The sequence below is a fragment of the Musa acuminata genome, chromosome BXJ2-9 (assembly GCF_036884655.1).
Source record: "Musa acuminata AAA Group cultivar baxijiao chromosome BXJ2-9, Cavendish_Baxijiao_AAA, whole genome shotgun sequence".
In the NCBI taxonomy this organism is placed as follows: domain Eukaryota; kingdom Viridiplantae; phylum Streptophyta; class Magnoliopsida; order Zingiberales; family Musaceae; genus Musa; species Musa acuminata.
The window spans coordinates 10,353,728-10,569,522 of record NC_088346.1 but is presented as its reverse complement, the minus strand read 5'-3'; the positions used below and the strand labels follow the sequence as shown (position 1 = coordinate 10,569,522).

General features: G+C 39.5%; 14 protein-coding genes, 1 long non-coding RNA gene, 1 other non-coding gene and 1 pseudogene across 24 annotated transcripts; 10 read left to right on the top strand and 7 right to left on the bottom strand.

Annotated features, from left to right (window-relative positions):
- The first annotated feature begins 5,824 nt into the window (after nt 1–5,824).
- LOC103998154 (probable auxin efflux carrier component 1c) lies at nt 5,825–7,800 on the top strand. The gene is made up of 6 exons (XM_018831492.2): nt 5,825–6,698; nt 6,778–6,994; nt 7,079–7,164; nt 7,271–7,428; nt 7,557–7,633; nt 7,731–7,800. Exons 1-6 carry the CDS (start codon nt 5,825–5,827, stop codon nt 7,798–7,800), a joined length of 1,482 nt encoding a protein of 493 aa, XP_018687037.2.
- Nucleotides 7,801–13,468: 5,668 nt separating this feature from the next.
- On the top strand, nt 13,469–16,673 carry LOC135622147 (uncharacterized). 2 transcript variants are annotated; one of them, XM_065123794.1, is made up of 8 exons: nt 13,469–13,547; nt 13,868–14,065; nt 14,181–14,236; nt 14,330–14,408; nt 14,487–14,625; nt 15,570–15,683; nt 16,044–16,279; nt 16,368–16,673. In XM_065123794.1, exons 2-7 carry the CDS (start codon nt 13,893–13,895, stop codon nt 16,233–16,235), a joined length of 753 nt encoding a protein of 250 aa, XP_064979866.1. In that variant the 5' UTR covers nt 13,469–13,547; nt 13,868–13,892; the 3' UTR covers nt 16,236–16,279; nt 16,368–16,673. The 2 variants fall into 2 exon arrangements, with proteins under 2 accessions (XP_064979866.1, XP_064979865.1); XM_065123793.1 differs by having other exon boundaries at nt 14,327–14,408.
- Nucleotides 16,674–20,205: 3,532 nt separating this feature from the next.
- LOC103998008 (thaumatin-like protein) lies at nt 20,206–21,304 on the top strand. Its single transcript, XM_009419371.3, has one exon. The coding sequence runs from the start codon at nt 20,394–20,396 to the stop codon at nt 21,147–21,149; it is 756 nt and encodes a 251-aa protein (XP_009417646.2). The 5' UTR covers nt 20,206–20,393; the 3' UTR covers nt 21,150–21,304.
- A 4,821-nt stretch (nt 21,305–26,125) lies between these two features.
- Nucleotides 26,126–29,641, bottom strand: LOC103998006 (nitrate reductase [NADH] 1). The gene is made up of 4 exons (XM_009419369.3): nt 28,499–29,641; nt 28,265–28,405; nt 27,723–27,955; nt 26,126–27,630 (listed from the first exon to the last, which is right to left on the bottom strand). Exons 1-4 carry the CDS (start codon nt 29,496–29,498, stop codon nt 26,320–26,322), a joined length of 2,685 nt encoding a protein of 894 aa, XP_009417644.2. The 5' UTR covers nt 29,499–29,641; the 3' UTR covers nt 26,126–26,319.
- A 1,381-nt stretch (nt 29,642–31,022) lies between these two features.
- On the bottom strand, nt 31,023–33,197 carry LOC135622165 (uncharacterized). Its single transcript, XR_010490998.1, has 3 exons — nt 32,304–33,197; nt 31,759–32,222; nt 31,023–31,508 (listed from the first exon to the last, which is right to left on the bottom strand). It is a non-coding gene; the product is annotated as an uncharacterized LOC135622165 (long non-coding RNA).
- A 1,281-nt stretch (nt 33,198–34,478) lies between these two features.
- Nucleotides 34,479–67,270, top strand: LOC135623090 (separase-like). Its single transcript, XM_065125626.1, has 27 exons — nt 34,479–35,312; nt 35,400–35,577; nt 35,668–35,775; nt 42,150–42,284; nt 42,359–42,852; nt 43,017–43,131; nt 43,230–43,355; nt 44,874–45,170; nt 45,254–45,373; nt 45,466–45,687; nt 45,807–45,917; nt 46,060–46,206; nt 46,320–46,691; nt 46,792–46,881; nt 50,581–50,838; nt 50,916–51,039; nt 51,132–52,019; nt 52,168–52,408; nt 52,507–52,609; nt 52,756–52,944; nt 62,620–62,675; nt 62,774–63,003; nt 63,097–63,343; nt 63,579–63,972; nt 64,528–64,767; nt 66,187–66,274; nt 66,394–67,270. The coding sequence occupies exons 1-27, from the start codon at nt 34,531–34,533 to the stop codon at nt 66,912–66,914; spliced, it is 6,876 nt and encodes a 2,291-aa protein (XP_064981698.1). The 5' UTR covers nt 34,479–34,530; the 3' UTR covers nt 66,915–67,270.
- Nucleotides 67,271–71,634: 4,364 nt separating this feature from the next.
- On the top strand, nt 71,635–75,236 carry LOC135623422 (lysM domain-containing GPI-anchored protein LYP6-like). Its single transcript, XM_065126379.1, has 5 exons — nt 71,635–72,534; nt 74,274–74,391; nt 74,479–74,640; nt 74,722–74,753; nt 74,855–75,236. The coding sequence occupies exons 1-5, from the start codon at nt 71,883–71,885 to the stop codon at nt 75,115–75,117; spliced, it is 1,227 nt and encodes a 408-aa protein (XP_064982451.1). The 5' UTR covers nt 71,635–71,882; the 3' UTR covers nt 75,118–75,236.
- Nucleotides 75,237–95,581: 20,345 nt separating this feature from the next.
- Nucleotides 95,582–96,844, top strand: LOC135624048 (aspartic proteinase nepenthesin-1-like). Its single transcript, XM_065127521.1, has one exon. It carries the CDS (start codon nt 95,582–95,584, stop codon nt 96,842–96,844), a length of 1,263 nt encoding a protein of 420 aa, XP_064983593.1.
- A 3,046-nt stretch (nt 96,845–99,890) lies between these two features.
- LOC103998002 (uncharacterized) lies at nt 99,891–125,025 on the bottom strand. 5 transcript variants are annotated; one of them, XM_009419364.3, is made up of 20 exons: nt 123,392–125,025; nt 118,977–119,062; nt 118,840–118,882; nt 118,505–118,755; nt 118,320–118,403; nt 117,777–118,244; nt 114,385–114,454; nt 106,638–106,836; nt 106,388–106,500; nt 106,051–106,269; nt 105,545–105,798; nt 105,193–105,417; nt 104,903–105,124; nt 104,739–104,792; nt 104,499–104,564; nt 104,276–104,413; nt 103,886–103,939; nt 102,382–102,441; nt 100,664–101,056; nt 99,891–100,583 (listed from the first exon to the last, which is right to left on the bottom strand). In XM_009419364.3, the coding sequence occupies exons 1-20, from the start codon at nt 124,638–124,640 to the stop codon at nt 100,419–100,421; spliced, it is 4,413 nt and encodes a 1,470-aa protein (XP_009417639.2). In that variant the 5' UTR covers nt 124,641–125,025; the 3' UTR covers nt 99,891–100,418. The 5 variants fall into 5 exon arrangements, with proteins under 5 accessions (XP_009417639.2, XP_009417635.2, XP_009417637.2 ...); XM_009419360.3 differs by having other exon boundaries at nt 118,505–118,882; nt 123,392–125,024; XM_009419362.3 differs by having other exon boundaries at nt 106,638–106,794; nt 118,505–118,882; nt 123,392–125,024.
- A 6,233-nt stretch (nt 125,026–131,258) lies between these two features.
- Nucleotides 131,259–145,623, top strand: LOC103998001 (asparagine synthetase [glutamine-hydrolyzing] 2). The gene is made up of 14 exons (XM_009419359.3): nt 131,259–131,497; nt 133,401–133,539; nt 135,648–135,743; nt 135,910–136,051; nt 137,654–137,749; nt 137,931–138,025; nt 139,702–139,863; nt 140,498–140,578; nt 140,696–140,917; nt 141,404–141,538; nt 141,807–141,887; nt 141,985–142,071; nt 142,276–142,383; nt 145,137–145,623. Exons 1-14 carry the CDS (start codon nt 131,418–131,420, stop codon nt 145,386–145,388), a joined length of 1,776 nt encoding a protein of 591 aa, XP_009417634.2. The 5' UTR covers nt 131,259–131,417; the 3' UTR covers nt 145,389–145,623.
- Nucleotides 145,624–146,131: 508 nt separating this feature from the next.
- TRNAK-CUU (transfer RNA lysine (anticodon CUU)) lies at nt 146,132–146,204 on the top strand. The gene has a single exon. It is a non-coding gene; the product is annotated as a tRNA-Lys (tRNA).
- Nucleotides 146,205–146,510: 306 nt separating this feature from the next.
- LOC135623089 (STOREKEEPER protein-like) lies at nt 146,511–147,754 on the top strand. Its single transcript, XM_065125625.1, has one exon. The coding sequence runs from the start codon at nt 146,610–146,612 to the stop codon at nt 147,546–147,548; it is 939 nt and encodes a 312-aa protein (XP_064981697.1). The 5' UTR covers nt 146,511–146,609; the 3' UTR covers nt 147,549–147,754.
- Nucleotides 147,755–161,343: 13,589 nt separating this feature from the next.
- Nucleotides 161,344–162,497, bottom strand: LOC135622128 (transcription factor HEC2-like). Its single transcript, XM_065123772.1, has one exon. It carries the CDS (start codon nt 162,339–162,341, stop codon nt 161,586–161,588), a length of 756 nt encoding a protein of 251 aa, XP_064979844.1. The 5' UTR covers nt 162,342–162,497; the 3' UTR covers nt 161,344–161,585.
- Nucleotides 162,498–169,235: 6,738 nt separating this feature from the next.
- LOC135621986 (heat stress transcription factor B-4c-like) lies at nt 169,236–170,718 on the top strand. Its single transcript, XM_065123610.1, has 2 exons — nt 169,236–169,720; nt 169,801–170,718. Exons 1-2 carry the CDS (start codon nt 169,466–169,468, stop codon nt 170,575–170,577), a joined length of 1,032 nt encoding a protein of 343 aa, XP_064979682.1. The 5' UTR covers nt 169,236–169,465; the 3' UTR covers nt 170,578–170,718.
- A 1,552-nt stretch (nt 170,719–172,270) lies between these two features.
- LOC135622171 (flavonol synthase 1-like) lies at nt 172,271–175,599 on the bottom strand (annotated as a pseudogene).
- Nucleotides 175,600–176,744: 1,145 nt separating this feature from the next.
- On the bottom strand, nt 176,745–181,999 carry LOC135623088 (mitochondrial phosphate carrier protein 3, mitochondrial-like). Its single transcript, XM_065125624.1, has 6 exons — nt 181,565–181,999; nt 180,875–181,236; nt 180,736–180,779; nt 177,418–177,632; nt 177,171–177,295; nt 176,745–177,078 (listed from the first exon to the last, which is right to left on the bottom strand). Exons 1-6 carry the CDS (start codon nt 181,871–181,873, stop codon nt 177,012–177,014), a joined length of 1,122 nt encoding a protein of 373 aa, XP_064981696.1. The 5' UTR covers nt 181,874–181,999; the 3' UTR covers nt 176,745–177,011.
- A 2,406-nt stretch (nt 182,000–184,405) lies between these two features.
- On the bottom strand, nt 184,406–189,416 carry LOC135583658 (uncharacterized). Of its 4 annotated transcripts, none has more exons than XR_010491268.1 (3): nt 187,895–189,416; nt 185,654–185,725; nt 185,258–185,550 (listed from the first exon to the last, which is right to left on the bottom strand). XR_010491268.1 is itself a non-coding variant. In XM_065125623.1 (2 exons), exon 1 carries the CDS (start codon nt 189,362–189,364, stop codon nt 187,934–187,936), a length of 1,431 nt encoding a protein of 476 aa, XP_064981695.1. In that variant the 5' UTR covers nt 189,365–189,416; the 3' UTR covers nt 184,406–184,605; nt 187,895–187,933. The 4 variants fall into 4 exon arrangements, 2 of the variants coding, with proteins under 2 accessions (XP_064981695.1, XP_064981694.1); XR_010491267.1 differs by having other exon boundaries at nt 185,258–185,504; XM_065125623.1 differs by lacking the exons at nt 185,258–185,550; nt 185,654–185,725 and adding an exon at nt 184,406–184,605.
- Between the last annotated feature and the right edge of the window lie 26,379 nt (nt 189,417–215,795).

Here is a 215,795-nt window from a genome sequence, read left to right as displayed (position 1 = left end):
GAAAAGAAGCACACGTCTTTGGGTTTGTTTCGTAAAGAATATATACATATATAGTGCTTCTAATTCCTTCTCTCGCTGCTTAGTCTCGCAAGAACGGACTTTTTCTGTGTTACCGAAGCATAGAGAGAGAGAAGTGGTTCTTCGTTTTCTTGTTTTGTTTTCAGTGGTCACACTTTCTCGTGAACTAAGAAACAACATGAGGGGGATCGAGATGAAGAGAGAGACAAAGAGGGGTCACACTTTCTGTAATCACACTTTCTCATGAACTATGAAGCAACACGAGGGGGTCACACTTTCTACGGCCACACTTGTTTTCTATGGTCACACTTTCTTCCTTTCTGTGGTCACACTTGCTTTCTGTGGTTACACATTCTTACTTTCTGTGGTCACACTTTCTTACTTTCTGTGATCACACTTTCTTGTTTTCTTGCTTTCTGTGGTCACACTTTCTCATGCCTTCATGCTTTCTGTGGTCACACTTTCTCACGTTGCTTTCTGTGGTCACACTTTCTTGCTTTCTTGATTTCTGTGGTCACACTTTCTCACACTTTATGTGGTCACACTTTCTTGCTTTCTGTGGTCACACTTTCTTGCTTTCTTGCTTTCTGTGGTCACACTTTCTCATGCCTTCATGCTTTCTGTGGTCACACTTTCTCACGTTGCTTTCTGTGGTCACACTTTCACGCTTTCTGTGGTCATACTTTCTCACACTTTCTTGCTTTCTGTGGTCACACTTTCTCACACTTTCTGTGATCACACTTTCTTGCTTTCTGTGGTCACACTTTCTTGTTTTCTTTCTTTTTGATAGAGACGAAAAGAGAGATAGAGAGCTTATAAATCATATGCGTTGGCCAGAGAGAAATAGATGGGGCATTTTAAATGACAAAAAAGTTTATGAATCAAATCCAATTAAAATAGGAGAATTTTTTGATAGGTTGAATGATGGAGTATAACTAAGTTTAATTTAGTTTATTTTTTAGTATACCTAAATAAATTTCTACTAAACTAATCTAAACTTATAATCATTGATGATTTTTTCTTCCTTGATATAAATCAAATTATCATAAATAAATTATTAATTTTATGATTAAAAATAATTAAAATTATATTTTAATCATCTGGATAAGTTAAAAAATTTGTTAATCAATTAAATTATTAATTATTTTTTATAATCAGTGATTTTATTTTTAGAAAGTAAATAGTTCAAATTCTATTTTTATGTGTAAATATTATAATTTTATCTTCTTTTATATAGAATTATTCTTTATCATTTGTTCTTTTTTTATATATAAAAAGACTCTCTCTTACTCATTTCTTGTCGAGTCGAGCAGAAGATTTTCCAAGGAAATGATAATGAGAAAAGATAGGATCCTTTTTTTTTCCTATTACTAGGTTTTATTTATATTTTAAAATTTTTTGATATTGAAATTATTATAATTTGTATGGTGCATAATAATATTTTAATTTTTAATTTTTATAATTTTTAAATAATATTTATTAAATTATGATATTAGATTGACTACTTAATTTAATAATATTTTTAATTTATTTAATTAGATATATTTATATTTTAAGGAATTATGTATGAATTATTATTATTATTTAATTATTTTAAATTTAGAATTATGAATCCAAATTAGGTAATTTATAAAAAAAAAATATTTGAGGTTAATTATTATTTTATAATATTTAAAATATTTATAAAAATATTAAAATCTAATTTAATTTAATAAGATGGATCAAATTAGAATTTGACATAAGTTAAGTTAATTGGTTAGACTAGACCACGTAGTTATGTATAATTCAACCCATGTGATCAGATATAATCCAACCTATATGATGAAATATAACCTAGCCCATATTGTAAGGTATAATTCAAACGTTAGACATTACCTAGCTCATGTAATCAAATACAATTAGACCCATGTGGCTAGGTATAACTTAGCTCATGTGATCAAGCATAACTTATGTGGTCAAATATAGTTTATTCTATATGATTAGGTAAAAACCAACCCATGTAATCATTTACAATCCAACCCATGTGGCCAAACATGACCTAACCTATATAGCCAAGCACAATCTATATCATGTGGCCAAACATGACCCAGCTTATGTGGTCAGGCATCGCCCAACCTATGTGGCTAGGCACGACCCAACTCACGAGTTAATTGTGAATCAATTTAATGGTAATACTCAATCCAACTCAAGAGCGAGGCTCAACCTAGCTCAAAAGTCTAGGCTCATGCAACTATGAAATTAGCGTTAGACATATCGTTACCCCTCTATTCAACCCATTGTACCTCAACCCAACCTACTACCTGACCTACTACCTGAGATAGGCATGTGCAGTGCACATGACCCATCCAAAGCTCAAGTGGGTCAATTCAGGTTAACACTATGTGACTATCCAATTTTCTTTATCATTATTTGTTTGAGTTTGTTAGTTAACTAAATCAAATATGTTTAATTAGTTCAAACTGATTTAATGTGATTCCAAACTAGCTTGATCAGTTTAAATCTACTTACCCTAATTGAAATCAATCAAATCTAAATTATACTAATCTTATGTGATTCCAAACCAATTCTATAAGGATATAAGATTGGTGCCGTTATATCCTAATTGAATTGAGTTTGGTTAAAGTCAATTCAGTTATTTTTATCAAGATTTTGGCTACTTGAGGATTATTGAGAAATTGATGCCTCGTGATTTTATAATTTAATAAACTTAAAAGTTTTATCTAAATATATCATTTGAAAATAATTAATAATTTTTTTATTTTTAAATTAAATTAAATGATATTAATATGATTGTTATCGTGTAGTAGATGTGACTATACTAAATGACCCATATTAAAAGTATAACTTGTGGAAGGAGCTAGGACTCATCAATGCGAAAGTATTACTATTTAGATGAATCAATGAATCAATGAATATAAATAAATAATCATAATTGATAATGTATCATATTGATGGTAGATAATGTAATTTTATTTAGGGATTAACAAACAATCAAACATAACGGTCAAACAATTCCTTTATCCATTATTAGGAGGAACATATTCCTAGTTGAGCAAGTGAGAGATTTCACTCTATCCACCATTAAAAATGCAGTATGAGTTCTCTCCATTCGTTTTTCCGTAGGAATTCATTCTTAGAGTATATTTCTTCGTTTGTTATTATGAGAGTGCATCATCATCAAGTGTAATGTAAGCTTTTGTTATATGATCGCTATGCATATCATCGTGATACGTTGCATGTGATTGATGCATAATTTTATTTATTACATAAGAATTATCATTATTTTTATAATACATGAGTTTCATAATAAATGGATATATTATCATTTTATATTAAATTATTAATATTTATATATTTCATGAGTATTAAAAAATATTATTATCATATATTTATTTTCAAAATAACCTATTACTTTGTAATAGATTTGAAGCTCGGCTGAAAAAAAACTTTTTTATGGTTCTACTAAGAAGACATGGTTCATTTTTTCAATTAAAAAAATTAGTATTTTAAAAATAATAATTCGAATTATTTAAATTATGAATAATGAAATGATTTTTTTATAAATATGAGATGTTGCAAAACTGTTGCATAATAATTAGTACGTGATTTTAAATTATTAATATTATTTTTTTATAATTTATGATAATTAATTACCAAATTAAAATTTTTTGAACTGATATTGTAATCAAATTTAACTTTATATACTTAACCAAACCAACCATTGCTTCCACAAAACTACTAATAATAGTTCTAAGATGATTAGTATTACTTCTTTAATTAATTTTTTTTATATGTTTATGATGAAGTATAACTTATCTCAATTCGGAGTATAACTTGGTTAATTTTTATTAAACTAATTCAAACTTTTCCTAAACTACTTAGCTATGATTATAAGATGATTAGTGCTATTTTTTATTTTTATAAATTTTTATTATAATTAATTATTAATCCAACATTTTTTGTAATCCAACATAACTTGATTCAATTTTGAGTATAAGTAGGTCAATTTCTACTAAACTAACTTAAAGATTCACATAATCACTTATGAAATAATTTAAAAATAATTGTTACTATTTAAAAAAAAAATTATGATAATTAATTATCAAAATTATAGTTTTTTGAATAGGTTGTATGGTCAAGTATAACCTAATTCAATTACTGTAACTTAGTCAACTTCAATTAAACCAACTTAAAATTTTATGGAATCACTAGGACATGATTGGAAGATTATTAATATCTTTTTTTATTTTAAAAAAAATTATGATAAATATTTATCAAAATTAAAATTCTATAAATAGCATATGTAATCAAGTCATTTATGTAAAAGTCCGAGGTCCTTTTTCATCCAAGTAAAAAAAGAAGTGTCCTAAGTGGAAATAAATATATGGGTGTCATTCGATTAAAATAAAAGTACAAAAAATTAATAAAAACAAAACAAAAGTACAACAACAAAAAAAAAAAAACAGAAGCTTCGTCTCCCCAAACACTTGAAATCTATGCATATTTGCTATGATTCGCTAATATATGTGCTAAACAATTCATATCCCTAACAATATATTCAAATGAATCTACTGCTATGGTTTTTCCGTGCAAGCTATCAATGTTCTTTGCACGCCAAGAAGGCATATAAGCGGATGAAGAAGGTTACGTAAGATGAGATGATTATGCTTCCCCACTCCCACCATGGGATGATGAGCTTGGTGCGTCGATGAAGTGTTAGGAAGATGGTGCTGCTCCAGTATTAACTGATTCATGGCGCTCCTGTCGTCCAGCATCATATCCGACGACGACGGTCCTTGGGAGATGAATCCGCCGGTCATGGTCAGATACATGTGGGGAGACAAGAGATGCATCTTAGACCGCCACAAAAATGGTTGATCCCGGAGCATTGGCTCAACATGACGACGATCTTCCGGCACTTCACCCATGCATATAAGTCGAAATCATCGTCACCTACCATGGTAAAAGTCCACAAGCATATAATATTCTCTTTTTCCTTTACTCTTTACCTTAGCATTTCAATATGTTTGATTTTTGTATGCCACAATAAATGAATATTTATTTAAACAATTAATTAACAATCTTGTAATATGTTGCATAATCAATCAATTAAATTCAATCTGACAAATATAAGCATCAAACAAAATAATTGACATGATTTAAATTAATTAACCGATCAATAAAATGATATGGAATCTAATTAAAATTTGCCATAAGAAATTCTAAATTTTATCATGCATAAAAAATGTTGTACCATTAATTAATTCCAAAATTCATAGAAAGTGTATCGATTAAAACGTAGATTGAATACATGACAAATATCGAAAGCGTGCCATTAAGTAAATCTGCAATTCATAAAATTCTACCAATTAAAACATAGATTAAATACTCTTCATGCATCTCAAATTTCGAATGCTTTATAGTAATTAATTCTCAAACTAATAAAAAACATTTGTCGACTTAAATTGATCAGTCCATATTCTATGATCACTTTGTGTTTGGACCTTCCCTTCTCCTTTCTTATTTTCTCTCTAAATAATAAGAGATCCCATTAACCTCCCCATAACAGTCAAAAAAATAGTAAGCACAAAAAAGTTGGACGTTTCAGCTTCCCAAACCGATGAAATCTATGCATATCTGCTTTGATTTGCAAATCGACATGTCAAAATGTTTGATCTGCCATTGGAATATATTAAAACGAATCTACGTATCAGCGGTTTCATGCGACTTGTGTTCTTGACACACCGAGAATACACAGAGATCGAAGAAGAAGAAGAAGAAGAAGAAGAAGAGGAAGCAGGAGAAGATGATTACCGGGACGGACTTCTACCATGTGATGACGGGCATGGTGCCGTTGTACGTGGCGATGATACTGGCGTACTTGTCGGTGAAGTGGTGGAAGATCTTCACGCCGGACCAGTGCGCAGGGATCAATCGCTTCGTGGCGCTCTTTGCGGTGCCGCTCTTGTCGTTCCACTTCATCGCCGGCAACGATCCTTATAAGATGAATTATCGGTTCATCGGCGCTGACACGTTGTCCAAGGTTATCGTGCTCGTCATTTTGGCAGTCTGGAGCAATCTCAGCCGCCGCATGTCACTCGATTGGACCATCACCATCTTCTCCCTGGCCACCCTGCCCAACACCCTCGTCATGGGCATCCCGCTGCTCGAGGGCATGTACGGGGAGTACTCCGGCAGCCTCATGGTCCAGATCGTGGTGCTGCAGTGCATCATCTGGTACACCCTCATGCTGTTGCTGCTCGAGTACCGGGCCGGCCGGTTGCTGATCGCGGAGAAGTTCCCGGTCAACGCCGGGGAGGTCGCGTCCGTCACCGTGGACCCCGACGTCACGTCGTTGGACGGACACCGTGACATGCTGGAGACGGAGAGCACGATCAGGGAGGACGGCAAGATCCACGTCAATGTGCGCAAGTCGAGCTCGTCGCTGTCGGGCAGCCTCTCGCGGCGGTCCATGGAGTTCTCCGACGCCATGCGCTTCTCGTCCAACCTCACCAACCCCGAGATCCACTCGAGGCGGTCGTCCAAGAACCCCACGCCCCGAGGCTCCAGCTTCAACAACGCCGACGTCCAACCACGCAGATCGTCATTCTCCGTTGTGTTCCCCATCGCCGGTCCATCGGAAATTCAAGAAATCCGAGTGGAAGTTCCTCCGCGCCAAAGTACTAACCGACCACTCACTACTTTCCTCGTTCTTTGATGTTTTCCTTACCGAGATTTGATTGTGGTCAATTCTATTAGCGGACGGGCGGAAGGAGAACCAGGAGAGCGGGCCCCAAGACGGCGACGTGATGGTCCAAGAGGCGGCCATTGGCGCGCTCACGATAGTGCCGACGACAATGCCGCCGGCGAGCGTGATGGCGAAGCTGATCCTCGTCGTGGTGTGGAGGAAGCTGATCCGTAACCCCAACAACTACGCCAGCCTGATCGGCCTCGCCTGGTCGCTCGTCTCCTTCAAGTAACACATGCCACTCCCGCTCCTTCAAGTAACGAGCACGACTGTTTGATACGTCTTAATCTTTTCTTGCTGTTGGTGCTGTAGATTGCACGTTAACATGCCTGTGATTGTGGCGAAATCCATCTCCATCATGTCGGACACAGGCCTAGGAATGGCTATGTTCAGCCTCGGTCAGTAGTAACTCATCCGACCCCTCTCTCCCGTGCCAATCACTGGCTCTTTTTAGGTATGGAGGATCGTTCTACTAACGGGGTTCCTTTGTTTGGGGTTGGTCAGGGTTGTTCATGGGGCTGCAGCCGAGGATCATAGCATGTGGGAATTTGGCAGCAGCTATTGCCATGGCCATCAGATTCTTAGCAGGGCCTGCTTTCATGGCTATCGCCTCCTTTGCCGTGGGCATCCGCGGCGAGCTCCTGCGCATCGCCATTGTGCAGGTATTATTCTATTCCTTACCGGTTCTCAACACCCCATCCCATCCCAAGCTCGCTCTCTCGTCTTAAGCATTGCGACTCGTTTGACCTTATGATCGATCTGCATTTCTCGGATGTTCGAACGGCGGCAGGCGGCGCTCCCTCAAGGCATTGTCCCCTTTGTGTTCGCAAAGGAGTACAACCTTCATGCTGAGATCCTCAGCACAGCGTGAGTCCATCTCTGCCCACGTTTTGTTCTTTCTGCCATGAGAGCTTTGGCCATAGTCTCTGCTGTGCGTGACTGATTGGTGTTCGACTTGTCACAGGGTGATATTTGGGATGATAATTGCGCTGCCCATAACATTGGTGTATTACGTTATAGTTGGTCTAGTGTGATGGAAGGCACGGTTATCCCCACAGGCCAGAATAAAGTTATTTTGAGATATTCTGTTGTAAAATTACTCTTCATTTATTATAAGATTAATTAAAATAATTAAGATTATATAAAATAAAAGATAAAAAATTTAGATTGGAATAAATATATGAGGGTAAAAGATTTATTGCGATATGGAATTTTTTTTATTATTTTAAAAAAAAATATTTTTATCTTTTTATCAATATAAATATGAACTTTTAGATCAATCAAAAACATTACATATTAGAATTACTCCTAGTCTCTTCTATTATTTTCTTCTTTTGCTTCCTAAAGTCAAAATAAGGCGTGAGTGTTCCTAATCAACTTCTTCTTATTTTCAAAAGTAATAGTTATCAATTTCGGGCTATTATGATGAAAACTCTATTTATTTCACAAAGACTATGAAATCTGAAAAAAGATAATTTTGTTGAATATGATCTTTTATGATTATAATATTATTAAAGATAAAAAAAATCAGATGAATAAAAATATATAGAAAGATGCAAGAGCCCTCTACAAGCTATAATAAGTAATAGATGCAAGAGCCCTCAACATCATTAGAATCCTAAAAAATATTAAAAAGTATATTTGGAGGCACAAACAAGATAAATTTTTCGAATTCAAAACTCTTATGATGAAATATTCTGAATCTATCATTAATTTATTATAAGAAGTCTTTTCTATTGTGAATCATATGATATCTTATAATGAAAACTTAAAATATCAAATTATAGTAGAAAAGATTTTATGAAGTTTATCTCTAAAATTTAAAATGATTTTTATCGCTATAAAAGAAGCTAAAGATATAAGTATATTATTTATTTATGAATTAATAGGCTCTCTTTTATATCATGAACAAAAAATGAATAGATCTTTAGATAAGATTTTAAAATATGCTTAGAAGAAGGAGCAAAAGAAAAATTCTTCAGAGAGAGATCAAAATAGTAAATGATAGGATAGATCAAATGAAGGTAATAAATAAAACCTATCAATGTTTTTATTAATAAAAAATTACTAATTAAAAAATAAAATTTTAAATATTTTTTTTTATTTTTATTGTAAATCTGTTTTATTTTTTGATGATTGATGCAGTAATCATATGACAATGATACGAATTTGTTTCAAAGACTTAATGATTCAATCAAATATATAGTGCAGATGAGAAATGATAGTAAGGTTAAAAAATAAATAATTATTATGAACACCAAATATAATAAAAAAAATATTAATAATGTGGTGTTTATTTGTTTAAAACAAAATTATCAGTAATTTAATTAATGATATAAAAACAAGAATGGATCGATGTTGCTTATGCTCAAATTAATTATGTCGTTATGCATTTTCAAATCTCTAATGAGTCCTTATCAAAGCTTACTAATATCTAAAATATGTCTGCAATTATTCCGACACTCGTAGCACATGGGTGGTAGAATGGCGTATACTCGTATCTTTGGTGGTGCTAGTGCGGTACTCAACTCTGCAATTGAATGGTGAAAGAATGTTATGATCGAAGAAAATAAACTTGATTTGATAATGTAGGAAGCTGCATCTTATAAGCTATATCATGGACGTGAGGAAGAAGTTGAAGCCTTATTGGATCTCATAATGACCGCTAATGGGATATAAAGAGAAATAAATTTTTATATATGAATAAATAGTAGCAGGCCACAGCGGAATTAAATGGAATCACAATAAAATAGAACACCAAAATATATGTGGAAAACTCATCCAATATAAAGGATAAAAGCTATAGGGTAAACTAGAAATAATCTATTATAAAAATAATGAATATATAAATCACAATCTCTTACCCAAAATCCTAACAACAATCACAAGAGAATAACTAAGATACAATGATTCACGTATACATAATATATAAATTCTTCGTAAGTAATCATAACAAGAATTTATTATAGATTTGATATAACGTAAGATGAGAACCTCACACCCTTTAACTTTTAATTAGGATTAAATAAAAGGGAATGAACTATAAACTGATAAAAGCCCATCACATATGCGTTGTCAGCGGAACAATTTAAATGCAACTCACACCAACCTCGAGAAAGCTGAATTATATAAGCAATTATATGAATGTGGTGACCCTAGAAAAGACACGCGGTGCAAAGCAGCAGTTACGCATACAGTGAGGGTAAAAGTTTGACGTGAAAGAAGGGATACACTCAAACTCTTTAGAAAATTAATTAAAACTTCAAAAGAATGACTTTCAACCCTCTAAAGATTATAAAAACTTATAAATCTATGAAATTCATTAATAAAAAAATTTAAATGAATTACTATAATACCAAATATCGATTTACCGATATCTTCACAAAAACTTTGATGACTGAAAAATTTTATTCCGAAGATAACTTCTAATTTCAATTATTTTGAATTAAGTATGATAAAATTAATTCAAATAATTAGGATTAGATAAAATAAAAGAAAAAATAGATTTAAATAAATATATGAGAATGAAATATTTATTGGGATATGATAATTTTAATATATATATATATATATATATATATATCTTTAATCAATATAAATATGTGTTCTTCAGTCAATCCAAAATATTATAGATTATAAGTACTCATAGTCTCTTCTACTTTTTTTTTTTCCCATGAAAATCTTATAGAAAAGTCAACAGCTAATAAGTTTGATGTCAGAGCCAACAATTCAATCTCAAAGCTCCTTTGTTTCCTCTTTGTTCTGCTTGTCTTATTATTTTTCCTCTTCGTACTTGTCAATTAAAGAACTTTTTCCTTTTCATGCTTGTCAATTAATGAAGAAAAGAAGTGCAATGCATGCACAAGAAGGAAGAAAGTACGACATATGTGTCTTCCAAGATAATATGTTGATGATTAGCAAATGCTGACATAGGATGCGTTGGAAAATGCTTTACCCGATTATATCTTATAATTGCTTCAAAAAAAAAATTTATCTGATCCATCGTCCCCAAGAGAGATATCTAACACATAGGATGTGTTAGATAGTTTTTTTTTTTTTTTTGCTTTTTTGCTTTTATAATATTATTCATGATTGATTGATGTTTACATATAAAATACTGATAATTTTACAATATGATATGTTAATTATTTAATTAAATATTTTGAGAGGACATGGCTCCCATTAAACCTTTATTGAATGTATCACATTCGATTCCATGGAACATACTCTCAACAACAAATAAAGATGTTATTTCTCGTGAATTCATTCACAACAAAAGATGAAATGATATTTTTTACGTGTCAAAATTTGTTTCAAAACAGATTAAATAATTATCTAGCTAACATATTTGATAGCATGTCAATCGTCGAAGGAAATTCTTCTCCGATATACTAATAATTTTACAGTTGATAGGGATCATCTAAGTACTTTTATCATATCAATCTCATATCTCGTACTATCACATACATTTGTATCGGAAGGATTATACGAGGGATTTGATCCAGTAAATACTACTTGCTATATAATGAGCTCGAAACTTCTGTTATGTAAGATCAATTTCATTACATTATTCATTTCATTACCCGATCAAAATGGATCAGACTGTTTTGATTCAAATCTAATTTAAGGATCAATCGAGCCCAAACTCAAAATCGATGAGCTATCGGCCAATCTAGATCCAAATCCATAGTCCTTAGTCCGATCAATTTCAATTTTGATTCAATTTCAATTTCACTCGTCAAATTGGAGCGCATTACTCCCAAAATAAAGTAATCGTCTAGCTAATAGCATATTAATCCATGAAAGAAATCGTTCTCCGATACAGTAACTCTCATATACTTGATAGGAATCAAGGTCCTATTATTATATCGATCTTATATCTCAAGTTAATCTTAAGACTGATGCTACCATATACATTCATTAACGATAACATATCATACTAGAGAAATCATATGGGAGATTCGATTTAATGGATTCTACATGCTAGGCCCAAAGCTCCTATCTCACATCCATATCGATCTCATTAGATCATTCATTTATCGAGTAATCATAATCAAACTTACAAATTAAACTCAATAATATAAAAATTATAAATAATCTATCAACATCATAAATATAAGAATTTAAATTTATAAATAATTTAAAAACCTATTAGATTTTAGCCAAACCCACACCACAAGCTCGAGATCCCTTTGGATTATGCCGATGTTCGAGTTAACTTCACATGGCTGCCTAGGTCTGCACCGGTCTAATTACCAGTAGGTCAAACCTGAGTTAGATCAATTTTGATTTTGATTTCGATTTAATTTTAATTTTTTTAATAAAAAAGAATTTTTTTAAAACAAATCATATTATAACTCAAAAATTTTATAATAATTAAACGGTAGTTTTAGTCATTAGAATAACTTAGCTAAAAATAAAAACATAATTTATCAGAACACAAAAATGTTTTCCATGAATTAAATACCAATAACTAGTATTTTTGAAATTCAAAAATTCAATAATAATGAATGATTCAGATAAAATCATGTGATCATATTTCAAAATATATCCTGAATTATTCGATATAGATATATGATCGATGAGATTCAGAAACTATTTTCATCGATTAAGAACTATTATTCAAGTTAATAATACCTAAAAAATCTTCAAAATTTCTGAATAAACAGATAATATTCCAAACATGTAGAATAGTTTATTCAAAATACATTTTCGTGAATTAAAAATACTATTCAGGTCAATAACGACAAATTAATAAATATAATTACTTGAAAATTTTGGTGGGTGGCTGATCTCATGTAATTTAGGAGACTATGAATAATCGTAAATTAAGAAATCATTTATGTATGGGAAGAAAATTGAAACAGAGTCAAGTTATATGTATTAAATTTGACTTACAATTTAATAACTTAAGCTTTTGGATTATATTTGGTGTCCTCTGATCAATTCTAATAATATCTTCTTTTTTTTTTACTTAATACCTAAAATATCTATAGTCACCTACCTTTTTCTCTCTTTTTTTTCACATGTGAACAGATTTAGTTACAATAATTTTTTATTATAGTATTTTTATACTGAGTGATAGTTTTTTTTAATATTTTTAAAAATAAAAATATTATGCTATAGTATTTTTCTAGTATTACTAAAAGCACTATAATGCAGTGTAAAAACGCTATAAATATTTTTTTTTTATAAAAATATATAAATACTATAACATTTTCTAATATTATTTAAAATATTATAATATAATAAAAAATTATAACTAGATTGGTATATCCTACGAATAGTTTGTAGGAAAGAAAAATAAAATATTATTTTAAGTATCAAAAATATATATTATTTGAGAATTCTGAAAATAAGATGCGCTTTATAGGAAAAAAAAAATCAAAAAGAGTTTTTTCCGGAAATTCGACCTTACACTATGGCGTGAGGGTTGTGCTCTTCTTCTCGTCGGACGTCGTTTCTACGTATAACACCTACTGCTTTGTCGTACTCATGGTGGGTCCCACGAGTTCTCCACGTTAATCTCCAGTCAACAGACAGGTAGACAACGGGGAAGTTGATAAAAGGGTAGGAGGGTGTTGCTTATTCTTTCCTGGGGTGACGGAAGCTGCTCTCTCGCTCCACGTATAGAATATGCTCGTATCCGAACGAAAAGATACTCGGGAATCGGCATCCATTTCCATCGTTTCCTTGGAGACCCTCCTCTCTCTTTTATACGTGCCCAAACCAATCCCATTTTGCTGGACTGTGGCCACCCCTTCTCTCTGCTCCTGGCCAGGTGGGTTCTTTCTTCTTCTTCTTCTTCTTCTTCTTGCTTTCGTAATAATTGATGCTACTACTATTTTGATTATCCTATACTTCCTAAGGAGGTTTTTGATTTCATATAGACATCTCTTGTAACATTAGTTCTGGTTTTCAGTCTCATTTGAATTGGTTTGTGAAGTTAGTGCTGAAATTGTTGAGCGCATGAGATCTTTAATTTGCTCTTCTTTTTTACTTGCTCTTCTTTGCTTAAGAGTATATTTCTTATGCGAAGTGCCTTTTTTTTTTCTTTCTTTTGTACTCGCAGATGATGATCACAAATTAGTATCTTTGCAGGTGAGGGAGCGAGCTGATATTGAATATGCGTGTAAATCGACCTTCGGGTCCCTGTGGGTTGCTACAGGGGATTCGTGGAGTGCAGCTGGTGGATCAGTCAACATATGGAAGAGAAGATTCACTTCGTTGTGGGGAGTTGGACTTCTCGACCTGCGAAGGGCCCGAGATTGTTGGACCAAGCCGACGATTGGTAATTCGGTGAGTCATAGCAAATGCACTGATCCAATGCACCTGCAAACTTCATCAGCCTGCAACGGGTTGGGTACATCATACTTGCAGAGCAAGCAGAGTGACTCGTTTTACTTGTTCTCAGAAGAATATGGCAGCAGAGACCATCATGCTTGAGGCCGATTCACTGTAGCCTTCATGGTATGCTGAACATGTTTTACGCTTCACTATTTAAAGGAAAAGAATTTATGTTTCACTTCATAGAAAGTAAATAATGTCTTTTTCTTGTAGTAGGTGATCAGAACATTGCTGAAACCATTGCCAATGTGATCACTTCATTGCCTTTCATTGTTCTCGGACTTCAGGCTCCAAGGCAAGTTTCCCCAAGGAATAAATCCGTAGGACTTCCTTGTTTGGATCAGTACCTCGAACTTGTTGATTGAACCTGCAGGAAGAACCTGAATGCTGCATTATATGCTAATTCTTTGATCGGTGTGGGTATTGCTTCAAGTCTGTACCATTCTTCAAGAGGACAAGCCAGAAGGTTTCTAAGATGGGCAGACTATACAATGATAGCTACAACTACAGTTGTAAGTTAATTTAAATTGTTGCTGTCACAGTAGAGGAAACCATAAGCTATTTGTGAAAGACAAACAAGAATCCATATTAACTGATAGATTACAACTACTGGGCAGTATGTCATGATACACTGGACATATACCTTTCTTTATAGAGACCATGTCTTCACCATGAAGACAGTTCTTTTGTGTTTTGTAGAGAGATGATATAAGGTATTGACGTTCCTAGATCATATCTATGTGTTTTAGCTTTGGATTAGTTATGTTAGATTTCAAGAACTTTGCTGTCTCATATCCTATTAGGAAAATTGAGCTTCAAACATATCACTTCAGAAACAATTGTAGAATTTTCTTACGAATGATCAGCTGCGTCGAATGCAATTTACGATTTTTATGATGTGTGCAAACTAAAATTTATATGATTTGGATATTTCTTGTGTGTTTGTTAAACTAAAGCATGAAAACCCTTTTAGAAGACATTCATACATCAGCTAATTGTTTCAGCGTTCCTTGCTGTGGCAGGATCACTTGGTACGTCCTGATGCTTGAGATGAAAATTTAACCTGTGCAAACAAAACCTTTTCGATGTGTTTGTACTCAAACTTGTGGTTTTTCCTGTGTGTTATATGGACTGGCTTGCAATTAGTTGTTTGTATTCTCTTCTTTATGTCTCAATATAGTTCTTGACAACCTTTTATTATGGCAATTGCAATTTATCGTTCCTTCTGGGAAGTTTTAGTCTCCTGCAATCCTTCTGTGGTGGCTTAAACTCACTTCTTCTTGTGCAGTGTTTGCATAACCATGCATTTAGTCGTTCCTGTTGTCTTCCTTTTGTCTCAGCATAGTTCTTGACAGCCTTTTATTATGACAATTGTAATTTATTATTCTTTTTGGGAAGGTTAATAAATCTCTTGCAATCCTTCTGTGGCAGCTTAAACTCACTTCCTCTTTCGCAGTGTTTGTCTCGAGCAGTCAGAAATGAAAATCCAAGACTGCTGATGGTGGCATCTACAATACTCTTGCCATTTCAGCCTTTCATGGTTTCAGCTATGCACACTGGGTTGATGGAGGTAATTAAGTTGAACACTCTTGTGGTATTTCTGCTATGATTCCGTAACAAGTTTTTGCAAGATGAATCTGATATTGATACCACTATGTTGACTTATGCTAATTATTCGATAAAAAAGCAAAAAGATTACAGTGAACAGTATCATACCGGTATCAAACTTTATGTCTCGGTCTTGGTAAATTAAATACTGATCGTTAATTTGCCTATCATAGTATATTCTGTGAATGTAAATTCAAAGGATTCCAATTTCGATCAGACCAGCTCTGTGCTGAGCAGAATTCACCAGCATGCCGAGTAGGCAATTTCGTCGAGTCTAATTAGCACTATTATGAACTAAGTAGATCTCACTGGCTATTTCCAGGTGGCATTTGCCAGAAGGGCATTGATAAAACCAGAGTTGAGGATGGCACATAACCTGCACACCTTATCTTCTCTACTGGGAGGGGCACTTTTTGTAGCTGATGATTTCTTCCCAGAAACTCCTTACATCCATGCTGCTTGGCACCTTGCTGCAGCAGTTGGTGTGGGGACATGCAATAAGCTTCTCGAATGATATCCATGGCAACCCTGCAAGCAATTCTTTCTCTATATGAGCAGGTGACACCAGTAATTTGTCTTCCGACATCAATGCATGAGACACTTGTGTATTTGATATCGACATCAATGGCTGTCTTTTTTGGTGTAGAATCTGATTATGCTCAATCTGAATACCTTTGGAGAAAGCAATTTCAAGCATGTTTACTTCTCTAAGACTGCTTCTTCCTGGGATTATGCCATTCTATTCGATCTGAGCTTGTCACCGCGAAGCTCAAAACGATTGCTGACATCCAACCACGTCAACTTGTGAGGTGCTGCTCTCCATGCATATGCATATTGTTTTCCAGTCTTTAACTCGACAGAATAAAAAGAAAAGAATGGCCATTGATTAGATGGAGAATAACATGAACAATGTTAGTTTAAGATATCATTGATTATTTCCAGGTTGTGATGATTATTGTTGATGATGGATTTTTTTTTACCATATTAATCCAGAATGCTTCTTAACTCGTTCAATGACCCCCCATATTAGACTCATGTTATTAATTAAGAACATTAAATTCACCTATTTTGTATCCAAAAACAAACTTAATTCATATTGCTATATTGTTTCTATGAAGATGATCCTCTCATCACTACAAGATCATTTTCTATCATATCAAATCATCAAGAATTCTTGATTTATAATTTTTTAATTATAAAAATAAGACTACATTTATTGATCCTTCATACATCACTATATATATATATATATATATATATATATATATATATAATTGTGTGCTTTAAGCACCATAAATAAAAAGTCATGCTTCCCTAACTTTATCATTCTATACAACATCAAGAGATGACTGACTTATAGGTTATGCCATGGATTTTAGATGAGGATTCTGAAATTGTTATAATTATAGGAGAACAAACTCAAAATTTCTCGCTTCATCTTCATCTTCATGATACATTCATTTTGACTCAATTAAATCTCATACCCATTTCACCTATTTCTTCTTAGTTTAATTGTATGATCATTTTGATTGTTTTGTTTTTATGCTTGATTTTTATTCCTCAAAACATTTAAAAAATTAAAGGCTATATAATGATTTTGGCAAATACCGTCAATGTTGGTCCCAACCTTAGATGAAAATGATAGAGAGCTATGTTGAGTAACTGATAACGAACGTAAAATTAAGTTACATCTCATGAACATAGATTTTAATTGATTTCACACTGATTTCACTATAGAGATCGATCATCACCGAAAATGATGTGAGATATTTTTACTATCTAAGTGTCCCATATTATAAATTTTGGGATAGGAGGTTGCCCAAAAGTGACCCGTTATATCGGTATTCAAATGTTTGTTTTGAGCCTATGAGAATGAAAAAGTTCATTCAAGAATAAAGAAATGAGTTAGTAACTTAGAATATATGAACACTTTTAGAGAAAAGATTAGAATTGATAAACACTATGATCGTAAGAAGAATAAATATTAGATGCATTAAGGATGAAGATTAAAGAATACTTATTAATGAAAATGAGATTAGACAAAGATGAAAAAAATATTTTATAAATTATTTAATAAATATTCTACAAGAAACTTAGATTTAATAATAAATAAATTATAGTAGATTTAATAATAATAGATTTTTTAGTAAAACGACATATCAAAAATGATAAAAATAACTAAGAGTATAAGGTAAAATGATATCCTTATTGAGGTCTAAAAAAATTAGTGGACAAAAGAGTAGCTTAGTTAACAAACTTATTTAATAAAATTATGAGATTAAAAAAAATACTTGATGAATGGAGAAATAGTTTTTTAATATCAATTTTAAAAAAATCAGGGTAACATACAAAATTATTTAAATTACAAAAGAATTAAAATAATGAGCCATATTATGTAACTTTGAAAAAGAGTTAACAAAAATAAGATAAGACTTGAAACAAATATTACTGAAAATTAATTTGATTTTATACTTAAAAGATCAACCATTAAGGTTATTTACTTATTAAGGTAATTAATGAAAATATAGGGAGAAAAAAATGATTTGTATTTGATTCTTATTGACTTAGATGAAGTTTATAATAGGATTCCTAAAAATATATATGATAATATAGCTTCTAATGTTCAAATTATAAGAAGTATATATAGTGAGTTTCTTATTGGCATAGGATTACATTAAGATTATATTTTAAGTCTTTATCTTTTCATATTATTAATAGATGAAATTACTAATCACTTATAGACCTCCCTAATATATATTATTTACTGATGATATTATCTTAGTTGATGAAAATATAAATAAAATTAATTATAAACTTGAGCTATGGAGATAAGTTTTAAAAACTATATGTTTTAGATTAAATAAAAGTAAAACTAAATATATAAAATATAATTTATGTGAATCTAAAAATAGATAAAATGTTATAGTTTGATTGGATTGATAAGAATTTTCTTTAAGAAAAAAGTTTAGATATCTTATATCAATTGCTTAATAAGATAGAAAGATCAATGAATATATTATTTATAAAGTAAAAATATGATGGTTAAAATGGTAATGAGTATCAGTCTCGTGTGATTATCGGATATCTTAGAGATTAAGATAAAATATTTATAAGATAATTATGAGACTAATAATACTTTATGGATATGATTATTGGGTAATTATATATAAAAAGTTTATGTTACAAAGATAAAAATATTGAGATAGACATGTGAAGTTATTAGAAAAGATAGTAAAAGAAATATTTTTATTTTTATATAACTAGGTAATACTTCGATAGAAGATAAGATGAGAGAAAATCATTTAAGATAATATAATCAATGCTTAAGAGATATTTAGATATGATAATAAAATAAAATAAAATAATTAATATTAATGGTATGAAAAGATTTAGAGGAAGATCTAAAAAGATCTTAATTAAATATATGAATTTTTATCTGTCTCAATAGCGATAAGAGATCCATATAGTCGATACAAAATAGTTGAGATTTATTATTTTATCATTGTTATTATTATATAATAATTTTGATAAATATAAAAAATGATTAGTTTTATAATTTTTTATTAATATCTTATAACTCAAAATTAAGAAAAAGTTATTGAATCACTTGAATCTCACATTCCTCATATATCCTTTACACAAAAAAAAAAAAAAAAAACTCTCTCGAGTAACTAAGTTGGTGAGACGAGATCTAACCTTGGAACATTTTTTATCCTTTATAATTATATATTTTTTTATATTTTTACTAAATATTTATTTAGATTAACGATTTAATATTTTTACACAAATGTTATAACAGAGGTTCCTTGTACTTGAACTGCGACGGAGTTGGCACAACTTTGATTCATGTCCCTCGCAAACATTTACCACTGTTGATTTAATAGCCTGTGCGTTCCTTGACGTATAAGTTGATGATTCATAAGTACGTCGAGAGGTGAGTAATAGGCATGCGGTACTTTGTGCATAGGAACGAACGAACAGCTTGAGATCACATACAATGGCGTAAATGGACGGGTTTGCAGCTGTCCATGGTCCCGGATTCCATGGCAACGTACGAGAACGCTTTGCAAAGGTCTTCTCCTTCAGTTTTGGCTGATCTCTCGGGTATATGTACATAGCCGCCTGCTTTGCCTTCTGATTCATGGCAGGTGATGTTAAACTGTTCAGGAGGAAGGCAAGCAGGAAGGAAGGAAGGAAGGAAGCAGGAAAGAACACTTCTCTCACTACCTGCCACGAGATGACACAGCTGCAGTAGAACTTTTACAGAGAGCAGACAAGACGACAACCTTGCCGAGAGAATCTCTTCCAGTCACATGGCGACCACACCTTCCTCTGTTGCTACTTGATGTGCTACCCTTTTCTTTTCTCGGCCCAGTGTCAGAATCCACCATGTCTTTTGCAGCCTCGGCGACGGTGCCCGTTCCAAAGCTCTTTTACATCGTTGTGAGGGGGGGGGGTTGGGGGCGTTGGAAGCGTTCGATCACGTGAGCTCCCAATCTGTTCTTCTTCCATGCGTCTGTAGCTGGCACGCTCACCACACCATAATATACGTCTCTCTGACAACACTCTTCCTCGAGCAGCTGCCATTGTCTCACTTGCATTCCCATTCACTGCAGTCTTTCGTCTGGCATCGCACCTTTTAGTGTGAAGAGTAGTTGGGAGGAGAGTGAAGATGGGGTACTCCGGGTTGAGAAGGCTCTCGGTTGTAGTGTTCTTGTTCTTAGCTCTCGCCAATGCCGGTCCGTCGTCGGCCGCCACGCTAGCTTTCTACAATAAGTGCAGGGAGACCGTGTGGCCGGGTATCCAGCCGAGCGCCGGCAAGGCCGTTCTAGCCCGCGGCGGTTTCCAGCTTCTCCCCAGTCAGGCCTACTCCCTCCGCCTTCCCGAGGGGTGGTCCGGCCGCGTCTGGGGCCGCCAGGGCTGCTCCTTCGACCCGGCCACCGGGCGCGGCCGGTGCGCCACCGGCGACTGCGGCGGCGTTCTCTACTGTAACGGCATCGGGGGCGAGCCCCCGGCCACCCTCGCGGAGATCACGCTCGGGGAGGGGCGGCAGCAGGACTTCTACGACGTCAGCCTGGTGGACGGCTACAACCTGGGCATGTCCATGGCCCCGTTCCGGGGGAGCGGCCAGTGCGGGCGCGCCGGGTGTGTCAGCGACCTGAACGAGGTGTGCCCGGCAGGCCTGGCGGTGCGCGCCGGCAGCGACCATCGGGTGGTGGCCTGCAAGAGCGCCTGTTCCGCCTTCGGCTCCCCCCGGTACTGCTGCACCGGCAGCTTCGGCGGCCCGCAGCAGTGCAAGCCGACGGCGTACTCGAGGCTGTTCAAGGCGGCGTGCCCGCGCGCGTACTCGTACGCCTACGACGACCCCACGAGCATCCTCACCTGCACCGGCGCCAGCTACCTCATCACCTTCTGCCCTCAACGCTAAGCCTTGTGTTGTCCTCCTGCAGCACTCTTCGTTACCTTCGGACTTCAAATGATGATCTCAGTAGGATACTCCGATGCATGTCATATGATCTTCCTTCTCCTTCCCACAATGTGCCGCCATGTACGTTCTTGTTATTATCGAAAGGCTTGCAGTCACTAATCTGGTGTTTTCTCTCAATAATTGTGATATTATTTGTGGGATGAGTTAGAGAATGACCATATCAACGCTTGTAAATTATAGATCCCGTTAGGAGGATATCAAAGAGAGACTAAAAATTAATCTTATATGAGTAAACTTTGATAGAATGTAGTGACAAATTAAGTTTGGTTCAAGTTTAGACTTGTGTGAATGTAATTATAGTACTGGAGAGTCCAGATCAATCACAGGGGTCATGGAAACCCTACAAGAAATGAGCTGAGCTAATTCCTATGGCACCAACTCCAACCAGTGATACCTACATAAGATCTCTTGCATCTAATAATCTCTTTATGGTACCCAATTCTCGTAATGAACTCTTATCAAGACCAAAGGAAAACTAGCTTGCCGATGACCCTAAGCCTTGTAGGCATGGCATGTTCTAAGTGGATCCAGCACAAGAAGATCCATGTAAGTCTTGTGTTAGGCCTTGAGTTGGACTGTCCCTGTTAGAACAAAATAGATTTTGAATTCCTTATATTAGGCTATCATACCTTTATATAATAAAAAATTCTCATAAGATACTGTTGCACAAGAATACAGTGAATTTATATTATCTATTATGTGGATAACCAACTAAGTCAATGACAGATAATTTTTTTTATTATGATCACACGTATATCTTATAGCATAAGATGATCGAGCATTGAAAACCTAAAGTCAATCAAGTTCTTATGAACCAGCTTAATTTTTCTAGTAATTTCAATATGGGATTAAACTAAAGATATCTCACTTCATCAAGAAAATATGACCTTTGTAATCGAGAAATCATAACAATTCATAAGGGAGATGTAACAAAGCCAAAAAATTAATATCCATTTATGAAATCGTACGTTCTAACAGTTTCAAGACCAACTTTTTCCATGAACAAATCCAGTTTGCTATCTCGATGGTTCTTCGTATGCTGTGGACCTACAAGTGCAGTTTGTATTGGCCAATTACATGTACTTGAAGTTGGAAATCATAAACCATGTCACGGAGCAGCTATCTATGAAAAGATACAAAAGGGAATCTCCCTCCTCTAGTTCGGGGTGTTCATCTGCCGGTATCTTCTTGGCACACATTTGGATTCCATTAGCCATGTGTCATCACAGTTCCTCGGGAATCTCCAGCTCATCTTGGATCTGCAGGCCTGTTGTGAACTAGTTTAATCCTGTTGATTAGACTTGACAAGAATCCGAGAGCACCTAAACATCAAATTAACTACTGGTTGGGGCTGTTTTTGATTTGGACTTGACAAGAATCCTCTTATTTTCGTTGCTAAAGAACAAGTTATTGTATCTCCGGGTTCAATCCTTTCCCATGTAGCCTTGAGGGTGCTGTATGCATTCTTTCTAATAACTCAAGCCTTAAACATTTATTATTATCCAATAAAAAATATTTATCATGATGTTAGAGTAAATTGTAAGTTTGAATCATATTAATCAAGATTAGACCTTAAAAAACTTAACAAAATCTCTCCGATATTTAAGTCAACGAGTCATCTCATAAGATTCAAAATAATGTTAAATTAATTAAAAATAAATGATAATCTTCAAAAGATATCTTTAAAGATAAAGAGTGACTTGGATAGTCCAAACCAAATATGAAGGTTTAAAAGAAATTATCTATGCTTTTATCTTTTCAAATTAGACCGTAAAAGATGTTTTCGAGAGTAAATATGATGTTTATAAGTTATTGATTTCCTTACTCATGTGAAACAAAACATACTTATGATATTTTTTTATTATTTTATTTTCTTATCTTATAATATTCAATCTATACATAATCAAATTATAGACATATATAAATAAAAAAGGTGCTCATAAAAATATGACTTCCTAACTATGATGTGATACATACTTATGTAAATACACACGCGTACTGAGCTATCGACATACTTATGATTTATATGACACTATAAAGGAAATGGGAAAGAAAGAACAGCCCCCTCATATGATTGCTTCATTATTGATATCATTGAATTTGTCTTCCTAACTATGATGTGATACATCCGTTGGTCAATCTCCTACGTGATTCCACAAGCAAGTTCGAACTATATATATGCTAGAAAATATGAAGTAAACAGTATGCATCTTTTGTCTTTGCAACAAACTTCTATGTGAGCTCATCAAAGAAATAACATTCATACACATAATTATGAGCTTGCTATGAAAAAAGATCCATTGTAATAAAGTTGGACCTCATGAATCAACTTCTCACTGATTATGAATCATTAATCAAAATACTTGAACTTAAATTTATAACAATATACTCAACTGATTCTTATAAATCAATCATAATGTTTACTCACTGTCAATATTATGGATCTCGTCCGACGACAGGGCTCAGATAGATCTGCGGACGAGAGGGTTGGATGCCTCGACTTCCGGAACGCAGCCGTACGCGTCCCGGCCGCACGCATATGTCGTGTGGATCACCGACCAGTGGACGCCATGGCTCACGGCCGTCCCTCGTACATGGGCAAACGGCGCCCATGTGTTCCTCATTGTGGAGTCGACGGTCGCCTCCGCGTTACTGTCCTACGGATCTCGTTGGGGGTTCCCCGGTCCCCCCCGCCACCAGCTGCTAAGGATAGCAAAGGGTCACCAGCCCATGCAGACTTGGGGTCGTCGTACGTACGCGACGGCCATGCGCTCCACTGCGCCGACGCCCGTTGGGGGCAACGAAGGGCCACGCGACCCTTACGAGCGGCCGCGGTGCGATCTCTTGGTGCTGTCAATGATTACTACTCTCGGATCGATGTGATGCTCGTGAATCGACATTCGCCGCCGCTCCTACTGCTGCATCAGATACATATGTATTCCAGTCTGCAACGCCCCTCCGCTGGTATCCATTGAAAGCAACGTTAACCATAGATATCTATCATATCTGCATCAAACACGGTGTAGTTAGATTATTGGGACAAATATATCTATGTATATCTATTATATAAAAGAGATAAATTATTTTTATAAGAATAATATTTTCAAAAATTCATACCCAAGAGTAGTTGTGAATATCGCTTTGTTATAGAATAGTTTCATAAAATTAATTTCCAGAGAGATGGTTTTATAGGAAAAATAGGTTTAAAAAATAGAAGTGTTAATGAACTTCTCTAGTCGAGGCCAAGGTGTTAGCTCGGCTGAGTTCAATTACCGATTGTTCAGGATCGTCCCTGTCATGAGGCCTTCGTCGAGTCAAGTTGAGCTTGGAGTTAGCTCCGTACGTAATTCTTTGATTGACACGTTGTCTATTTTATCATCGTCAGACTCCTGCACACGGGACTAGGTCAGGAGGGGAGAGGTTTCCTAACTTGGCTGCTCCAAAGGTTAAGTATGGAGTGGAGTTTCTGTAAAAAGATTATTCCCCCCACTTGATGCTGATCACGGGGCTTTTATGCTTATGTTCGAGGGTTGATCGTATGCAATTCAATGATGACGACCAACTTCTTGGGTGGTTGGAATGTACCTTTGGGTGATCGCCAACCGAGATACACAAGAAGGTACCATGCGACGTCGTTTTGAGCTTTTCGGAGCGACCTTCAATCGTACGACGCTGTCCTATGCAACTTCGGATGATGCAGGAAGGGGCGACCATCGTCCAAAGTTCGAGGTGGCACATCCGATGCGATGCTCTATCTCAGTTCCGAGGCTCCACCGTTCACGAGGGCGATACTAGAATATGCCCTATCAAGAAGAAACTTTTATTATATCGAATAGTATAATTTAAAACTAATATATATTATTTGTGCCACAATACACTCACCAAAGAATAAAAATAGATTAACATATTACATGTGATAACAAAAAAAAAGGACTGTAATAAAACTAAGAGAATGTTGGCGATAAATTATAAACAGTGACGAGAGATAATAAGAGAGACAACAAGAAAAAAATGACGAAAGAAAATAAAAAAATTAGAGGAGAGAGACTGATTGAAATGATGATTCGATAATACGGGCTTTAAAAAAAAGCATATGACATTTTTTTATTCCTGAAAATGTTAAAATATCCTTAAAACTAAAAGAACTAATAGTATATATATATATATATAAGATACTACAATAATATACCAATAAAAGACGGTTCAATTAGTGAATCGAATTGATTAAAGGTCCAATGATTAGTAAACCAAAGGAAGTAAGTGGAAATCGTGAGCCATGCTATTTTATCTGATTTTTTAATCTATGAATATGCCGGTCAAGCAAAAAGAACATATATTTATGAAGCTTATCACTTGGTCAGCATCTTGACGTACATTAGTTATGTCATTTCTGAGATCGGTGTTCCTGGCCAAGCGTACTTCCCGTTTCACAGGAGCATCAACCTCAATGACAAGTTTGCTTAGTCGGGACCGTACATTAAGAGTCAATAACAACAGTGGCGAAACGCTCAAGTAATGAGTAGCTATCTCGATGCTGGATTTCTTATTGCGAATCCAAAATAACTAATCAAAATTATGGAACAAGTAGAGTAGATACCAATGAAGGACAAAAGCTTAGGTCATCATCAAACACTTTCGTCTAATAAACTGTATAAATCCGAAGTAACTTCGACACATAATTTGAATCCGACGCATGTTTGAGAGACAAACCTTGCGGTAGTCTTTGTACGAAGTTCCCACGAATATTTTAGCTGTTAACCCATTTCCAAAGATATTACCGAAGCATAAATGAACTCTTGCAAGTGGAAGGAGTAAAATGGACGGAAGGTGGACCAGTGGGAGCAGCACCTGTCTCCAAAGCAGAGGGAACTGCTGCTGCTGCAGGTGATTATTCCCGTATAAAAGCAAGGGAGACGTGCCGGCGAAATCTAGCAAAACTTTATTTTCAATAGATGATTAGGTTCGGTGATTCCGACAACAAAATCTAACGAATGATGGCAGCGACCAGGGAGGAATAATGCGTATATACATGGTAGTACATTGCGATTGCGTAGTCCGGTTCTTCCACGGTCCATGTAGCAGAGACTGGAAGATCGAACGGTGGTGGCGTTTAGAATTGCAGCAGTGAATTGGCCGTGTCATACTTCATCTTCTCCAAGTTGGGCACCACGGCGAACCGGATCATCGGCGGCGGCCCGCAGGCGAGTGCGAGCGTGTCGTCGGAGCCGCCCAACGGGAGGTGCTCTCTTAAGATGCTCTCCGTGATGAAGCCCGTGCTGTACCTCCACTCCTCGCCCCGCTTTGCCTCGTCGATCACGTACCACACCTTGAACTGCTCCGGGCGATCCCGCGCCCAGCCGTCGAGCTCGTCCAACAGCAGTATGTCGTCCTCCGACCGGTTGGCGTACACCAGGTGCATCTCGGTGCGGTCCTCCGGGTCCCGCAGCACCGCCTGGATCACTTGGTACATCGGCGTGATGCCGGTCCCGCCGGCGATCATCGCGAGCCGCCTCGCGAACCTTGGCTTGCCGTTGACCACGAAGTTGCCGCGGCCGGTGTACTCGATGTGGCCGAGCGGGCCCTTGATGTCCAGGGTGGAGCCGATGGGCAGGGACTCTAGGTGCTGGGACATGAGGCCGCCGTTGGGGAACTTGGGATTCTCGCCCTTGAAGTAGACCTTGATGAGGAGCTCCAAGAAGCCGACCTCGTCGACGGGGCTCGTGGGCGTGTAGGCGCGCATGCACAGCTTGCCGTCGATGGTGGCGCAGAGGAAGATGTGCTTCCCGACGGGGAGGCCCAGCACATGGTCCGCCGAGGGGAACGCGAAGCGGAAGAGGCGAACGTCGTGTGATACGATCGTTTTGGACACGAGCTTGCACTGCACCTTCTCACGGGGGTTCACGAGAGCCGATGGCCGTGACACCTCGCGGATGGTGGAGAGGTGGGAGAGGTCGGACGCACCATGAACGGAGGTGTCGGAGATGTAGCCCGAAGGGATGAGCTCGCCGATGCGGTAGGTGTCGAGGAGGGCCTTGGCCTTGTCCGAGTGGATGGCGTCGAACTCTTCGGTGCAGTCGCCGCCGGCGTTGATGAGGATGCTGTCGGCGCCGCCGGGATGGTCCTTGATGAAGCCGGTGCAGTCGTAGACGTTGCCGTGGACAACGATCCAGGCGGACTCGCGCGACGCGTGCTTGCGCACCTCCGACATGGTAAACTGCTTGGTGGCGGTGTTCATGAAGGGGGTGGAGGTGCTCTTCTTCAGGGTCGGGGCCTCCGACGTCTCGAGGTGCTTCTGCCGCGCCATCCATCCCCCGGACTGGTTCCCGGGCTGCGTCGGGTGCTCGAACATGAGGCCAATCTCGCCCTTGTGGGGGCGGCACACGTTCACCTTCACCTTGAACCAACAGTTGTTCATCATCCCCTGCATCACCGCCAGTTCTTAGCTCATAATGTTCCCCTGTTTTTGATCTCAGACGAATCTTTCTCCAAACACAAAGTAATGCAGTAACTTACCATGACGTTCCAAATGAGCTTCTCAGGTTGGGTGTTGAGGGATTCATCCCAAGCTCGAACAGCTACTTCCTTGGTGCTCAGCAGATCCAAGACCTCCACTTCCAGGGACCAGAAACACCAGCACCAGTGCTTGCCGAACTTGTTGGGCTTCTCCGGGTGGTCGAGGGCGCACACCAGCCACGTCTCGCCGCCGTCGAGTGTCACCTCGACACGTGTCACCTTCCTTCCGCCACCTGTTTGACGGAAACGAGTTCGCATCACTGTGTTCATACAATTCCTCTGCACCTTTACAATATATTATTCTCTCTTTGGACGCCAACTTAGATCCAAATCGCTGAAACAATTGGTCCTACGATGAAGTTTCGCTTCTCGCCCAACTATTGGGCAGGTTTTGGACCATCTCGTCCACTGCCAGCTATACTCATCACATCTCATAAAGGAGATGCAAACAAACGAGACAAAGAATCGAACACATGAATCAATTAAAAATCTAAAACAAAATCGAGAACTGGAATCCATCTGGATCCGTCCGCATAACTCACCGGAGTAAGCGTAGCCCCTCATGGTGTACGGCCTCTGAGTCGTGAACGCGTTGATGGGAAGAATCTCATCATGACCCGGCGTCGTGATCACCGAGTTGATGTTCAACTCGTTGATGATGTATTCCGGCTTGTACCACCAAGCTGTACACATACACCGGTCTTTGATCAGTCCCATTGTCGAACCCTTTATTCGGAAGCAAATGCGTCGTTTGAAAGCTAGTGAAAATCCAATACCTTCGGCGTTGGCGAGCTCAGCGTCGACGTGGGACGGGAGAACACGGTTGTCTTTGTAGTGGTAGTGGCTGTCGGACTCCTGCGGAGTGACGACGATGCGTTTGAGCCACTTGACCATGCGGCCGCCGATGAAGCCTGGGATGATGACGCGGACAGGGAAGCCATGGTCCGGCGTCAGCATCTCGCCGTTCTGCATGTAGGCGAGCATGACGTCCCTGGACGGGTCCATTGCCACCTCGCGCCGGAGGCTCGTGCCGTACTTGGAGCCGCCGCCACCGGGGAGGTCCTCCGCGCCCTCAAAGCACACGAAGAGGGCGCCGTCCTTGCGGCCCATGACGCCGCAGCGGCGGAGCACGTCCCGGAGCCGGGCGCCACGCCACACCGTGGTGGAGATGGCCGCGGGGCCCCAGTTGAACCCGATGCTCTGCTGCACCATGTTCTGCTCCTTGCGACGGTTCCCGGCGCACACCAAGGTGACCGGGATCTCGACCGGGGGGAAGTCCCGGACCAAATCATCCATGGTGAACCGCACCGGGCGCTTCACCAGGCCGGTGATCTCCACCGTCCAGGTGCGCCAGTCGGCCTTGGGCACGGCCCCGTGGTTGCGGACGTAGTGGAGTGGCACCGGGGTGATGAACCCGTGGTGCATAAGCCGGGCCAGCGGTGGCTCGCAGTTGAAGGGGTGCTTCCCGGTGAGCCGGATCAGGGACGGGTTCCGCTCGATCCAGCCGTCGGCGGTTCCCTCGTCCCTCCGGTCGCGCACCGACGGCTCCACCTCCAGGTGGCTGCCGCCGTACAGCTTCTTCCAGTCGATCGCCTCCTCCTCCTCGTCCTCCTCGTCATCGTCGCGGCAGAGGGGCACGAGGGGAGGGAAGCTGCAGCCGCGCACAGGGGAGTCGGAGCGGTGGTGTGTGCCGAACGTCTTACCGACCACCGGGCTGACCAGCGCATTGCCCGGCTCAAGGCGGCCGAACTGTCGGTTATCGACAGACGCCGCCATGACTGGTGAAAGAATGGTCTTCTCGAACTACTCGGAAAGCTCTAAGAAAGAGAGGTTAGACGAGATTCCAACTTGTTGGTTGGGTGAGCCTGGAAGTAGCATGGAGGTAGCCTATATATAGAGTCGTGGGGAAGAAGGTTGAGAGAGAACGAAAAAGTGATCTTGTGGTGGTCCGAAGAGCACGGGGCCCTATGTGTAGTATCCTTGGCGTAATGGTGGTGTGAAGCTGTATGGTTGGCGTATTCGAATCTTGTTCAGTTTTTGCTAGTATCAACTTCTCACTGTATACAACGTTATACTTGTCAGGACGATGGATGGGAAATGAAAATAAACTATGAATAATTGAAACCAAAACTAAATCCGATTTGTGAGAGAATGGAAATATTCAGAAGAAATGAGATTCCCATAAAATTATGTATGAAATCTACATATAAACATGCACTTTACCATAACTATATACATTTCAATCTCATCACCACCTCTTATTATTTCTCCTACAAATAAATTTAGTACGAGGCTGAAACTAAATGGAGTGAGCTTGCGTCTCTGATGAAGCTCACGCTCTGATCGACTGATGTCAAGATCCGATAGAAGTCACAGATGTTTGTGGCGCTTCAGAGTTCCTCGATCCACCATCATCTCCATCGTTAAAATCTGGTGGCGCTGCCGGGGCTTGGAGAGGAGACGTTTCTCACAACCATCATAAATTTGTGGTGTAGGAAAGAAGAAGAAGTAGAAGAGGAAGAGATATCGCAATCAGTCGAGCTCATGGGATGGCCATTAGATTCCACAATAGTCCAAACAACGATCCCCGTCGCGGCCATTTCCGTCTCCTCTGCATTACCTGCGTGAGGATTACTGCGATGTGAGATTTCACCAACCATAGAAAAGCCACCTCCGGTTGGCTACTGGATTTATTTCACGACTTTTCTCATGCATAGACGATCCAGTTTTCCTTTGGCTACAACGTCGCTGTTTCCGTGCTGGGAAAAATTAGCATAGAGACACTACGTACATGCACCCATTCATGCATGTCATGTACTATACGTGCAAGAGAAAAAATAATTCATGTTGACGTGACCCGATTTCCTACGTTTCATAGCTCTTGTAGAAGTATATATTGACATTTCATTTGATTTGTGCCTCGTAGAGGAGAATCGTCTCTTTTCAACCTTTGATCTTTTTTGTCTTTGACCTTCAGATCGACACCACTTCATCAGCTATATTGCTTGAGCACATTGGTTTTAGTTAAGCTTACTGCACTGACCGACAATGGATAAACCATGGGTTTTCCGACATTAGAATTATTTCAATGTTTCCGGACACAACATAGATATTTTACCTTATAACAAGAGTAAGATTTATTTTATATATTTTGCATTTGGAGTTGTTGTTCTCAAATTTTTTAATGGCATAAAAGACGGACACCAGAGAAGCATATGTGGACAGACTTCAACTTAGTCGAAATGCATGTGTTTGGGAAATTTGGGAGCATATTATTTTTGTATGGATTTTGTAATCGAATCTAAAGATAAAATCAATATCACATGACTTGCTTATGTGATTGTTGTCAGATATTCGAACACATAATGAACTAAGATTTTTCTTTTTCTTTTTTTTCTGCTTCTGACTGTGAACTTAGAAATCAGCACTGTTTAAACTGTGATACGGATGGATAATTAAATATCATATTTCACCCAAAAACATATTGAATTGACTCAAACTTTTACCATCCAAATCATCATCTCCTGGGATATGTAGAACATTTGCAGCTGGCTTATAATTCTTTTTTTTTTTCTGAAACAAGAGGCTGACTAAATTTCTACAACGATAAATATCTTGATATTTCCACCAATGGCTTCAAATTTCCACTGCGCTGTTCTGTTCTTTGGCTTGTTCCCACTGTGGATTTAGATTGGATGCTGGAGATTTCTCAAGGTCACAAATGGCAAGTGGTGAAGATGATTTGATGGGACATGCATCGCGCGTTGAAGATTGAGATATTTCAGCCTACAGATAAATATATCAATGTCAGCTTGGTGAGGGGAGGAGATCGAGATAAGCCCACAGCTCGAACGTAATGCAATTTTCCTTCGTACTTGGGGCCCTCTAAAAGTGCAGCAGAATCCAACAGTCAAAAGCAAATTCATTTTCTCATAAGCTTAGCTGCATTAACTTAATCAGACCAGACATTTTTTCCTTGCACGATGGGAGTCTCTTTGTCGCCCATATGAAAGAATATCTGCAAATGTATACTTACCACTTTATGATCGATTAGCTTCAGCTTTATGCTGGACATGCATCATTTAGGGGATGTTTGCATCTTTCACTTTTGAGGATGTCTTCTGGACCGGTTGCTCTGCAGTGTAAAGGTTCATTTCCATGGCCTTTTGTTAATGAAATTCCATGCCAACCACCACCCACTTTGAATGGCTAATGGAGGAGGAGCTCACAAATCCCATGACAACCGTGAGTCATTTGAGCTTTGATGCTTCGACAAGCCTCCCTCTCCGGCCTCTCTCGGTCAAAAGTTCTGAGCCTGTAAGGTTGGCGAGAACCTTCCAAACCATGGGTTCTCTGAATCCACTCTTTTACAATACTCTACTCATGTTTGGTTCCCTGCAACCGAGCTGTTTACTGCTCCGTTTGCTGCATTTAATCCTTTGATGTGATATCCACAAATACAACTTGACCACTACCTCTTGTAAACTATGCGTGATTTCACTAGCAGATAAATAAAGAGACAACCAAATCACATAATAGACACAGTGTAATGTACCTTTAAATCAAAGGGGTTAATCTTACCATCCGATCTTAAGAATGATCCTACTATTAAAGCTGCAACCAAAGTATCAAGATTAAATTGCAACCAATAGTGGACACCGAGACAGCTGGATCTTTTCTAGCATGCATTTCTAATCGCCCTCGACAGCATATGCAGTCATGCATGCATGTTCACGGTCAAGTGTGTCGCGGTGTTTCTTTAAAACGAGCTTTCCACCATTAGGCAGACTAAACAACGAGGAAAAGGAGACGCAGCTGCTTCTGAGTCAAAGACTGTGAAGCGGCTCACCGTTCTCCAAGCGCTTCGGTGACCCCAACGCTCCGCCGAAGGGCCAGACCCCAACCCTGCGCCGAAGGGCCAACACGACGCTGGCTCCCTTTTCAGTCACCCATCGGCCGAGTTGCCCCCTCTCCCTCCTCGCCCGCCGTTGTTTGTTTCTGTGCCCATTGTGTCGCCCAGAACAAGGGGTGGTACCGGAGGGGCCATGTCCCTGTGCGTCTTCTCCTGGCTCGGCCGGTCGTCGTCTGATGGGTGGGGCCCGGGGATCTGGATCACCGGTTCCGCTGGGTTTAGCTTAGATTTGGGGTTCGTATCTCGAGGAGGAGAGTCTCCGGTCTTCATGTGCCATGAACTCCACCACTGGTTACCTTGTCTTATCCTTCTTCCCTCGTATGTGGTGTGGCCTTGCTGTGTTCTTGGCAAGGCTATGGAGTCAGGACAAGAACACTTGTGCACCGTCAAAAAATTATCTCTAATATACATGTAAAATTTATACAATGATGTTCTAAATCTTCAAATAAAAAGAAAATTAATGAGTTAACAATTACATCATTAGCCGATGTTGAGCCACCATCCACTTCTGTCTCTCTCTTAATTATCCATCGGCCACTTCTGGCGAGAGTGCAATGACCACAACGTGAGTTGCTGCCCAGAAGCTTCGTCGTCGCCGTGGTCATGCATGATTTCTTCATCTCGTGCAGGTGATAACCAAGGGAGGAAGTGAAACGAATTCCAAGTACGTTATCAGCAGAGGTTTTAAGATCCCGTGGAGGTGACAACCTAGGGAGGAAGTGAGCGACACCATTAAGCAAATCTATCTATGATGCCCAACGACGAAATCCAATGTGCATTAAAGCGAGAGTGGTTAGAATTCCAAAGTAACTCACTCCAAATCACACGCACTAGTAAAAATATAGGTGTTTCAGGGACGTCACTAATCAAATCTATAATGTTTCAAAATCAAACAACTGCAACATAATTTAGTCTGAACACATTTTAGAAAGCATAACAAGATGTCAAGTGGCGACTCCATTAATGATAGTAGATTCAAATACAGTGATAATGAAAATTCATAGAAATAATATTCACATATGCAGAAGTAGGGTTGTGTAAATTGATTATCCCATACCTCACATCTTGGTGGATCGATGGGCCCTTATATGTACCCCTTTGGATTAGTTATTAGGTCATGTGATGATCCAAAAACTATCTTCACTCTCCAAATTAAACCTAAAAGAAAAATTCATAGCTTATTTCTAGACTTTTTATTTCTCCTATCTTCGAGAAATTAGAAAGTGTGAACATGTTGATTTGGAGGTCCATGAGATACATATAAGATATAATTCATGTACGAATATTATAAGTTGGATTAAAGTAACTACTAATTAGTATTAAAATGATTATTGAAAAATAAAAATACGTGTTATATTTGGATTCCGTCTAAGGAGTATGTCCTAATACTATAATACTTTATCACCCCCAAAAAAGAAAAATAATAAAAAAAGAATTGCTAGTTGGAAGTCATGAAATCGTTTTATTTTAAGCTGTTAAATTATAAATCAATTTGATACTGATTTTGGGTATTTGAATACTTGATGGATGATTCGAGGATGAGAAGAGGAAATTTGTCGATGCCCTACTTCTTGTGATTTCTTACAATTCATTCATTTCTTATGAGTTAATTAATTATTCGGATATTATAGATTCCAGACTTCTAGCAATTTTAGGCCCAAATCTCATTGGGCCATCTATTGACGTTGCTAGGGCTCATTTACACCTTTTACGGCTCAAAGATTTTGGGCCGTCAATTGACACGTGTACGGCCCGTTGTCACGCCGAGGGAAATTATCTTCTTGCGTCGAATCGCATAAATTTCCCGCCCATTCCCATCTCTTGCCCCATTCCTCCTACCCGGCCGCTCCCTTCGTCATCACTCCTCCCCCCGCTGGTTTCGATCGGGCACCGCTAATGGAGCCCGACGATTCCGCTCTCCTGCTTGATGCCCTGCAGAGCTGCGACTACCGAGGCCTCTACGATCGGTTCGCTTCCTTCCTCCTCCCGTTCGGCGATTTCGTTCCTCTTCATTCCCACAACCTTAACCCACCCGCGACCAAGAAGGGCGCCACCACCACCACTTCGTCTTCCGTCTCCGCCACCGCCGCTCCCAAGAAGAGAGGCCCTCCGAAGAAGAAGAAGAAGCTGGAACCAGATCCCGCGGCGCTCCGCCCCCTTGCGAAGCAATTTCTACCCTTCCTTTGCCGCGCCCTGAAACACCTCCCCGCACTCCTCCGCAAGAGCCCCAAATCGACCAATGCCGACGTGGACGACCGGCGCATCGTGGAGCTTCTTGCGGTGTACCGGCTTTTGCTTGATTGCTTGGCGTGCATTAGCCCTTGCCTCGCTGGTAAGCCGTACTCGGTTCACCTCCAGAGGGGCCGGCTTGTGGTCTGCTTGGAAGCCTGTGGGAGGTACGCGGAGGCTGAAGAGGAGGCTTTGGCACTCCTCGAGAGCCTCGGGGCAATACTGGTCGAGGCTGCTTCTATGCCCAAGTCGCGCAAGATGAAGATTGCTGGTGGTGGTTGCTTCTTACCTGATCCAGAACAAGTTGGTGCTGATGATCCGGAAATCACCATGCTGGTTATCGAGGTCATTACCGTCCTCAGTGGCTGTGCGTACAAGAGTAAGATCACGAAGGAAGTTGCTTATGACAGAATTTTGACTCTGGTTGATCAGGTTCAGCCATGGCTTCGGTATGTCTTTCAGATTATTACATACTGTTTAGTTTTCTTTCCAAAATTGTGGATCAAGCAAAAGAAGAAAAAAGCATTACATCGCAGGTTCTTAAATCCAGAAGCACTTCAGAAGTACCAGGTTTTGCTTGTAAATACCTTGTACAAGTGTTCACTTTTCTTAGTCGAAGAATACACAGATTTTGAAAAAGAGCTGGTGCAACGTTTTTGCCTCAGAATGTTGAGGGAGTGTATAATATCTCGTTCAGTAGATCGCTTTGCAAGTGTATGTACTAGGATAACAGTCTGGTTATATTCTCTTAGTTTAAACATGCTTGTCTAAATGGATGCTGACTATTGGATTTCCAATTAGCAGATGGTGAGAAAGATCACTTCATCTATCAACTTGCAGTGGGCTGGTGGGAGCTTCCTTTTGCTTGGCATTCTAAATTTAACTCTGGAGTCTATTGTGTGTAGCTGCAAGGTGATATGTGTTTCTCCCGTTAATTCTTTTATCAATAATTTCCAGTATAATAAATGCTATAAGTTTGGAGTTCTCATGAAAATTCTATGTTTTTGCAACCAAAGATACTTGGAAACTTACCTTTGACTCATGTTAATACACATTGTTTTTGGATTGATTTGTGTAAATCTCATGTAAATCTAAGTTCTCATTAAATAATGAGATTTGATTTTTTATGTACCTATTATGCAATTCTAAATATTCCTGCTGCTTCATATCATTATTACTATCTGTGTCATGTATGAACTTTGGACATTGATTTGTGTAAACAAAGGATTTACAGAAAATCTTTAAAATGGTTGTAAAATAGTGGTGGGGAACTAGTTTGAATATAATAGGAAGATGGATTATTTAAAGTGTATACCAGTAGGAGTAGGTGAGGAGACTTAGTTGAACTTCTAGTTTCTTACCTTGATTAAGATCATGGTTCAAAATTTCGGTCACTGAGGCCAAACTGATACAGATTTGGTATGTATCAGCGTACCAACACATGGTACACTGATATACCAGTCACCATCAAGAAGGGGAGGGGAGGTTGAGGGTAAAAAGAAGAGGAACAAGAGATGAAGAAGACGAGGGGGGAAGGAGGAAAGGAGTCAAAGTAAGAGGAGGATGAGGGCGAGAAGAACTAGAGAAGACTAATAAGAAGAAGAGGAGGAGGAGGAGCAAGCTAGGAGGAGAAGAACTACTAAGTGAGCGTCAGCAGCATGAGCAGGGGGTGGCAGCACGAGGCAAAAGCCCTTCTCAGTCTCCTGCCCAACAGACAAAGAGATAGAGGGGAATATTTAATGCCTAAATTTTAAAAATAATATCAAATTGGGCCTATTGCTTGTTTCAGGCATGTTAGGGATTCCAATCTGTCATTAGTTCTTTCTAAATTCTAACTTTAAAATTTAGCAAATAGAGAATCAAACTCGAGAAACCTTACCTGGTTTTTTCTTTAATGAAACTGCATCCGAAGTCCAAATTCAAAATTTTTTCATAGTTTCGGTTAGTTGAAGCTTTGTTATTTAGTTTTATTATTGTACTATTTTCTCTTAATCAGATAGCAACTTAATTTTATATCTATATGTTTCCCTCTCCTAATATCTTATCAAAATGAGATCATATCGATGCAGATCTAACATAGATGTACATCCTTCGAAGTTGGATTTGCTGGGATCCAGTTAAAATTTACATGAATCAGCCAAGATCCATTCAAGTCCGACCAATATTTACTTGGATTTTTTTTCCCAAGATTCATGTAGATCCCATCTAGATCCCCATAGATTTAGTCAAAATTCACATAGATATAAGCTAGATAGGTATGAATCTGGTCTCTATTTGCATCAATATAGGCAACATTTGTACAACTCAGCCTTGATTTGGTTGATGTAGTTTAGACCCATGCAGATTCAGCCTAAATACACATGCATCTTACTTAGCTCTGTTTAAATTTAGTATCTATCCGAGTGAATTCAGTCTAAATTTCCTTGGGCCCAACCTAGATCCTTATAGAGTAGGCATACATTTGCATGAATTTAGCCTACACCTGTGCTTCTTGTCTAGATTTGTGTAGATCTAATCAGGTGTCAACCATTTTACAAATCAAATCTAATTTTTATAGTCTTGCACCGAATAAGTTTTTGGTTTTTTAGACAAATTTTATCAGAATAATAAATGTTGATTAAGTGCAGACTACCATTGTCGTTGACAAGAGCATCCATTGTGACTACATTAATTAGATTGGAGAAATACTTAGGATAGAGCATCATTTGGCTAGTAGAGCAAAATTGGATGCCCAAAGTCCTAAATCTGCAGAAGAAACCTAGAGGGAGGACCTTGACAGATGGACATCTACATCATCCATCCATGATGAATACGAGAATCAGGGGGACAATGTTACTTATGGTTGGAAAAAACAAGGAGAAAGGAAGGTAATTGATTACCTCATGGAGACGAGAGAATGCTTACAAGATATTGAGTCAGATAAAAGTTCTTTCTGGTTGCAATCTTCCTACCAACATGAATCCCTTGAGCAACAATATCATAACAATTGATCATTTTGCCATACTTGCCACAACTGTACCTATCCCAACTATTACATTGATGACACTGAGGTCATGACTGTTACTATTTTACTTCATCAATACACACCAAACATCAGCACCAGCGAGTCATGTCAGCAATTTCGCCAGTAGGTTCGTTAAAATTATAATATTCATCTACAACTGAGTAAATTGAAGATTTGAACTACATCTCATTGAAATCACATCAATAATCTTGGTGGTAGTAGTAGGCTATTTAGTGAGGTATGAAATTTAATTTTTGATTAGATGTCTATAATACATGCATCATTTGTTAATTTACTTATCATTTTTTCAGCATATATTGTGTGCCATTGATGGTAAAATCATATTCTTATTCATTATTAACTCCAAATTCAACAGTATTGACCCATATTGTTACACTATAGGTTCCAGTACTGTCTCGGTCCATCTGATTACCCATATCAATATGTGACCTAGATTTTACTCCTTGGTCTCACTAATATTTCTATAATCAGCATTAAAATAAGAGTAATTTAAAGATATAGGAAAATGGTCGAAATAGAGCACTTGTGGAATTTGAGATAAGTTCTAGATTGTTTGACATCTTTCTTTTCCATGATAATATTCTTATTTCCTTAAGAATTCAAAACCTACTCTTTGTTCATCTCCTTTCCTCTCTCTATATCCTTTCCGATCTCTTTTATATAGCAGTGGAAACACCATGCAGTGGTGGTAAATGACAATGCACTGGTTGCAATAAATAACAAATGAAATACTACTGGTGCCTTCTTTTCTATGTTGTGCATTGTCATATATTTCCTTTCATAACTCCTCCATCTCAACTGCTCTCTTATCCTTTGCTTCATTCTGCACCTCCCCTCTTTTTCTTCATTTGTCCCTATCAAATTGATTAAACCTATAAAAAACTAGCGAACATTGATCAAATTCAATAGATTTATACTAATTGAAATCTATTTCTAGCTATTCGATTGAGAAATCAGCTAAAATTGGATTGGCTTCGATGATATTGATATAAGTTCCATGTTTTATAGCAAAAAACTTAGTTGTTGAGCTACCATTAATCTCAATCGATTTCTTTATTTACCCACCATGCATGACAATCTCCTACCCCATCATTAGCTTGGTAATTACAGTAAGTTGATTGTTAACCCTCGACAATCATGAACTAGTCATATGTAAAAACATCCATGATCACCACATGATGGCCATTGATCTACTGATGATTGATGTTTGCTCAATATTTAATTGTTTACCAACAGTTAATAGTTTGATCGTCGACCTATTGCAGAATCATAGGTGATTGATAATTAGCCATCAGTTGACCCTCTTTTAGTCATATGAGAGCTTGGTGTCAATTGAATAACCATTGACCCATTGATCATTGGTGGTCATTCAGTATCGATATGCCAGTGGTCTATGATAACATTAATTGATCAAACAAACAATCAAACAGCTATGTGCTAACTGTTGGTCCATAGGATTAAATACAAGTATATTTTGGTCATTTTTATGGAATGTTAAATAACGCAATTCTAACATCATTTTGAAAATTTTCACTTTTAAAAATGACTTCTTGACTTTGGCTTCTTATTAATAACCATATGGGCACCTTTTAAATGAGTCATTGGTATTTGGATATGGTGAATATGAGATATATCTATATATGAGATTTAAAGTGAACCTTCGGGATTCAGGTATGGTGAATTTTTTGATGTAACATTAGATGGAAGTTTATGTGTGGTGTTGCACTTTTTTTATCATTTATTTGACATGGTATGTGTTATCTGACATAACGTCATTCTTTCATTGATTGGGCATCACTTCAGAATGAGTTGGTCGGAATGCAAACCTGGAGCTAGGAAGTCTAACCTCAGCAGGGTCCTCCAATACTTAAGTTGGTGTTTGAGTTGAGGAATGTGGAGAAATAAATGCATAGTTGATAAAGGGAAGTTGAGGAGAGTCTTTGTTAGTGTACAGCTAATGAGTCAAGTGATGGTTTGTGAATGTTATGAGGCAAGCCCATCAACGATCCATCTGGATCAACACTAATGACTGATATTGGCTAGGGTGTGAACTATTAATTCTGACACTGGATGCTCACCACGTTACATATGGGGATTGACCGACTAAGTGAGCTCCCATCAATGTGATTATGAAGTTGTTAGTGAGGAAAATTCTTCTCACATAACTATTGCTTATTTTGGAGTTCTTATATGTCTATGGTTTGGGTTTTTGGATGTTTATATATTACAGGGCTGTTGTGTAGAAAAGTTGGCTTTTCTAGATGTTCAATCTAATGAAAATTGATTCCTTTTGGTTTATTACCCTAACTGTTCTATGTATTTATGTTAACTCTATTTTCTATATTTTCTTGTGATTAAATTCTTTAACTAAGCAACAAGCACCAGGTATTATTCCTCTTTTTCTGTCTCTCTCTGATTTTTTTTCCTTGTAAAATCTGGTCTGCTCTCTTGAGATTTATTGTTATCACAATTTATCTAGTGTCATGGTATCTCTGTTTTTTCATTTAATAAACTTTAACTCCTCTTTGTGCTATTTTTTAGTGCTAAGAATAAAATATAGCCGAAGGCAACCTTTTCTTTTTCAGGATTGGATCGTATGTCCAAATATTTTTATCTTAATTTGTTCGCCTCTGTCCTTTGACACAATTGTATATGCAAGTTTAACTCATGATACAACAGTCAAAGTTTTAGCTTACCAGTGTTATGTTAAGATTCATAAATGATGTTTTAATTTGTTGCGGGATAAGTTGGTTCCAGAACCTTGACGATACAGACCATTAGCAATATGTTTATTATTAATTTTCATATATTTGAAAGACAAGAAAAGGCAGGAAGAAATCTAGATGGCAAAGTCAACTTATTTATGTGTGAGTTGCTATGTACATGGGCATTTTCTTGTTATTTGCTAAAGAAAATATAATATAGTAAATATTTATTGGAAGGCTTATATTCTTCACTGGCATGATGGTAAAATATCTATGTAGTCTATAACAAATGGTTGGGACATTATGGCTTGGTATTGTTGTTATTGTTATTTATACTGTTGATATATGTACTTTACTGGATTATTTCCTTTTGAGGCAAAGGTAATATTGTTTTTTGATGCAGAGGCAGAAAGTCTCATTTTATTTCATCAAATGAAAGTACAAAAGAATAGAAGAGAAGAATAGAGGAAAGACAATAGGAAAACACTAACTATAAGGGTGGTCACAAAAAGAATCAAACGGTAAAACCTTTTCTCATGGGACAATAATTTCTTAGAGTTATGAACCAAGGTTTTTAATTTCTAATGATACTGCCTGTATCGGGCGGTACCATCGAATGGGGCTGTTTCCGCCCCATTACCATCCGAAATTTGTTGGTGATGGTCGATTTTAACCGTCACCGCTTGCCACCAGGCGGTATTAACTGGGGGAGAAGGAAGAAGAGGGAGAAGAAAAGGGAGAACCTGGAGATCCGGCGTCACTCTCCCTTGATGATCTCGATCCGTCATTGCCCTCCCTCGCCAGACGCCATAGATGAGATGTCGCCTCCTCCTCGTCTGAGGCGATGAGGTCTCGGTGTCGTCGGCGACTTCTCATCCGTGTGGGGAGAAGAAGCCTTGGTGATGTCGTCAAGGCTTCGCGGGGAGAATAAACGAGGCAACGTCGCTCTTTTTCTTATTTTTGAACCTTTTTATTATATATATATATATATATATATATATATATATATATCTATATCTATATCTATATCTATATCTATATCTATATCGAGCGGTATGTCAGATCGTACCGCTTGGTATACTCGTACCGAGCTGAGCTCAATGCTCCGGTATGGTATGAAATTATGAACCTTGCTCTGAACTAACTAAGAGCACCTAGGATTTCTTTAGGCTATTTGCGGCCTCCCCTGAATACTGTAGATTTATGCTTCTAGATGTGCCAGCACACATGAATGAAAAAGCCATCCCAAAAGCTTTTCAATTATATATTAACTCACTTGGGAGTAAGAGTTTATTAGTTAAGAAGATTTGAAAAATATTTCCTGTCCTTGTTTTTAGTCTGACTTTTGACTGATCTTCACTGAAATTCAGTTGCAATTATTAGACAAAAACATTTCACTAGTAATGCTGGTACAAAATTATTGGTCTTATGATGTGAAAATTCAACTTATAGTCTTATTGGTCTTTAATGTAGATGAATTCAATGAATTTATGCTTTATACTACTCTATGTACATCAGTGCATTATTTAGCTTCACTTACCTGTATTATTATGCAGGTTGATTTGCTGGAAGCTGTAAATGAGTTTCTTGAAATTGTATCATATTTTGCTAGCAGAATTTGTGCTGCCAATATAGATATATGTAGGAGTTCAGCAAACCTGTTATATGAACAAGGTGAAGATGTCCTTCAGGTACATGACCATTTTGTTATTTCAGAGTTTATAATTTCATCAACTCAATGAAATATAATATTTGCTTTTCTCAGGTGTCCTCCCTTGTTGCATCAATTTTGACTCTTTATGCTAGTGGCTTGCACTTTAAATTTAGCAGTATTCAGCCTAAAGAAAGTGTGAGTGATTTCCATAGTTCTAATAATGCCAACACTATCATGTTATTTCATGACTGTGGAGTTGATCTGCAAAAATTGTCTATTATACTGGACAGTTTAGCAAGTAGCTTTCACATGTCAAGTTATGTAAATGAAACAGTTTTCAATAGTGAGATCAAAGACTCGAGGGTTTTGCCGGCGGTGGCTTCAGAATCTGGCAAGTTTGATGCTTGTATGCAGACACATGGAAAAGCCTCGCTAATTTCATATATAGATGCTTTGGAGTTTCTATGTAGGCCAATAGTTGAAAATGTAAACACAGCTTGGAAAAACTTGACTCCTGAACAAGAATCTATTCTTCATTCGGACACCTTAAATTATGTTCAGAAGGTGTTGCATCAGTTTTCTGATCTAATACTTGCTGCCTCCAGGTAAGAGTATGAAAAATATCTCTTTGGTAGTTCATCTGCATGCTTTTAATTTTCTTGATTTATTCTGGATCATATTCTAATCATGATATTTAATAGCTTATGAAGAATTCTTCATTTATTTTTAAATTTTTTATGAGTGATGTTATTGACTTGTCAACATGTAGACATAGTGATATATCTGAGAGGGTGGAGCAGAGGTTAAATGAAAGCCATGGAACATTGCTTCAAGTTGCAGTTGCAGCTTTCAGAATCTCCCTTCTAACTGATGGAAAATACCAGGTCATTTTGATCATCATATGTCAAATTTAATAATTCATCCTTTATCTAATATCTGCTCATACACTTTTCTGCCACATGGTGCTATTTTCTTATTTCAGAAGAGTCTTCTTCACATCAATTGTATCATTTCAAGTACATGGATTGAGCCTCAAGAGCTGAAGTTTCTTATTTCAGCAATTAGTAATGTTGGAGCTGTATGTTACAATAATGGATGGTTGGAGAAGGTATGCATGTCTTTAGTATATGACTGTAATATCTTCTTCCCTTTGCTAGCCAGTTATAATACGGAAGTTCTTTATATACTCGCCAATTTCTTTGTGTTTTTTTTCATTGTATAGATGTCTATAATAAAGCTGTGCATTTATGTTGTCTTGACAATTTTGAAACAAACGATTCAATATGGGTGCCATTGGAATAAAATGTGTAAGGCTAGATTGACACAAAACTCCTCACCTGTAATCTATAAACCCTAGTTGGACCATGGTTTGAGTGTTCTTTTACTTGTATTAAGGTTCAATGTTTTGACTGATAACTATCCATGTTGCCTAAAACAGAATAGTTGACCAACACTGAATTAATTTTAAATTCCAGCTAGTTTTGGTCTAAAATTTATAAGTTCTTTTTTTTAATGCAATTTGGTAGTTACTGCCATAAATACAAGTTTCACATAAACTAATTGATTTTAGTTTATTAATTTTCAGCTCTCACTCTTGAGATTTTCTGGTAAATTATTTTTTTCTAGGTGAATGAACACGTGTCTGTGCAAAGATTTTCCTATTCTAGTTATAGAAATGAAGTGATAGCTTCCCATGTTTGAGGGGAGCAAATTACTCCTTTATTTTATTCGCCTGTATTAAGTTTTAAAATTCTGACTATTTCATTTTCATAAACAAGGTGTTATAAGCTATTTACTAGAATGCAATCAAACCACCTAAGTATGTAATTCTAACACTCAAAGTTCGTATTTCTGTGTCATCAATTGTGGAGCCCATATCAAGAAAAGTTCACATTGTTGTACAATATGTATATTCTCGAGGTATAGCTTGGATAACCCATATGGTTTGTATTCTATAGGGAAAATGATCACTCTATAACTCAGAATTTTCTATATTTATGTTGTCAACGTAATTTCTGGTGAAGTTCTTTGATAATACTTTCTGCGGCTTAAAAATTTTCCAAGGAAAATAGACACATTTTAAAAACATTTGGCCACTTTTTTTATCTTGCTCTTTCTTATTTCGATTCATTAATTATTTTCTAAAACTTATTTAGCTGAAGGTATTGAAACTCAAGTTGTGATGTTGAAAAGGTAAACTTTACGGATTGGGCCAAACAAAAAACTGATACTTTAAGCCTTGAGGGAAGGTGAAGGATGTTACTGTAGAATGTAAAGCAATGAGTTGTCATTTCCTGTTGTGATTATGAGATGGTGACAATTGAAATAATGAGGAGGAAAGGAAGGGTGGAGGGGCAGGGGTATGCAACTTGTGGGATGGATCTTGATTGGATTGTACTTATTTGAATTGCATTGGTTTATTTTCTGTGCAATTTTTGGCTCAATCAGCTGCTCATGTATCTCCAATGTGGGTTTTGCCTTAGCTTATATTCCATTTCAGAAGAGTTTTTTCTTCTTATCATTGTCCTTGTATAATTTACGTCTCATTTAATCATGATATTCTTATTTGCTTCTAATAGAGGTCTGACCGTTTGCATATTTAAAAGTCTTCATCATTCATTTTCAGGCATCAAAAGCATTACAATTGTGTATTGAAATAATATGGACATATGTCAAACTCATGTGCGGTATGTACTCATCTAAGTCAAAGGGAGTCTACAGCGATAATATGGCTGAAGTTCAATATAAAGATGCCATTAATGATGCATTGTCGAGGATTGCTACAGTAATTGATTTTCTTTACAAATGTGGTGCCAAAAACATAAAAGAAATCATCATTAAAAGTCTTTATAAACTCTCTGCTGCTGAAGATATACTCCATGACATGACTGGCTTATTGACCTTGATGAAACAGTGGGTTAAGGTAACACTGTAAATTTATTTTATAGTCTTTACTTTCTGCTATAAGGTTGGCCTAAATTTTTGACTTTCCTTTTGTAAGCTTAGATCTCATGTAAAGAATTTAAGGATGTTGATGCGGTTGATAATGCACCAGTTCTCTATTCCTCACTACTGGACTATCATTCGACTTGGTCAATGAAAATAATAAGCATAATCCTTGAGCAGGTCTGGACACTTATTTTTTCTTTGTGATTGCTTTAATTTTTGGTAATTTGTTTTATTTGCAAATTGTCTGAGTGCTTTCTGAATTCTTGCAGGAACTTGTTGCCTATAACCTGATGGAATCTCGAAATCCAAAGTTATGTCAAAAAATGGAATTAAAAGTTATGGATTTTCTTTTAAAAGATGTGTATACCTCGAAAGATTATATCCTGCAAAGATCTAGGGTTTTAGTCACCAAAGGAAGGGCTTTTAGGGCTCATGGAACAGAAGGCTTAAGCAAGTGTCTTGAATGCCTTTCTGAAGCTATTTCCTTACTTGTGTGTTCCTTTTTTCCTTCTCTGTTATTGCACATTTTATTAGATTGTTTTGTTTTTGCATAATATTGTTTTCAATCTTATGCCCAGAAGTGGTTGACATCTCATTCTAAATGTAACAGAGATTCATATCTGATGATTCTTCTCAAGATATTGCTTCAGTTTCTCATCAATTGGCCCTCACATACATCTTGTATGCACATTGTGCCCAGGAGGCTAATCAAGACTGTGGTGTAAGTTTTCTATGAGCATTTCTTAGGACTCTCTGAAGCAAATGTTAGTGATGCTGTCTTTGTGGATATTAGAGCCAGGGGGAGTAAGAACTAAGAACTACAATAGAATTTCCCGTATCTTAACTTTTTTGTGTCTGGACAGGTAATCCTGCATAATGTTCATTGTGCACTGAATTTATGGTCGGAAATGAATGTCCAAGGTTATTGTTCTCGTAGCAACTACCATCAATGGGGAACAATGAGTATTTTGCCCCTCTTATGCTCTATGGTTGATTTGTTGTCATTAAAGGTAAAATGATAACTTTGGAGATGCTCTTGTTTGTCCGTCAAAACTTTCTTGCTTTCAGCTTGCTGGTATCAATTCTGTGCAGTAACTTTTACTATGATTATGCCACTCTTCAGGGTTGCTTGAAATTTCAACTTGAAATCTGTAAGGTGATAATCAGATTCTCCATGCCGGAGAATATGTTGTCAGAGAAATGCATTTTCATGCTATGGTCTAACAGAAGGCTTAACCATTCACTTTGTAGCTCTCCAATTGATGAAGTTTTTGTTTTGAACATCTCAGAACAGTTTGGTTTAAATGTCAACTTTTTGGATTATTGGATAAATTGCATAAAACAACATCCTCCATCGCAATGCATGTTATTGCAGAAGTTGTTCCCAAATGATTTTGTTCTTTCTGAAGCAACTGGACATTCTTCCAAAAGACCTTTCGGTGCACAAATTAGTACCGAAGAAGTTAAAGAGGTTGCAACATCCCTAGTTGCTGAGGTAATTCTTTTGGAAATGACTAAACTTCTAATCGTTTTTGTCTTCATGGATCGGAGAAAGTACTTTACGTTCTATTGAGCCTTTTGTTTCTCTGTTTTAGGTTCCTTTCACCTATCAATCTGCTTTCATTGCTGCTTATCTTTACCATGATTTGTCTGAAAGGCTTTTCTCCAATGGAAGAGTTTCTGAGGTAATGTATATGGGTGTGTTCTTAATTTCTCTATATATTTACTGCAGGCAGGGTTTTCCAGGAGGTTTGAACTCTAATTGTAATCATGATAGTAGAAGCTTCATTGATGTTTGAGTATGAGAATGGCTATGGTTGATGGGATTTTTTAAGGGAAAGGGACAAGCAAAAATTTCTCTTTTTTGATGTTTCTAATAAATTCTTTGTATGTCTTTCTCTCTTGTACTGCTAAATCTAATAGACTTGGTTCATCTACTACAACATTTAAAAGGATTTCTTTAAACATGTTTGTATAATTTTAGGGGATTTTGTCATTTCTTTTCAATTGAACCCATAAGATCAGTATAGTAGCAGGTCTATGTTCTTAGGATAGGAGCGATCAAGTCTATGTTCTTAGGCTAAAATGAAGAACATAGTTGAGCCAAGTCTAATCTAAGAACTCTGTTAGACTTGTACAAGAATTGGAGAATGAAAACAGGATTGCCCGCACCAGTGGAATTCTTTCCTGAGTGTTCCAACGAACCCAGAAGAGTTTCAAAAAGCTGGAAAGACCTTTCAATCAACAAGTTTTATTCTAGCTGCCCTATGAAGAGAGAATTCAATAACGGATTTCGGATCAAAGAAAAACTGCTAGGGAAGAAGTTGGAACTTGGAAAAGTGAGCCAAAGGCCTGAAGAGCCACGTCCCCTTACAAAAGGCTTTGCTAAAACGAGGGGGAGCGCATGGTAGTTGCTTTCAAAGGCTAGATGCTCTGAGTGGGTCTTTCCCTAAGGTGTAGTGTCCCTATCTAGTCCCTTTGAGTTGAGCGTCTCTTTCATGTTTTGTCACTGCTAGGTTACGGTACCAATGTGTGTGGGGAATCCCTATATATTGGCTTGGGTATACTTGTAGGAGGTGTAGGGGAACTTACCCAGGATGGCTAGAGTTTGAGCAAGCATTATGTGTTTAGAGGGGGTGCGTTAGCTTATTACTTTGGCGTGCCGACATCAATCAGATATTATAGGAGTGAGTCTCTAGTGGTTTTTGACTTTCTCCCATATTAGTGTAGCTATCTTAAATTCAATGAAATTGGGGCTAGTCACTGGAACAAGCAATAGGTAGAAAATGTTGCGCTTGCGCACTGGGCAATAAGTTCAAGTAAGCAATACAGTGTTTTTTAATCTATTCCATACAATGCAAGCAAGATAGATGGATTTGATTTCACTGTTACAGTAATGCCTATTTATCTTGTGCCGGGCAAGAATGAAGTACCATTGTCTAGGGCGGTCCTTCTTTCAAATATGAATGAAACAAGTAAACAAGCAACAGAATGTTGTGCGAAAGAGCTCACTAATGTATGTCTTGTGTCGTTAGTTGTTGAGTTCTTTTAGCTAGAGTTATGTAGTCAACAGTAAGCAGTATTGATATTTTAGCTAGAGAAGGATCTGTCTCTCCTGATACAACCAAGGAAGCAAGATAGCATCATGACACCTTTACCCCCAAAGAGGGCCACCTGTACGCCTTTCCTTTCCCTGTAACTAATTGTTCACAAATGAAAACCTTTCTATTTAGGCTTTTCCTGTAACATGAAAATGCATCTCAACTACGTTATTTATTTTATGCATCTAGTTTCTTGATTGTTTAACACTCTGATCCATATACTTGCTCGTCGAACTTATAAATTTTTTTTATTTACTGTAAGAAGCAAAAGTTCACACACACAACAGACTATAAACATTCTATTTTTACTTCATAAACAGTGTTTTTTATACATTTTTTTTTTCTTGTTGAATAATAGATTCAAGACATCTATGACATTTACTTAAAAAAGGGCTTCTTGCCTATTCATTTTAAAGATACTCAATTCTTCTCTTATTATTACAAAACTTACATATCATAATACTTAATTATGGACTTTTTTTCTTGTTGAATAATAGATCAACGATATCTTGAGGTTATACTTGTTACAACCCTATATTTATGGAAGTTATCTTCTCTTATTATTACAAAACTCTATCTTACATGTCGTTTATCATATATAGATATAATTGCTGGATAACCCTTTCTTTTGAAAACTCACCAATAATAATTATCTAGGAACTCTTTCATAATTTTTTTCGATGATTGGAAACCATATGCAAATATTTTTTCTTCTCTTTATAGTTTTTCATTAATTTCCTTTATAAATAAGTACCTTTCATGGTTGAATTTTGGGTTATAGACCAAATTGATTATCGAAAATAATTATTCACATTTTAATATTCCTTTAGTCATCTTGTTTTTTTTTTTTCAAAGTTTCATAGTGTGGCTTAACTTCTACATAACTTGAGCAATTCTTTAAAATGCTCTTGCTCCATTTGTTAGACATTTATTTAATTATCAAAATTTTGTTCACAAACTAGTCAGGCTAATCTTTGGTTGATTCCTTTAACTCTACCAGCCAGGTCCTATTCTCTTATTAATTTTATTCTCTTGAAAGTTTTCTTTGCTTTGTTTGTTCTAAATTTAGGACAGACATATGAATTTTATACTTACTGTTATTGCTTATCTCTATATCTGTAGAATATTCATTGTGTAAGATAACAAAGTATCAAACTTACATTAATCTCCATTTCATTCACTAAATAGCATCCTTCAGGCTTCATTATTTATAAATATTCTATAACCTAACTAAGATTCGTCCTTTCCCTAGCTTTAATAATCTGATAATTGTCATTTTCCTTTTCCTTAATACCATGCTTATCATAAGAATGGCCATTAACTTTGTATTTTGTTGTACTTATAACTTTTTTGCTCTTTTTAGCTATAATGAATATTCTTTTCTTTTCATTTTTTCAATTTTGTAAACCTTTATTATTATTTTTTGGATCACAAATTGAACTTCTTCATGCCACAGCAAACTCTCTATTGAAGCTTTGCCTTCTCCTTTAGACTACTTAAGAATCTCCTTTGTCATCCTCCTGATTCTGGTGGTCATTAATCTTCACATGGTATTTGGTATTGTCTCCATTCGAATTCTGAACTTCTTCAGTTTCAATCTTACTTCTAAGAGGCCTTGTATTATTATTGTTTTTAAATTCCATCATCTAATCATAGGACAACCAGTTATTATTTTCCTCTTCTATTTCCTAAAATATATATCTGTTGGCATCAAACTATGTTGATGAGTCAAGATTTCTTAGGATTACTTTAAAAAAATTTAAGTGGGTATTAATGATTATAAGATCATAGGATATAGCAAAATCTAAAATTATACTTTCCCTTCGTTCTTCTCCCGAATCCAAAACATTCCTTTAATTTTTTCCTTGTTCAATCCTTATATGACAATTTGAATCTTCTCCAATGAAAAAGATTTCAGTTAAAGTCATAAACTGGCTAATTCCATCTAGATTTTCTTAGAATTCCCATTTGTTTGGTCATGCAGTCCTATTGAGGGGTATAAATACTTACAAATTCAATATCTCTTCTTCTAACACAAATTTTAATGCTATAATTCTTTTCTGACTCTTTCCATCCTATCACTTTATCACCAAGTTCATTGTCTACAATAATGGCTACATAGTACACGCATTTAGTTTTTGTTGCCGAGCTGGTTTCATCATTATATCACATCAGTTGGAATTGATCATTTTCACCTATACATCTTAATACTTCCAATCTTGTATATTATTTTAATTTTTTTTCTGGCATATTGTGATATCTTAATGGGAATATGATGCTTAGGCTCTTCTATACGCGAAAGAGGCACTCTGTCTGAGAAACAAAATTTTACGGAGGAAATTCATTTATACAGTTGTTGAACAGTCAGCGCAATCGAAGTCTGATGGAGTAACTCAATACAGAAATGATCACATCAGCCTTGTGCCAATTAGCAATGTTATCACTGACGTATGGCCAGATTTTAATAAATCAGGGAACTTAGATGACTCTCTTCTTAGTCCATGGAGTGTTCTCAGATGCTACCTTGAAAGTACATTTCAGGTTCATATTTTGTTGTTTAAGTTATAATCTAGCATCATCTGTTTATTCTTAGATATCACAAATAATTTAACTCTCAGGTCGGGATTATCCATGAATCAACTGGTAATGGTGCTGAGGCAGAATGCCTTTTTCGAATAGGAAAAAACATATCCTGTTTACAAGGTTTCCCAGTCCTTGCAATTGCTTTCACAATGCTGTTAGGTTTGTTTTCTTCTTATACTCTTTTAGCTGTCCTTGATGTTTCATCTATGTTTTTTTCGCTTGTGGACATCAATTCTGGAACTTCTTGTCAGGTCAATTATATCGTAGGAAACATCAATGGGACTTGGCCGAAAATGAGCTTAAATCTGCTAAGAAGCTGCTTGTGGAGTATGACAACATTATCTCATGCACTCGCTGCAAAATGGTCTTTGAGGTTACAATCGATATGCAAGTTGGTGATTTATACAGAAGTCTCTTTGACAAAGGCACTCAGATCAAGTCCACAGGAAGCTTATCTGATGCTCTGGGTTTATATAGATCAGCTCTTGAAAAGCTGGAACTTGCTGAGATGGTGAGTTGCATTGACATCTGTCAGAAACCAGAAGCTAATGGTGGCATATTACAAAATGATGATTCTATTAAGGAAGCCAGTAACAGAATTCAACAGACAATTAAATTATGCTCATCTACCAAGGAAGAAAACTCATCTGTATGCAGCATCTGCCGCTCACTGAATAGCCATAAAAGTGTTTTTCATACTCGGCAAGTGCCAAAGGAATCTGATGAGATAAGCCTTTTGAAAACTGTAAACAGAAAATCACAAGTCAAGAACATATCTAAAAAATCTTTAAGATGCTCAACAAAAAATCTTAATCATCAATCTAAAGCGAGGAGAAATGGTTCTAGTAACCAAGACAGTAATGTCATGAATGCCACATCTGTAGGATATAGCAAGTTCAATGGGTCTGCAAATCATGAGCTTTGTACTGAAGCATTCAGTTGTGGAGAACTTTTGAAGGAACACAATGGGGCTGCTGTAGCTGATTGTGGAGATAAAGAAGAATGGAAATGCAGCAAAATGGAGTGTTGGAGGTGCCTAATCCATCAAGTGATGGAAACTGGATTCATGCAAAATATCATTCATCTGCATTGGGAATGTCATCGTCGGCGTCTTGTACTGATGCTGCTCCTTAAGATAGGTACTGAACTTGGTAAAAAAAAGCCTGTTTACGAGATGGTTCACCATCTTGACATATTTGCTCCTTGAAGTTGCTGAATGCCATTTGTTTGTTCATTCATCAATATGCATTTCAGGCATTTAGTTATTTGTATGTGGTTTTTGTTTAGCAAAGTGTTTAGGTACTCACAATGGAAAGCATGGCGAGCATGAAGTACATGAAGTGTTTGGGCAATGTGTTTTGGTGATGTTCAATTGGAAATCCTTAAAGCGTTGTGGAATGCCGGATTCCAGCTTAATTGAGTGTGTTGTGGATGAAAGTTTAGGTGATTTCTTTCGTATTGAACGTGCAGCAGTACTGTATAACATGAGTTGGTATTCTTTGAAGAACATCATATCAGAGCATCCCAGGTGAGCTTGGACTAGATAATAGTATATAGGTAGTTTCTACTATATTTATTGCTTGAGTTGACTGATACTGTTCTAATCTATTTCTGTGTGTTTATTAGGATCCCTTGCTGCAGTCTTTCCAAGATCCAGATGTCCACCGTCCTTCGGTGGTTGCTTAGAGCCTTCATACTCTGCCAAGAAAGCCCTTTGCTTTTTCAGAAGGTTTTCAGGATATTCTTAACTTTATATTCCATGGAAGCTTGTTTATCAGTTGATTGCGGTGACATTTTCATGAGCAATATTTCATTTTTTGTCAACGATTTTTCACTTTGAGACAGTTTTGTTTTTTTATTTCCTTTATGGTACAGGTCTCTCGACTACTTTCTTCCATATTTCTGCTCACGACACTTGATGGCTCAATTTCTTTACCTTTGCAAACTGAAAATTCTATCTCTTTAAACCATTGGGCTGCATATTTCCATCAAGTCTCAGTTGGTACGTATCTACACTGCCAATATTATTCAAGGGACAAGGCCTGCAGCTCTAAGACTCCTGAGGTTTGTTGGTGATTTATTTAGTGTCCTTGATATTATGGATCTAATCTGTTTGTGCAGGGTTTCTTTCCATATGCCAGAACTTGTTTTGCATATACTTTATTCAGATGGCTATTACATTGATAGCTTGACTTTTCAATATTTGTTGATAATTTTTGTAAACTAATCTTAAACATGGTTCTGTCAATCCATAACTCTCTTAGTGGGCAGTTGACTGGGCATTTTCTTTTCTTTTCTTATTTTGAGGTAACCACTTAGCTGTGTTTATGAAGAATCAGTTATATGATTCTTGCACCACAAGTTTTACTAGTTCTCTCCTAGCCCCATTTTTTTCTCCTTATTTTTTTCTTCTTTTAATTTATACAGAAAACATGGTAAGATATCTAATTTAAAAAATATCAATTTTAACTTCTATTTCTTGAATGAGATGTCACACCTTAATTAATGCTGATGTATCTATAAATGTATTCTATTATATGCTATTTTTCAACAGGATTACTGTTGACAAATTTCAAAATACTTTTAGTAATGTTTAGGAAATTCAATTACTAAATTTTAGACAATTGAATTTTGTCAAAAAAGCAAATTTGAATTTAGAAATTCTTTACAATCCTTCTGACTCATTCCTAGATATGTGTCACAATTCAGGCCTACCAACTTGCTAGCTCAGCCCATGACTTCCCTGGGTCTATTTTGGCATAATGCCACCTTGGTTAATCATTGTTCATACTGCACGAGTCCCAGAAGGGCCTGTATGATTCCTACCTATCCCTGGGGAATTTTTTTTTTTCCCTTATGACTTAGATCAAAACAAGGAGAAAACCCAAGACAGGTTGGAGATAAATTTTCCAGCCAAATAATTCTAAATGCTAATGGGATTAGGAAAAAGAAACTACACTGATTTGGAGAGAAGAGTTAAATGCTTTCCTATCAAGGGTATGAATCCGAAACTAAAGGTTAATCTAATTCATTATTGGAAGGAAGACTTAAAGTCCTCAACCCAACTTCTATGCAGAATGAGATAGACTATTCTTTTTCTTCTGGGTGATTATCAAGCTGGTTTTTGCAGTTAATTCTTGTATCTACATTATGGAGTCTACAAAGTCTAATTTTAATGTTACTTTCTTTTCTTTCACAACTCCTATATTTGAGTTCTCTGTAAATTCAAGGGGCATGCTTGTGTGTTTTCTGATCTATTGCAATAAAGGTATCTTAGTTGTTAAATAATTTCTCACTTCATTTCTTGGAGTCTTCTCCTCGTATTGGTGAACCATTTGTTAGTCGCAACACTGAACAATAAGATATGCAAAATTGTAAAGAAACCATTTGTAAGCAAGTTGGATGCAAAGAGAGGTTATTATTGATCTTGTAAAGCAAAATAAAAATAAAAAATCAATGTATGCAAAGCAACAAGGACCAGGGGCCCTGTTGGATAGAACAGCCAGCAACTCTTTCATTAAATCTTTTTAAGTGCTTTTGAGGTCAAATTTAATCTGATTGTGAATGGACATGACTCCTCACCAGTTTGATGATATACTCATGTTTGTCAAAAATTGTCAGAAAGGTATAACCAAGTTTGGATTTGTGGGGTTTACTGTTTATCTAATTTTATGAAAAGGGGGACATGGTAGTCTTTTAACAGAAGCATAAGTTGGAAATCAAAAGCTAACGACGAGACAAAGATTAGAATGAGGCAGCAACAAAGCTGACCTTGCATCTTGCTTATCAGGCAAGCTTATACTGAAATGACATGAAGAGAAGATGAGAAAAATATATTGGAGCCAGTTCATTTCTAATCACAGTTAAGGAGTTTCTGTGATAGGAATAATCATTATATCTTTTTGAATTTGGATTACATAATAGTCCCTAATCTGATTTTCGTGGGAATGACAGAAGTCCACTATGATTTTTTTATAAAATGGAAGATGATGTTCACAAATTTAACAGCAAGGCAAGACTAAGAATACTTTTTCCAAAAAGGGTGATCTTTGCAAGGTAAGTCCTTGCCTCAAGTATTGTTAAATGAGGATTAGTCTAGAGGAGGGTTGAGGTCCTTAGAATGGAGCGAAGCTTTTATTATCAGAAAAGGAACACAAGTGTATGTAGATGGAGGACAAGTTTTCTGTTAAGAACCTTTTGACACATATTCCTAAGTCCCTACGGACTTAGGATTATGTGGAATGTTTTCTCAATCTCCAACTACCAATGCACCAAACTGTCACGACCTTAGCTGGAATTGCCTAAGGCGTGAGGCACCCTTGCGGCCAAAGACGCGAACTTAGCTTGCGTTGCCTAAGTCGCGAGTTACCCTTGTGGCAAAGACGCGAACTTAGCTTGCGTTGCCTAAGTCGCGCTTCGCCCTTGCGATCTTGCTCCGCAAGGATCAGCCCACTTTGTAACCTCTCGCAGGTCCCGAAGGACCTGTAAAAGAGAAAGAAGTTAGTTCGAAAGAACGAGCAACGGACAAGTCCCGAAGTCTCACGAAAAGGGAAGCTTTACAAGCAATTCGACGAACACCTTGTGTGCACAAGAGAAAAGAGGGAGAGGGAGAAAAACAAGGCTTTCAAGGATGAACGAACAGCTGCAAGCCCACAAACAGCCGCTCACCTGGTCCCGGGCGCAAAGACAAGTTCCCGTAAAGGTCACGTGCGAACTTGCGACAGAGATCTCAACGCCCGGTATATAACCGAAGCCCCATCCAGCCCTGTGCCACCCGGGGGGTTCCTGGGGTCTAAGATGGCTGACATTTTGGTGAGCGGAGGCAGTTCTCCGCTCACCTCCCGCGGCACGCGAAAACGGAGCTGTTTTGGGGCTGTTTTGCTCGGTTCGGTGAGCGGTCGCTTTGCAACGCTGCAGCTTGTTCGAACTTACATATTTACAAGCAAAATGACCCAAAACCAAGAGAAAACATGTTGCCAAGCAGTTGTACATGCAGGTGTGAGCGACGAACGGTTCGTTGAACGGAGTTGTTGCGGGTGCGCGATGACCGTTCGTGACATTCTCCCCCACTTAAACTGTCGACGCCCTCGTCGACGCTTGTTGGTAGTTGTTGATGACTTCTTCATGTCGCAGGGCGTCTTCAGGCTCCCAACTGGCTTCAGTTCGGGGAAGCTTTCGCCACTTCACCAAGTACTCTGTTTGCTCAGCTCCGTTGGGTAGCTTTATCTTGCGATCCACCAAAATGGTTTCCACTCGCTTCTCGTAGGAGGCTATGATGGGAGGTAGCCGAGTTGGAACACTTCGGGAAGCATCTTGCGGATCCGAGTGGTAGGCTTTTAGGTTGCTGGCGTGAAGAACGTTGTGAATTTTGAACCACGCCGGCAGCTGCAACTTGTAAGAAACATTGCCTACCCTGCTGATAATTGGGAAGGGCCCTTCATACTTACGCACCAATCCTTTGTGGATTCTGTTCCTGAAGAATTGGAGTGATGCTGGTTGGAGCTTTACCAACACCAAATCGCCAACTTTGAACTCTTGTGGTCGCCTTCCCAAGTCTGCCCACTTCTTCATCCGTTTTGCAGCCTTCTTCATGTAAGCCCGCGCAATATCTGCATTTCGATGCCACTTCTTTGCGAAATGATAGGTTGATGGACTACTCCCAGTGTACCCAATTGCCATGGTGTGCGGAGTCGACGGTTGTTGTCCTGTGATAATCTCGAAGGGGCTCTTGTTGGATGCAGAGCTCCGCTGCAAGTTGTAGGAGAATTGGGCAATGTCCAACAGCTTCACCCAATCTCGTTGATTGGCACTCACGTAGTGCCGGAGATATTGCTCCAAGAGCGAGTTTATTCTTTCAGTCTGACCATCCGTCTGGGGGTGGAGGCTTGTAGAGAAGTATAACTTTGACCCCAACAATTTGAATAGCTCGGTCCAGAATCGTCCCAGGAACCGAGCGTCTCGATCACTAATGATATTGTGCGGGACTCCCCAATACTTCACTACATCCTTCATCATCAGCCTGGCCGCCTCCTCTGCTGAACAGTGTAGGGGTGCAGCGATGAAAGTTGCATACTTCGAAAACCGATCGACCACCACGAGTATCGATCCAAGTCCCCCTACAGGCGGTAAGCTTGATATGAAGTATAAGGAAATGCTCTCCCACGACCTTTCTGGTACGGGCAACGGCTCCAAAAGTCCCACCGGCTTCCGCTGCTCCACCTTGTCTTGTTGGCAAGTAAGGCATGTTCGAACATATTCCTCCACATCAATCCCCATCTTCGGTCAGTAGAAGGCCCTCTCCACGAGAGCCAACGTTTTGTGAATACCTGAGTGTCCAGCCCAAAGGGAATCGTGACACTCTTTTAAAAGTTCACGCCTTAAATTGTCCACTCGGAGAACATAAACCCTATTCCCTTTTGTGTAGACAAGTCCCTCCTGGACCCAAAATCGTCGTGCCTTGCCTTCTTTGATGAGCTGCATCAGGATAACTGCCTGGGGATCACTATACAGCCCATCCTTGATTCGGGAAAGGAAGTTGGAGTGTAACTGGCTTGCTTGGCCTCTGCCCTCCAGTTGTGCAGCATTCACGCATTCCACTTTCCGACTCAGCGCATCGGCCACGACATTCGCCTTCCCAGGCTTGTACTCCATTGCCATATCAAATTCAGCCAGGAAGTCCTGCCACCGTGTCTGCTTTGGGGAGAGCTTCTTCTGAGTTTGGAAATAGCTCAGGGCGATGTTGTCTGTTCTCAGCACAAATCGCGACCCGAGGAGGAAGTGTCGCCAAACTCGTAGACAGTGGATCACTGCTGTCATCTCCTTCTCATGCACTGGGTACCGCCTCTCGGTCTCGTTGAGTTTGCGGCTCTCGTAGGCCACCGGATGACCTTCCTGCATGAGTACTCCCCTAATAGCGAAGTCCGAAGCATCTGTATGGACTTCAAAGGGCTCTCCATAGTTTGGCAATTTGAGTACTGGTTCTTCTAGAACAGCAGCCTTCAGATCTTGGAATGCTATCTCACATTTGTCAGACCACTTCCAAGGCTGCTCCTTCAGCAACTCCGTCAGTGGGGTTGCCCGCTTCGAGTATCCCGCAATGAAGCGTTGATAGTAGTTGACGAAACCAAGGAAGGATCTCAACTCTGGCACCTTCTTTGGAGTTCGCCATTCCGCAACTGCTTGCACCTTCGACTTATCCATCCGAATGGAGCCATCACCGATTCGATGCCCCAAGAATAGGATCTCAGTTTGAGCAAAGTAGCATTTCTCCCTTTTTACGAATAAAGTGTTCTCCCTGAGAATCTTGAAAATCGTCCGAAGGTGCTTGACGTGCTCCTCGAGCGTTTGGCTGTAGACGACGATATCGTCCAAGTAGACGACCACGAACTTATCCAAATACTCTTTGAATAGCTGGTTCATGAGAGTACAAAATGTGGCCGGAGCGTTGGTTAAGCTGAAAGGCATCACCAAGAACTCAAACGCTCCATATCTGGTCACACAGGTAGTCTTTGCTTCGTCGCCTTCAGCAATGCGCACCTGCCAATACCCCGACCGAAAGTCGAGTTTTGAGAAATACTTTGCCTTGCCCAATTGATCGAACAAGTCCGCGATGAGCGGGATGGGATACTTGTTCTTCGCTGTTACTTTGTTGAGGGCTCTGTAGTCGACGCATAATCGGAGGCTCCCATCTTGTTTCTTCTGGAAGAGAACTGGAGCTCCGAAAGGTGCTTTAGAGCTGCGGATGAGACCACCGCTTAGCAGTTCACCTAACTGCTTCCTGAGTTCTGCCAACTCTGGCGGGGACATGCGGTAGGGTGGTCTCGCTGGAGGCTTCACTCCTGGCTCCAGCTCGATACTGTGATCCACGCCTCTGCGTGGTGGAAGAGTCTTCGGCAACTCGGGTGGCATAATGTCTTTGAACTCCTTCAGGACGTTCGCCACCACAACAGGTTCTTGAATGGCCTCCTCGTTGAGTGGCTCTAGCTTCATAGCAGCCACGAATGTCAGTTCGCCTTTTCGCACCCCTTTCTTCAATTGTAATGCCGAAATGTGTTAGGGCTCCTTGGTTCCTCTCCGAGAGACGGGAACCACGCAGGGGTCATCGCCTCCCATCATACATAGGGAGTTCAAGAACGACATCGGCACCAACTTCGCCGCGTGCATAAACTCCATTCCAAGAATCACTTGGAAGTCGTTCAGTGGCACGGCCATCATGTTGGTGTTTCCGCTCCAAGTCCCGATTTTGATGGGAACTCCCTTCGCCTGGCCTCCGAGTTCACCACTTTCATTCGGCTTGGGCTATTCTCCAAGGTCAACCCAAGTCGTTGTGCTTCGCGATCAGCTATGAAGTTGTGGGTAGCGCCCGTATCCACCATTGCACGGGTCGTTTGACCATTTAGCTTGATGTCCACATACATCAGCTCACTACTTCCTGCTTTTTGTGTCTTCGTCTTCATGTTCTCCCCCACTTGACCCCGCATAGCGTTCAACAACTGCATTGCTCCCATTCGGGGTCCTTGCGACTCCTCGTCGTCGCTGCTGGATTCTGAACTGCTCGAACTAAGAGCAACAGCTTTGCCCTTGTCCGATCGGGGAGGGTGGATGGAAGCCGTCAAAGCATTGAGTGCCTGTTTTTGTGGGCACTCCCTTACCATGTGCGGTCCTCCGCACAAGAAGCATCCTCCAGGTTTGGAGGCCTTGCCTTTTGGGTTCGGCCCTTTGTGAGAGTTCTTCTTTTGTTCGCTCCCGAGCTCCTTCCCTCGAGAATGTTTTGGAGGGCGATTGCCTGAAGATTGTTTCCTTCTTGCTGGGTCTTCAGAGGAAACAAAGTCGGTCAGTCTTTCTACAGCAGCAATTGCCCCGACCACATCGGTAACATTCCTTCGATTCAGCTCCTGTTGAGCCTATGGTTTCAAACCATCGAGGAAGCTGAACAATTTGTCCTTCTCGGACATGTCCTGTATGTCCAGCATTAGTGCAGAAAACTGTTTCACATAGTCTCGGATGATGGTGCTTTGGCGGAGTTGTCTCAACTTCCTCCTTGCGACGAACTCTGTGTTCTCCGGTAGGAACTGAGTTCTCAACTCCCGCTTCAAGTCCTCCCATGTGTCGACTCGACACCGACCTTGTTGGATCTCTTCCCACCGCGTTCGCCACCAAAGTTTCGCATCTCCGTTCAGATACATTGTTGTTATAGAAACTTTGGTATCTTCAGAATCGGGCCTCGTAGCTCGGAAGTATTGCTCCATGTCGAACAGAAAGTTCTCGAGCTCCTTGGCATCTCTGGCCCCTCCATATCCATGAGGCTCAGGTGCCCTCAAATTTTGTGGCGATGCAACGCGGGTGTTGCCTCCTCTCGCATTTAGTGTTCTTGTGAGCATGGCCACCATTGCAGTAAGTTCCGCCACAACATCCTGTAAGTGTTGCACGGAGTCTTTGGTGTCATCAGACAGTCGGTCGACTAGGGCCTCGACCTTGTCGATCCTGGACTCCGCTTCCTCTTGCGAGCTCTCTACCCCAACAAGTCTTTGTTGGCCATGGTAGAGTTCCTCCATGCTCGCTTCCAAAACATCCAGGCGGGTTTCCGCCGTCGTGAGTCTCTCCTTATGACTCTTTTTCCCAGTTAGCGCACCAGATTGCGCTTCCTCCGCTCGCGGAGAGTTGCCAACTTCTCGCTCATCCTGTTCGCTGCCGCGCTCCTCGTGAGCGGCTCCAACAGCATGAGAGCGAGTGTGCACATGCAGCCCACCTGCGGTTGCTTGGGGCAAGGGTCCGGCTTGCCTCGTCTTGCTTGATTCGCCACGATGCTTTGCCATGGGGAAGTTGCAAAGTTCGTTCGCTGTTCGATCGAAGAGCTTGCCCGCTCTGATACCACAATGTCACGACCTTAGCTGGAATTGCCTAAGGCGTGAGGCACCCTTGCGGCCAAAGATGCGAACTTAGCTTGCGTTGCCTAAGTCGCGAGTTACCCTTGTGGCAAAGACGCGAACTTAGCTTGCGTTGCCTAAGTCGCGCTTCGCCCTTGCGATCTTGCTCCGCAAGGATCAGCCCACTTTGTAACCTCTCGCAGGTCCCGAAGGACCTGTAAAAGAGAAAGAAGTTAGTTCGAAAGAACGAGCAACGGACAAGTCCCGAAGTCTCGCGAAAAGGGAAGCTTTACAAGCAATTCGACGAACACCTTGTGTGCACAAGAGAAAAGAGGGAGAGGGAGAAAAACAAGGCTTTCAAGGATGAACGAACAGCTGCAAGCGCACAAACAGCCTCTCACCTGGTCCCGGGCGCAAAGACAAGTTCCCGTAAAGGTCACGTGCGAACTTGCGAAAGAGATCTCAACGCCCGGTATATAACCGAAGCCCCATCCAGCCCTGTGCCACCCGGGGGGTTCCTGGGGTCTGAGATGGCTGACATTTTGGTGAGCGGAGGCAGTTCTCCGCTCACCTCCCGCGGCACGCGAAAACGGAGCTGTTTTGGGGCTGTTTTGCTCGGTTCGGTGAGCAGTCGCTTTGCAACGCTACAGCTTGTTCGAACTTACATATTTACAAGCAAAATGACCTAAAACCAAGAGAAAACATGCTGCCAAGCAGCTGTACATGCAGGTGTGAGCGACGAACGGTTCGTTGAACGGAGTTGTTGCGGGTGCGCGACGACCGTTCGTGACACAACGGTGCTCTTTCAGGATGTTTTTATTGTCATCAGCAGTTGAAGTGAAAGTCTACTCATATCAATAGAGATCACAGTGATGGAAGTGGTTGATTCAATACAATTATTAAGAAAGGCCATAGTAGAGGTGTCAAACAAGAGGATTATTAAAATAAGTAGTGCAAATGCTTGTAATTTGATTAGAAGTTTTCACCTTGATATTTTGTGATAAATAACAGTCCACAAGGGGTGGGATGGAGGAGCCATTTTTCATGCAGCGGTTGTTACAGCTTGTACATGAACAGGTAATCTGGTGGAATGGTTGGATCAATGGCAAATGTCTCACTAAAGCACATTTTTTGGGCCTTGCTTTCATGAGGCTCACCAGTTTTATTAAGGCATGCATCTTATCTGATTTTTTTTTATCAAAAGGCCTAGTGCACCTTTGCAATATTTAGTTATCTTTTCATTATTTGCTATGACATCTCTGTGGTACAAGCGATTGTATTGGTTTTATGGGTAAGGAGTACATTTTGAACTTCTTGAGGACAGATGAAAAAACAACCACAAGAGAAAATTTCCCTCTATTGGAAGGGAAATAGAAACTGATCATGTGGGCTTAAATCTCAACTTGTTGCCTCATATTTGTATTTATTTCTTTATTTGTTATTTCTCCTTTATTACCAGTTTTATGGTCTCTTAAGCTTCCTTCCTGCTTATTTTTTGCACAAAATTATTATATTTCACAATTATAACTATGTGATCTTTGGGCTAATGAACCAAAATATATATTTTGGCTATTACAAATATTTAATGTTGGTTATATTTCATTTATACTTCAATAAATTGTGTCGCTTTGCATCTAGGTTCCAAGAGGTACTTTCAATGTGCCTTGAGTTTTTAAGAACTTTACTCTATGGTTTACTGGTGTATCTGTCTACTGAATGCATTTATCTTGGTTCCTTAACTTTTTAGGTATTATCAAATTGTGAGGATGACATTAACTTGTCCCTTTCACCGCTTTTTGTACAAGTAAATCAATTCTTCAGCTTGGAGAAAAATTTCTTTTTTGTTTAACTAGAAATCTCATTCGTCTTTCAGGTCTTTCCTAATGCTAGCATGACAGAGAACACTGCTGATGCATCCAAATTCTTCAGGTTTAAATGTTTTAACCAGCAAACTGTTCTTTAACTCATGTCAACACTAACATGGTTACAACATCATATTTCTTTTTCTATCCCTGTTTTGGTTGTAGGTTTGTTCCAGAAAAACTTGAAGATCTTGAAGAACATGTAACTGGCTTCTTCAAGTGTCTCCCTACTATCCCAATCATCTGTTTAAGTATGCTCGGAAGTGATTATGCAAACCTCATTGGTGAAATGCTACTTCTACCTTCTTTTTTTCCGGCTTGGATACTTCTATCAAGACTGCTTGCTAACAGCCAACCAGTTGTTATGTTACTACCTGTGAATCTCCTTCAGGAAGGTAATTTAGTTCTTTATGTACAAAATATTAGATGTTAACTTCTTACCAGAAAAGAAAATATAACTGAAGTATTTCTGTTTTACCTTTCATCAGAAGTTGAACTTGAAGATATTTCTGACCAAAAATTCAGTGATGCCGACACAGGATCTATCAAGCACTGGCATTGCCCTTGGGGTTACACTGTTATAGACTGTATATTGCCATCTTATAAACAGCTATTGGAAGAGAACTTTTTATTACTATCTAATACGACCTTTGCAGCAGCTGATGTACAGATGAAAAATGCTAGCTGGTGGTCTCAAAGAACCATGCTTAACAACCGCCTAAACAAATTGCTGAAGTAAGACTATGAATAAGTTATTCTTAATTACTCCTTTTATTTGTTTCATTTCTTTTATTGTTGATCTCTATCTTGCACCTTGTGTTTTTTTTTTTTGCAATAGTATGAGCATAATTCTTACTATTTGCGTGACTAAATTATATAATATCATGGAAGCTTCTTGCATCATTGACACTTTGCACCCCAAATAGTTATTGTTTATACGAAACTGATTGCTACAAATGTTTTAATACAGAAGCATGGAAATTTCATGGTTGGGACCCTGGGGTTGTTTGCTTTTGGGTGAGCGTTCAGTCCCAGACCGTGTTGAGAAATTGGTTCACAAATTAATCAGTGTTCTGAAATCTGAAGGCAGATTTGAAATAAATTATACTCTCATCAGTGCTATCATTGGTGGTGCGAAGTCTGTAGCTGATGCAGAATCGTGCATCAATCAGTTATTATTATACAAGGGATATTTTGGTCGGGGTGCATGCTGCGGGGAGGAAAGGTTTAGGGCTTTCTCTGCTGTTGCACAGACAGGACTTGCAACTGAGTTCATTCATGATTTAATAAAAGAAGCATTAGCTGAATATGCAGAACAAGTTGCAAGAGAGCCAGTAATTATAGTACTGGATTCAGATGTTCAGGTGACTCATCTAAATAAAAATTGTTTCTTACATAAGAGATTTGTGAGTTAATGTTCTCTTGCATCGACCCTTGTCTAGTTTCAATCTTGAAAGCTCAATTCTGTGCTGTCTCCTGAGCATGAGCCCTATCCCTATAAAATACTGTTTACTGGTTAAAATGCTTCAGAATAGAGCTGCAGATTAAGCACCTCTTATATCTTCAAAGGACATGTTTGTGATACTGTCCAAAAGGAATGCTTCTTTTTTTAGCACTCTTGGAACTTTCAGCAACAGGTTGTTCATTAAACCAGTAAAAGCTGGATACAAACCTGTGCAACATCGTCAAATATTGCAATAACAGCATTTCTTATACTTGTTTTTAACTTGTACATTTTACTAATTAAAAGTGTCCATGAACTTTATTTGTTTCACAATTGATGCACCTTTTGTAGTATCCATCAGCAAACTTTTACATGACTCCACTTCGTTGTATGACTTCATAAACTTATTCTTTTATCAATGACAGTTTTTGTTTTTAATAATTTAAGCTGGATGGCACTTGACAAATGATTGCAGATGCTGCCATGGGAAAACCTACCAATATTGAGGAGTCAGGAAGTTTATCGCATGCCATCCGTAAGCAGTATCTTTTTAACACTTGACAAAAGCTGTTCCCATCACAAAAGAGACAGCGGATTTGGCACCATCATTCCTGCTGTTGACCCTTTAAATGCTTACTACTTGTTAAACCCTAGTGGAGATCTCAATGATACACAATTGGAGTTTGAGCAATGGTTCAGAAACCAAGAGTTGGAGGTAATCTGATCAAATCTTATTCTATTTTTGATTTCACATGTTCATTCAGAAATTTAACTAATGCCTACTGAGCCCTACCTTGCACTGCAAAGAAAAATAGAAAAGATTTTCTATTTTCCAGTAATCTTGACAGATTTTTGTCACTATATTTGATATTCTAGGGAGCCATAAACATTTGTTTTTTGTCCTTTTCTTTTGGGAAACATTATTTATATCAAATTTTAAATCCATGTGGCATAGTTATGCATTCTTACAATTAACTGTTATGCATATCATTTCTGGAACATCAAATTCACACTGTTGGTAACTAACCCTCTTCTTGGCGATGGCTATGCTAGTTTCACAGAAGTTCCTGATCTGTGTCAACTCATTGATCTCACCACAATGTAAAATATGCTCACTGTGGGAAAGAAGAGGCATAAAAACACCATAAAAAAACCTCTCCACAAGTTTCAAATATTCGTTCTGATGCCTACTGACTTCGCTCTAGTCCCCACACATAAAAAAACAGAGGAGAGAAGAGGCATGAATACTTGAATAGGGAGAAAAAAATGATACTATATATATGAAAATTTAATCGTAAAACTTGGGCTTGGCCTTCTTTTTATAGAAAAAAAATACAAATCCTAATTGTAAAAGGATTTCTGTTCTAATGAAGTATAGAATAAATTATGCAATAAAGAAGATCAGTAAAATTGAGCCTCTTTCCTTCGAAGATCCATAAGACCTTTGTGACATTGGAATTGAGGCCAGAACAACTCCATATGCACTGGCATTGAAACAAGTTTTTCATGTTTAGGTCATATTGATGTTTCATACCCTGATTACAAAAACTGTGTTCTAGTGCAATGGAGTGAAATTCACCCATGTTGTGCAATCAGCCAATTTTTTGCTGTTTGAGGCTCAGTTGAGCTGCACAAGGAAGTTGATAGCCTCGATGTCCATATCATTGGTGTTATGCTCTAGTGACTACAATGGTTTGATTTGGTTATGTTGAATGCAAAAGACATACATGTGGCTGAATTAAATTTTTTTGGCATCTTTTTTTAATGAGTGGAAGTAAACATGTAGATATTTTGATTTTTTTCATATAAAATAATTGCTTGTAGATGCAGCAAAATGAATAGGGATTGCTTAATTGGCACTCAATTAAGTTGTGTCTAGAATGATTGTGGAACTTAGATTACATGTAAAACATAATTTACTTCTTCCAGATATGGATTTGTTTTGTTGGTTTGGAGCCTTTTTTCCGCTGCATTGTGTTTGTTCTTTTGACCAAAGATAAAGTTCAGGCCAAAATATCATTAAACTTCTTATGGTCTCTCATGTATTGGATCAATCATTTATCATGTTGTACTTTGTCTACATGATTTTTTATGTTTGGTAATCCAAGAATTTTGTCATATAAATTTGCTACAGGGGAAAGCTGGAAACCTTCCTGATACTAAAGAGCTAATTATGGCTTTGCAAAATCATGATCTATTCCTTTACTTTGGTCATGGAAGTGGTATGTTGATTTGAGACTACATCAACGACTACTATTACTACAATAACAGTCCTTCAGATCCCCAGCTTTTTGGGGTGGATACTTTAATGACTTAATTCCTGAAAACTTCTTTTATGCAGGTACCCAGTATATTCCAGAAAAAGAAGTTCAGAAATTGCATCATTGTGCAGCCACTCTTCTTATGGGTTGTAGCAGCGGTTCACTTCTGCATAGAGGGTGTTATGCTCCTCAAGGTGCTCCTCTCTCCTATTTGTTTGCTGGTTCGCCTTCTGTCATTGCGAACCTCTGGGATGTGACAGACAAGGATATTGACCGGTTCGGAAAGGCATTGCTTAAGTCATGGTTGCACGAAGAATTAGTTGCCCTTAGCAATTCCACTAGGGATGGTCAGTTAGTGCAACAGTTTAGTTGCATGAGCATGGACGACGATGTCACTTTGACCTCTGTCAAGACTAGAAGGAAAGTGTCCGATGGAAAGTTGCGTAATTTATCTGATGGCAGCAACCGGGGTTGCAGGAGAAACAGGATTGCGTCATTCATGAGCCAAGCACGAGATTCATGCAAACTCCCTATGCTGATTGGAGCATCTCCTGTTTGTTATGGAGTACCAACAGTTATATGGAAGAAATCACCATCATGAAGTGGTCTCCGAGCAATATCGCCCTTGTACATGAAGGAATATTCCAGGCAAGCCTAGCCATTTGGATGCTGCATTGTATGTCTCAAGCCGTATCAACTTAAGCAGTCGCCTTGGTTTCGGCACTGAGACAAAAAAAAGACTCCTGCGTATGCACCCTAGCACACTCAAATTTTACATACCCTTGTATACTTAAAGCATGTTACCATAATTGTAGCATATTGCATTGAATTGTATAGAAGGTGCTATTGTTGCTTCCTACATCCATCTGGTGTTTCATGTTTTTAGGAAAATTAATTTGGAACATATCCCTTGTATCTTTGTACAGGTATTAGAAATGAAATGCCATCATAAATCTCTTGCTAGAGTTTCTGCTACAACAATGAAATCATGCAACGGGGCATTATAAAACAACAGGCTCGAGAGCCACAAGAATAATGTTCATTAGGGTTTTTTTTAATCTTTTCTTTGACTTAGTTTTTCCTATTGACTAAGATGCCATTATCTGGTCTTTTCACTTATATTGGAGAATATAACAAAAAAAATTTGAATTGTGGTTGTATAGGAAACTTTTAATACTAATGAGTCAAGACAAAGTACATTTACTTATATTTTAGTGGTAAGATAGGGATTAATATGAATCTATCTTTGCAAAGTTCCTAAGCAATGTATTTGTCCTTACATTTTAATATAACAAGGATGTCCTTTTAATGTAGTTCTAAGATAAATTATATCATTGGAGTCAGCAAATTATTGGTGAATATGTTTTTGAGCCCTGAGACATTTATGTGTCTCTTAAATGACTTTTTTCCGGGTTTTTCTTCATGAGAAAAAGAACATCTGTGCGGACTAATTCCTATTCTTCTTTTCCTCGTTGACAGAGACAGTAAGATGAGACCTCATGCATTCATTCTCAAAGGATGGCTTGGGGAAGAGTGTCACAACCTATAGCCGAATGCTGCTCTCCTATATCCACGAGACAAGATGTATATGTTTGACCCACAGTCGAAAGTGGATCCTGTTGACCAAACTGCAGTCCAGGAGACAGGTTCATTCACCGGACTCGATCTGATGAGTCTCATCATACGAGTGATGTGGTTGTTAAGCAGCACAGAACTCCCCACCCTTCTTTCTTTATCGGAAAAAGAGCACTCACAGCCTAAACCCTAGACAACAAACCCACGGCCTAAGATCCAAGAAGAGCGGGAACAGTCAAAGACGTGTACTTATGGGGAGTGGGATGGTTGAAGGAACAAATAATAAGGCAATGATGAAAGGCTTGCGGAGTTTGAGAAGCAACAATGTGTGCTACAGTCCCTTGTCGGGTTATGGGGAAAAAGCGTGCATATTAGGTATCACCTGTTGACACCAACCGGGAACAGTAACTGAGTCCATAGCCTCCTCCTGGGAAATGGAAGAAAGATAGTCTCAGTAAATGGGGTTTAGAGAGAGACAAAGACAGTTTAATGGCTTGGTTTATATCTCACTCAGAGAAGGAGAGAGAGAGACAGAGAGACAGAGAAAGAGATAGAGATAGAGAAAGAGAGAGGAAGCATTTGCAATGATATTTAATGGTGAGTTGGGCAGTTCGTGCCAAATGGGAACGTTATTTAATTGTGCAGTTACCTTTGCGTCTCTTCAAGCACTAGCAACCACTTCTCACTCTCCCCATCACCTCATCCCCCTTCTCTCTCTCTCTCTCTCTTTTCCTCTATATCTTCTTCTTCTTCTGCCTCTTATCTTTTCTACCGAAGGTGTGAAGACATAGGACTGCGCTTCGTTCCTGTGGAACTTCTCGATGTTGATGTGTTCGTAGGAATTAGCACTTTGGCGAGGTTAGGTTAAGGGGAATGTTGCCCGGCTCGAGGTCACTTAGGCACACATGCTGTCTCCTGACTCAGTAGACCTCCTTCTTAGCCGAGGCTAAGTGAACTCGGACCAGGCTTCATTCCTCTCAGCCAACATTTGCCCTGCATTGAAGCTTGACAGCCTGATGGTAAGCATTTCCACCACCTGTTTACTTTTCTTTTTCTCAAGGGGTAGAAGTCATCGAAACCTACAAAAATCATTGATGGGGTGCTGCTAAACATGTGTCGACGAAGCTTTTCTTTCTCCATGTTGGGTTTCTTGTTTGTTCAAATGTAAGCTGCTTGATTTCTTTTTCTACTTCGTATAGGTTTGTCTCTTCCACCCCCAACATAGACTTTAGATCCCGGCAAATCCATGTCGGAGCCTCTTTTATCTCAGAACAGCTTTGCCATTTTCTTCCACTGTCAACTCGACTCTCTCCTAACATTTGCTTTCATTAGCACTAACTACGCGATCATTTTGTTTTCTTCTCTTTCTCACGTGATTCATATTTCTCAAGCTCTTATTCGTAACTGACGTAAATTAATGAGCTTTGGATTTTATATGGGCTCTCATAAATGCTCTTCTGACGCAGTGTTCATGTGGGCAGAGTGAATGGAGATGCCATAGATAGATTTTTCACGATAAGGAAGCTGCTTTCTCTCTTCCGAGTCATTTTAGTCACTGTGATAGCTGCACCACAAAGTCCCACAAGAAACATCAAAATCAATAACATGCATTCAAAATTGCTTCTGAGATTACTACTCCAGAGAGAGAGAGAGCGAGAGAGAGAGAGAGAGAGATGGAACGGTGCATGCATTTACTAGAGCTATAAAGAACCATGAACATGTTTCCATGGCAATAGCAGAAATAGCTCTGGAAAGGCATGGCAGCTGGCCGTGGCACAGATTTAGCCCCACTTTCATGATGTAGCACATCATGGTTGGCCTATGACTTTATGGGAGTTGATATCATCAAACACACAACTCCAACAACAGAAGGCAAGGCCGTCAAATAAACAAGTCACTGCTCCTTGACCTTCTACAACTGTTCTCAGAGCTTTACTTGCTATGCTAATTGTTTCTGTGCGAGAGCGAGAGAGGGTTGAGGCGGCATTAATGGTGATAGGAGGCTTATGGGGAGTTGAACTAAGTCAGGCGTCGGGCAGCGTTCGGACAACTGCGGCTTCGAGAAGGGCGACCCTCGCCCGTCATGCGAGCTTGTACGATGACATTTATTGTGCTCTTTTGTTGCAGTCTTATCGGCTGCAAGCAGTGTGAATAGTAGTACTAAAGAACTAAGGATCTGTTCTTTTAATGTTTATAAACACTAACAAACAACTTGTTTTTGTTTTTAGAAACATTTTCAATGATCATATTTATCAAATGGGAAGATCTATAAATTGAGCTTTAAATACGTTAAAAGTATGAATTTTTTTTATTATATATGTCACTACCCGAGCCTAATGGATTGATTGACCTATCAATTTTATTTAACCTAAATTGATTATAATGTTTTTATAAGTTAATCTTAATTTTATTTATTTTTGACTAATAAAAAAAATATATATATTTTTTTTCGAAAATATTCATGTTAAAATCCAACATAGTCCAAATCAAATCATAACATTATGTTTGTGAAACATAGTCTAACGATAGTTTTACAATTATAATGAGTTGATTTTATTTACGAATAATCTTTTTCTACTTGAACTCTCTTATTGTGCTTAAACATTATATCAACTTTGGTATCAAATGTCATAATTGGAACCTAATGGGTTAATAGACCCATTAATTTATTTGACTTAAACTACTAATCAAAATAACTTATATTTAAGTTAATAATAATACACCCATCAAATTTTTATAAGTCGAATCTTATTTATTTTTTATTTGAGACTAATTAAGATATTATAATAAAAAAAATAAAAAAAAATAAAAGCTTAGATCTAAATTAGTATGATCTATTAAGTCCTTGGATTGGAATCAAGATAACAATGGAACCATTTAAATCTAACAATTACTGAGTTGATATTAGTAAATATGCATGAAACAATTGGTTTTGCCCAATTTTATTTTTATTTTTTGCAATTTTTATTCTATACAAATAGCTTCTTAAAGTTCAGTGCAAAAAGGTCCCCTTTGTTTTTAGTAATATATTTGTTTTAGAAAATGATTCAATGTAGTTATACAGTAATTATTAGGGAATGAGTGATTACTATGATTCCACCTTCACTTAGTGTAAGTACTATGAATCCACATTATGATATCAAAGCATCTCAATAGAATTAGTGAATTAATTATCTCATCAACCAATCAAGTCATGACAATCAGAAATTGTGCTGGTGTGTCCACGTAGGACCGAGATCCTCTCTAATTACCATAGCATACATGAAGATGCTATTGGGTCGGATTTTGATCGGATCCGTCTAGGATCCAAATAACGGGTGTTGATCCGCGGATCGGAGGCATCACGAGAACAACTCCGAGATGCCAAACCCGTCCCCACCTGTCTCACAAAACTCCAAATCCCTGAACTCGGCTTTGTCGACTCCTCTTTTGCCCTTTCCATCACTCCTACTTTTGTCATGAATTCTCCTTAAAAAATAATGAGTAATTTTACATATCCATCCCTCTAAAGTTATAAAAGTAACATATCACTCCTATATATATATATATATATATATATATATATTCATAGTATCTTAAATTTTATTATATTATGTTGTTTACTCAATTTAATATATTCATATTGATCGTGTCTAATTTGGATCTTGCAATTTAGGGGGACATATATGTCATATTATGATTCAAAACTATGCAGAAAAACCACCGGAGAAACAGCGCCAAAAGTAGTTTTCGTTTTTATTTTCAGTGGAAAACGGGATCTGGCGCTGCACCCAGAAAAGCCTCAACTCTGTAGCTGTGTCCCCCTTCCTCTCTGCCTCTCTTCCACTCCCCGCTAAGCCCACATTTCGTCGCTCTCATTCCGGCCATCTCTCTCTCTCTCTCTCTCTCTCTATCCGTCGCTGCTGCTGAAGAGAAACTGTGCTTCCACGGTCTGGCTTCCCAGAAGGAGCAGGGAAACCTATAGCGCCACAGGTAAGAAGGTGAAGAAGAAGAGATGGAGGAGAAGCATCTATTGCTCCTCTTCATCTCGCTCTCGCTGCTGGCGGGTGCCGCCATGGCGAAGTCTACCATCGAGCCGTGCACGGGGACGGACGCCTGCCCCGCGCTGCTGGGCTACACTCTCTACGCCGACCTCAAGGTCGCTGAGGTGGCCGCCCTCTTCCAGACAGACCCCGTCGCCCTCCTCGCCGCCAACGCCATCGACATCGCCGTCCCCGACGCCGAGAACCACATCCTCCCCGCCGGCCTCTTCCTTCGCGTCCCCGCCTCCTGCTCCTGCTCTGGCGGCATCCGCCGCTCCATCTCCACCAGCTACACGGTCCGCCCCGCCGACACTCTCGGATCGATCGCCGGCTCCGTCTTCGCTGGCCTCACGTCCCCCGACCAGATCCGGGAGGCCAACGACATCCCCGACCCTGCCGACCTCGACGCCGGCAGCACCCTCGTCATCCCCCTCCCCTGTACCTGTTTCAACTCCACCGACAACTTCCTCCCTGCCATTTACCTCTCCTACGTCGTCCAACAGGGCGACTCTGTGCCGGCCATCGCCGCCCGCTACGCCACCACTGTGACAGACATTATGACCGTGAACGCCATGGCAAGCCCTTCGATCCGGCCAGGGGACATACTCGCCGTACCGCTGCCAGGTACTAATTCTGTTTTGTTGTTGTTGTTGTTATAGTGGGGGATGCAGATCATTGCTATAACCAGCCTATTAATTTTTGTTGTTTGTGCCTCTATGGATCATCTGCTGCGTGTGATTAAGTTGAGTTTCAATTGAGTTGCTTTCAAGTTGGTTGCTTGGTTGATCATTCTAGTATCTTGATGATGATGCTCGTTCTGGTCATCGGGCTGATATGAGCTGCTAGATTCAACCTGACCCTTTGTCCTTAGATCAAGCAAGCACCATGTTGCAATAAGGACTACACCGTAGGCCAACTTGAAGCACGGAGCCCTGACCTCCAAAGAAACAGGAGAGGCATGCAATGTGTCTAACCGGATCGTCCAATGCTTAGAGTCCTATTAAGACTTAGAATAAATGTGAGTAAAAACAGGATATTGGTGGAAAGTTAAATGAACTACTACGAGTACCCATCTATATACCTCGTTAGAGTTGATCCAGTGGGGCTGTGTTGATGATCGCCACCTTCTAGGTGACGACTCTTGAATGCTATATGATTGGTTAATTAATAACCAGAATTTCCCGGTGGAATTGTTGAAGTTGCTAATGAAGTAGATGTTAAATGCCTGCCACATGTATCCAGAATCTTGAAAAATGACTCTACTGGTTTATGCTTCTCAATTAATGTTGACGGTAAAGCAGTCTTCTCTATCGAGTTTTTTCTGTTCATGAAAGTTGGTCGAAATGTAATTGGTTTATGGGCAGTATTAATATGATCAAACCTAGTTCTCATGGGATAATCTATTGCCTGTTGGTGTTCATTTTTCAATATTCACTGTAGGCAACTTATCTCTATGTGTTTCCGCAAGTACTTGGAATTACTTGGAATGGTGACTGCCACAGCTTTGTTACTGTTATAGTTGTCAAGGAAAACCTCCTAATGTAGACTTATCACAACTAGACATCATCAGAAGTATTTTATGATTTTAACAAGATTATCAATAATGGTCATATTGTAGTAAAATACCTATTTGCTTGCTAGGAATGATATTTAAGATATTAATCTTGCTCTTATTTATTGTTGTGCAAGAAGGAAAAGGGCACCATCAAAGGACACACCTGTGTAAGAATTATAATCCAAAAGTTTTGGTCAATAAATGAATAAAAAGTAAAAGCCTTGCTTTGCTTGGGTGAGTGCGTGGCACGTCAGGTGATTTGAGACCTCGACGCCTTTTAGTGCTTAGTGTTTTTGACAACATTGACATTGTGTAATGTGAGTTCCATAATACATTGTTATGCAGAAAAAAAGTTGTAAAAACAGGATTTCACAAAAATATAAAAACTTAGTAGGTCCAATTTAACAAGCAAGGGTATAAACAATATGATACAACTTTGTTAACCAAAGTTAACACAGACCGAGATTTCGGCATGCTAGATGACATGTTACATGTGATAATTCACATCATACATAACACAAATATTATGTATCTTTGGTTATTTAAAATGTTTTTATTGGTAGAATAACCTATGATTGTGGTCTATTTTTTTAACAATTCCAAATTAGAAAAATCAAACATGTCATATCTGTCTGACAACCCAGTGATATTTGATTTTACTAATCAAAGATCTCCAAGAAATTTTACAAGTTCCCAATTGTAAATTTATACTCAATGTGGTTGCCCTTACATCAAACATTTTCAGAAGATGTTTTTATTACTCTTTTTAGTGTGCTAAAGCTTGTGACTTGTTTTCCCCTTTGTATAGCATGTGCTTCAATGTTTCCCAATATCGCCTCGGATTATGGTTTGATTGTGGCTAATGGGACTTATGCCATTACTGCTAGTCACTGTGTCCAATGCAGTTGTGGGCCAGGAAATCTCAAGTAATCATTTACTCGCTTTGTTACCCATTAATGCACTTTATGTTTCTTAATTTTGATTCACTTCCAGCTAACTGTAAATTGTTGCAGTTTGTACTGCACACCAGCCTCCCTAGCAGTATCATGTTCGAGCATGCAGTGTAGTAACAGCAATCTTATGCTTGGAAATTTCACTTCCCAACAAACTAGTGCTGGTTGTAGTGTCACTTCTTGTAATTATGGTGGCTTTGTAAATGGGTCTATTGTCACTAGGTAAGCAGCTTCTGCTATTCTTTAATCTTGCTAATCTTCTTTTTTCAAGATGTGTGTTGTGACTTTTGATTAATCGAGCAGGTTAACCACATCTCTTCAACCTCAGTGTCCAGGTAATCTTTTTTACTTCCGTTTTTAAAGTTTATATACTATTTTACATGTGATTTCAAAGTGCTGATGCAGCATAATATTGCGATTGGTTTTATTTGCTCAGGAAAACATCAGTTTCCTCCAGTCATACCCCCACCGACAACAGTACTGCATGATTCGTTTCTTGTTCCATCACCATCGCCAGCCCAAGCTGGTGGTACAGTTACAAATCCAAGGTCTTCGGTGCCTGGGACATTTGGCCTCTCTGGTATTGCTCCTGCCTCTGGTCCTGCTGGAAGCACATCTGAGGCTTCTATCGTTAGTCCATTCTGCTGTATTTTATGTTTGTTTGCCTTTTCTTTGGTTAATTTCAACTTCCTATATTAAATTGTTGTTTTTTTTTTTTAAATTTAATCTGTCAGTACTGCCGTGTCTTGGTCCACTGGCGAGCTTGTATGATGTATCTTAACTTTCCAAGACCTAATTTTTTGCATGTAGCTGGAACAGATGGTTGTACCATTCTTCTCAAGCTGTCTGCTGCCTAATTTTTCCATGTCTTATTGTAACGAGTATCTATAGTCAAAGGGACAGTCTGAAATCTTGTGGATTAGAAAGATCAGGTCGCAGAAAAAGACTAGAAGAGGCTGATGTTGTCATTGTATTCCTTCTAGTAAATATGAAGAAGAGTTTTTATTTTTTTGATATAACAACAATAACAAAATAGTGAGTCTTAACTATTTGGTATCGGTCACATGCATTTTGTAATATATTTAGCTAAATTTAAAATATTAAAATTTTTATTTATAATTTTTATTAAAATCTTTTGATGTATTTTTTTTACTTTTTTTTTATCATTAAAATTAATCATTTTATCTTTTTTTATCATCGTATTTAGAAACTTTTAATATTATGTTTACATTATCTTAAATGATTTTTATCTTATTTGAAGTGATGTTTAATTGTTCACGAATAAAAGTATTTTTTTTATTGTTTCTAATAACATTATACACCCATCTTAACATTCTTATTTTTATAATACAAATTTTTTGTACATATTATTTTTTGTCTAACATTTAGATCCATAAAGTATTATTGGTTTTATAACTATTTTATAAAAAAAAATTAAACTCAAAGATCACACAATATTTTTTATGTCCTTCTTTATGTTAAATATCTTATTTTTATTTTATAAATAATATATTTATTGATCTATTCATCTTGTTATATAATTGATTGAAGTTATCAAAAGTTTTTATTTAAAAGAATTTCTTATCTATCCAACTTAATTATATTCTCCTATCTATCTTTGGAATCATTAAGATTATATTTTATATATTAAATTTTGGGCATACTTAATTTAAGATCTTTAGTTTCTAAGGTTTATCTTCATAACTTAAGTTTATAATTAATTTTATTTTAGTTGTTATTAACTAAAATAATATCATTATCAAATAACATATACTATGGAGGTTTATTATGTAAATGATTTATAAATTTATCCATTATCAATATGAAATGGTAGAGACTTTAAGAATTCTTAGTGTAATCCTATGCTAGTAGAAAACTCGCTAGATATACTCCATATATAACTCTAATGTTAATAGCTATATTATCATATATACATATATATATACATATATATATATATATACATATATACATATATACATATATATATATATACATATATATATATATATATATATATACATATATATATATATATATATACATATATATATATATATATATATATATATATATATATATATATATATATATATATATATATATATATATATATATATATATAATATCAATATAATTAGTGGATATACATTTTTTTTCTAAAATATACTATAATAAATCTTTAGGAATTCTATCATAGGTTTTCGCTATGTTAATAAAAATTAAATATAGATTTTTATTTTTCTCCTTATACTTTTTCATTAATACCTTAATAAATAAATAACTTTAATATATGATCTTTCAAACATAAAACAACATATTTAATTTCTAAAGATATTAGTTTCAAGTTTTATCCTACTTTCAATAATTATTTTTTAAAATTTTATAATATAACTCATGATTTTAATTTCTCTATAATTTGAATAATTATATATATCACTCTTATTTTTATAAATTGGTACTAAGAAACTACTTCTCCATTCCTTGAGCATCCTTTAGAATCCCATGATTTTGTTAAATAAGCTAGTTAATCAAGTTATTCTCTTGTCCCATAAATTTTTCAGACCTCAATAAAGATACAATCAGCCTTATACTCTTAGTTATTTTTATATTCTTTAATATGTTTTTTACTTCACTAGTTCTAATTTTATGAACAAATATATGAATATTAAATCTATCACCATTATTTATTATTAAATCTAAATTTTGTATAAAATATTTATTAAATAATTTATATTTTTTTCATCTTTTCTTAATCTTGTTATCATTAATAAGTTATTCTTTGATCTTTATCTCTAATATATCTAATATTACTTAAATCCTTATGTTTTCTTTTTTTAGTTTTAGTAATTTGATATATATATCTTTTTAACCATCTTTAGTATCTAATTTATTATAAAAATTATCATAAGTTTTATATCTTACTATATTAATCACTTTTTTAGCTTCATTTTTAGATTCTTTATATCTTTTAAATTTTTAAAATTTTTATAATTTTATCAATATTTAAAACATTATCTTTTAGTAAAAAATATTTTTTAAACTTCTTGCACTATCGCCAACTCCAGGTTAGATTTTTTACTTTTGTTTTATTATGAATCTCCTTGTTAAGCTCATAATATTATTAGCTATCATAATCCAAATAATATTAATATTATTCTCATTTAAGTTCCAAGTCACCTCTTTTTTTTATTATATTCTTAGGAATGTTTATATTATCATCTTTAAAAATTTTACCATATAGTCTTAGTGAAATTTTTTACTATCTTTTTTTCTTTTATTTTCTACCATAAATATCTAATACTATCATAAATATATAATACTTATGTTGATTCGTTAAACTTTTAGTACGTATAATTTTATAATTATTATAAATAATTTTTTCTACCTTTTTAGTGGGAAAAAAAATCTATTTGACTATAATTGCAACCACTCTTATTATAATATCATATGAATATTTATAAAGTGAAGATTTATAATTATAATATCATCTGAAGTTGTACCATCATCTTTATTTCTCACCCAGTAACCAAAGCGGCCATGCATATGGCTATTCAAATCTCTTTCAATCATAAATTTGGACATTCCTTGAATGATATCATCTAAGCCTTCTTAAAATTCTTTTTTAGTTTGATAAACCAATTTGACTTGAGGGGCATAAGTATAAATTTTAGAATTATAATTCTTTCTCCAAATCTTTTTACATCTAATATTATTCTTAAATCCTTATCACTAACAATTCTTACATTATTTCTATGTTTAACTTCTTGTATATCAAATTTAAGTCCAATACTATTAATTATTTTAGATTTCTTTTCTATCCACTTATTTTTTATATACAAATAATATTTATTCTTTTTTTAACAGTGTCTAATAATTTTAATCTCTTTTCTAAAAGTACTCCTATATTGCAAGTTGACTAACTTCTTTATTTATATTGGTCTAAAATAATGAGAAAACTCTTGTAATTGCCTTGTAATTACTTAAATAATGAGAAAACTCTTATATTGGTCTAAAACGTAATTACTTAAATTAATTTTATAATTTTATAAATTTATTAATCTAGGCCACTTTAATAGTTACAATATTAAGAATATAAAATATATTTTAAATATAATATAAATAATAAAATATTTAATATAATCTACACCCAATAAGTCTATTATCTCAAACTATTTTGACAACTATAAATCAGATAAAACTTAGAAAAATAAGCTACAAATAATATTTACTAATTTCTTTTAATATAATTCATGCAGAAATTACTTAATAATAAAAAAATAATAACCTTATTAATAATTAAACATTCAATCAATATGAAAAAAAACTCATATTATAATAATAATCATGATAAAATAAAATTCATACCTTTATGTGAAAGATAAATATTATTTTATAATTTATTATTATTATTATTTTAATATACATATGAATATTTATATAAATGTCTAAAAATAATAATTAAAATGTAATTATCACAAGCAAATAAAAATAATAATAATTAACTAATATTTTATATTATAAATTATATTAAAAAATCATAATTTACATTTTTTTTAAAAATTATTTATAGAACCCTAAATTGTACTAATCAACCATATTTAATTAGGTAAGTCTATAATTGAACCTTCAAATTAGGCTCATTTGAGATAAACACCAACCTAATTAGACTAATCAAAATTAGAGTTGACTCAGGTCAAAATTGATAAAAATTAGGATTCGATCAAAATAAAAGTTGAACAAGGTCAAAATTAATAAAAAATTAAATATCTAATTAAATTAGGTCTAAATCTAGCCGAAATTCATATCTGGTCAAAGTTTAGGATTGACCTAGGACAAAATTGGTCAAACTTAAAATTTTGACCATGTCAAAATCAAGGTTGGTGTGTGTATTGGCCAATCACTTATGGAATGATACACCAACCAATCCACTTATGCAATAATTTTCTCTCCCACTTCAATCATCTTTACTTGTCTCTTCTCCCCCAACTATGAAAAGACCAAATTATGCTTCTATAGTGTTTTCATTTAAATTAGAAGAAGAATGTGATGAGCTCCTCTCCAGCAATAGACTGCTCACTGCTTGATCCTGAATTATGACACAGAATCAATTGTTTGGTACTACTAGCACTTGCACATCAAAGAGATCTTGCGCCAGAAATGCTTTAATATCTTGAATCCCTCGAAACAAAAATGATCTGATCGTTCATTTGACTCTTTGTAAGATAGTGTTCTCCAACAAGTGAAAAAAACCTACAAAGACCAGAAGACTTCCTCCTTGTTCTTACAGGGAGTTATACATGTGATTCTTCAGTGTACAGCAGCTACAAAAAGAGTCTGTTGTGTTGGGAGAGGAGACAGCACTTTATCTTCCCCCCTCACTCGACTAAGCATGAGTACAAAGACTGGCGGTGGTGGCCGTTCGAGTGGTGCGGCTCTCTCTCGATGCGCCACCGGAGATGGAGGAAGTCGTCGACGGAGCAGGGAAGCTTCAGAGGCCCCGAGGAGCAGTAACCATAAACCTCCTGTGCTGACTCGAGAAGCCTCTGGAAGAGGGGATGGTGGAGGTAGGAGATGGGGATGACGAACTTTCGGAAGCCGCCTTCATCGCCTTCGAGGCCAACTCTGACGGTGAGCGATCCCTTCTTCATCTTCGGCCTCTTCCTGGTCTCTCCTGTGCGCAGTGCGGAAGGAAGGAGATGGTTTCAAGTATATGTATGGCTTGGGAGTGTAGCGAGCTGCCTTCTTTATTTATAGATCCTTTTGGCGAGTCTTGAGAACACGCGTTTGGATGTGAGAGAGCAGCATCCTAAGTGAAAGAGAACCCATGTGGCGGTTCCTATCTGCTTTCGTTTTAGTGCAGTTGACTTCGGCTGCTCTCTCTCTCTCTCTTGTGGTCAGAGAGTGGACGAGAGAGGTCAACGGTGCTATCATTTCTGGATTGTGATCGTTTGAAGCTACAGTTGACCCTTGTGCCCCCAATTGGGCACCAAAGACGACCTTCCAATATTCCGTCTCTGAATGTAATTCCTTGGAGTTGACTTGAAAGAACTAAGCTACGTCGAAAACGAGTGTTTCGATCCATCTTAGAAGAAGTGATTGGTGAGTCATTCATGATAGGCTTCATAAGTTGACGAACGCTACTACCGTTAAGTCATAAAGAAAAACTTAGTTTGATGACTTCTAACTGCGGTGAATACTAATTTATTTGGATTAAAAAATTTATATATATATATATATATATTTTAGAGTAATAAAATAAATTATAATATCAACATAATATCAGGATTATATATATATATATATATATATATATATGCTAAATTATGGAGGGATGGATATGTAATTATGAAGGGGTGAAAATCATCAAATTAATTATATACTTAAATGATTGATTTATTAAGGTGTACTAAACCCACTTATTTGAGAGTTTAAAATCTTATTCGATATATTTTTATATCCAAAAATTGGTTATTCAACATATTTTTTTGAAAGTGCTAACTAGTTAATTTATAAAGACTTTATTAGATTTGTTATAGGATCAAATTTGATTTTTTTTACCACTTATCCTTTGGGAAAAATATTTTTTTTATTGAGAATTTAAAAAGTGGCTGGCCTTAATCTACTTGCATTTCCATAAAATTTATGGTTATAAATGAGAGCACAAAAATAATGATAGATGTTGTTTGGAAAGTTTAGATGAGTAATGTCAGTAATTTGGGGCATTACTAAAGTGATCTTAGTACATAATTATTAATTATTCTTTTGATTATGCCTTAGTTGAAATAGATTTATAATTCTTTTATTCCACTTTTTGTTGATGGAAATAATGATTAGTACCTGTCTTATGGGATTAATATGAAAAGGATAATTATTCTACAATGACAGTACCTACAACTCATTCTCATGGTTGATGAGACACCCCTTGTGGACAACCCCATATTACTTTTAGAAGATATTGAATCCTTTTTTTTATAAGATTTTAAAAAATTAATACGTATCAAATGGAATCTTCTCATCAAACCTTACATCTTCCATCATCTAAACATATGTTCCTTGAAGCCTAAAACATACAATTTCAACTCCCCTAGGTTTGGAATGATGAATGAAGCATGAAATAGATTGCTTAGATAAATAGGAGGAGCTTTATATGAGTTTGTGGGGTCATAAGTGGATCAAGCTAACATGGCAACAGATGTGGTTTTAGCTAAGTTTGACTTTTGAAAGTCATACATCAACTTCATTTTCCTTGGGATTGTTCTTTTTTCACATCCATGTGGAGATCTATCTTGGCCAAAGACATTGGTCGGACACCTTTCTCCTCATTTGAATTAAAATCCTAATATACTATAGAACTTATGAATTATTTATTGAGAATACGGACGGATAGAGTTAGATAAATATGCGTAGATCAATAATAAAACAAGAAGGAAGCTACTTTATCGATTATGTTTCATATATTTTGTTCTTATCATTCTCTTTCACTGTATTACAAAAACGAAATATATATTTTTTTATAATTTAATGTAAAATTATGAGATCTACAATCTAATTAGTTGATCCATCGAGTCGACCAATAATTCAGTGATAGAGATTAGACGGGGTCAATGTCCGATTCGTTTTCGATAAGTCTGCTTTGGACTCACTAATGGCATAGGGGGGAGGAAAAAGCACACGGGGCCACTAAGTGCAAATGATAAGGATCATGAGGTCTACCTTCGATTCCTTTCCGCGTTGGTGGACTTCCTTCTGATCTCCACTTCCGCGGGTTGAATGGCCAATTATTAATCCCAATGGCTGCCCATTTCCTCTTTCTCGCTCTTGTTCATTCTCTCTCTCTCTCTCTTCCTTCCCTCCTTTGTGAGGGTTGAAGGGGCACAATCCATGGGGTGCTGTGTGGCTCCGCCAACCTATTGACTTTGAGTCATGAGCTGTGGGGATCCACCGGCCACTCGAACGCAAGTTTCTTCTGAGCTTGTACTTGCCCCGGTCAAAGACAAACAGGTCAACCTATTTCATATATTTATTGATACTCAAGTAAGAAATAGCTCCTCAAGTCGAATTTGTATTGGTTTCAATGGTAAACATTTTGACCTTGATAACAAGATCCTCAAATCGATCCTGTCTTCAAGTATTTAATAATACCTTCATAATAATTCAAACTGGGGGATATGTTTAATGAATCTGTATATGCCTAACATGTTTTTGTTAACCTACAAATATTATAAAGTGGGTTAACAACATGCATAAAGAAAAACAATTAATGGAGTTATATTTAACCAAATAATAATAATAATAATTATTATTGTATGATAAGGAATGCTATAGAAGTTGGGAAATGTGGAGGAAGGATTCCGTAGAAAAGAGCGTACCCACCACTGATGTCTTCCTTTCCTCTTCATCTATAAAGGAAGAAGCGCCTTGGTTTACTCTCCAAACAAAAGCCAAAGCCAAAAGCCATAGAGAGCAAAGCACTTGGTACCGTCTCCCTTTAGCTCAGCCTTCTTTCCATCTACCGCACTGCACGAAGGGAGAGAGCAGGAAGAGATGATGCAAGAGGACAAGAGGATGAAGGTGAAGAAGGGATCGGTCACCGTGAGAGTCGGCCTCGAAGGCGAAGAAGGCGGCTTCCGGAAGTTCGTGATCCCCATCTCCTACCTCCACCATCCCCTCTTCCAGAGGCTCCTCGAGTCGGCACAGGAGGTGTACGGTTTCTACTCCTCGGGGCCGCTGAAGCTGCCTTGCTCCGTCGACGACTTCCTCCACCTCCGGTGGCGCATCGAGAGGGAGTCGCACCACTCGCATGACCACCACCGCCAGTCTTTGCATTCATGCTGAGACAAACAAGGGGGAAGACAATTGCTCTCTCTTCTCCCGACACAACATACTCTTTTTGTAGCTGCCGATACTGAAGAATCACATGTAGTAACTCCCCATAAGAACATGAATCAAGTCTTCTTGTCTCGTTTGTGTTCCTTCCCTTATTGGAGAACATAATTCAATTTCATCAGCCACTCGTTAGAGAAATCTGCCTGTTTAAGTATTGCTAGATTTACGCTACTGCTACTCTCTCTCTCTCTCTCTCTCTCACTCTCTCTCTCTCTCTCTCTAGATAAATAAACAAATAAATAAATAAAAGCTTAAATTATCATTACAAAGAGCTCAAAGGTGAAATAATATCGGGATGATAATTACTTGGTGCCATCTCAATAGGTTATCATTTCATGTGTTTGCTCCTTTCCTTTCTGTTGCCATGAAGGATAAATATTAGTATATATGAGAGTGATTGATATAAGAAATGTCCTAATAAGATTCACATAACTAGGAAATATGTGAATGAGTTTTTTCTTTTATAAGATTGATTCCAAATAACATCGATTAGGCACCTTTTCTTTTCATCAGAAATCAACCAGTCCCAAAGTATCACGTTAAACACATGTTAACCAGATGCCCATCTAGTTGGTGTAGGTTTCCTTTTGATCTATGCTGGAATATATAAAGCAATTACGTAGTGATAGCATTATATTCAACAATAATGATGAGCCAAGAGAGTGATAAGAAGCATACATGAAGTGTGTAGTCTATGAACCCGAGCAATCGAAGACAATGTTTATGTTATCATAAGAAGGGCATATGAGCACAAGTTATGATCAACCATGTCATATTTCTGTTCTTCTCAAGGGGTTTGATTGATTAAGATATGAAAGCATTTCTGGTGCAAGTCTTCTTCAACAGAGGGTGGGGTTGGGATTGTCATGACACATTCCTTTGTCAGTGGACCACTATTTTATTTGAGATGCCAAAGCATATTTTCCTTCTCTCCTTCACTTGTGGATTCTTGGGGTGTTGTGGGGGATCCACCATCCACTGGAAATGGAATTCCTGGGAGCTTGCAAGCATGAAACACATTCCATGCTCGAGTCTGATACGCCCACCATCCGTCTGAGGAATTGCTGAGAGCTGGTAAGCATGCAACACATGCGTCGTGTTTTCTGGTCCGGTGCCTTCTTGTTTGGAAGCTAGACGTCAGAGACGTCGGCCATATACACGGTGGACACCACTACACACCTCTACCTCTTTCTCTTTCTCTTTCTCATTCTCATTCTCTTTCTCTGATGCGTTCCTCTCGGCCCTAAACTTTCGTCGTTTTCCAACCATTACATTTTCCTTTCCATGGTTGGTCGGCGGTGGCAACACCGACGTCCAAGTATAGCAGCAACGACAACAACAATAGAAGAGAAAGTGATGGCGATGTTTGGTTCATTCCTATGTTGTGACATATTTGTCGGTTGATTCCAATGTTATAAGTGATAGTTAGGCGATGAACATTAATCACAATGATATATGCGTAATTTTGCCAAAAAATTGAATACAATAGAATTTAAAGCTTTCCAAAACCCAAATTAGATGGCTGAGAAAACAAGAAGTTCCGGTAGCTCATTTTTTTTTTCTTGATTGGATTAACTATTTGGAAGCATCAAAGTCACATGATCGTCTTGATGTGTACATATAAAATAATTTTGGTCAATATTAATGATTTATATTTTAGTGTGAAACAGGCTAAAACATGTTGGATGTGGCAGCGGACAACACGAAACCTATAAGTTTAATTTTTGATTCGAATAAAAGATCCCATCATCAATGATTGAGTATAAAAATAATTCTTCAACATGCAAGAATATATATATATATATATATATATATATATATATATATATATATATATATATATATATATATATCATTTTACCCCTTGCCTTCACCCCATGGTGGTCGTCTCTATCTAGTCACCCAAGGATCGCACCCATGTCACCCATGTTCTTATTTTCATCATTGTCGTCGACCTCGATGAAGGAGCAAGGACGTTGAGAAGAAGGAGGCGACCACGATGGAGCTTCCCCTCCCTCGCATCATAGCCCGATTCATTGCCCCTGATTGAGTCCTCATTGATTGATCGGGAAGAGAATAGCTGATGGAGAAAAAGTAAAGGTGGAGGCGTAGTTACCCGCTCGATTAAGAGTTAATGGTGTTGAGATTCAACGATTTGTCTCTATTGATGGAGGGGGTGAATCTTAATAATATCAAGGGAGTGTGTGACATGGCGAAGGCGACGATTGGTAAGGGCACAAGTACAAAGCTATCTTTGGGAGCAAGAGGTGGAGGGCAGTTCGAAGCTTATTAAATTAAATTAGCAACCTAAAGAATAAAAATCACTAATGAATAACTAACATAACATTTCTTATACATTGATTGAGAATCTACTATAAGTTGACATGTGGTTATCACGTGAGATTTAAGTCACCCTCCATCCATTTGCTTAAGATTTAAAGGAAACACAAACTTCCTTCTTATCCATTATGATAAGTAAGACATTTATAACTTTTCTTTTCATCCATTATAATGAGGAAGGCAATCATAAAATTCTTATCAAAAAGATATCTTAAACCCAATGGAAGGGACTCCTTTTGAATTACTCAAACCCATATTTGGGGACCTTGAATACTAACTTAAGCATAAGAGAGATTGGGTTAGGAAACCTCTCTCAACCTTGGTCTTCGTATAGGTAGCCCCTTGGGACATAATGTTTCCACCTTGGAGATACTTTGGATAATCCTACGTCAATGGGTTTGGACCATATCGAGCTAATAAAGACATCAATAATATATTTGTCTAACATTTTGGTACTAAAAGGGGAGCCTAATGTCGTACGAACGTATTCCTGTCAATCCTCTCATTAAATGTCCTAAAGAGGAGGCCCTCTCTTCAACCCATAGCACTTTTAATTGGGGGGCAACTGCTATCCTTTTCACATATGAATATGTCAACTTCAGTACAGATGCTGATGAGGTATCGATGTCTATTCAATAACCCAGGCCTCTCACCCCTAAGGATAAACTTGAGCCACATGCTCATCCTTATCAATGTGTTCCTAAAGCTCATCCAGTATATGCATATGCTAGTGGGCATGATGCAAGCTCTTATTATGCTTTTGCCCAAGCTAGCCTAATAGGTAATATTATCATCTCAACTACGATTAATAGCTCAACTATCACTAGCACTAGCACCCCTTGGCACCGACGACTAACAGGAGATCCCAACAAGTTAGCAAAGTGATACCATACCTCGATTCATGGATAAGATATCCTTATTCGATCGATGATCCTTCTCAATGGTAGAGGCCAATGACATCAATCGTGACTGCCTACTTAGCCACCATAGCCTTTGAGCTAATGTCGACTCCAGAGGTGGTGAAGATGAAAAATCGATCACCCTCACCTAGCTCTTCAAGCGTGTCGGCTGATAGAATGAGAGAATAAAGAATGAAATTATAAGGATAAAGCAAAAAGGCACTCATCAAGTAGTATCATATGAAGTCTATTTATACATAGTGAAAGAGGATATTTCTTTAACTGAGCAGAGAGATTTCCTCATGCAGTTGAGGAAATCTCATCTGCTATGCAGTTGAGGATATCTCTCTTTTATCAGAGAAAATCTCTCTGTTATCATGCCCCCGCAAGATCGAGCTCCTATCAAGGATACCGATCTTGGATCGATGAAACAAAAATAGTTTGCGGGCTAGAGGCTTCGTGAGTGAGTCTGCAAGTTGATCAGCCGTATAGACATGAGAGACACGAAGTTGATGTCTGACAACTTGATCTCGCACGAAGTGACAGTCGATGGCGATGTGTTTCATGCGCGAGTGGAACACTGGATTGACACATAAGTAGGTAGCTCCAACATTGTCACAATATATTGTGGGAGTATGAGTAAAGCTAACTTTGAGTTCCTTGAGGAGATTTGTGATCCAATTGAGTTCAGCAACAGTGGTAGCAATAGCACGATATTCAGCTTCAGTTGTAGACCGGGCCACTGCCTTTTGCTTCTTAGAACTCCAGCTGATTGGATTAGACCCAAGAAAGATGACATACCCTGACGTGGAGGTTCTATCATCAAAGTTTCCCGCCCAATCAGCATTAGCAAAGGCATGGAGATGAAGTTGAGTGGTTTTGCGGAGAAAGAGACCATGATTAAGGGTCCCTTTAAGATATCGCAAAATTCGTTTAACCGCAGACCAATGTATAGCAGAAGGTTGGTGCATGTATTGAGACAATTTATTGACTGCAAATGAGATATCTGGACGGGTGAGAGCCAAGTATTGTAAGGAGCCAAGTACTTGCCGGTATTGAGTTGAGTCTGTGGTAGGGCTGCCATCACATAATTTGAGTGATTCACCAGTAGAGAGAGGAGTAGTAACTACTTTCGCATCCTGCATATTTGTCTTTGATAATAAGTCTTGAATATATTTTCTTTGAGAGAGGAAGAGACCGGAGGATGTAAATGTTGCTTCCATTCCCAGAAAGTAGCTCAATGGTCCTAAGTCTTTGAGGGAGAATCGATCAGCCAATTGATTTAAAAATGTCTGAACCTCCAAGGGATCATTACCTGTAACAATAATATCATCTACATAAACTAGAAGATATATTGTATTGCCATGATGTTGTCGGAGGAATAAAGAGGTGTCAGACTTGGAGTTGATGAAGCCAATTGATATCAGAAACGATCCAAGTTCAGTATACCAAGCTCTGGGAGCTTGACGGAGACCATAAATGGCTTTTTGTAATTTGCAAACATATCTCGGATACTGGTGATGAACAAAGCTAGGGGGTTGCTGCATAAAGACATCTTCAGTTAGAGTCCCCTGTAAAAAGGCATTGTTAACGTCCAGTTGTCGTAAGTTCCAACCTCTGGAGATGACCAAACTTAGAATAAGCCGAATTGTTGTGGGTTTAACTACAGGACTAAAAGTCTCTGTAAAATCAACTCCAGGTCGTTGATGAAACCCTTTGGCTACTAATCGTGCTTTATATCGAGCAACGGACCCGTCGGGGTTTCGCTTAATTCAGAATACCCATTTACACCCGATGATGTTTTGTGCAAGACGAGAAGGTACAAGAGTCCATGTGGAGTTATGTAGAAGAGCATCATATTCTTCACACATAGCTTGACGCCAATGTGAAGATTTTTGTGCTTGAGTAATTGTGGTGGGTTCACTGGTCTCAAGAGAAGAATTGGTGATAGTATGGAGGTCGAGAACCTGACGTGGTTTAAAGATACCACTTTTTGAGCGTGTTGTCATTGGATGGCTAGGAACTGCAGGTTGTGTTATTGGTAAGAGTGGTGGAGAGGCATCGACAGGATGCAAGAGAGGTTGAGATACATCGATGGCACTAGGTAAAGAAAGTTGTTGTGTTTCTGATGATACGACTTCAGTGGTAGGGGAGACTTGTGAAGAAGGAAGGGGAGAAGGAATGGGGGGAGTGGAGAGTTGTTGAACCGGGAGAACAAAAGAGTGTGGATCTTCAACAATAGGATTGGATGGTGTGGGAGGAGGTTCGTTTGAGGGGATCGAATGTATACTCCAAGAATGAATATTTGTCGGAGTGGTATGAATGGTAGGAGATTCATGGTTTTAAAATGGAAAGGCAGATTCAACAAAAACAACATGTCGTGAAATAAAGACTTTTTGAGATTGTGGTTCATAGCACCGAAAGACATTATGCTCAATAGAATATCCTATGAAGATGCAAGCTTTAGATCTTGGCGCTAACTTGTGTGGGGCATAAGGATGTAGCCACGGATAACATAAACAACCAAATATTCTGAGGTTTTGAATGTTTGGGGATTTGGAAAATAGTTTTTCAAATGGAGACTGGTATTGAAGAACTGGAGTGAGCAAACGATTAATAAGGTAGACAGCAGTTTGAAAGGCGGCATACCAAAAAGTTGGTGGCATGGAGGCTTGATGTAGAAGTGTGAGACCAGTTTCTACGATATGTTGATGTTTACGTTCAGCAGAGCCAACTAGTTGAGGAGTGTGTGGGGTGACTTAAGGTGTTGGATGCCACAGGTTCAGAGGTAGGATGTGAGGGCTTGAAATTCACCTCCACCATTAGAGTAGACTGTTTTAATTGTAGATTGAAAGAAGTTTTCAACCAGCTTTTTAAAGTTGGTGAAGACTTTTGAAACTTCTGATTTATGACGAAGAGGATATAGCCATATGTATTTAGTAAAATAGTCGACAAAAATAACATAAAAGCTAAACTTGTCAAAAGAAGTGACAGGAGTAGGGCCCCAAACATCAGTATAAATAATTTCAAATGGTTTAGAACATGATATAGAGGAAACACTGAAAGGAAGTCTATGACTTTTATTATGAAGACAAGCATCACAATAAGTAACAACCCTATTATTTGTAAGAGTAGGAAGAAAATAACGAGAAAGTAATTTATTTTGGATAGGGAGAGAGGGATGACCGAGACGACGATGCCACACATCGATTGAAGCTGCAACGGAGGAGTAAGCAGTGGGCTGTTTTATTTGTGGAAGTGACGGCCATTCATAAACATTGTCCTTACTCCGGCCTTGGACCAATGATGCCCCCGTGCTCAAATCCTTAACAAGAAAAGAGTTAGGAAAGAATTCAATGGAGGTATTATTTTGTTTGCAAAATTGAGAAACGGAAATGAGATTTCGTTTAATGTAAGGTGCACATAAAACATCATCAAGTGTAAATGTTGTGGTAGGTGAATTAAGCAGTGTAGAACCCGTATGAGTAATAGGAATTCCTTTACCGTCACCGATGATGATGTCCTCAGTGCCACTATAGTTGTTGTGGATGGACAAGTTCTGGAGATCTGAGGTGATGTGGTGGGATGCGCCAGAGTCCACAATCCAATTATGATCACTAGTCGTTGGAGTAGTCGTGAGATTTGCTTGAGGCCAATGTGATTGAGCAGGAAGTCTGGGTCGAGATCGACAGACCTTTGCAGAGTGACCGACTTTATCACATAGTTGGCAAACAATTCTTTGTTGGTTTGAGTAGTGAGGGCGCTAGGACTGCGGATGATTGAAGGAGCCACCTTGGTTGTTGTGATTGGAATGTTGAGGATGAGGAGAAGGAATGGTTGGTTTAGAACTCATAGGTTCAGAAGGTGTCTTGGTCAAACCTTTGTTGACAATCTTGTTATACGAATTGCCCCTCCTTTTTTGAGTGACTTGAGCTGTGATGGATGGTCCTGGCGGTTTGTCCTCGCGCTTGAGATATATCTCAAAGTCAATCAGCTTGTCATAAAGTTCTTCGAATGTGATTGGTGAATCACGCGCTCGTATTGCTGCTGTCAATTCCTTGTACTCGTCTCCGAGGCCATTGAGGATATGAACAGTAACTTCTTCATCGCTGAGGGAATGACCTACCAAGGCCAAGTTATCGATGATAACCTTTATGTTATGTAGATAATCAACAATATTACTTCTCTCTTGTTTTATCTTCATGAGGCTGGATAGGAGACTAAGCATGCGAGTGCGAGAACGATTGGCCAAGGTGGTTTGCAACTTGCACCAAGCTTCGGCAGCAGTGTCACATGAAGAAATGAGTGGGGCAAGGGATTCAGTGACCGAGGCTTGAATTGCTTGAAGGATGAGGCGATCCTGGCGTAACCATAGTTTGTGATTCGGATTTGGTACTGGATCGGATGCGCCTGGGATGTTGAGCATCGCCGGTGGACAACAAAGAGAGCCATTGACGTAGCCTAGAAGATCATAGCCAAATAGTAGATTAGAGAATTGAGCACACCATGATGCGTAGTTACCACCGTTGGATAATTTGAAGGGGATGAGGGTTGCTGCATTTATGGAGATAAGGCTTGTATGTGGGAAGGTACTATGGTTCCCTGCGGGAACAGTAATGGGAGCATCAGAGGTAGATGATGATGATATATGGAAGATATGATCAGGGAGAAAGAAGTGTTGGTATAGATCAATGTCACCTGAGGTGGTGGCAAATAAGATATGTGTTGAAAGAATAAGGTCTTCGTTGAAGAAAAAAACCTATGCAAGATGGTGTAAAGCTGTAGATTTCTATGCAGCAGTTCTATAAGAAGGACTATGGGCAGTGATGCAGCCAGTGGCGTGATCAGCTTTGTGCAAGACAGCTGCAGATCTGTGTGCAATAGATCAGCAGTGAGGAATCTTGGCAACGAGGCAGCAACGTGGAAAGTTACCGAAGGCTGCTTGTCTCTGCGAAGGCAGAGCAGGATGCTGGCTGCTGGGAGGCCTGCACCCAGAAGGTCCTCTCGGAAGCAGTGAGGATAATGTTGCCGAAGTCGATGACAGCGGTGGCGGAGGCGTTGGAGGGAGAAGGCCAGGAGCTGGTCGATGGACCAACGCGCGGAAGCAGAGCAGATCTAGAGCAGAGGGTCAGTGACAAGGCGCTGGCGGCGATGAAAGGTGGGAAGTGAGAGGTGGATGACTGCGGTGGTTTGATGATGATGCAGCAGCTGCTTCTATGGCCTGACGTGAAGCTGATGGGTGAGGTTGAAAGACTCAAAGAGGAGAACGCCGCTATGATACCATGATAGAATGAAAGAATAAAGAATAAAATTATAAGGATAAAGCAAAAATGCACTCATCAAGTAGTATCATATGAAGTCTATTTATACATAGTGAAAGAGGATATTTCTTTAACTGAGTAGAGAGATTTCCTCGTGCAGTTGAGGAAATCTCATCTACTATGCAGTTGATGATATCTCTCTTTTATCAGAGAAAATCTCTCTGTTATCATCGGCAACACTCACATCAACGATGCCGCCAAGAGCGATGACTATATCTCCCCGAAGCACCATGACCTCAAGCTCAATCTCAAGCTCAATGACTTCGCCATCAAAGGTGACGTCGATGACCACTTAGCCTTTCGCCTTCATCCTTGTCTTCACCGATCTCTCATACAGTATGAAGAAGTATTGAAAGTTATCGCTCTTATACAAAAACGGCCTCACCATCAACCTCGTCGTCGACCACGGGTCGCCGGAAGTGATCTCCAGGATCAAGTCATTATTGAATACCATCATTGTCGAGGTGAGTGAAGGGGAGATATTCGTGATTCTCGGGGTGAATGGCTCTGGTAAATCCACCCTCATAGACATTCTCACAAACTGTATCATGCGGGAGAGCCTACAAGTCCCCATCATCCTCAACGGCGAGAAGCTCAAGGGGCAACTCCTTGAGGTGATCTCTACTTGCATTATATAAGATGACCTCCTGCACCCGATGCTCACTATGGAAAAGACCTTGATGTTCTCCATGGAAATCTAGCTATCACGGTCAGGAAAACCTAACTCACATAAAGAGAAATCCGTTATGACAGAGTGAAGACCTAAAATCTACCACGACGAAAAGAGAACTCAAAGCTTGCTATGGCGGGAGGACCCGATATCTATTATAATAGAGGAAAGACATGAAGCCCGCCATAGTGGAAGGACCTAAAATCTGCTACAATGGAGGGACGACATGAAGCCAACCACGGAGGGAGGACTTGAAGCCCGCCGTGGTAGGAGGACCTGAAATTCGCTACGATGGAGGGACAACTTAAAGCCCACCATAGAAGAAGAAAGAAAAGTCTACCATGGTGGAGGGATAAGGCCAAAATGCCCAAGACGCATTAGTCATAAAAACCAAACCTACATGAAGAAATCTGCCATGGTAGAGGCACAATGTCAATGTGCTCGAGATGCATGAATTGGGAAAACCCGACCTAGGTGAGAAGAAATTTACCACGATGGAGATATAAGGTCAATGTGCAAAAGAAAAGTGAGTTAGGAAAACCTTACCTACATGAAGATAAATCTGTTATACCAGAGGCATAAGGTCAAATGTGCTCGAAATATGTAAGTCAAGAAAACATAACCCACGGCAAGATAAATCTGCTACAGTGGAGGCACAAGGCCAAATGTGCCCGAGACATGTAAGTCAAGAAAACTCACCCACACTAAGATAAATCTGCAATAGTAGATGACATATAAGTTGGGAAAATCTTACTCAAGCCAAGATAAAATTGCTATAACTAAGGCACAATGCCAAATATGCCTAAGATGCATAAGTCAAAAAAACCTGACTCACATAAAAAAAAATCTACTATGATGGAGGCACAATGCCAAAGGCACTTGAGATGCAAAAGTCAGGAAAACCCAACCCATGCCAAGATAAATTTGTTATGGCAGAGCCATAACGCCAAATGCACCAATAACACATAAGGCGGGGAAAACTTAACCCGTACTAAGATAAATTTGTTATGATAGAGTTGTAAAACCAAATGTACCTGAGATGCATAAGTCAAGAAAACCCAACCCGTATAAAGAGAAATCACCTACGGTAGAGACGTAAGGCCAAATGCGCCCGAGATGTATAAGTCAAGAAAACCCGACCTATGCTATGATAAATCTGCTACAGTAGCAGCACAAGGCCAAATGCGCTTGAGATGTATAAGTTGGGAAATCCTGACCTGCGTGAAGAATTTTGCCATGGTGGAGGCACAAGGCCAACATGCCCAAGATGCTTTAGTTGGGAAACCCTAACCCACGTGAAAAAATCTATCGCGGTGGAGGCACAAGGCCAATGTGCCCAAGACGCATTAGTCGAGAAAATCTGACTTGCGTAAAAAGAAATCCACCATGCTAGAGATACATGAGTTAGGAAAACCCAACCCAAATGAAGAAATCTACATAGCGATGGCACAAGGCCAACATGCCGGAGACACATGAGTCGAGAAAACCCAACCTGTGTATGAAGAAATCGGCCTGAAGAAATGGGCTTGAAGAAATCAGGCATAAGGCCAACATGCCCGAGACACAAATCAGGAAAACCTGACCCACGTAAAGAAATTAGCCATGATAGAGGCACAAGGCTAACGTGCCCGAGATGCATGAGTCGGGAAAACCTGACCAGCTTCAAAATAAATTCGCTACAGCGAAGGCGCAAGACTAAATACACTCGAGATGCATGAGTCGGGAAAACTCGACCCACGTTAAAATAAATCCGTTATGGCATAGATACAAGGATAAAGATGCCTAAGACATATAAGTCAAGAAAATCCAATTTGCGTTAAGAGAAATCAACTATGATGGAGGTGCAAGGCTAAAAACGTTAGAGACGTATTAGTTGGGAAAACCCAACCCGTGTGAATCAAAATCCGATACGACAAAGGCATAAGGCCAAATGCTTCCAAAATGCATGAGTCATGAAAACATGACCCGCACCAAGAGAAATCTATTACGATAGAAACATAAGCCCAACATACTCGAGACACCTGAATCGAAAAAAATATGATCCGCAAGATAAGATCTCGAATGCTCCCATGTCATATGAACTAAACCACATGCTTCAAACCTCTCTCAAGAGCTTGAAGCATGCCTTCGGGAGGATATGATAAGGAATCTACTGTTAGTTAACATGTGGTTGCCACATGAGATCTAAGTCACCCTCCACCTAACTACCTATGTGGATGAAGATTCAAAGTAAAAAACTATATGCTTCCTTCTCATCCATTATGATAAGGAAGACAATCACAAGTCAACTTTTTGTTCATTATGTTAAGGAAAACAATCATAAGCTTCTATCTCATTATACTTTGAGATAGAATGACAAGGAATGTAATCGCAAGTTTCGTTCTTCTCATCCATTATAATAAGGAAGACAATCACAAATTCTCTTCTCATTCTCTAAGGTATAAAACGACATCTTAAATCCGATACAATGGATTTTTTTAAACTATTCGAACCCACATTTTGGTACCTCGGATTACTAACTTGAGCGTAAGAGATATCTGGTCGGAAAACCTCTTTCGATCTTGATCTTCATGTAGGTGACCTCTTAGGAGCTCGATGTTTTTACCTTAGATACAGTTGGGACAATCATGCACATACGAGTTTGGACCACGTTAAACTGATTAAGACGACAACCATATTTTTTTCCTAACATAAATTATTACAATATTTATGTTACAGTATTCATGGAGAAACAAATGCAATATTACATAATCCCATAAAGACAATTACTCACATAAAGAATTAGGCTCTAATCTAGCCAACCAACATCCAATTTTCTAACTTAGTCAATTCATGATTCGGGACTTACATACCTGCTGCCGAAAGGTTGTTGGTGACTACAGAAACGGGCCATCACAGCGTTGCAATCTTGCAGTTAATGCGCACCATCTTTTGATGACCAGAAATTGTGCAACAGTGTTAGTTTCCCTGACACAACCTTCGTCTGCTCTATATATCTGATCTCCTCACAGAGGAAGGTGCATCTGGAGCTTCAAATAAAAAAAATGGCATTGGAGCCACTCCCCAAATTGTCATCACTTACAGTGCTACTGTTAAGTCTCATCCCACTGAGTTCTGGAGCTTTTGCAGGAGGTGTTCGCGTTGAGTTGACTCATGTCCATGCCAACGCTGGTGACAGTGAGGCTAAACTGATCCAACGTGCGGTAGCAAGTAGCAGGCACAGGCTCTCGACCCTCGTCGATCGTGCTCCGCTCCACGCCGGCAAAACCGAGTACATCGTCGACATAGCCATCGGTACGCCGGCGCTTGCCTTCTCTGCACTCGTCGACACAGGGAGCGATCTCATATGGACCCAATGCAAGCCCTGCTCCAACTGCTACTGGCAGTCAAGTCCGGTGTTCGACCCATCGAAGTCCTCCACCTTCGGTACGATCGCATGCGATAGCACGCTGTGCAAGGCGCTGGACCAACACTCGTGCAACGCTTCCTGCCACTACTCTTACATGTACACCGACCACTCCTACACCGAAGGCGTGCTCGGCACCGAGACCTTCACGATCGGCTCTACCTCCGTGCCCGGCCTCGCATTCGGTTGCGGCAACTCGAACGACGGCGTCGCCTTCGCCGAGGCGGCCGGCTTCGTCGGCCTTGGACGCGGGAAGCTCTCCCTCATATCGCAGATGGGCTTGACGGAGTTCTCGTATTGTCTCACTCCATTCGGATCGCGGAAGAAAAGCACTCTCTTGATAGGTTCTCTGCCGAACCCTAATGCGACTGCACATCCAGTTATGTCGACGCCCATAGTTCGCAACAAATCCTGGCCGAGCTTCTACTACATCACTCTCAATGGAATAACGGTAGGAGGAACTGTTGTTGACATCCCAAGCTCCACATTTGCCATCAAGGGAGATGGGAGTGGGGGAATGATCTTAGACTCGGGCACCTGGCTCACGTACCTGGAGTACAGTGCGTATGACAAGGTGGCAGATGCTTTCGCGGCTCAGATAAAAAACATGAACACCACCGATCAATCCCTTTTCGACCTCGACCTCTGCTACGAGCTGCCGCCGAAATCAACCCCCGACACCTTGAACCTTCCCAAGCTCATCTTCCACTTCCAGGGAGCAGACCTGGAGTTGCCACCAGGGAACTACTTCGGCGTGGACAGCGACACCAGCTCTATATGCCTCATGATGGCGGAGTCGAGCGGGTTCTCGGTGTTCGGCAACTTCATGCAGCAGAACATGCAGGTGATGTATGATCTGGGGAACGATGTGCTGTCTTTCTACTCGGCCGAGTGCGGCTAGTTGTTCTCTTCTTCGCTGCCAACGTCGATTACTAAAGAGGGAATTCCTAAGCCGATATCGACTGAGCGTTGGGAAGAGCATTGAGGTTGAAACGTCACGATAGAAAATGATGCGCACAGTGAATAAAGACTTCGAGGATATATGTTGCGATGCATGGTAGGGCTTTATGGTACATCTGATTGCACTCATCAAACAATTCGCAGTAGTTCAAAATGAAAAGACGAGTCGAGAACATATGCACTAATGATTGCACTCATTAGTGACGGTTAGGACAATTTGAGATCCCAGTCGGAAGAGAAAAGTAGGCATTCGTCTTTTTGGTTACTCCAAACATGGTCTTCACATTGATCGAGAAAAACTATTTAGCTTGTATGTTCATCGTCATCTCCGAGAGATGCCTCTCTTAAATTGAATGATCACTTCTCCAAATTTCCCGTATTTATGGCGATAGCCCATCTCTTTTGAAGCTCGTCAACGTGAGGGACTCCTATTTATTTATACAAGGAACTTACGGTCATAGTTTGGATCTTTGCTTGATGTGGATGCATCAAATCAAATGTAAGAGATGCTTTCTTTGGCTATGTTAGACGGCCTTCGTAGCTTTACGCTTCGTCTGATTAGGGCATGTTGAACGCAAGAACATATGTTGATCATGTTGGACGTATCTCATCAAGTATGAGGAGGTGCTTGTTATCGCGAGCATTGCAAATAAAACTTGCATCCCCGATACGATGGAGAGCTTCCCGCGTCCCATATGAATACTCTCCCCTCCAGATCAGATTGATATGATCGATCCCAAGTATCGATGATATCACTCGAAAGTCTCGACGGATTGATTTGATATAAGAAAAAGAAATTTGACACTGACGAATGACTGAGAGGAAAGGATGGGATCTGATGGATGGGATGAACGGTTCAGAAGAGACTACCCGTAACATTGTTGCTTTGAGTGTGTGTCATATTCTCTCTCTCGCATGGCCACCGACCAGTACGAGCCCTGTGCATGTGATGAGCCATACGGTCACCATCAGCCGCCACTACCCTCCAGCTGAAAGATCGGTCCACCACGTGAAATGATGTAGAGCGAGTAGGAACGATTTTTATTTTTATTTTTATTTTTATTTTTATTTTTTTGGATGATAGAGAGAGAGCATGACGGCCGGAGCAAATGGATAAATAAACCAAATGGTCAATGGGCGAGCAGCATCCGTATATGTGGATACATAAACCAAATGGATTGGCACCACTACGACAGACCTCTCTGTCTCTCCTTCTTTCCGTCTCATCCAACGCGTGGATCCGTAAGTACCTTAAGCCCCACATGGAGGAGGTTTCCAATTGCTGTGGCCGACACAGCTTGGCGTACTCGCCCTCGTCTCGATTCTTATTTAATTGGGCACCCATGTCTTCTTCACGCATGCAAGTCATTCTCTCGACCTTCCGGCATCTCTTCTTCCTCTCTGAAGCACAAGCTTCCTTCCATGATGGACATCCAGCCCCGCCGCCACCGCCGGCATCACTCGAGCAGCTCCTTCCGACGACCTCCATTGTCTACCTTGCCCTCATCGTCCTGGTCGACCGGTGAGCCGTCGTCCCCGACAGTGGGTTGCACGGGCCACATCAAGAGGAGCAAGACCATGCGTCTGACCCCCGCAGCGGACGCGACGTTACACGATGGCAAGCTGCTCAAGTGGGCAAGAAGCTTTTGGAGGAGGAGCAGCAGCGTTGGCCGAAGAACCTGTGCCGAGGCGGCGGAGGTCACCGATTTGGCGGACTTGGACCCCCCGCGGCCGGTCGTGAAGCACGTGAGACGGAGCACCGACGCGGTCAGCCTTTGGAACAGGCGAAGCGGAGGGGAGGAGCTCAAAGTACTACAGATGCATCGTCAATGTGTACACTGGTCTTCTGCTGCCTAGTTTCTTGTTGCACTGGTTCTCATTCTTCCGTCTAAGTTGGTTTAATACAACTCAAATTCCTGCCAAGTACAACTCCCAAGTCCAAAGCTAATATTATCCTTATCATAAAGTGAGTCTTTAAACTAAAAGAAAAAGGAAAAGGAAAATAAACTTACTGTCGCATACTGACACTATAAATTCTTCAAGTGTTCATGATGGAATCAGGCTAATGTCAATTGTCCAGGAACATCCATCACCACCAGGTCATCAGATGGTCAACAATCAATCATACATAAGCCATATACATAACCAAGAACTTTTTGTAAGATGCATGTGCTAAAGATAAATGTAAGCCAAATCAATATCCCAGCAGATTCAAAGATAGACTCTAGTGACACCACAAGAGCAGTCAGCAGCAGCAAGACATTGGCAGACGAATTAAACAATACCAAGTGAAGAAAACATATTAGTCCTGCACATCAGATGTGAGATGAGATTAAGAATCACGGGCACCATTACATCACAAGCTGAGAAAAAAGGCAAGAAAAATCAAAAAATAAATATATTGGAAACACAGCTTCCAACCATGGAAAACTCGTAATTCCACACAAGGATAATGAACTTTTCCATCAGGTGTAATGATAGATGGATATCCCAGATGAAGAAAAACCAAAAAAGCCAACATACTTCTTGAACAGTGGGCACAAAGGGAAATGCTTTGAATCCATCCATTTTATCCCTCATTTTTTTCTTTCCAAAAACTAATCCCATCAAGAAATAATCTGATCAAACATGTCCTCAAATTCAAAACTAAAATTAAGTCCATAGGCACAAATAGAAAGTTGATGCTAGACACTGGAAGTGCCTTTGATCGAACCTGCAATTAACTATGGAAGAGGAAGTCAAACCATGCTGGCTTTGCATATGCATGAGTCAGATTGATGCTCAAGAAATGATAAAAAGAAAGCTGCAAGGACACAGAATATACTAGTCTTTCAGTAAAAAGTAGAGATTAAGCTTCATGAAATACAGCACACCAAAGTGACATTTACAATCAACAATTGCTACCTTTCCATCCAATTGCCCACTGAGTGATTCCTGCAACATGTTAAAAGCAACATGATACTGTATTTCCTAAAACTCGTAAATGCTGAACTTTCAACTATGTAATTTTTCATTTTCTGCAATATCATAATGATGACACTAACAAGAAACCTGGGCAAAGAAAATAGCTACCAGTCCTTAAAAAAAAAGGCCCAGATATCAGGATACCAAGAATGTACAAATAATTTAAACCTGAAACCTAAATGATCCTATACCCACATATACAGATGCATGGCAGGAGCCAAGTTCCTAGTGTACCCATGAAGCCGGGAGCCGATGGCAGGCAGCCTATGGTTGGCAGTCAACAGACACTGAAGCCCAAATCATACGTTAATGGAAACTCCCTCTTGCCCTTTGTACATTTTCTCTTCGATAGATATACAAACTTGACATCGAAATTTGCTTCGCGGTCGCATCTTTGTCGTATGAATACATTGGCGAACCCTCTCTTCATCAGCCTTTCTGTTTTTGCAACATCAGCACACCAACCAACCTGCACTCTCTTTGGAAATTGTACAGTGGGCCACCCTGGTTTCCATTAGTGAAAGAAAGCACCAACAGGCGCATTTTTGCAACTAACCACCCAGCTCTCGTGGCTCACAAGACTCCAAATCCTGGGTAATTGGCTTTTCTTTAGAAAGAGAGCCAACAGGAACATAAAAGAATCCTTTAGGAAGCCGTTGATTCTGCATAGAAGCTTGGTCTGAAGTCATCACAAGCTCCTTCTGGAAAGTCTCAGTCTGGTAGATCACAAAAATAAGATCACAGAAATTGCCATCATTCCAGAACAATTAAAGTAAATCAAAGCAGACATTACTACCTTTCTTGCCTTAGCATTCTTTTCTCCATCTTCTGCTGATCTCCTTGAAGCAATAGATGTTGATCTGCGTGGAAGTTGCTTACCAGCAAAAGATTCCCTATTGGCTAATTTCCATTTATATGATAGTTGTGATGTAGAGCTGTCATCAGTGTTTCTATCAAAGTCCCTATTGTTCAAGGAAAACCTAATTTTGTTTTTACCAGAAACGGTACTGTCCACAGTGATCTCGTCTGATCTTTGAACTGTTCCACTGTAGGATCTATTATTTATAGAGGTTGTAGCAGATTCAGAACTAGTGCCAGTTGGGAAAAAGGAACTCCTTACAAGCACTGAATACGCAACACAATCCCTTCTTGAAGCAAGTATGTCATGTGAACAAAGAACCAACTCTTTCTGTTAAAAATGGATTAGTTAATAAACCATTTACAAAATATGCCATACTGCATCTGACCAGCAAACAGCACATAATATGGTAAAATAATGACAATCAACACATATGTTTACTTTGAGAACAACTCTAAAGATCAACTTCGGCAACTAAATCTTCAATGGACCAGAGGCAACCTACAGCGGCTATCTACTAAAAATGCATATGAGAAAAATGCAAATATTTTATATTTTATGGGCCTTGTGTATAATCCAAAGAAAAAGTGACTGGTTCCCCACAACTGTTACCTAGAAGTATATTTGTAACAAATACCAAATCGAGGCATTTAATTTCCTGCAAGTAGACTAGTTTCAGGTAACGCAACTAAAGAAACTGCAAGTGGAATTGCAGGCAAACTACCAATGAACAAGTCACCAAAGTCCATGTTATACATGCAATAATATATAATAGGCAAAATGTAGTGTAATATCAGTGAAGATAATACAAAATTCAAATTATCAAATAGATTAATGAACTATGTTTAAATGATCGTTCTAACAAGAGAATGCCCTGTCATTCGGAGTCTAGAGTTATCATCCTACTCTCCTTGAAGTCAACCAAATAGTTAGATTGCATTTGCTGATGCAATTTGCAACTATTATCAGGGGCAACCAAGCAAACGTAAATTAGATCTCTACTTGCAGGCCTTTATAGCTGCCTGCATTCATATTTACATGCATCTATGGTCACGGGCATGGATATGCACCTCCATCTCTGAGCATACCATGTTTCTTATAAATAAAATAAAATGTATAACAATATTCCCATGCAAAGAAGATATATTGTATACTATAAAAGCGCACTACGACCAGATGCAGATACACAGGGTTCAAGTAGGAGGAGTAGAGAGATGCTGGAGGAACTAAGATGAAACCAAAATACGAACGATGTTTTTTCATGAATAGCTAACTAAAACATACAACATTATGGGTCATCATACAGGCTATGGTAGGGATATACAACTTAAAATTTATCCATGGATTCCTGGAATATTATGTGCCCCCATGGTATGTTTAAATCACTTAGTTCACTTGCAATGACAAGCAAGGCCTTGGCATTCATCAATTACTCAAGTATGTGTTTAATTGGGTCAGAAACAAGGGTGGTAACTTGTTAAAGGATCAGAAGCTATTATAAAGCAGGCTTGATTACGTACAAAAAAAATTCAGAAATAGAAATAATAGGAACAATCAAACAAATAGTCAAGCTAGATAAGTTGCCATCAAAATGAGAACAGATACGGATTTTAAAAATTAAAATAAAAATACAGACAATAGTTAGAGATAGGTACCTTTAATTTTTCTCTTTTGATAATGCGTTCACAAAGAAGACGCAATTTTTCCAATTCAACCTGTAGCAACAGAAACTAAATTAGCAAAGCCACTCATGTGACATAAGCAATATAAACCCAAATTAAATCATTTATGCAACACAATGTCAGACGACTAAAATTTCATAACCACAAAACAACACAAACATGCTTATCTAATTAAATAACCCTCTAATGATAGACGGCATCTAAATTATCCACCACCTACGAAAATTCCACTTCAACTCACATACTAACCAGTAGACACCTTTATAGTTCAACAAAAACATCAAGAACAAACAAAGCTGCAGTGTCCCAATATGAAACCTTTGTGGTTCGTCTTTAGAAACCTAACAAACAACTCAATCTGAAACCAAAATTTGCAACCTACTAGTCCAGGGACAACAAAAGGTAGCTGTGTCCTTTAATCTTCCGCTTCTTTTTTTCTTTTCTTTTTTTCATAGACTGAGATTAGTTTTCTTGGAGAAGATTAGAAGAACCAGTAAATGTTCAAATCATCTGATAGACAACATTTCCACCGAGGATCTCCTTAGAGAATGAAAGGATGCAGGTCACCAAAAATTTATTCTATACACTATCTTGGCTTAGGAACCCCAAAAATAACAACAACATAAATGCTTACAAATAGTTTTAATAACTTTCTAATTTGCAAATAGCAGTAATATAATATAGTGAAAAGCTGCCTTACCATTCACTAAGGCAACATTATATAGAGCAGTACTACAAGGCTATGACATTTACTCGATGCAATCATTCTTAAAATTTAAAACTACATGAAAAAATTATGGAATTCAAAAGAACAATAAGAAAAACAAAAAAAAAACTAAAGATTGTAAAGGGAAGTTTAAACCAAGAAAAAAAAACTTATAGTAGCAAATATGCAGCTATATAAGTTGGTTCTGAAATTTTTTGTATACTTATGAGAAGGATAGTACAACAAAAAATCAGCTTCAATTAATTTAAATTTCATGCCACTACATTCGGCTGTGTTCAGAATAAATGAACAAAGATTAAAGAAATTTTGGGCACATGGCCATTCCGATATGACTCTGCATTTGCAAATGTGTCCTACAACATGTAACTTTATACTACTACTTCATCCAACAATGCCGTGGATGACTCAAATTTAATTTAATTGACACAAGGATTTGTGAACTACGACATTTCACAGATTCTACCTCTTTTCATCAATATTTTAAAGCCTAATAAAGGTTTCTAACTCTGCCACTTTCTGTTGTCTGTCGAATCTTATCTTCAACATATATGTTACCATTCTGTAGATCAATGATACAAATGAAATATATCTGAACAAATATTTGAAGATGACCAGAATAAAAGGAATTAACTTCAGTGCAAAACCCAAAATATGGATCAGCATTTATATATGAGGTCAAGCCATGAAATGCAATGCAACATGCAACCACCCAAAACAAAATTACTGGTTCAAGGTATAGTACAATCTCACCCGTATTTGTTTTAAGCTCTTCAGATCCTCAGCTCCACATTGCTGGTTGTCAGCCTGAAAATCAGATCAAAGCTACAGTAAGACAGTGTAAAAGGCCAAACAAGTATAAGATTGATATGGTGATATCTCAAACACAAAAAGAACCGAAGGTTTATACGACTTCAAATGTCAGTTTTTTTCCTAATCATGTGAATGAACTTTTTTTCTTCTTGCATTTTTCTTTCATTTCTTTTCTGGTTGGGGTTCTTCAAACTGGAATAAGGTACAGTACTGATTCTTGATGCTTTTTCTAAACAAATATTTTTATCATTAGGATGTCAGATGAAGAAAATTTCCCTATTCAAGTTATGCAGAAGTAGAAGTGTAATACAACAGGTAAAACATAAAAACCTCTCTCTGCTCTATGCTATGCTTGCCACAATAAGCCTTATGTTGTAAGCTTGCACCAGTGGCCTTGGCATTCATGTAAAATCCAGCAGCTCTAGCACAGGAAGGATGAAAAGTATATTGACAGTGTCCATAGCTGCACTGCACTAGGAAAACATAAATGATCAGAAAATATTTTGATAAAAGATTCTGTATAACTGTGCCAAACCATGGGAAAGAGCTAAACCTTTAGGCATGCACCAAAATTGAAATAACAGACACCACAAGTGTCCTTTTCCTTCAAAATAGTGTCCTGCAAAAAAACACAACAAAGAGGGACATTTCACATATTACTAATAATAGTGATACAACAAAACAATGATGGTGACGCAGGAATTGTTTATAAAAATTATCTGTTGTGTATAATTGGGAAAATATGAAATGAACAAAAATATACAGAAAGCAAATCATAGCAACACAAATTTACCATTCCTTCCACTAGATTTTCTTGCCCTCTTCTGAACTTCGGCTCCAACAGCCACTAAAATGTAAAAAATGGTACAATTTCTTCTGTGAGATAATGAAATGCTGGTGACACCAAGAGAAACCTAAATTCAATAAATATTACCATAGGAAGGCTAAATAGATTACCTCTGCACATAAAGCATGAACCCACTGACCATCTGCTGACTTTCTAAAGGCACCGGTTGCACCACCACATAAGCCACATTGAGCTATAGCAGCAGATCTATCCTTGCCATCTGTTTGACTTTTAGGACTAGTAGATGGCAAGGACAAGTCCTCGCATAGCTCACATTTCCATGAAGCAATTGGATTTCTAAGCCTACGGTAGCAATCTAAGTGAACAGCAACCTGCCAGGCGTGTCAGTATTAATATGAATTTCACAAGAAATCATTAAGACCTACTATATGTAAACTACCTTGCAGCTTGAACAGACAAAGATCCGGTTCAATATTGTCTCAGTTCGCATGCAAATTTCACATGAAAGTGCATTATCTTTTAAAAGATCTGGCATCTGAAAAGCCAGAGAATGCTTATCTGATGATAGTTTAGCAACGGATGACCTCAAAGCCTCTCTTGCCCGAGGCACCGATGCAGTGGAGAACCCTGCTCTACCAGTTGCAGCATTGACTTTTATAGAGCTCTATCGACAAGGAAAATAAAGTGGTTGAAGAAGAAAGATCATTTGTATGAATATATAAAATATAAATATAAACATATATATATATATATATATATATATATGACACCAATAAGAGAAGTAATTTCACCTCTTGAGTTGCTGAGATGATCTCATCATTTGAATCTTTCCTTAATGAAGAGTTTCTTGATGAAGCTGCAGCTGCTGCAGCAGCAGCAGCAAGTACAGCCTGGGCTTCTTTGTGCCTTCTCTCTTTCCTTCCCCGCTTCTTTGCTTCTCTAACTTCACGGAGAAACTGATTCACAAGGATTAAATCCCATTTGTGTTTATTTGAAGCATTTAGCTCATGTGAAAGATTCTGGACAATCTTCAACAATAAATCTTCTGCAGAATGACCATAACGATTTAATGAAAGCAAGTGGAGATAAATAAAGATCATAAATACTATTCAAATCACTATAAAGATAAAGTTCAAAGAAAACAGATCTCAAAGCCACGATCATATACTTCAATGACATCTGTACCAAACGAATAGAGATTGACATTTTCTTCCAAAAACACATTTTTAAGTTCATGTTTCCAGTGGAACAAAAGTAAAATTATAATAATAAATATATATATAGAAAATGGCTTCACCATAACTATGCTTGACCACAACATCATTATCGAGTAGCCTTGCTTGTAAGTAAATTATTTCCCCCTCCACTTCATCTTCAGGGGAAAGTCCCAAGATACCCATCCTTTTAGCTTTAGAAAGCTGGTCGAGATTTGTCATATCCAATGAATGGTTTGCACCGGTGCAGGAACAAGACAGTCTTTGTTGAGTGCAGGAAGGGCACAAAATATTAGCTGAATCTGTAAAACAAGTTTTTTTTTTATGAAAGTGAAATGGACAGTGATATGATTATGGCTTAAAGAACAATTCACAACTTCCACAGAGTCTTGGATGTAGATACTCCTTACAAGGACTTACCATTAAAGAAAGGAACTCTAGGGTTGTTCTTGAAGAACACAGAGTTCTGCATATGCAACAACTTCTTCTTGATCAATGGATGAATATTAGAAATTGAACAAAATCCATCATTTCTGCACAATCAAAAAAGAATTTAAAATGCAGATATACAAATTAATTCTATTCATAGTGATGTGGAAATTAACGTATTAAGTTAAGAAGCATTATGAGAACCAGACTGGAGAATTATTCAAGAACTTATCAAACTTACTCTAGATCAAATTTACTAGAAAGCAGCACATTGTCAGTATCAAAATTCTTAGAGCAATCCCTCTGCGAGCCATATGGTATCGTGGTATTAGCATCAGCTTGGTTGCTTTTACAATCAAGAGAAGACACCTTCTCCACAGCATCATCCACCTTATACTCTGCATCAGACAAGTCACTGTGACCAACATTGGAGGGGCTTCCTGTCCAAAATATGCAATTAAATCACACCACTGCATAATTACAAATGAAGGGAGTTCCATACTTCACCTGTTTAGTTATAAGCCTGAATAGCTCTTTGTATTTATAAAAATGTGCGCAGCAAACAGAATGTCATAAATATAAGGTATAGCTTATGGTATAGCTTATGAGAACATCTCTCTAATTGAAGTATAATCCAGTGAACTCTAGAACTTATATAAGAACTTCGGCCTGACACTACCCATGGATTTGCATCAGCCCTTGGCATTTGGCAAGCCAGTCAAGCCACAGCAAGAATGCTGGCAGCAGGACATCCAACTCTTGGGATCTTGCATTTTACAGACTAGTACTCTTGCAAACCATCAAAAGCTAATCAAAACTAATCTGAATCATACAGACTAAGAACCTACTACAATGTTATGGACTGCCAACATGCTTCAGAAATGATTCTGTAAATATAATTATAAGCAGCCCTTAGAGAAGATTTTGTAAACAAAATTATGCAGCAATCTTCCCAATGAAACTAATTGGTATAGTCAATAGACTTGTGATACCAGAATATACTGTGTACAAGTACAATAAGAAGTTTGCAGTGCCTGAAATGTGCTTATAGAGAAAAAGAAGGGTAAAGGTTAATTTTCAAGAAGCATCTAGCAACTACCGTTCCATATGGTACAAACTGATCACAAAGGTTGACTATGCTCATGCTCAACAGCCGGATCTTAGAGTCCAGCTTCCTTAAGCCTTTGCACTACCAAAGCCAATACATAGCATATTAAGTTAATAAATACCAAAACCATAGTGTACCACCAGTAGGTACCTCCTACTTTAAACATCTATCTTGTGCACATAAATTGTACAGAATAAGAGTTTCTAAGGAACTATAGACAAGCACCTACTATCTAGATGTTTTTACATCTTTCAGAAAAATTGTCTTTACTAATTGCTTCTTCCAACAAAATTAAGTATAATAAAAATCCAGGTTTGCAATCTAATGCCGATCGGTACCGCCAATCCGGGCCCAGACTGGTACATACCAGTTGGTACCAGTGTACCATATGTCCATATACTGGTATGTACCATCAAACCAAAAAAGCCCCCAAAAACCAAAAAAAAATACTTGGAAAATAAAAAACCCTATTTTTAAACCTTTTAATCATAATGTAATGCAATCTGGGGAGTTACAAATCGAAACATGTCGATAACGGTCAAAACGTCATGTTTTAATCGTATTGCCCGAGATTTGGGATGTACCACCGCCTCTTAAATTGGGCCCAATACAGGGCAGTCCGCATGACAGCCTCTGAGCGGTACATACCACCCATAGCACTTGTACCATACCGTATCGGGTGAAATTGAATTCCTTGATAAAAATAATATTACATTGAGAGTTGTACAACCAAGTAATAAATAATCTACTATAATTAGGTAACTAACAAAGTCCTGAATACGCAAATCTGGGCCATATTATGCAGCATTTCCATATCAACAAATAGTTAAAGACTCTTATTGCTGCATAAACATACATTTGTAGAACTACAAATATATGTCAGTTTCAAACTTCATTGTTTCTATAAAACATACTCAATGATGTGTTGTTCGTCTAATAAGTGACATTTACTCCTTTATTACTTGCATGAAGGGTTGTAACTGATATAAGTTATATCATATCACATCATATTATACTACAGCATAATATTTTATCAAGCAGTGACAGTGAGAATGCATGTGATTGAAAAATTGGAGCCAATCATTCAGCAGATTCATGTACAACGTGGAGAACTCTTTTATGCTATCTGATTATGTACTTATCAGCACACGTTTGCAATATAAAAGTTCTAAATTCAAACTGTCACATCTCACCTATTGCATCCATCAACACTAACTATAGCTAAACAACAAAATCTGTAAAAGAAAATGGATATTATTATCACAAAACCCTAAGAGTCACAACGCCAGCCAACGACTTTCATCGATAGCAACTCAGAACAATCATTTATATCATTTAAAAAAATATTGAAAACCAAGGAAATGGACCCATCAGCATTTTCCTAAGTTCCCAACTTACACAAACAGCCACATATGGAGGTTTCTGAAAAATTCTAATGGCCATGTCATGTCTAAGTTTCATCCAGCAACACCAACCACGAGTAAGAACAAATTTTGGAAAATAGATATTGTTGTCACCCAATCCTAAGCATCACAACAGCAGAAAGGGACCTCAACTGATCGCAGCTCAGAACAATCATTTTCGTCATTTCAGAGAAAAAAATAAATTTTCAAAACCAATGAAAAGGAATTTTAATAATCATGTCTACTTGTTTCATCCACCAACACCAACACAATCTTTCACAACCAATGAAATGGACCAGCACTATCCTAATCTCCCAGCGTATACAAATTGCAACATCTGGTTGAGAGGGGTCAGTTCCTTAATAGTTCATAGAGAGATTATACTTGTCAAGCCATATTATAGGTGATGTGAATTGAAGATGGTAAGAGGCAAAGATTTGTGGGGAAAAATTGCATACAGAACTTACCTAAAGAACTAAAGAAAAAAACAGATGACAATGTCACAAAAAGGAAAAAACCTTCGATTCTCATGTCATCAACAGTCTTGCACCTAAGGTTTCAAACAAGGTTCGCAATTTCGTAACGGAGTATCGAGATCAACTAGGTATGGTACGGTACGAGTATACCAAGCGGTACGCTCTGACATACTGCTCGGTATATATATATATATATATATATCGACGACGTCGCCTCGTTTCTTCTCCCCGCGCAGATGAGGAGAAGTCGCCGACGATGCCGAGGCCTCATCGCCTCAGACGAGGAGGAGGCAACATCTCATTTGCAGCATCCGACGAGGGCGACGATGGATCGGGATCGTCAAGGGAGAGCGACATCGGATCTTCAGGTTCTCCCTTTTCTTCTCCCTCTTCTTCTCCCTTCTTCCTTCTCCCTCGGCTAATACCGCTACGTAACGGGCAGCGACAGTCGAAATCGACCATCACCGATTGATTTTGCATAGTAACAGGGTGAAAACAACCCCAATCGACGGTATCGTCCGGTAGTGGGTGGTGCGCGTACTGATCTACTAGCGGACCGATATATACCACCGGGTACGGACGGTATCATTCGAAATTAAAAACCCAAGTTTCAAATACCAGTTGGACCAATACATATTGATCGACATTTATTGTTTCAACTAAGGATTGGTACTGGACCATTGAGGTTGGTAGCTATTAGAAATTATTTTTAATTTCAACTTTTTGAGGATATGAGGTGGTACCAGTTGGTAGATTGCTCAGGATAGAAGTATTGTACCAGTTTAACTAGTTGTCAAAATTGCATCGAAACAACATCTAAATTCTTGATTGCACTACCGTATAACTTAACCGAAATCACTACTAAAATCCAAATCACCTCAAAACTCCACGTTAGTTAAGATTAATAGTTACAAATAACACCAAACCATAAAGCTTCCGGATGATCTTTTAGAAAATATTGTTTCACAAGAACAATTTGGAGATCACAATCAACTAGAGCCAATTTGATCAAGATTGACAAATTGGCAGGATCAAGCTCAGTCAAAAAAATAATTTTAAATAAAAATTATAAAAAAGTAGAACAATATGAAAAATAAACATAACATAAAATTTTAGAAAATAAAATTATCATATTATTCTACCATAATATGGTTAAAAAAAGATATGAAACTAAAACATAAAAGATAACAATGAAGAATAATAGATAAAAATTCAAAAAAATGATTATATTATAATCATTAGAAAATAACATTATACAAATATATCATTGCAATAAACGACCATATATTTCACACAAAAAAGATTCAAAGTCCACCTTCCAGAAGCCAGAAATAAAGCACAATATGGACACAATATTTCTGAAGTAATGGGTACAGCAAAAACAAAAAGAGAATAAAATATTTACAAAAAATACCCATGGGATATGGAACTAATTATAAATGTCATGGCTTCTCTTTCTCTAAGATGGCATCCTTTTCTTTAAAAAAACTAAAAGTTGCTCACTGTCCTTCCCTTTTCTCAGTATATTTTCTTCTCTTTGGCTTACCGGTAAAGGATGACAAACATATAAAGTGATAACACATGGCAAGTGCGAGGGTTGTAGACTTGTAGTAACTAGCAAACACAATAGTACCAGTGCCTTCTTTATTCGCAACTCGGCTTATGTCTCCTACTTGCCCCCTAAGGTAACTTTCCTTTCTTCTCTCCTTTAAAGGTTGTCAAATTAGCTAGGGTTGGTTCGAGCGACCAACTCCAATTGAGTATAATCATTTCCAATCAATTCCAACCAAAGGTTAAAAATCAAATATAATCAGATCGGCCTTCAACACTAACAATACATATCAATCATATACCATATTGAAATTAATTGATACCACAAAGGAGAGTAGCATTGTTTATATTCACAAATGGAATTCTTTGTGTATGGGAAAATCAGGCTTAAGTCACTTCAACCTGAACACATTGTTGGGATTCCTTAGCTACTAGTCATTTGCATAACTACCAAGAATGATCGATATTATTTTTAATCAATTGCAGGTGGATAATCCATCAAGGGTAAGGTCAAGTACCATCAACAATTCACTGATTGACATTCCAGAAAATGCTGATACATGGGCACTTTATTTATTGGCAAACCATCAGAGAAATGAACAATGAACAAAAGCCAACTACTGTCAGGTGACCAAGATCAATAGCTTACAAACTACAAAGGTGTCGTGGTGATCACCAACTGTCTACCACGGTCAAATATCATCAGCCAGTAATATACGTTAAACATCAATTATTGAGCAGTTGTGAGTTGACCAGTCCAACGAATATCAGCAAATCGGTATTACAAGACAACAAATGGTGAACGAACTATAATTACAATCCAAAAACCTACCAGCAATAACCAAACAACAATCTATTGCCCAACTGTTTACTAGTAATCCACTGGAGACCAATAATCATTGACACCAGCTCAGTCAGCAAAGGCTGATAATCTAACCATCCCTAATGTTTCTGACTAGTTAACTATGACAAAAAGGAAAGATGAATCAGTTTGAAACATATATGGACAGGCAACCAAACAGTTAAAGTCATGAAAATACAAGTATCCACTAGCCCCTTCTTGGTAAATCACTAAATCAAACAAAAAAATGGAAAGTGCTTTTTTATGTCCAAATTTGCTCATTGAAATCAAATAAGCTAAACCTAAAACAACCCTTTATGAATATCTCACGAGCATTGAAATCTAGCATGAGTTCCATGTAAAGGCAAATTAAGATTTCGAAAAATCCATCACCAATAACAGAGATGACTACCTTGACATATTTCACAAATAATTTGAACTTGCCACAAAATCCTGTTATATTATGAAAAAACTCATGGTTTGCAATACCGTACCATACCGCTCGGTACGGACAGTACATCGATACACCTTAGTGTACTATATGTCGATATAACTCGGTATAGCTTGGTGTGTACCATACCTACAGCTGATCGGTACATCGGTATGGTACGGTATTCAGAACCTTAGAAAAAATCATCTTGTCTTGCCTGGTTTAGGATCAGGTCTTCCACTGCCATAACCTCCCTGTTATCAGAAGAATCGAACACACAGAGGAAATATAATTGCAGAAAAACGAGGAACACATAAGGGAAAAGTTAATCTTCTGGGCACTTTGGAGGGCAAGGAACACTAATTTTTCTAGCACATACTTAAAGACCACCCTGCCCCTAAATGGAACAGCAATAAGTTATCCTTGAACAAGGATCAACATCCCAAACAAATATTTGCATGGCTTTGATAATTTTCTTCTTGCTCTAGGTCATGTATCCAATCTTGATTCTCCCTTCCTCACTCAGTCTATCTTCTTTCTATGGGAAAAATACAGAAAGAATATAGCCACCAATTTATTCAAGAATTCAGGTTTCATAATATGTCACAATCTCTAAGCAAAGTTGCCTTTTTGAAACAAGTATATGAAAATTCTTTGTAATAATTCACAACAAATTGAGGATATCAATCTCCAAACAACATCATAATCGTGCAAGCACATAGTATACTTGATCATCGACTGCAAATTCAGTCGAAACAGTATGGTACAACCCATATTTATATGTCGATACCCGGTTTGAGGACCAGGTCTTTTTCAGCAGAAATCAGGCTGATATAAGTACACTTTCGACCAAATTTCGACCATTACAAGTTGCCACCATTGGCTAATTTTCTGTGGCGTATTTAAGCCCCATTAGGCTACCTCCTCTTCCCCAGTATTACTTTACTTTTGGTTTTTTAGCCTAAACATGGTTAAGCTCGCTAGTTACCTTCCAAACCTATTAGGGAAGGTTCAATTGGATAAAAAGTGGGAATAGTGGAACTCTTCAGATCAAGGTAATCTTATGATTTAATCTTTAGGTTAATTTCAATTAATTAGCTTGAAATTAATGTATATTTTGTGTGATTAGGCCTAATTAGACCATGTTATGTTAATTGGAATAAGAGCTTATTATTTCACGTACATCTAAACGGATGTAGACTTGATCTATTTGGATATAGTCATCATAGATTTTCCAATTTGTAGAATTTTCAATTTGTAGATAATGATCAAATGTTTTCTTTTTTAGGAAAATGACCCAGAGCAAGGGTCTTATGGTCCGGCATGGAACCACCCTAGTCGTTTGGACAGCATCATCATTGGCAATATGTCCATTGTGACTGCATCGGTCGGGATGGAGGAATAATCCATATGGAGCGGCATTTGGCCAATGGAGTTCACAATGTCGTGAAATTGACATGAGTTCCCTGCAGATAAGAAGCCATTCCGAGAAGACCACGGTGCACGGAAAGCACTTAAACTATAGTGAACTCCATTGGCCAAATGACTCAATCGAGAGGAATCTAATAGATGCGCTATGGAGGAGCGTACGAGGATCATGGCCATGAAATTGACTCAACCTTGCAACCAACATCAAGCTTCCTTGGAGCATCAACACATATACAAGGGGGCGATGAGATATCAGGCAACTCAGTATGAGCATGACAGTGTGATAGCGTTCTTCGATGGATCCATAAAGATAAGAATGCCTTCGAACCTTAGCCACTAAGAAATTTGATTCTGTATTCTATTGTTTTATAGCTCAGATTTTCTTTATTCCTATTTAATTTGATTCTATAAACCAAGAAAGTAGGTGAAAGAACCCTGAAGTAGAGTTTTTTTCTAATTTCTAGCTGGTTTTCCTATCGTTTTTCAAATGTTGATATTTATCGATGTATCTAGTGTCAGTCCACCATATGTACCAGTCCAGTACACCAGTATTGGATGGTACGTACCAATCCGACCTGGATTTAGTACTACCATTGTGAGACCCACAAAATTGCAAGCCTTGTAATAGTCCATATTTCCACCGGTCATAACATAAACAAAAGACTAAGTGATATAAAAATGGATATATATAAAGGAAGTAAAAATAAAGGAAATACATAAGGGGATAAAATAAAGGATAAGAACAGCATACTTTTCTGCCCTCCATTTGGATCCAGAGGAAAAATGGAATCCTCAATCTTAAACATGTCTTCAATTATCTGCTACAATTAACGTTACACCATTAGGATAAAAATCTTAATTCAAGTAAATAATTCCATTTCATAGACATACTAAGTTGTTCATTGGTGCATAAAAGTCAAATTCAATCAGGTCAAAAGTGACATAGCAAAAAGGGGGCAGAATCATCATCTTGGAGACGATAGCTGCCACATTGCCTGATCTAATGATCCTTAGGTACACAATGTAAAACCTGATGATGTGTCTTCACAAGAAAAGCAACATCACTATGCTTGAATAAAAGTTTCTATACACACTTGTTCAAAACAAGAGCATGCAACCATCCTGATTATTTCATCACCCAAGACAAGGATTGCCATCATTGGCTATAATGCACCCACAGTGAATTATTTCAATACAAGCATCAGTAATGGTGCCCTTCACATGATAAGAGAAATGTCTGCAAAAAAAAACTAAGGCACATTCCAACAAAATAATTTGCAGAGGCCTTGTCCCGTGACAATACTCAACCAGTACATTCACATAACATACTGGTCTGTTACAAGATAAGCACAAACAGACACTGGAGACCCTGAATCATGTGGTCTGGTCTGCACTGGTCCTTGAATGGGTACGTTGCAACATGGAATAACACAAGCTGAAAGATAAAATAAGTCCTTGTCCCCACCAATGCGGGTTGGGGAGTAGTGTAAATGTTTTATCTCTGAAAACAGAGAAGTTCTATCCATGAATGATAATCACTTGAAACAAGCAACCTCACCATGATGCCAGGGCTAATGCTATAACACAACCTGAGTGATATGTTAATTAATAACTTCTTCCAAGTTATAAATAGGAGATGATTTTCAAAGAAAAATGCTCTAACCAGATCAATTATCAATACAAGATAAAATGCACCAAAGCCCATCAAATCATTATGAAGAATGGACGAGGATGGTGTAGATAAAATCTCCACTATCTGATCTTGAAAATGATGCTTTGATCAGTTCCAATTCCTAGTAAAATTTGATCAAACCTGGACCAATGCACAACTGTGTCAGAACAAACTAGGAAATTACTAAGATTTGTTTGGTTTCAACTAGGAAGTTCCATAGCAAACTCGCATAACTTCTCAAAAAGCACCACCCCGCAACTTGTGGTTTATCTTCTACACAAGATTTGAGCCAAGTATAATAATTAACTCAGTCAACTGCCATGCTGCATTAAGAGGATAGAACGCTTATGATGGGTTCTACTGGAAAAAATAGTCATCACGTTAATTGCAACAGCATAAAAAAGGAGATAACAGAAAAAGGAAGAGATATTGAGAACTAAAGAGCAGAGGACTGGATAAAAGCTAGATACCCAAAGAAACAACTGTAATCTCTCACTAATTAACATGAAAAGTTGATAACAACTTATAATTACTATAATAACTCAAAACCCTTATCTATTTACCAAGGAATTAAAGTGGATTGCCCATTATGCTTCTCATAGTTTCTCTAAACCATGTCTTTTTATCTTGAGAGTTGAATACTATTAGGACTCATAGGCATTGCTGAACATAGTCTAAAGCAGGACACTATAACCAGTCACTTTCTTTCCTCGATAAGATTCTTCTTTTGACGAAGTTAATATCTTACTGATTCTTTCAACCTGACTCTAAAAGAATCAAATTTCATCATATTAACTATCTCTAACTACAGTTAAAAAATCATGTAAATGCAACTAAATTTCAGTTCAAAAACAAATGTTGAATTAACAAGATAAGATACTCAGCCACATACTGGTATAGCCTTGTTCCAATTTTGTACCAGGATGACACTGACTGCAGCCAGAAAAAGACCCATTCACACCAGGAAGGCCTCAATATAGTGTGTGATACATAGTTGAATGGCATGAGGCATGAGCAATAAAATTTTCTGTACAGGGTAAGTAGATAATGATATCTTGAGTCTGGAGGATAAGAATCAAGTTACTTGTACCATAGAATTAAAGGTCCTTGTATCATCAAATCAGACATGGATATTTTCAAATCTAAAGTCTGAATAAAAAATCTATATCTCGACTCGGATTAATGTAAGATTAACATTCACCTTATGACCTTAAAAACATTAGCAATAGTAATCTCGGTCTCATTCAATAACAACAATAACAAAGCCATAAAGTCCCAACTATTTGGGATCGGCTACATTGATCTTTTGCCATTATTGAGATTTGTAAAGAGCCATATGTTTAGTTAACAGTATTTAAATCTCAGTCTCATTAATGGACAAAATTTTACTGAGTTGTCTCATTCTCATGTGATGCACAGGTACAAAAGTGAACAATTTCCATTTGATCATCTTTGGAGATCAGAGACCAGAACAAGGAAGAATGAACATTCTGATTAAAAAAACTTGAGGTAAAAGAAAACACAGTAGTGAAGTATTACATTCTAACAGGAAGTTGAGAGGAGACTCATGCAAAACAACTCTGGTCAGAGCTTAGAAATTTAAAGGCTGGCATACACTTTCTAATCATTGTCACAAATCTAAACTTCCAAGTTATTAGATAGGCTGTAGCAAGGATCTCAATTATATGTGTATCTGGTTATGGTAGGTCAACAACACAGCTGGACAAGTGATTGCACAACCAGCCATCATGCAGACCCAACATTGATGCATGCTCAGCAGGCAACACGAATTCTTGGGATGCAAATCCTATCCATAAGATGCTATGGCTAGTAGATTACACCTAATAGGAAACAAAAGAAGCAGAAAACTAAGCGTCAATCTAACCCATAAGCAGTTAAAGGTGTAAATTATTTGGTTTAAACTGTCATTCCCATCTCCATTTCCATTGTCAAAAGTTAATTAATAGTTACATACTATATTAAAATTCACAAGTAGTGGTCAACTAAAAGCAAAACTAGAGAGAGTGAGGGTTAATTTGGAAGTAATATCTAAATAAACAACTTAAACGTAACTGGTGGTGACTTTTATGTTGGTAAAAAAAAATGAATAGGCAGTATAAATTGTTCTAGGAACTGCACCAAACTGTAAAACAATTTGTTTTGATTTGGTTTCTGAGTGAAAACAGTACTTGTTCCTTTGTAATCCCATAGAAATGGGAGCAAACTAGACTGTACGACACCCACAAGAAATGGTTAGACACTTACGAGAGCTAGAAGGTGAATAATTCAAGAAAATCTAGAGATACATTATGGAGCAATAATCATTTAAAATGACCAAGATATATGAAACATGTGAATGCTTGCAAATGAACATTACAAAATCTGAATAATTTTCACCTGTGAGATCAATGCCAAGCCAGTCCTTAAGAATAAATGCAAACATTTTCAAACTTGTGAATTAGAGTCGTTACCATCTCCGGAAGATTTTGCTCGTTTGACAAACTCTCAACGAGATTGGAACATTTCCTGCCATTAATATCTCCTTTCACATCTTCACTGATGACAACTGGCATGTCATCAGTCTCGTCAACTATTTTCCTGTTACCGTTCTCCAGAACTGAAGCTACTCCAGATGAATGCAATGCTTTGTTATTTTTCAGTATCCTGATGTTGTTTTTCGTTCTCCGCCGTGGTGGTAATGACTTAATCAGAACAGCATCTAACACTTCAACATCTGTCATCTTATCACCAGCTAGTTTATTTTCAGGATCTTTTACTGCAGCAGCATTTGAACCGTCAATATCTTTGCCTTTAATATCTGATGATATTGCAGGGCTACTTCTAACTCTTGATTGTTGCAAAGCGGACATATGTATAGAACTCTGAAGCCATTTGATAATTTTCAATCTCAACCCAGGTGAAAAGGATGTTGTTTCTCCCTGCCAAATAAATGAGATACTTCAATTAAAAAACAGGCACACTATGAAGTAAGCAAATATATGTTTCCCACATACAACAAGAGCTGCTTGTAAAGAATCCAATGAGATGCCCATCTCTGCTGCAACTTCATCAGCACTAATTTTACCTCGATCAATCAGCTGCACAAATAACAAAGAAAAGCATGTAAAAATATGGCAGCATTCCTTGACAATTGCATCCATATAAGTTAAACACAAACAGTCAGTTCACAACGTCATACCTTTCTTAGAACTGCAGCAACATCAACAGGAGTTCTGTTATTTCCACTGTCAATGACTCCACCAGAATCCATCTCCGCATCTGAACCTGCTTGATTACCTTCAGAAGCAATCCTACCAGCCACAGCATTCTGCTCCACATCCGTGTCCATTTGTACTAACTTTTCCGAGTTCAAGTTTGTAATTTCATTTTGCACCATGCTTTTATCCCTGCTCTTGCGAGTAAATCGCAATTTTGGAAGCCTTTTAGCAGCTAGAACAGCAGACGAAGGCTCAGCTTCTAAAGAGTGATCACCAACAGCCAACATATTCTTTGGATCTTTAACACTGTCCATACCTTGAATAGTATAGTGCTTTGAGCAAAAAACTCGCAATTCAACCTACAAAGTATTGAAAAAGAAATAACTTAGCATTTGTAAGCCAAATGCAAAGGCCAGAGCTTATGTGGAAGGAAGAGAAACAGTGAAAAATCACATTATCACATCCAAACTTTCCCCATATCTCCATTTGATGCTTTGACTCCCTTGCACACAGAGGGTGAAAAGATGTCCTGCATGTTCCTGAAATATTCCACACATACCAGTTACCATAACCAGAAAAGTTAAAAATTAAGAACCAAGAAACTATAATGAGTACTAAATAATTCCAACTTGAACCATAAACTGTCCATAAAAAATATCATCTTATTTAGTCTACAAAAAATATGCTTTGCTTTATTTCATGAATTCCCATGCACACTTGTTAGTGATTCTGAAGGCATATGAGGCTGCATATGCATTCCGCATAGGCACAATTGTGAATGAATGACTTCACATATTCAGTCCACACAGACTCGTTATATGGCTAAAAGTTTCCGCAGCCACAATTTGCATCTTGAGTATTAAGTATTCTATAACAAGCCTACTACAATGGATTATCATCTATGATAATATCATGCTAATCTCTGAGACCCTTAACTAACAATTTATTAGTGCTTCCTTAAAAATCATATCAAATTGTAGACTATTTATTGTTCAGATTACATCATATGCTTCTAATTGGCACTAAGTGGCATACATTGGTTCAAATATTTTAATAGTAACCTCATATCCAGGTTGCTTATAAACTTAGACAAGAAATGTTATTATTTGTGAACAACGACATATAGCCCTGATAGATGATAAAATACAGAACAATATTTTATTGGGCACCTCATATCGATATTTATCCTAGATAATCCAGAACATTTACAACATAAGATTCGACTCCAGAACTCAAATCATAGCGTTAATCCCAACTAAACTTCCATAAAAAAAATTTGTTATCATAAAACATACACCACAGAGGATCAATCTATATATATGGCTAGTAAGTTCAACCATGCAAAAAAAGGTAAAAACTTAAAGTTGATCTTGATGTAATCCTACAATTACAAGCCACTCACTAAATACATCCCAAATAATCCTACCAGTAGTGAATGTTCTATCATGCATACATTTTATCACGTCAATATAATTACTTCTCTAAAACCCAATCTCTAGAACCTCTACCATTGGCTCTTCTCAAATCGATAAAAATGAGATGCAAATCTTTCTTTGTTTCTCTATGTTTTTCATAATTGTCTAAATAACTAAATAACTTCTCATGTTCCCAAACAAATCTTGCAAACACTTCTTTTGCATCTTATTTCTTCCTCCAATCATCCTTTTTCCAAAAATTCATAGTGTTAATTCGCCTATATGAGTATCAACCTTAGCCATATAAATTGGTACCAAAAGAAAATTCCTCCTCCATTCATCAGCCATTTTCTATTCCTCAAATTTTATTATAAAAAATAATCCAGATTTCTGATCCCCTAAACCTACAAAGACATCATTAGGTCCAACCCTCTTACACATTTTCATCCTTTTTAAAGCATCTTCACCTTAATTATTCTAATTTTATGAATAAATGTATAATTTTTAGCCTTTTCATTATTGTTTGCGTATAAGGCTTTGTTATATACAGGATAATAACTTGTAAAAAAATGTCTTCATTAATAATTTATAAAAAAATTATCCAACTTCCTTAATCTCCGTATTGTTTACAAGCACATTATGATATTTATCTTTATGCAGTTAATGTATCTAAATCACCACTCTTCCTTTCCTTAACTTCAACAATGTGATAAATGTCCTTTTCACCATTTTTAAAACTTAGGATTCATAAAACCTTGTATTTTCCAATATAGCTTTTTTTTACTACTGTATATCTTCTAAATTCTCCGTGTTTTTACAAGTTTGTTGTTCTTTAGGCTCTAGAGCAGACTTCTGTTGTGCTCTTTATACTTCTTCATGCCACTACCAACTCTCGCTTAAGGCTAGAAAATTCTTTTTAGAATATCCAACAATCTACTTTAGCACATTCATAATCTTACCGGTTATCAAAGCCCATGTCATATTAAAATTATCTCCATCCAAATTCCAAATATTTTCTTTCTTCAATCTACTCTTTAAAACTCTTGTATCTTTTAAGTTCCATCATCTAATTCAAATAAAACCGCCTGATATTCTTCTCATCTCCCATTTCTTATAACATACAGCAAGTTCACCAATCTCTGTTGATTAATCAAGCTTTCTGTATACATCATAATTCTTATATGTAACTCTATCTATTTAGTACAAAAATAATGTATGCACTCTGATAAGTAATCAAATGCTATCTCTTTTCATAAAGTGAATATTAACAATTATAAATATGGTAAGTTAAAACAAAATCTAAAATCATATTTCCCTCTTTGTTCGTCTTCCAACATCAAAACCCCATTCGACCCTTATTTCTCCATGTTCTCTCTCTATATGACCATGCAAATCCTATGCAATGATGAATTTTCTTTTAATTGAAGAAAATCCTTGAATAAATCCATCTCTCTTTTCTATCATCTGATCATGCTTAAGAGGCATAAGCACTTATAACATTCAATATCTCTGCTAATAGTACAAATATTATCTATCTACAACTCTCTTATCTCTCCACAACAGTATTCTTAAAATCCTTATCTGTGATAGTATCTATCTCTTTTAGTACATCTAGTACTATATAGCATAACATTTGATTCCCCTTCTCACAGTACAAATACTATAATTCTATGATTCTATCTCCAACTCTCTTATCCTACACAACGTTATTCTTCAGACCCTTATCTATAATAGTATCTATCTCTTTCAGTACATCAAGTAGTATATATTTTAAGTTGTTGACCTAATCCTATGATTCTGGATGAACTATTTTCCCTGCACTCATCCAAAATAATGCACAAACCATTCCGTTACTCATTTTGCACCACATCTGTCACTCATTTTGCACCACATCTGTCGCTGATATGATGTGTCACTTCCAGTCAACCTCCGTAGAGTTAAAGAAATCAAACATATCATCTTCTAATGTGATTTCAAGTAACTGAACCAACTTTTTGCACCACAAGTGGGTTGCCAATAATTAAATTTAAACACAGATCCACAAAGAAAACTAAGACGGCCTCAAGGGTTCTTATGTAAAAAAAAGTCAAAAAGATTATAAGGCCCTAAATATGCTTCGGCTATGGAGGCAATGGGAAGGTTTAACAAAAAACAATGTTGTATGACCACAAAACAAAAGAAAAACTGGAAATAGTGAAGGCCCATATTTTATTGAATATGACAGTTATGCATGCTTGTGTGGTTTTCATCCTTCATCCAATCAATTGTATTAGTAGATATAGCTATGCCATATACCTAAAAACATCATGAAATTGATCGGTTGGAAGTAGCCGGCATGAGATGATGCTTTCTAAAAGTTGCTCACCAAGGATTTCTTTTATAAGGTCAGAATCAACAGTAAACTGAACTAATTAGTTTACAAGGAACTTAGCTAGTCCTCTAGAGTTTAGAATTCCATTGAGTCATTTATGAGACCTAGGTTTTCAGACAAACATAGAAATGAGAAAGAAGCGGGTGGGAAGGTTATGGGAGAAGGCTTGTCAAACCAAAAAGACTTGAAGTCACTGGATACCACATCCATCATCTATACTTGCACATTTGCTTTTCCACATCCACCATCATCAACACTAACATCTTCTTACTGTCCCCCTTCCCCACAGTCATCAATATGCCTCCGCCATTATGCTACCATAAGCCAAAGGCAGTAATCATGGAAAATGCTAAAAGGGTGTTTCACTCTTTTAAGATTTAAACTTCAAAACCAATCATGAAGAATAAAAGTTTCATAGAATCTTACACTTTTGTTACCAATAGCTGGTGGCAGTTGGCTTTTATCAAAAATTGATAATGTCAAGTTGCAAATATTGATAAATCAGAATTTTACATAATCAGTCTTCTACTGGAAGTTTTGCCAAAAAGAAACTCCATGACCGCACAAATAAGATGTCAATCTAAATGCCAACTAATTATAAACCTAAAAAGATCTATGATGTCAACAAAGCTGGACAATTAACACCTGAACTAGGTAATTGATTCCCTTCACTGTCCATACAGATTTTCAGAAGTAGCTTTCATGCACCACAAAATCATGCTAAGATCAAATGTCATATTTCTTGCTCACTGAAGGAATAAAACTGAGACAGCAAACATGTCTCAAGATTAGCCACTAGAATTTAGAGATAATCAAGAAGAAAAAAATTAAATGAAGTACGTAGGGCTATCGACAGGACAAGAAAGTTATAACAAGGCTGTTGCATCAAGAAATTTGACAAATTACATCCCACTCATCAAGCATAAATGGCAAAAAAAAGTGTTACCAACATCATACTTAAATCGTGTTATTTGCTGCAGCAAATGCTTACTAACTAAAACAAGCTAACTAAAGTTGAACATTTAGCAGTATATGAGAACTGAAAAGGAAAAACCATAAAAGATCATTGGAGGAGATCTTACCATGACTACACCGTATGCATACACCATGCTTCACCTTGCAAACATTACATACGAGTCTCCTACGTCTGTCTTCTATGCCTCCCATGTTCATAGCCAGTTCCATTGATCCAGTATCTACCACATGCACTTCTGGTGTCCATAGACTGCAAAACAAGTGCATAAACTTTGTAGTAGTGCCACTTGTGTTCAGAGAAGAATCCCCTTTCATCATTTTCAATGCTCCACCTTCTTTAGGGCACAGCAAGCATGGCCTTAGACCAGGCTCCTGACCATCTCTCTCTAAAATTTCTCCTGTTGTTTCTAAATGCTTGCACCAAGCGCACAACCAAACCCCCTCTGGAACCTCATGCACTCCATAACATTTCTGGTGCACCAAGACGTTGCAAGAATGGCAGCGAAGCAACTTATTTGACTCGGCTCTAGTCTCTGGAGAACAACAGAAATCACAGAGAGAAGCTCCCGATAATGAATTAGGGAGCAGTAATATCCTATCCAAGCCAGCATCTCCACCCAAGAGCTTTCTTTTCTTATTGGGGCGCTCTGATGTGAGCACGAATCGTTCCTTTGAGCCCAAAATCCAATGCAAAGACGAATGGTCATCATCTCCCCCTTGTATGGATAATGTATCACCACCAACTGTCACAACCTTGTCTACTTCCATTTGTTGAGCCTCCTCAGCTGCCTGAACATTCTCAGTGTCCTTGACTTGCTGCTTCGAGACTACCTCTTCCTTCTTAGGCGATGAAATAGAACTCAATTCAACTGCATCAGCAACCAAGTTATCATATTTCTGGCCATCCGCCGTGCCAATTCCAGTCACCTGCATGGCAAGGCACGAGTCCAGCAAACCGGGACCCGACGGGAGCTTCGGCACCAACATGTCAATATCGTCCAGGGTGACTGGTCGGAAGAACTCCTCAGTCTCATCCCAAACGGTCGAAGGCTTTCTGTTCCCCAAAGGCTTCTCGGAGGTCTCTCCCTGTGACTTCTTGTGCTTTCTGTGGCCCTCCGAGGCCCGCAATAGGAAGGAGGCCAACCCCGAGGGCAGCGTCGGAACCCTCGGGGTGGATTCCTCGGCGTCGAAGGGGCACCGGAACGAAAGTGCCTTCCGTGCCTGCGCAAGGAGATCCACGCCCGGAAGGCCCGCCTCCGACGGAGCGGCAGCAGGGGAGGGATCCTCCTCGGCGTCGGGGCGACCGTCGGCGCCTCTACCGACCATGTTCCGATGGGGGCATCGCGGGGGCCTCATGGTCGGGTGTCGCCGGGACGGCAGCCCGACATCGCCGGAACCCTAATCGGAAGGGTGACTCGCTCGAGCGGGACGACGACGAGCCGAAGCGGTGGAGGAGTCGGGAAGGACGCTAGGGTTAGGGTTTCGAGCTCTGGTCTCCCCTCTTTTCGATTTCTTTTTTTTTTTTCTTTTTTTCTTTTCCGCTTCGGTTACGGATCCGAAGAGAGAGAGAGAGAGAGAGAGAGAGAAGGGGGTGGGGAATTCGATCGTCTATTTCTTTTCCTTTTTCTTTTTCTTTTTCTCTTTTCCTTCCCCTATTGGGTTTGGGTTCGGCACGAGAGGCGAGGGAGGAGAGGAAGGTCTGCACACGCGTAACAACTCTTAAATAGGGGAAGGAGAGCGCATCGGAGACGCATCTGACGACTTCAAGAGGGCGAAGATTTGTTGCTGGGCACGAATATTAACCAAGTGTTGATAAAGTGTAAGGCGGATATCGTAACGTGGCACCGTCAAAGCGAGAGGGTCGCAGATAACGACGTCCAACTACGGATTCCCGTCGGGTTGACGAGACGGGCCCGTCTTCCATGGGCCCATATACTAGCCCAAAACACTTGATAAGTCCTGCGGGTAGGTGTAAGACGTATAGACAGAACCATTTCTCAATTCAACAATAAGCATTAAATGCGCAACACTTATTCTCATTACAAGAATAACCACATAATTACAAGACAAAGGGAGAGGCCAGGGAAGATGAATCAGGACCTTGCACATTTTTTTGTGAGGACACTTTCTCAGGTATGAGACATTTGCTTCAAAACAAGCAGCACTGGGTCATCAACCATGGTGCATCTTCTGAGCACCAACCAAACATGCTAATTTACACTCGATTTATCTACATAAATACAATTTTGGGAAAATTACTACTGTTTTTTGTATTTGACACGTTAGTTTTCGTAAGAGGATTAGTCGCTTTACCTTTATCTTCCCCATGCATGCCCAACAAATTTTCTCACGCAATCGTGAGAATGACTAGTCCAATATACAAGCCCACTGCAAACAAAGTCAACATCAGTGAACGTTATCTCCAAAGATTTTATGTGGAGAAGTCAAACCTGATCAAAACAAATACACTGCAAAACACCATCAACTCCCCTCCATTCGGACCCTTATCCGTGGGTGCATCTTGTATAAGCAGCAGGCCTACTGCCACGCTGAAGAAACAAAAGACACAGCATATGTCAAAAGTTAGAGCTTCAACCTTCAAGAACTATGATTGTCATGTTCTGATCAAGTTGTAAAAGAAACGAAAACTCAAAATTGGCAGTCATTTTTTAAGAGATCTGGAGAATAACAGGTGCTAATGCATTTGGAATTTACTGAAAAAGGAGCCCTTCCACTCTTCCTTCAAGAAGAGTGATGCCTCCTAGCAAGAAACTTCACAATCTGCTCGACTTGCTCAGGATGTACCAACTAGAGTATTTGGCTCTTTGCCAAGCATCTCATGGAACTCAGCACCATTTTTTTTCCAATAATCATATGCATGTTATCATAGCTTTAGTTTCCATTTGCTGCATATCTTTAGTTCTTTTTTTTTCTATTTACAAGTAAATATGTTCTCCAAACAGAGTTTATAAAATCAGACGGATGTATGAACAAAAAAAGTAGTGTTTTCTTTAAATCTCAAATAACTCGTCGTCCAAAGCTTGCAAGTATTGTGCAATGTGTCAAACAATCTAAACTACAACTTTATTATAGGGTAAAAAATTAAACCCTCTCTCGCTTGTCGTCCTGGTTTAATGGAAGTTCTGTTAGAAGCAAGTCTTAATAATAGAAAATATTTAAACATTAGTAACACTAAGCCTTCTATAGTTCTGAACTAAAAAAATATATAGATTATTTTCCCTCAGTTGAATGTTACAGCCTTATGTCTTGCAGAAGACACCTTCATGATGTATGATCATTATTAGTTTTACAACCATACAGTAAACAACTTAATCATTTAAAGTTTAAAAACTACAATTAGTTTTGATAATGACTCCCAGAATAATCAATCTCCTAAACAATAATATCATCCTTGGATGGTAACGTTACAAAATTTTAGATAGCCACCTCATGACTAGTTGTACTATAGTATTTTGCAAGACTAATAACAATGCCTAGAACATGGTCAATGCAAACCACATTTGCTGATACAAACACCTTACAACACCTAGCATGGCCTATGTGATCTTCATAGAAGTCCGTATACAACTACAAATTAACTTCATGTGCCACATCAGATACACACTAGGTTGCACCCTTTTGTTGCACAAGCCACGGTAGTGATCTAAAATACAGTCTACAAACTGAATAAAGGAATGAAAACCATTTGCTTTCTTGGAGCTCTAGTCAGTGCTTATCAATTCAGCTAACTTAGATGAGTTCTTGAATAAGTATTAAAGTCATCTCATACTTGAATATGTTATTTCGAATTATGACAATCACAAAGTGCTGCTAGGTATTCCTTTAACCTCCATCAGTGTCTAATTTAGCAGTATTTCAAGAAGCTTCTAATTTCTGGTTTTCTTGAAATAGCATATGCACCTGCACATACAGCCACAGGGTCAAGTACATATGAGACACCTTGGCCATCCGCATGTTGTAGGCACATTCTAAAACATTCACCAAAAGTTCACATTCACTGTATTCAGTTCATTACTATAAGACGGTCAAACGCTTGGAGAACATTTAGGTGATGATGGCACTCAAACATCCATTGTTTAGAGGCATAAATCATGGATATCTCCACTACTATGCAATCATTACATAATCTTACACTTGCATTATGACCAAACTTTGGTAGAACAAAGATATAGCTATTGAAATGGAAAAATCTTAGATGGCAAAAAGAAACCATAACCACAAAATGAGGAAATATAAGATAAAATAACTGGATGATCTAATTGAACAAGTATAGAGGGGTTTCTACAACATGTTCCTAACCAAAAGCCATAAATCAAGATTTAGACTCATGAAATGTCATACCCAAAAGTTAAGTTAGGAATTTAATGTTCCTAATTATATTTACCTAAATTGCACTCGCATTACAAAGAACTGAGTTCAACTAGCCCAATCTACACAACACATTAAGCAGAAAAGCTTCTTAAAGTAACAGCTTTATAAAGTTCTTGCATCATAGACAATGAATACTAATTTATTATGACTCAATTAACTGAAACAAACAATGTAAAGAAGTGCAAGAAACGCAACATCAGCAGCATGGGCACTGCAACAATCTAAGTCAGTTGCATCTTCACCAAACTCAAGATTCCCACCCAACCAAAGGCCCGACTTCACGTCCAAAACCTATCGACTTATCGAGGTAGAAGTTCGCCCTCTCCGCACGACAAGTAGTAATGTCGACGCAATTGAACATGATCGCCACAAGCGACGCAAAGATCCCAAGATATCACCCTTTCGATCGAGCCAATTTGAACCCTAACGAGTCGCTGAGTAGCAACCAATGAGATTTACTTGGAGACGTTGAACAAGGGCTTACCGGGGAGGTAGTGGAGGAAGGAAACCCTGACAACACTACAGACAACGGTCTTCCATCGGTCGAGCCGATTCGAACCGTACGCGTCTCAGAGCAACAACCAGGGAGATGTACTTGGGGACGGAGAAGAAGGGTTTACCGGGGAGGCACAACAGACGACGGCGTCGGCCCTGACGACACTACAGACGACGGGGTTGACCCAGAACCTCCACCCCGGTCCGAAGACGGCGCCGGCGATCCCCGGCCTCATGATGTCCCAAATCGACCCCAAGCTATCCGTCACCTCTGTTTTCGCCCTCCACTGAGCTATGTCAAATATTTATCCTTAAAAAGGGTTAGGGATATATAATATTATAACATCGGCGAATTTTCGAAGAAAAAAATTTATCTTTGATAAATTTTCACGGAACACTCTAATTTTTCAAAATTTCAGTAAAATATTTTTTTTTATAAATAATTACTTTATCATGTGTTTTTGAATTTATCGTCGTGCCTCGTCTTCCCTTGTCTTCCCTCGTGAGACGAGTTTGACAAAACTCATGAAAACGACGATAAATCTAACGAGGCAAAAGAGAGAAAAGACGATGACAGAAGTGACATAAGGGGGTGGTGAAAGATAGAGATAACAACGAGTCCTATGAAAATAAAGATAAAATGATCTTTTTATATAATATTCTGTGAGATTTTCTTTAAGATATGAGTTTTATTAAAAATTTGCCCTTATAACATTATAGCAAACTTAAATATATTTCACTATCAAATCTAAAAAAATTATTACGTACCCTTAAAGGTTGATCTCACCGTTGATCAAAATACTAACTAATGTTAATAGTCTATCATAAATTGTGCTACTTGGCTTATAGTGAAGAAATATTAAATGTATTTTATATTTTATACATTTTTACTCGAACTAAATATATAATAAAAAATATATTAAAAAATACGTATACGACAACAATATAAGTTATTTCTTTGAAATTAATATTTTCATATTTACATATACATTTTTTGGGTTAATCTTCGTGGGTCATCTTTTAGGTTTCTTATCTTGTATATAACTATACACATCGATGCTTATAATAAAATTAGAATCTATAACTACTTATTTAGTTATAATTGTCGACTAGTAGGATGTTCCATCAAGAACATTTCTCTATAATTTATTTAATGCGACTTATATACCTTAGGTTAATGATACTAAGTCTATCCTATAAATTCCATACCTAAACAATAGGTATGTGGTAATGTATCAAACTCAATAAAATATGTATCAGGATTTAAAAAATATATATATTATAAAAAATTAAATTCTGAAAACGCTACTAGAGCATCTTGGCAAAGAGATCTTTCTTTTAATCTTGATCATAATAAATGACATCAGATTAGAGGCTCTTATCTTTCTATTTGTATTAATATGTGGGTCGATTAGATTAGAGATCCACACCATCGAATCGTTGAATTCATAATAATTATATATTTTTTATTAAGGGTCCGAGTAAAATCGTTATATCTATTGAAGCCTTCATTAGTATTATCCAATGGGTCATAACACAGATTGAGACGATACGGATCATTATACCCCATTTCATATAACTAATACAATTGATGATATATAGTGTCCAAGTTCATACATATTGAATCATAACTAACATGTTAATAAAAACCCAAATAACATACATATATTGTCAATACTTAAAGATATAATTTGTGAAATATAACTATTTTCAGTAGCACGGTTCTTTATTGTCAATACTTAATGATATACTTAAGGATACTCAATAGCTCGGTTCTCTATTCATTCGAGCTGGTTTTAAAAAGATATACTTAAAGATTTTAGCTTTATAGTATGTAAATTGTTATTTTTAGTTGATTTTAGGTGATCTAGGGTTTAAATTAAGATCTATTTTTTATATATATTTTGTATGGTTAAGTTAAGATTCTATGACTTATGAAATGATTTCAATACGAGTCTTATAATTTAAATTATAAATCTATCACTTTGAAGCATGCAGAATCCTTTGTTTTTGTTGAAGAAGTTTGTTCCAACTGAATTGATCATCTTACATATATATATATATATATATATATATATATAGGGGATGCTAAAGAAGTTTATGTTATATGATTTGGAGATATTATACACATGAATAAAACTATAGCAACATATACTTACTAAGTCATCACTACCCTATTTTATATGTAAAAATATCAATACTAGGGACGTGAGCATGTGCAAGGTTATACTATATATATATATATATGTGTGTATACTTATACATATACATATATATATATATATATATATATATATATTATATGTTAATATATTTATGTATAAATAAAAATAAATAAATAAAAATATTCTATGTGTATGATGCCATCATATAGGATAAAAGAATCAAAGCCCTAGATACCCTATCTAATAAAATATCTCATCGTGCATGATGCTGTCATTTACGTATCTAATAAAATATTTATGTATCCACCTAGATGCATCATAGCTAGGTAAATTATCTTCCCATGCATCCACAAAAGATGCTCGACATGATCGATACGAACAAGATATCTCTTGGTACATGATACATGTCTCCTCTACACAAGTCTCAAAATAGTCAGATACGTGTGAACCAAAAACATCCAACACTTAATATTTGCTTGGCATATATATATATATATATATATATATATATATATATATATATATATATATATATGTGCAAGTAATCGTTCTCCTACGCTCAATGACGTAAGAATTTATGACATAAATATCCAACTCTCGAATTAGTCATAAAACAAAAATTCTCTCCTTCGCTCAACGACATAATCATTTCAAATGCATCCGACCAAACAAAGAACTTAGACTCGTTCACATAGTGGCCCCACCACCACGGCAGCCGATCATGGAATTACTCTCCGCTTTCGTTTGGGGCTTTGGGTTTATGTAGAAACGCGTCAAACAGTGATTCGCTTCCTCGCTGTTTTGATCATCACAATGGTGTAGCTGATCTGTTTGGCGATCCCCGGATCGGGTCCCAGAGATGCGGGCGATAAGATGCCCTAGACTGGGATTCGTGCCTCTTTTCATCAACGGCTTGGATTTAATTCCTCGGATCCCTTCCGCTGTCTCCGTCCCTCGCTCATATATCGCTCCCGTGATGGGTGGTGGTGGGCGGAGGCGAGCGAGCTGACCGGTCGAATCCTGCTCCTTCTCGTCTCTTTTCGGCGCGCGAAGCCGGTGAGGGAGCGAGAGAACGTTCGCCATGTGTGGAATCTTAGCGGTGCTCGGGTGTGCGGATACCTCGCTTGCCAAGAGATCCCGCATCATCGAGCTCTCTCGGAGGTCCTCTTTTCTCCCACTGAGTCTATTGTCATCTCCCTATTCTCGCCTTCCTGTTTCCGTTCGAAGAATCTTTAAATAATTGCGCAGCATTGTTCGATAGGAAAGGAGGGTGAAATGTCGTTCTTAATGTGTTTAGGATCGATTGTAGGCAGTATGTTCTCTTATTTGTATGTAGTGCGATAAATGGTGTGTTTCTTATCGAGTCCAATATGCATCTATGATTTCCATGTTAGATTTTGCGGAGTCTTGCTCACCTTTACAACGTAGGTTGCAAGTCATTTATTATTCTGTTATAGCTAACATATATATTACATCTTTCTTGATAGAAGTTCACAGCAGTCCCGGGTAAGATTGGATGCTAGGCTCAATTTTATGTTGTCAAAAAAGTATGAGGCTTTTTTCTGGGGAAAAAAATGCGACTGTTATTTCTAAACCAATTGACAATACGATTGGATCGCTTCAATTCTTAATGTGCTCTAAAAGAAAAGAGGAGGAGACAGGGGGGCGTGAGATTTGGGCACGGCTCTCATCTGACATTTTTTATGGTCTTCAAGTGCTATTAATATCTCCGCAGATATTCCATCATATTGTTTGTGTAATAAAGTGCTACAATTAGAAGAGAACATCCATTTTTATGTAGAGCGTTAAAAGGCCAAGTGTTTTTGAAATTTTGTGTGTTAACATGTAGCCTAGATTCCTTCACTATTGGTAAATATTGAGAATCCACAAACATTTGATTCCTACAAGAATTAAATCAATGGTAAAATTTACATAATCAAATTAATATTAAAGGTTCATGATTGAATTTACATTGAGTTATATGGTCAATTAATTTGTTAAAACTTAAAAGTCAAATATCCGGGCACTTCCTTACTAATTGTGTATAGGATAGACCTCCATGGTTATTTTATTTGTTGATAATATTGTTTAGTTAATGAGAGTTTAAGTTGAATTAATTCTAGACTTGGGATATGCAGGGAAACCTTGGCAACTTTTAAATTAAGTAGGACTAACACCAATATTTGAGATATAATTTTAGGAGTATTCAAAGAAGAACTAATGGTATAGTTAAATTGGATGAATAAGAATTTTCAGCAAATAGAAATCTTAGATCTCTTGGATCGATTAATCCACAAGATGGAGAGATTGATGATGATATTGTCCATTTAGAAAAAAATATGTGACTAAAATGGAGAGGGGCATCGGGAGCTTTGTGTGATCACTATTTGCCTTTTGTATACATAAAAAAAAATTGCAAGACAGTTTAGCTCAATGATGCTGTATGGATACGAGTGTTGGGTTGTAAGTAACATGTACAATAACTTATGTTGTTGAGATAAAATTTTGAGGTGGATGTATGAATTTACTAGAAAAGATGACAACGAAAATTCGTTCCTGAATAATTAGGTGTAGTATAGACAAGGGAGAAAATGAAGGGGAATCATTTGATATGATACAAACACATAGTTAAAAGATGTGAGATTTTGTATTAGTGGTGCAAGGATAGATAGAGGGAGATCTAATAGGACCTTAGTAGAAATACTATAAACTAAATTCTTTTAAATTAATTAAGGATATTTTTGGATGATGGAAAAAATAGTATGTAGCCAATCACAAATATTTGGGACAATTATGACTTCTTGTCATGGTTTGAGTGTGGAAAATTTTCAATAAAACATTTTGGAAGGACATTATACGTCATCACATGTGCTTTTCTTGATGACTTTAAAGCATCTTAACATTTGAAGGACTTTTGACATCCCAACAAATTCATTTTTGTTGGATTACAAAATTAGCTTTACTTAAGATCTAATTTCTAGGTTTAAGTATCCATATATCAAGAATCTATGGGCTGTATTAACATGTTTCATCTACATTTCTAACATCATTTACATAAAAATAGGTTGCAGCACAGAGGCCCTGATTGGAGTGGCTTGCATTGTTTCGAAGATTGCTATCTTGCTCACCAACGGTTAGCCATTGTTGACCCTACTTCTGGAGATCAACCACTCTATAATGAAGACAAGTCTATTGTTGTTACGGTTTGTGATTTTGTTCAACCTTTTAACCTTTTGTTCTTTGCAATTCAACCTTTCAACACTGAGATTTATTCGTTTCTTCATCTTACAACCACTTTTCATAATTAGCATATTTAAATGCATTTTCTAATTGCTGGCAATTTGGAATTGTTCTGGTAAGCCAATTCAGAATGTGGGACCCAACACTTTTGAAATGAAAAGGAATTGGTTGGTTTCAGTTGGTAATCGATGAAGATAAGCTGAAAATCAGTCAAGAGTGGTCAACAAATCAGCTTGATATATGACTATAGCGGGAATTGACTTAGTGGGCCACTAATCGGACTGCAAAGATTTGCTGGAAACTGGTTGGAGGCTAGAAGTTGGTCCCTCGAAAATTTGGGACTAGACATGGCCATTCTTGATCCAGTTCTACCAGCTCGAGTGGGAAGAGATGATGGGACATGATCCTCCTACCAGGGTTTTCTCCAATTTAAGGAGGAGAAAAGACATGAAAGACTATTAAGCTATGAATTTTAATTAAGTTTATTGTATAAAGGGGAATATAGCATCGAAGTATTAGGCTGTAGGCTAAAATCCTTTCAGATATGCATATAGCTATCCAAAGAGATTTTGTGAGATCATTCCTTCAGGAAAATTTTATTTCTTTCTAAAATTCCACTTAAAGAGAAATCTGTAACTCTTCAAATATGATTCAGTAGCTAGTCACTTGTCTAGCCAATATAATAAATATCTTAAAACTCTTATACACCAAATGGACTATAACAAGGTCAATGAGGCTTGATTATACTTCCCTAACTTGACTAGGACTCAGTTGGGAAGGCTTTGGTCATTCCATAATAGTTGATTGATGTCATGAAGCATGATCGACAATCAATAATCTACATTGTGTTTGCCTTCATAGAAATTTTAGTCATCAACCTAGCCCTTTTTTTTTTCTAAATAGGATTAACAACCTTGCGGAATTACTGCATGGCAATTAATAGTTCTTTCCTCTTTGGTCTTGTGGACTCTTCATTTCTTATGATGGATAAGAAGTCTCTTGACCAGTTTAGAAATCAAAATATTTGACCACTGCTAGCCTTATTTTGGACTAAATTCAATTCACAACACTTACAATATTAATTAATCATTTTCTTTTAATCTATGGATTTCTACACTACTGTAGCACCAGATGTCAACTTCTTGTCAACTCTCTTAGAAATTTAAGCAAAAACAGCATACCAGCAGTTATTTGGGAGCAATGTTGCATTGACATGGACTAGATAATCCAATGCAGATTGCATATAGTGTGTGATACTGAAATAGATGACATGGAGATATAGGGACATGTAAAAGAAAAATAATCTAAAACAACGAATATGACTTCTATGTTGCAAATTTGTGAGAATTTAAATAATTATAAGTTCAAGGGATCCATTTCTTATATATATATATATATATAGTGTTTAATATTGGAATAATATAATTAAGAAGTAAGATAAGGTTCACACTTTTGGACACATGTATGTTTTTGGACTGTGTAGCATCATCAATGTTTTAAATCTACAGTAATGCTTATAGTTTAAATTGAAACCTTGAAGGAAACCTCCCAAAAATTTTATATATATATGAAATGATTAGGATGGTAAAATGGCACATTAATTTTAGGTGCAAGGTCCAAAGAGACAAATAAGCAAGAAGCAGAAAGAAAACATCCTTTGGTGCATTGCTACCAGGAAACACTTCCCAGTGTAGGGTGTTCTGGTAAAACACAGACATGATTTGGCATGAGGTTTGTGCTGATTAGCACAAGTCCATTATTTTGGTATGGTAAAAAGCCCTGTGCTTATAGCATGACAGTCTACTTTCTGGTCAAACACAGACTGACACAATTGCTATGTGTAAATCTTGTTGAAATTTACAACCTTGTTTGACTTGGAGATGATTTACACATACTAATCGTGTCAGTCTGTGCTGCACATACTTCAAATCCATTATAATTTAAAATTTTAAACCTTGTTGCACCATTTGTTTATTATTCATGAAGCTCACAAGTTAGTGTTTGTACTTATACTGATACATTATACTTCCTGTGTAATTATATCTTGATTTGTTTTGGGCACTATGTCTAGGTGAATGGGGAAATCTACAACCATGAAGAATTGAGAGCAAAGCTTAAATCTCATCAATTCCGGACTGGAAGTGACTGTGAAGTGATTGCTCACCTCGTAAGTTGTAGAAACTGAGATTCTTTTATATTTTTCCTTTTTAGATGTTTTGGATGAGGACCTCAGATTTGACAGTTTTGAGTTGTCTAAAAATCATTAGGTTTAGATCTTCTAATCTGCTAAGGGCTGTTGCTACCAGTATTAATAAACTCTTCCCTTTTATCAGTATGAAGAATACGGAGAAGATTTTGTAGATATGTTGGATGGAATGTTCTCATTTGTTCTTCTTGACACCCGTGATAAAAGTTTCATTGCTGCCCGGGATGCTATTGGCATTACTCCTCTATATGTGGGATGGGGACTTGACGGTATGTGGTAACTTACCGTTGAATTTCTTTTATCACATGTATTATTAAATTTTATGTGTTTAATTTATTTCAAATTAGATTAAAGCTAGTGATTTTCTAGAGATCATTTTTCATTCAGGATTTCCTGATTAATAATATCATGGAGTGTTCCTTAAGGAGGATGCTACAAGTAAACAAGATGAAGATACTCCTGACTTGATAAATATGCAAACTATGGATAAATAATTCAAGTTTCTTACTTTAGTAAAACATGTGACAAATCTATCTATGACGAAGAATTCTGCTTTGCATGCTAGGGTAGACATGATGAGTCTTAACTGGCCCAGGATTCATTGTGAGCCTTATAGTATCCAAATAAGGAGAACTTTATTCCAAAAGTGGGATGAGTCTTTCTTATTATATCATGCTTAAGAATTGCATCCATTATATCACATATTCTGAATTTTCTGGATCCAGATCTGAGAATCTGATTACCTTGTTATGGACATTTACTTAGTTTGATGTTATGTAGACATCAAATATGATTAATGTGGTAATTTGATAATTTAATAAATGATCACTAAGCTAGAAAGCTGCTGAAGAGATGCAGGCACGGAACAGATTAATTTTTTTGCCTGTATCCCTGAGGAAACCAGAGGTATGTAAAACATGAATTGCATGTGCTTGCCATATTGCTTTATGTTGGCTGTGCCATTTAACTGTAGCTTATTGGTTCTAAATATTAGCACATGCCAAGCCACTTGCTTGCATATCACATGACCAGCATGACCTGCTTGGGCTGAGCCAGGATTCTGTGCTGCTGCATGTGTCTGAAATTGGTAGTCACTTTTCTCCTGCAACATCATAAGAGGTTCCTTGGGTAAAAGTTAAGATGCTTTCATATTATTCTAATGTTATAGCATGATTTGGAAGATTAAAGATCCTTTCCTATTCTATTTGAAGCTTTTAAGGTAACTTCACATGCTTAATAAATTTTCTTAAATAAGTTGCGATGGTATGATTGTCGGTGATGTCTTTGTCAGCCTGACTCGGTCCTAGGCCGTCTGCACAAGTGTCCAAAGATGGTCAAGAGGGTGATTCCAGTGTTCGCTGAGGAGTTGACTTGCAAGAGGGCCGAAGTCAGGTGGGGTGCCTGACCTGGCCCTCTGACTCTTAAGTTAGGACTAAGGTGGAAAGTGGACTCATGGGTGAATAGTAATTGACCTTGATAACAATAAATTAATGAGTTTTATAGCAAGCTGGGTCCAAAGGAATATTCTGCGGAATGGGCAGAGTATTCCTTTTTGGGTTCATCATTATTGCTGTGCTCAGGTGGCTGCCACGTTGTTTGGGTCCCGCCTCTGGTGCTGACGAGGTAACCACATGGCGAGCTGTGGCTGGGGGGTGAACTTTCCCCCCATCAAGTTGCTTTATGATGCTTTTAAGAAACAAATGTTTCTTAATCTGTTTGGAGCTTTAACCTTGTAATCTATTTATATAATAACCATTTATAGCTATGAGATTGTCAATGGAAAATTTTGGTTGGATTTTGCACCAAGTAAATATCATCTGTATGATATTTGGAATTGCTTCAATTAATGTTCAGTGTTGGTTCTTTGGCAGGATCTGTTTGGTTTGCTTCAGAAATGAAAGCTTTGAGTGATGACTGTGAACGATTTGTCTCATTTCTACCTGGGCATATCTATTCTAGCAAAAAAGGTTGGTTTACTTCTTGGACAGTTAAAAGAAAGTAATTGTTACAATATGATTAATTCTGAAAGTTCTGGATGTGAGATTTAAGTTATTGGGAATAAAAAAAAGTTATTGGGATAGGGTATAGTCATTTATATGACATATGATGTGATATCTTTCATGATCATGAATTTAAAATATTCTTCAGGTGGTCTACGGAGGTGGTACAACCCCCCATGGTTTTCAGAATGCACACCGTCAGCTCCTTATGATGCTCTAGCTCTACGTGAGGCCTTTGAGAAGGCATGTGCTGACTCTCTTCTGTTCATTTTATATTATCAATGTCCTCTAGTCCTCAAATTTTTGACTTGGAAACTGTCAGGCTTTCTCATAAATTTTGAAATATATATTTTACACTCCTGCATTATAGTTTCTTGTGTTGTTAACCAAATGACTTGCAATGAATGCTTATGTTAGCTTTTTTTATCCATTGAATTGGAATGTTCTCCTCCAACCCCCCTCAGGGTTATATGTTACCAAGCTATATAATATATCTGTATTCGGTAAAAAAGCTGTGATGATCTAGTTGCCCTTGAAAAACCCAACAATACCAAATTGGATATTACCCTGCTATAGTGTAATGCCCCAGCTCCAGCTAGAAGGCATGAGCGGGACAATGCTGCGATCTCATAAATTATTCTATGATCATGCATGGGTTAACCTGAATAAATAACTTACATGACAAATTTATTATATATTTTGAAATTATAATGAATTAACTCACAGGACATCCGTAACCCATAAAACCCAGTGTAATAGTATAAATGGTCTCTTTGGGATGCCAACTTGCAACTTGGCACAAGTGATCTCTTCCAAAGGTTGAACACACTGCTTATCATCTAATGCCATTTCATTAGTTGCCATATCATCATCCTACCACTATTTCCAATATTGGTTGCCTAACACTGCAACTGTGCTAACTCATTAGTCCACGTCACTGCAAGAATTATTGAGTCTGTTGATGAACATAATTTTGATGGTACATCATTACATTTCAAGTCATTAACCATGAAGGTTCATTTAAGTCCATATTATTGCTTTAGTGGTGCAGTAAGATAGAAAAAAAGCCTAAATAAATATTTGCCATTTGTTGAAGATCTGCTGTACCATGTCAGAATCACCATCATGTCTAATAGGCTTGGGGCTAGTAATTCAGACTTAATAGAACATTTGTGACATTACATCTTTTTTTCCTTTAAGTAAAAAGTAGATGAGCAGCCACCAAAAAATTGGTGTTTAAATGCTGAATTCCAAAAAGATGCTGAATGGATCTGTTCCATGCAGGATTTGACAGTTTAATTAATTGGTAGGTACGATTTATTGTATGGTTCCATATAAGCCTTTTGATGCAACAAAACCAGGATTTCCTATTAACTATTATTGTGGATTTTTACACAAGGATGCCTTTCCTGCCCTAAAAATTCTAACTGGATTTATATTCTTTAAAATATTGTGGAATCATTTATCAACCAAGTATCTTTATGTGACACTATCATATTTTTAACAGAACCAGGGACTGATTTTGGAGAGAACTTGTGTTTTAAGCATCACATGCAAATGTTGCTCTGATGTGTAAAAGTTAAATAATAAATATAGCATAAAGTAAATTATGATGGATTTACATGTGTGTTGTAGCCATGACCTTTTTGTTAACAGTGATCAGGATACATAATAGTTCTTGATACCCATCCTTAATATGGTGACAATATTTCATGTACACTATTATCACTTTTGCGACTTCTTTGGTACACTTTTATCTGTTCCTGATCATGTGTTTCTTGTTGTGAAAGTAAATAAGTCAATTCATTATGTTATTTTTTGTATTATTTCATTAACAAAACAAAGGCATGCTTCTGCTGTTGTCACCTGTCTTTTTTGCATAAATCATATTCATTATCCTGTCTTTCATATGCTTCTAGGCTGTTGTCAAAAGGCTCATGACGGATGTGCCATTTGGTGTGCTCTTGTCTGGTGGGCTTGATTCATCACTTGTTGCTGCAGTTGCTTTGAGGCACTTGGCGAAAGCAAAAGTTGCTAGACAGTGGGGATCTCAGCTACATTCTTTCTGCATTGGCTTGAAGGTCACATTTTTTTGTTGTTATAATTTATTTGTTCACGTGATATGTCTCAAGTTGGGCATTGACTGCATAAAATGCCCGGAGATACTTTTGCAGACTATGTCTGGAAATAACAACTACAAGCAAAGCACAGTGCAGTGGTTTTAGATGATTTTATGACTTTGAGGAAATTTTTTGGTTTAAGATGATCACCAAATCTCTTTAGTAATATATGTAGTTAGGATCATGCTTTGCATGGATCGACTTGGTGCATGTCAATACCTTTATAGCAAGTATGTTTTAATCCATGTTGACACATGTGGATTGGCACAACGATATTTGTTTTGTAAGTTTTCCCTTGATCAAGAGTAAAGCTATTTCTTGTGTAGCAAGAAGAAAAGAGTAGATTTTGTCTTCAAAATTTTATTTTCTATATTTTCAAAGCATTAGAAAATGAAGTCTAATAACCTTCAGTCTGTTAAAGAATTGCAATAAAAAAAATCATTGAACATTTCTTTGTGTTAATCTACTACTCTTTATGTATGCAAGGAAAAAGATGATTCGACATGTTTTAGGCTTTGACTTGGCATTGTATTATGATTTTGACTTATATGTTACTGTTGATAGTGTATTCATCACAGTCATGATTTTTGTGCAGGGTTCTCCTGATCTTAAAGCTGCTAGAGAAGTTGCAGATTATCTTGGCACTTTCCATCATGAATTTCATTTCACAGTGCAGGTAATATTGTTGATTTTCTTTAGAATAGAAGCATATGGCACATGTAATGATGTTCTGTAGATTCAGTTATTTTTTCATATCGGGAGGGTATTGATGCAAATTATTTTCTTGTATTAGGAGGGTATTGATGCACTTGCAGAAGTCATTTACCACATTGAGACATACGATGTGACGACAATTAGGGCCAGTACCCCAATGTTTTTAATGTCTCGTAAAATTAAGTCTTTAGGGGTGAAGATGGTTCTTTCAGGGGAAGGCTCTGATGAAATATTTGGAGGATACCTGTATTTTCATAAAGCACCAAACAAAGAAGAGTTTCATTCGGAAACATGTCGAAAGGTATGCTGAAAACCCCACAACCCTTTGAGCAGTTATAGGAAGATCTTTCATTCTGTTTGTGAGTTAATATATAATAATGTGGTTAGTTAATTCAATTTTGTGCTACTTTTTCACACAAATGACACTTTTAATTGCTATTTCTTGAAAATAATATAAAAATACTTGTAGGTTCAGATGTTATTCTCCTAGTATTGTTTGATGTGTAGCCCAGAGACATGAGATCAATTATTCTCAATGTTTTGTTGTATACTCTCAAGATGCTTTTCTCCAGTTGGTATATGTTCATGTTTCTTGTTTTCACAAGTATTCCAACCCAGTTGCTATAGGTACTGCATATAGAATTTGTTATGTAAAGTGGTTATTAGTTGTTACCTTTTTTTTCCTATGTTTGGTTTATATTTCATATTTATGAGTGAGTAAAATGCTTATTGATGTAACCTTCTTTTCTGTTTATAAATTTATGAACAAAGTCTTTTATGATTTTAGATTAAAGCTCTTCATTTATATGATTGCCTGAGGGCCAACAAATCAACATCAGCCTGGGGCGTGGAGGCTCGTGTTCCTTTTCTGGACAAGCAATTTATTGACATAGCAATGGACATTGATCCTGAATGGAAAATGGTGGGTAAGCCAACCTAGTTTATAATTTTGCACCATATACTTCTTACAAGACAAGTTCGTGTAGACAATTTAACTTAGCCCAAATTAAATATATTTAAGAACTCAAGTTCTTGTGGTAATAATGCAATATTTATTTCTGGGTCTATAGACATTTATTTTTACTTAATTTACATTGCATTATCATTTAAACTTTGGGCGAAGTGTCTTTTTTTAAGAAGAGAATAGTAAGCAAGCTTATACGTAAGTGACATCTGTATTGCTTATACAGATTAGACGTGATCTTGGTCGAATTGAGAAGTGGGTCCTGCGCAATGCATTTGATGATGATCAAAATCCTTATTTGCCAAAGGTTATGGATCTTTTGAATTTAGATTTGAAGACCACGTGATTTTAATTTATGAATAAATACCTGATCTGACAGCTCCATTATCTGTTTCCATATACAGCACATCCTGTACAGGCAGAAGGAGCAATTTAGTGATGGAGTGGGTTATGGCTGGATTGATGGCTTGAAGGACCATGCAAATGAACATGTATTTTTTTTCTTAGCTTGAGAAGATAATCATCAACCAAAACTCTTGCAAAATCTTGCATGACATTTTTGATATTTTCATAAAATATTGGTTACCTTGTTAATTGTAACCTTGTATTTTTTAATGTATTTTCTGTTGGTTAGCATTTTATTCTTTTAGTGATCACTTCTCTCTGCATCTCAATTTTTATTTCCTAATGACCAGGTTTCAGATGCCATGCTGATGAATGCAAGCTTTGTTTATCCTGAGAATACTCCTACAACAAAAGAGGCATACTACTACCGGTCAATATTTGAAAGATTCTTTCCGAAGGTAAAAAAGCTTCTATGTACTTCGAGATTTTTGGATTTGACATATTTAGTTACTTTAATTGGCAAAGCCTTTCTTTCCACTTTGTTCTATAATCTATATGTCTCCTTATATTCTAAACTTTAAGCTTGCAGCTTTTTTATCTTGTCTGAACTCCTTTCAGCACATAGCAGGTAATAGAAATCATCAGTAAATTATTGATCTTTCATGAAGTAATTATCTATATATTAATAATTGATTGACTGCATTATTTAGCTACACAAATGTTAGCAACCAATTGCATGCTTTTTCATGAGTATTGATGAAGGAAGTGAAAGCTTTCCAAAGGATCAACTAGTCTAAATATTGTTATCAAATTCATGACTAAAGGAATTGCAGTGCAAGAGTGACTGTCTTGGTTTATTGGGTCAACGTTTACATCTTCCCCATGGTGTGCCTTAGGTGTCTGCCTTGTCACGAGCCTTTTAAAATTGCACAGATGCCTAAGAAATGGATATATTATTGTTAGATTTGTATTCAAATTCTGCTAGTAAATTTCAGAACGACATGGCATAACAAGAAAATTAGTTTTATTTGTGAAATAAGTCAAAAGTTATTCGGGCCATATGAGAAACAATGATAGAGAATAAATTTTCATGTTGAGAAGGGGCTTGAACATATTGTGCTACATTCCATTGTCCTCTTTCCTTTTCTTTTCAAGTTTCTTTCTCAGTAATCTTTTCTTCCCTTTTCCCTCCTCTTATGCCTTTGCTCCTTTTCTGCTTTATTCTGCTACTACTGTCCCCCTTCTATTTGTTCTCCTTTGCTAATTTTGTCCTTTTTGTGTACTCTGGCTGTTATTGTCATTCTTTCTTTGTAATTGCTCTTTTTCCGAGTTCAGAATGTAGCTTTGCGACTGGAGTTGTTGCTCCTTTTTGTCCTGTTACTGCCCCCTTCTCCCTCCTCACCTCATTGCCTCTGCCTTTGATTCTCTTTCCTTTACACATTTGTTCTCTCGAGTCCTTCAATTGTCATCGATGCAACTTCTCTCCAGTCTTGGTTACTTTCTACTACATGAGTATCTTTTTAAGATTATCATCTATATTAAGACAAATTTTTTTGGTCATTCCCAAGTTTAGACCTGTACTTGAGTGAAACATTCTTCTACAGTCCTCATGATGCCTAGAGGACGAGGCTCCCTCATGAATTAAGGTATTGCAGTCAGAATTGTCAAACACTATGAGTAGACAAGATCATGTGGACCAATCATTTTGACACTCTTTGACTGGTATAGTATATTATGATGGTCACTTTGAGTTTCAAATTCAAGTGCCATTCACCCTGGATGATCACTAAGTCCATTGAACTTTTTGTCATTGTTGGTGAATTTCTTGAATTGTTGTGCCAACCAACAACTGCTAATTATTTTGCTTTTCTCAATTGCAAGTCAAAATGGAATGTCAGGCATTTTGCAAATTGAATGTATAAATAGCTCATCTGGGAGATTTTTTTTAAAATTCTAATCATGCCAACCATCACAACTAGATACCTGCTGACCTTGTGCTGAATGTCACAACCTGTTTATGTGTCAGCTTATTGGCATGTCAATTCTTTGTCACAAGTATTGCATGCCTGCACTATGCAGCTTGTTATTTGGCATATACGTATCTTGGTCTGCCCTGCTTTGACTGTGCTACCAAATTTAAATTTACATTCTCATTATTTGGCATGTAGCATGGTTTGTGCTGCCTTGATTGTGGTATGACATCCTAGATCACATGGTAAGGTGTGTCCATTATGTAAATAGGTGGATTTAGCTCTATATCAGTCAGGAGCACTTATATATCATGGCCCTTCTTCATTTAGAGTCTGCAATGGCAAGTTGTGATTTTGTTATGCTTGGTTGTCTACTTTTATAATCATCAGTCATGAACAGAAGCAAGTGCTGCAATCTGAAATTGAAACTGATTCAGTTGGGTAAACATCCACGGTCTATATGATCAGTCATTTTTATCAACAAAAGTGAGATCTAATTTTGTATCATACCAACCTCACAGTGAGTCAATCTGCAAACTGTAGCTGCAAGATATGTCTTGCCATGATAAGGAGTTGATTTGAACTGGTTCTTCAGTACGTGGTCCACATATAGCCAGATTTGATTGTAAATTTATGTGATACCTTGCTTCATACTTAACTAAGAGGATGACACACACAACAGTGTTCTCTCACTGTTGCATGGGGATTAATCTGCACTAGTTCCTCGTCTCAGTTACTTTTTAGGCAAGTAATCTATGAATATTTTGCTTTTACTATTTAGGTATTATGTAGTGCATCTTTCTTCTGATCCTCCTTCATAGGTGTTGTTGAGTTTGAGAATTTTGCAGGCTTTTCTTTTATTAGAATGGTGAGTTTAGGTCTATGGTCATCCAACTCCTGTGATGTTCTACTTGACTGTAGTGTTGATGCAGTAAAAAGAGTATCAACCCAATCTACGTGAGGTCAATTAAGAATCGTGGTCATCCAACTCCTGTGATGTCCTACTTGAATGTAGTGTTGATGCAGTAAAAAGAGTATCAACCCAATCCATGTGAGGCCAATTAAGAATAATTCACTAGTGTCACTGATAACAATTATTTTGAAGATCACAGTTGTTCTGCTGTTGATTACATTTATCTTAGAATAAAGAAGTATCAGTTGGAGTATTGCATATTTTTGTCAGCTCTTTTTCAGATGGATTTGATTTTGGAAACTTCTTACCAACTTATTTTCCCCCAAAGAATGCTGCTAGGTCAACTGTACCTGGAGGGCCAAGTGTGGCATGCAGTACTGCAAAAGCAGTAGAGTGGGATGCAGCATGGTCTAAGAATCCCGATCCATCTGGCCGTGCTGCACTTGGGGTTCATGATGCTGCTTATCAGGAGGCACCAGAGAAACCCTTGGCTACTGAAAATTCCAGTTCAGTGGATGGCCACCTTCAAAAGTTACAAGATGCTATGGTGGAGGCAACTGCAACAGCTACTGCTCTCTGATATTTCTCATTCTGCCTCTTCAGTTAAATGGAATTTCACTGGAGCAAGTGTTTGAAGTGGAAAAATACCAGGCTTGTTAGCTTGCTGATTAGAACCGTGTTTATCCTCAATGGAACCAAATTTCTGGTTATTGTAGTTTATGTTTTCTTCTGTTTACAGATATGGCTCGTTAACTATTTTATTAGTCAAAACATTTTGCCAACAGCAATAGTTAACTTACCATCCTCACTCTTCAGCTTTCTTCCTTTAAACTGTCAGATGACAGGTTAGTAATTTTGTATACCGATATCGGTCCATACCGAGAATGTCTGGGGTGTTGGTACATTGGTGTACATCTATATTGTGTGATCATACTGTCCAAGTTTTACCTTGATCTGCATATTGATAAGTTGTCGATGCTGTATTGTATTGTAAACCGAGGCCTTTGCACATTTACAATTGCACAATTGGCTTTGAAGATGATGGCACCTTATCTGTTTGCTTAATGAAGTGAGACGTTTACGTGTGCAGCATTTATTGAATTTATCCATTTTCTATGTGCAGTTTTTGGATGACTCAAGTCGGGATTTACTCTGAGTAGAGTAAAATTCATGAGTATTTCTATCCATTGTTAAAAGACCAACGGTGTTGTTTTATATTCGACTCACTCAAATAAATTGATTTCAAGACTTGTATTTTTGGACTTGATGTCGATACCATCATTTTACTTTTCCTATAGTTAAAACTCTGAAACGCAAATGTAAGCCCGTCTAGCTCAGTCGGTAGAGCGCAAGGCTCTTAACCTTGTGGTCGTGGGTTCGAGCCCCACGGTGGGCGTTGTTTATTTGCTTGGTTTTGTTGTCGTTTTTAACAGCAATCAGACCGTATTCGTGGGCTTTATTGTTCTAATAGCAAAGGGACCGGATTCGTGGGCTTTGTCGGTAGTAGGACTATACGACCCATGATCGCACGTAGGCCATTGGATTCCGAGTTTGCCAGGTTGCCACAGAAATTGAAGCGGATCTCAAACTCAAAATTGAAACCACCCAGCTTCCCTCTTAACCCAATATTTTTGTGCTTTTGGGCAGCTTGACCGTCCAAATCCGACCACATCTCTCTCTCTCGCTTTCTATTTCGAGCAAGCGAGATGTGAAAGACTCCCTCCCCCTTTGCCGTTGTTTCCTTCCCTTTCTTCGACTCTAATCCCCAAATCCCCCGCCTCCCCCACCCCCAACCAAAACCATGCGCTCCAAGCGCCTCGCTTCGCACTCCAAGAGCAAAGCCTCCTCATCCTCCTCATCTCCCTCCTCCTCTCCGGCCGCTGCCGACACCCGACCGCCAGCCACGGAGCACTCTCCCTCCACCGACGGCGGCCCTGGTCGCCGCTCGCCCCCTCAGACGTCTCCTTCCTCGAAGGTCCTCCCCGAACCACCCCGCGCCGAGGCGGCCGGCGCCTCCGGGGCGCGCGCCGCCACTTCGAGGCGCAGCGAGCGGAAGCGGAAACCCCGGGAGTTCGCGGGGAGGAACTCCTCCAGCCTCCGGCAGAAGAAGGTGTGGTCGGAGCCCGACGAAATCGCGCTCCTCAAGGGCGCCCTCGCCTTCCGCTCCCGCACTGGCGCCCTCCCCAAGCAGCCCACCATGTTCCCCTTCTTCGCGTCCATTAAGAGCGCCATCGGCCCCCACCTCACCGCGGAGCAAGTCGGCTACAAGCTCAAGCGCCTCAAGAGCAAGTTCGTCCACTCGGCCAACGCGGGCCCTCCCGTGAGCGCCACTGCCCACGACCGGCGCATCTACGAGCTCTCCACTGAGATCTGGTCCGAAGAGGTCAAACAGGCCGATGGGGACGCCGAGGAGGATGGCAACGGGGACGTGGCCGCCGCTGCTGACGGTGATGATGATGATGATGATGAGGAGGAGGAGGAGGAGGAGGACGCTGTCGTGGAGGATGATAAGTACCCGTTCATCAGGGAAGCAGCATTAGAGTATTGGAAGGTGAACGGACGGTGCCTGTCGGGTGTGCTACTGGAGAAGGGGCTGAAGTTGATTGATCCTTCCAAAGGGGTAGTTCTGGAGGAGAAGCTGAGGAAGCAGTGCGCTGCCGAGATGGAATTATGGACGAAGCGGCTTGATCTGTTGAAAGAAATATCCGAGCTCTTGATTGAGGCCCACAAGTGCTCCTAATGGTAGCTTCTTCTTCAGGTTTATCACTTTCTGCACACATTGCGTTGTTTTCCTGTTTTGTACTCAGCTAGAACTTAGAGTAAGTGTCTTTCGTAGTCACTGTTGTTGATAGTTATCTAACTAGATTCTTGTGATGTATCCTTCCTTTCTTGGTGAATATTGTCTTGTAACATTGGCATGTATGGAGGATAACCATTGTGTTTCAAGTGTTTCTAATTCTGTTGCTTGAATTGCTACCGAAAAGATAGTTAGCATAGAGTGAAACACTGTGCAGCGTATTAAGTTTTTATGGTATTTCTTCATTAGGAGACATATTTGCTTCTCAGAGCCCTTGAATGCTACTTAGCATGTTGCAAGCTGGACATAATATTTCACCATCAAAATAGTCCTTTTCCCATTTTTTCTTGAGTACAATATTTAGATATCATCATTTGAAAAAGCAAAAATTATTTAACAACGTTGAGTTCTTCTAGGCAAGGTATGCGTGCTATGATGCTATGCTTTCAGTTATCACACTTTATCTTTCAGCTGTCTTTTTTGTGAGTTTAATTCTGTTTACAAGTTATAATTGATTTTCAGTGATGTAGTAAAGTCTTGTGTTTTAGTTCATTGTACCTTATCCATATATGAACTCCACATAAATGCAACATATTTGATTTTGCCAATCAGTGCTAATATAGTTAAAAATATTAGTATATTTTGTTGGGCATACTAAAACATACTTTGTGATACTGGACCACTGGTTAGTAAGATTCTAGTATGGGTATCAATACTGGTATTTGAGCCTATTTTTGGGCTTTAGAACTATAAAGAAGAACCATATAGTAACTATCAATGAGAACTATCTCAGAACTTACAATTCGTACCGCTTAATTTATAAACTATAATTTGATTATTTGAATGTACCTAAATTATTCCAACATCCTAATGCATTACACGTCAAATCAAGAACTTTCAGACCTAGAACCATTAATTGTAGGCATAATGCATTGCATATATATGGATCACCAATATACTATGTATCCACAAACTTTTTGATTTGATAATTCACAAAGTATAAATCTTGAGTTCTTAAGATATTACATGGTCTGAAATTTTTTAGCCCAGGCCTGATTGTTTTTTTCTTCCAATGTCACCTCAGGAAATCTTACATGCTACCAGCTCCTCTGTCCTTTATGATTTGGTTTGGGATGGATGCTTTAGGAGAAAAAAAAAGGTCTTTGATTTGATGATGACCATTTGAGGCCATATTGTTAAACTCTATTAAAACTATTATATTAGTATGTGAATTTAAATCATAGCTAGTCGCTAGGAGAGTTTAGCCAAGCTTTCTTGCAAATAGTTAACAATGGAATATGAAATTTATATGTGGCTGTTACTTGTTAGAATTCTTCACATTATTTGACACTGCTGTCCTTTATATATTCTAAAGATTAAAATGGCCAGATGCTAAATTTTGTTTTTTTGCCTTTTGACTGTCATTCTCAAAGGCATTACTAGATATAGGAATGCTCATTTGATATCATAATTTCCGAAGTTTATTGTCATCAAATAACATGAGCCTTTTGCTTGTTTGTTTTCCTTTTTATTTGTCAAGAATGCTTTCAAGATTAGTAAAATTTGTTTTCAACTATTTTAAATCTGGTTCTTAATTTTTTTTTATAATAAAATTATGCATCAGGTGCGATTTCTTTTGTTAATTTTATATGGAGTTATCTGTGCCCTTTAATTTCATTGTGTACTTTTCTTTTACCATGTCATGTAGATCAAATCTACATAATAGACAGCACATGGGGACCAAAGTTTCCAGTTCATTCCATCTACCAACAAACTGAGTTGATTGATAACAACATTATCTGCTACTATATATAGGGCAGCATATGTCTGCACCTCCTGATGTATTTGTCAATAATAACATATTGTGCAGCATTTGGTATCACAATGACCAATATATCATACGAAATATCATAAGAGACTTGTGCTTAGTTCAATGCATAAGTTAAATATGTTGGACAAACGACTAATGACTCATTGATGATTTCCCCATGTGAATCACAGTTAAGAGTGTTGAATTCATTTTTAATGCAGTTATTTATAAGTTCATTGTAGATAAGTTGAGTCTGATGGTAGGATGGCAATTTTGCCTTGTTATGCCTAAAATGCCTACAGAAGCAAGGGCTTGGGAAATAAGAGCAAAGACATTAAGTTATTGGTCATAGATTGCATATGATAATCAGAATAGATATGTGCTACCACAATTGGAAAAAGGGCAAACAATCGCACGTTTGAAAGATACCCTTTCTGAAAAATCAAAAGGAAATAATATTAATAACATATCCAAGTTCTTAAATCTTTTCTTTTCTTTTGTGTATAAATAATGCCTCCTTGTAATTTATCACAAGGTCCTAGGTTCAAATCTCGCCTTCACCACTTACCCTTTGCAGAAAATAATGCCTCTTTACTAATACCTGTAGTTGTTCCACAGTACAATTTTCTATGAATCCTACCTGTGTCAAGTAGAGTGTATATGAATGACCTTATAGTATTATAGAGTGATAATATAATTTTTTTATTCAAAGCATTAGGCATCTAAGCATGTAAAAATAAGTTGTTAAAAATCATATGCTTAGTAGATACCATCTTCATTGTATGCTACTTTGTTGAATAGGAGACTTGGATTCAGCGGTTTAAATAGGTGCCCCAACACTCGTCTAGGCGCTTGGGCGAGGCAAGGCCTGAGCACCTCAAGGGTGGACTAGGCGATGCGCTTCAATGAGGTGCCGCTTGAGTGCTCGTGTGAACCTAGGCACTGAGCGCCTGAAGCGCCCAGTTCAAATGAAGCAACCGAATTAGACTTTTAAGTCTGGTTCGGTTCAATAGTGGCTAGTTGGTTTGATTGAACCAACTAGCCACTTTCTTACCCGCAAAAGCTACCCCTTGTACCCCCATGCGACCCCGAGCCATCAACCCTAGCACAACTTTTGCCTTCGTCGCTAATGCTTTTTTGTTGTTGCCTCCGTTGTAGACGCAACGGACCGAGGCTTCCTCTGTCGTCGACGGACGAGTCCGATGTCTTAAAATTTGTTCGCAACTTCCTTCCGTCGTCGCTTCTTCCGTGTGCAGTTCTTTCCATCGTTGAGGGAGAGGATCGTAGCTTCCTATGCTGTCGCTACTATCGTTTGCAACTTCCGTCGTCGTTGTTGTTGTCTGCAGCTTCCTCCATTGTTGCGGTTGTCATTCGCAGCTTCCTCCGTCATTACTGTTGTCGTCCGTAGCTTCCTCGGTCGTCGTCGTCGTCGCCATCGTCCAAAAGTTTCTCTATCATTGTTGCCCTCTTCTTCCCCACTTTTTACTATCGGTGACACTTTTCTCCTCCTTTACTATTATTAATAGCTCTTTTCTCCCCCTTTAACTATTGTTAACAGTAGATTGTTAACCATTGGACAAAGCAATCTCTATTTAGATTTTAACACTACTAATCTATATTTGTTTAAAATTATTATTAGTGTTTCAGCCTTTCAGAATTAATGACAAGTATATAAAGCAATTCAGAAGATTTTTCAAAAAATTCAAAAAAGAATCTTACTTGGAAATACAATTATCTAAAGGATCCTAAAGATCGTAATGCAGTTACTTGCATCTTTTGTGATAAGACTACTAGAGGTGATATTTTTCGTACAAAGCGGCATTCAGTAGAAAATTTCAAGAATGCATAAATCTACAAGAAGTGCCCATTTAGTGTAAAAGAAGAGCTGCTAACTTATATGATTGAAAAAAAGACACAAAAGAATAAATCTTATTGGATTTTACTAGAGAATAGTGTTGAATATATTATAGATGATGAAGAAGATTATTCTAAAAGTGTTAATCCAAGTGGGAAAAGAGTTTATGACAGAAAAAGAAAAGAAGTCATGGTTGTTAAGAAGGGTAAAAAGGAACCGATGGACTTGTATATGTATCAAGGATCACATAAACAATAAGGGCAAGCAAGAGCAAAATTAAGACAAACAAATATAAGTGATGCTTGTGATAAGGAAATAAGGGGAAGAACAATTTAGCACATTGTTCACTTCTTCTATCAAGCTGTCATTCCCTTTAGTATTTGTCGTTTAGACAGTTTTAAGGAGATGATTGATGCTATTGGAAGATATGATGGAGAATTAAAACCTCTTAAGTTATTCTGAGATGCTAGTTTCATTATTGAAAAAAGAGTTGGATTATACAAATGATTTATTAAATGATCACAAAGAATCATGTGTAAAACATGGTTTCTCTATTATGCTAGATGCTTACACCAACAGGAGACATAGGAGTATCATTAATTTTATGGTGAACTGTTCTTTAGGAACAAGGTTCTAAATACCGTACTGTATCGGTGTACTCGGTATGGTACGATATGATGTACTTAGCAATACGCCTAAAATAGGCATAAAACCCTTCAAAAATATCTGAAAAATAGAAAAAAAAGTTAGGATAGGGTTTTTAAGTTAGAAATAAATATATATTTACTATAGCTATGGTAAAACTAATGTAAATTAGGTAAGAATAGTGCTACATATCTTTTTTGGGCTTTGAGTAGTCTAGTTTAAGGTTCGTAATTTCAGTTATTAAATTATCTACAGAAAAAATATTTGAATTGTTAGATTATTTTGTATATAACTTAAACTTTAAAATTCAAATAAATTAAGTAATCACTTGTATAGATATACCTGATTCTACCACCAAAACGAACGACGAGCCTCCACGGGTGATTGATTGAGATCCTTGATACTATGTATCTGTATATCAATATGATATGCTTGTCGGACCTAATCTTGAAATTGATTTCACGATATAATATATTGATACATCGTATGTTTTTTGTGCATCAATGTGGTGATGGTCGTAGGTTGATCGTCATGAATCACATGTGTCTGAGGCGGCTCCTGAGCTATGTATTGGTGAATGCCAAAACTTTTATTTTTGCTACTGATCTGTTACTCTATATTATATTGTTGCTCGGAGAAGTATGACCAATTATTACTGTACTGTTGTTGGCTGTAAGATTCTCCTAATACGACGATTGTGAATACGATGAGCTTTATTTTATGTTTATGTCATGTAGGTTTTGTCGTATCTGCTCAAAATCATCTATTAGCTTCCCCTTCCCCTTTTGTGCATAAACTTGATCAATACCTCATTAAGTTCTATGATTAAATTCAATTTATAATTTGCTGCTTTGTTGAGTTTAGGAGAGTGAAAAATGTGAGAATAAGAGAGAATATGAGAAAAAATGAGTTCGAATTGTATAGCCCTGTAACGGTTAAATTAATCGTTGGAACATTGTTACCATTCGGTAACGGTTGAAATTGTATAGCCCCGTATCGCTTGATACGGGGTCAAATACTTGATATCGCCTGGTAGCTGGCGATCCATATGCTGATTCGGTACATATTGCTCATATCGGGCAATACGGTACGATATTCAAAACATTGTTTAGGAACAATGTTTGTGAAGTCAATAGATACATATCTTTTGTGCAATTTGGAGAAAAGATATATGATTTGCTTGTGAAGTTTGTGGAAGAAATTGGTGAACAAAATGTTGTTCAATATAACCGACAATGGAAACAACTATGTGTTAGCCAGTAAGATTTATCGTTTGAATTTTTTAATCACTCTATCTCCAATTTGAATGGAAGAACTATGTGGCTCTTAAATCTTATCAATTTTGTTATCCTTTGTCTTAGGTAAATTATTTACCAAAAAAATAACACTTATATTGGACTGCATGTATGACATATTGCATTGATTTAATATTGGAGGATATTGAAAAGATTTTTGAAATCAAGAAGATTTTAGAAAGGGCAATCTTTGTTGTTGGATTTCTCTATAATCATATTGAGGCTATGAGTTTGATGAGAAAATTCACGAATAACAAGGAATTGGTGAGAGATTATGTTATCTGATTTGCTACTTTCTTCTTGACATTACAGAGCATGCATCGTGAAAAAACAAAACCAGAGAAATATGTTTACCTCGGAGAAATGGGTGACAAACATTTGAGCAAAAGAAGTGAAAGGCAAGAGACCCAGTGATATCATCTTAATGTTGTTCTTTTGGAATCTTATAGATTATATATTTTAAAGGTAATGAGCACACTTGTTCGAATCCTTTGGTTGACAGATAACGAAAAGACGTCTACAATGAGATATATTTATGAGGCTATGGATGAAGCAAAGGAGACAATTTAAAAGACTTTTGATGTAAATGAAAAAAAAATATAAGAAAATATTTATAATCATTGACAAAAGATGGAATTGTTAATTTCATCAACCATTACATATAGTAGGATATTATTTGAATCCAGGATTTTTTTATAAGAACATCTTTATTGGGTTTGATGTAGAAGTTATAAATAAGTTACATAAGTGCATTGCAAGATTGGTTTCAAGCCTTGAGTTGCAAGATGAGATAGTATGTGAATTATTTTTATATAAGAATGTCGATAGTTTTTTAGAATTTCAATGACAGTTTGATCTAGGGCAACTACATCCCTAGGTATTAATAAATTAATATAATTAATTTCATGTATAGTATGTTATTGCTAATAATAAAATAAATTTTGCAACTGAATAGTGGAGTTTATTTAAAAATTTTACCTCCAACTTGCATCAATTGACTATCAAAATTCTTAGTTTGACATGTAGTGCTATGGATTGTGAGCGAAACTGGAGTGTCTTTGAGTATGTAAGGATCACAGAATATTTTTGTTTCAATTAATTTATTCTTTTTTAGATAAATATATTAATATATTTTCAAATTATTTGACATAACAGATTCACACAAAGAGAAAAAATCGATTAGAGCATCAACGATTTCTTGGCTCATATAAAAATAAATCAAAATCACTAGATCACCATTGAACTTGGATGGAGTTGAATGATTTTGGCCAATTCTACTTAATTTATCAACATTATATTCGTTGTCTGCCACTATCGTTGCAATGATCGGCAACCATCATAAAGGAGGCAATGAGTAGAAAATAAAAGAGAGGAGAAAGTAGTCCTTTATCTTTTGAGGATGGAAGTTACATTAGATTTGGGACTAATCTTGAATTTTATGGAATAATTTTAGGATAAAGTCTTTTCCTTTATTTTTATTTGTATTAATGAATGATGCTCTGCTCCCTTGTAGTGAACAGAAAAGCTTTAGAGCCATAATAGATTCCATTGCTATTTTTGAAGAGTTGGTTGAATTTGGATGTTTAAAAATGGTACTTATAATAGTTATTTACTACAATAATATCTTTGTACCATGATTGATGTTTATGCTCATAAGAATATTTGAGTTAATCTCCTTTATTTTTCATTGCTATATTTTAGTTGAATTTATAGTTTTTTTTGTCTTTATGAAGTTAGATACCTAATAGAATGTACAATTTAAAACAATGTTTGTTGTATCGTAGCATATTGTCTGGTACAAGTAGTATGTATTGATTTGATAGGAGATCGGTATGAGCGATACATATCAGTTTGTTAGTATACTTTACCGTATCGTGGGTTGGTATGTTGGTATGATTCGATATGTACTGTACCAACAATTGGTCGGTACACCAGTACGGACCGATAAGATGAATTATGGTTTGAAGAACATTTTAGTCTAAAAAGGACAGTCGCTGAATCTCCTGTTAATGTTACTGATAGGAAGATTCAGACCTTGCAAAAATAGAAGCCATTTTCATTAGAAGTATCTGATAGATTTTGTATTTATTGGTTATTTTATATTTTTATTTTTTAAAAATTTTTGCCTGTTTCTGATTCTACTGCTTTGATCTGGTCAATCCTGTTGATCTTGATCATATCGCCCCTAGACCATCTAGATCCTATTCACATCTTGCAAAACATTGCCTAGAGACTAATTTGTGGATAGGAAGATTAATCTTTCAAGCTCATACAACCAAGTAGCAATCCACCAAGATACTCGCAGACATGCAGACATTGAAGTCTAGATTGGGAAAATAAGAAGTTTGGCTAAAAGGAGCGGCATTCATATCAGAGGCACAAACTAATCAGTATATATTTACCATCAACTACAAGTGAAGGAAAATGAGTTTTTGAATGTGTCCATGTATGACAACTCTTGGTCAGTTGGGATGTGGATGCCAGTGACCAGTTATCAGTTATGACACAACTTGACTCCCGATAAAAATGCTTTGTAATTAGTTAGTCACTTTCAGGTGAATTTGTGCCCCAAGGCTCTTTACTCATCCGCTACCCTTTGGCAGATTTGTTTATATTCACATGTTGATGAATGTAGTTGGCGTAAATGTTGTCTAGCTGGGGTTCATTGCTTTAACTATTCTTTCAGTTGTCATTTCATAACTGCTCCTTGACATGTGTAACCCTGATTTTCTTCTATTTTAGTTTTAAAAAAATGCAATGATGTAATCCATGCTTGACAATGGTCTTTCTGTTGATTCAGATACAAAAAGAACTAAGAATCATTCCTCTTACGAACTAATTTGTCTATCTTATGTCATGATGTAGGTTTCCTATTGCTTTCTATAATTTCTAAATGTACCATATAATCTTGAATACTCCCCTTCTATCATTCTTGGTCAGGAAACATCTGCTAGCAGCTGTCACTTTTATCAATATTTTTGAATTCTTAACAAGAAGAACGATGCATGAGTCATCGTCCTTTGTTTACTTGGCGATGAGCTTCCTTTGTTTTACATACAATTTTTAGAAGCCCATGTTATTGTTTCAGCTGTGAGAAAACAGTCCTTTGTTTTATTAGCAGGAATACTCTTACTATAGGGATAATCTAGCGTTGCACATTGGTTTTGGAGCACATCTTGTGGTCGCAATGTTTCATTGCTCTTCAAAATCTATGCAGCTCAATTTATATCATCTTGTGTCAAAACGTGTAGTCCTGTTTTCAGCACTGCCATTTACCCGTAGGAGATGCTTTCCATATGGATGTCATCTTCTTTGCGAAGTATTATTCTTTCGGTATAACGTGTTATTAACTGTGAAAGTAGTAGAGTTTCTTGGATCGTGAATTGGAATTTTGTGTGATATCTCCATTGGTGACATGAGGAACTTGTCTAAAATATTCAGATTCATCATTGATGTGCTGATTTGCTCTTCCCCTGCTATGATATGATTTGGTGCTGCTTCCTTTCTCAGTGAATACCATTTTGGTAGCATCGAGAGCGTAACAATCGTACATGAAATTGAATTGATGGGTTTGATATACTGAATCAACCAGTTATACTTTATAGACTGGATGAATGCAGCTGTAACTGTACTCATGAACTCTAGATTTTCCAGTAAATCGATTTTTATATTTCTTGTGGTTAAGATTGGATCTAATCTAACATTGAATCTCAAAAGATTGCCAACCATCCTGTGAAACACTAATTCTGGTTAGGATGGTTCCCTTTTAGTATATGGCTTTCGGTTCTCATCATCTTTGCATACCAAATGTGCTTTTGAGGGTAGTCATACATGTGTCTTATTGTAAAGTAAACATCAACCTATTGCAAAAGATCAAACTTATCATTGTAAAGATTATTACTCGAATTCCTAACATTTTTAATACAAAAGAACAATATTACTTACTATACATCCATCGACGTGTGTCGAATGCCTCGGTTTCGAGTTTAATGCTTTCCATTCGAGAAGCTTGTGGAAGAACTCTCCCGGTCTTCTTCCAACTTCTAGCCTTGTTTTCGAAGCAACAACACTAATATTATTATTAGATGAGACGGACGGTCGAGAGGGAGAGGGACTGGGGAGTGGCAGCGGATGCAGCGGCGGTGGCGGAGAGCAGCCAGCTCAGAGTCTCCGGGTGACAGGAGTGGGAGGAGGCAAACTTGGTCAAAGCGAAAGGGTGGGGTGGGGGAATGAGGTGGGGCCCAGCATCACATGAAGGGAATGATAGCAACGTGGGCATGTCCCCAGCGAGCTGCCTGCACTAGAGTCCACCCCCTGCCCCTCCCCCAAATCTAGCAGAACAAAAGCCAGGAAAGCAACGGTCAACTGCCGGAGTGACCGACCCATGTGACCCGATCACTGGGCTCCCAACATCCCACACGCCGTGGACTGAACCCGGGCGTCGCTGTAGCCAGCGACAACAACCCCTGCCTGCGCAGGTTCACTGCACTCGCCTCAACATTTCCAATGAGGTTGGCGCGCGAAAGGTCCACCTCCGCCACTGTGTGTCATCTGCAGTACAAGGTGGTGGCCGTGTATTGAATGCAGATGGCCAGTGTTTTCCGCGGATGAGGTTCGTCGGAGGAACTTTTAGTCTCAGTTGTTGTTCACCCTTTCATCCATCCTTTTGTCCCTTCGGCCAGGAGGGATGCACTGCCATGCACCCGAATCCTGAGGAGATCACCGAGGTCTTCGTTGCTGCTGTCGCTCGGATCATGTGTTCCATGGCCAGCACGCAACCAGGGTTACCTGGCGATGAGGTCTCTCTCACAGCCTACGAATCCACTTGTCGTGCGGCGACACGGTTACTACGCTGCAGCTGCTGGTGCGAGCAGCACAGTCGTGGAGATCGATCGAAGCATGAGACTGTCAACCAAGCAACCGTGGTCCTCGGAAGGAGTCCAAGCTGGTCTTTTACGATAAAGGAAGAAGATTTAGTGGACCATCCGCTCTTCAGTTCAGCACATGATTGTTTTGATGAATGCACGGCAGAGCTAGCGAGCACATCTTTTCTTACTGCATCTTATGAACTTGTTTTACTATCATTATCGATGAACAGGTGGTAATTATTTTCATTGTCTATGCTTATATCAAACCCCCTTTTTCTTTTCATATATGAAGGGAAAAAATAATAAAGTCAGAAGGAAATAATCATAATATATCTGACTGATACTGATAGTATTACTTGTTTGTTCTACCATGAGCACCGGATTTCACTTTCTACTCAGAATTTGGAGGTGGGCAATTCCATTTCACCAGTACGAAGAATAAAGAGATGTATGGATCAGAATAAAGAGAAAGCAAAGGAATTGATGGCGCGGTAGAGTTCATGACTGCCTACCAACATGTTTCTTTCCCCCTCCTCTATATCTCATTGTCACCATCATCAACATTATTGGAACGAATGTGAGAACGCATACCGACCTCAATTTAGGATGGTTTTTGACAGGAAAAAAATGAATTTAAAACGATTGATGATTCCAATCAGACGACTAATTTTCTAATGACTTAAAATGATATTAAAAAAAATCTTTTTTATTCATTTTATTATCTTTTAAAGTTTAATAATAATAATAATAATAAATCTATCTAAAAGAGTCTTGAAGTTCAAAGATTTAGCCATCTTTTGACACTATCTTTGAAAATAGCTTTAGATATATGATGAAATGGTTGCCAAATCCAATTTGGATAATCACGCTTTCTACTCCTTTTGCAAGTCTACTGTCTTCCATCACAGTTTCCCTCACCTCGTTCATTACCATCATTGGATCGTAACGAGGACAAAAGCATAAAGTAGGGTCTTTTGCAGGACCACTTCCTTCTTCTTTCTGCTATTTCTTACCGAGACTCGAACTCTTTTCTAACCAGCCAAATATTTTTCTAGCTAATATATTGGACGAAGAAATAAAAATTGTAATGTTATACTCCACATAATTCCATGGTGGGGGAAGATTGTAATGGTCTAAATTGTTCTTATATTCTGGAGGGCTAAGATTTGTGATGTCTGAATTATTCTTTTTTATCTTTTTCCAAGCCCTGACAAATTGTCGTCTCCAAATACCCTCCATTGCTTAATCCATGTTGACCACTGACAATCAACTGATACTTCGATCATGTCCAAATATTGTCTTTGCAAAGAAATTGAATTCATGACCTTCCACCACCATTTGCCCATCGATACATTGTCTGAACAATCCTACTGGGAACTATAAAGAAAACATTAAACTGAGTTAAGGAAGATAAGCATGCATCCAAGAAAACAGTAATGAGCCTTTGGAACTCTTCAGCCTCTTTTCCACCTTATCCAACCCTGTAAGGTGATCCCAAGTAATTGACAGACAACCTTTCTTCCTTTCAATTAAAAGCACTTTGAGGCTAATATCTTTGCAACCTAAAGCCCTATATTTGTGACATATTTCTTTCTGTCATTGTCAAGGATGTAATTGAGAAACCTATAAGCTCTGGTGGTAGAAATTTCGACAGCATTCTACCTGGCCAAGAACATTAAGGGGCTATAATAGAGCAAATATATCCACCAGTTTACCTCGACAATAGATCAGAAGAAGGCACTCGAATAGATCATGTGGTGTTTAACCTCCCCATGGTATTCGGTATACTTGAAATGCTCCTCGACAGTATTAGGGGAGGAATTGGCTCAGACAAGGTGAGCTTCTGTCACCTTAACCGTTCATTCTTGCGATGGAATTCTTGTCTCTAAGGCCTGCCACAATTGCCTCGTCCAAAACGCAGAAATCAGCAGATCACTCACCCCTCATCTGATGATGATTTCCTCATGCTGTGACGGCAGAATAGCTCCGGTGAATGTTCTTTAACACCTCAGTTCTTACAGTGATATCTTTATCTCGAGCTGTGATGATCTACACAGGAAAGGATTCGATTTCTGCCTGAATGCCATCTTGGTGACTACCTACTTCCTAAACATCAGCTTATCAGTTTACACTATCTCAGCGAAGAGAAAGAAAAGATGGATCCAGTCTTCAGAAGGTCCACAGCCCCAGCTGGAAAGCTTGTTGATAGAATCAAAGGTATAATTGAATTGGAACTCTGTGGTGGTCAAACGACTGTTGATACTGCTACCAACACAAGACGAGAAATGCAGCTGTACAACTTCCCTATCATCACTCACGTCTATATCGAACTCACTCCCCATCAACCGAGGGTGTGAAACGGCTACAATGCTGCTTCTTTTGACTTTGAATCTACTGTCCTCGCACTTGGAATCGAATCGATGGCATGTATGTTCATCTTTGAATGATTGAAGGGATTGAGGGGAGGAAGGTTTGGGAGTGAAGCTAATGATTGATGGGGCGAGTGGGAACCCCGGGGGGGGGGGGGGGGGGGAGCCTGGTGAACCAGCCTCAAACTGGTCGTCCTTTTTTATCTTGACCAAATCCATGCGAAAGATCCGGTTGACCCTGTCCCCACTCGGGCTTGCGGTACGCGGAGTCATAATTGACCGAGGTTGGATGCTTTAGAAGGGCGACGTCCACGTGGGCCCGCCCGACTTAAAAGCCACTTCTACCGACAGCCCGACCGCCCGACCCCACTGCCCCCAACCGACCACTCGACGGTTCTCCAACCGTCACACCACCAGCAGGGCCGGTCAGCAGACAAAGTACTATAACGACCTCCCTACCGCGGCCAAAATACCAAAATCTATCATTTATATTTATTGCAGCCACACAGACAAAGGGCTTTCCCTTGTTTTCACGGACTTAATGGCGCCAATCAGACACTTGCACGTAGTTTAAAGCGCGGTCGTCTTAAATCATACATCCGATCCCCATGGATTACAAGGATGAAGGGGATTTAGAGGAGAGCCACGCAGGCATGCACGCATGCATGAATGCCACGTGAAATCTTGGTGAGATCAGGTGCGCTTATTTTATATGCTCGGTGTGCAAGCGCGAGTCACGTGGCTCGAGTTCCTCACGTTCATGGCGCAACCAACAGCCTATCCAAACCGTCTCCGCGTGTCACGTGCTGCTCCCATGCACTTACGTACCCAACAACGAGTACCTGCAAGGATTGACGATGACGATGATGATGATGATGTGCGGTTCACAGAGAGAATTGAAGATGGAGAAACATTCTATTCTGTGAACCAAGTAAAAACATACACGGCGGACCAACCATCCTATGGTATCACTCGCTCACGCACACACACACACACACGCACACGGGTGAAGATGCACAGATGAGACGGGCAGAGGCAGGGTGGAAGAGTTGGAGCATCAACTCTTCATCAAGAACACCACTCGACACAACTCCTCGCTACCTAATAAATCACGCGCTGGGACTCCACTAACTTGTATTTACATCTGGGCAAAGTTCATGAACGTTTGGTCCTGCAGCTGGTACATGTCCTGGAAGTAGGAGTAGCCGCCGGGGGACGGGATGAGCCCCGCGGTGGGCGGCAGGGCCGCCGCCACCCCCATTCCCTGGCTCACCGCCGCCTGCTCCAGTGACCGCACCTGCGTCTTCAAGAACTTGACGTAGTGGATGGCCTCGTCGAGCATCGACGCCGTGTCCATCTTGGTGCCCCCGGGGACCATGTGCTGCAGCACCCGCATCCGCTCGCTGATCCGCTCCCTCCGGAGCCTGGCGGCCACGCTCTGGGGGTCCTTGGAGATCCTCACGTTGCGGCGTTTCGGCGGCTTGACGGAATCCGGGTCGACGTGGACCGGCTGCATCGCGGCGATGCGGAATATCATCTCCCTCATAGCCGCCGTCGAGGCCGGCCCGTGAGCAAGCGACGACGGGCCACTCGCCAGCGACGGGTCGCCCGCAAGGCTACCGTTCAACAGTGGCCCCATGATTGGATCATAGGCAGCGGTAGCGTCCAAGGAAGACGATGAGGAAGTCTGGGGACCAGCAAACACGGGTGAGGCAGGCGCGGTGGGAGAGGAATGGAATGCCTGCGGGGAAGCTGCGGAGAGCTGTTCGTTCGGCGGCAGGGCTTCCGATAGCTCCGCAAGTTGCTGCAGCTGCAGCATCATGTTCATCAAATCCACCTGCAGCTCCGGAGAAGCGTTCAAGAAGTCGACGTCCATTTGTTCCATGACAGACATATTGACGAGGAGAAGTCGGAGGCAATCAAGAGAGTGATTGGACAGGCAGCTACAGCAGGTGATGGAAAGAGCAGAGAAAAGGAGTATCACTAGATCGCTAGGCGGAGGACTACCAATCCAAAAGGGTGGCTATATATAAGAATTGGGAGGTCATAGTTAATGCAGGGCGAGAAGTGTCTTCTCCAATGTTTTACCGTGGCGTGTCTGCCGCAGCAGTGAATTCTTTTGTCGCATGTTCTTCATGACGTAGTACTTACCGTATTATGACAAAGAAATTTCATTATGGTACTTTTTTTTATTTTTATCAAAGCTTGATTTATTCCGTGTCTTATCGGAAATAAAACCTTAGCTCTATGTTATGATTCATCCCATGCGATGTGAATGTATTGTCGTTGGCTGAACAGTGGCTGCTCCCACTGTCCGACAAGCTTGGCTGAACATGGCATAATGTCTAATGAAGGGAAACCATGTTAAAAAGAATGGCACTGTGACATAGTAAATGGTTGAAACAACATAAGTGACAAGATGAAATAGCAATGGTCCCGAAGGAGAGAGAGAGAGAGAGAGAGGGAGAGAGAGAAAAGAGGATGCAATGGTCCCAGTACTGCATGCATATGAGGCTCATTATTACTGAAATGAAGAGAACCAAAATGAACACCATGTCGTGGTGGTTGCCGAGTTGGATTGCCTGTCCTCATGACACCATCTTTCTTTTAAGGAGAACAAGAAGTTCTCTCGGGTGAAAACATTGGCAATAACATCCCAAGTGGGCTTCGATTAGTGTGTGAGTTACAATACAAGAAATGTAAGTAAATCATGTAAAAAAAAATTTCCTTATTTAATGCATAATATATTCAGGAAGAGCAGTAAAAATTATTATCTATTTTATCTTGAGCAAAGCATCTGATTTTGCTTTTGTTGAGGCTGTTCTTGTTGGCCATTTCTTCCTTTTTCTTATTTAGTTTTCACTTGGAATTTTTGCTACATACTCTACTTATTAGTGTGACTTGGGATTTATACTTTATTCATGAATGAAAAATATCCTTAATAGTGGACTGATATCATCATACAAATTCACAAAAAGGGTTGTCATGGCTCAGCCCACAAGCATAATTCACCTTGTTATGTTGGAAAACAAGGTTAAAGTAGGATTGGAAATGGATTAAGCCATCTCTAAGCACTCGGTTATCGGCTCTTAAAATCTACCTTTAGCTCGATCACCAAGGTTAATTATTGAATCGAATTCCCTCCTGCTTGTGCTTTAGGCAACTCAAGAATTTTCTTTTTCAAAAATAAAAATACTTCTATCACCTTAAAATTTTATTGCAACTAATGCCATGCCGATCAAAAGATAGTAGAGAGCATATGCTATTTGGCTAATGCTGTTTCCAAAGATCAATGACCTTATTATATCTCATAAAATTATATAGTAAGTTGACACACTTATTTCCTTCTCTAATATATGCACAATAGAATATTCAAATAAATTTTAAATTAAGTGTAAAACATTACTAGTGATGTTGACCAGCTTTCATGGAGGTTTGGTTTTTCTCTTTAAAATCTTAGCCACCAGAGCAGCATCCATCTCGATTATCGGTTTAGTGATTCCTTCCAATAAGACACATTGAATGTCCTCTTTGTTCTTTGTAGTAGCATTCTTCATCCTCTATGATAAACATAAGCATAAAGAAACCTAACTCCCTCTTCTTTAGATTCATTGTAAATGATTCATCAATATTAAGTTTAATCCAACCATCATTGGGAAAAAAGTCATCTTACTATGATTTGATAATTTTTTAAAGAAAGTCACTCCAACTCAAGACAACTCAAGATTGAATGTGATCGAACTCTACTCATTTAAGTTTGAGATACAACTCATAAATAAGCTTGTGAAGAAGCTTGCTTTTGGCCTCCTTAAGAGAGAGTTGGATTGTTCTTAGAGATGCCATTAGAATATATTATTCTAATTATATGCATCGAAACCTCAAAAATATTAGGTTGTTGGTTTAATAAATATGGGTATCGTCTCATTGTATCTCATCAAGCTCTCGAGTCGGATGGATCGAGCTTCTCATAACTTGATTGTAAATCCAATTTAAATTATTAAGCTAGTTTGAAGTGTTCCATTTGGTTTTATTGTGTGGTAGAAGCTCAACAAGCCAATTCATGGATTGTTGGGCTTGGGTAGTTCTCCATAGTCCATATTGACTCGCCCTTTGCAATCCTCTCCCTTTAGCTTAAGGCAAACGGATGAATGAAAGCTCTTAGCACATAGAAAGTTTGATATCCTTCTATCAAGTTCTGGAATAGGTTAAGTAGCTATGTGTTTGTCATGATCTAATATGATGGGATAAGAAACTCATTAACTTCATTGAGTCTAAATCACTTACCTCTAAATTAACAACAGTACACCAATGAAGCCTTACTAATCAAATCAAGATGATACATAATTAGCCAAGTTTAGGCTTAGACAAGATGAAATTTGTCATTCTTAGATAGCAGTACATCGGGTTTGCTCAAATACTCAGTCAGGTATATCAATCTTTTTCAGAATGATTATGATATTTGTCAATCAAATTTACGACAAGTATAGTTAGAGAAGTAATCCTGTCTTAATTTCTTATCTAATATGTATAATAAATTGGGGGAACATACCATGTACTCCCAATCCTAGCTTTCTAGGATTAGCTTTTGCATGTCACTTACTTAATATTGATTGCTCTAACTAGACTTGGTTTTTGATTACTTCATCAATATTGGCTATTCTAGAGTTATCATATTTTTTTCCTGAATTATGGATTTATATAAACAATGTCATATTTGTTCCAATATTGGCTGAAATTCTTAGGTAATTCAGAAAAAAAAAAAACTTTGAAAACACACTGAAAAATCCATGGACAAATTTGTTTAATAAAAAAATAAATCTACCTTTTTTATTCAATAAATAGGATTTTTGTAACTAAGGATTAGATATTCTATAAAAATACCATACTATTTTTATTATTATTAAAAAAATAATCACAGGGTTTTTCTTTCCTAGTAATGGGTTTGGGGATTGATTCTCTTAATTGAATTATTATTTGGGACCGAAGCATGTCTTAATTGTTTGACTATGAACATGGGGTTATGAGTCGTGACCCATTTAAGAAGAGAAGAAGAGTAGCATGTGATAAGAACACCCTTTTCATGTCCTCTCAGAGCAGACTGGTCTGATCAGCCATTCTTTTCTTTGTTGTCTTCTGTTGTATTAGATCTGAGCCACAGCGAAATCCCTACTGCACAAGTCATTTGACCATTCTTAGCTTCTAAAGCATCAAAGGACTAAAAAATCACACGAGGCATATAAGAGAAACATTTAGAGGATATCAGTTCATAGGAGCTTTTCCAGGTGTGACGCAATCCTTTTTTGGCATTAGCCTGTCATGGAATCCTGTAGACAGGATATATATATATATATATATATATATATATATTCTGGTTTCGCTGCTCTTATTGTGAATTGCTTCTACTCTTTGTCTCTTCTCATGCTTTGATGTTTTTGGGACTGTAAGCTCAACATCTTGATCGAGTTTGTGGTGATGCTTCTGCAATCCGTTACTTGCTTCATAATATCACAATATAGTTATTGTAAGAGTAAACCAGCAAACTGTAGTTCAAATACTGAAAACAACATATTAGAATGTATTATACGAGGCTACATTATTCCTCTCTCTCTCTCTCTAGCTGGAGCTGGTGGATATTTCATTATACTATTCATGAGATATAATATCTTTAAAAATATACATATGTATTTATATAATTGTTGTAGAGTTATCAAATGATATGATAATTATTTTAAAATTTGAAATCAATATTTGTAAGATCCGAAATACTAAGAAACTTTCGTGAAAGAATAGAACTCTAGTAATTAGGATTTAATTTTTCTATAAATATCTCATGTATCTTTAGATTTCGATATAAAGAATATTTTTTATGCTTGTCAGTTTTTTTCTTCGAGCATCAATGGATCCTCTCTAACATTTCTATAAAGAGTAAAAGATGATATATATAAATTATTGAAAATTTATATGAAAGAGAATAACTCAATGTCTTATAATTAACTTTATTATAGGTATAAGTGAAACTTATCAAATCATATTAAATTATGTATATATATTTTTTAGTTTGTTGATTTTTGAATATTATTTTAATTTCAGAAATTTTCTCTTCTTCGTATAAACTACCTTTAATTTGTAGACGACGAAGCTATAAATTTGACTCTCATCGAAACAACTAAAGGTCATGTTATCCCACAATGCATCTCTTGACCCTATACATGCTTCCTCTGTCAATAGGACTCTTCTTCTCTTTTTCTCTCGTCCGATTCGGGGAGCAGCAGAGAAGAACAGTTAATTTGGACATGAAGCAGGCGACAGCGTCGCCAACCACCGCCATCCCGTGACCCTCCCATCTGTTCTCTCCATCTTAGTTCCAGTTTTGACTGCACTCCCGCGTCTCCAAGCGACGATGCCATGGAAACAGAAGCAAAAGATGCTGCCGCAGCTCTCGTGTTTCTCGCCCACGGAGAATAGACAAGGAATTGCGACATGAGAAACCTCGAAGAGCCCCTTCGGATCTAGCAGCAGCTGCTGCAGCAGAAGAAGAAGAAGAAGACAACCATGTGGTTGGATTCCTTCCACGCCCATCTCCTGTGGAAACCTCACACTCCTCTTTAGCAGCCTGTATCGTCGGCTAGTTTAATGCTTCCGAGGACTCCTCTTTAACAGGCTATATGCTCCCTAGTCTAATACTTTCGAGGCGCTTCGCTCTCTCTCTCTCTCTCTCTCGCTTACTCACTCACTCATCCTTGTTGTGTGGCGTGGCACACACTGTTGCTGCACCGGGCAATCTCTTTCTCTCTCTCTCTCTCTCTCTCTCGCTTACTCACTCACTCATCCGTGTAGTCTGGCGTGGCGCACACTGTTGCTGCAACCGGGCAATCTCTCTCTCTCTCTCTCTCCCTCCTGAGTGTGGAGTGGCACACACTGTTGCTGCAACTGGGCAACTGAGATTTAATTTTAGAGTCCTGACCTTGAGATACATGGTTGACAGTGTCCACAAGTGGGTAACATGCATGGTGGTTCTTGGAATTAGAGCAGAATCTTCTCCTCTCTCACAGACCAATAGTTTACAATATGTTGGGTAATAGTACGTTCTATTGAAAGAGTTAATCCTTCGCCATTATTGCACTCTTATACGAATAAAGTATTTTATTTATGAATAAAATAGAAATACAAATGCAACATTAAAATGTGCTTATCTCAAATAAAGATCTTGCATTCTACCCAAACCAACATGAAAAGAAAGTGTCTGTAGCCAATTCTGAATATTTTGAAAGATTGTTGTTTGTATTATTTAATTATGAATGTAAATAAAACTCTAATTAATAACTTCAAAACAGATGTCAGAGTAATTTATTATTATTATTATTATTATTATTATTATTATTATTATTATTATTATTATTGCTCTATCTTCGAAACCAAATTTCGCATGCATATCTTCGATACATGCAGTGGGATGTCTGAAAAGGATCTCTACAACTGAGAACCTTGTGGTGGTCCTATCTCCAAAGCATTTAAATGGTTCAGAAGAATAAGATCAGTTTCAGAATTGCCGGAATGAGGACATAACAATGGTGTCCTTGCAATGGCAAACCATTTCCTCATGTTAGACTTAGAGACATCATTAGAGGAGAAACCGGAAGGACAGATGAGAAAAAGTAAAAGTTGCAGTGATTGAATCAGCGATTATGGCATCGCGCACAGGCTGCCTGCCTTGAAGAGAATGGCGTTAACGGTGCTGCGGCTGATCTCCTAGGAGTTGGTGAATCTTTTGCTCACCTTTATCCCCGTCATCGCCTACCTGATGAAACGGCAAGGGCGGCGAGCCAAGCTGAGGCGGAGCTTTTGGCCTGTGACGAGGGGGAAGGAAGCTGGAATCATCACATCGCGGGAGGGATATGGTGGAGGGAGGGAATGAAGTGGCGTCATGGCAGCTTTCGAGACACGTCTTTTTTTGCTCACATTGGAAAAGGAGAATGTCGGTAGCAAAAATGCATACGCACCATTAAAGGTTTCAGGCTGTGCTGTGAATGAAAGAGAGAGAGAGAGAGAGAGAGAGAGAGAGAGAGAGAGAGAGGACATAAACTATTAAACGTATTTGGAAGGCGAGTACATTGACTTAGCCTCTTTGACCGAGATAAAAGAGGTATGTGGACTAATAATATAACAGTGTCCAAGGGTTGGGAGTCATCTTCGTATTCCGTCTTAATCTTAATCTTATGCCGATATTTATGCTATTCCAAAAGAATATATCGAGCAAATTAATTATCCGGTACGAGACAAACAAAAATAGACATATTTTCCACGAAAAAAGCAAGAATAAAATGCCAACAAAAACAAAAATTCATGTCCAATTGATCCAAAATATTAACCAACAATATTTTCACACGCGTAAGTGCATTCCGTGATGCAATTAATTGAAATCCCCAGTTGCGGAAGTGATATTAATGAGCACGATAAGACAGACGTACACGTAAGAATAGAAAGGGCGGGAAAAGTAGCGTCAGACCACAGTCAACCCCCACCCCCATGCCCTCGCTGATGCTTGTTTTGAGTGCGTGCCCTCCCCGGCAGCAGATTCGGAAACCGATATAAGAAGAGTAGCAGCGCAGGGAAAGAGGCGTCTCAGCCCTACAGGGGAAGCTCACCACAGTCCGAAACCCACACCACCTTAAAAAGACTGATTCACAGAGCTCGACAGCGCACAGCCGAAGCGAGAGAAAGCAAGCCAACTAAAGCCACGGGGAGAGACGAAGGGTCACGGGTTCATCTTGAAAGCTAAACTATAACTTCCATCTCTCTTTCCTTCGCTTCTCTCTCTCTCTCTCTCTCTCTCGCTCGCGCTTTGTTTCCAAGACAGACAGACAGACACATATTCCCTCCTCTCACACACCGTCCGAGGCCACCAAGAGAACAAACAAAACCCACCATCGCACGACCTCACACGCACTCCCGCACCTGTCACATGCTCCCTCCCTCCCTCCCGAAGAACCCAAGCAGACACGCTCCGGCTCCACTTTCATGGAGATCGAGTGCTGGGGCACTGCAGATGGCGGCGACGGAGTGGTGGAGGGGAACAGACCCGTGCCGGCGCCGTTCCTGACCAAGACCTACCAGCTGGTGGACGACCCCGCCACCGACCACGTCGTCTCCTGGGGCGACGACCGCGTCTCCACCTTCGTGGTGTGGCGGCCACCCGAGTTTGCACGCGACATCCTCCCCAGCTACTTCAAGCACAACAACTTCTCCAGCTTCGTCCGCCAGCTCAACACCTACGTGCGTGCTTCTCGTTCTCTTGTGTGCCCGCGTGTTGTGTTGCCGTCCAAACTAATGCCCGCTTTGAGTTGGTGATGCAGGGGTTTCGCAAGGTGGTGCCTGAGAGATGGGAGTTCGCCAACGAGTTCTTTCGTAAGGGGGAGAAGCACTTGCTATGTGAGATCCATCGTCGTAAGACGGCCTCGGCTTCCTCCTTGTTTCCGTTGCCCTCGTCTCCCTCTCTGTTCCCTCTCTACCACCATCATGCTTTCGACGACCAACAGCTTCCAAGTCCCCATTGGCGCGAGGTCGCATCGCCACGCCTCCTTGTCCTCGGGACTAACAGTTTTGTCGGTGGTAACGATACTGCTATGAGGGGAGGAGGACAAGGGCCGGCGACGGCGACCGCATTGATAGAGGAGAACGAGAGGCTGCGTCGGAGCAACGCGGCGCTGATGTCGGAGCTGTCTCACATGCGGCAGCTCTACAACGACATCATCTACCTAGTGCAGAATCACGTCCGGCCCGTCGCCCCCAGCTCCGCCGCCGCGGCCTCCGCCAACTTTCTCCTCTCCTCCGCCTATAACCAGCGCAGGGCGGGCCTCAACTCGGGCAGCACCACGTCCAGTAGCTCCCTCACGATCGCCGGATCAGAGCCATCGCCACCATCACCCCTGCATCGCTCCGCGAAGAACCACCACCTCGACAATGGAGAAAGTAGCAGCGCAAGGCCTAGGCTCTTCGGAGTGCCACTCGACGGGTGTTCCATTAGCAGCAGCAAGCGTGGGTTGCAAGCAGATGAGCCGACGTCGCCATCGACGAAACCTCGCTTGGTACCACAAAACATGGACTTAGGTCTCAACCTGATGCCATGTTAACCCTCACTTCATCTCCCTATAATTAGTCCGTCCCATTCAACTAAGTATCTTCTTTTTCTTGATCTCTCTATCTTTGGTTGTGTCTTCTCATTTAAGCTAGTTTCTTAGTTGCTTCTAATGAGTCATGTACATAATCATCTATTCCCCTTGTTCAACATTTCCGAGTTCCAACTGCTCAATCCCACGTAAGAGACCATTTAAAGCAGCTCAACCGAGTTCGTCAGTAAAGCTTCGTGCTCGGAGTGTTACAGTGGGAGAGAGAGAGAGAGAGAGAGAGAGAGAGAGGGGGAGGGGGAGGGAGGGAGGGAGGAGGGCCACTCGGTCTTCGTCGGTCAAAGAGATCAGGGATCATGATGGAATGGCGTCGCCGTCAGACTTAAAAAATGGTGGCTTGGATCAGCGATCTAATGACAAGAAACGTGAGAGTAAGGAAAAGAGATCAGAAGTAGAACAGAAGGTTGGTGGTTTCCTTCACGCTCTACCTGGAAGGGGAACCTTGGAACGTGATGGCTCGCAGAGATTCCCCGTCCTCAGGCGCTCATGCAGAGGGAGGCCTCAGAGCGTGGCCACCCACCTCATCAGTTTCCTCTCAAAAGAAAGGCCAAAACCAGACAATAAATACGTTTACCAGCAAGCCTCCGGTTCCCTTACCAACCAGCTTAAATAGAGGCCATTAAACACAGCAGCATCAGCACTTGGATGTCCTACTTCGTGCATGATACCATGTGTCGAATCTCGTCAACGATGGGTCTTTCATCTCATATATCTCTCAACCTGACTTTGATCCACTACAATCCGAACTAAAATTGCCATCACCAATTGGGATTATTTCCTTGTATTCCTCTTTCAGCTGAAGCTTCGGGGTGAGGGCATTGTGCTCTGTCGGGCAGTGGGGAGCTGCTGCCTTCTCACTCCAGTTAAATTGCATCGTCTCCTTCTATCCTATGTTGTCATGTCCTCGAGGGGTATCTGTGAGGAGGCCATGATGGTGCCATGAGGCTCTTCTTTTGGGACATCGGGGCTTTGTTCCCTTCTTTTGCCTTCCTCTCCCACCTTTCTCTTACTCCGAGCTCCCACTCGAGGGCCACTTTCACTGGGAACACACACCCTTTGCCAACCTGCTTTATGCTTCAACTTGCGTGCATGGAGTTCAAAGGCGATAGTCGAGAGTGGGCACTGATTCGAGTTTGACCTCTCCCAAGATTGGGAGATGGATGCCACGCCTGCCGTAGTCTCCTTTAGAGGGCAGTGTGCAGGGTGGCCTTTGGGCCATGAAAGGAGAGAAAGCTTTGAAGGGAAGTGATTGGAGATGACACTTTGTCTGAGTAAAAAAGTGGAATCAGGGATGGAAGAAGTCAAAAAATAGTCCCATGGATATGATGAGCATACAAACATTGCTTTCTTTAAGGCACTGCGACCACGTAAAGCAAGTTTTTGGTCCCTCCACTGAAAGTTCAGTCAATTTCCAAGATCTGTGATATGCACGTTATGCTCATGGATATATATATATATATATATATATATATATATATATATATATATATATATATATATATATATATATATATATATATATATATTTTGTTCATTTGTCACGATGAATGAGAAGAGTTATAGTAGTGCTATGTTGAAACCTCACAACATGGTTGCATACACCAATGCTTTTTGCTTGCCGTGTTAGTAATCGCGGTTATGATAGAGCTAATACATAGTATTAAGTCCCCATCTTTGAGAAGCAACGCATTAATTAGGTAAATGGTAGTAGATAAAAGGAAGGTTGCATGAGAAGGAAACCATGGTGAGCCTAATATACCCCACCCAACACAGTGCGAGTTCATTGTGGAATCTTGTTCAGCTTGCAGTAGGCATAGTCCTTGTACTTCTTCGTCTTGTATTTTGCAGCGGCGTCGTCGCTCGCTAGCTGCGGCAGCGGGCCGACGACCGTCTCGCCCGGAGGGGAGCAGAACACCGGCCACGACATCCTCGCCTTCTCTATGTTCACGGTGGTCCGGTGCAGAACGCTCTTGTACTCGCCGTTGCTCAGTATCTGCGGCACTCACGGGTGGTGATGATGATAACGACGAGCAGAAGAACATGGAAGTACGTCAGTGGCGTACGTACGTACGTACCTCGATCTGGTCGCCTAGTGGACGATGATCGCGTCGGGGACGTACTTGGCGTCGAACCAGTGGCCGTCCTTGAAGACCTGAAGGCCGGGAACGTGGTTGGGGACGAGGGTGGTGATGGCGGACATGTCGGTGTGAGCCATCACTTTCAGGGCCATGTCCGGCCGCCGGCACGGCGGGTAGTAGTTGATCTTCAGCAAGAACTCGAGGTCTCCGCTTCCCACGGTGTCCCTGAGGGCGGACTCTTCCGGTCCAAGTCCGTGCTCGATCTTGAGATGTTTTGGATAGTAGATAAGGTTTCACGTGGAAATCTCTCTACTTTCCTCCTAATCCGTATAAATAGGTGAGAACATATTAATATATTCAACTTTTTCTTTAATAAAGCTTCTTCGATAATAAAACTTTTTCTTTAATAAAACTTCTTCAATAATTCTTTTTATCTTCTATTCTTTCTGATCGAAGTCTGCCATTCATTATATCCCTTGCTTCTCTTCTACTGTAGCTTCTTCCTCTGCTACGATATTGCTATAGCTTTCTGCATCGATCCAAGATTGGTATCCAGTACTATCCTGCGAGGGCATGATAGCAGATAAGATTTTCTCAATTATATGAGAAAATTTCTCTATTATATTGAGAGAAAATCGTCTATTCTGTTGAGAAATTTTTTTCCTCCTAATCTGTATAAATAAGAGAGGAACATATTAATGCATTCAATCTTCAAAGCTTCTTAATAAAACTTCTTCAATAATTCTTCTTATCTTCTATTCTTTCCAATAGTCTTCTCTTCGAATCCAAGTTTTTACTAGAGCTTGGCAAGGGAAATTTTGTGTGTGCATTATTTGTTGAATATGAACTCAATTTATAATGTTTACATTCAAATTATGGATGTCTCGTTGCTCTATAAGTAGACAATCATTACCTTATGTTTATTTCCTATGTTCGATTTTTTTTTTTAGTTGGTAGATTATTTTTTGATGGGATGGTTTTCTTGATATTAAGTAATTGGTAGTGATTATAATTATCATAATTTTGAAGAAAAAAAGTAAAAAACCAAATGTCAAGTATAATTGATTCAATACCTTTGTTTAAGTTTTAATTATCTAATGTTGTATATACTCCAATACCAATTATCATGACTCGAGCATTTTATATGATCCATTAATTCTTGATCCAAAATATTGAAGTCTAAATTAATAATAATATATACATCAAACCGTTAAAAATAAATTTAAATAAATTTAAATTTAAAATAAATTTAAATGTGTGACTAATTTAAGATATTATAATTTTTTAGTTAGATGTTTTTGTCAAACTATAGTACTATGCATATGAAACATAAACCGGTGATAGTCTTATCCATTAATTGTAACGGGCACTCGAGTCTTATCCATCGATAACACTTTCATATTTAAGTCTTTCACTATATTCAAATAATAGATCGGATATCAATTATTATGATATGACCTAATGAGATAATTTACTCATTGATTTTGAGCCACTAGTTCAAAATATTTAAGCACAAACTAATGGTAATATATCCATTAAATATTTATAAGTTTTTTTAAATTTTTAGCCTATATTCAATTTAGGATTATGCAAGTTTGTTTAAATGTATAAACGTGTGATTAATATTTTTTAAAATTTTTAATTAATAATTTTATAATAAAAAGAATAATATTTTTTTTCCGAATAAGTCAACCAAGTTTCATTTAATTGTTATCATGACATTTTAAAATAATCCTAATTTTTATTATAAATTATATTGTTTGGATGTGATTCATGTAAATAATAAAATATGCATCCAATTATGGAAAAATCCCTAGAAAATATTTTTTTCCCTTTTTTTAATCGCATATTGTCTCTTTTTTCTAACATGACAAAAATGTTGTTTTTGGGGTCATGAGTTGAATCGAAGGAGAAGTAAATTTAAAAGTGACGGAAAAATTAGAAAAAATGACAGCTTTCTTGTACCATTATTTTCATATTCGAAAAAAAAAAGTACTTGCTATTTATGGATGTCATAATCAGAATTTTTCTTAGAAATTCGCCCATAAAATATAAGACGAACAATCTTAGTATTTTGCTATTTATGTATGTTCATTAAACAATTAATTGGTGCATCAAATCGTATGTATATATCCATGTAAATGGTATTGGAGTATGCGTGCTTCTAATTGTAGCGATCGATAGTACCTGTAGTCCGCCGGGTTCTTCGGCCACATGCGGTGGTCGACGCGTTGCGGCGGCCAGATATTGTGGAACAGGAAGTCCACGCACGCCTTCTTCCCCTCCGAATCCTTCTGCAGCCTCGTCCCGGAGCCCTCGAGGCTCCCCGGCACCTCTCCTCCGCCTCCTGGGGCAGCTCGAAGAACTCCGCGCCTACGCGCTGCAGCTCCCGTACCACCCCCACCGGCACGCCATCGTTCACCAGCCGGAAGATGCCCCACTCCCGGCTAGTATCGGCGATGGCGCGGGCTGCTCTGCCCTGCCCTCGTCGTCGTCCCCGAGGTCGATGTCGTCGTGGTGACGCCCGGCTACTCGTGCTCCGGCCTGACGAACTCCGGCAGGATGTCGTCGATGGCCAGGCTCAGGGACGCGATAGCCTGCACTCTCTCCACCACCTCCATCGTGCTGTGGGAAGATGGGATAGATACTCCATGAGTTGGTGGGGTAAGTCATTCTTGCGATGATGTCTTCTTATGTTTGCTCAATGTCTAAGAGCCTTTCCTGTAGAAATTGGATCCATCCAATGGACGATCGGTGAGCAAGCGGCGCATTGTGGTGAGAAGAAAGCGGTTATCCCGTGGCTCACCGATTTCAGCAAAGAGTGTCGGCATCTACATAAATACTATGCATAAAGACGTCAGCTAGAAAGTTGCTTTGTCTTCTTCCGCTCACGAGTGCGACCAATACAGAAGCGTAAGCAAACCATAGGGAAAAATTTGCATGCAGTAAATAACAAAGCGAACTTATTATATCCAGAAAGGGTAATTAACAAGATGGCCAAAATTAATAACTTCAAATCAAACTATTTATATTATGACATGAACATATACGTGGATTTATTTTACATCCCTAATTAGGAGGGCAACATCACTCATTCGATGATCAAAGGATAAAAAGGAGAATAAAATAAAATAATTCAAGAAAAATAAAATGGATCAACCAAAAAATATTCTTTATGTCCCATTAGCTCCCATGCCGATTGACTTGATCTTAAACCACATATTCAAGATGCATAAATCCAAGTCAATTGCAATATAATCATCAATCTCTTGTATGTTTAATCTTAAAGATTTAAAATCTCATTCGATGTATTTTTATTTATTATAAAAATATTTTTTTAAAAAAATATATAAATCTAATCCACTTCCAATGTAAGATTCCACCGATTCAAACTCATAAACCAAAGTTAATAATAATATAATCACTAACCTCTTATTAAGTTTAGTCCATTATGATGTGGGACCGACCACCTCAGAATCTTATAATATTAATGCTTATTATCCAACTAAAAACAAACAAAAAAGGATATAGATAGTGATTTGCAGACAAATATAATTTCAATATAGAACTTAAAACTCCCCTTGATACCAAAGAGATACAGAAAAAATATAGTACAAGAAAGATAAGGCAGAATAAGGTATACACTTGATTCTTCATGGTGAAACCAACAATGACACTTAAATAATCATCATAGGAAAATATTATTGTCATCAATTGCTAATAATTTTCATCCTGTTTCAAATTATAATGACGACAAGGTGCATGAGTCGTTGCTTGGCACGATCACAAAAGTAACTCATTACAGTTCCATGGTCGTTTCAAATATTGATTGCTATAGCACAAATCAGTTAGTACAACATAAAGAGCCATTTGAACTGTGCGAGTATATAATGCAATCAAACGAAACTTTCTACTATGCATGGACAATCTTCTTTGTGCATACTGTAAACAGGCTTTCATTCTAAACCAAAAATGGCTCCTAAATCAACCCTTCATCGTGACACTGACAATACTTGTAGCCTACACAAGGCACAATAGAATAAAGCGCATTAAATTTCATATATTAACTGCGTGAACAACAGTCATGACTACAGTGTCCTTCCAATTATTTTCCAGACTTATCTGTCTAATATGATGCCAGATGCAATCTTCACTGTATGATGAAATGGCTGAGGCAAAAGGGATGAGATCAAAACCATCCCACGAACAGAGAACAAGCAATGCATTGTTTCAAAAAGAATTTACTCCCAAAAAATTGGTCTTCATTGACAGAAGACATTTGTTTCGATGAATGCTAAACAATCAAGCAGCTTTCAGTTTGTCAAGCCCTGTAGCAGGAACAGCAGGAGTAACTCCACCAGTCGTCGGCCTGAGAAGGCATTAGATATCAAAGCATTAACTTACAATGCGCAGCACTGTATTCCATACCAATGAAACTAAAAGATAGCAGGAGGTACTTACAGGCCAACCATAACTTTGAAAGCATCATAGATTCCCCACTGCGCACCAGTTAGAGTACCAATCATGACTATACGAAGGGGCAGTCCACGTGTGAAAAGACCCCACAACCCAAGTTTCTTCACGGCCTGGTTAATGAAGCAGGGTAAATTGAGTTATAACAAGGAAGATTGAGCTATATATAATTGTGATATGAATAAAGAGAAAAAGGTCATAGATTAGAAAGGCAAGCAAAATATAGAAGACGTACATCACCAACAGTGGCACCCTTGGCGTTGTTCAGGAAAGAGACAAGATTGTCAGCTGGGTGAGAAACAATTGCACAGAAGACACCAGCAATGTAACCACCAGCAAAGCTCACTCCCAGCTGAAGTTCTTTGCTACACTGGTCCTTTGGTCTTGGAATCGAGTATTTGTAGATCATTTCAACAATAGTCTCAAATGAGGCAAATTTCATCATAGTATCTGCATAAGCAATTTGAATATGAATTTGATTTATTGATGCTAAATAGATCTATAACTTGGCAAAAATAGATAGTTCCCTCTTGATGCCAAATTTCACACATTATATGGCCTTATCAAATGAGTCAATAGCAAACATAAATATAATACTATATAGAAGCAACAACATAGTTCTAGATGGGTTTATAGTCATAATCTGCTCTTCCACATGTTACTCAAACTAATTTTATTAGGATTAGATATCACATTTATTTATCAATTGATTGTGCCAAGAGACTTGAGTAGTCATGAACCAGAACGTTTTTTCATTTAGTGTGTATTTGGATATTTGTGCATAATACAATGGATCTAACATGAATAAATAAAGGGAAAGAAGACTTGTTAACTCACACAACAAGAATACCACAAAACCCCATGAAAAAAACATGTCATGAAAAGAGAGTATGCTATTGAATAAGCATGGCCAACTTCTTAACCCTGAAAAGCAATATGATAGGTGAGAAGTGTAGTGAAGAAGGATACTGATGTCATCAAAGAATAATGTATAAGAAATGTAAGAAAAATATACAAGACCAGTATGAATGTCTTGTATCACTCAATATGGTGACTTGCGAAGGCAAATTCTACATCACACACAATGAGATTTCATAAGCAATAAATAAGAAACACATTGTGCCTTAATCCAAATTTCCCAGGGTCCCAAGCAGATATGGTTTTTGTTCTTTGCTACATGCATGTATAAAATTTTGAAATCACAATTTGCTACAGTCAGGATTTCTCCAGCAAAAAGAGAATGAAAAAAATCAGGTTCCTCTGAAGTAGAGTACAAAAAGATAATATAAACTCAAAACAAGGTCAACAGACTCTGAGCCAGAGAAACAAGATACCAAAAGATTTTCTACCTTAGACAAAACTGAGAGTATAGACAGAGTTTTCACCATGCACAGATAGAAGCTTGGCAAGCAAATGAAGACTTTCAACAAAAGATAACCAACAAAACAAAATAATGTAGGCTGCAATAGGTTTCTATGTAATGCACCTTGCATTAATGCATTTACTTGTTAAGAAAAAGAATGCCAACAATACAGATTTCTATAGACAACATACAGTAGAAGGAACTAAATCTCCAATTAGTCAATAAACTCTGCAAAGCAACTTTATTTGAGTTCAACCATAGTCGTCCAGTTGGAGATGACAAAAAGGATAATTACTCTATGCATGCAGAATCTTGATAATCAAAGTCAGATTTCAAGGACTTTGTGCAGTGAAACCAGCAAAAGCGACAATAACAAAATACAAAAAGCTTAATAGGGAGATCAGTACATGGTGACATTCTTCATGACTTGTATAAAGATGAAGTCACATTTTTTACATCCTAATACATGAAAGAAGAACATAGACGTATGTGCTCCTACAACTGAGGTACATAGGAAGAATCAATTGGTCAACACTCCAAATTAGGGATTTTCAACAAAACATAAGTAAAAATGCAAACAATAAAGGTCACAATATGACTTTAATGTTTTGTGTCCTAAAAATATTTTTGCTTGCTAGTCAAAAGACAGGAAAACTAACATCTTCCGACTTCCTGAAATAGTGCGTGGAATCAATGGCGCAGAGGTAAAATAGAATTCTAACTTAACTTAAGGGTATTGATGAACCAATCCAATGAATTGACTTGTAACAATATTCTAAGATTTTTGGTAGAATCAGGAAGCATTAAGCATGAATACAATACACACCTTTTCATGGAAAATGAAATAGCAAAGGAATACTCCTATCCCAATGGAACATGTAGGAATACTAAGACCTATTGTTTGTTAACCTTTTTTCATAAGCAAAATATATCAAAATATACCATCAAGATAAATAACTAACAATAGAAGGACTGAAACTCTAGATAGTTCATTCTCCGTACACCACTTCATTGGAGTGCACTAGTCAAAACATAGGAAAACTAACAACATCTGTAGACTTCTAGAAATATTACAATAGAGGGACCAAAACTCTAGACAGTTCATACTCTGTATACCACTTCATTGGAGTGCAACTCCATCTTTCATAAAGTTGGAGAAGACTCAAGCAGAGAGGAAGATTTGTATATGCACACATAAAATCTTGATAATCATAGTCAGATTTCAAGAAGAACAATGTGCAGAACTAGGAAAGGAGGGGAACCACAAAAGTAACAGAAAAAAAGAAAACCTTATATGAGGCAAAGACAAGTTGGCATCATTCATAAAATAATAATCAAAATAAACTATGCATTTATATATATTTATACAGGGAGCTGATGGACTACTACAACATCGACTGCTAATCATGACAAGACATTTTCTGTACATCTCTAAAGAAAAAATAATAATCAAACATACTGCCAACTTATGCAGGGTTGCATATTTCTAATTAAGAAAGTTAGACTATTAGTTAAACGCTCTAAAAAATATTATGGGACAGCAAATTTTATAATACAAAAGATCTTGGTTTCTGTCAGCTTTCATGATCTACGCCATCACTAATATTGCAGAAACAAACCCTAAAATGAAAAGAATATAAAAACTTGTTTGTGGAAAACACAGTATAGCCAGACCATGTCCAACTTCTGATAAAACAGTAAATAAACATCTTAATAAGTTGATAAAAATACCAATAACAAAGGCTAACAAGGAAGTTTACTTACACTGAAAGTGACTAGGATCAAATTAGATCAATATAAACATGATACTACCAAGATTTTCTAACAGAAAAAAACAACCCAGGCTAAAATTACAAAATGCAAAATCTTTGGACGGTCTATTTTATATCCAAGCATCACCTAACTCATTAATATACTTCTTTACTTACAGTATAGTAACAATCAATCAATTAAAAAATCACTAAATCTTAGGCTCGCAACTTTGAACTGCACTAAGGATGGTCGTTAACAAACAATTTACATTTCTTGAAATCATACTGAACATATACAACAACAAGAAGCAAGCAAGAATCATTTTTTCCCCTCTCCAGCTATTCTGGTTGATACTAGTTAGCATGAAGAGACAGTCAAAAAATAAAAGACAATCGAAAAAATAATAATAGTGAAATGATGCAAGGAAAATTTACTTACAAGGAATCTGACGCCCCCAAAGTGGGACCAATCCTTTATACAATCTGCATAAAGGGCATCACAATAATAAGAATAGTCCATACAAAGAAAAGGATCAAGTAAGTGATAAGCAAAGCAACAAGAATAGAAAAGATCATACCCCAAAGCGCCCTCAGACCTTACAAACTTGGGCAACCCATCACTCAAACCCCTAGCAAACCCTGGCTGTGTCTGGACTCGCACCTTAACTGCCTCGAAGGGGCAGAGAGCGACATCAGCAATCACTTCAGCAGAAGCAGAGCCAGCGAGGTAGATCAGAGTCTTGTACTTGGCAGCGTACTCAGGTCCAGCGATATCAGAGTAGTACTTCTTGAAGAACTCGTAGAATCCAAACTTGCAGGCCCCCTGGGCGCTGTATCCGAGCAGGGTTGGCACCCAGCCTCTGAAGAATCCCCTGACGCCTTGTTCTTTAAGGAGGACACCAAATCCTGAGGAGATGCTCTTGTACTTCGCTGGGTCAATCTGATAATTTTCATGTAATATTCATGATCAAATAACTTTCTTTGAGAAATAAAATCCACATAGAAGCCAAAATGCAAACGTGACATTAGATACTCTTAAAGATGCATCGAAAGCAGTTAAATTCATATAACCCTCCAAACACAGATACGATCTGGGAAGATCGCGAGATGTTGTAGCGGAATAATCAACGAAAGAAACCCCAAAAATAAATCTCAGGAAAAATCAGATCCTCAACGCTGCCGATCGCCAAATGTTAGAAAAAAGCGGATCTCCGGCCGCCGCATCCAAGATCCAAGAGGAAAATCTAATCAAGGATTAAGGGAATCACCTGCATGTTACACTTGACGAGATCTAGCGGGGTGACGGCCGTGTGGGTGAGGCCGCAACTGGCGATCCCACCGGCGGTGCAGGCGGCGTAGAACATAGGGGAGTACAGCTTGATCTTCCCTGGCTCGTTCGGCGCTTGGGCAACCACAGATCCCATCAAAGCGCCATCATTCGCCGTCGCGGCAGGAGCCGCCTTGGAGACGGGGCTCCTCCCCAAGATATTCCGCTCCAGGCCGATGGTTCGGGAGGCCGCGGTGGAGTAAAGGAAGCTGGGGATGAGGGACTGGCGAGATCTATCTGAGAGATCCATCGAAGATCGAGGTTTCGTTCGAGAAGGAGAAGGAACGGATCGGAGACGACAAGCAGAGAAGGTCCTTCGCTTGCGTGATCCTGCAGCGGAGCGCAACGGCAGGCGGTTCCCGTTTACTAGGCCACTTGGCTTCGACCTTTATAGCCTCGTCAAGTACGAAAATACCCTCAATGGTCAATTCAAACTACACGTATTAAGAATTATGTTTACTCTGGTTATGAGAACAGTGGGTGGCATTTAGGCAACCTTGGAATTAGACCAACCAATGGGTGGCCGCCTTCTTCTCGGAAATGAAACGCCGATTTGAGATCGGGTGGGCAAATTCACCGTAGGGCAACGTTGGGCAAATAAGGACCGTACGATCTGAGTTGGTTACAATTCGCGGTGGAGATCACCGGATAGATTCTTAGGCTTCTGGAATCGGTGGGTCAGCCCAGCCGCTGCGGTCGCATGTGCGCGCGTATGATCTCAGGCGTGCGTTTTCCCTATTCACAAAACACTAATTGTCCTCGTCAACGACCGACCCCGTCCCTTGCACTTTTCTGGATGGTTAGTCGGCAAACAGGCCCCACTTTTGGGCTCCAGTAGACTCTGCAAGAGAGCGGTGGTGGTGCACGTTTCGTACGTAGAACTCTGGCGTGCGTTTTCCTATCACAAAATACCTTTAGTGACCATTGTCACTTACCCGACGCTATACTCGCCTAGTGTTCAGAGGCGTGGACAGTGGAGAGGTGAGCCTTGTCCGGGCACCGAATAACATAAGTTAATGTTTGCTTGGTCTGGTGGATGACAGGGTCTGAACGGGTGGACGAGAGAAGTCAGGGTTGACCCGCGCCTTGAATCCTGCCAAATATTCAAAAAGTATGACTGAATATATATATATATATATATATATATATATATATATATATATATATATATATATATATATAATAATAATAATAACTTTTATATCTATATGTTTACAATTCATCTTCGTCACATATCCTTTATGTAAAAAAAAATTGATATATTTTTATAGTTAATTAATAATTTATAAAAATAATCAAAATCATTAAAAATTATCAGGAATATTTGTATGTATAATTTTAATATTTTAAAATTCAAAACACAAATAATTAATATGATGGTTGGTAGTGTTTGACTTGAATTTTTTTTGGCCGAATGTTGATGGTAGGCTATATTAAAATTCATAGAACCACAAAAAAGTTATTTTCAAACATGCAACGATGGAGACGTAAAACCCCTCCAAATAAAAAAATTTATATATAAGTTTTCAGTATTTATGTTCTGATTTGTGCGTCGTAGGATAGGATAGTTAGGGCCACGGGAGATGTAAAGGACACAAGAGAGATAATATTTACATGGGTATATTATATGGATCATCATATCTAGAAAAAGAATGGAGATCAGAAGACGATCTCAGGTTCTCTCAGGGACTCGTTCAGCTAACCAACAAGAGAGATTAATTTATCTTTCTTGTTTTGTGCGGAAATTATTCGTCATAATTCGCCTCCAGCCTTGTAATAAATGTGATCATTGTGACGACCTCGTCTATTGTTTCAAGAAAACGTCTACCTTCACGGAACGACGAATCACCCCTGGAATTTTTGGCGGGATGATTCGATCCAGCTAAGTGGTCGCTAACAACCAGCGGTCAACCGTTGACCCATCGCTCGACGTTGAGGGCTACTACAATGCGGTACACAACCAAACCCGTTTTAAACACGCGCCGCCAAGTCACATTTACTAAGTAAGACAGAGATTCATATGGTAAATATTCAATGCTACATTCAATTAAATCTAAGATGGTAAATCTGTTCATAATCATACTCAGTTAGTACCAAAGAATTAGGAGGTCCAAAATAAGCTCTTGATTGTACAAAATATTTATTATTTCGTGCATTGGATTGATCTTAACTTGATTATTGCACTTATAACAGCTAGTTTTGTAGACACCTCGGAACAATCCATTCCGATAAACTTTTCTCTAAGATCCACGACCAAGTTAAGTTTTGACATGTCCTGCTTGAAATGTGGGTCAAGTCGGACTAAATTCATCGTATCTGCCATGGGAGGTCGGTACGACAACGCAACTAAAGTAGGATGCATGAAGCACAAGCAAAAATGTGATGGTCACTTTGACCTCTCGTCTTTTGAACCGAGTATAGCACCCAAAATAGACCGACAAGAACCTTTTGCCATGTTTTTTTTTTCCACAAAGAAAAGGCAATATCTATAACTTAATTAGCCTGGCACACCCCTAGTCCTTAAGATGGGAATGCAAAAAGAGGATAACTATACTTGCCATCAACCTTTTCATACAAAATTGATGTATGGATCTCTAACCGCTCTGTTTTGCATTCCTCAAAAGAGGCGTAACCAAAACAAAATGTTTCTGAAGAGATTTGCAAGCAGCTGCCAAGGCCAGCCATCCCTTCTTTGGCTGTTGCTATTACAATGAATTCATCCTTGATAGCAACGACCCTAGCAAATTCAATCCTTTTGTCTCAAAGTATCCCCTAGTTGGTGTTATCAGATGCATGCATACATGCAATCTTTAAGAAAATAAAAACCAAGCTTGTATGGTGATGCTAAGTATACAAGAAAGTTCAACTTAATTCTTCAGTACAAATGCGTGATCTTTCTATATATGACTTTGTAAACTGATTGAGAGATTCAGAGTGGTGACGATGAACAAGTTTTATAATTTAATGCCTTCTATCTTCTCTCTGTTAGAACATAAACACAAAGAAAAATAGATATAATCAGAATAATAATAACAATAAAAATGAAGAGCCAATCTTCGGGTGAAAGAATCCGGAAGCATCAAATTTCATTTAAGATGAAGTTTTATCAAGATTCTCATCCTAGATGTAAAGAGATTTAATAAAATTTATTTCTGTAGTTAAGCAACAAAACTAGAAATGAAAATAGATGAAAAGAAACTTCCAAAAAGGCATATCAGAAAGGAAATAAGGAAATACTACAAATATATGGGATCTTTGTCCACTCCACCTTGCACTGAGGGTGAAGTTTGGACCTTCATAGAATTTTCAGATATACATAAATATCCAACACAATGTTTGCTATGTGGAATTCATCTAGTAATTATATATAAAACAATGCAGAAAACAATCGTGACTAAAACAATCAGTTAGACAGTCCACTAGTAATAAAAGGTTCATGTTCTTTTGCTAAACCGTTTACTTGCTCAGCCACTAAGTTCTCCTGTCTTATGTAAACGAATCTAGGCAAGCAGAGATGAGAAATTTGCTCAGGCATAAGATCCATGATCGTACGCAGAAATCATCAAGTGCCTATACTGTCACTTTCTGGTACTTAATGAAAACTCTAATTATTACTCGTTGACAATAACAGATCTAATCAAATGCAACCTTACTGTGCAGTTACTGTCATTAATAATTGGTGCCATCCTCATAACATTTAGGAGATTAAGAAAAATACTTCACATGAAATTCATCAGTCATGGTTTATCCTCCATCCTAGAGAATGCAGACAGAAAATGTAACAACAGCTGCAGATAGGGACTTCCCCAATGCACAATCATAAATAATAAAGCTGACATCTGCATGGGTGAAAGAATATCCAAAGTTGACACCATATGGATCTGCATACATGTATGTGTAAAGTCATGGATAACTTCTGCTTGAAACCTAGTAAATGCAACTGTGATCATAAACTTTTAAGAAAACATTACGAGTACCAAAATCATTATTCTTAATGCCTATGATGTCTGCTTACTTCAAAGTCACGTACCTTTAATGATCACTCATTCCTCAATTATCTTATACATGATCTTGACCAGGTTTAGCCTTGAGCATGGATCACCTTGGAAACAAAAAATGTGTGATAATATGTTCTAAAACATGGTATGATGGTTATAAGCTTCTTTGAATAGCTTATTCAAAATATAATACATCTATGCATCGAATTAGTCATACAAACTCTCTTCCCCAAGAGCTCTCTGCCTCTTTCTCCTCTCAACTGTAAAACATCTTCTCAAAACTTTTCTACCTCTTTTGACTTCTCTTATGGTTGAAACTGTGAACTTGGATTGTGGACTTTGTTAGACTAGAGAAGATAAAAGTTCGGTGAAATGTTGCGAAAAAGTTGATCACATGGCTGGCAATGCCACGAGAGTATCAAGTAGTGCTTTTCTATTTGGATAGTGTAACATTTACTTCTCATACCAAATCATGGAACCAGACACCTTAGTCTTGTGCTTTACCATTTTTCTGCGCCCTAAACCTAGCTCATACTCTAGACAAAGCTTCCTAAAGTGACTCAGCATTTTGGTCCGCTCCATCAGACTTGCACCTACGGGCAGCAAGTCACCAGACATTCAGTTAAAAGCACAGTGCATTGGCTCAGAAAGGAGTAATGAAAGCTGGAAGGAGGAAGGTAAGTCATTATTTGATCCTTCAACATTTAAGATACTTCTATAGTCTATTTACCCAGGTTATAATTTTCTTAGTGCAAGACCTGATCTTCACATTGGTTATATATGAAAGAAGAGACTGCAGTTCACTGAATCTCTCATTCCACATGAAGTTTAGTAGATCTTTTAAATGAAAACTAAAGGGTTTCTCAATAAAATAAAAAACGTAGGAAATAAATAAATCCCTACTTCTGAAAAGTAAAACACAAGAATTTGATCCTTTTTACACTACACTATCAACCCAACTATGTCACAATGAAACCAAAGCCAAGAAGCACCTTCAAGGGCTACACCATAAATGAATTTGAAAAGCATGAAATGCTCACTTTTCTGTAGTCTCAAACATGGAACTCGAAACAAAAAACCAATCTCAAACATGGAACACGAAACAAGAAATATCAGAGCAACAATTTGCACTTCAACTGCAATGCGATTACCCACAAGTCATGTAAAAGACTCTTGTTGCATAATAAGAACATGGGTGTAATAAGAATCAAGCTTGGCCCTATTAAAGGTGTGCGGTAAATAATTGCCTGACCATGAGGTGTATTTAAAGTATCCCATATCTGACACAACATTGATGCACCACACTAAACAAACCCCACCAGATAGATGGAAAAGGAACAAGGACTTAAGCTTGACAACAAGGTGTATCATAAGTATCAGATGCCTGATACAACCATAATCTACCACACTAAACATACCCAGAAGATAGGCAGAAAAGAAACAGACTTAGGCTGCAACATACAATCAGCATCCATGTTTTCCATAGAAAAGAAAATAATTTATCATAATAAAAACAATAATTCATTGTAGGACCAACAAAGGGCTAGCAGCATATCCATCAGTCATGACAGACAAGGTCAAAGCCAAAATTTGAAAATCAAGACATGTAAGAAAGACCAATATTTGGCTTCAAAAGCACCAATAACCACCTCTAATTTTTGCATCATTTAAATCAGCAAAGACAACTAGCATGGCGAGTTCCTCCTTGAGGAACTAATGAAGCTACCTTTAAAGAATGTCTTAGATTTGTAGTATAGGAATTAAGAGTTTTTAATTCCCAGATGCCTCCCAAGAACTAGCCAGGAAACACACGTTCATGAAAATTGGCTTTTCAATCACATGTAAACTTTGCAATACCTCAATCACTTGGGGTCAATATTCACACACAAAAGTAATAAAGAAGTTGAACCAGTATTATAAAAAAAATAGTAAGCCAAAGATACTGTTGGCATTTAGCAAGTGGTTTGCATGGAAAGCAACTCAAGGAACAGCATGAAGCAAGAAATAAGGTCAGCTCACTGGATCTTGAAATAAGTTAATGTTTGTTGGTTATGAGTTTACTATTCGACTTCCTAGTCAAAACTTTAATACGTAGACAAAATATTATTATCAGAATTCAAGTAGATGCAAATAATTGTCAATTGCAGACAAACAGGAGAAAGAAACACACCCTATTAGTCAAATCAAGGTTTTTCTACAGAAGAAACAAAAAACATGTGCAAATGACACAAGTAAACAAACCAAAAAGAGGTTGAAAACAAAATGCCGCATACCTATGGAGATCATTGTAGGAAAACACATTTATACTGGATTCAATCATCAGCTGCATCAGAAGTCTTTGGTGCAAATGGGTCGTGAGTTGGGCCCACATCCTGGCCGATATGGCGGTGGACCAACCTCTGCAGATCAGCCATCACTTTGTGCTCTCTCTTTGCCTTCTCTTCATAGTTGAACATAGCGAGTGCCCTCTTGTCTTCAGCACTGTAAACCTGGTTTTCTTTTCTGATACGGATGGCATTCATCCTCTGATGCCTGCTGCCACTCATAACATATCCCAAGTCCTCAAACTTCTGTATCTCCTCTGCGGACAGCCCGACCTCTCCTCTCCTTGGAATACGCTTCCCTTGTTGCACATATTGGGCAATAGCATCACCTTCTCCAGGCCTCAGCGCACCACCATAGCTGATATGTCCCTCGGCACGTGGGAGAGGTGCCGGCCCAACAAAAGGCTCATTGTCTAAAGCAAGCTTCTTCTGTGATTCGATCATCTCCTTAAACTTGAGAGCCTCAGGATCAACCTCGGGCTTCTTGGCATCAGCAGGCCCGTCATCAGCTTCCGAATCCGAGGGTGTGTCAGACTTCTTAGACCGTTTCTTGCACTTTCGTAAGGCCTTTCCCCTGGGTAAAGGGCTAGAATCGTACTCCTCCTCGCTATCATCCGAGCTTGTTGCCCTGCTCTTCGTTCTCTTCCTCCTGTTACTCCTCTCGCTCTTCTTCGACTTCGTCCGCCGCGTTCCTGACTTCCTCCTCCTCCGCTTTCTGTCCTCCTCATCTTCGCTCTGGTCGCTCGAGCGCTCTGGTGCCTCCTCGCTCGAATCGTCCTCGTAGGAAGAGCCTTTTCCGTCATCTGAATCAGAGTACCTCTTCTTCCGGCTGCTTCTCCCTCTTTTGCTCCTCCTCTCCCTTCTTCGCCTCCTCGACGAAGAAGGGCTCCTCGATTCGGATTCGGAATCATCTGGAGCTGAATCGGAAGGGCTCCTATCCGAACCGTCGGCCTCGGAGTTCCTACTCCGATCCCTTCGCCCTTTGCCCTCAGCTTCCTCCTCCTCCTCCTCAGGAGACGCGACTATGGCGCCATCAGACTCATCGAGCGGTTCCAATTGCTCCCTCTCGCTCCTCGGAGGGCTAGGGGTCACCCTCCAGATGCAATTCTTGAGCTTCTTCCGCAGCTTCTGGCGCTTGAGGCGCCGGTACTCGAAGTAGCTCAGGCCCTTGAGCTCCTCATCGTCGTCGTCGTCGTCGTCGTCGTCCCCGCGGCCCGGTGGCTTCCCGTTCCGGATCGGGCCATCGCGGTAGGGTGACCAACGGTGACCGCCGCGGCGGTAGTCGGGGCTACGGGAGCGAGGCGGAGGGGTCCGGGATCGGGAGCGGCGGCGGTCGTTGTCGGAGAGGGGGGAGGGGGAAACCCTAGAGCGGGGCGGGCGCTCGACGGCGGAGGCAAGCCTTGCGTGGGTGCGACTCATCGATGAATTCGGGTTGAGTCGAGGGCGAATGACTCTAACGCGTCACGTATAAAGAAGCGAACGATGTCGGTGGTTAGATGCGCTTTGGACTGTAGGCTTTGGGCTATTGTTTAGCTTTGGCCCATATAATTTACATCCCAGACTTTGTTGATTTTATTCTTTTAGATGTTGACATATATTTTATATCCATGTAAATTTATGTATTTTAAAGAAATCATATAAAATATGTTTTAAAAAAAGGAAAAAGTTTGGAGAAGAAATGGTACCACTTCGTTCGTGTGGTGTCATATTAGATTAGGTATAAAATAATTATAATAATAAATATTGTTATAATAAAGGTTGATATGTATAATTTCAGGAGTCTTGGATTCACAATTGTCATGTAAAGTTAGCAAGTGACCTAATAAATAAACATAACTACCCATGGTCATTAAGGATGGGTACGATTAGTCACAATCAACAAACTATATAACGTCTCTATTAAGCATCTATTATAAAGGGGAGTCATACTGATACACTCAAGATAATATAATAATATTCAGCTTGTTTGACTAGTTTGACTATCGATTAGTTTGACCTGCTTACTTGAGTACTAACTTAGTTTTATAGATATTTATCTCGTAGGACCATCTCGGGTAAACCTTGAAGACTTGAATCTCCCATATTTTCAACCCCTGACTTTGATCGTTTTGAATGCTCCCGATCCGAATCCTCCAATTTTGATAATTCTAAATCAAGGTCCGATGAGAGTCTCAATTGGACAAAACCCACTTCTTATAGCAACTATCTCAATTTCAATAATTTTAAATTAATTTTATCGACTTTTTCAATAATCGATTTCATCTAACCACATCCTACAACAACTATTTATATTCTTGTGAAAAATTTTCATACTCAAATTCAATAAATGCATGTTCTGATAAGGATAGTCCAAACTGTCATACCATACCTTCCTCAAATTACCCGTTTAGTTTAATAAACTTCACTCACATTTGTCCCTCTATTCCTACTCCTAATCTGCCACCTACACCTATCCCTAGCTAAGAAGCAGAGTCATTCCCGACTTAGACCTATGTACTGCTCGACTCACCTCTTTTGCCAGTATCTCTAAATTGAGTCTTATTTACAGTATCAGAATTTGTGAATGAATTTATTAACCAATTGAATGACCTTATAATTGAAGTCAAAGATTACCTATACCAACAATTGGTGGACATTCGTAGAGAAATAAAACCAGAAAAATAGTTGAAAATAGATCTCTATTTATAATCTCCTTTCATAAAAGATATAAACAAGGATCCATTTGGTAAAACTTTATACTCCTCATGTTGGATGTAAAATTGATTCATCATAGCATATAGTTGTATTCACTTCTCAAATAACCTTATATGGGATGATAGGCTCTCTTATAAGTTAGACTTTTTCAACCGCCTTAAGAGGATTTGTTTACAAATGGTTTACTAAGTTACCTTCGAAAGCAATTTCATCCTTAAGACAATTAGCTAGGGAGTTTGAGCTTAATTTAATAAACTATAGACTCTCGAAGAAAATCTACTACTTCTTCTATTAGCTATACGTTAATAAGAAAAGAAATCTTTAGAAAGTTGCACAACTGCCTTAAGTCCAGTAAGTCATCAACCTGACACATTTTATCCTCGTCAATACATATATCAATGGCATTTAAACCTCGAGGTTTTGTTATAAAGTCATCACTTAGCTTCTAATGAATTTTCTAGAATTGCTGTAAGAAGCCAGTGACATATTATTATCGAGTCAATTATCACTAGTGAAAAGAAAGCTGAAGCTAAGAAAACAACAAAAGAAGAAAATATCACATACCAAGCTCCTAAAAAAGATTAAAAAATGACAAACCAAAAAGAGATTAACCCCCTTCTCAGTGAGAGTTTGCACCACACAACACTTCTCATATTAAGATGTTCATAAAAATTTTAGAGAATAGACTACTAAAGGCCCCGACCTCTAAGAGTTCACACCATGACATGTGGATGTGACAGTTGACCAATAGTTGGGGGCAGTAGTTCTTCCACTCGGAGGATATATGTAAGGGAACTATAATTAAAGATGTTCCGTCCAAATGGAGACTAGCCAATTGTGTTTATGAAAGAAAAGGTTGAGTACCTTGATCCGAAGTATAATAATGCATTGGTGGTATCCCTCGGGAACACAAACTCATGGGTTAAAAGGATCCTAATTGATATATGGAGCTCGACTAATATATTGCATTATAATGTCATTCAAAAAATTGACCTATCGAGCAAGTACCTCAACTCAATCTCCTCTACCTTTACTAGCTTTATGAAGAAGTCAATTACCTTGATAGGAATCATCAATATCTATATAACCTTGAGGCCTAACAATCACACAAAGATAGTAAAGCTCAAGTTTCTAATAGTTGATTTTCCTTCAACCGATAATTCTATTATTGGGAGACTTACTCTTAACTGAATATTGGTAGCAGTGTCAACTTATTATATGACACTTAAGTCTTCAACCTAAAAAGGGAGATTAAGAGTAACCGTAAGAAATCCAAATGATGCTACCTAACATCAATCACACTTCTAGAGAAAGGAACATCATCAGTTTAGTAAGCTGACACTGTAAATGGTCATATCCTAAGATCATCACCCTAAGATCTCTCATCGTCAATCCTATACCTTATGGTAGGGAACCCTTAGAAGAAATCTCTCTAAACTCGAAATGGTCATATCACACTATAAAAATACTATCAACCTCAACTTGGGAAAGAAAGAGGGAACTTATTAACTTCAAGTGACCATACTCGGAGGTATTCATATGGTTGACTAGCGATATGCCCAGATAAGCGCTATGTGACCCAACATCAACTTAACATAAATCTAGAATACAAAGATTTCTATTAAAAACCTTGAAGATTTGCTTCCGACCACTTGGATGTCATAAAGAAGAAAGTCGAAAAACTCTTACAGGTTGGCTTCATCTAAGAAATTAATTATCCAAATTGTCTCACCAATATAGTCTTTATAAAAAGAATAATGAAGAATATGTGTTGACTATACTAATCTTAACAAAGCATACTCAAAAGATAATTTTTTCCTCCCAATGATAGACTAACTTGTTAACTCTATCTTCGAACATCAGCTGCTAACTTCCATAGATGTTTTTTCTGGGTACAATCATATTAAAATGGAACCAAAGGATGATGACCACACGATTTTTATCACATAGGAAGGTTTATTCTACTACAAAGTCATATCAATGGACCCTAAAATACACGAGCAATATATCATAGGATAATTAATAAAATATTCTAATAATAGATTGAAAGGAACATAGAGTTTTATGTTGATAATATATTGGTTAAAAGTCACATTATGGATGCACATATAGCGATTTTGGAGAAACGTTTATTACCATTAGAGGCTAAATTTAATCAAGTGTGCATTTGGTATAAGTTCAGGAAAGTTTTTGGACTTCATGATACACCAAAGTAGAATTGAAGCAAATTCAGAAAAGGCTTAAGCCAGTATTAACATGAAGTGTCATATCTTGAAATTTTTTTTTTATAGGATCCAATCTTTCCACAAGTACATTTAGAGCCAAATAAATAAACATCACTTTATTCATAGCTTATAAATATTTATTATAATTTATTTATTCGTCATAGTATAAGTTAAAAGTATTTATTAAAAAAGATAGTGATGTTATCTCAAAGAAACATCCAAGTGGCTCTACCTAGTGATAGAGCAAAGTCTACTCTCCACTTGAATCCAATCTAATGCTAGTAGAATGTTGCTCTGAAAATAAAAAATAAAAAAAATTAGCAATGTTGAGTAGAAACCCTATAAAAAAAAATTAGCAATACATGATAAAAAATTAATCATCCCTTTGGCGTATAACAAATACCCAAAGGAGCACCCCCCAACAACAGATAGAGAGGTTTTATCCTATAGGATGAGTTTGTATTCTCCGAACATCAGATGGAGACAAACTTGTATCGTACTTTCAACAACAGATAGAGTGGTGTCCCTCAGTCACCAAAGTAGGAATACGTTCCTCCTAACAATATATGGAGAAATCGTTCAACCGCCATGTTTGATGGCCCGTTAATCCCCAAAGGGAATCACCGTACCCGCCCTTAGTAGGAAAATAACATTATCTCATATTGGTCGTGTCCATATTGGGATGAAATAACTCATTTGAAATATTTTTTAAAACATAATTAATGTCAAATAATACTAATTAGTTCTCAATTGACTTAAACCTTAGTTCAATCGATCTAATTGAACTTGATTAAACTAAAACCTAATTGACCTGATCTCTAATCCTTATTTAGTTGGTCTAAAACCACTATTGACTAGTATACTTTAGACTAAATTAAGTTTAATTTAAGTTAAACAAACTTGAATAAGTCAAACCAATTTGGAATCACCTTGAATTGATATAACTTATCAAATCTAGTTTGGTTCAATCAATGTTTAAGCTCAAACCTAACAATTGAATAATACTGAGTTAGGTTAGGCTAGCCCGTGGTCATGTGTACTAAACATGACTATGCATGCACCACACTAAGCTAGGTCAGCCGTTAGCTCATGGACTAGTCATGTACATCACACGTGATCGATCATATTAGGCTGGGCTGAGTTAGCTTGCGGGTTAGGGCCTAACCTGTGGGTTGGACCTAGCTTGTGGGTTAGGCCTAGTCTACTAACCAGGCCTAGCTAGTTGGTTATGGCTTGACCTATGGGTTTGGCCTAACCTACGAGCTGTTTCAACTAATTTTCTATCCAATTTCATCAATATCGAATTGTGACAATATATATTCATTAACAATAATATATTAAAAACATAATAATAGATTGAAAGATAAACTTTAATACAAATAAATAACATTCTTAATTCAATAAAAAATCAAAAATCATACATTTAATACATATGACATGAATAATTTCAATATAATCTAATCAAATAATAAAATTCTAAACTTTAAAAGGGATCAAAGAATATAAAAAATTAAATAATATATTTTAATCTAACAATAAAAATTTTAATATTTAAACGATCAAGAAATATTTTTAAACTCTATACAAAATATTATAATCCTAAAAATAAAATTTTAACATTGATAGGAATCAATAAAATTTTTATTTTTCAAAAAAGGTAAGAAAACCTACATCTCCTTAACAAGATGTAACTCCTAAGCCCTCTATTTAACTGAATTTTTTTTAATTTTTTATATTTTATTTAATATTTATTTTTATTTAATATACTAATAAATATGATATCACTTTATTCGGAATGCTTAATAGCTATTTCCTAAATTATAATAGTAAGCAAGAAAATAAAATTTAATTTTAAAATTAAAATTTTGACTAATATTTTATTAAATTTCTATCCTCCTAAAGAAAATTTGGTCCCCAAATTTAACTTACCTCAAAAAAATAGGTAATGATACTACTCTTGTATATCTTCTTCTCTTTCAAAATTGACTTCTCGGTCTGAATGATGCTTACTAGTGGATCTTTACCAAAGGTATAACTTTATTCCTTAAGATATATTCTTTCTTTTCCAGATCTGAGCTGGTTGTTCTACAAAGGTGGCATTTTTTTTGGTTATAAAGGTTAATAAAATATGACATGGGATGGATCCCTGATATATCTTTGGAATATATCCCTTCATGCACTGCTTCGCTTGGCCACATGACTCTTTCCTGCCATGACACCTAGCTCTAAGACCCTTCATGTGAATCTGTGCTAAGTCATTCGAACCATATAAGCCATTTAGTATAGCTTCTCATGCGTCACCTTTTTTTTCTTAAACTATCATATCGTTGCTCATTGAAGCTAGAGTCGGTTTTGATCCTTACATAGAGCTCCTACAATTGCCTAAGTTGTGTAATCCATGTAGAGGGCCCTTCTACTCTATCCTACTATGCAGTTGGGACACATCGCAACCTTTTGCCTCGCTACTACTCTTAGCACATTAAATTGATAAGGAATGTGCTGGAAGATCTCGGTTAGAACAACTAAGTTGAGAAGACCAAGTTGGGCTGACCAAGTCATGCAGGCCGAGTTGGTCATGTTTGTCAACTTTGTATAAAATTAAAGTCGGGTATTCCAACGTTCTCTACTTACATAAATAGTATCATAAAAGAGAAGTACTTCTTGACCTGACTTTGTGATGCTCGTCAGTTTGAGAAGTGGGGGAACATATGTTATAGTAAAGGTGACCTGATCACATGAGACTAACACATATACATGTGACTAACACATATGGATCGACTAGTATAGCTTGGCGTTAGAGAAGCATTGTTGAGATTGCCCCTGACTTAATTTTATAAAAAATTGACAACCAATGTAATAAATTTTTTAGAGACAACTCAAAAGAAAATCAGATTAGATTTGAGTTGGTTTTGAGCCATCCAAAATCATCTCTAACATAAACAACCTAAGTTAGAAAAAATAACATATTTACCCTCACATTAATATATATATATATATATATATATATATATATATATATATATATACATTTATATATATATATATGTACATATACATATTGATGAGGGCAATAATAGCGACAGGATGTAAATGACGCCAGCCACCCTGAACCAACGCCTCACGCCCCGGTCAACGAAACCCCGGGACGCCGACCCAGGCGCATTAACGCCTCGACTGGACCCCGGTCGTCACAACAACGCCACCACCCCTCAGCCAACGAGCCCGACTCTTCGCCCTTTGGGCTCGGCCAAGGCTAGGGAACACGTCAACCGAGACACGTCATACCCTGCTGTAGCTCGGCCTCCCACGCAGCCCCAATGGCCATGTCAGACGCCACGTGAAGTATTCACCTGCCCCTACAAACAGTAACGTCAGGTAACACCCAGGCCCACCTATAAATACCCCCGAGTTCCAAACAAGAAAGGGAGGGAGAAAAAATAGACTAAAAGACTAGAGAACACTGCTGCTTCTCTTCTTCCAAAATCCTCTCCACATTGTTGCTAACTTGATCGTCGGAGAGGTCTGGCCGAACCACCGACCCGACCTTCGTGCAGGTACCAAGACGACCCCCCCCCCCCCCCCGAGCGCCAACGTCTCCGAGGCCACCCGACGGCGCCTTCCCTGAGGGCTCCCGATCGCAGCAGGACACACCACCGAGAGATCCCCCGACAACGTGATTATGACCAAGTCGTGTCGGCCACGGCTCAAGGGTGTTTGCACTAACATTTTGGCGCTAGAAAGAGGGCCCCAGCATGTCGAGGGATCATCGGGACGGTCGTGTCAGACTCACGATTGGAGGGCCTTACACGACCGAGGCAACGGGGGAACTCCCCCCGCTTCAAGAACCTCGGGATGAACGTCCCGCTACGGCTTCGGAGCGCTACTGGCGGATCTTCAACGACCCGGGCCTGTTGCCCCCCGACGGGGGCCCCGGCAATCCGTCGCCCGTTTCGTCCGAAGCCTTCCACGACCTCACTCACCAGGTCCAGCTACTCACCGACATGGTGCAAACCATTGTCCCCCTTGTATCTCGCCAATCGCGGCCCCCGGTTCCCCAACCATCGTATCAACACGGGGCGCCTAGCCGAGCTCCCACCCCGCCCCGAGAACCCCCCGCGTCACCTCGGATGCCTCTATCTCAACCCGGGGAACATGCGATGGTCTTCCCAGGTCGTTCAGAGCCGGAGGCGCTATCCTCAAGCTCCGCGGATTCCCTGCGCGCTCAGTTGCGCCTCGTCAACCAACAGCTTGACGATGTGCAAAAGGAGATCCGTGTCGGGTCACCAGGGGGGCCCACGGAAGCCAAGCATTAGGGATCGCCGTTCGTTCCGAAGATACTAGAGCACGCCATTCCCCCAGGCTTCCGACTTCCCCCCCTGGACACTTATGACGGCTCCGCCGACCCGTCCGACCACACGGCGGCCTTCCGGGCCCAAATGGCGTTATACGGAACTTCAGACGCCCTAATGAGCAGGGCATTCCCCACCACGTTAAGAGGACCGGCCCTCGCATGGTACGGAGGTCTGAAGACTGCGACGATCGCCTCATTCGACCAGCTCGCCAAGGACTTCGAGCTCCACTTCATAGCTTGCGCGCGCCCGAAGCCTTCCATGGCGTTCCTCCTCGGACTCAGCCAGAAAGAGGATGAGCCCCTCTCCCTTTACGTAAATCGCTTTGCGGCAAGGGTCCGGGAACTCCCGGACGCTCACCCTTCACTGTCAATGCAGGCGTTCGTAACGGGCTTGCGTCCCTCCCGACTCTTCTGGTCTCTCGTCGAGCGACCCCCTACCTCGGTCCCCGAAATGCTCCAGCGCGCGAACCAGTTCGTTGAAGTCGAAGCCTGGACGGGGGGAAAGCGACAGTAACTCAAGAGGGAAAGACCAGAGCCGGCTCAAGGACAGCTCCCTCCCAGACGCAAACTCCACCAGCCTGATCCTCCCCCGCTACGACCCCGCCCGCTCCCGACGGGTGCATCGCGGACAGAGATCTTTCTCCAGATCAGGGAAAGGGGACTGCTCAAAACCCCCTACCCGATGAACAATCCGCGAGAGCTGGCCGACCGGTCCAAATACTGCCGCTTCCACCGCCAAAACGGACATGACACTAAGGAATGCCGCGAGCTCTCACGACAAATCTATGAGCTCTGCCGCGAGGGGCGTCTCGACCCGCGCGTACAGACAGGCAGTAACCCCCCGCCCTGCCCGGCCGACCCCCCCGAGCGCCTGATCAGCGTCATCACAGGGGGCCCAGCATCCGGAGGGGACAGCATGTCCGGAAGGAAAGCCTACGCCCGTTGGGCCAGGAACGAGGGCCCCCGTGGAACCCCCGACCCCCGGGTCGCATTCCCCCCGGAAGGCGCCGAACTGTAACGGACAAACTTCTAAACAAGATGTTGGATGTAATGCTTATGTCTGTCCGTTGTCTTTTGGCATGTTCATGCCTTGTACAGCAGGTAGAGGGGCGGCCGAAGGCTTATAAGTCCCATTTTAGTTGGGTTGGTGGCCTCTTTAGGCTTGTAAATAAAGGTTGTGTCATGTGGACACATGCGAGAGCTTTTCGGTCTGTAATGGACCATTTTACCCTTTGTTGTGCAACTATTCAGAGCTTGTAAAGTCTGTTTGTAACTTGCATTGTCTATGAAGTGTTTTTCGGACATGTTTGCTTGTGGATCCCGGTTGAAGCGTTCTCTTCAACTCGTTCTCTCTTTTGTTGGTCCTAAGGGACAATGGGAGGCTTCGGGGAGGCTGACCTTTGCGGACGGACGCGCGAGGGTGCCGCACGCCTTAGGCAAAACCAGCTAAGGTCGTGACATTATGGTATCAGAGCGGGACAAGCACTTATAGAAACACTTGACATGCAAACGTGGGGGACCTAGTGGGGCTGCGTTGAGGGCAGTCAGCACACGCGCGACCGTTTGAGGGAAAACGGGCATGGAGATGTAGGGAAAAGAGTCGCTCAGAGGAGCGGGCATCTAACATTGGCATTTTGAGGAATGGCCAACCCTTCGCGCAAGAGGCACCACGAGAACAGGCAAGCTTGGAAGAATGCGGAGCGCACAAAGGTTGGGATGGCTGAGTTTGAGCTACGGCTCAACGTTGACAACTATACTTGATGGTGCTCTAGGCAAGCGAGGCGCTTGGCAAGAATGAGACCATCCAAGGTGGAATGAGTTGTTCAACGACCAAAAGAGTTATGCAAAGCTCACAAAGGTGAGGGGAATTGCTAACTCGAAGAATTTGGTACTCATGCATGGGCTTGTATGCGGACGATGGAATGTTCGTGGCCATCCCAAGGCGACCGAGACTCGGCGCCATGGAGCATTGAAACTTTCTCTTCGTCATGTGAAGGATACGTCCGGAGGAGGCTGAAGTGTGCAACGAGTTTAGCATGTTGCTAGGCCTTGAGGGGTGCGGCGGTGGCTGTATTGACGTGGAGGCGCAATCTAGCAAGTGCGTTTGCAAGAGACAGAACAATGCACAGTTTGTTCAGCAGATCGGAGTAGTCCAAGGGGATGGGGGTCTCCGAAACGAAGAGAGATGTTGCTCCAACGGGACAGTTATCTAGGAGGGATAAGTCTCGGCACTCCAGAGGGAGAATCATGTGAGACGGACTTCACATGTTGAGGAGGAGTACCTCACAAACAACAACTTCACGAAGCTCGATGGACTGAGCAAGCGGCGAGGAGTTGTCGCATGATCTCGCTCGAGAGAATGCATTGGTGGATGCATTGCGAGATCAAGTGGGGGAGCGACCTGAAGCAACTTAAATGAAGGCACACTTAGAGTCGATATGGAGATCGGACTCAAGGGAGGGCTGACCCGTGGAATGGAGGGCGCGAGGGCCACCATCGACTCAATGCAAAAACGAGGAGCGGAGCAACTTGGGTGTAACTTGGCGAAGTACCCAAGCCGCATGAAGGGAGCCAGCAGAGAAGTTGGAACATGGAGCAGAAGCACAGTGCTTTCCTTAGACAGAGGTCAAAGACATGAACTCTTGCAGAGGCAAGGGTAGGATCATGTTGTTCCATGGGTCCTTCATTCTGACGGAGCGGACTCATCTTGCATGGTGCCAAAGACGAAGGGAGCTTCGCGGCACATGCACCTTAACTCGGAGAAGCATTTAATGGAGGAACTAAGGCGACTCAATTTGCGGAGGCAAAGTTGGGTTCAGAAGGGCCTTAGCACGGGGCAAGGGGACGCAGAGGCGGGTACTCTTGAAGAATATGCCACAGTGTTGCCATTTGAGTTGCTATGAAGGAAGCAGTGTGCAGCGGAGATTGTGCCGGTAGGGGTAGAGGCCCAGGATCCAGACAATGGTGCACAAACTACAGTGAAGTCGGTGGACTTCGGGAGCTACTAGGCGACGGACTGCCCTAGAGTGGTGCTTCATCTAGGTGTGACCCAAGAGTGGGTGGATGAAGGTCGATTGCCAAAGGAGTGAACAAAATCGAAGGTGGAGGAGACCCTGCGATGTATTGGCAGAGGCCACACATGGAGGGTTCACAATTCGAGTTTAGTCCACAAAGATCAGAATGCAATGGAGATGTCACTAGGAGGCGACATGGTGCAGCGGATCGTGGTGGAACAGTTCGTGGCAATGCGACACACACGATAGTGTCCCGTGAGGGATGAGATCATATGGAGGTATGATCGGGAGCTACTGGGAGCTCCGCTTTGGTGAACAACACGACGGCAAGAAGGGCTATGGATTCAAGGAGTGAAGACCATGGTACCGCAGAGGCGGGTCTTCCGGGCGTGCACCGAATTTTGCATCGGACGAAAACCTTGGTCATCAGCATATGGGGGTTGGGTTCCACCAAGGGAAAAGTTCGAATGCAAGTACCAGTGAGTTCCATGGGAGGGACTTGATCATGCAGAGGTATGATCGAAACAACTAGAGAGTTGGACTTCTCCAGAGCTCATATTCGCTTAAGGGAGCCCGACAAGTCAGAGGACAAGGTCGAGTAAGCGAACGTTGCTACCAAGGAAGCTAAGGAGAACAAAATCGGTGCAAACTCTACAACGTGATGGCAGAGGCCATGCATGAGAGTTGCAGTCTGTCTTTCCATCGACCAAACGGACTGCTTGGAGAACACAGAGGTGTTGAAGCAGGGGGTCGAAAGGGGCGAGGAAGCGACGACGAGTCCAGAGGGACTTAGCTACCCAAAATCAAGCATCAGTTAGAATGGAGGTGGACTCAGAGGAGTGCCACGGAGACATCTCTACTGATTGTGAAGAAAAGGGATACAGAGGCGAGGCGACGGATAATAGGGCCATGGGCATGGCAGCGCCATAGTACCGCAGAGGCGGGACTTCCGTGCAAGTCATTGATCCCTTGCTCTCATGGAGGGAGAGCGCTTGGTTGTGAAAGGGGCCGAGGAGGTGGAGCATGCAGAGGCAATCTCCAAGTACCGAGACAAGGCTGAAGGGCAGAGGCCAAGAAACTTCGTAAGACCGGTGTCAACAAGTTTCTCATCAAGATAGCTGTAAGTGAAGGACTTCGGGTCATGCAAGAGTGCACGACCAAGGAACGAAGCAGGCAGTACGCGGTGCTGTACCTTTGCTACTCAGTGGAGTATGCGGCAGGGTTGATGGAGAAGACGGTACAATCCCAGAGGCGACCTCATCTATCAGAGAATTACTCCAAGTTGGGGTGAAAACTTCCCGCATTCCAGAAGTTCGATGGCATTGAGAAGGTGAATCACAGTAGCTAACTCAACGCAAGGAGTGCAAACACTTCAAGTGCTTCAGAAGTGTGAGCAAAGAGCAGGCGAAGGCCAGTAACCAGCTCGATGCATGAAGTACAACCTCGAGGAGGCGGGCGAAGTCAAGTAACTTTTGCCTTCTCAACTCTTAAGAGAATGGGCGAAACTGAGTACCCCAATTCTCTTATCTATCCAGCAGAGGAGCGCTGCACAAGTTCAAAGACCCTTCGAAGATAATGGAAGACAATAGTTGTCAAATCCTCACCAACGGTGATCAGTGCTACTGAGAGTAGATTGTCCGCCTCATTTCCCTACGAAATGCCAATCGAAAGCGGAAGTGATGCGAACCTACTTGGATGTGACAACTAACTGAAAGAAGAGTCAATGAGCAGATTTTGTGGAGGAAGGACCCAAAACTTCGGAAGTTTGCGAGGCGATGCTCGTTAAAGCTCCAACAAGCATCCACCCAGTTCAAGCAGTATGGGGAAATTTTGAGAGACTGGCGCAGTAAGGATGGTCTTTTCCTTCATTTGGTGGATCCGCAGGAATCAACGAGGATCAATACAACTCAGCCAACCCCACACCAGAGTCAGAGTCATTGGTGAGTTGAAGCAGCATGGCGGATCAAAGGTTTGACTACTCAGAAACAGCAGCGGAGAGCAGTTGGGAGCCAGGAGGCGCATTGCAGCTGGAGCAGAAGATTGAAGACTCAGCAAAGGCGAAGAGTTGCAGTGTTCACAAAGGCTTCGACGAGGACGTCGAAGGGATAAGTGGGGGAGAATGTAACGGACAAACTTCTAAACAAGATGTTGGATGTAATGCTTATGTATGTCCGTTGTCTTTTGGCATGTTCATGCCTTGTACAGCAGGTAGAGGGGCGGCCGAAGGCTTATAAGTCCCATTTTAGTTGGGTTGGTGGCCTCTTTAGGCTTGTAAATAAAGGTTGTGTCATGTGGACACGTGCGAGAGCTTTTCGGTCTGTAATGGACCATTTTACCCTTTGTTGTGCAACTATTCAGAGCTTGTAAAGTCTGTTTGTAACTTGCATTGTCTATGAAGTGTTTTTCGGACATGTTTGCTTGTGGATCCCGGTTGAAGCGTTCTCTTCAACCCGTTCTCTCTTTTGTTGGTCCTAAGGGATAATGGGAGGCTTCGGGGAGGCTGACCTTTGCGGACGGACGCGCGAGGGTGCCGCACGCCTTAGGCAAAACCAGCTAAGGTCGTGACAGAACGACGAGAGCACGATGACGCACTCGTGATAACGGCCAGAGTCGCCAATGCCCAGGTGAGAAGGATTATGATTGACACTGGAAGCTCGGCGGATATATTGTTCCTCGACGCCTTCCAAAGGCTGGGGCTTACGAAAGAAGCTTTGGAACCTGTCCGCTCGGACCTCACCGGGTTCACTGGCAACTCGGTCACACCATTGGGATCGGTCACACTACCTCTGACTCTGGGAACCCCGCCCAAGGCCAAAACAGTGATGTCCACCTTCCTGATAGTGGACCTGCCCACAGCATACAACGCCATCCTCGGCTGCCCCTCCCTCAACAAAAGCAGAGCCTTGGTCTCCACCTACCATCAAACTGTGAAATTCCCGACCCACGCAGGGACGGGAGAGGTTTGGGGAAGTCCCCGGGAATCCAGACAATGCTACATAACGGCGGTTTCTCTACACAAGAGGGCGAAGGCCGAAGCACCCCTGGACGATCCCAGAGAAATGAAACGGCCAAGTCTGCACCCCGAGCCGTCAGCCCCAACCTACGACGTACCATTGAAAAAGGATCGCCCGGACCAAACCATCAAGGTCGGTTTGGATCTACGCCAAGGCGAGCGGGAACAACTAATCGGCCTCTTACAAGAGAATGCCGATATTTTCGCCTGGTCGCCATCCGACGCAGCAAGCGTGGACCCAAAGGCAGCCCAACATCGCCTCAACATATCGCCTGAAGCCCGTCCGGTGAAACAAAAGCCGCGACCCCAGGCCCCGGAAAGGCAACGAGCCATCCGCGAAGAGGTAGAACGGCTCCTTGCCGCTGGCTTTATAGAGGAGGTCAAGTACCCACAATGGCTGTCCAATGTAGTTCTGGTAAAAAAGCATAATGGGAGCTGGCGAATGTGTGTTGACTACACCGGCCTCAATCGGGCGTGCCCTAAAGATTGCTACCCCCTCCCGAGGATCGATCAGCTCGTGAATGCAACCGCAGGGCACGCCCGCCTCTCATTCATGGACGCCTTCTCCGGATATAATCAGATCCGAATGGCACCCGAGGACCAGAAACACACGGCCTTCATCACCAGCCTAGGAGCATATTTTTACAAAGTAATGTCGTTCGGGCTGAAGAACGCAGGCGCAACTTACCAGAGGACCATCAACAAGATATTCGCCCAACAGATAGGGCGAAACATAGAGGTCTACGTGGACGATATGATTGTGAAAAGCCGCGTCTCGGGAGATCACCTAACAGACTTGGCAGAAACATTCGCCACCCTCCGAAACTATGGTCTACGACTTAACCCCGCAAAGTGCGCCTTCGACGTCAAGTCAGGAAAGTTCCTTGGATTCATCATACACGAAAGAGGAATCGACGTCAACCCAGAAAAGGTCCAGGCAATCCTCGACATGCAGGCCCCCCGAACGCTTAAAGACCTACAACGACTAAATGGACGGCTGGCAGCCCTATCCCGATTCCAGTCCCGGTCAGGCGATCGCTGCCTCACCTTCTTTCGTGCAATAAGAAATCCAAAGAATTTCCAATGGACGTCCCAGTGTGAGGAAGCTTTCCGACAAGTCCAGCTACACCTAGCCAACCTTCCCCGCCTCGCGTAAGTCACCACCGGGGAGGAACTCGGCATCTACTTGGCGGCCTCACAACATGCGGTTAGCTCCGTCCTCATCAAGGAAGCTGGCGAACAGCTCCCCGTCTACTACACCAGCCATGTCCTAAACGGGCCCGAGGAGCGATACCCACCAATCGAGAAGCTCGCCCTCGCACTCGTGTTGGCGGCCCAAAAGTTACGCCCCTACTTCCAAGCTCATCCGATCAAGGTAATCACCGACCAACCCCTCAGTCAAGTGTTGTCAAAATTCGATGTCGCAAGTCGACTCCTCAAGTGGTCGGTCGAGCTCGGGGAGTTCGACATCCGCTACGCACCCAGGACCGCCATTAAAGCACAGGTGCTAGCCGACTTCATCGCTGAGCTCGTCCACGCTGAAGGGCGGCCTCCCAGTGAATTAGGCGGAACCTGGGTCCTACAGTTGGATGGCTCGTCCAGTTCAACGGGGGCCGACGCAGGACTCGTGCTATCGGCCCCCGATGGGCAGACGTTCGAGCGTTCCCTCTGCTTCGGGTTCCATGCTACCAACAACGAAGCAGAGTACGAGGCACTCCTGGCGGGGCTCAGACTATCCCGCGAGATGCAGGTCAATGCCATCAAAGTCCTCACCGATTCGCAGCTGGTGACCGAGCAACTTAACGGCGGATACGAGGCCAGAGAACCCACTATGACAAAATACGTAGTGGAGGTAAAAAACCTAGCCTCCTATTTCGCACACTTCACGGTATCCAGGGTGCCAAGACATCAGAACGACCGAGCCGATGAGCTGGCCAAGCTAGCCTCAAAGCGACCCCCGGGCACCGCCCCCGGGATCGAGGAGCTCCCCTCCCGCTCTATCCCGGTCTCGTGTGTGTCCGCAGCCGACACCCGAGCCACCTGGGTAGGGGACATGCTGAGCTACAAACGCGACGGGACCCTCCCCACCGACGAAGCCGCAGCTCGACGTATTCGCCGAAAGCAGGCATGGTACTCCGAAATGAACGGACGGCTGTACAAGCGGTCTTTCTTCCACCCTCTTCTGCGGTGCCTCGAGCCAGAAGAGGCGGCGACAGTCTTGGCCGAGGTCCACGAAGGGATTTGCGGAGAGCACATCGCCGGCCGAACCCTGGCCTGCAAAATTATCCGCCAAGGCTATTACTGGCCCACCATGGTCCAGGACGCGAAAGCCTACATACAGAAATGCGACCCGTGCCAAAGGCACGCCCGGACCCCCCAACTGCCGGCGGTGCCGCTCTCCCCCATCAGCTGCGCGTGGCCGTTCGCGCAATGGGGGCTGGATCTCCTCGGCCCCTTCCCCCCAGCCTCGGGGCAGAGAAGATACATTGTGGTCGCGATAGACTACTTCACCAGATGGCCGGAAGCTGAACCGCTGGCGACGATCACCGAGCAGCAGATCAAGAAGTTCATATGGAGAAACATCGTGACCCGGTTCGGCCTGCCCAGGACCATCGTCACGGACAACGGGACCTAATTCGCCGGCAAAAGGATTCAAGAATTCTGCGCTAACTATGGAATCCGGTTAAAACATAGCTCCGTAGCCTACCCCCAGACGAATGGACTGACCGAGGTAACAAACCGATCTATCCTGGACGGACTCAAAAAAAGGGTATCAGCTTCCCGAACGGCCTGGGTCGAGGAGTTACCCAGCATCTTGTGGTCCTTACGGACCACACCCAAAACAGCCACCGGGGAATCACCCTACAGTCTCTCGTATGGGACCGAGGCCGTCCTACCCCCCGAGGTGGTATTTCCTACTCCTCGAGTAGAAGAGTACCACAAGACCACATCGGCCCAGGGACTGCGCGTCGGCTTGGACCTGATCGAAGAGCGGCGCGCCGACGCACACCTGAGTGATCTTTCTTACAAGAGAGCCGTTGCCCGGGTGTATAACCGCAGGGTGCGACCTCGGCCTATTAAAATGAACGACTTAGTTCTACGAAGGGTCGAAGTCAGCGACCCAACCAGGGCTAGGGAGAAGCTGGCCCCCAACTGGGAAGGACCTTATCGGGTCATCGAGGTAGTCCGACCAGGCACATACAGGCTCGCGACAATGGACGGGTCCCGCTTGCCAAGAACATGGAACGTCCGGAACCTTAAGAAATTTTTTGTTTAGAACAAGGGAAGTTCGCTCCGCCAAACAAAAGGCCTCTTTGGCCGGACAGTACACGAATGGTAGAAAAGCTTCCTCTATTTAAAAAAATGGAAAAATACAAGACTCGGCACCCAGAGGAAATACAAAGACTTAGCGCACAGGAGTCCGCATGTGACAGTACAAGAAGCCCATCCTTACTGGCGGGGCACCTCCAGGCGGTCGTCGAAGGGAACCTCCTCGGGCATGTCCACGCCTCGGTCCTCGGGGTGAGAGGTGAAGGGGTCCTCGTCTACCTCGAGACCAGGATGGTGAGCACGGAAGCGCGACGTAGCGATTCGATACCCGTATTCGAAGGATACCCGCCCCGTCCGCGTCAGCCCAAGTTTGAACCCTTCCGACTTCTTGTACGCCTCGATGAGCGCCTTGTCCTTCAGGGGTCGAAGCAGGGTTTCCTCCGCCAACGCCTCCGAGGCCCTTTTTACCTCGGCATTCGCGCCCTCCAGCTTCTTGCTAAGGGCACTCGCCTCTGCCTTCACCAGACGGAGCTCGGTCTGTTCTATCCGCATCATTCTTTGGAGCTCCTCGTTGGCTTCCTTCGAGGCGTCGTTGGCCGATTTGGAGGCCTCAAGCTCCGACTGGAGACGGACCACTTCCGCCTCAAAACCCGAGGCACGCTCCTCGGCAGCCGCCACGGCCTCCGGGCCATTTTTTGCCTGAATCTCCGCCATCTGGTGGCAGAGCTCGATGTTACGACTAACGAGGCCCCCGACAGTACGGCCGGCATCCCGCACCTTGTCCATCAGGGCCGTCGCATAATGAAGACCCTACAGGAAGAGAAAGTGTCAAGGAAGTCGGTACCAAGCAGCCAAACCCTAAGAGAAAGATATACTTACCCAGACCAACGACTGAGCAGACTTGCTGAGGAGCATCTCCGAGGGCAGGGTGTACAAATCCCGAGCTAGGTCGGGATGGAGCGCCCCTCGGAGGAACGCCGCAGAGGGATCCCCTCTGGCCCACACCCTATCCCCCCGGAAAAGACCTTCCTAGCGAGCGACCAGGGGCTCGCGGGGATTACTGCTAGTCATAAGTGCCCAGCAAGCCAATCACGTGAGTGATAGCACGTGTGACTTGATACAGAATCTTTTTGCTTATTATATTTTGGCGTATATCACTTTATAACTATTGCATAAATGCATATATATTGTGATGTCCTTGGATTTGTGCAATGGGAATCGGATCGTGATGAGATCACGATAATGAGATCGATTCACCTTTAAACACATATCCTAAATAATCCCGGTCATAGGTTACTCGAGAGGGACATCGTGATAACCGGATAGACTGGTGTGCTGTATACCCGTCCATATGATGGATGCAGCTGGTCTCATAGCTGCTCGTGTAGGGACACTAGGGATACAGTACAGGTGCTCATTGGAGAATGAGTTCACTGATTGATCCGCTTACGGAATGCTGGATGGTTGATGATGCCTTATTGTCAGACAACGATTCCGTAGTCCTAGTGGTGTATCTGGTTCTTAGACTTGAGACACCAAGGATGTCCTGTATGAGTGCTCCACTCTTTGATACCAGACTTATAGGTTTGGCTGTTCCCAGATCTAGTACAGCTGGTCATTGGGAGTGGTAGTCGACCTTACGAGGGCTATTGAGTGTCGATAGAGGATCATCCACTCTCGGTATCATGAGAGGAATATCCCATGTGTTCTTGCTCAGACAAATCCCTGGCCAGGGTCATTCGGGTTGAGAGAGAAAGAGTTCTCCGGGAGAATCCGATTAGAGCGAGACTCGAGTAGAAACCGTATGGGTCTGACAGCACCATGCTCGATATACGGTCTCTGGGATATTAGATGGATGAGGGACTATAGGTACATGGTAACTGAGGACAGACAGGTCCAATGGATTGGATTCCCCTGTATCGTCTGGGGACTACGGCGTAGTGGCCTAGTACTTCCGTAGTCGATGAGTCGAGTGAATTATTACAGAGATAATAATTCACTGAGTTAGAAGGAGTTCTGACAGGTATGACTCACGGCCAGCTCGATATTGGGCCTAGAGGGTCACACACATATGGTAGGCATTGCGATGAGTAGAGGTTCGGATATGAGATATCCGACGGAGCCCTTGTCTTATTGGATGCAGATCCAATACCCACTAGGGAAAGGACCCATTAGGGTTTTGACACGGGATCTCTATAAATAGGAGGGATTCACAGCCTCATAGGCTAGAGTCTTTGCTTGCCCTTCCTATTCTCCTCTCCCTCTCCCCCTCAGAGTAGGCCTGGAGTTTTGAGGAGCGTCGTCGCAACCCTGCTGTGTGGATCACCGCTAGAGAGGAGGACGCTTGACCTCCTTCACCCTCTCCTAAGGATCTGCAAGGAAACAGGGATATACGATCTCCCTAGGTAACACAATCAATATACGCAGTTTTGTGTTTTGCGGATTTTTTCGCACCAATCTTCGCACGACGACGAACATCTTTATGGGAAACGGGGATTTTTGTTTTCTTGTTCTTCCGCTGCGCATATGATGTCGCCCCCCAATGATTTCCCAACAGTGGTATCAGAGCCAGGTTGCGATCCTGGGACCTGTGGGTTATGGGCCCACCACGCCCGCTGGCGGCGATGCCGCTGCGGGTGGGCTCCCCCGCGGGCGCCGCCGCCTCCGCGGGCGGTTCTGCCCGCGAGTCAGCGCCCGCAGGTGGTGCTGTCTCGCTGGCGGCCGCCCCTGCGGGGTTTTTGCCCGTGGGAGCAGCGGCCACAGGCGCCGCTGCCCTGCGGTGCCTCAGCCCGCGCTGCTGCCCCGCGGCGCCTCTGCCCGCGGGTTGCCAGCCCCGCCGGCAGCAAGCCTGCTGCAAGCAGGCCGCCGGCCGGCTGCTGCAGGCACAGCGCTTGCGCATGCGCCGGCGCTGTGCTGCCTGGCTGCGGCTGCAGCGGCAGCCGCAGGTGGCTGCAGGCATACAGATCGAGGGCAGCAACTGTTGCTGCCCTTCCTCGCTTTTGCGTCAACGATTTTGACGTCAATATTCTTCCTAAACACAACACACGCAGTTCAAAACCAATCATTCGCACGAACAACCTGGCTCTGATACCACTGTTGGGAATGATGGGCACTGGAAGAGAAACTGCAAAGAGTACCTTGCAGAAAGGGCGAAACAAAAGCTTGATGAAGCTTCAGGTACATTCATGATCAGTCTCCATTTGTCAGACTCTTATGATAACACATGGGTATTAGATACCGGTAGTGCTTATCATATATGTAATTCGTTGCAGGTTCTGGCAAGGCCTAGGAGACTAGAGAGAGGCGAGATGGACCTCAAGATGGGTAATGGAGCAAAAGTTGCTGTATTAACTGTTGGCGAGGTCGCCCTACATCTGCCTAGTGGAGCTTTTATTGCATTAGATGCATGTTATTTTGTTCCTTCTATTATCAAAAACATTATCTCCATTTCATGTTTAACAGTTAGTGGATATAAATTTGTTTTTGAGAACAATAGTTGTTCGATATTATTAGATGATAAGATCATCACGAAAGGAACATTGCATAATGGTTTATTTATGTTAGACACCACTCCACATATCATGAATATAAATGTGTCCAAAAGGAAACGAGATGAGTTGAACAGTGCATACCTGTGGCATAGTAGGCTAGGTCACATCCATGAAAGAAGGATTCAAAAGTTGCTAAATGATGGATATCTAGATCCATTCGACTATGTGTCATATGCAACTTGTGAGCCTTGCATTCGTGGAAAACTGACCAACTCTCCATTTAGTGGAACTGGAGAGAGAGCCACTGAGTTGTTGGAACTCATACATAGTGATGTATGTGGACCCATGTCAACTCATGCCATTGGAGGTTACTCCTACTTCATTACATTTACTGATGATTTCTCAAGGTATGGATATGTGTACTTAATGAAGTACAAGTCCGAGGCCTTTGAGAAATTCAGAGAGTATAAGAATGAGGTGGAGAACCAGACTGGAAAGAGTATCAAAACTCTTCGATCAGATCGAGGAGGTGAGTACTTAAGTACAGAGTTTACTCACTTCCTCAAGGACCATGGGATATTATCCCAATGGACACCTCCTTATACACCTCAGCTCAATGGTGTCTCTGAAAGGAGAAATCGTACATTATTAGATATGGTACGGTCCATGATGAGTTTCGCTGACCTACCCATCTCATTCTGGGGATATGCCCTAGAAACCGCAGCTTACCTTCTGAACAGAGTTCCAACTAAGTCGGTGGTGTCTACACCATATGAGATATGGAAAGGGAAGAAGCCTGATCTTAAGGTTGTTAAGATTTGGGGCTGCTCTGCCCATGTTAAAAGACACAACCCCGATAAGTTAGAATCAAGGACAGGGCGATGTAAATTTGTGGGATACCCCAAGGAAACTTGTGGGTATTACTTCTATCATCTCGAGGACCAAAAGGTCTTTGTAGCTAAGAGAGCAGTGTTCCTTGAGAAGGAACACATTCTTGACGGAGACAGTGGGAGAATGATAGAATTGAGCGAGGTTGGAGAACCAAGCTCAAGCACCACTCTACAGCTCGAGTCTGTTCAGGTACCTAATACACAAGTATCAACTTTACGCAGGTCTGATAGGGTATCCCATCCTCCTGAGAGATATGTGGGACATATTATAGCAGAGGATGTAGAGGATATTGATCCTCAGACCTACGAGGAGGCTATTATGAGTATAGACTCCGGGAAGTGGAAAGAAGCCATGAATTCTGAGATGGATTCTATGTACTCCAATAAGGTTTGGAACCTAGTTGATGCACCCGAAGGTATTGTACCCATCGGTTGCAAGTGGATCTTTAAGAAAAAGATCGGAGTAGATGGAAAGGTAGAGACCTATAAAGCAAGGCTAGTGGCTAAGGGGTATCGTCAAAGGCAAGGTGTTGACTACGACGAAACTTTCTCACCCGTAGCAATGCTAAAATCCATCAGAATTCTATTGGCTATTGCAGCACACTATGATTATGAGATCTGGCAGATGGATGTGAAAACCGCATTCCTCAATGGGAACCTGGAGGAGGAGGTGTATATGATGCAACCTGAGGGATTCGTGTCCAAGAACTGCCCAGATAAGGTGTGTAGGTTGCTTAGATCCATTTATGGACTAAAGCAAGCTTCCCGAAGTTGGAACATAAGATTTGATGAGGCAATCAGATCTTATGACTTCGTTAAGAACGAAGATGAGCCTTGTGTATACAGAAAGGTAAGTGGGAGCGCTATTAGCTTTTTGGTGTTATATGTGGATGACATCCTCATCATTGGGAATGACATAGGAATGTTATCTACAATAAAGGCTTGGTTATCTAGACACTTCTCCATGAAGGACTTAGGAGAAGCATCTTATATCTTGGGGATTAGAATCTATAGAGATAGATCCAAAAGGATGCTTGGCTTGTCCCAGTCCAGGTACATAGAAACTATTGTCAAAAGGTTTGGCATGGAAAATTCCAAAAGAGGTCTCATACCGATGAGACATGGGATATCGCTTTCTACGAGTATGTCCCCAAAGACTCCAGAAGAAAGGGCGAACATGGATATGATACCTTATGCTTCAGCAATAGGGTCTATCATGTATGCCATGCTATGTACTAGGCCTGATATAGCGCATGCTCTGAGTGTCACGAGCAGGTATCAGGCGGATCCAGGCTTGGAGCACTGGAAAGCAGTAAAGTGTATCCTTAAGTACTTGAGAAGGACTAAGGATCTTTTACTAGTATATGGAGGTAATAGCCTTAAGGTTGAAGGCTACACTGACTCAAGTTTTCAGTCTGATGTCGATGATAGCAAGTCGAATTCAGGGTATGTGTACACCTTGAATGGAGGAGCAGTGTGCTGGAAGAGTTCCAAGCAAGATACCACTGCTGACTCGACCACAGAGGCGGAGTACATTGCTGCATCAGATGCAGCAAAGGAGGGAGTCTGGTTGAAGAAGTTCATCACAGATTTGGGAGTCGTGCCGGATAGTGAGGAGCCGATCTCCCTATATTGCGACAACAACGGGGCAATTGCTCAAGCGAAGGAACCTAGGTCTCATCAGAAATCTAAGCATGTTCTGAGGAGGTTCCACCTTATCAGAGAGATCGTGACCCGAGGAGATGTAGCAGTGGAAAGAGTTCCATCCGAAGATAACATTGCAGATCCACTAACAAAGCCATTGTCTCAGATTGTCTTTGAGCGTCACAGGGGTCTGATGGGGATCAGACACATAGGTGATTGGCTTTAGGTCAAGTGGGAGATTGCTAGTCATAAGTGCCCAGCAAGCCAATCACGTGAGTGATAGCACGTGTGACTTGATACAGAATCTTTTTGCTTATTATATTTTGGCGTATATCACTTTATAACTATTGCATAAATGCATATATATTGTGATGTCCTTGGATTTGTGCAATGGGAATCGGATCGTGATGAGATCACGATAATGAGATCGATTCACCTTTAAACACATATCCTAAATAATCCCGGTCATAGGTTACTCGAGAGGGACATCGTGATAACCGGATAGACTGGTGTGCTGTATACCCGTCCATATGATGGATGCAGCTGGTCTCATAGCTGCTCGTGTAGGGACACTAGGGATACAGTACAGGTGCTCATTGGAGAATGAGTTCACTGATTGATCCGCTTACGGAATGCTGGATGGTTGATGATGCCTTATTGTCAGACAACGATTCCGTAGTCCTAGTGGTGTATCTGGTTCTTAGACTTGAGACACCAAGGATGTCCTGTATGAGTGCTCCACTCTTTGATACCAGACTTATAGGTTTGGCTGTTCCCAGATCTAGTACAGCTGGTCATTGGGAGTGGTAGTCGACCTTACGAGGGCTATTGAGTGTCGATAGAGGATCATCCACTCTCGGTATCATGAGAGGAATATCCCATGTGTTCTTGCTCAGACAAATCCCTGGCCAGGGTCATTCGGGTTGAGAGAGAAAGAGTTCTCCGGGAGAATCCGATTAGAGCGAGACTCGAGTAGAAACCGTATGGGTCTGACAGCACCATGCTCGATATACGGTCTCTGGGATATTAGATGGATGAGGGACTATAGGTACATGGTAACTGAGGACAGACAGGTCCAATGGATTGGATTCCCCTGTATCGTCTGGGGACTACGGCGTAGTGGCCTAGTACTTCCGTAGTCGATGAGTCGAGTGAATTATTACAGAGATAATAATTCACTGAGTTAGAAGGAGTTCTGACAGGTATGACTCACGGCCAGCTCGATATTGGGCCTAGAGGGTCACACACATATGGTAGGCATTGCGATGAGTAGAGGTTCGGATATGAGATATCCGATGGAGCCCTTGTCTTATTGGATGCAGATCCAATACCCACTAGGGAAAGGACCCATTAGGGTTTTGACACGGGATCTCTATAAATAGGAGGGATTCACAGCCTCATAGGCTAGAGTCTTTGCTTGCCCTTCCTATTCTCCTCTCCCTCTCCCCCTCAGAGTAGGCCTGGAGTTTTGAGGAGCGTCGTCGCAACCCTGCTGTGTGGATCACCGCTAGAGAGGAGGACGCTTGACCTCCTTCACCCTCTCCTAAGGATCTGCAAGGAAACAGGGATATACGATCTCCCTAGGTAACACAATCAATATACGCAGTTTTGTGTTTTGCGGATTTTTTCGCACCAATCTTCGCACGACGACGAACATCTTTATGGGAAACGGGGATTTTTGTTTTCTTGTTCTTCCGCTGCGCATATGATGTCGCCCCCCAATGATTTCCCAACAATTACCACGCGAGATCTCGCTGACCAGCCGCGTCATGAACGGCTCCCCATCCCTAGTCGGGAGTCGGCATAAGTCACGCATGGAAACGGGGTGGGGCCCCTTCCCCGCCGTACGCCGACCAGGCCCGACCCCGCCCTGACGAGAGCTCGCTCCCGGCCCCTTCGACGCGCATGTCTTCGGCTTCTTTGAAGGGCGCCCGTCCCCGACCTCCAAGGGGGCACCCTCCGTACCTGGCCGCGGTTCAGTCACCGACGCCGGGGGAGGGGGTGTCGATTCGGCTGCCGAAGCCGGCTGTGGAGGTTGTGATTCGGTCTCCGGAGCTGGGGGAGGGGGCCGCAAGGCGGTCTCCGGAGTCGGGGAAGGAGGCTGCGACGCCGGATTCCCCAGGAGCGACCAAAGGTTCACCATCTCTACAGGAAATGGAAAACGTTAGCGTCCAAAATCAGCCACACGAACGCCCGACACAAATGTCACTAACATACCCTAAGGCACCGGGCTAAGGCCCGCCGCGACCAACCACTGCTCGGTCATGGTCCGGATGGCCTGCGACTTTGGGAGAATCTCTCTGAGCCTCTCCCGAGCTTGGCGATCCACTTCGCCCAAACAGGGGAGGGTGTTGTCAATCACCCTCGCAGACCACCGAACCCCAAAGCCCCAATCCTGTGTACGGCTGACATAAAAAAACCTCCCCTTCCATCCCTTGTTATTGGAAGGGGCACCCCCAACGCGAAATCCAGTTCGAGCCGTTAAGAAGTAACCCCCCGAGCCCTTGCAAAAGCGGTAACAGGAAAGAAAGAGGCTGAGGGTGGGGGTGATATGAGCATGATGGCACTCCCCCAGGAATACCACTAGGTAACGCCAGGAGTTCGGCGTCACCTGAGACGGAGAAACCCGCCAGAAAGACAAACAAGACACGATGAAGGGATGAAGGGGGAAACGCAAACCCGCCTCTAGAGCATCAAGGGACAAAGCGAAACCCTTCGGGAACGGGTCATACGCCCGCTGCCCGGGCTCAGGCGCACCGAGGGCATGATCTCCCGGGATGCAATAACGTTCGCGGAGTCCCTCCAGCGAAGATTCACTCACAGTTGAGTCGATATCGTGCGGCCACATCAAAGCCTCAAGCGACCGCGCCGTCTCCTCGTCAGGGGACTCGTCGAAGGTCAAAGGGGAACCGCCCCCTCCAGCCCCAAGCGCGGGAGAAGAAGAGGGAGAGGAAGACGGGGAGGAAAGTAAAGAAGGAGAGGACGACATCTCGACTGACCTCGAGAAGAAGACAAAAACCGCGTGGAAGGCCGGGAAGAAGCTTGGGGACACAATGGCGGGGCTCGAAGGTGGAAGCGCAGCAGCAAGGGTTGGAGGAGAGGACAGGCGCCTAAATGTTTAAAGGAGATATCCCACCGGAGTCAATGCCTCATCGCTTCCCGAGAATGGGCGGCAGCACACTCGTGCAGGTGCGCGCCCGTTACGTCACATCGAAGAATGCCCAAAGGCGCCCCGAATTAAAGGAAAGGCCTGACGTG

Excerpts from the sequence above, each read along its gene's own strand:
- LOC103998154 (XM_018831492.2), top strand. The coding sequence starts at position 5,825 with ATGATTACCGGGACGGACTTCTACCATGTGATGACGGGCATGGTGCCG. Across the intron at positions 6,699-6,777 it reads GGAAGTTCCTCCGCGCCAAA|CGGACGGGCGGAAGGAGAAC; the intron begins GTACTAACCGAC and ends CAATTCTATTAG. Across the intron at positions 6,995-7,078 it reads TGGTCGCTCGTCTCCTTCAA|ATTGCACGTTAACATGCCTG; the intron begins GTAACACATGCC and ends TTGGTGCTGTAG.
- LOC135622147 (XM_065123793.1), top strand. The coding sequence starts at position 13,893 with ATGCGTGTAAATCGACCTTCGGGTCCCTGTGGGTTGCTACAGGGGATT. Across the intron at positions 14,066-14,180 it reads AGCCGACGATTGGTAATTCG|AAGAATATGGCAGCAGAGAC; the intron begins GTGAGTCATAGC and ends ACTTGTTCTCAG. Across the intron at positions 14,626-15,569 it reads TGATAGCTACAACTACAGTT|TGTTTGTCTCGAGCAGTCAG; the intron begins GTAAGTTAATTT and ends CCTCTTTCGCAG.
- LOC103998008 (XM_009419371.3), top strand. The coding sequence starts at position 20,394 with ATGGGGTACTCCGGGTTGAGAAGGCTCTCGGTTGTAGTGTTCTTGTTC.
- LOC103998006 (XM_009419369.3), bottom strand. The coding sequence starts at position 29,498 with ATGGCGGCGTCTGTCGATAACCGACAGTTCGGCCGCCTTGAGCCGGGC. Across the intron at positions 28,406-28,498 it reads TGAGCTCGCCAACGCCGAAG|CTTGGTGGTACAAGCCGGAA; the intron begins GTATTGGATTTT and ends GTATGTGTACAG. Across the intron at positions 27,956-28,264 it reads GAGGGGCTACGCTTACTCCG|GTGGCGGAAGGAAGGTGACA; the intron begins GTGAGTTATGCG and ends TCCGTCAAACAG.
- LOC135623090 (XM_065125626.1), top strand. The coding sequence starts at position 34,531 with ATGGAGCCCGACGATTCCGCTCTCCTGCTTGATGCCCTGCAGAGCTGC. Across the intron at positions 45,374-45,465 it reads TAAGCATAATCCTTGAGCAG|GAACTTGTTGCCTATAACCT; the intron begins GTCTGGACACTT and ends GAATTCTTGCAG. Across the intron at positions 62,676-62,773 it reads GATGCATCCAAATTCTTCAG|GTTTGTTCCAGAAAAACTTG; the intron begins GTTTAAATGTTT and ends TTTTGGTTGTAG.
- LOC135623422 (XM_065126379.1), top strand. The coding sequence starts at position 71,883 with ATGGAGGAGAAGCATCTATTGCTCCTCTTCATCTCGCTCTCGCTGCTG. Across the intron at positions 72,535-74,273 it reads ACTCGCCGTACCGCTGCCAG|CATGTGCTTCAATGTTTCCC; the intron begins GTACTAATTCTG and ends CCCTTTGTATAG. Across the intron at positions 74,392-74,478 it reads TGTGGGCCAGGAAATCTCAA|TTTGTACTGCACACCAGCCT; the intron begins GTAATCATTTAC and ends AAATTGTTGCAG.
- LOC135624048 (XM_065127521.1), top strand. The coding sequence starts at position 95,582 with ATGGCATTGGAGCCACTCCCCAAATTGTCATCACTTACAGTGCTACTG.
- LOC103998002 (XM_009419360.3), bottom strand. The coding sequence starts at position 124,640 with ATGAGGCCCCCGCGATGCCCCCATCGGAACATGGTCGGTAGAGGCGCC. Across the intron at positions 106,501-106,637 it reads TCTAGTAAATTTGATCTAGA|AAATGATGGATTTTGTTCAA; the intron begins GTAAGTTTGATA and ends TTGATTGTGCAG. Across the intron at positions 104,793-104,902 it reads TTCATGCTTTATGTGCAGAG|TGGCTGTTGGAGCCGAAGTT; the intron begins GTAATCTATTTA and ends TTTACATTTTAG.
- LOC103998001 (XM_009419359.3), top strand. The coding sequence starts at position 131,418 with ATGTGTGGAATCTTAGCGGTGCTCGGGTGTGCGGATACCTCGCTTGCC. Across the intron at positions 136,052-137,653 it reads TGTGGGATGGGGACTTGACG|GATCTGTTTGGTTTGCTTCA; the intron begins GTATGTGGTAAC and ends GTTCTTTGGCAG. Across the intron at positions 137,750-137,930 it reads TATCTATTCTAGCAAAAAAG|GTGGTCTACGGAGGTGGTAC; the intron begins GTTGGTTTACTT and ends AATATTCTTCAG.
- LOC135623089 (XM_065125625.1), top strand. The coding sequence starts at position 146,610 with ATGCGCTCCAAGCGCCTCGCTTCGCACTCCAAGAGCAAAGCCTCCTCA.
- LOC135622128 (XM_065123772.1), bottom strand. The coding sequence starts at position 162,341 with ATGTCTGTCATGGAACAAATGGACGTCGACTTCTTGAACGCTTCTCCG.
- LOC135621986 (XM_065123610.1), top strand. The coding sequence starts at position 169,466 with ATGGAGATCGAGTGCTGGGGCACTGCAGATGGCGGCGACGGAGTGGTG. Across the intron at positions 169,721-169,800 it reads TCCGCCAGCTCAACACCTAC|GGGTTTCGCAAGGTGGTGCC; the intron begins GTGCGTGCTTCT and ends TTGGTGATGCAG.
- LOC135623088 (XM_065125624.1), bottom strand. The coding sequence starts at position 181,873 with ATGGATCTCTCAGATAGATCTCGCCAGTCCCTCATCCCCAGCTTCCTT. Across the intron at positions 181,237-181,564 it reads TCGTCAAGTGTAACATGCAG|ATTGACCCAGCGAAGTACAA; the intron begins GTGATTCCCTTA and ends GAAAATTATCAG. Across the intron at positions 177,633-180,735 it reads TTGGGGGCGTCAGATTCCTT|ATACTATGATGAAATTTGCC; the intron begins GTAAGTAAATTT and ends TTGCTTATGCAG.
- LOC135583658 (XM_065125623.1), bottom strand. The coding sequence starts at position 189,364 with ATGAGTCGCACCCACGCAAGGCTTGCCTCCGCCGTCGAGCGCCCGCCC.